Source organism: Stegodyphus dumicola, chromosome X2 (assembly GCF_044657685.1).
Source record: "Stegodyphus dumicola isolate Sdum_Otavi_A_Nest chromosome X2, ASM4465768v1".
Classification (NCBI taxonomy): domain Eukaryota; kingdom Metazoa; phylum Arthropoda; class Arachnida; order Araneae; family Eresidae; genus Stegodyphus; species Stegodyphus dumicola.
In genome coordinates this window covers 48,335,816-48,578,083 of record NC_140781.1, presented here as the reverse complement: position 1 = coordinate 48,578,083, position 242,268 = coordinate 48,335,816, and the positions used below count along the sequence as shown (strand labels likewise).

The window sequence follows — 242,268 nt, the reverse complement described above, 5'->3', positions numbered from 1 at the left end:
TAGAAAGCGTAAAGTAACATGCAGCCTCTCAGATGGTGAAATTGCACAACGCATAATCGTATCCTGTTTTTTAATTTTGCTGCTCACTAAGTTTAATAAATAATCAAAATCGCACGGCATCATTCGCAAATACTTTCCAAATTCCACCCTGTCTTCAAAACGCAGCTCTTGGAACAGGGTATTATGGGCTCCATGAATTTCTCTGCGTTTCACCCAATTTCTCGTCCAAATACGCTTTCTTTTTTCTTCTTCTGCAGCAGCAGCAGCGAGGATCAAAATCGCAGATGTTGCTACAGTAGCAATTAACGGGAAATCTTCATCCATTTTTATTATTGTCGCCTAAATTCACTCCCGCACAGTTTTGTTTTCACAGTTGTTGATAGTGTGACGCTACATAGGGCGGGAATTCTTCCTCGGACAGTGATTGGTTAAGACATTTCCTGTACCGACGACAAAATCGTTGCGTGTGGACAAGCAAGCTCTCGCAGATAAAATCGTACGAGAAAGTCGGCCGATAAAATCGGTACGTGTAGACGGGCCTTAAGTGAGCCCTGGATACAAGATATAATACATAAAAATTTTCATAAGCTGGAAGACTATATATACAATATTTACAACCATTTTCTTTGCATGAAATGAGTGATGAAGTCAAAAGCATGCTATATACAAGTTGGGGAAGTTACTTCCAACATGGAGTTTACTTCCTACCTCCATGGTATCCACTAATGTAACTAAATACGTGTGGCGGCAAGTGTCACCAGCAACTTTCCGTTCGTTCTTAGGAATCAGATCCAGGACTCTTTCTGCCCCCGACACACATTCCGCTTAATGGCTGTAATTATATCAGGTGAGAGTCGTGGTCATAGAGAACATCTTCTGTCATCATGATTCCTCTGCAACTATTGGTTTCGTTACCCAATCTGGAGTAGGAAGTTCAGAGAGGAAGTCCAGAGAGCCCCAACATTGAATATAATCAGCTATACAGATGTCTTGCTGATTCGATGAAAAGTATACTACTGTCTATTCGTATTCCAAACATCGGCACTGAATACGAAGAAATTATGAAAGAAAGTACTCAACTCGAAATTTTAGTCTTTTTCATTCCCTGATGTGCCATATGGAGAAGCAGAAATAGAAAATTTGTGCAAAAGGCTCCCCTAAATGAACGAGAACTTTAAGATAATTTAGGGTTTTTAAAGACACAAACAGAATAGAAATTAATTCTGCGTTACGGAAAACTTTTGTAGTTAGTAAACTGTATACCTGTTTCTAGTGCCGAGTACGAGAGAGAATTTTCCACAATGAACTTAATTTGCAAGTCGCAACGCACATCTCTTCATCTTAAACTCTTTCTATTTTAATATTCATTAAACTCGTCGGCCCTTCACTTAAAAACTTTCAGCTAGCAACTTATGTACGTTCGTGGTTAGCAACAAGTCATAGCGCAGTCAGTCAGAACAGAGAAAAGAATAAACAGAAGATCGGGATTTGACTGCATTGTCCAAAATATTTCAGTGACCTTCTTCATAAACGGTAGCACGAAAGTGATTGATTAACAGTATTAGAAAAATGAACTTTCAGCAGTTTAAAACTTATTAACAACTCATAACGTCCTGTGGCGTAGCTAGGATTCCAGCGCCCGGGAACAAATGAAGAATTTGCGCCCCTTTCTGTGTGCGATGAATGGAAAACATTTCATTAAAAAATTTCGTAGCATCAATTTGGCCCCGCCTGAATGCTGCGCCCGGGGACATATGTCCCCCCTTGCCCCACCCTAGCTACGCCACTGATAACGTCAAACTAATTTACTTGAAAATCTGAATTCTGACTGCATTAAAAATTTATGTTTTTAATATTATTATCCATTGTTAATTGATATAAAATAGCTCTGTTTGCATATTATGTTTATATTCCATATTACTAGCATTTATTATTAACAGTTCAAGAAAAATTGCTTAATTTGTAATGTGTGCGAAAAAATACACTACATTAATATTAATATTCACATAATGCATATAAATTTGTATTGCTTTTTATATTTTTGTGTTTTAACTAGCATAATTTCTCATACATTTTTCAAACACTTAAAAAAATATGAAGCTAAGAAAGGTTATTTATGCTAATTTATTTCAACAGTTACGCATATTTATGTTATTTAAACTTCCTTTGATTTATGCGCTGGAAAAAAGAACAGTTTAGTCAGTTTTCCCATATGGCAGAATATAAGAATTGTTCCTATAAAGATATGTATAAATTCAAATTTCGAGTTGCTTTTCTGGGAGAAATATTATTATCTGACATATTTTCTAACAAATGATGCAAACAACTGTTAAATTTTCGAAATTTCTTCCCCTTTAAAAATAGCTTTAAATAATAATTCCATTGAATAGCAAATTCATTGATGAAATTGAACTTCAGTAATTTAAAAGTTATTAACAATATATTTTAACAAACTTGGAATCAATTTATCAGAAAACCGAATTTTTATATTTTTATAATTTCCAAGTTTTTCTCGCGTATTTTTATTTTATTTTCATATGTGTTATATTTCTATATCGTTTTTCTGATATTCATAATTAAAAGTTTAGAAGCTTAATTACTTTTGCTTAAATAAGAAACTAATACAGAACATTAAAATTAAAACTCACATTTTTAATAAACTTTTGTCATTATCTTTTAAATTTCTACATGTTGCATGAACAAAACGATGGGAAAAACAGAACTTCAGTACCATAAGTAACATAAGTCCATAATCATAAAACTGAAGTCGACGAAACTTAAACTCCAAACTGACCGATATATATTTTTGCTAATGACAGTGAGAAGATATATGCACTTTTGTGCGTGTTACACGATCTCATTATTAAATTATCCGAAAAATCAGCTTCGGACAATTTCTTTTCTGGTAAATTAAAAATTTAATCAGGACTTATTTATGTTAAATATATGAGTTTAAATGTCATCGAAATAAAATTTCTTAAAGAACTTCCAAGAGAATTTCTTGCAAAAATAAGATAACAAAATTTTCAAGCATTATTTTATCTTTAGCAACAGGTCTTAATAAAAAGATTAAATTTCAGGTTGTTTTGGTTTATGTGATTACGGCAAAGCCTTGAGAGCTATCTGCCTAAGGAGAGGGATGCCTTCTGACGACTTTCTAAGAGAAACTGGCTTTTGCACGCGTTACAAATGAGAAAAACTACGAAAATGCCAATGCAGCCAGCCTGTTCGCGGGATTCGAACTTCTGATTGAAATACCACTGTTCAGCAATTTTACTGCTCGGCCGCTGATGGACTGTGCTTAAACTTCAGAAGCACATATTAATTTTCGGTATTTTTTTTTCCTTAATTTGAAGCGTAAGCTTTGAAAATAATCATATAAGAATTTAATGGTCGTTACCACAAATTAAACATTTTTGTATAAAATTTTATGCCCAAATTATAGCTGGTGTGAAGGTAAATAAAAGTTAAAATTTTGTTTAAAAATGTAACTTAGTTTTTGCGCTTCTGTAGAAAAATTATTTAGAATAAATATTTTTATTAAGATATAAAGATCAATATTAATCAACTGAATTAATATCACAATTAGGAAAAAAGCGAAATTCATTATTTGCAGTATTTACTCATCTTATATCCTTCATAACCATGTTATTAATTTTCTTATATCACATTTGCTTCCCGAGTGATTTAAATTTTTATAATATATTTTATTTATTTACTTATAATTTATTTAATATCAATTAATAATGTTCTTTATATCTTGTTTAATTTTAATTTCTCGTAATTTAGTGTTTTTAGTCCAATGAGGCTTTGACCCTGAGGGACTATTGTTTTCGTTTTGGCATTTTGCGTTGAAATGTTTAAAAGGCTGTATCACTTTTCAAACTGTTGCCAACAAATATTATCTCCCTGTATTATATTTGAAGAAATTAAATAATGAAGTATCTGCATAAATGTATGTATGTTTCTTGCATTTTGCTAAAACAGCGGTACCTAGAACCATCAAATTTTAAATGACGTAATCCTACTGCAAATATGGGCATCTGGAAGCGAGATTTGAAATTTGGAATTTGTCTTATTATCGATTTCATATTTTGTAAAACTTTAACAAATTTCTGATAACAAACTCAAAGATTTCAAAGCGAGCAACGGCAATGTTATACAGAAAAAACTTTTTTATCTCCAGGGCTTGATACTGTGTATATCGGAAATTCTAAAGATATGCTCAATTTAAAATTGTTTTGTGATATTGCTCTTGAACTGAATTTTATGGTTTAAGTGCGAAGAACATGATATTTAATAAATAATGGTAACACACAAAATGTTTAAAAAAGAAGCCTCTTTGGACGCAATTTAAAATCTGAAACCTTTCCGATTTTCTTTTTTTCTTTTCTTTTTTTAAATTATTTTTATTTTGTTCATACCAATTTTTTGCATCCTGTCTAAGGATTTAACGTAGGACTCCAGTCTCCAGTACTTCTGATTTCAGAAATTAAGTTCTGCTGGCACGGTATACAGCGAGTACACTTTTCGTTTCAATACTCGGCGATTTCTGAGAACAATTATATCGCATTTCATGATTTTCTTTTGCAAGTAAAAAACATGCCGCATCCATTTCCGATGTTCGAAGGTTTTAACCAATAATCTCCTTTTTTTCACATCTATATGCAATGCTGTTTCATGATCAAGAATTTGTATCAATTAATCTGCTACTGTGTCAATTAATTAACTTTCTTCAAATCATTCGGATTCTATAACGAACAACAGTGTTTTCCTTGTGTCCTGATCTGAGCAGCAAATTGTGTGTATGTTTCTCCTGACTAACTCCTTTAGAAACATAGCTAAACTTGCTATGGAAGTTCACTAATGTCCTTTTAAGATTTTGTTCTTAAATACGTAGTAATTTTTGACACTGTCTTCACTAACATAAATCTGTATAAGAGCATATAGTATTTCGATGCTCTGGGAAGTAAACCGATCTACTCCTCTGCAGGTAGCGAGAGTCAGGTGTAATAATAAGCAGTTCGTCAAAAACATTGATATTTTTTTTTGTGTGTGTGAAAGACGGCAAAATGCCGTCTTAAAATGATGCTAATTGGTGCAAAAGAAGAGTATGAGGTGGGTACTATGGTTGTGGTTTGTGATTTTGAATTGAAATTATAGTGTTTCGATGATGCTTAACATGGTAGTAAATAGAGTGAGCAGATTTGGAAATTTATTTTTTGATTGTTTTCGACTATTAAATTGTCATGCAACATAAATAAAAGCGTTCGTTGCATTTTCACACACTACTTTTATTAAAATGTCTGTTTTGCACTCTTCTGGGACATTTTAAATTTTAAATGATCGCTCTAGAGAAGAACAAAGTATATACACATCCGGACAAGTCGGAACAGATATCATTAAGGTATTGATGCTTTTAATTACATTGTCGAACGCTATGTTTTCGGAAAGTTCAGAATTATATGAAGCTCTTAATTTTGCGATTTTTGATTTAGCATGTTCTTTCTTTAATTTAAAATTTTGCTTTTCAGCTGCCGATTCTTCAGCTTATTTTATGTCATTGATATTTGATGTAAACTTTGATTTAACAAATTCAAGATAAGATTTGTAATCACTGCTATTAATAATTTTATCTTTCAGTTTCAGTGAGTTTAAGAAATTCATCAGCATCCTGACCTAGGTCTTTAGCTAAGAGCATAAAATTTTGCTTTTGAAAACTTTAACTGGAACATTTTTGTGACTTTATTATGTCTTCGTGATATAGCACTTCAGAGGATTACAGTTGCTTATGCTTTATCTTACTTATAGAGTTCTATAACTATCATTCACAATTGCGGTTATTTTTAAAGTCACGAGTAAGCGTAAATCATTACCTTTTCTCAGTTGATTAACACGCCATAGTTGATTTTGGTTTTTATCCTGTCTCGTAGTGACAATTTAAGATCCATTTCGTGGCCGAGTCATCTCCTGTTCCCAGACAAAGACACCCAAAATAATTCTTTTCTTTATTCACAACACTGTAAACAATACATACACTCTTAGACAAAAAAAAAAAAAAAAAAAAAAAAAAAAAAAAAAAAAAAAAAAAAAAACGACGCATTATGCCACACGGAGAAGATATAAAGCAAATTGGACACAAATTGATATGCATACAGGTTTGGACGGAAGATGGAAAATTTTACATTTTGGCTGCCAATCAATGAACGGTTGTCGCTACAGCGTATCTGATCTGCGCAACTGGCAGGATATTTAAGAGAAGAAATTAGGATTCCAGGGCATAAATTCTTCACGAATTTCATTCCGTGTACTCTGGCAGACAGTAACTATGCCTCGCATACAGATGCGCAAACGATATGCGCAGATGTTAGAATTTGAGAGAGGTCGTGTAGTTGGGCTCAAAGAAGCCGGTTTGTCTTATCGGCGAATAGCTCGATATTTGAGCAGGAGCTATGCTACTATTAGACGATGTTGGCAGGAATGGGTGAACCACGGCCTCACACAACGTCAAGAAGGAAGCGGTAGGCCTAGAGAAACGACAGAACGTGAAGACAGAGCCAGGGGCGTAGCTAGAGGGGGGCAAGAGGGGGCATCTGTCCCGGGCGCAAGGGGCGCCAAACTGATGTTACGACATTTTAGAATTAAATGTTTTTCATCCTTGGCAAGCAGTAGGGGGCGCGAAATCTTCAGTTGTCCCTGGGCGCTGAAAACCCTAGCTACGACTCTGGACAGAGCAATCGTCGGAGCGGCACTCACAGCCCCAGATGCATCATTATCATCGATTGTACGTGCAACTAGTGCTTCAGTGAACGCAAGGACCACTCATTGACGGCTCACAGAAAGGAGCTGAGGTCACGGCGCCCCTTGCGCCGGCTACAATTGACCTCTGTACAACGTCAAGTTCGTTTGCAGTGGTGTAGGACTCATTCGCACTGGAATGTCACTGACTGGAGTAGAATAATCTTCAGTGATGAGTCCCGCTTTGAACTGAGCCCCGATGACCAGCGAAGGCGAGTCTGGAGACGCCCCGGACAGTGGTGTAATACCAACCTGAATGTCTTCCGGCAGACAGGCTGACAACCAGGAGTGATGGTCTGGGGTGCCATTTCATTTCATGGTAGCTATTGTTCATTTCATGACGGTTGTCATCCGTCGCAACCTTACAGCACAGCGGTACGTCGACGAAGTTCTAAGGCCCGTTGTGTTGCCCTTCATGTCACGCCACCCTGGGCTTACATTTCAGCAAGATAATGCCCACCTCCACACTGCACATGTTTCTACTGCTTGCCTTAGTGCTTGCCGAACATTACCTTGGCCAGCAAGGTCGCCATATCTCTCTCCTATTGAGCACGTTTGGAACATTATGGGCAGGGCTCTCCAACCAGCTCGGGATGTTGAGGATCTAACGCACCAGTTGGACAGAATTTGGCGCGATATCCCTCAGGAGGATATCCGCAACCTCTATCAATCGATGCCAAGCCGAATAACTGCTTGCATAAGGGCCAGAGGTGGACAAACGCGTTACTGACTTTTCCACTTTGTGAAGCTCTATCACTTCAATAAATGGATCCAATTTTTCTCAAACTATAATCATTTGTTTTTCTGTACACGTACATCCCTTCTACCGATTTTCGTCCCATTCGGATAACTCCTTCTTGGTGCGTGGTTTTTTTTTTTTTTTTTTTTTTTTTTTTTTACTCTAAGAGTGTATATATACCTTATATACAAAACATGGGAGGGTTTTTTTCGTCAACCTCCGATGGAGCATTAAAAAGACAATAGTAAAAAACAAAATGATTTTATTACCAAAAGTTACGTATAAACATGGTTCCTTTTCGAAAAATCTTAAACAACCAAGGAACGACTTTTCCGATCAGTGATATGAGATGGGTCTGAACGTTGTTTCGAAGTTCCTTGTTGTTCTGGAATCTTTTTGAAGAAATGAAAATGACTTGGTGTTAATTCGGGTTAATTCTGGTGCAGTTTAAATGGTACGGGTTTGATCCCCAGAGTTATGTTTTTTTAATAATCCATCGGAGATTGAAAAAAAAAAAAAAAAAAAAAAGAACAGTCATATAATAACTAGAAAAGGGGCCCACAAGCGGCCGAGCGGAAAAATCGCTGAACACTGGTAGTTCGGTAAGAGGTTCGAATTCCGCGGAAGGGCCGGCTGCATGGGCGTTTTCGTGGTTTTCAACCATGTGTAACGTGTATACGAGCCAGTTTCCCTTTGAAAGCCCTCCACGAATACATCCCTCCCCTTAGGCAGATAGCCCTAGTGTGCTTTGCTGTATTCTCAATACACACAACTAGAAAAGGATTGCAAATTTTAAAACTCCCTACTTCCTCTTCATTCTCTATTGTCAAAAACCTGTCTCTAAATAACTCGCACAATTATACAGAAGACACTACTTAATTTTTAGTTTAAGCCTTCTGAGTACTTGGCGTTATAGTATTAACAAATACAAACTTTGAAATGCATGAAAAATTTGAATGTAGCAAAAAGAACCACAAAAAATAAAGGAACAACACAAAATTTGCAAAATCGCATCAATTTTATTAGCAGAAGTTTGTGAAAAGTAGCAACTTTGCCGAATAGCTCAAGAACTGGCAACACTGCTGTGGAGGAATCTCTGCCTTCTCTACTTAAAAAAAAATATATAACTTTATGGAGGATTTTCCAAAGGAAAATGAATAGTATTCATGTACACTGCGAATAAAAGGGGGGAAGAAAAAAAAGAGGGGAAAAAAGGACAGTTCTATATCTTCCATTCTACAGGGCAGATTGAAGAAGTTCAAATTGCATTTTTCATATCCCGAAAGCGCGACATAGGATATATATTAGATTTATATATAGCATTGTTCTAATACAGGTATCTTGACACAAAATAGGACTTTTTCTGAAACGACATGGGAATTTTTTTCCATATATCGATTCTACGAGTCAAATCATGCCTAAATATTTTGTAAAATTTGGTGCGAAATTTACGGAGAAATTCAAAAATTTATCTCGGAGAATTTTTGTCAGTTTGAGCCAAGAATAATTCACTTGGCGAACTTCTTAATTTATAGCAACCTATTTTCCTTTCCTTTTTTTTTCATTGCAGACAAGAGCAAAAAAGTGATTGTTCATACTTTCAAATAATTTTAACGAAGTGCGTAAACCACTTTTGGCGTTGTTATCGCTTATAACAAGTACGCCAAATTTCAAAATGCTCCAATATGTAAATTCATGTATATCTTAAAAATTTTGAATAATTTTTTGCAGGTGTGCCTAGAAATACATCTACTTTAAGATGATTTAAAAACTTTTATAGGTTATAATTCAAAATGCTTTTCGAAAAATTTATAAAAATTATTTAAAAATACAAATTTTTGAAATAAATCGTAAAAAATGGGCAATTTTTATTTGGAATGAACCTAAATTTCGAAATCTTATGAGAAGAATAAAATAAGTTTAATAAAAATTAAGTTTAATAAACAGATATTAACAAATATATACCGAATTGAGCAGCTAAAATTTTGAGAGCTAATTTTTTAAAAAACTACTCGTGCGATTTTTACAAAACGGCAGTTTGGCATAAATTGAGTCGTAGAATCGAAATATGGAAAAGAATCGGCATATCATTTCAGAAAAAGTCCAATTTTATGTCAAAATACCTATGTTAGAACTATGCTATATATAAATTTAACACATATCCTAAGTCGGCGCCCACCAGCGGCCGAGCGGTAAAGTCGCTGAACACTGGTAGTTTGGTCCGAGGTTTGAATCCCGCGAACGGGCTGGCTGCATGGGCGTTTTCGTGGTTTTCCCCATGTGTAACGTGTATACGAGCCAGTTTCCCTTAGAAAGCCCTCCACGAAGGCATCCCTTCCCTTAGGCAGATAGCCCTAGTGTGCTTTGCCATAATTAAATACACCACACCATATCCTAAGTCGCGCTTTCAAGACATGAAAAACTCAAGCTGAATATCGTCAATCGGCCCAGTAGAACAAATGTGGAGCATTAACCTTTTTTTTTTTTTTTTTTTTTTTTTTGAGTCTGAAGGGTTATTGTTATCGTTGTGCGATTTTGCCTTGAATCACTATAAACGGCGAATCACTTTTCAAACTGTTGTCAACAAATTTTAGAGTCCTGCATTATATTTGAAGAAATTAAATAATGAAAAATCTGCATAAATGTATGTATATGTCTTGCATTGTGATAAAACAACGGTACATACAGCCATCGAATTTGGAATGACGTAATCCTCCTACGAATATGGTCATGTGGGAAGACCAAATTTGGAATTTGTTTTATTATCGATTTCATATTTTGTAAAACTTTAACGAATTTTTGAGTAACAAACTCAACGATTTAAAAGCGAGCATTGGCAACACTTTACGGGGGGGGGTAATCTTTTTATCTTCAGCGCGCAGAACTGTATATCGGAAATTCTAAAGATATGCTCATTTTAAAATTATGTTGCCACATTGGTATTAAATTGAATTTTATGGTTTGAGTGCAAAGAACATGATATTTAATAAATAAAGGTAACACACAAAACGTTAAAAAACGCCCCATTGGACGTAATTTATGAAATCTGAAACATTTCAGATTTAACCAAAAAAAAAAAAAATATATTTATTTTTTCGCAGTGTTATAGCATGTAGAGCACTACGAAAATAGAAAATATCCATTTTTCCAGCCCTCTGTTAGGGATTCGAGCCCGGAATTCAGCTGTTACTGTTTAGCGGTCTTGTTTACACGGCCATTGATTTTTCTCATTTTAACAAATATTACATTAAAATGTATTTATGGAAAAACAAAGGAACATTAATTAGTTTAAGTGAACATTTCATTATAAGTAAGGATTTTTGTCGGTATAATTTCAAATCCCTTTATTCCCACTGTCTTCCACGAGAATACGCAGGATAGCTTAGAAAAGTGTTCAAATTATTGAAAGATTGTCCATGAGATTTATTTACTGTAACAAAAGAGTATGTCTAAGAGGATTTGTCATGCTACGTCTATTTAGGACAAAATGCCAACATTATTTTTAATTTTTAATCTGAATGAATTCCCGTTGCAATAAAATTCCCATAAAATGGCTTGACAAATAAACACTTGTCCTAACACAGTCCGACGATTCGCATATTTGTATTTCTGATATGAATTAGAGCTTTATTTTAAAGTACTAGAATTCTTTAGGGCCAATTAAAAAATAAATTAATCTTTAAAATTCTGGTTGGAATTTCGTGATTTTGTAAGTCAGCACTGTGAAACTTTAAAGCCCCCCTCCCCTTTATTTCTTTCAAAAAACAAAGAAAGGATTTTGAATTTTTATGTCATGAGACTAATAATAAAAATTTTTTGGTTTACACCAGTTGTTTTCTAACGCTATATTAAGTAGAAATAACGTTTCAGACTTATATTTCTTGACTCAAGTTCGTTTTAAGATGGATGATAGATATTTCCAAATTAACCCTTTCTATTTGTTGAAAATACTTGCTAAGAACTTTGGAATTTCAAATATTGACAATAGAAATAATTGAGCAGTCATCAGAAAGATGCATCTGTTATATATGTAACTGTAACTGTATCTGTTATTATCTTTAATCATAACTGTACAAAAGACATCTGTCTACTTTGTCTGTCTGTCTGTAATATAGAATAGTAGATGAGCAATGTAAAATAAACAATGTTTGTGTACATCTTGTTAATCATCACTGAGCACATACCCAACATATACAAAACAACACATGGCGCAGTTGAGTCGGTCGTAGATTAAAAAAGAAAATCTGTTTTGAAGAACCATGCAGGGTCCGAAAAGATATTCTAAACAAAAACATGTTGGGAAGTTGTTTACAGTGAAATAGAAACTTCTATCGCTGGTAAGTGCGTTGTTTATTTTTATGTGAAGTGGCTAAAAATACGTATATATAAACTATTTAAAATCCTAAATTAAATATGGATGGATTAAAGCCACGAAGTAATCTAAATTTCGAAGGTAATTTAAGCGAAAATTGAAAGAAATGGAAACAAAAATTCCAAATTTATATGTTAGCGTCTGGTGGTATTACTAAATCACCTGAAATTAAAGTAGCTATTTTATTGCATATTATTGGTGAAGAAGCACTTGAAAAGTTTAATACCTTTAATTTAAGAAGATAAGAAGAATGTTGACAAAGTAATTGAAGCTTTCGAAAATTTTTGCATACCGAAAGCAAATGAAAGTGTTGATAGACATATATTTTTCTGTCGAACACGACATGTAGGCGAATTCTTTGATGATTTCTTAATCGATTTAAAGAAATTAAGTAGCAACTGTGGATTTGCAGAATTAAAAGATAGTTTAATAAGAGATAGAATAGTAAGTGGAATTCTAAATAAAAATCTCAAAGATAGATTATTAAGGGAAGATCAGTTAACATTGGAGAAATGTATTAAAATGTGTAAAGCTTCTCAATTAGCAGAACTTTAGCTGAAAACTTTAAATGAAGAAAATAAAATAGAAGCGATCAAACGTAATAAATTTTGACCTTCAGAGGAAAAAAGTTAGCCTTGTAAGAAAAACTGTCATGTAAAACAAAAGCAACAAAGTATTAATTCTTCTTCAAACTATCAAGGAAATAAGTACAATAATCCGAAACCATGTAGAACTTTTCATAAGTTATACAATTGTCCTGCTTATAATAAGATTTGCTTGTACTGTAAAAAGAAAAATCACTTTTCTAAAATGTGCACTTATAAAAATGTTAATGTTGTACAGAATAATTTAGAGCATGAGTTACATAATAATGGTACTGAATATATTTTAGGGTCAGTAGAAGATACAAATCCATTTTCTAAAAATAGAATAGAAGGGTTTGAAAAACTAAAAGTAAACATATCTAAATATTTATTTGTTAAGTTGGATACTGGAGCTCAGTGTAATGTGTTACCATTGCCTAAATTTAAACAATTAAATTTAAGAGATAAATGTTTGACTAAATCAAAAGCCACTTTAAATAATTACAATGGTACTACAATTGATGTAGTCGGAAAATGTAAATTATTATGTGAAACATCAAAAGGGAACAAGGATGAAGTAGAATTTCAAGTCGTAGCATGTGATAAAACTGTTCCAGCTATTTTAGGTTTACCTACATTGCAAAAATTAAACCTAATACAAAGGATTTTTACAGTAAATCCTGATTCCAATGAAAAGTTACCAGAATCTTTAAAAGGATATCAAGATTTGTTTAAAAGAACTGGGAATTTAACTGGATATACATATCATATTAAATTAAAACCAGAAGCTGTTGGTAAAATAGAACCCTGTAGGAGAATTCCACTTAGCTTATTAAATCCATTAAAAAAGGAATTAGCAAGAATGGAAAAGGATGGTAAAGAAAGTTAACCAACTGTTATGTATTAATCATTTTTTTTTTTTAAGCTTAAGTTGTTTTGCTTATTTCAGTTTTGATTTGTAATTGAAGTCCTAATTTTTTTGTTGTTGTTTAAAGTTTAAATTGTAACTTTTGTAAACTTGAATTTTGGTTAGGTTGTTTTAAAAGTTTTGAGTTGAAGTTGTTTAATTTTAATTTGAGTTTAGGGACTTAAGATTTTTGGTTTTTGTATTTTGTTGTTTTGACCTTTAAGGTTGTTTAACTTTAATTTTATTTTAAAGCCTTGCTGTTGCACTTTTGGTGTGTTAATTTTTTTTTCTTAACCTTAAGTAACTTAATTTGTATCCCTCTTTCTTTTAAAGTTAAACGAATACATATTTTCTCACTGGCCGTAGGTTAAATTTTTTTTTTTTTTTTTTTTTGTATTTGTATTTCAATTTGGATAATATGTGATTATACTTTAATTGTGACTGAAGAAACAATTATTACAGTGTTGACATTTTTATTATGAATTTTAATGTTGTGGAATTAGTAGTTTCGTTTTTAATTTCCCAAAGTCATTTTTGTATTAACTTGGTTCAGAGTTTTCACCCCTTGCCCTCGGCTTGGATTTCTTTCATGGAAACTCTTATCAGCGGTTATACTGCACCCCAAAATTCCTTTTCCCAAGCGTTCCACATGTGGGGGGCGAAGTTGGATGGATATACCATATGTTCTTTCACGAAAAGAGGACCCTGTTTTGCTGACAAGCAATCATGGAGATGTTCGACAGTATACTTATGGTGGGGGTAAATATCCGTTGGGTTAGAAGATCTGCATTATCGACTGGGACCCTGGAGCGAGGTTAGTTTCTTCCCCCCTTGTTTCCGTCTGCAGTTTTGATGACACATTGGTGTGGCCTTGGAAGTTGAATGATGGAATAGCGAGAAACGGCTCGTCTGGTAGTCGGGAAACCCCTTCCCGTGAAGATTTCTAGCGTTGGGTTGCTGGGTTTGGCTTCCAGCGGATCAACATCTACGCCAATTTTTCAAAAAAACGCACCAGCTATTAAAGTGGCTGCGCAGTGTTTTTCAAGGGACGGAGAAAAGAAATTTCATGAGAACCTTCGAAGCACAAGAAAAAAAAGATGTCAACTTTGCCGTGCATCTTGGAGGGCAGCCGCATCGTAGATGTAGCAACGTAAAATAACCCGCACCGAAGAGAGGCTTCAACATCTATAATTCTTGCGAAATTACGCTTTCATTGATGGCCTGTGGAGGGAAGACCTGTGTCCTACTGGTTGGAAGCAGCAATAGGAGGGAAGCCTGGCCTCCGAAACAATAGCCTTTGTTAAATTTTATCAACTTAACTTTTTTTTCCTTACAGATAATTTTCCAAGTTTTCCATGAGATCAAATTGTTCGCCGTTCGCCTGTATCAAGTAATCTAACAAAAAATTGTATGATGGATCCCAAATCCGGAACTGTGAAAAGTATATATTTGTATATGTTAAAGAAGGGTATGTCATCCTTTTCTGTTGTTTCCTCAGATATTTAAATGACCGGTCACCACCAATTTAAAATGTCACTGTACTCTTACTAGTATCTCCATAAAGTAAACGTTAGTTTGATTTTATTTAACCTGTTGTAATTATTGTATTTAACTCTTTACACCTGGACCTTACACATAGAATGGGTTTTGTCATAACACAGCGCAATTTTGAAATTTAGAATTGTTTGCATATTTTGTTTTATGTTACACTATGATAACTACTCTTATACAGTTTTGTGATTGATACAATATTGATTGAAATGTTCTGTTATGTTACATATAACACACAGTTACCTACCTCATAATCTAGTATGAACTTTAGCAATAGTTAATTCACAGAAATGATGTTCAGTAGTAAATATTAAGTATGAATTTTTTCTAGAATGTTTTTATGTAACACAACCAACGAAATTCGTGAATTCATTAGTGGTAGTAAGGAAAAAGGATGGTAATTTAAGAGTGTGTTTAGGTCCTCAGCACCTTAACCAAAATATACTGAGAGAACATTATCACATACCAACCTTTGAAGAAATTTCATCTCAAATGACAAATGCAAAGGTCTTTAGTATTTTAGATGCAAACAAAGCATTTTGGCAAATTAAACTGTCAGATTCAAGTTGTGAATTTACTACATTTAACCCTCCGTTTGGTAGATATTGTTTTTTGAGGTTGCCACATGAACTGCGTTCATCACCAGAAGTTTTCCACAGAAGTTTTTCTGAAATTTTTAGTGATTTAGAAGGAGTTCAAATATATATAGATGGCTTATTAGTTTGGGGTAAAGATAAAAAAGAGCATGATTTAAGATTAAAGAAGTTGTTGGACAGAGCCAGAGAAAAGAATGTTAAATTTAATTTAAATAAATGTAAATTTGGGCTGAATGAAGTGAAATACGAGTATATGGGACATATATTTTCTAAAGATGGTTTAAAACCAGATGAAGACAAAATTAAGGCTATTCTAGATATAAAACCACCAAAAAATGTGAAAGAATTAGAAACTTTCCTAGGAATGATTACACATGTTTCTAGATTTATACCTAATGTATCAGAATTGACATCATATTTAAGAGATTTGTTGAAAAAATAAGTTATCTGGAACTGGAATGCAACACATGAAAAAGCATTTAGAAGACTAAACGATGTCTTAGTAAATAAACCAGTTTTATAGTATTATGATATAAAGATGTCAGTAGTTTTATCTGTAGATTCATCTCAAGAAGGACTAGGAGCAGTCTTACTGCAGAATAATTTACCAGTAGCATATGCATCTAAGGCATTAACAGATACACAGAAGAATTATGCTCAAATTGAAAAGGAAACTTTAGCTGTTGTATTTGCATGTGAGAAATTTCACTAGTATATATTTGGAAAATATATTACTGTGGAAAGTGACTATAAACCACTGGAATCAATTTTCAAAAAGCCATTAAATAAATGCCCTTTAAGATTACAAAGAATACGCATAAGATTACAGCCATATCAGTTTGAGATAAAATATAAACCAGGAAAAGAACTCTTTATGGGGGATGCATTATCAAGATCATTCACTGATAAAGGATCTGATTTCTTTGAAGGAGACATAGAAGCTCATGTTGGATTGGTTGTAGAATTTATACCAATGTCTAATGGTAAAATGGAAGTTTTTTAACTGGAAACAGAATAAGACGAAGAAATACAAGTTTTAAAAAAATAATTAAAACTGGATGGCCAGATGAAAAATGTATGGTTACAGTACTGGCAAAACCATATTTTAACTTTAGAGAAGAACTATCAGAAGCAAATGTATTAATATTTAAAAATTCCTGTTGTTGTACCAAGAAGTTTACGAAAAGATATGTTAAGCAGAATTCATTATGGTCATTTAGGAGTAGTAAAATGTAAGATCAAAGCAAGAGAAATATTATATTGGCCAGGAATGTCGAAAGAAATTGAAGATTTGGTCCTGAATTATCAAACACGTTTAAGTTTACAAAAAGCTAATAATAAAGAACCAATGATATTGAAAGAAATACCTGATGGTACATGGGAAGTATTGGGAACAGATCTCTTTTACTTTCAAGGAAAGGATTATCTAATGGTAATTGCAGGAAATATAAAGATTTTGCAAGAAGATGGAATTTTAAAACCAGAACTTCAAGCCCAAATTACCCACAATCTAATGGAATGATTGAAAGACATATTCAAACTGTCAAGAGAATGTTAGAAAAAGCTGTAGTTGACAATAAGGATCCATATATGGTATTACTGGAATATCGTAACTCTCCTATTTCAGATGAAATTAAGTCACCTTCAGAATTGATGTTTGGAAGATAAGTAAATGGATTGATGCCTATAAAAGAGAATTTCGTCCAAGCTAAACAATATGAAGACCATAAACAACATTTACTGAAGAGACAAACTTTACAAAAAAGTTATTATGATAGAAATGCAAGACCGTTAAAACCACTGAAGGTAGGAGATCATGTTTACATAAATGAGAAAGGGAAAAAACTAAATGAAAGAGGGAAAATTATGGAAGAAGCAGAAAGACCACGTTCATATAGGATTATAAGAACAGATGGAAGAATTGTAGAAAGGAACAGAAGAGACCTTTTTAAAGGAACTAATCAGAAAGAGTTTGGAATACAAAACAACTATGAGAATGAAGTTATAGATGAACCCGAAGTACCTGAGAATAGCAGGAGCACTACAAATTTAGATGTGCATATATGTCCTTCAAAACCTAACAGAAGTGTGTCACCAAATAGTGGTGTTGGTGTATTTAATTATGGCAAAGTACACGAGGGCTATCTGCCTAAAGGCAGGGATGCCTTTCGTGGATGACTTTCTAAGGGAAACTGGCTCGTATACACGTTACACATGGGGAAAACCACGAAAACGCCCATGCAGCCAGCCCGTTCGCGGGATTCGAACCTCAGACCGAACTACCAGTGTTCAGCGTCTTTACCGCTCGGCCGCTGGTGGGCTACCAAATAGTGAAAGAGGTATAGTATCATCAATTTTTCAAATGGACATAACTACGTTACTCGATCTGGTAGGACTGTTAAGAAACCTTATTATTTAAAGGAATATGTTTAGTTTTACAACTATTATTATTTTTTATAAAAAAAGGGAGATGTTATATATGTAACTATGTTTGTGTACATCTTGGTAATCATCACTCAGCACATACCCACATATAAAAAACAACTCAGCATCTAAACACCATATTTCAAAAGTGATAATAGGGACTATTTTATAACAAAAACAAATTGATAGAAATGATTACTTAATATAAAAATCAAGCAGCATTCAAAAGTTGTTTATTTCCGCTGCCAAGTTTCAAATATATATACTTAAATAAAAATAAATAGCCATATTTTTTATTTTTAAGCTCCTATACTCCAGGACACGTCACGAAATTTTCGATGGTCAAGACAATTTTCGATGGTCAACAGTAATACGTACGCCTGCAATTAATTATGAAATTACACGGATAACCAGTATATCTTCACAGAAGAAGCAAGTTCCCCAAAACGTCCGATTTTAAAGGCTGAAACTGTAGCTCAAAATCTTGCTGGTTTGAGTCCATTCCTAAAAGGGCTTTTGAACATTTAGCACAGTGGATGCATTCGAGCCTATTGGTTGTCTGCCGCGCTGCTCGCCAGGAGGGAACTTAACTGAGAAAGCTATTTGCTATATCATACATCCTAAGTCGTTCGAATACAGATATCTGCTAGTTCAACAAACGGTTGCAAGAGGGGCTCCATCCCCCTTAAATTCCTAAATCCGTATATATGACGTAATATTGCACAATTTTTCAAGCTTCTGGATCTAATAAGCTTCGAAATGGTATTTCTTGAATAACATCAGCCTTTGTGCTGATAATGTACTCGTGGGAGATATTGGTATTTTCCTCCTGACTTTTTATTTTTCTTTGATTAGCTCCCATCTATAGGAAATTGTGATAAATTTATTTTAAACGCACCAGATTTCATTAAAATTTATGAAAGTGTCGAATGTACAATTGCTAAAAAATACAAACTTTGTCACCACATAACTAAGAAGCTATTAATGTTAAAAAAATAGGATACTGCAGTACTAGGTTTTAAGAGAGTAAAAAGTTCCGGATTGCCAAAAGAGAACGCATTTTTTTTTTTCAGTCTAATTTTTATCTGTTTTCTTCTCTGTTTAAATTATTTATTTTCTAATAAAAAAGAAAAACATGAAAAAAGAGAAGGAAAACGATAATCCTAAAAAAAAAAAGGAAACAACCGCACATAAAGAGTTATTTTAAATTTTCTGAACTTCACTTTTAAATTCGGGTCAGAAATATGCAACTCAACTCTTCGCAGAGGTTTCGTTCCCCTGCCTCGTCAGGAAAGCGCGCATTGTATGTTTCTCTGCTACGCAGGAAGCAGCGGTTTGTTTTGATGGAAACGCTATGTGAAATTTTCATGTTTCGCATGCTCGTTTTGTATCATCAAAATCCAGCTTGGCAGTAATTGACGTATTATTGAAGGCAAATTGTAAATAACGGTCTTACTCTGTCATTTGCATGATTTGATTTTTTTAATGACTTTTCATTTTTAAATTGTTTTAAATCTGTCGGAACTGAAGTATTGTAATTGAGTTTTGTGGCATATAACTCATTTCAGGAATTGATTTCAAAATGCATTAATTTTACGTCGCATTCATTAAAAACGCTTAAACTCAGCTTATTATTTAATTTTTTTCGTTTATTATTGTGGCAAGCAACAATTTTATATATTGCTGAGAAGATAACTATGCTTGAACTGGATGAAAGGCCAGCTTAAAATTCGATTTGTGTGTGTCAAGTATGACATCCATTTTTTCCTTCTCGATACCAGTTGTGAAACGCCTTCTTGGTTGGAAGAAAGGAGAAGGTGAAGAAAAGTGGAGTGAAAAAGCTGTCAAAAGTTTAGTTAAAAAACTTAAGAAGACTGGTGGTTTAGATGAACTAGAAAAGTCCATTTCAAATCAAGATCCTAATACTAGGTGCATCACTATTCCAAGGTAAGTTTGACATTTATTATCTTTTACTTAAAAAGGAAGTTGTCATGTGCTAACCTAGTGATTATCAATAGTAAGTAGATGATAAGGTTATAACTGTTTTTGCCTTGAATTTAAAACTAGTAGAGTAAAGATGCATAGTGTAAAATCCTCAACCTTATTAATTTAATCATAAGTTTAATACCATATTTAGATCTTACTTTTAAGATTGTGCTATTAATTTCTATCATAAAATAATTATGTGTTTCATAGTAAAATAACGAAAGCAATGCTGTTAAGATGTAGGAAGAAAAAATTAGTTTCTTTACTAGGTATAGGTATAATTATATGTATTAATTTAAGTGCTAACAGTACACTTATAAATTTATAGACTCTGTATTTATGAAATTTGTCAAATATTTTATGCCACATTTGCTGTTCCTGAATATGTTAGCAGGAGGATATTTTAATTCAAAGCTAATTTTTTTTAAATTCTTTTCTGGCATATAGCTTTTATAACTTTTATTTTATGCATACATTCAGGCCATTTCTTCAGAGTCTACAAAAACAAAATTCTGAAGTTAATAAAATTATGATGTTAAAATTTTATGATAAGGGCTTATAAATAATAGATGAATGCTGTACTTCTTTGATTGACTTTGAAACTGTCATTCTTTCACAGTGATTTTTCTCCACATTTTTTAGTAATTTCGAAGGTATATCATGCGTTTCACTTAGTAATTGCATCTGGTAAATTGCTTAATAATTTGCTGCTGCTGATGTGAAGTAGTCCTCCTTCCTTATATTATGTAGTCAGTTTTTCTGAAATTTACAAGTAATACTGAATACTAATCTGCAATTTACAGTGTTTTGTATAGTTTTCATTAACTGTGTAGAGCCATAAATTATTTAGAAGCAGGAGACATGAAAAATACAAAATGCCCTCACCAGGACTTCAAACCTGTACATTTCGAATATGTATCGAGTATGCTTCCAGTTACACCACAAAGGCATGTGGAAAGAAGGAAGAAAATACTTAATATAATTGTAGTATAAAACTTATCATAAAAGCAGTTTAATTTTGGCAAAATGTATTTTATTAATTCTGGATCATTTTCAGAAATAATCAAATGGATGTCAGAAACATAAATAAGTTATTTTACAAAATTTTTAGAATTAAATGACATAGCATAAAATTATAAGTTTGTTCCTGTAATATCCCAACTTCAAGGACATTCAAAATTTTTATTTATATAGCTTATTGATTTTAATGAAAATAAACTTATTTGTAGTAGAAACTGATGCTGAGTTGATCACTCGCACTAATTGCGAGTTTGTTCTTATTTTTTTTAAGTATAAATTTTATAAAAGCATACTGTTAGCTTTATGTGAATGGTTTAAATGAAAAGTATTCTATAGATGAATATTCACAGTTAATACTCTTTGTTGACTAGTTTGAGGAAAATTATGAATTTCAATAAAAATTAGAGAATATTTAAGGTAACTGATGCAATTTATCACTGATAAAACATATGAAGCTTTGTGTAAAAGTTTCAAAAAGTAATGTTTGGAAGCAAACACTGATTAATCTTTGGTTTAGGTAACAGTGAAACTCAAAATTACGATATTTGTTTTAATATGATAAATGAATGATTCCTCATGTGAATTTGATTAATTTTTGTCACCTTTGCAATTAAGCAAGAGTATCCATAGGCCTGCGATATATGTCACATAGTAAATCCTTTGGTAAAATAGACTAATAATTTAAATATAATAATTTAAAAATTATTGACATGCATGTAAAATATTACTATTTTTAAATCAAAGTAGTTTAAAATAATGATGATATTTTATGCTCGTTTGGGACTTTTAAAAAAAAACTGATCTTTATATGCGTTTTATTTCAAAATTTGAGGGAAGCGAGGATTCAGTACTTTAAGTACTCTGCCATATGGCTATAGGCATCTATAATAGCTCAAGATACAGACCTAAGTTTTCTTTCTTAACTAATGGTAAGCTGACATGATCATGACCCAATTTTAGCTAATGATACGTTTATTTGCCCTTGATCCATCAAAGGATAGCTTTGTTAACAGGCTTATAATAAAGCTATCTTCTCAGTTATTGGTATGTGAATTATTTATAGCTTTCTATATACAAGGTATAATTTAATCGAATATCAATAATTTCAGTAATGTGTCATTAAGGATTAAAGAGTAAAAGAATCATTAAGGATTAAAAGCATTGCTTTAGTGTGTAAGTATTTAGCAGCATTACCTTTAATGAATTTACATTATTTACGCATGTAAGTGGTATATAATGATTAAGGAATAAGATTAGTAATAGTACTGTGTGAGTATAAAATAATGATTTCATAAGAAAAGGGAAAATCTTTTTAAACATTGAATAGTCATTCACGTCATGATTACTGAATAAGGTAAGAAAGAATATGTGAAAAAAGTATTCCCTTTAAAAATAGTGTTAACTATTTCATGTTAATACATTTCTACTATTTTCTTTGGTAATCAGTAGGCTTCATAGTATAAAGTTTTTAATAACTGCATATAATGATTATTTATAGTTATAATTTGTTTAATATGTACTCATTTAAAAAATGCTGTGTAAAAAAATAAATAACATGAAAATATGTTTTAAATATTTTATGTATATTTATAATCCAAAATGAATAGCCATTTGGAGGGGATATGGTGATGTGTTAGTGGATTAAAACAACAGGATTTTGTCTAATTAGCTTATGATTTAAACTAAAATTATGATTTATGTCTAAAATTAACATTTGATTTAATTTTGAGAGAAGTTATGTAATTTGATAAACTAATATTATTGAAGGACTAAATTCAGAACTATCAAACTGGCATTTAGTAACAATTTTTGAAAATATATAGTGTATTTTGTAGTCATATTTTTAAATTGATTTATATTTTAGAATATTATGCATACTACAGAAGTGCAACATTAAAAAATAAAAATATTATGTTCTTAAATCTGTATATTTTTGCAGTTTAAGAGGCTGATGTTCTTTACAGAAAAAAACCTTTTCTAGAAATTCTCTCTCTCTCTCAGTTCTGTATACAGTACAAAGTCTTTAATCCGGACCTCAAAGCTACAAACTTTCTGTGCATGTGTCAACGCATAATGCGCATAATACCTTTACGCATGCGCATAATACGTTTACGCATGCACATTTAATGTATAATGGACAGTATAAGCTAGGCTAAAATGATCTAATTATCTATTTCAGTTAATGTTGCAGATTGTGTTGTTCCTTAATCTTCTAATTGGATCCGGCTTATCATTTTTTGCAGACTGTTAGAGCAATTTTATAAAAAGTAAGCTTGAACTTTCGATTATGCCAAAAAGAGTTTCCGATTCTGGAGCTGCCAAAGGATCTACAAAGTGAAAGCGGGTTTCGATGTACCGTTTCTGAGAGTGAAGAAAGTGACAGAGTAGTTATTGAAAATGAAAAAATTTCGATTCACAAGTTAGTCGGTATTCTCGACACAGCAATTACAGGACTCGAACAGTGGAACTGAACAAGAAATTATGTCTGTTTATGGAATTAAAGAGAAAGTATTAGAACAGAAAACAAGGCAACTTAAAAAACTTACGTTGAAAGAAATGTTTAATAAAGTAAACAAATAAATATTAAGCTTTCTTTTTGTAAATTTCGATACCCTTTAGTTCATAATTGCTCTTTATTTCATTAATTACGGTTTCATATTTTTAATTTTATAATTTCTGCATGCAATCTTACCAGATTTAAATTGATGATCTATAATCCGGAATCGCCGAAGTCCCGATGAGTCCGGATTAAAGACTTTGTACTGTATTGCATTATCTGATTTACTTCTCCTCATGTGAGCAGCAAAGTTCAATAATGTGGCATTTTTGTCAGTGTTTTTTAAAATGTGGGCAAAACATAGCTTTAAAATTTCAAGTGAAAAATCTCAGCATTTTTTAAGTGAAATGGTATAATATCCTTGAGAAAACAAATTATTCTGTTCTTGAAAACTCTATGATGCTTGAAAACTCTTTTAAATTAACACTTATATAGATGGTTGAGAAGGTAAATAAATATGAACTGAAAATACTTTTCTTAATATTTAGTTTCTTTTGCCAGATAAACTTAACCATGTTACTGTCATTACCGTGCATTGCAAATCGCATCTATTTTCTTAAACCATATCAAATGTTGTTAATATCCAGTATATTGGATTCATTAAAATTTAGATTATTCAGAATCTAAAAGTATATATTAGTATATTCTGTGTACGTCTCTTTTCTTTCTCCCCCTTTTTTTAATGCATGTCGTACATATAGGACTCATTTGCTTAGCACATGCAATGAATATGCCATTCAGATTCAAACTTGGTGAAATTGTTTTGTTAAGAAAAGAGGCGTAAAGTCATTTGGTGGTTGATCTTTACATTATGGTGTAACTTGGCGTTTTTTTGGCGAAAATTTGGCGACCAACTCTCTTACAGCAACCCTCTATTTTTTTTTCCCGCTGCCATTTTGTTTTCACGAAGTAAAGACATGTTTCTTTTCTTTTTATCTACTGAACACTTCTTCCAACAATCTACTAGCCGAATTACACTTATGCTAGAAATTTTATCTAACAAAACTGCTTAATCATGACAAATATTCACTGCAAAATTGGGAAAAAGTGCACAATACCATACTCCTTACGCGTTTTTCAAAACAACACATACACATAAACCATGTACACGCTGACTTATTTTTACTTAAAAACAACATCCCAGAATTGCACAAAAATGGCATTGCGCACACTCTTCACTATATCCATGTACACTGCTTTTTTCTCATAAATTAGAAAAATTTCACGAAAATACATGACAATTTTCTCAATCTTTAAACCCGGTAAAAAGAACATATACAAATTACCTGATCGCGAAAAAGTAATGAACATTTCCACATATAAAATAAATAAAATATCCAAAAACTTTTACCTCTAAATCATCTATTACATTATACACGTCACCAACGAATTCATACCGCAACCATTACAAATACTTAGTGTCAGATATTTAAATTATTTCCATGCACGTTTACTTCAACTAAAACGTATACCAAATTCCTACAAACATAAAATTCACAAAATAACTATCATTTAATTAAAATATAATTAAATTCAAAAACACTACTTAAAATATAAATGAGCACATACATTAAATTAATACATACATAAATACCCATTTCGAATTCACTTTAGTTACGGCCATGGGATCCAAAAATTCACGAACACTGTTTCACACAACACAGAATAAAGCCAAATACAAAATTTCCAGATTTTTTCCCGATTTCCCCCCTTTTCCGATTAAAGAACCCTAATTCGTTCATTAATATCACATGACATATCCCATGATCTCTCATTTCCCTCACACAAAATAATGCGTAATCGGAACTGAGTACTGCTCACATTATTACCAAAGTGCCAGGTAGTAACCTTTATCGCCTCCAAAATGTCGCCAAACTACCAGTTACCATATTGTAAAGATCAACCCATTTGGTTTTTGTATTTATGTATTTTTCATTAGTATATGAGAAGCATTAACGTATTTTATGAAATTATTATTTATTTATATTTATTAAATAAATGATGATTTGGTAATTTATGCTCATGAGTTATTATTCTAAGGTAAACTTCTAATGAATAAGTTAATAATTTATGTTCTCATAATTTTTTTTTTTTAAAATTTGAAACACATCCAAGTTTACTGTTTTAAAATATATTGCAAAATTATACTTGCTTGAAAACCTTGTTGATATGCTTTTCTGACACAAATTTTTTCTTTGTGTCATGTTATTTAGCGATGAAGAAGTTAATCTTGTAAATTGACTGTGTTTTATGAATTTAAAAAAAAAAAAAAAAAAAGTATTTGCCATTCTTTAATAAAAAAGAAGAAAATGGAAAGTGCTATGCATATCTCTCTGTAATGGTTGAATATTAATTTGTCAGATTGGAAGAATAAAATTGCAAATTTCTTCCCTTTACAGCTTTAAAATAGTTTTTTTCTTATTACTTAAGGAAATTTGAAAAGATCCAGGGTATTTTTATCCAATCTGTTGCACTTCAAGAAAACTCTGAGTAAAGTTTGTCTTGTTTCTTTCTCCCAATTAGAGGTAATTTTATTAAAAAAGATATGGGGTTATAATACTTCTCGCCTCCCTTTCCCAGTAATTTAAGTAAGAGATCATAGGAGTAATACATTTATTTCAAATCTGTTCACTATCTGATGCTATGTCAGACAAAATATTTGCCAGACGAAATTCTAATACCGAGAAGTTAACTGAATCAGAAGTTCAGCGAACACACTTGCCAGCCCTAGAACGCAATTTGATTTGAGTTTACACATTCCAGAGTCTTGGTATAACTATATAGAAACTGTAAGCGAATTTCATTATTTGTATATGGCGTACACATTCGATTTCAGACAGAGTACATATATAAAAAAGAAATCGCTTTCACCCCCTGTTGTTGCTCGTAGGTTATAAGCTTCGTAACATTATCATAAATTTGAGCATTCCGTTCTTTCCGCCAGACGGCACAAGAAACAAATACAAATGTACTATCATGTTTACTTAATGTCTGTTGCGTAGAGCTCTTTCGCCTGTCTGTCTGGTTTTGCTGTTGCGATTTCTGATTGCGTTTGAATGTTTATACATGTTGGGAATGGTTCTGTTGATATTTAAATTCTAAATGTCAGTTTATCTATTTCTCTCTAAGCATTTATTTATATTTTTAGCCTTCCTTGAAGGTTAAAAAAAAAGTCATCGAATCTCTTAAGTTAATATATACACTTACTTAGCAGCAGTTGTTTTAATTTACGCAATTAAGTAATCAGTTAAATCAGTTCAGGCAATATACACTTACTAGTAGCAGTTGTTTTAATTTACGCAATTAAGTAATCAGTTAAATCAGTTCAGGCAAAAAAACTTTTATCTATGAATTAGCGGAAGTTACTATTCATAGATCTATGAACTGATTTATCTATGAATCAGCGGAATTTGATATATCTATGAATTAGCGGAAGTATAACTTGGTAGCATGTTTAATTTTTGGAAACAGGAATGAAGTTTGGGCTTTCTCCGACATTTTGTTTTTGCTACCAGTCTGAAATTCTTTTCCGTTTTAGGATGACCCACCAACGGCCAAGAGATCGAGTTACCGAACACTGGTCGTTTCATAAGGGATTTCCTGGATCCTAAGGAAAACTGGCCAAAGGAAAAAACACGAAAACTCGCGTGTAACGTTCGTCGAGCTTCGAACCCCGGACTAAACTACCAGTGATCAGCGACTTTACAGCCGCTGGTGAGCCCATATAACTGAATGCCTACGTTGCTGAAGACCGGTATTTCATTCAAATGTAATGCAACAAGCGTAAAGCAATTTTTCTCCAGAAAGATAGACGCTTCTACGATCTTGTTGGCCGCCTTTACATAATACTTGCCGTACTTTGACTGTTATATAGCCCACCAGCGGCCGAGCGGTAAAGTCGCTGAACACTGGTAGTTCGGTCCGAGGTTCGAATCCCGCGAACGGGCTGGCTGCATGGGCGTTTTCGTGGTTTTCCCCATGTATAACGTGTATACGAGCCAGTTTCCCTTAGAAAATCTTCCACGAAGGCATCCCTCCCCTTAGGCAGATAGCCCTAGTGTGCTTTGCCATAATTAAATACACCACCACCTTTGACTGTTAATACAGATTTCTGGTTATTAAAGTAAGTACTGTTTTAAAGTGTGTCATTCTGTTTTGTTCTTTGTTTACTGAAATAACTAATATAAGTGGATAATTCATAAAATTATGAATATAAAAATTATATTAATAAATATAATTGGGCATATTAGTTATTTCAGAAAAATTGGCTCTTACGTATTATTACGCTCTTACGTTGAAGGAAATTTCGGCAACGGTCGCCAGTTGTTACTCCGGAATTCTGAAGGACGCATTCATCTATAATTGGCGCTAAATCGCGCTACTTGCCCGGTCGATGAGATATACAGGGTGGTCATAAAGAAACTTTGCCAACATCTGCACTTCTAGCATCCGTTCCGGTTAAGCGATCGAGATGAGATTGCAAATATAGTTATTCGAAGGTATGCGCTCGAGGCTCGAGATTCTGTGAATGACAACACAGGGACGGTTATAGTTATAGAAACTCGAAAATGTCGGATGGCAATGCCAACTTTTTCCAGTCGCAAAACGGTGAGCGCATGCGAAAACCCTAAATAGAGTTGTAACTGTACCAATATGTCCCAAAAACGTGTTATGCATACACACACACACACACAAAAAAAAAAAAAAAAAAAAAAAAAAAAAAAAAAAACCGGAAAACGATTTGAGCGCACGCAGAAAATTTGCACATGACAGAGGCAAGATACCAATCGCAGGACGCCGATCACCAGATATTCAGCGTAGGAAACCGATAAAATTCCAGGTGGTATGCGAAGTCGTCATTCGGGAACTAGCACATGGCGACGAAATGACTCTTCCTGGGAAAGTTCGTGGTGAACTGATAAAACTGTATTATCAAAATTGGATGAACGCTGCAGAAGCCTTGCGTGTGTATCGCTGAAATTATCTCCATCGACGTAGCCCATGTACTCCGCAAGTTCTGCATGATTTAGTGCACAAATTCAAAGATACGAGCTGCACCTGTGATAAACCGCGCTCCGAACGGCCAACAGTCTGGGCGCACGCAGAATATTTGCATACGACAGAGACAAGACACCGATCACTGATGACAACACATATCGGACTAAAGAATACCTTTATTTAGATCAAACATTTTCCACATGGATGCCATCACAGGCAAGTACTCATTTCATGCGGCAGACGGTGGACAATACCGCTGAACGCAACATGGCATGAGGGATATTTGCAATCTCACGCCGTATAGAATCCTTTAAATCTGACAAAGTTTGCGGACTGCACAGGTAAACTCTGGATCTGAGATATCCTCGAAACCATAAATCCATAAGCGTCAGATGGGTTTGGCGCAGGCCACGGAAAAGGATAATGGCGGGAGGTGATGCGATCACCAAATACTGTTCTAGGACCCTTTTAACAGACCTCTCTAAATGTGGAGGTGCACCATCTTGCATCTAAACGATGTCATTGAGTTCATTCCGCTTACGTAATTCCGGTAGTACATAATTTTACAGCAAGGCTGTATACCAAGAGCCTCTTACAGAGCATGTTACACGGCCCGTCGGTGTCTCTTCCTCAAAGAAGAACGGGCCGAAAACAAGTGTGGCTGTAATGCCGCACCACACACAGTCGCTTTGGCGTCAAATAATGCTACTGGTGCCACAGCATGAGGATTCGTCTCTGCCCAGTTCTTGGTGTTAATGTTGCCATTTAAGTTGAATTGCGCCTCGTCCGTCCAGTGGCCAGTCGTTATCAGCATTATATTGTATTAGAAATTCATTTTCGAAGTCCAGATGTAGTTGTGAGTGTTCCGGCTGCAACATTTGAATGCGCTGGTACCGGTAGGGAAACATGGTGAGAACCGAGCGCAGTAGCTTGAGGACCGTTGTCTTCTGAATATCCAACACACACGCTGTGCTCTTCCTGTTTTCCTGTGTCCTGCAGTCACTGTGTGATGCACTTCTGTACCAACGTCCTCAGGAATGTTGGCCGTCCGGAGCGCGGTTTATCACAGGTGCAGCCCACATCTTCAAATTTGTCTACTAAATCACGCAGAGCTTGCGGAGTACATTTGCTACGTCGTTGGGAGATGATTTCGGCGATACACACGCAAGGCTTCTGCAGCGTTCATCCCATTTTGATAATACAGTTTTATTAGTTCACTACGAATTTTCCTAGGAAGAGTCATTTCGTCGCCATGTGCGAGTTCTCGAATGACGTACATCGCACACCCGCCTGACATTTTATCGGTTTCCTACGCTGAATATCTGGCGATCGTTCTGTGATTGATCTTTCCTCTGTCATATGCAAATTTTCTGTGTGCGCCCAGATCGTGTCTCTTTGGCCGGTTTTCAGAATCCTTTTTTGTGTATGCATAACACGACCGCTATTTAGAGTTTTTATATGCGCTGAACATTTTGTGAACGGAAAAATTTGGCGTTGCCATCCGACATGTTCAAGTTTCTATAACTATAACCGTAACCATGGGCACCGTATGTTGCCATTCTCAGAATCTCTAGCGTATAACTCCGAATAACTATATTTGCAATCTCATCTCGATCGGTTAACTGGAACGGACGCTAGAAGTGCAGATGTTGGCAAAGTTTCTTTATGACCACCTCGTACTTAAGTACCGAAAAATTTTGTCACACTCAAAATGAGCCGATGACAAACATTGTCGAGTAACGGAAAGTTTCATGTAGTGTATTATTAAAAATTTAATATTTATCATACTACTTGTTGAAGTGTGTGTGTCTTAGAGAATTGAAAGCAATGTTAACATTTAAGTGTTCTTATTTCTAAACCTGTAGCACACAAAATTTACCATTCATAAAGAATACACATGCAATTTATTCAGATATGGCAAAGCAGTCAAGTGCTATTGCCCTAGGAAAAGGCGTGTCATCGTAGAGGACTTCCAAAGGAAAATTGGCTCGTATTCACGTTAACATAAAAAAAAAAAAAAAAAAAAAAAAAAAAAGAAAAGAACCAACCATTCAGGCAGCCCTTGGGATTGAATCTGAGTTGAACTTCTGTATTTAGCACTCATAAGTCCTCAGCCGCACATGTGCGCTAGAAAGGCTATGCATTACTTTTAAAAGCTCCGCGAAACTGGAAAAAAAAATCTGTCGATTTATTTCATATACCGTGCTGATGTCATAATGGTTTATTTTTCCTATGCAGGAAATTCTTGAAAACTGGTTTTGTACCGTATCCATTTCGGCCCCACCAGTGGCCGAGTGGTTAAGACCGCTGAATATTGGAAAATCGACATAGGTTCGAGCCCTAGGAACGGGCTGGTTGCATGGTTGAGTTTCGTGGTTTTTCCCATGTGTAACGTGAATGCGAGCCAGTTTCCTTTAGAGAGTTTTTCCATGAAGGCAACTCTACCGTCAAGACAGATAGCCCTCATGTGCTTTCCCGTATTCAGTTAACTTAACCTAAACTAACTTTTAATCAATGATCGAAGATCTGCGATTCACAGCGGCACCGTAATTTTTTTAAAGGGTTCATAAACTGCAAACTGCACAGTAAGCGAAAATGTGACGCTGTAATTTTTCATTTACAGATTTTTGAAAATTTGCGGATCGCATAGGTAATAGTTGTTTCATTCGCTTCTTTTTATGTCTTCGGAGCGAGTGATATCGCAATGAAGAGTTTATGCGCTATTTAACAAGTGTAATTTCCGTGTTTAAATTTCTTCACATTGCAAACGTTAAAAAAAGGTATCACACTTACGGACGCGAAACGCAATGGTAACTTTTTCTGGAAGCGCTTTCGCCCATAATTATTTTGAACAGCAGGTTTCTAGCTGCAGTCTTTACGACATTGGCTAAAAAGCTCCGTTCGACCAACCAGTCGGAAAGCTGAAGGGTAACGGGACTTAACTACGTAAAATTCCTGGAAGCAAGAATTCCTCGGAAAATACACTCACTTCCAAAAGTTAAGCACGGAGAGGAAAATGCAATTTTTCGGAAGCCAATCAGAATTGAAGAGGATGCAATTCGTTGCAGAGGTAGATGAAAGTATGCAAATATGTTAGGTAACAGCCAATCGCGCTTTCATGTCAAGAAATATGCAAAAAAAGGCAGTCTTATAAGAAGCCAGCTTTATGAAGGGTTACAGAAGTTGATTATAAGTGCTGATAGAAGGTGTTTTCAAGACACATTCTATCAGCACTTTCAATTTGTTTTCAAGACATACGTGTTCCAATGATTTCCAGAAGACGAATGGAAGATTCTGAGCGCTGGCGTGCTGTGGGGCGCATTGAAGCAGACAGTCGATGTTGCTCTTTTCTTCTGCGTTTATCATTCTGTAATTTCACGTTTGTGGAAACAGTTCCAAATCACACAGACAGCTGTCCGAAGGCCCGTAGCCGGTCGCCCAAGGGTTACAACCCCCGCGGAAGATCGATATAGTGCTATTGTAGCCAAGCGGAATCGCAGAGCGACCTCCACACGTGTGACATCTATGGTTACAGCGTCCATTGTTAAGGCGATATCTGCAGCTACTGTACGCCGAAAATTACATATGCGTGGACTGTATGCCCGAGTACCTCGAGTTTTTGGTTCCTCTATCCGTCCAATTAAGAGAGGCACGGTTACAGTGGTGCCGGGAACATGTCTGGGGCAATGTCTTGTTTACTGATGAGTCAAGATTTGCTCTGGAGCCAGATGACAAGCGTATAAGGATATGGCGTGAACAACGAACACGCAATCAGACCTAAAACATCACGCATTCCGAGGTGGAAGCATTATGGTGTGGGCAGGGATTTCATTAGGATACCGCACCGACCTGCACATCTTTAATCTTTGACGGCTGTCCGGTATCGAGATGAAGTCCTAGAACCCACTGTGATAAGCAGTGGTGTGATAAGCCAAAAGTGATAAGTGACCACTGTGATAAGCCAAAAGCAGGCCCAACTGTTGCAGTTGGGCCTGCTTTTGTTTTAATAGACGATAACGCACGTCCCCATAGAGCTGACATCGTCGATGACTACCTGGAGAGTGAAGGGATTGCGCGTATGGCGTGGCCAGTGTATTCGCCGGACCTTAATTCCATTGTAAATCTTTGAGATGCTCTCGGCCGTGCTGTATTTTCACGTTTCCAACCTCCAGCCACTCTTATTGAGCTGGAAACTGCTCTACAAGAAGAATGGCGATTACTTAATTCTGCGATGGTTGACCACCTAATTGAAAGCAAGGTGTAAACGTTGTATACAGATGAGGGGGGGGGATCACATACCTTATTAATGTCCTTTTTTTTTCATTTTCACTTTATACATAATGCTGTTTAAGTCTCCAGTATGTCATTATCTGATAACTTACAAAAATTAATATTGTTTCCATTTCTGTATATAGGCCCACCAGCGGCCGAGCGGTAAAGTCGCTGAACACTGGTAGTTCGGTCCGAGGTTCGATTCCCATGAACGGGCTGGCTGCATGGGTGTTTTCGTGGTTTTCCCCATGTGTAACGTGTATACGAGCCAGTTTCCCTTAGAAAGTCCTCCACGAAGGCATCCCTTCCCTTAGGCAGATAGCCCTAGTGTGCTTTGCCATAATTAAATACACACACACACACATTTCTGTATATAATTATGGATTTTGTGTTATGCATAAATGTATATGCTACTTTTCTGGGGAATTTTGTGTCATTCAAAGCAGTATTTGTTGATTTTTTTTTTCATTTTACATCTTCGTGCTGAACTTTTGGAAGTGAGTGTATTTATTTGAGAAGGATTGCAGGAAACTGTTGTCCGGCCTGATCTCACGTTCTCTAGAATAAGAAGGATCTGCGGGCCATTTTTGGCCCGTGTATATTAATTTTGCTTATTTTGCTGAAGTAATTTTATCGTCTGAATTACTGGAGTAGAAGCTTTTGCCGTGCTTACTTGAACGTATCTACGAAATGCCTTTTACAATGAAGTAAAGTTTTGGGCAGTGTTTTTGCTCAGTAGTTTAATAAAAATTTTCTTGAAAAATGAAATGTTTTGCTTCCTAAGAGACGGTGTATCTCTCACATTTGATCTTCAAAACAAGTATATTAATTTTCATTATTCTTTGAATACTCGAAAATAAGGAGGGCTTTTGGACGAAATTGAATTAATTTCCGTTATTGCAAACAAGTTTAAGAAAGTAAGAATATTTAGGTAACATTTGAAGAGCCGATTCTAGAATTCATTTGTCAATTTCAAGATTTTGAAATATTTCGTTCGCAGATGGATCTTTCTGAGAACCCATTCAAATACACTGTGAATTGTCAGCCAGAAAATCTGCAGGTTAGAGTCTGAACTGCCTTTAGAATTGTGTAAATATAATGCCATAAATGTCAAATCCAGAAACAGACTGGCAGTGTGTTTGAGGGCGCATCGTAAGGAAGTGGTATAGATTTTAGTTCGCTTGTAAGAAATTTTATTACCCCCCCGTTCACATTAAATAGCATGTTAAATCAGTTTTAAAAATGAAGTTATATTATTCCATATTAATAAATAAATGTGAAATCATTGATGTTTTAATAAGGTTATATGTTGAGAACATCGGTATCTTTAATATTAAATTCTTAAAAACAGTTAATAAAAATATTAAACATATGCTCCAAGACGAGTTTACACTTTAGTGGCCATAGATCAGTTTTTGATTAACCACCTGTGCTCTAGAATATGGTCGGCGATTTTAATTATCATATAAATTTCAAAGACTTCAATACATCGCACATGCTATAACCTTTCCGTTAAAATTAAAATTTTACTCTGCGAGCCTTTTGTTCTGCAAATAAGTGTATGGCATCGCCATAATCATAGAGCGGTTTGATTTTCGAATGTCAGAATCGCGAGGCTTAATAAACGTATGTGGCTCATCGAGATCGCAGATAGATTTTAACAAGCTTCAGCTTTGCTTACAAGGTTGCGGATGTGGTCGAAAGAGTAGAGTATATCCGCAGCGGAATGCTAATATTGTAAAAGGCATTCTGCAAATCATTAACAGTAAATCTGTTGCAAGAGATAGAAAGCGGTAACTTCTTTCATGCTACGGAATGATATTGGAACTTGTTTCTTAGAAACGGCGAGTTCTTGGCTGAACTCAAAATTGTTTAGGTCTCATTTCATGATCATTGAGATAATCTGAATTTAGTGTAGTAGCGCTGTTAACCCTTGTTTTAATTTCTGGTAAGATTCGATCAAATACAATCTTGATTGTCTTAGAAAATAACTGAGCAGGTTGAAGTGTTCTTGATTCGACCATGCACACTTCATTAGATTTCTTTTTACCCTTTAGAATTCGTTTATTTATCAGAATAGGCTCAACTTTAATTTTTAAAGTTTTGGACTTAATGCGACAGAATACGGAAGAATACTATCTTCCTTTTGAATTTCAATATTTGTTCGATTGATTTCTCGAAGCATATTAGTTCAGATTATCTGGTTGATAATAAATTCAAAATTTTTCACAGCATGTAGCTGATGTCCTGCCTTGCACTTTGATACCTTATTAAGAGAAATATCTTTAATTTCGTTCAAGGATTATACCACCTCTGGTAAATTCATTAAAAGAGCTTTCACAGTCGCATATTTTGCAGACCGTCTGGTCTGGGTTCTTCCTTTTAGGTTGGTTTTTGCACATTTTTTTTATAATATCTAATAGAGTAGTGGAGCTGACAAAAAAGCAAAATACTTTCTGGATAATTTCAAGTAGGTTAACTGCTTCTGAGCAGGATGAAGCTGAATGCACATCGACAATATTCAAGGAGTGAGCCAAACATGGAAGAAATCCAGCTAACTTATTAATTTCTGTAATCTGTCTTGTACTCCTTAATCATTACCGGCCATATAAGACCTGCTATCAAAAATTGACCACAGCATTAGCCAGTATCCAAACCATCAAGTTATTAGTTTTTCCACAATCCGTCGAGAAATGTATTCTGCTGTCTTTCCACCAACTTCTATGAAATCAATAAAGCATTCCTTTATTTTACACACATAACAAGATTTTTTACGTATCGAATCACCTGGCCCAAATGTTCTGTATGTGACACATTTGGAGTGCAGTCGAACATTATTGTGTAGTATTTGGCTTCTTCGATAACGTCTGAAATGCTATTTCGAACTGTTTCCACCATTATGTTAATACTTTCATTTTGAATTGTCTTTGATAAATGTGATACTTGCGCCTTTTGTAGGTGCACTTTTACATAAGAGCTGAATTATGTTTGGCTAGTAGAGACACTAGAAGTAAACAAAAATCCTTGTGTAGGCGGAGGATTTTTTGTGAACAAGCTGCTAGGGTTTCATCAAGACCGACGGAAAGAAAGATTCAATACAGCACCTATGACTATGTGTAGGATCTCTGTAAATTAGTCGCTTAGTGTCGTGATCTTTGCCTTCTCACGATTTCATTTGTTGTACTCGGATTTTTCACTTAATTATGCACGCTGTGTGGATTTCAGATGCTTCATGCTCAGTTTAATCTTTCTGAAGGATTTTCCGATTAATGAATCCTGTAGTACACAGTGCTGATGTAGTGTCCTTGGCAGGTTTTAGGAAATCTTGCAGGATGTACAAAAAATCGCATTTTTCGTTTTAGAATAGAAGCCAAGATCTTTGAATCTTTTAATTATTTGCCAATGTTCAGTACCACACAGAAGATGACAAATGTCTGCCATCACGTTCAGTGGAGCTGTGTTTTATGACTAATAAATGCAGCTTGACTGCTTAAGGACTGCTTCTGTGACCTACTAATTGCATAATCCGGCAAATAAAAAGTTTTTAAGTCTTCGTCTTTCTGCTGCCCAGCCCCACCTAAATGAGGAGATTCTTTATATCCTGGCTTCATGTCCTCTAGCTGTTCGTTTGAGGTCGATGAAAAGGTTGTTCTCTCAAATGCTGACTCGTTGATTATTTGGGGGTGATAGATGAAGACTGTTTATCTTAATCATGCAGATTGCAAGAAATGTTAATATTCTTTAGAATCATCATCGGAAGTTGCGGTGAGATCAGAAAATTTACCTCTTCCATGAAGCTATTTTGTCATCTTAGCTACTATTTGTTTTGCATGTTCGTCCCTATCTTTGGCTCTTTATATATATATATATATTCTGCTTCCGAGAGTTTTTTCTTAGCGCGCTCTTGATTTCTTTTATCCTAAATAAAATACATTATGACTTGCTTTAACTAGAATAACCAAAAACTGACGTAATTAACGTTCAACAGGCCGTGGGACGTCCGCGCTGACTAAATGGTTGCATCTTGCTAAATATAGTGCGGATTACTGAAAGCAGGTATATTATTAAAAAAAGTATAAAAATAAAAAACCCAGTTTAAAAAGCCGAAACGCTCGCTACCGCTCCAGGTAAAGTCAAAGGAGAGCCTAAGTTGCCAACTCATTACAGAAAAATCTAAATGCCGTGCTTCGTTTCTTGAAAACATAGCCACGTTGACGGTCTGTGCTTGACGTTCATTAATTTGAATTATTTCATTTGTCCACGATGGTCCAAGACTAATTTTTGTTGGGTACGGCCTTAGAAAATAGCTACAGCTCTTTTCCATTTCCCAAGAGGCGTTGCTATGGAAACAAGGCGCCTCGAAGGTATCGTTCTATTTCTGATTTGAATACTCGTCCCAGAGAGCGGACAGCAGAAAGACTCCAGGCGTCACTGACAGGGTCAGTCTGAACTTGTCAGTGAAGCCTGTTATCCCTGTATTGTATCCCTGTCTCTGCCGTATCTTAACAGTTCTTATCGGTCGTATTTAACTTTTTTAAAAATCTTTGTTCTCTTAAACGGGGTTTTAGTATTTAAATATAAATCTTCTTAGGAGAGGTTTACTAATGCTATAGGAAAATTTGAAAACATTCCACAGACGATACAGCACCTTACTTGAATTTGCCACCCGAAGCAGGGATCTCAGCATGCCCCCCCTAGAACCAGAAGTGGGTGTTGCCGGGCCTTGCCAACTGCTTAAGCTTCCGTCCCGGACAGAATGCCGAGGGAGAACATCCCGGGGGGGCGGTCTGAGATCTCCCCCCTCTTTCCTTATTACCAGCCTCTCGATTTCGATTCGCGGTGTATTTTGAGTGTCCTCTTACTACACAAACTATACGTTTACAAACATCCATGCCTTCTTCGGAATTCGAACCCTTGCCTGCGGAAATCGAACCGAGATCTTTTTAAGCAGAGGATCCAGCTCTTTCGGTTCCAAAATTAAGTCCAAGTGAACGGGCTGCTGGCGTAAGCATTTTTGTGGTTTTCCCGTGGGCAACATGCATATGAGCCAGTTTTCCTCATAAAGTCTCCAGTGAAGCATCCCTCCTCTTAGGCAGATAGCCACTTCGTGTTTGTCATAATCAGTGAAACAAACGAACCTCCCCAAAATTCTGAAGTTTATTTTCGATGATAGTCTGTGATTATTTGTTGTTAACGCAGCTAATATCACATAAAATTTTCAGGTTAAAAAGTTTTGAATTTTAATCAATGAGTTAAAAATAACAAATTTTAAAGCTCTTTCTTTAAAAATGGCGCTGATGCATAAAACTAATATGGGCGTTTTCCCATGTTAATTTTATGGAAGTGATGTCTTGTTTTCTGTGCTGCAATTAATTTTTTTTACCATAATTATCCCCCATCTTGATATAAAGTTGAACATTTTGACTTTCTAAGTGCCACAAGCCATGCGCCTCGATTCTTGATTTAACGCCGATGATCCGTGGTTTTTCGTGTTATTATTATTATTATTTTTTTCATATTTTACTTGAATACGAACTAGTCTCTCATAGAAAGTCCTACACGAGGGCATCCCTTTCCTCAGGCAGGTAGCCCTTATTCAAATTTATTATTTATGTGCCTTCTCATGTATTATTGCTGTGCCTTATTCAAATATCGTAACCTTGATTGAACGCTGAGTCGTTAATGAGCCACGAAACCTTACTTATACTATAACAGTGGTTCACAGAATGGGGCGAGAAGCTAGTGGGTTACGAGAACTTTCGACGTGCTATTTTTGCAGTTGTATTTGTATGTTTTTCTTTCTTAACCACTTCGAGCCGGGTAGCGAAAACGCGCGCTTATCGCTGAGGCCGGCAGTGTCTTACGCGAGCGTCTCTTCAGGGCCGGGGGCTTTTTTGCTACTAAGCCTAAATCCATGAAATTTCCGAAGTATCAACGCATTGTTTAATAATGCTCTATAGAGCAGTGGCGTAGCGAGAGGGGGGCATGGGGGTGCATGATGCCCCGGGCGCCGCTCGTAGAGGGGCGCCAAATGGTCTCCAAACAAGATTTTCCGGAAAATTTCAGTTATTATTTTGATCGATTTCTGGAAAATATATTTAAACTTAATAACTATTGTAATTATTTATATATAATTAATTATTTATTTTCTTGATTTGTTTGATAAAATGTGTAACAAAATGTTTGCAGTACATCAACCAAAACGTTCTTCCTGACCACTTTATTTCTCCAAAGTAGAGATATATTTATATTTTTTTTAAACGAAATGCACGTATATGTTCTGCTTTTATTTTAAAACGATTTCTCAAACATATCCAGTTTCTAAAACCCGATTCCATAATCTGGAAATGACATTTTGGGACAATTCTAACGCTTCCGCTACAATGGATTGCGTTTGACTCTCCTGTAAACGACTGATGTCCTTCCTGGCTACCGATTCAACTATGTCATCTTGCTGAGACATCGTATATTCACTGCTACGAAGCATTCAACGCATGTGAATTGTTTTTAATCTCCTATTACAAAAGGAATACTGCAGGTCGCTCCTCACTCCTTATCTAAAACGCATAGTTTTTGACGTCACAGACTAAATTTGCATATTCCCAACTTTGTAAACGTTACAATTTTTCTTTATAATGTCTTCTATTTCCTTTTGTTCAAAAAGGTTGTTGATTATATGGTTATTTCATACCGAACCCACAATATCCCCTAATTGTTTTGAGCAGTGAATGTGACTATATGACGTTACTCCGCAGTAGAAAAGAAACGGAACCTAAAACTCCATTACAGATCAATAGATAAAATGTTTTTCCAAACCTAAGTGTCGCACTTCAAATACTACTTACTATTTCATTATCAAATGCTAATTATGAACGTTCGTTCAGCATATTAAATAAATTTTCACATATTTACGATCAACGATGTGACAAGATCCCTTAAGTCATCTAGCATTTTTAAGTGTGGAAAGAGAAAAATTTGAAAGGGTCGACTTTGGTGAAGTAAATAATAAATTTGCTTCATACAAGGTAAGAAAAATGTATACATAGTAGTTAATTGTATTCATGTATTATATTATTATTAATAAATATAAGTGCTCGACCAAGTCGAGGTGCACGTGATTGAAGGGAGATGAGGGCAAATTAAAATTTTAAAGTTGTCTGGTTGTGTGTCTAACAATTTTAGATCTTTGGCACTCCAAGCACGAACGTGTCTAGTTGGCTATGTCCTTTTGCATGCTAGGCCATACGAAACGTTGGTGTATCATTTTTTTTGAAGCCTTGATGCCAGGATGTGACAGACGATGTAACTGACTAAAAATGGCATGGTGAAATCCGGAGGGAACAAAGGTCGAAATCTTGAATCCTGAACATCACAATTAAGTGATTTTCCAGGTGACACTTGCATCGGCTGCAAGTTGAGATTGGTGGAAGATTTGCTTTTCAAGAGGTTTTGTAGTTCTGAATCCTGGTGTTATTCATCGGCAAGGGCAGCAAACTTTATTGGCGAAGGAACGGCTAGTTCTTCAATACGAGACAAGGTGTCTGCAACAATATTCTGCGAACCCTCAATATAACGGATAGCTGTTGAAAACTGCCCTATGAAGTCTAGGTGTCTCATTTGACGAGGAGAAGTTTTATCCTGTTGAAAAGCATAAAGCATAAGCCTTTTTAAAGGGCGACTGATGTTTTCAGGGAACCCCATCGCCAAATCCTGGGTGTGGAGAATCCTCATCCTTTTAGTTCGAGCGCCATTGTAGAGTTGAAAAATTAGCAACCGCCTTCGCCGGAAATCGAACCGCGGACCTCTGGAGTACCGGCCCAGCGTGCAGAATCACCAGACCACACCACACCACGAAGGCACACTAGGAAAGCGGGAGAAATACCTTATAAACGTAGAGTGATAATGGTTTAGATGCGGAAGGATACTGCAAATTTGTTGACGAAATTAAATCATTTTTGCATTTTGGGAACGCTTCGCAAGATTCTGTGGTCCAGGTTATAACGCGTTTATCGTTTTTCTTGCTTCCAACCAAAAAAGAATTTAGAGGTGCTTGTATGGTTACTGCATGAGGTAAGAAACGTCGATAAAAATTGAGCATAGCAAGAAATCTTAAGTTCGTCACTGTAGATGGTTCGGGCATATCGCGGATAGCGGTGACTCTGGAAGGGGTTGAACGCCATCAGCGGAAATTTCATGACCAAGAAAGAATACTCTTGGTTGACCAAAAACGCATTTGGAAGGATTAAGACTTAACACCGTACCTTTGAAAATGTTCAAAAACTGTTCTCAAATGTGATAGGTGTTCTTGCTCTGTAGAGGAGGCGATTAAGACGTCATCAAAATAAAGTACACGAAAGTCGAGGCCGATTAACACCTGATTCATGAAGAGTTGGCACGTTTGAGCAGCACTGCATAAGTCGAAAATCATGACCGGAAACTCAAATAGTCCAAAAGGCGTAATAACCGCAATTTCAGCTGGGTTAACAGCTGGGACTATCAGCTGGGTTAACGGGCATTTGGTGATACGCCCGCTCAAGATCAAGGGTTTTGAAAATAGCTTTTCCCTCTAAAACTTGCATACAGTCTTGAATGCGCGGGATTGGGTAACGATGAGAAATTGTAGCTGCATTTAACCGGCGATAATCACCACTTACCATTTTGTTTCCGAACTAGATGGAGCGGACTGGCCCATGAACTTTTTGAAAGACGGCAATTTCCCTTTTCCATCATGTATTAAAATTCCTCTTTGGCGGCTTTAAGCTTGTCCGGAGGTAAGCGTCTAGGTTTAGCGGCAATTGGAGGTCCGTTAGTTTCAATATAATATAGTACATCGTTCTTGGGTTCGGAAATACCCATAACTGTGCGCGTGATTGTAGGGAATTCTCTGAGAAGTTGATGTCATGGGGAGTTACCCGAAATCAGTTTAATGCTCAAATCTTCACTATTGCAAATTACTCCATGATAAGTTAAGTTGGTTATGGAATCTATCAAAAGGCGATTTTTAATATCGATAAGCAAAGAAAATTTATGTAAAAAGTCAGCGTCAATAATAGGGCAGTAGCAATAATAAATTGTCATTGGAAATTGCGGCGCAATCTTAAATCAACATATATCAGGCGTTCACTAGAAGTTTGAATAGGAGTTCCATTTGCTATATAAAGTTGTAACTTAGTAAAGCGCTTTTGTTCGTGAAAATGTGGTGGAACTACAGAAACATCAGCCCGGTGTCTACAAGAAACCTTAAGCCCGAATTCTTTTCGATGACGAAAAGGCGTGTAAAATTCCGGCCTCTGTCATTCATGACTTCGACCAACGGCCCTTCTCGTTTCCCTGGTCACGGTGGGTGGCATTTGTTGGCACGGTGGGTCCCACGGAGGGTGGCATTTGTTTGCCTTGTTTCCAAATTTGTGGTGGTACAAAACAAATACCCGGAGGAGGGCTTTCATAACGTTTCCTCAGTGGGTTAGGACGTGTATTTCGACTACGTGATGTGGAGAGGTTGCGGTGAAAAGGTTCAGCTTGGATGGCTACTAACTGAGCAACCTGTTTGGACAAATCATCAATTTGAGCCTGTAACGCCACAATACCTGGACCAGGAGCCTGCACTGCGTGTATTTGCGCAGGAATGGCCAGTTCGTGAATTTTATTAGCGATTTCGGGAAGATTGTTAAGTGGCTCGCTACTGGCCGCTAAAATGGTTTGCATGTTAGATGGGAGTCTATTCGTCCATAATGTTTTAAGAATGTTATCCGTTAGGTTACCGGCGGCTAAGTCTGACATTTTAGATAGCAACTAAGAAGGCCTTATATCACTCAACTGTAAATCGTGCAACAGCTGCTTGATTTTAACTATCTCGGATTCTTCATAAACGGAAATTAATCTTTTTTTAAAGATTTGTATTTGTCCGTCGCCGGTGGATTCAAAATTATTTCACGAGCTGATTGCAGTACCTCTGATTCTAACGCGGCGATCGCTGTATAAAATAGAGTTTCGTCGACAGTAATGTAACTCAATTTAAACTGCGCATCCAATTGAATGAACCATAACGATGGGTCTCGGCGACAAAAAGGCGGTGGCTTAACTGCCACTCACGCCAATTGTGAAGCAGCATCGTTGTCAACCACTTTAGATCAATCAAATATGCACAGTAATAATATGTATAGAAAAATAATCAATATGTATATAGTGACACAGTTTCTTGGTACTTGAAATCAGAGAATTTGGTGGCTCAAATGCAGCAAATTATGACAGAAATACACTCATGTCCATAAATTAAGGATAATTCGGAGTCACGCGGAAATCGGAATCTAAAATAAATATATCACCTGTAAAATCACTACACACGTCTTCAAGAATCATATGCAAATTTCAGGAAGTAACCAGATGACACCGATGGTACGTCACAATGACGAGAGTGTAAGAGAGTGATATATAAGGAATACAGGCAAAGAAGTAAAATTGTTCGCAGGCGCTTTATAAGCATTTCAGTGCAATAACCGAATAGTTATGACACAAAGGACGCATTTAGATGATTTTTTACGTGGTAGAATTATCGGCCGTCTGGAATGTGGGCCTACCCAACTAGAAGTATCAGACGAACTTGGAATTGCCCAAAGTGTCATCTCCAGGCTTTGGCAATGATTCCAAGATGACGGTAATGTGAGTAGACGTTACAGCACAGGTCGCCCCAGAGTTACAACGACGCCGAATGAGGACCGGTATTTGGCAGTTACTGCCAAAAGAAACAGGCGGAGCACAGCCTCTGACCTGTCTCGTCAGCTCTCTTCAGCCACTGGTACCACAATTTCAAGGCAGACCGTGTACAGACGCTTAGGGCAGATTGGTCTATATGCTCGTAGATCTGTCAGATGCGTTCCCCTTACTGCAACTCAGTGTCGCCTGCGGTTAGCCTGGAGTAGAGAGCATGCATTGTGGACACCATAACAGTGGGCTTGTGTGATGTTTTCCGACGAGTCCAGGTTTAGCTTGCAGTCTGATTCTCGCCAGACTTTCATATGGAAAGCTCCAGGTACCCGTTACCACCAAGAAAACATCATTGAACGACACCGTTACGGTGCCGGAGTGCTCATTTGGGGTGGAATTATTCTGGGTTCCAGAACTGACCTGCGTGTTCAAATTGGAACCATGACAAGCCAAATCTATCGGGACGTTATTCTGGAACAACATGTACGTCTCTTTCGGGGCGCCATGGGCGCACAATCTGTGTTTATGGATGACAACGCCCGTCCTCACCGTGCAAACATTGTAAGTGAATGCCTTCAATGGAAGGATATCACCCGTATGGACTGGCCAGCATTCTCACCGGACTTGAATCCAGTAGAGCACGTGTGTGACATGCTTGGCCGACAAGTTGCAGCCCGTCAACCTCTTCCTACATGTCTACCGGAACTTCGGAGAGCATTGCTTTTTGAGTGGTGTAATATCCCCCAAGATCAGATCGATAATTTGATACTCAGCATGCCTAGGCGTTGTACGGACTGTATTGCATCGTCTGGGAGACATATAATGTATTAAAAAATCATACCAACCATGTAATATTGTTTTTTTTTTTTAATAATATTAAACATATAGCATCTTTTATTGCTCTTTACCTTTTGTTTAATAAATAAGCTTTACAAATAAGTCAAATTTGTTTTGCTTCTAAGTCTTCCTTTGCCTGATTTTGCATTATCCTTAATTTATGGACATGAGTGTATATTGACTCATCGGAATGCGGCACAACGCTTGAAATCACAGGTGAAATGTCTTACTTGCATCTCATCACACTGGATAACTTAGTGGTGCTCAGAATTTTGACATATAAACTCCATATTCGTGCAATATTGAAGATTGCTACTCGTAATAAATACGGGTCACCAATTATGGTAGTACAATTTTTTTAGACAGATCGTTAAATAATTATAACAATTGAATAGAATAAATATTATTTTGTTTTTGGTTGATATGGGTTACCAGACTGGCAGAGTTGAGTTGTAGTAGGCAAGTTGCCACATATCTATTTATCTATAATGTATCGTTACTTTTAATTGTTTAAAAATTGTACTTTTTAAAAACACTTGTATAAATATGTAAAATAAATAACAGCTTTTTATCTAATTCTAGATCATCGTATGTCTGATTTTTTTCGCCGACACAGATGCATTTCCGAACCCAAGGCTAGTGACTATTCTTAATATATTTTTGAGTATTTTATGGCAGATTTAGCATTTTATTATTATTTGAATTATTTTCCTATTACGAATATATTCTATACATTATATACTGAAAGTGTTTTTTTGGGGGGGGGGCGCCAAAAAGGTATTTTGCCCCGGGCGCCAGTTATGCTTGCTACGCCACTGCTATAGAGTATTTAAACGGCTTATGCTTTATAGATATTTTTATATATATATACTTTAATTACCTTATTTCTTGTTTAAATGCATATTTTACACATTTTATTTTAATTACTCACCATTTTATGAATTTTAATATTATACATCTGAAAACTAAATATATTACATAAAATTCTCTTTTCGTATGAAAAATTTGAAAACAGGGATCTACACACACTCCTACGTTACATTCCTTGCACTCGTAATAACTCATTTGCCGTTTTTGGAGGATTTTTCCGGGAATGTGAACAAACGAAGCATCGTCATCTCATTTTTTCTTATCAGTCTCTTCTGAACAAAGCGGCCGAGCGGTAAAGTCGCTGAACACTGGTAGTTCGGTCCGAGGTTCGAATCCCGCGAACGGGCTGGCTGCATGGGTGTTTTCGTGGTTTTCCCCATGTGTAACGTGTATACGAGCCAGTTTCCCTTAGAAAGGCCTCCACGAAGGCATCCCTCCTCTTAGGCAGATAGCCCTAGTGTGGTTTGCCATAATTAAATACACACACACTCTTCTGAACAAAGTTTTGGAAAATGTCTTTCAGTTAATCTTACAGAATCAATATCAGAATTTCAGAATCAATATCAGAATTTCAGAATCAATATCTGAAATATTTTGCATCATTTCTGCTATTTTATGCTCTGTTAAACATTTTCGACGCTTCGACATTGCAACGGTAAAAACAAAGAATTCACGTCTAACAAGATCTAATTATTTTCTAAAAACTGAACTGCAAACCGAAATACCCAACGCTTTAGAGCAAATAAAACTTCTCTACTTACAGTAAACAACTACCACGTGCGAATAAAGTGCGATTTAAAGAGACGTCATAAATCACGCCATTCGGAAACATTTATTTCCCGGTTTGTTTATATAATCAAAAACACGTGTATGTGAGTCATGCTTCTCTCATTTCGAGTAGAAGGTCTAATGTATATGTATCTGAAACCATATGGACATACAGTGCCATCTTGTGGCAAAAATTATAGTTTGAAAAACGTTCCAAAGTACTGGCATAAATACGTGACAGTAGGTAGAGAACGGAACAATCCTCTGGCACGCTTGCGTGTCGGCCGGTAGGTAAGTGTGTTCGTTGCTGGCACGTATACGTGACAGTCGGCGCGAAGGGGTTAATTAGAAGATAATTTATAAATTAATTGTTAATAGTTTCTATTATTATTTTATTATTATGTTATTTTCTTTTAGGAATCTTTTCTCTTTTCTTTTTGAGCAACTCGTGAGGTTAAAAAAGTTTGAGAAACACTGGGCTCTACTAATATGGCATCATGAGTTCTTTTTTTGCAGTGCGGACCGCTGCAGGACTTCCCCCTTGATAGAATTAGGTGTTGCCTATTATAAAGGTGCTGGCACCTTTATTCAAGTTAACAAGTGTTCGCCAAGCTAACTTTATGCAAGTTAGCCGGTGTTAGCTAGTTTCCATACTCTGCTCATTAGTAAAGCAACACCATAATGATGTCTGTGCATTGAAAACATGTACTGTCTTCAAAAGCCTTGTTTGCTCATGTTATTATTTTTTTATAGAAATATAATGATGCTGGCTGGACTGTCATTCCAGCTATCGTCTGGGGTTTGGCCGAAGGAAGATCTACTCCGACAGTAAATGATTATCGGTGAATACCCTGGCTTGGGAGACTGCTCAGCGGCTAGTAGTAGAAGTGTTCGCTAACACAAATCTCACGAGGCCACTTTGTCGTGAAGTTGCCGAGTTTCTAATTAAGGTCAGTTTTTCATTTGAAGAAAGTAGCTTTCTTAAAGATGTTGGAGCCTTTATGGTGGGGAATAGCTGTGCAAGTAAACTTTTAATTTGCTACTCTGATTATAAAAATAAAAAAAATCCTACTTATGTAGCGCTGCAGGTGCATAAAGATGCCGATATCTTTATAGAGATTGTTGTCTTCAAATGTCAGGTATCTTCTTAAGGTAGCATGCACCTTTGTGAAGGGTTTTTCTTTTGACCAGAAGCGGCTGACTTGCATAAAAATGACGGCATATTTGTGATATAGCACTGGTATGAAGGTGTCTTCTTATTTGCGCCCTTCATGTTTCCAAACGAGGTAGGTAGAAACCTTAGTGTTTGCGGCCACAAGAAATGCTACGGAAAGGGGTAGTCGGGCAGTAGAATGGAGAAAAGAAAGGAGTACATGGAGAGTATATAAATCCTTTTATACTCACTTATCTCTAAAAACATAGAGAAAGGAGAGTTAGTGTGTGTGGGGGGAAGGAGTTACGAATTTTCCTTTTCTTCAGAAGCGGATAGGACTCTTCAGGATAGGGTTTTCTCCCTATCCTGAAGAGTTTGCTTGAGATATATCAATATGCCAAAGCATACTAAAGCTGTGTTACTAAGGAGAGAGATGCCTTCTTGTAGGGCTTTCTAAGGGAAACTGGCCAGTATTCACGTTATACAAGGGGGAAACCAACCATGCAGCTAACCCGTTCGTTTGGGTTCGAACCCATGTCTGATTACCATTATTCAGTTGTCTTCATTACTCGACCCCTGTTTGACCTTGCTCCTAAAGGAGGTATCTTTGTCAGATTTGCCTCGATATCGGCAGAATTTTCTTTGAAATCTACGCCAAGCTTAGAGGAGTTTTTTTTTTTTTTTTTTTTTTAAATCTAATTAGAAACATAGTTTTTTTTAGACATATTTAATGTTGCTAAATAATAATGTCTGGTTTTATCGCCACCGCAAATATCGTCTGCACAAACAGTTCGCGTTGGCGTGTTTAATCATATTTTGTCAAACGATTTTTGGCATATGAAAGAAAGAGACTTGAATCATTTGTAGAGCTTTAGATACTAATGTTGTATCATATAGCGCTGTGAAGGTTTGGTACCAAAAGTTCAAAAACAAAGACTATGACATTCAAGAAGCAGATCGCAGTGGCCGTCCTACTGATGTTGATGAGGCCCGCCTACGAGAACTTGTGGAAGTAGATCGGTATGCAACCATTCGAGAGCTTGCTAAAGAGTTAGACGTTATTGCCATGTCCTTTAGTTGCGCTGTGTGTCGTATAAACTTCATGTACAAGTTCATTTGCTAGTTGCCGCATGAGCTGATTCAAGCAGATAAGGACAGACGTGTTCGGACCTGCACTAATCTGCTTGTACGCAAGAACAAAATTCTGGACAGGATCGTCACTTGCGATGAAAGGTGGATGTACTTCAACAGCGCAAGTCGAAAAGGGGGTTGACCTGCGTTCGGTGAGCCCGTCGGCAGCGTCGCAAAGCGCAGTTTGACTAACAAAAAGGATCATGTTTTGTATTTGGTGGGATTGCCCATGGTATTATCCACAAAGAGTATCTGTGAAAGGAGAAAACCTTTTGACAGTAAGGTGTATAACGAGATGCTAGTCCGTGTTGATGCTGATATTAAAGAAAAATATCAAACTGTGTTCCAGCTCAAAAAGGTAATGTTCTATCAAGATAATGCATTCACCGGCTGGACTCGAATGGGATATTTTGCCACACCCACCATATAATCCCGACATCGCTCCTTCGGACTTCTACCTCTTTTTACACCAGCTACTACTTACTGGCGCTAACCTCCATTCTACACAGCACGTCCGATATGAGATTGATCTGTTTTTGGACTAGAGGCCACCAAGTTTCTGGGCCGAAGGCTTTGAAAAACTACTAAAACGTTGGTAAAAATTCATATATTTGGGTGGTGATTACTACCAGCGCTAAAGGTACTGCTTTCATGTTACCCCCCAACTTTATTGAAAAGTTTTCTAACGGAAAACTTTCGTTACAAACATATAATAATGATAATAATAAGTTTCCAGATATTTAATTGAAATTGAAAAAAAGGTGCGATATTCTGAAAAAACGTTTTTAAAATAGCTTTAAACCGAGAGCATTAAAACGTAAAAAACAAGAAGAAAAAGTGTGGGGGATGCATATAGCTTTCTCCTAAATGCCCCGTGACACTTTGACGCTTATCGGTTTTTCATTAATGACATATTGCGAATTACCGTACGAACTGTAATGTAATTTATGTCAATTAATTTTTTCAAATTTGCATTTAATATACAGTAGTACCTCGATATACGTTCGCTTTGAAAAACGACCTGTGTGGACGCAAAAATGTTTGATATGCGGCATTTGTGTGAAATACAACTTGAGTTCGATGAGTCACGACTGTGTGGCCTACAGCTGTTAACCTCTTTCCAGGCAATGATACGACTGCCCATGGGTGTCAGTGCGCCTTTTGCTACTATTCAGTAAGCAACCCCCGTTGTAATTCTGAATTTTCGAGCGATTGTGTTTTTCCGCGTTAATTTTTTACAAATTCATTATCAGTGAGTTTTAGGAACGTTTATGAGAAGAGTCAAGCAGCGAAGGAGATTGTTACAATAACCATGGAGAGGGTAAAACAAGAAATTGTTGATAAGTATGGAAGATGACATGTATATCTAAGACTGTTGGATAGCTGATGCCGAGTATGATGGTGTATACGATTGTGAAAGACAAAGACGCTATTAAATCAGCTTATGTTGCGTAGAGTGAAATCTATTGCCGAACGAAGATCAGAGAAGGTCATAGCATGTTGAAAAATTGCTTTGATTTGGATAGTAGGAAAATATTTGTGTACTGTGTCACGTATAGTGGCTTCGCTTCAGTTATGTACTGTATATATATCAGCCACAGCATTTGTACTTTAGTATTAAGCAGTATACTACTACTACTACTAATAATAATAGTGGTAAAAAAAAAAAAAAAAAAAAAAAAAAAAACAGATATTTAGATGATACCGAACGTAAGACTTACTTAGATGTATACCGAACGAATACCAAGATATATACCAAGGTACTACTTTCTTGTACAACATGTTAATGGAAGGTTACACAAATTGCTGAAGGTACTGTACTGATGAAGCAGGGCCGGATTAAGGTACTTTGAGGCTTCAGGCAGAGTTTCTTTTCGAGCGCCTCCAGTGCTTACATTCCTTGTGTTGTTATGAGAAAATAATATGATTTTAAAGTCCTAGACTCAGTCCTTATGGGCTTAGACGGCAATCAAGACCTGATAAGACGGCTTTTGATCTGCAGATCAAACTATAGGTCTGGATATCTAATTTCAAGTCATCCATTTGGTGTGCGTCCATTCAGGCCCGACCTTAATGACGCCCTGGCCGAATATTTTTTTAAAATGTTCTCTACAAACCAAATCTAGGGAAATCAAGATAGAATGTTTTGCAAAGAATGCTGCTGCGACCCAGTTGTAAAATAATTTAGAGACCTCTTTTCCTCAAATAAAGTCCGTGGAAAATTCAACTGTAATATGCTTTAGCTTATTTATTCATATGTTCATGTTTTTTCTGCGGAATGTTATGAAAATGTTTGGAGCAGTGCTAGTGTTTAATTACGAGATGCCTTCATAATGGGTCCGAAATTTTTATGAACATCGTACCTTTTATGAACGTCAAGGGAGTTAGTTATCTTCATTCCGGCGTCCCGCGGTAAAGGTATCTGCACTTTCACAAAGGTCAATTTTTAATGTTAAACCAGCGACTTTCATTAAAGATACACGCATCCGTATGACGGGAGAATCTTTTTGTAAATATTTTCATGTGCTGGTCTAATTAATTTAGTAAGCATGGAGTGTGAAATAAAATTAGGGCACTCTTATACAGTTTCATAACGACGCCAGCATTATTATGAAAATGCTTCTTGAAAGAAACTTAACTCGTATTCGCATTACATATAGGTAAGGTCATTAAAATCTCATGCAGCCAGCCAGTTCGGAAAGCGCAAACTTATGATGGAAATTTGTAAAGAAACGAGGTGACTATTGATCGGAATGGCAAGAAGTGGTTTCAGTCAGTGAATGAAAAAGGCTTTTTTTTTTTTTTTTTTAAATTTGTAAACGAAATTATGTAATTAAAAAAAGTTAATATTCATATTCCGCTTTATTAGCATCATAGTTTTCGGCAGGAAATACCAGTTAATTGTTTAAGGTTCTTGCCTTGATTGAGGTCATGGTTATGCATAATATCCATTTCATTGTTGCTAATAATTTTATTTTGTGAGTTGTATTCCAATAATGTCCGAAATTCTACGGTAGGTGGGACCAATAAAAAGTCGGGTTAAAACTTGGCATATAAATTCATAAGCGTGGAATGGACCAAGTAGTTATTATGGATCATTTAATTTTTGTACTTATCATTGCAAAATAAAATTAAAGTAATTATTCTATATAAAACTAATTTATTTCAGTGCCGATAGCATTATAAAATTTAACAAACTCAATGTTTTGTTCGAGTTACAGTGCACTTTCACAAACTCGACTTAATGTGGATTGAAAGGCTGTCGAGTTAACAGAAATCTCGAGTTCTACGAAAGAAGTGATGGGTATTCACAACTTGTAATAATATTTCGTTCAACAGCTAGATCCATGGCAATTTGTTTATGCTTTTCTCACTCTCCAATGTCTCAAAGTATCAGTTTCATTTTCATTGTCATGTTAATTTGTTTTCTTCTCATCTTGTTTGACATGTTCATTTGCATATACAATACAACCTAACATTTGTAAGCCTGGATATAAACTGAGAAACTCTATCCTGAGTAAACTAAAAGTTATTTTGCCAGAGGGTACCGCCATGAATCCGCTAACAGTTAGCAACAAAAAGGAGGAATGTGAATGGTAATCGACATGGATTATATTTTTTCAGCCATTTAGTTAATGTAATGAGGAATGGAGTAAATTGGAATTTTCATGAAAATAACAAGACCTGTCACCTAATTCAAGATACAGATTTCAAGAAATGTGTGTCCCAAAGAGACGAATATTGCAGAACGAGAATACCATAACAGATCTTTGTTCTAAAAACATGCGGAGGTTCATACTTATAAATATGTCACTTTAATTACGCTAATAAAGTAATTAAAATGTACTGTTTTCCAATATAGACGATGCATTCTAGAATTATTGCTTTTTAGATATTAATAAAGCACTACATTACTTCAGAGATAATGCTGCCCTTGACTAGCTAGCAGATAGTGATTCAAGAAAAGTGATCATTGTGTTATCGGAATGTCGAGTAATTGATAGTCGAGTTTGCGGGGACTCTGTTGTACGTAAAATTTCCTCATAGCGACCTAATGATTTTTGATTCCATGCCTTTTGGCTAGAACGCATTCCTCATTACAGTGTATGTTTTTTCAACTGTTCCGAGACCTTCTGTCAAGCTTGCAATTTTTTTGTCTTTCTGGTGAATCTGGGTCTGAGGCATCGGCATCTTCAGTAGCAACTTCCTTACGCATCTCAATGAACTCTTCGATTGTCAGCTGTTTCCTACGTACCCAACGCTCGCTGACGTCATCATAATCAGCTTTCAAATCTAATTGCCTGGCAAGATAGGCAATTTCTTCTATTACATAAGTGATTTGATCAGTTTCTGATGGATTTTTCGTCTCGCTTTTGAAAAAGAATAGTGACACTTTCTTCATTAAAGGTTTATTGGAAAATTTCGTACAAGGGTTCTCTAGTGATTCTAAAGAATTCATTTAGAATGAACTGCGTAGGGAAATTAGGAACTGGCTAAGTTCTAGTTTATGTAAGTCAGGGTCTTACAATGTTGAAGGGTTTACTGTTAATATTTTGTGTAGTAGCTTCTGTAGCTTGGTATTCTCAGCTCAGGAAAATTTAGGCCTACTTTTTAAATAATACTCTGTATTTGCTATTGGAAGAACAATGGAAGATTTTTTTTTGCTTCATTACAAATGCTGGAATATAATATTTCATAGTGTTTGTACTAAAATTAGTATGCTACACAGCCTTTTACTTTTCTAAAAAAAATCGAAAATCAGGATACAACAGACTTATGACATCTATTAAATATATTTTAGTTTGTAAATGAAACTTTTTAATATAAAAGCTGTTGTTGAAATTTCGTATATTAAATATAAATAATTTTCATTTACGAAAAGGAATACATGTATGGAGTACATCACCGTATATAATAAAGTTAAATTTAAAGGACGTTTTCCAAACTCTGCTTGCATTACAATTAAAATCGCATCGCTATGCGAAAAGAGCGCACCTTTCGTAACTGCCTTCAGAGCATCTAGCATGAAAAAGCTAGCATCGCTGTTTAGAAACTGGGTACCGTCACCATTCTTCGGCGCTCTACATAATGGTGTAGTCATCGTTGTTCAAAGTGATTTTACATAAAATTGCCATGAATTTAATTTCATCCCCGGCGTAATAAATTAATAAGACTGGCGAACTAATACACTCTTTACATAGTGGACCACCGCATAGACGGGATGATGGTTAGTAACGCTGATTGCCGTACCGAAGGGACCGAGTTCGAATCCTAGAGAAGGCATGGATGTTTGTAAATAGATGGTGTCTGTGCAGCATGGGGCACTCAAAATGTACGGCGGGTCGAAAGTACTGTTGAGTGGCTTAGTGGTAGGGGAAGAGAGTTGGAGACCTTTGGATCCGCCTCTGGGGTGCTGTTCTTCAAAAGTGAGGGAGATCTGGGCAGAGTCGTGCTGTTTCCCATATGATGCTAAAGGCTCATGCCAACGTCAGACGCAATCTTGTAGTCCTTGCCACGATGAAATTCGCGGGCTTCTTAGGTCAGACAAGTGAGATTAACAGCAATAACAATACTACACTTAACGAAGTTCTGTTAGTGGCATTTTTAAAAAAGTCCTTCCTTTCAAATTAGAAAAATTTGAGGAGCCACCCCCATTTTGGCCGGATCACCTTTGGGAGAGTGTATTACATTGGCTTATGCTGAATATTTTCACGACCTATGTGTTCAGCTGGTTTTTATGCTCGCTACGGATTTTTATCATTTACACGTAATTTTTCACAACTTGTGATGGGGCATCCTATCAAATTTTGCTCTTTTATAAAGGTCACGTCACAGTTATGCAGTGGTCCAAATAGTAAGCACCGTGCTTAATTGCTGTCGTAATCAGTGGCTCCGAGATCGTCTTACGCATTCATGGATCATAAACTGTTTTGGGAGCTAACTCTTGTCGTAGAAAATTCTGCTCCAGAAAGCGCAGTCTTTTTTTTTTTTTTTTTTTTTTAATGCAGTGTAAGATAGCGTAAAAAGGCATATCGACGTATTTGATTTTCTTCTCCCGTTGCGAGTTTTGGCCTTGAAAGTTTTTGTTTCACTTCTGTTTAACCATTTCCCCTTCCCTCTCTCGTAATTCATTCATTGCCAAGTATAATTCATTACTCACGGTTTGTAATTGTTGCAGTAACAATACTCAGAAACTTCGCCGTCGAAAATGGGTAACAACGGGAGTAATTAGGAGTTTCGTGAAAAATGAAATAGATTTCGTGGTTTGCGTCAGTTAGTCTGATTATTTAATAGGGTTACGGTGGAGGAGATTACATCGTATGAATTTGGCGCATTTCAAGTTAGTAAGAGGAGGTCGTTTACCTTCCGTTGTCCTTCATGTCTGGCAGTGACATGATGCGCCGTTGTAGTTTCGCGCCGAAGTAGCTAGCTAGACACGTTTTAGTTGCGACGGGGAAACGGGGAAAAAAGAAACTGTTCTTGGTTTCTTTATCTTGAAAACTGCTATTATCACATCTTTTAGATGACGCTTTATCTTGGAGCATTTGTTTCTCCATCTGATGGTGTGCTGGAGAAAAAACTGTGCGATAAGGTATATTGTATTTTTACAGATACTGTTTTTTTCTGCAGTGTTTCTTGCCAAATAATTGGCTTGAGATTTGCACGCATAATTGTTTAATTTTCAAAGCGAAAGGGTTCCATTCTTCAATTTTCTTTTGAAATTTTGATTTTTGTGTTATGCTTTTTTTTTTTTTTTTTTTTTGAAATGCTGAACTGTGAGCGTATTTGTTAACAGCTTAGCTGAGATAATTTAATTAAGGAATAATTAAAGAATTTTAAAAAGCGATTTTTTTAAAATATTTTTTTGTTAGCTGTTAATACATATCTACTTTCTTTTCTAAAGATGCGCTGGAAATATACTGTCAGTTTTCTTGCTTTGTTTTTCTTATAATTAGCAGACCAAATATTTGTCAGTTTGGATCACTTCATTTTAAAAACATGTAACTTTTAATATTTCTTACAATTTTCTTGAAATTAAGTAGGCTTTCATTCATTCATTTATTTATTTTGAGCACCATTTGCATAGATGAATAGAGTGTAGGCTGTTTAAAATTTCGCTTTTTTTTTTTTTACGTAATTAAACTATTATTTCAGTAAAATGAATGTCTATTGCTTGTAACAGATGATATCAGGGTTTAAATTTAGTTCAATCGAGAATCTTATTATTAATGAACATATTTCATCAATGCATATTTTTAGAAATTAGTTTTATTTCATGATATAAGTTCGTCTTATTAAATATGTATAGCCAAAAAACGAATTTAGATAATAATAATAATAATAAAAAAAAAGGGGGGGACTGGATAATGGCATATCTGTCCAAAGGGAGGAATGCTTTTGTGGAGGGAGCCCACCAATGGCCGAGCGGTAAAATCGCTGAACGCTAGTAGTTCCGTCTTGGGTTCGATTCTAGGCGAAGGGGCTGGCTACATGGGCGTTTTCGTGGCTTTCCCTATTTGTAACGTGTATATGAGCCAGTTTCCCGTAGAAAGTCCTCCACGAAGGCATCTCTTAAGCAGATAGCGCTAGTGTGCTTTACCATAATCAACCAAACCAAACCTTCGTAGAACGCTTTTCTAAGGGGCTAGTATCCGCGTTACATATAGGAAAAGGCACGAAAATGCCCATGCTATTTGTTTTGTTTTGTTATTTTCGTTTTTGAAAGTGATTGACCGTGTTTGATCAAGAAATATTCTCCTTACACAGCGTTTAAACAGAACTGTCTTATTTTTCATTGGCCTGTTTCGGAGACTTTTAGAATGTTTGTGAAGTAATTTAATATTTTCACGGTCTATATATATATTTTTTAAAGGATCACTAATATTATTATTACTTTCTTACTAAAATTTTTAGCTGTAGCTGAACGGATGAGACATTACTTGAATCTATTCTAAAATAACGAGCTGACTGGTAAAGCATCTTCGCTGTAGTATATAGGAGTATGTTTGGGGGGGGGGAAAACCCCAAAGTAAAGTCATTGTATCCTTTGGTATAATAAATGACCTTTCTGCTTCTCTGAAATCACAATCTCATTATTTTTGGAAAATCCAAGTTAATTGTATGTTGGGGGGGGGAAGCATCTGATTCTTTAAAAGATTTTGTTTAACTGATCGTGCGTGTTTCAATATTTGGTGTAAATTAAAATGTTTCAGTAGCCACCAGCGGTGTCTTGATATCGTGGTATAATTGTATTTCCCCCCTTTTTTTTTAACAAATGTTATACAATGTGCATTAAGGATCACTTACTTATTATACGTTTTTTAATTTGCACGACGTGGTACGGTTCGCATTAAATTGCGCCAGTTTCCTTGTCATAATGAGACCATTTCGGTAATTCGAATCGGCTGCACGAGGGCTCTCTACCTAAGAGGAGGGATGCCTTCGTGGAGGACGTTTTGAAGGAAACAAGCTCGTATTCACGTTATTAATATAAGGAAAACCAACCACGCAGCTAGCCCGTTCGTCTGGGATAGAACCTAAAAATCAAGTCGAACTACTAGCATTCAGTTGTTTTAAACCCTCGGCCACTGGCGGGGCCAAGTCTTTTCACAATAGCTTCAAATCACTTTAAATCTTTTAAGCAGAATCCGAAAAGGAGAAGCTATTCAGATTGACTGTATCTTCTCGAGGATGACTGATTAATTGTAAGCAAGGCGCGCGAGAGATACTTCTCTGCTTGGAGAACTTTCAAAAGAACACAGGGTGTATTTTACCTTTTATTTAAGAAAATTCGCGAAAACCTCAAGCTGCCAGTCCAATTGTCGAGATTTGGACAGTCCCGAAATATCACTGTTCAGAAATTGTTAACTTTTGTGTCTTAACTTCTGAAGGAATATAACGGCAATGGAAATTTTAAAATTTGGTGTTTGTACTATGCTAGCGATAATCATACGTCCTAAAAATTGATGAGCTTTGGTGCACGGCTTGCAACAGCTGTAGAGAACGTAATGAAATTGATCCTGAAAATTTCTTAAATTGATTTATTATTAATTTATTACGAGTATTTAAAGGGTCAGACCCCTAAAAGTAAACCCTTTCTGACTTTAGAGATATGTTTTTTTAACTGAAATGCTATTTCAAACTGTTATTTTTATGGAGCTAATTATCCCATTTCATCTTGCATTTGTGCCCACCAGCGGCCGAGCGGTAAAGTCGCTGAACACTGGTAGATCGGTCTGAGGTTCGAATCCCGCGAACGGGCTGGCTGCATGGGCGCTTTCGTGGTTTTTCCCATGTATAACGTGTATACGAGCCAGTGTCCCTTAGAAAGTCCTCCACGAAGGCATCCTTCCCCTTAGGCAGATAGCCCTCGTGTGCTTTGCCATAATTAAATACACACTTACACCATCTTGCATTTGTCTTAATGTCTTGCGCTTTTTTTTTCTCTCAATTTCATTAGCCCAAAACCGCACCATGATTTAACACTTTGCGGCACAGTGTGTCCGGTGTGGACACACCTAAAAATTTCCTTCTGTACGCACAGAAAAATTGAATGAAAAAGGATTTATAAGTTACTATAGATTACTCTGAACCTTCTTTATTTATAGTAATTGGGAGCTCAACACAAACTAGTCCATATATTTTAGCCATGTTTAGTTTTTTAAGACCCTCATTTTTCAAAGAAATCTTCCAGATTTTTTTTAGGGTATAAAGGGAATTTTTTGAAAAGAAATTTCTATGTTATTTATGTCTTTAATATTTATTGAATTTTAATGACAATCTAATTATTTTCATTATTAGATATTTTATTTACTTAATTCTCCGCTTTTTTCCTGACAGCCTTCTAGAGGGCTCCGGCACTTCTGATTAAACCCTGCATGTTTTTCAATTATCCATCACCTGGTTCCCCGATATTAGTCCAGATAATTGAGAGTACATTGCAGTTCGAAGTCTCTACGGAGATCGCCCTTTTCAGAAATAAAATAAGTAAAACGCGACTATAAGCAGTTTTCAATGGTGTAAAATATCGGGGGGGGGGAAGATAAACAGTTGTCTTACTGATAAGTTTAGAATAATGATAAAATTCATAAACAAGCAGTTCCGTAACTTCTACTTGCTTCGTGATGAAGAAAATGCGTATGTACTTTTTCATGACAAATCAAAAGCTAAATTTTATCATTAGTACTGCCATTAGTCACCATTAGTACATAATTAGATAATTTCTATGAGGATTTCCCTGCACAACAAAATAACAAACACATAAATAAAACTAAATTAAAAACATGCAGTCACAAATATTTTCCCATACATGGAAACATATAACCAGATTATACCTTTAAGGCCTTTGCGGCAAAGTGTGTCCGTTCTGGACAAACCTAAAAATATCCTTCTGTACGCACAGAAAAATTGAATGAAAAAGGATTGATAAGTGACTATAGGTTACTCTGAACCTTCTTTATTTATAGTAGATGGGAACTCACCAGTCCGTATATTTTAGACATGTTTAGTTTTTTTAAGACCCTCATTTTTCAAAAAATCTTCCAGATTTTTTTTAGGGTATAAAAGGAATTGTTTGAAAAGAAATTTCTGTTATTTTTTTGGCTGTATGCTAATCTCCTTATTCTATATTAGTTTTAAACTTTTACCTTGAAATCTTGCCTAAAATCAAACAGCAAACCCTAGGTGTGCCCAGACCGGGCTCACCGATAATCTAGGACAACTAATATCTGTATTCTTTGTTTCTCCGCATCTCTTTGGTCAGTTCATTGACAACAATGCTCGTTTCAGCATTCTTTTCGAAGCTGTATTCAATCAGTGTGCCCTTGGGCACACCCACAGAATTAAAACGATAAGTGCTATCCTCACAAAATTTTACTTGTGTACTCTTCTAGGCCTAATTAGACTGCCAACCTTTTTTTTTTTTTTTTTTTTTTCTAATCGAAACTCCAACTTTAAAAGGTAGCGTGCCGGAAAGGTTAATAAATAAAGGTAACACACAAAATGTTAAAAAACGTCCCTTTGGACGTAATTTAAAATCTGAAACCTTTCAGTTTTTTGTTTCTATTTCCTATTCCTCTAACAAATAAACTTGTATAAACTATCTTTTCAGTATCGAAACCATGTAATTTTATGCAAGTTTAACCGATATTTTGAGTTGTGAAAAAGAAAAACATTGTTCACATTCATATGAGGTTTAGTCATGAGGTCATGTTTTAATTGTTGCGCATGCAGTCACTTTCCTTCGCCATAGTCTTTTTTATGTAATTTGTTACTATGCGTTATTAGTTTAGTGCCGATTGCAAATTTACAGATGGTTCGTTCATTTCCTGCAGTTTTTTTTTACATCCATGGCATGAATAACGGGACAGTGTTTTTCGCCGGTATTCCATCGCTCGCTGTTTCATTTCTGTAGCCGGTGTTCTAAATTCGTTTCTCTTTGCGGGGCTGTTGTTTCTTCTTTGACGGGAGTTTGTTATGCTTTGAGTTCCTTCATTTGATAAACGATCGGTGTGAAAGGTTAAGTGAAACAAAAATAAATTTGTTGTCACTTTCGTAATTTCGTCCATTGTTTTGACGTTGCACGTGCCACTTAATCTACGTATTTCAAAGGCAGCCCGAAAGATGATTCGGAAGGATTACACAAACAAACATATCATAGAAGATTCTATTCATTTCACTGCGAACGTTTTCTCTGTATTTATAAACATTATTCAACAAGAGTGCTTTTCCGTTTGTATAAAGCTTTATTTTGCGTTTTTGGTTCATTAGTTCTTTGAACAGAAACTTACTGGGCTTTTCATCGTATGTTTCGTATTTACATTGAAGCGAGGTAGGTAGGACGCTAGTTACTTGGCTTGCTTTTTCTCTGGATTCAATATAAGCTTGTTGTATACATATGTGTAATTTTTTGTTAAATTGAAGCGTTCAAAATGAAAGTAATAGAGTGTGAATATATAAGAGTTTGGTTATACGAATTTATATGTTTATTAGTGTATCATTGAAAAGGGAGGTAATTTTGCCCTGATTTATTTCAAAAATTCCTCATGTGGCTCGTAGAACATTTTAAGTTGATTCATCAAGCCTATAAACTAATTCCTTATTCTTCTAGAACACTAGATCTTTGTTTACTTTCTTGTTATTACTTTTGTGGGTGTTTAAAGAAGGATAGGGATTTTTTTCATTTTCTTTTACATTTCTGCATCAGATTCATACCTTTTAGAGCAAAACACTCAAGGTCTACTTGCCCAAGATTAAGGATGCTTGCTTGAAGGACTAACAGTTTTTATTCGTTCTTTTTTTTTTTTTTTTTTCCCCAGCCAAAAAATTGTCTTCAGGAACTCATTCGCGTAAGCTAAATTTAATAGTTTCTTAAAAAATGTACTTTACTGTATTATGTTTTTATATTATTTAAATCAGGGAAAGAAATTAAAAAAAAAAAAAAAAAAAAAACACGTGAATAACCTGTAGAGACATTAGGATTTATTTGAAAGCCAGAGAGATGAAAAATTAGCAACCGCCTTCGCCGAGAATTGAATCACGGACCTGTGAAATACCGGCTCAATGTGCTGACCAATACACCACGAAGGCACGCTAGGAAGGCGAGAGAAATACCTTATATATTCTCCCCTTTTAAAGGCATGGAGGTAAGAAAGGAAGGAGTGGCCAAATCGGCATTAGAAGTGAAGCACCGCTCCGAAGCTTCGGTCACCAGATGGGGTGTTTTTTGTTTACATTCAGAAGTTCGCTTGACAGCGCTTTGATAGTATTTCGACACACGACAGTTCCATGCAAATCGAAAAAGTGACACTTTTGCATAAAAGAAAAATTCCTAGTGTGATGGATAATAGCAATTTGTATAGTTTAGTGACATTTACGCAAAAATCACATCTTGGTTATTTTTCGATAACTAACAACAGCGATTTTGATTATGAATTTGTTTTATAAAATTCTAAGCTGTTGAACTACAAAAATGTTATGCTCAAAGAATGAAAAATACCTCTCCGTGCCTTTAAAATTGTACACATTTTTCGAAACCCTTGATACAGTATTTGATACTTTTATTTTATGTTTCAAACGCCAAAATGTTTTAAATAAAATAAATTTTTTTTCAAATCCACATATTATTGTAACATGTACTTTTTTTAAATTAGTGTAAATAACTTTACTCGGAAAACATAGTGAATGCACAGAAATTAAAGATTTCCACATGCTGGAAATGAAAAATGGTATTTATGCATGTGCTTGCAAAAAGCATGTATCTGCATTTAACAAAATACATAAATATTTATTAAATTATTTATATAAATGTATTTGAAATGAAGGATTTATTCATTCATAAACAAATGTGAAAGTTACTGTGAAAAAATCTAATTATTAAATGTATCTAAATTTATAATGATTATAAATATTATCTAAATATACCTTAACATTGAATTGTAAACATAAATTGACATCCTGTTGACAAATAGGATAAAACTTGTTAAGCAAGAATTGTTCGTACTGGAAAGCAATCTGTTAAAAGGTATAAAGCAATTTCTATGAGATGCGTAACTAAGAAAGTAATAAAGAACAGTTTTGGAATATGTATTGTTGAAATTAAGGGTAAAAAAATCTGATAAATACAATTAAAAGAATTACTCCCCTTACATTTTATAAGAACTCAGTTACAAGTTTTAAATAATATGAAAAAATAATCCTTATTTTATTCTCTTTCAGAAATATTCAGAGAAAGTTAAGTACTATTTAAAATATTTCGCTGAATTATAAATTAACTTATAGTTTTCGATTTAAAAGATGCCTCAGAAGCTAAAAAAAATCATGTCGTATTTGAGAAAGTATTTTAGGAAGAAGCTCTATAAATAGAAAGAAATAATGCATAATTTTAATATTAATAATACAATAAACTTTGATCTTAATTTTTGTAATCCGTAAGCGAATAAAATCGAATTACCCTAAAATTTCTTTCTAATGTAATTAACGAAAACTTGTGAAAATATTTCATTCAAATTAAACCATTTTGAGCAAACTGTTCTGTGAAAAGTATAGCATTTAATTCCGTTCAGAATGAAATGTTGTTTAAAAATATGTTGTTTTCACATACTTAGGACTCTTAAGTGTGGTAGAAAAAGAAAATATATACATTTATATGTATATTTACGACGTAATTACAAAATACTTACATCCAAACACGTCAAATCCCATTGAACTCAATGGTAAATGACCCAATGTTTTGGTCACCACGTAGGGATCGCCGGTGCTTCAGAGCAGGGTACGGGAGAAACTTGCTTAGGGCTACTCCATTTTACTTCCTACCTCCATGGGTGTGACAGACGAGAAAAGACACGGAAAGAACTCAAATATATATATATATAGTTAATAATAATTTGTAAATGAAATCTGTATGCCAATAGAAAGGAAACATTGCTGATATTTTGCCCTGTGATTAATGGAACGTGACATTATTATGACTAAATATCAAAGTTTCACTTGTAGCCCTATGTTTTATTGGTATCACGAAATTACATGGAGGGCGTGCTACGAGCTACCCCCCCAAAAAAAATGATTGCTCAAGAAACCAGTAAATATCAAACAAGTATCTGCGTAAACATGCAGAGAAAGAAAGAACTTAAACATGCAGAGAAAGAAAGAACTACAGATCTGAAGATTAAACAGAAACTTCTACAGCTGCTAGCATAAAAATGTCTTTCAGGTTCTGGTTAGCCTTCGAAACTATAATACTGCAAATTTACTTGTGTTTATTATTGGTTTCTTTAGCATTTATGCTGTAATATATATATAAAATATATGTATTATATATATATCAAATGTTGTATGATCTTAAAATTCACTTAGTTCGAAAACAAGTTATTCTAATACTTGCGCAATAGCTGCAAAGTAAGATAATAATAATTTATTTACTAAAGAAATATTGATTATATTATCTCCTAATATTAATTTTAGTAGAAGTATCTAAAAAGAGTGAACCCAGAGGTAGGAAGTTTAATTTCGAAAATTGTTAAAAATGTGTTACGGGGACTTGAATTAAATCATGAATAACAAAATTTCAAACTTTGAAAAAAAAATTAAATTAAAAGCAAGTAATTATTGCTATTGATCGGAAATTAGTTGACTTTTCAAGTGGAACAAACCAACTCCCGTTCAATGAACAATAATTAATAAATACAAAGGTGTTTCGTCTTATACTTACGTAATAATGGTGATGCCAAACTGGCAAATTAAGTTAGGCCAAATAGTTCCGTGAAGTGAAGGTATTTAGAACCAAGTAGAGTACCAAAGAACTCATTCTAAATTAAGCATTTTCGCTAATACAAATTTTGAGTGAAAGACGTAACACCTTCGTATTTATTAATTATTGTTCATTGAACGGGAGTTGGTTTGTTCCCCTTGAAAAGTCAACTAATTTCCGATCAATAGCAATAATTACTTGCTTTCAATTTAATTTCTTTTTCAGAGTTGAAATTTTGTTATTCATGATTTAAATTCAAGTCCCTGTAACACATTTTTAACAATTTTTGGAATTAAACTTCCTACCTCTGGGTTCACTCTTTTTAGATACTTCTACTAATATAAATTTAGTAGAAGTATCTAAAAAGAGTGAAAGTAGTAGAAAGAGTAAGTAGATGTTTCTAAAAAGAGTGAACCTATATGTAGGAATTATAATTCCGAAAATTGTGTTTTAAAGTAACTTGAATGTAAATTGTTAAAAATGTTTTACAGGGACTTAAATTAAATCTGAATAACAAAATTTTAAAAGGAAAAGCCGGAGCAGTGTCGATGCGTGCTTAGATCCATATTGAAGAAGAATTTTGATTGCATAGTATGCTAATAATGTTAACTTGGTAATATCTAAAGAACTTGGCAGTCGAGGAAGTTTTAATTCCATTTTTATTTCCAATTGATATTTGTGGCCACAATCACTTGGCACTCTAATATATATATATATATATATAAATCCTCTTATTTGGTGAATTTCCAGCGTTTTCAGAAATGTGAATAGAAGGATAATCAAAAAAAAAAAAAAAAAAAAAAAAAAAAAATTAAATTGTTAGTGTCTTCTCTGGACAAGATCAGTTAAGTTGCTATGAGTTTTCATGATATTTTTTAAATACCCTTAGCAGAACGATATCTCTTTTGTGATTTCTCTCTTCTTTGTTTTGAAATGAAACTTGCACAGTAATTTGAATTAAGCGAATATAATATTTAAGGAAAGTCACTGAATATATATATAGTATATTTTTAGTTGTAAAAAATAATTCATGAAAAGTACTGAATAAAGGAGCTGTTAATTTTTTTTTAAATTTTTATTATTTATTTATTTATTATTTTTTTTAAGTATAGAAAGTGATTGAAACCCGTTTTCTTATCCAGTATGCACAAAATCATTTTAACTCAACTGCTTGAAATCCCCCCCCCCCCTCATCTCCATGTTAAATTCTGTCCCTGATCAGAATGTCCAGAGTGATTAAAAAATTCAGCAATTAAGAAGTAGCGCAAATTAAATATTTCATATCCACTGTTAAGGTTGCTTCTGTTGTCAGTATTTAGATACGTGATGTCTATGCATATGAAAAATGTGTACTAGAATTGCTGTATTTCTTACGTCTTTTGGGAATATCTAATCCAGTGGTTCTCAACATTTTTTGCACCACATCCCGCTCTAACCACTGCTGGACGATCATTCCTCCCTTATTTAAATTTAGATTTTTTTAAATGTATTTTATAAATTAAACGAGAAAAACTGTTGAAAATACGAAAATCTGGATAAAAATAATTTTTTATATTCATAAACCAAACCTAAATACTTAACAGGTAAATAAAATGCTGACCGTGTAGTCTATTTTACCACATCTCTCTGTATTTTACCGCATCTTATCTCATATGGCGAGCTGTCTTGTATTCGGATGAGTATAAGAAATCTTACACCAATACAAGCTCATTAAAAGGCTGTATGACCTTCTTGGACCCTGAGATATCGTAAATTAATATTGCTCATGGAGATATGAAGTCAGACTAAAAACTACTTTTTTTTAACAAAAAATAAAGGTCTAAAACGTGTGAAAAAACTACTATATTACTGTTACTTTTTTAAAGTTCTTTCAAAGGTGAGTTGAACGGTTAGATTGCAGAACGCTGGTAGTTTATTCCGAGTTCGAGCCCAGGCGAACGGGTCTGGCTGCAAGGTTGGTTTTTGTGGTTTCTCCCATGTGTAACATGAATGCGAGCCAGTTTCCTTTAGAAAGTCTCTCATAAAAGCATTCCCCCACCCTCAGGCAGCTAGCTTTTGTATGCTTTGCCATATTCAAATAACGTAACCTAACCGATGGTAAGTTTTTGAGGGTTATATCTAGAAGGACTAAACTTTTTTTACGTATACTTGCAATATGGGGGATTTATTTACACAAGTAGACATAATATTTAAGAATTCAAATTGCTTGGCTTTCTTTGATTTTTATACTCTTGCTCGTGAAATTTTTTCTTCGCCATTGTCCGAGTGGTTAAGACCTTTGGATACTGGGATTTCGACTTTTGTACGATCCCAGGTGAACGGGGTTAGCTGCATGGTTGGTTTTCGTAGTTTCGCCATGTGTAACGTGAATACAAGCGAGTTTACCTAAGAAAGTCCCCCAGGAAGGCATTTCTCTGCTTAGGCAGATAGCTCTCCTGTGCTTTCGCGTATTTGTTCCTCAATGCATTATTTGTTGAATTACTTTATTTGTCGGTTCTGTTGAAACCTTCAGACTAGAACTTTAATAATGCGCGGACTGCCTACTGATTGAGAGTCTGCGAAGTCAGTAACTGGTTGCAGATATTTTGGTACTTATAAAACAACTGACTGATTTGATACGACAGGATTCAGGCTGCACACTGTGAGATCAAATCGATGGGTGATTAACTTGATATTGTCAGTATGGACGCTTTTGCAGTCCAATTAAACTGCTTTTATTAAAACTTATTTCTTTATATTTACGAATTAAAATACGCATTTCTTAAGCTGTAAAATGTGTTAATTAAAAGTTGTCGAAAACTTGGAAAATTACATGATGTGTTTTCCTAAATTTGCGTATACACATTGCAGCGGGAAAAGAAAAATGCAGCATCATGTAAAAGGCAAAAAATACAGTTAACACTCTTCCGTTTTGTGTTTATTTGGTTTATGTACCTGCTCTACCGTCTTCATTTAATTTCCGATATGCGAGTCACTTTTCATTATATGCTCGTTAGTTTGTTCTTTTTTTTATCGCTTTTATTAAGTTTCGTTTCGGGAAGAATATAGTACCTACCACCCATAGTTATTTAGAAAACAGATGAATATCTATCCCATCACGAAACATCGGAACTCATCAGGTACCCAGAACTTCCCACAGTTTGTGGATCGACATGATATCCAGTTTCGTCAGGGTCTTTTCAGGTGAGAAAGCTCTGGGCGATGCACCCTCCTCCCCATCCACCTTACCCACGGGATGTACGTATCCGCATTGCAAAAATATTTTCGTTCAAAGGGCGGTGTAAATGAAGCAGTTATTCGATCACGTGTATGACCACATTCCGCGTACAAACGGAATATATTGAAAGGTTACGTTTTTTCCTAAGGCGAGGTGCACAATAGGTATGACATTTTGTGTCTTATTTAGTTCTTCTGTGTTCTAGTGAGTTTAATAGATATCTGTTGAAAGTTAGGAAATCGCAGTTTAGAAAGGGAGATATTAGTTTTGTTACCGTATAAGTAATTAATGCTATTAGGTACGACAGTGGGCTCAAACTCACATTGCATGCAGGCCGAATGCTTGATCTGAAAGCAGCTGGCGGGGCAGAAATTCCTTTCTAACAAAATTAAAAAAACACTTTCAACAACAACCCCCGTCTCCCAAGAAAAGTGTGAAAGGTCTCAGATTTTAACGGTTACCCAAAAGGGTTTAGTAAGGTTTTCTTATGCTCTCTCTGAGCTCTCATTCTGCCAGTCTGCTCTTGCAGTCATTCCTGCTAACCTCTCCTTTCTTTTTATCTTTACAGCTTTATTTAAGCTTCGTTTTCTTCGAACTTACGCCACATACAGATGCACATATTTGGGTGGAGGACTACTTCATGTACCGTCGGGAGGTTTCACAGTGCGAGGAACGTATACATACATACATATATGCAGATTCTTCGTAACTATTCGATTGCTCGTTCGAATTTCGTTAAAAATAATACAAGGCGATAATATTTAGTGCAACAATTTGAAATGCAATACGCCGTTTATAGAGAGCCAAAGCAAAACCTATTTCGCAATTTAATAGTCCCTTTTGGACGTTAAAAAATGACTTGCTGAATATTTATGAAAAACCATACAATGGTAATAGCAGAAAGAAAAGAAAAATTACGCGCTGAATGTTCATTAAAATATGTGCAAACAATAATAGCAGAAAGGGGAAATTCAAATTTATATTTATTTTTCTATTTGGCTGATAAGTGCAACAAATTTTTGTTGATTACACTCTGTAATAAAACGTATGGACGTCTAAATTTTAGACAGACATTTATTTCAGGTAATTCTAGTATGTTGAATTAACCACTAAATTACTTTTAACCTTAAGCGAAAAAACCGCCCAACAGTGGCCGAGCGGTAAAATAGCTGAACACTCGTAGTTCCGAGCTGGGTTCGAATCCAGGGCAACGGGCTGGCTGCGTGTCCATTTTTGTGGTTTTCCCCACGTGTAACGTGTATACGAGCGAATTTTCATTAGAAAATCCGCCACGAAGGCATCCCTTCCCTTAGACAGGTAGTCCTAATGTGTTTTGCCATAATAAACTAATTTAACCGTAAATTTTAAAATAATGAAGCGCCACAAGCAGTCTCTTGGAAAATCAAATTTACTGACTGTACCAGTGTGAGAAATTTTCCTACCTTATCTTAGTCACGTGGCGTGGTGTACAGGCATACAGTAAAACAAAGCTACAATCTATTCAGGGCTATCTTTCTTTCTTTCGACAACAGTCTCGCGAAGCCCAGTGCGTATCTTCACATCTCTTAAAAGTGTAAGCATCGTATTTACGAGATACATAATTGAAATGTATTCATTAAAGCTATTAGGACCGCATTTGCAACCAGTCGGACAATTTTGCGACATCTTTACTACGCCTTGTGTTACTTGGGTTGTGCATTATTAGTGTAAGCAGAGTGGTTCCGAATTCGAATTTCAGCCGAGGTAGAGCTTTTCAGCCGAGGTAGAGCTGTATTGATATTCTAAGTAGATTCAAAGTGCGTTTCATTTTGAATGTCTTATTTTTATATTTTGGAAAATAAAAAGATTTTAATTTATTGCAGTTATAATAATAGTTGTCAGCTACTAATCTGTCTCAGTTTATTTTTATAATTATCGTAATTCATTTATACTAATTATACTCATTTATTTCTACTAAATGTCTAATGTTTGAAACTATTTCCTTCATGTTGAAATTAGTAGATAATTTCGCTACCTAAAAGAAGTAATCATAGATTCATAAACGATAGAATTCATAATTTGAATTAAATTTAGCTTATAATATTATCTTTAAACTGAAGAGAAAATGTAATTGTATAACTCCGAGTTTTATATAGCAATTTAATATCTTTAAAATTATCTTAAAAAATAATGTAGTGTCTTTTAGCTGAATGATGCTTAAAAATGGCTTTATATGTAGCGTGCCATTTAAGCTGTATTTCAGTGTTATCAGATTGCATCCAGATTAAAGCATAAAATGTAATATTTGTGTTGTAATTAAAATATGATTGCATCCAGATTAAAGCATAAAATGTAATATTTGTGTTATAATTAAAATATGTTGTTTGTGAAAGCACAGTTCTTGAAGTGTAAAAATAATTTCGATTTTTTAGAGAGCGTAGTTTTATTTTAGTGTATTGTATTATGCCTGTGTATATATATTAAATTAACTGGAAGTTATTTAGTGGATAAAAGTTTTTGGGTCCTTAAGAATAATGCTGGACCGGTGATGCTATAAGTGGATGGCGTAATATATTGTCTAAACCGGAAGTTCTCACCAGGGAGGAATTCAGCCATAGAGGGGAATTTTATAGTTTCACGGGAGATTTAGTCAACGTTATTTTAATGTTAAGTAATTTAGTTTTAGTTTATGAATATAAAAAGTACTTTTTTTTCTAGTTTCGATATCTATCAACATTTTTCGATAGTTTTTATTATTTAATTTATAAAACACATTAAAAATGATCTATGCCTCTATAAATAAATGTATGTGTATATTTTTCAAGTTTTGGAAAGGATGAGGGGGGATGATGATCTAGCGATGGTGAAAGGGGTGCATGGAGTAAAAGAGGTTAAGAACCACTGGTCTAAACACAGGAAACAGTAAAAAAAAAAAATGTAAGGTTAAAAATTATAGAAAAGTATAGAATCTGCTTTCAGTTTCTGTGAGGAAAAAGTTAAATTTTGCATTTCGCTCCCCCTCCAACCCACATTTTGAAAACAAATTAAAAAGGGCGGATGCTTTTATTTTTACAGTTAGCAATTGTTTAAATGTTTGGAATCCTTTTTGACTGTTTTCTTCTTTTTCCAGAAGTGGTTAGTTTTGATGCAATGCTACTCACTCACACTAAGTATCTGACTGCTATGCTTGTAATTCTGAATTTTTTTTTTTTTTTTTTTTGTAAATACACAATCGTAACTCAGCAGAAACAACAACAACAACAAGCTATTCGGAGCCTCCACGCGACTGCTTACGGTTTGTTTTCTTATTTGTTCAAATTTACATAGTTGCGTACTGCTTGAAAAATTAGCTTACCTTAAAGTTCACGAAACTGTCAAATACAGTGTTCGTAGTTTATTTACCATTTCGGTTTTTAGTTCTTTCGGCGTAGGTGAAACAATTGCGGAAACCGCTAAAACGAAACCTAAAAATTTCTTTGAAGAAGCTAGATTTATTGTAAAAAGAAGTTGAATGGGCTGAAGTTGCGATTACGAAACGCTTTGTTATAGTAATTCCGAAACTATTGGGGGGGGGGAGAATTCTTTGCGAAAATACCATTGATTAAATTAAAACGGGTGGCGTAAAACTCTTATTGTTGGTAGCCTGATTAGTGAAAACGTTTATTCCATATTACTGTGCTCATGGAAACTAATTCTCAAGTGGATTTATTTAATGCAAAAAAAGCAAACTTTTGTTGAAGCGATGTTAGGTAAAATATTATTTCATGGATGAAATTATTATTTTTATTAGTATTACGCAATTAGAAATTCTTTATTGAATAAAAATTTCAATGTAAACTTTTTTTTTAAGTTCCCGGCGTAATGCGATAAAAGGTAGCGATAATAATGTAACGGGCTAACTATCCATCGTACACATATCCGATCACTTTACTCTCATATCCGATTATTACTTAAGGCAGTCATTAGTATGTGGCGCGCCGGCTATAGTCTGAGTCATCCCAAATTAAGTCAAACCAATCTGAGCCAGACTGTGTTTAGTCTAGCGACTCATCTTATCGCCAGATGTCTGGATCATTTGCAATCGTAAGTATGAGCGAAGGTCAACTGCGTCTGATTTTCGATAGTTAACATTCATATGAATAATATTAAGATACACATATGGTTTAGAATGTTCTCACGGACTTCGACTGACAAGCGAGCCCCGATTTATGTGCGAGAAATTTATGCATAGTCTTTTTCTCAAGATGGTTTGCTTTTATTACCTTTATTTCCTCCCTTAGCAACAGGGAATCATCTATTCCCCCCCTTTTTAATAATTTTTTGTTTTCTCGTCTGCATATCTGAGGTTAAATACGTCCAGATGTAGTATGATGTAGGCCATATGTGGCCAGTAATGCCACATATGGCGTCCAAACATATAAAACAGATCAAGTATCACACAAGAGCAATGATAAATAATAAAAAAGAACAAATACGTAATAAAGAACAGAACAGAATAAATGAACATGGGGGAAAAAGTAAAATGTTAGTTAAACATAATTTTACTTTTAAACAAAGAGTGCTCTATCCAAAGAATTGAAACAGAAAATGAAATAATAAAATACTTTAGTGTAAAAATTTCAAATCAAAATTTTACCTTTAAACAAAGAGAACTTATACAAAGAATTGAAAGCGTAAGTGAAATTACTAAAGGTTTTAAAAAATTGTATTGTAATTATTAAATATATATATATATCGGGAGTACAAATAAGTCTCCGCCTTTTTTTCTAATAAAAAATTGGACATTTATTGTGAAAGAATGGTACATTATGCATCCAGATGTAGCACAGGACAATTTACATTTTAAAACGTTACCATTATTCGTATGTTGCTTCTGTAAAATTAACAATTCGTTAATTTGATTGATTTATTACTGCAAACAACACGAAGGCTATTTGCTTAAGGATAGATACGTCTCCAGAGAAAATTTCTAAAGCAAATAGGCTTTTATTCTGTTACACACAGTTAAAGAAAAATAATAATGCAAGCTAGTCTGTTTGTTGGGAACCGGATCAGGTTATATTGGCTAAGCAACTCGATGGCTGTCTGCCTATGGGAATGGATGTATTCCTGGAAGATTTTTTAAGAGAAAATGATTCTTATTCACATTATACATGTGGCTAACCACGAAAACTCTCATGCAACCAGCCCGTTCGCTGGGATCAGAACTCGGGCCGAACTATCAGTGTTCAGCGAATTAACTACTCGACCGTTTGAAGGGAAAACCGGATCTGAAATGGATCTTATTGAATTGGATTATATGATGATAGCAAAACGCAACTAGCTCTTGGATAACTCTTGGCTGCCCCGTCCCGTGAACAATTAAGCACATCACGGGTCCACTCCCCCTTTGAGCACCTCCACTATTACCCGTCCAGGAGAGCAGCGCACCACCTGGATATGACACTAGGCAGCACTGGTCGTCAATTGCTACCTGACAGTCGCATAGGCGAGCCCGTCTCAGAGGGGCCGATGCTATTCGCACCACTGGTGCGATTAGCCGCTTAAGCTATTCGCACCAACATTAACCACGCATGAGCATTGAGTTGTCAGATCCGTAAATAGAACTCAATCGAAAGGAACGGATTCTACGTACGTGACCTGTTCTAGTAAACCTTTTTTTTTAAAAAAAAAAAAGGCGGGTTTCTACCTTGGCGTAGTTTATCATTTTTTAAACGTTGGCGACTTTCAAAAGTTTACAAAGGAAAATGGGTTCCTTTTTTTATAAAAAGAAGGAGCACATTTCCTTTTATTAAAGTATATATGAAAAAGGGCAGATTTTTAGGTTCGCAATGTTTATCCTTTTCCTGAATGCTTTGAATAGTTTAAATGACTGATTGCGGGGGGGGGGGGGGGACAAAATCTTGTTTACATTTTTTGTACTTCTTAGAATACATTTAACTTTAAAGGTGTGTTTTGCGCAATCAAGACTTTAATTCATTCCTATTTGAAAAATTTCGTCCGATAAAAGATACTAAAAATTAGCCAGAGGATTTCTGTGTAGAAAATTTAGACATGAAATAAGTTAAAAGCGATTATATCAACTATTAAATTAATTATTCTGTATGCCTGCTTATTTTTTTTAATGGAAATAATTGGCATTTTCAGAACACAAAAAGGGCTTCAAAGAACTTTGAAATATTAGTACAAACACATTAATCAATTAAATTGAAATAAATAATGGGATGTAATTTAAAAGACAGAAATAATTTAATGTAAGAGATTTTGATTTAAAAATTTGCACACACAAATGATTTATCATATTTTATATGGTTTTATTTCATAAATAACTTTGATTTTGAAATATGGCATTTGAACCTATAAACCTGTGTGGATACTGAAAAAGTGATGAATATTTAAGAATATTATCATTTTTAGTAAGTTTTCTTATTGAATAATAAATTCTGATACTCCTATGCTATAAGAATAGAGTCTAAGTTTGCATAAAAATTCCTCTGTTAAACAAAAGAATTTAAGTAATTTCTGTAGCCTTTTTGTCAATACACTAAAGATTTTTCAACTAATTACTCGTCCTCGCTTGCAATTAGAACCATCAATTAAACCCCTATTTTATCTAATCATTTCCTGAACATTCTCATGTATATAGATTGACCTCGTCTTTGTAACTGATAATTATTACTTGCAAATTATTCTCTTGCTGGGGAACTATTAACAACCCTTTCTATTGCTGAGTTAGGGTTAACAACCTTCGCTCTCACTACCGCCTGCCTTACGAAAATCGGCGTAAAACCGCTGGTACCTGGGCTGATTGTGCGCATGTGCGAACGTAGGTGGTGTGATTAGCCACTGCGTCGCAGAGGGCCGTTACCCAGCAAACCAGGGTGAGAACCCCCCCGGCTACGGATCCAACTGCTCAGGACATGCCAGACCCCGAGGCCGGCCAATCAGTGACCTTTCCCGGAGCCTTCAGAACCACCAAGTTGCCTTCATGCTGATCTCTCTAAGGGAAGCTGCCTAGTATTTCACTTGGGTGTTCATGGGAAAACTGAACGTTCATGCAGCGATGGCGTTCGCCCGGATCCGATCCTGAATCGGGCTGCTAATGGCCATTAGTGAATTGAAAAATTAACAGAATTTTCGTACTTTTTTTTTAATAACATGATTCCTATTTTTGTACTGGATGAAATTCAGAGACGTGCTATATTTGTTTGTGTAGATTCTCATTCATATACTTTTATCCTCAGTTTCATACTTGAAAGTGCTCGTAACTCAAAATCCTCGCCGTATGAAGGTAGGGTCCGAACAACATTGAGATCTTAGGAAGATGATAATCTTTCGGTGTACTTGTAGATGCCTTGAAGAGATCTTATGTGAAAATTGTACTGACCTAGCTGAAATGTATAATTTTTTTAGAACTAACAATGCGTTTTATAGAATTTAATGATTAACAGAAGAGGCAACACTTATTCTATTTGAAGGCTTCTCCGAAAACTCATTAAAATATTTGATAGAGAAAATGAAATTGTTTCGTACTCTGCAAATGACATAAACACAACAAATGTGGATTGGATTGGATTATTCAACTACGGCAAAGCACACGAGGGCTATCTGCCTAAAGGGAGGGATGCCTTCGTGGAGGACTTTCTAAGGAAAACTAGCTCGTATACACGTTATACATGGGGAAAACCACGAAAACGCCCATGCAGCCAGCCCGTTCGCGGGATTCAAACCTCGGACCGAACTACCAGTGTTCAGCGTCTTTACCACTAGGCCGCTGGTGGGCTACAACAAATGTGGAGGATAGGGAGAGGCAAAGCGAAACGGCCTTGTATCTTATAAGAAGGTTTGGGAGGAGGCATATTAGGAGCTGAGTGTTGTGCACATGTTGTTTTAAACTGTGGTCTTGCCTTTTCTTCTTATAACTTACGTAGAACTGATTATTATTGAAACACACACGCATTTTTTACCATAAAAATGGAAGGGGTAGTCAAACCTTAGTACCAAATTTCTGCCTATACTCAAAACCAAATACTCAAAACTTCTGCCTTTTTACATTTTTTGCGAATTTACAAGCACTACATACAAAATGTCGCACAATTTTTTTAAAGTTATCTGCTCTGCAGGAGTTCTTTTCTTTGTGAAGAGAATAGAAATCTTAATTCCATTCACATTTCCTGCCCCAAAGTAGTCGGATAATTAGTTGGAAACCCATTAAGTGTATTAGACTTATCTGGTGATGGTAACCTTCAAATTTTTCAAAATCTCAGCACTAAAAGTCACATACATCCTGTCCCTTATTTTGTAAGGGGAACGATAGTTTTGTATTGTCTTTCAAGAAACCCTAGTATTAGGATTGGCTGATTGGCATCTTGGTTGCTGTCAAAGAACTCTACTGGCTTTTTATATTTTTCTTGTTTTTTCCAGTATGAGTTATTTATATGAAAATCATATACATTTCTTAAATAATCTTCGCTCAAATTTATTCATTTACTTAGTTACAGGAAAAATTCTCAGAAACAAAGCTCTTGGTAAATTTAATTGCTGCAGATTTTTCTCAATATAGTATAACAATAATGGTTGCAAAATTCAGAATCCACTTTGTGTGTGTGGATGTGATTCATAACCACAAAAATAGACCATGAAATATTCTCCGCCTTTGCTTGTTGCATAATCTGTTAGTAATGCCGCAGTCGAGAAATATTCCTCAGTGCAAAAAAGAGAAAGAAGCAGAATGCACCTGGATTATTTTTTATGTTGTTATTACAATCTTTGCAGAACTTCTTTGAAGCAAAATTCTGTAAGAACTTCATTGTATCTTCAGAAATGAGAACGGAATATGGCACCTGTCAAAATTTGTGTAGCAGATTCCATTATATTCAGTGAAAATGACAGTGAGTAGTTGGATCGGGAGCTGTTAATGCTCTGATTGGATAAAGACCTTATTTAAATTTCTTCAGCACTTTTTTCTGGCTTTTTGTTTATTTATTTATTTATTTTTTTTTAAGTTCATGCATATTTTATAACTTTTTATTTTTCTTACTGTGATTTAGATTTATATTGGAATTTTAATCTAGTAGTCTTGGTCTTTAATTGTGTTACATTCAACTTTCTGTTATCCCGTTCTTCACATTTGCTTGATGCAGCTGCTGCATAAAAATACGCATTCAGTGGGACTGCAAAGTACCTCTGCCGATTTTTTCCACACCTTTCTGCCCTAAAAGTACCTAATTATTTTCATGGATTTACTTTTAACCACATATTTTGTTCTTGTCCACCCGCCATTCTGATCTGTCCGTTACAGCGGTATTTTCGTGAATAGTTGATGCATCCATAATTAGCGTAAACCTGTTTCTCTTAAAAACATCTGGTCATAGAAGAGAACGTATTTACGAACTAGAGGGTTTGCTGTGTAATCGTACCTGTTTGAATAAGTATAAATCCTGGAAGGTAAAGTATTCATGAAGAGTACCGTAAGCACTGTAGCAGTCATTTTGGTATGTCTCATCAACTTCTTCATACTCACTCATGTCCAGAGCTCGTATTATCTTTTGATATGACCTTCCTTTCTATTTAGATTTGAAAAGTTTTGTTTAGGATATTCATTGATTACCGTGATGTTAGATTTCTTTGCCAAAATTATATTTGGGAATTCCGAAGTTCAGAGTGCTTTAAATTTGATATCAATGGTTGCGTAATAGATCTGGAGTGCCTTTTTGATGCTGGGTACTTTTTTTACTCAATCAGATAAAGTGACCTTGTTGTTAACGAGATCTTAGTTGTCTGAAAAGTATGCTGAGTAGAACAAAATCAGAAGGAAGTGCTTAGATTTCAGAATAGTGGTGAAAAGACTTAACTGGTGGACGACAAAAAAATTTTCTTTTATCTCAGCCTAATTTGGATGATTAAGCAGTTTTTATTCCTCCTCCTTTTTATGAGCATTAAGCAACTTTTATCTCATTATTTTCAACACATAAGTGTCGCGTTCTCGCGACCTGTTTTCTTTCCATACTATCATAATTTCATATAATTCATATAATTATAGGGCATTAAAGTCTTTGTTTAATTCATCAAAAGAATAATTGGTTTTCAGTTTTATATTAGTTCAGTGTATTGCGTGTTTTAGTTTCAAAGAAATATCTAGAAAAAATAATTCCAGAAATACGCTAGTGACGGCAAATTACAGTTTATAATGCATGAATATAATTTTGATGTAATATTATTCAAGCACAAACGTATTATGAAATTCTTAGCAGCTTACCTTGGGAACAAACAGCGGATCATTGTGCATCGACCACGTGCTGTGACTTTAAATTGTATTCTTTGGTTGTGCGACTTGGTTTAAATTGTTGCTGTGGCCCAATGCAGAAATGATAAAAAAAAAAAAAAAAAAAAAAAAAAAAAAGATATACCTTAGAAAACGCCTAGCTGTATTACTTACCCTGTGTCTTTGAGAATGTGATTTATTTTAATAAATTTTTATATTCGTAGACTCTTCTGCCTTCCGAAAAGAAATCTTGAAAGCATTTTTAGATGGATTTTTCACTCTCGTTATAAATTATTCTGTGAAGGCTGTTCCAACTTTGCTAGAAAAAGTTAAAGTAATATTCCTGTGTTTCCAACACTTTAAAGTAGATTTTTGTGCTTAGTTAAAATATTATGTGGAAAATTGTAATTAATTAGCTGGCTATACATTGAAACAATAAGGTAACTAATTCTTCTATCTAAATAAGAAGACTTATTTAAATACTAAATATATTTACTAAATTCTTCTATTTATTTATTTACTTTTTATGTATGATAGCATACAGAGCTGGGACGAGGGTGAGGCAAGTGATCAGGAAAACAATTAGAAGCGACGCCAAATTAGGCAGAAACATCAGGAATTAATTTTGAAAAAGAAATTACGGTTGTTAGCTTCTAACTTCAGAGCACATCAAGAAGTATTGAAAGAATTCTGTGTTATAAACAGTCGTGCTGAATTGAGAGAATTAATAACTTTAAATTACTTTAAAAATGCTGAGCTTTTACAGTACTATGTATACTGTTTTCTAATTAAAATTTATTTTTAGAACTAACGTATTAAAGTTAATTTACGCTTGGTTTATTCTAGCATACTGGGCTGTGTAAACTTGCATAGAAAGCACTATACTGTCGACATAAGTAACTCTTATACTACTAGCCTTTAATTTGAATGAGTGCTCTTGCTTCTTATGATAAACTTTCTTAAGTCCATTTCGTATGGACCACGATGCAAATTATTACAGTTGGTTGAAGCATACCTGACATATCAAGGTCTAATGAAATAGCATCGGAAGACTAAATAAGAATATTTGAAAATGAAATGTTTAGTATTATCTAACTCTTCTTTCTTTTTTATGTCAAATTTGGCCTTGAGGTGCATGATTCGAGGTTTCGTCTTGTATACATACTTAATTTGCTCTGTGTCTTTATAGTTAGCTTTGGTTTATGTGATTACGGGGCTATTTGTCTGAGGGGAAGGATTCCTTCACGGAGGATTTTCTAAGGGAAATTGGCTAGTATACACGTTACAAATGGGAAAACCACGAAAGCGCCCATGCAGCCAGCTCGTTCGCGAGATTCGAACTTCGGTTCGAACTACCAGTGTTCAGCTACTTTACCGCTCGGCCGCTGATGGGCCGTATAGTTAGCTTTTTTTTATGGCTGTTCTAGAATAGTAACGAATATTGTTGATTGAACTAATCGGCGCATTAGTTTGATTCCTTGCCAATACTGGGATATAGACATAAAATGTAGAACATGAATTTTGTGTCTCACCTTTTTTTGGGGGGTTATTGTAATGAAACAATAAAATTAACTCTTTAGTATCAAAGAAACAAAAAAGGTTTAAATTTTAAACTCTTGTAAAAGAACTAAACCGTCTTGGCTAATTCTAATGTTTTAAAAAGTTTGGTTTCGTTCTTGTAATTGTAATATACATATTTAAAAATATGTTCCTTGTTAAAGAAGTTTAAAAAAATGCAGTATCGGAAAGACTGAAAGTAAAGAAAGAAGAACTAACAGAAGTATTAAAGTTGTTGATTAAAACTGAAACATCAGAATCAGTTAAATCAGGCAGCAAATGTGTTTAGTCCTGCGAATAATAAGTCGCAAATATCTATTCGTGAAATTTAACATATTGAATATAGGAATATGATGAGAAAGATAATATAAAATATCATATAGCCGTTCTGTTGGCCACATTTAAATTAGAGGTAATTGGCATTTAATGTATTAGCTTTAATTGCAAGAAAATTTAGCTCATATTGCAAAAAAGGTTTATTTGAGCCTAGCGTTTTGTTCAAAAATGCATTTCTTGCAATCAAAATTCAAGCTCAAAATAAGACTTCTCTGCAATAAGAAATGCATTTGATTTAAAGGTTTGGAACATTAAAGTCTCGTTCGTTGATGAATTAGTTACAGTAAAGTACGCAAAGCTATCTGCTTTAGGTGGGATGGTTTCGTGGAGAATATTTTAAGTCTGGTATTCAAATTACACATAGGAAAAGTTTGAAAAGTAATCTTGAAATTTGAAAGTAAGCCATTCGGCATGAATCGTACCAAAACAAAGAGTTACCCACTCAGCCACTTGTGGATGCGAACATTAACGGAAAATTTAGGAGCATAGAATGTTTAATAGTTGCTAGGAAAATATTTTTTAATCAAGGACTGCCTTTTAAAACAAGAATTCCAGGTTGTTGAAAGGAATATTTTTTTCGGGATGGGTATCAGTGTTAAAGGCGAAGAAAAGGGAAATGAAAAGACTATAAAATTCATTTCAGTTAACAGAATTCGAACCAGTAATGGAAACATGTTAAGGTAATTTTACGAAAGCAAATATTTTCCGCATGAAAATGAAGTTCAGAAATGAAAACTGTTTTTTTCGCATGATGTAATTACGTGATACCTTATATTTCGTGTTATTAGATATGCAGCAGGTATCTGACAAACATCCGTTATCCGGCTTAAAATTAAGCCAGATATTGGGCGTCTGGCTGAATTGATTACCTATTGCATTTTAAAAATTTATTTATTTTTTTTTCACGAAGTAAATATGGTATGGTATGGTATGGTATATTTAATTATGGCAAAGCACACGAGGGCTATCTGCCTAAGGGGAGGGATGCCTTCGTGGAGGACTTTTAAGGGAAACTGGCTCGTATACACGTTACACACGAGGAAAACCACGAAAACACACATGCAGCCAACCCGTTCGAGGGATTCGAACCTCGGACCGAACTACCAGTGTTCAGCGACTTTACCGCTCGGCCGCTGGTGGGCCCTCACGAAGTAAATAATTTTAAGTAATGTTTACTCCATTTTACAATAATAACGAATGGATTTTATGGTAATTATTACTGAATTTCATTAATAATTTTAATAGGCACAATTTTCTCAAAGAACGTTTTGGTGATTTTAGCACTTTGCACAGATTATTTCCATTTTTCCTGTGAAAGTCTTGTAGCATTTGCATATGTAACACTGTATTTTGGAACTCCCGCCGCTACTGTTGGAGTTTCAGAGAGCCAATCTTTTTCAGATGAAGTGTCGGGGAGTCTTCATGTCTAACGTGGGTGCATGCCCATAAAAAAAAGTTTTCCTTAGAAAGGTCCTTCACGAAAACATCCCTCCCTTTAGACTGATAGCCCGCGTGTGCTTTGCCGTAATCAAACCGATCTTCAGTTGAAGAGCCTGTTTTTTTTGTTTTTATGACCCTGACAGTTGTTTCACGCAAGTCCGAAAAAATATGGGCAAAAATAGCTAGCAAATTATAAAAAAAGTATTTGAGGTTTCAATGGGCTTGAAGGAAATGCATGTTCTTCAAGCAGCACTATATAATCTTGAACTGCTACCAAAGTGTTCCAGAAGGTGTTGCATTGGGCCTTCTTCGAACGGTTATTAACGGATTACATAATTAATTTGAGGGAAATTGAACTTGCAGGCAAAAAATTTTGCTTAGGTAAATGGTATTTGAATTATTCGTATCTGGAAAAATACTGACGGCTTTGGCATTTAAATAGCTAATGTTGGTAGAATTATAAATTAAATTGTTTTATTCCCCGTGCAGTAGTGTAGCGCGTGACGAATATTAAAGAAAGCTAAGCCGGAAAATTAAAAATACAAGAGCACGTGCATTTAACATTTAATAAATAAGTATCTCTTTTTGATTTCGAGAAAGTGCTGGAAAATTCTCGCGCATTTAAAAAGCTTATATAAGCGGCATGAAAACCTATCAACTCGTAGTTAATTAATTAGTTAGTTGTTGTTTTAAGAGTTTGTTTTAGAAAACTGCTGTTGCTGTAGCGAATTCGTGGATTAGCTTTCTCTAGCTGTATTGAATTAAGTTCTGTTGAACATTTGAGTAGTTAAAAGATAACTACTGTGAGATATTGTAATACTGTACGAATATCTGAGGAAATTGAAGCATTTTGATTTATTTGTTGTGATAATAATAAATTTTGTTCATTTTTCATGGGACTTGTGCATTCAATTCATAACGAACCCGTACGCAGGTAACAATACATTAAAAAAAATTGATTGATGGATATTTTTAAGTAAGGCAAGGCATGTCAAGCGAGAGGTATTTTCCAAGGGAGGGATTCCCTAGTGCAGTGCTTTCTAATGTAAGATGACTTGTATTCCAATGGTACACATTTACGAAATCACCTATGTAGCGTGACCATTCGAACTGCTCTCGTTTAGGGGGACACTTGAATATTTTTTCGTTTATTATTGGTTTGTTTAATTACGGCAAAGAATTCGGGATGCTGTATGCCTAAAGGAAGGGATGCCGTCGTGGAGTGCTTTCGAAGGGAAACAGGCACATTACACAGGGAAAGACCGTGAAAACGCCCATGCAGCCAGCCCGTTCGCCAGGATTCGAGCCCCGAACCGAACTTTCAGTGTTCAGCGACTTTACCGCTCGTTTACCGGTGGACCGGTTTAAACTATTTTGTTATATTGGAATTTACTTCAACATCGTCATACATGATGTTTTTTTGTAATTTGATACGCATTCCACTTTTTATTCTCAAGTTTACACTTTAATTTTTTTGGGGGGGGATTGTTAATTGTTACCTAACTTTGGGTGAGAAACAAATTAGCACAATAGCGATTATCTGGTACGAAATGGGGAAACAGCAGTTTTAAGGAACTGTAAAAGTATTACAAAGGTTACTTATACACTGCTCGACATTGAAAATGCAACACCAAGAAGGGGTCGTCAGAAAGTGATGAAATTTTGAAAAAAGAGACAGCAAGCAGCAATAAGTGATCTTTATTTCAAAATGATAGTCAGAATACAGAGCGAGAACGGCGCCCGCTCAGTAGGATGTAGGACCACCGCGGACAGTGATGCACGAAGAAACACATCTAGGCATAGAGTCAAAAAGAGTGCGGATGGTGTCCTGATGGATGGCTCTCCATTCCCTTTCAACCATTTGCCACAGTTCGTCTTCTAAACGAGGCAGTTGCAGAGTCTGCAAACGGCGTCCAATCACATCCCACACATGTTCGATTGGTAACAGATCAGGAGAGTACTGTGGCCTGGGAACCATCTGTATACCTTGCAGAGCATGTTGGCAGATGCGAGTACTGTGTGGTCGGGCGTTATCCTGCTGAAAAATTGCATTAGGCAGCCTCTGAAGGTAGGGGATTGCCATCGGCCGCAGTACATTATCCAAGTATCTTTGGGCCATCATAGTGACCTGAATACGAACTAGAGGTGACCTGGAATCGTAGGCAATAGCGCCCCAAACTATTATGCCAAACTATTATGCGTTGTCGCGCGGTGGGGTGTTCCACAGTTACTATCGAATTAGATCTGTCTCCACGTCGACGCCACACACGTATGCGGCGACTGTTACTGGATAAACAGAAGCGTGACTCATCTGAGAACACGACGTTTTGCCATTCTGTCATCCAAATCGCTCCAGTCCGGCACCATTCTAAACGTTGGCATCTATTCTGTGGGGTCAATAGCAGTCTTCTTAACGGACGCCGTGAGTGCAGGCCACGTTCAACCAGTCGAGGGGAAATGGTTCTGGTCGACACGAGAACATCCAAGGGTATCTTGCACATGCTGCAGAATCGCGGTGCAAGTGACTTGCAGGACCGCCACAGCTTGTCGGCGGATGCGTCGATCCACGCGTGCTGACGTCACTCTGGCTGACCCTGCACCCCTCCTTCTTCCCACATTTCCTTGTTCCAACCATGTTTGCCATAGCCGATGCACCGTGCTCGCATCCAAGTGGGTATCAGCTGCGATTTGACATAAGGACCAACCCGCCCTTCTCAGTCCGATCACCATACCCCTTGTAAAATCGTCTATCTGCTGGAAGTGCCTTCGTTGACGGCGGCCTGCTATTCTCTTCTATTACACGTATTCACCGTGACAAAAACCAACTTTCTTCGATAATTCGTCTGGCAGAAATAACGACACGAATATTGCCCATTATGCACGTTCCTTCCCTTATATCTAACTTCACGCGCGTCGGAGAGCTGCGCATTTCACATCATTCGCATAACTCAGTGACGTGCGTCTACTCTAAAATTTGCATAAATTTCTGACCACTCCTTCTTGGTGTAGCATTTTGAATGTCGAGCAGTGTATAATCCGTGAAAGTTTCCATTGTGAGACAACTGAAATTTGGAGGTGTACAACAAAATCCGGGACGTCTGGTCAGCTTATACGTATGTGTCTACTAGATATTGTTCTGCTTTAATAATGTCTGTAAAAGTGTGCTCGAAAAATGAATTTTTGTTTTGTGCTGCGCACCAAAATTTAATAAATGTGAAAATGCGGAAAAACTTTTTAAGCACTTCAGGAATGTTGGCATAATAGTCTGATGATGAAACTTGATTTGCCCTTTCGTTTTGCCCTAAATTTTGATCTTCAGCGAAAACTCAGAGCATTATGTCTCGATTAGTATTTAAAGTCTGGAGTAATTTATGTATTGTGCCTATTTGGGACAGAGCTTTCGCAAGGGTAAACCGATTTTAAAGGTCCGATTTTTTAAATTGGTGCCATATTTAGGATATAAAAACAACTTGTGGATTATGACAGGGTGTCGAGAATTAGTTAATCAATGTGATGAAAGTTTTATTGTGAGACATTTCACTATGCTTTCCCCCCCTTTGTATGAGAAACGTCAATATTGCGAGGAATGTATGCAGTTAGGCGTGATTAGAACTGTTCCAGTCAGGAACAAGTTGAGTTAAATTTAATAAGTTGGTGTTACGTATTTTTCCTATCATTATATTTATTTTCCTTGTTGTTAAGAACTAAAAATTTGATTAATTGGTTTTATCCCCAGTGTAACAGCTTTTTCAGTGTCCGAGAGTCATAAGTTTGGAAAATAATGGTAATATACATTAGTACATTTCTTAGAGAGTTATAATAGACGCATTAAAACATTATATTTAAGTGAATTATTCATAATTCTCGCAGTATTTATTTAAAAGTAGCTATGCGTTAAGTGTAATTAATAGCTGTCGTTTCAAATTTATAATCATACTTTGATAAACTGTAAGCCATTCAATGTGTTTTTATTATTGTTAAATTTTACAGTTATGATTATTAAGTTTTTTAAGAGGTGTTAAGTAACTTCGTTAATCAATTTACTAATTTTCTATAAAAAGCCCTACATGCTTTACTTGGTTTTGCGATATTTGTTTAAATCTGAATATCAAAGGTTTACTTTTTCACATGTATTAGTTGTAAAACGCTATTGCATAAATATTGCTAAATGTATGCTTCTGTTCTTTGTTCCCTAGAGAGGTCTATCTCTAAATATAGCATTTCAAGTTGTAAAAATATTAAATAATTAGAAAGATGTTTGCACGATTACTGTAACTTGTGAAAATTGTTTTGAGAAGTTCGTGTTATTGAAAATGATTCCCAACTTGAGCTTCTGCTTGAGCCGCTTCCTCTCATATGAAGACTTCTGAAATCAACACGCTGCGAAATCTCTCCGCTGAAATTTGGAAATAAATGCAATAAGCTTTTTTTAGACTTGCTTAACTACTTTTTTAAAAAGATGAATAGATTACTGATTATTTATTTTGAAGCTGTAAGTTTTTGCATCTCCGTGTATATTTAGGTCAAAGGCGAGCATCATTTTACTTCAGATAAGCAGTAGATGATCTGTCATAATTTTAAGTTTATATTAGAAGTCTTGTAAGTTTAAAGTTTATACTAGAGGTCTTGTGAATAAGGTTTTTCAAACTTTATTCGTTGGGACTCCTTTTACAAAAATGGTAAGTAGCATTCAGATAATTTTCAATATATAAATAATTAAAGAAAAAAAGGCGGGACGAAGAAGAAAAGAAAAAGTGTTCTTTGTGCAGATTTAAAAAAAAAAAAAAAAAAAAAAACTTTATTTCGAAAAGCTTCTGAGACTTTATGATTTAAAAAAAAATGCATCTGCGACCTTTACTGTCAGAATACCTGCTGTAAAAATAAGAATACCTGCTTGACGGTTAACTAACTGTTTATGACTGTAAGTGTCCAAGCAGAACATTTTTGCTCCTTGAAGGAAAGGACTCTTTTTCATTCGGCCTGGAAATGCGTAAGCATCAATTTAATGTTGAAATTCCCCTAAATTAAAATTTCGTAGTTAAGTAATATTTTTCCATACGATGAATAAAAACAATTTATGTGTAAGAACCGGAAATTATTTAACAAAAATGAACAGCGGAGCCGCATTTTTTTGGGGGGGGGTGATAACTCTACTGATGATATCCGAAAAATCCGTGTTTAATTTTTCTGTCTCACCCGTACGCTTGGCTGGTCAATTGTCTAATTACGGAAAGGCATGTATGAGCTATGTACTTTAGGAAAGATGCTTCGTGGAGAATTTTGGAATTGGCTTGTATTCACGTCACACGTCCAATAATACACGGAAACCTCATGCAGCCAACTTGTTTGCCGGGCCATAAACCCCACTATAAACTTCCTATATTCAGCTACATTATCCTTTCAGATACTGGTGGCACATACGAATTTTGGTGGTATATATTATGGTTTTTCTGAAATTATTAAGGATGAAGAAAGTTCTTTTGAAGAGAATAATTTAAAGTTTTGTTAATTAACAAATTTGCAGTGTGATTGTTTTATTTCGTACGATCATGTGCAAAATTGTGCACTCTCTCTATTCACGAATATTTATTTATTTATTATTATTATTAATTCGGCAAAGTAAGAATGGCGAGAGCTTAAAAGTAATGTGTCAGATTCCTTCCTTCTCACATAGCATTAAGAAATTAACTCACTTTTTTTCAGTGTCCATCAAAAAACACCACTGGCGCTGGACATGTGAGGTTTCTGAAGTGATTTTTATTTGTCAGGCTTCAGGCGTCAGCGATAGGAGCCGTAGCGAGGGAAGACTGAAATTAAAATGCGTATGCAAACTATACAGACGTAAATGAAGCTCATTCGTAAAATCTGCTGTAAGGAGTTAAAAAAAAATGTTGTAATGATGTTGGAAAAATGTTAGATTCTTCTAGGTATAGTGATGTTCGAAACTAGTTGCATATATTTAGAAAAGATAATAGTTATTTTAGAAACTATTAGCGTAATGGGTGGAATTTAATCGGGAATACAATTTTTAAAGTTTTAGATTTCAACAAAACGCTTATACAGGTACATATAGTAGCTAGGCCAGCGCCTTTGTAGTACCGCCGGTAATTGAGGTATTGCTGAATCTAGTTAAATGTTAATTTTCCGTCCCAGTTTTGAAGGAGAACATTCCAGGGGCCAGTCCCAGGGTCTCCCACCTTTCTTTCCCCTCCACCAATCTCTCAAAAGGACTTTCGGCTCACCGTTTATTCCATGTTGCCCTACAGACAACACCTTCTTAAACAGAGAGAGAGGTGTTGCCACAGACTCTATACGCTTACAAACATCCATGCCCTCTCTGGGATTCGAACCGAGGCCCATCAGTACGGCAGTCAGCATCGCTAACCACTATAACGGCTGAGCGGCAGTACTGTTATACAGCTGATGTGGATGATTGGGTTATCTTTTCTCTGTAAGCCAAATACGTATTACATATTTTTATACATTAAATATATATTTGGTTTATAGTTTTATTTTTCATTTATAGATTTTATTCGAACATATACAGTAAAAAAGAATAATATAGATGAATTTTAAAATACATTCTGAATTTGTTATACAGTAGAAGGCCGATAATCCAGCATCACTATTGGCACATTTGATAATCGAGTAGCTATTTCACTTTTCTTTCTCCCTACGATGGCGCTACAAGTGTTTCATTCGGCAGTTTACGGAAAGGCTTGTCCTTTGCTTCTCATCTTCTCTCCATTTTCAGTTAGTTCTTTCATTAAAATTTCCCCTTTATATAACAATTGCTTTCTTTCTTGATTTAAAATATTTTCAGAATTTTATGAAAAGCTTGATAAATGAATGAAACGGAAACTCGCGTCTTTAACCCCATAAGTGGCGCGACCATCTTTATCCGGCCATGAGATTTTTTGTCACATGGGATAACGTAGATTAGAATTTCAAATATTTTGCTTTCTTACTTTCTTTAATAATTAAATATCATCTTAATGAATGGATGTTTCTGAAAACAGAGACAAAAATAAGCAATACAAATTTAGCTAAGGTTCTGTTTAAATACAGGTCTTGAATCGTTTTGTGGCATTCAACAGTTTTAAATTAACATATCTGGTAATCCAGCATCGTTCAAATCCGAACGTGTCCGGATTGTCGGACTTTTGCTGTATCTGAAATCTTTGGTGTCTCAGCTCTTATGACTTATCTGCAAGCTTAGTTTAGTCCCCCCCCAGTCTATTAACAATGCTAGATTTTTGTCATTTGTAGTCATAAAGATGCGTAACGTTTTCGGTGGCATATTTATTAAGTGAAATTATCTTTTTATATGCCGAAACACTCAGTTCTTTTTTATTTGAAGTGAAATGTAACCATGTGTCAGTTTCATTTCTCATCTATGTCTTATTTCTCAGGCTTGTTTAATTATTATTTATTACAATTTAACAGAGAAATCACTTTTATTGGCACGAAATAATAAATCGTTTAACCTATTTTTATTTAACTAAAATTAGGCTCAGTTGTATGTTTGTCACGTTTATGTAGTCAGTTTTGAGAAAAGAAACACTTACTATCTCTAAGCAGTGACTTACGATGTGAAAAAGAACCATAAGCAGATATGTGGTAATTTGACTGCTTCTTTGTTAATGTAAACCACGTATTTGCCAAATAGTATTTAATAGCATGTTATTGAAAACCTTCATGTAAGCCGAATAATATGAAGTGACATATCACTTAATTAAATGAAATAAATATGTATGATATGCTTATTGACGTGTAATAAATTATTTTTATTGTACACCGTTAAATATATTGTTGCGTTTTTCTTTTCTGACACCAGTTACGCTATTTTCTTCCTTCACGTTCGTACGGGGCTCCTAGATTTGGAGTGAATAACGACACTTGATGAAGTATCGAAACACATTTTATTGGGCCAATATTTATCAGGACAGCTCCAAAGTCACTTTTTACAGTCGTCGAAGATGTACTGTAAACACTCGCTGGAACAATCAGTGACACAGCCTTTAGGTTATCAGGCTATCACGGTGGAGACAGCCTCACTGCAAAGCACCAGAGTACAGCTCCCGAATCTGCTTGGTCATTCTCGGAACTCCACGTACTCTTGAGACTCTCCACGCTGCAACTCGCGATGCACTCGACACACAGAGCACAGCTCCTGACTCTTCGGTTCAGTCGTTACCGGAGCTCAACACGCTTTCTCGACGATGCACTAACCGCGATGTACTAAGAGACTCCTTCGGTGCACTCGACGACCCACTCGGCACTCGCTGGCTGGCTGCTAACTCGATCGTCTCCGCACGGACTAACTAGATGAGACACTCGCTCTCTAGACGAGACACACTCGCACTCTCGACGAGGCACTCTTACTGACTGCGGACCAGCAGGGTTTATATAGCTTTCGGCTTGTGCTCCAGACCATTTTGGGCTAAACCGGTAAGAATTCGTTCCAGAAAGTTCTCCATCCGTCCATGGCATATCGCCAATTTTGTCGCCAAATGTAGCAACCCTAAAGCTGCTTTGGGGGGGGGGAGCTATCTTATCTCGCCTGGACATTTCGTAACACTATTATATACATTAGTCTAAGTGATTTTAATGTTTAAAAATATGTACACTAGAATCTCTTATAACCGACAGCAACGGGACTTCGCCGATTTCGTGTTAAGAGATTTTTGTTAATAATTGCGTATATATTTCTTGAATGTACTTGTTCATGTTTTGGATGCCTTTGGTAGAAATTGCACGTGTTTTTCGATCTACCGCCCACAGTTAAACGAATAATATCGAAAATCCTACATACTATGTAAATTTAAGGACATGTTCATGATTATATAATTCAGGAAAGAAAAATTAAACAACATTTTAAAATTATCATACATATTATCACATGAAATTTACGAATTTCTTAATGTGATAACGTATCCCTTTGAATGCCTGCTTGCTAAGAAGATCGTCATCGAAGTTTTGAAATATTGCTGTGTAACGCTTCACAACATCATGGGCTGGCAGAGATGAAACTTCAAGGCAAATCTTATGGAAATCTGCTATCCTTCCTCAGTTTTCTTCCACGTAACTTTCTTTCTCTGCGGGTCATCTTCATCCTCTTCCTCATTATCTTTCTCATTTCGCAGTACATGTCTGATTATTTCGTCGTTATCTTGAGAGAGAGGGACGGGAACAGAATTGTGTGCATCCACCGTAGTCTGCTTCTTCTCTTCACTAACACTAACATTCTTCTAACATGTACTAAATCCAAGATAAAGACGCGGGTGATGGACGTTGCTATGAATGGAAGAGAATCTTCGTTCTCTCGACTCCTAGGAAATAAAGTAAGATTTACAAAAAAAAAAAAAAAAAAAAAAAAAAAAAAAGGCACAGACCAAAATCAGCATGAAATTGAAATCAATCCTGAAACAGAAGTAAATTAAAATGAAAACAAAACAGTAAAATGAAATAACAGTTGATAATTCTTTGGGCTTAGTCAAATAGCAGCCAAAAGAATTATCAATAGAGCCACGTTTCTGAATTTCATCTGGATGAACTGCGAAAGGAAAAGTATCCACCACAAAAGTCTTTGCGCTGCCTGTTACTTTCGCAGCGATTGGTTGTAGACTTGTACCTCAAATTCCAAAAAATGTTTCTAATTGCGGAAATATTCATATTTTGGCATTTTCAAATTACAAAATAAGTCACTTTTGTAAAAATCACTGAATCTAGTTTTTACAGCTTATGGTCTCTATTATTATATATGTATTCATTGTAAAAAATAAAATAAACGTGTAACTCCAGTGCGACAAAAATTGACTAAGATACAATCTTTTGGGGGGGGGGAATCTAAGCACCAAGAAGGACTTTTGCAATCGTGACGAAATTTGGTATGCAAAAACATCTTGATTGAACATGCAAATGATCAAAGTTTCAAAGCAAATGAACAGGAATTGCGATCATAGTGCGCAATTCGCATAGTATAAAACCAGTAACAGAGGCGGAAAATTTATCTTTTTTTTTTTGTTGCTGCCATTGTAATTCTGTTAAGAAGCAACCAAAGATGCCATTACGACAATATCGAAGACCTTACAGACAACTGAACGACTTCGGACGTTGCCGCATTGTAGGGTTGCGTGGAGCTGGGTGGTCATACTGAGCAATAGGCCGCCACCTGCAGCGTACAGACACTGCTGTGCAAAGATGTTGGCAGCAATGGTTGCTACAAGGAAATTGTCGACGAAATGAAGGCTTTGGAAGGCCAAGGAGCACAAATGCGAGGCAAGATAGGATGACTGTTCGCCAGGCCCGAAACGCCTCAACGGTATCATTGTCGACTATTCAACACACTACAGCCATGTCTTTACCTCCCGTAGTACTGTCCACCATCTCACGGCGATTGTCCGGGACGGGGTTATGTTCACAGTGGCCTTTAAGACATTTGCCCTTGACCCCACAACATCGACGGAGTCGTCTGGAGTGGTGTCGCAGCCGATCATCATGGCTGCCATTAGAATGGCATCGTATAGTGTTCAGCGATGAATCCCGCTTCACTCTTGAAGCAGATGACCACCGTTTTCGTGTCTGGAGAGGACTGGGCCAGCGGTCCAAATCAACCTTTGTTTTACAAAGGCATACAGCCATAACCCCTGGTGTGACGGTGTGGGGCGCTATTTCTTATGACAGTAGGTCATCTTTAGTCATCCTCTGTACATCTTTAACGCTCAACGATATGTTGATAGCATCCTGCGGCCGGTTGCATTACCCTTCGTGGCACGTCATCCTGAGGCCATTTTCCAACAAGATAATGCCAGGTCACATATCTCTGGACTGTCTCCGTGTGGTTTATACTCTTCCTTGTGTGGTGATCCACGGTTTAAAAATGGATTCTGAATAAGTCGAGATTCGTGCACTAACCTAGTGCTTCGCATTAGAGAGTAAAGAACATCCATGTTACAAAAATATACTTTTATTTACATAGCGAAAACGCGCAGCAACATTATTAACGAAAGCTCATTCTCCTAAACATTCCTTTTTTCCTACACTCAGGTTGCGCATGCACGCAGCAACATTATTAACGAAAGCTCATTCTCTTAAACATACTTTTTCCCTACACTCAGGTTGCGAATGCGCGTTGACAAGTACCAAAGGAGCTTGGCAGATACTGCCATCTGTTGGATAAACTATTTGCTACATATTCCTCCCACCTGAATTTACTGGGAGGTAAATTCACACATCTGTTAAGTATAATATGCATAATTGTACAGTATATAATATTGAAGTATAAAATTATGCCTATCAAGATGTTCTAATTAAATTGAAATACAAATTACCTGGAGGTGCAGCATTCCATAATTTTCTAGACATGATAACAGATAATACTAAACCTAGAAAAATAAAAATAAATCAAATTATTACAAAGTATTCAAACAAGTACAAAACATTTCACAGACGTATCACTGGTTTCACAGTTCTACCACTGCTGGTAGTCATAGGGATATTTTCATTTATATCTTTTTGGACTGGATTATCCAGCTCAAGTCTTTGTACTCGTCTTAGAAACTCAGAAGTCTGTTTTTATGAGAGCAAGTCTTATTTGTCCATCACGACCAGGTATCAGCTTTATGACACGCGCCAGGTTCCAAAAAGCACGTTTCTTGTTGTTATCTTCCAGTAGAACATTTCACCCACCTGGAGAGGTTTAGCTATAGCGTTTTTAATGGACTGTTGACGTAACTGTCCTAGATATTCCACACGGAATCTTGCTCTAAGTTGTTCTGTCACCTTTCGTAGATACTTACCTCGTTTACTCAGTTTTTCCTTATCCACTGTATCGATATCAGGCACTCCTGATTTAGAAATCTCCCGCAGGAACATTTCTGGAGTTAATGGGGATGAATCTTCAACGTCTTCGGACACGTAGGCAAGTGGCCTAGTATTGATTACTCTCTCACAGTCGCATAGTACTGTAAGCAATTCCTCTTAATCCAAGGCAGCACGACCTAGAACTTTTCTCAGAATCTGTCTCACCATTTGAACTAAACATTTCCACCAAGCTGCGGAGGGAGGAATAAATTTCCACTGAATTCTTTGCTCAGCGGCCTTTGAACACAGACTCTCCCAATCATGTATGCAAAAGGCTCTCCGCTCCTTTAAAATTACTGCCATTGTCTGAGTATATTGTAGATGGTCTTCTGCGACGAGAAATGAAACGTCTCAATGACTGGAAAAAAGCTTCAGTTGTCTAGGATGTAACTGACTCCAGATGAATGGCCCTATAGACCGCACATGTGTAAAGAACAATATAGGCTTTCCTACTATCTTTAAGGTAGAGGGGTCTTGCCAGATCGACACCCACTATCTCAAAAATATTTGCATTACGTACTCTATCTTTCGGCAAAATTCCTGGAGTTACGTCACAACTTTTGGATTTAAATCTTTGACATTTCACACATTTTCTAATGCAGTTTCGTACTGTTTTACGAGTTTTGAGGATCCAATACTTTTCCCGCAAATGAGACATCACCATAGAAGTACCAGCATGCTGCAGCTCATTATGTGCATTCATTATTAGTAATTTTACTACTGCATGATCAGATGGCAAAATGACAGGAAACTTAAAGTCATCAGTATCGTCGCGATAAGAAATGTTGGTTTTAGCTCTGATCAAACCATCACGATCAACTATAGGTCTGAGGTCTTTAATTTTATCATCGTTCACACCCTTAAATGATTCTCTTTGAATCAATAACATAAGAGTTATCTCAGCTCTTTCAATTTTCGAAAGTTTTGGAGGTTTCGTTTGTAATTCTTCGCAATTTAAAGTAAAACCTAAGAATCCAACCTAACATGCGTGCAATTTTCTTTATGGATGAAAAGTACCTGTAATACCAATTGTCAGGTTTAGAATCTTTGTTAAGAGTTGTCAATACTGATTTACGTCTTTCTGAATTTATGATTTCTTCGTCCGGCAAATCGGTGCCTCTTGACTATGACGATTCAGGTTCTAACAGCCATGATGGGCCCTCCCACCATTTTGACAACAAAAACTGTTTAACTGAACAACCTCTAGATGGTAGATCGGCTGCATTCAGCTCCGAAGGGATGTGATGTCAATCTTCTATCTTTGAAAGTGTTCTGATTCCAAACGAAAGTTCCCCATCGTATGTCTTGCTGGATCCAGCACAAAGCGGTTGTTGAGTCAGTCCAGAAGAATGTTCTTAAATTTGGCATGTTCAAATCTGAAAAGACCACACGTCCCAAGCGTGCTCCGATTAAGCAGGATAATAATTCCAAACGAGGGATGGATTGTACGCTTTAAAGACGCAACTCTAGTGCGTGCTTGCACAAAACTTAGATAAACCTTATTTTCGGTCTTCACTCATAAGAAAATACAGGTAGCATAGGCATGCTTGCTGGCATCGCTGAAAATATGAAGACTCACATCTTCGTTAGCCGATCTGTCAATATTAAGCCATCTAGGAATTTCAACATCGGACAGCAATTTCAGTTCTTTTACCCATTTCATGGACTTCTTTTCTAAATGTTCAGGCAATTTTTGATCCCAATTTAATCGTAATTTCCAGCACTCTTGCAATATCAACTTTGGGAACAGGGTAACGGGAGAAAGGAAGCCTACTGGTTCAAATAACTTTTGCGCGCAAGAAAGGAGTGTTCGTTTACTCGCGACAATCTCCTCTTTCTTTAGTGACTCAATTTTACAGGAAAGAGTATCATCCTTCAAATCCCAGTTCAACCCTAAAACGCAAACGGATGTATCTAATTTAGAGTTGGGAATTATTTCGGTTTCAGAATTCGACTGCCATCCTCTAAGATTAAACTTTCCCAGTGACAATTTCATTCTCGATTCTAGTACGAATCTATTCAATTCTTGAACATTCTTAAAGCTAGTCAGGCAAGTATCAACATAGAAGGACTCCTTCAAAATATTGGCTGTAGCTGCAAACTGATCTGGAGCACGATTTAAATGATAGTTCAACGTAGCGACTAACAAAAACGGACTACTGTTAAGCCCAAAAACCACGCGACAATGTCTATAAACTTTTGTATTCTCTCCTTCTGCACCTTTCCAAAAGAAACGTAAATAATCTCTATCCTTCTCTCTTATACCAATTTGCAAGAAGGCTTTCTCAATGTCTGAAATTACTGCAACAGGATATTTCCGAAAACGATTCAACAATGTTGGAATTATTTCTATTAGGTTGGGACTTTTCTCAAGACAGTTATTTAAGGAAAGTTCTCCTTTGGCATGTGCCGAAGCATCAAAAACTGGTCTTACTCGCGTAGTTTCGCTAGATTCTTTAAAAACAGGCCTATGAGGCAAATAGTGCTCTCTATCGACTTCGCCTTCTGTTACCTCTTCAATAACTCGTTCCTTCAACCAAGTATCAAATACTTTCTGATAAACTTTAATTTGGTTCGAATCTAATAATTTCCTTCGCGTATTAGTCAGGCGTTTTTCTGCCAACGTTTTATTATTAGACAAGCGAGAGGCGTCCAGTACCCAAGGTAATGCAGTTTCATATCTCCCATCTGGATCCAAATTTTCCTCAAAATACTGCATGGTCTCCTCATGAATTTCAGCTTTCTTTTTAGACAGCTGGGTCATTTATACCAATAACGTCTAACTTCCGCAAGTTTTCTGCTGATCTTTCGTTTAGCAATAAAGAAACACATGCAAGAGAATCATTTATACCCGAAGATTCCTTCGTTGGAATTTTGCCCATTAAAATCCATCCCAAACGTGTTTCCATAGCGACCGGACCACTTTGTAAACATTTAATATTTCCGGTGAATAATTTTCCAGCAGTATCAAAACCTATCAACAATTTAATGTCACTTTCGTTATCGGGAGCATTACCCTCTACATCTGACACCTGAATATTTAATTTGCGAAGTTCTTTCAACCAAGGACCTTTAGGTATTTTCTTGACATCAGAATAGATAACAGATTCACTTGAACAATGCACACTACATACATATTTATTATCAAGGCTACTCAAATGAACTTGATATTTAGAATGCAATTTTTTGTTTCTACACCTCCGAATAATTTATGAACTAATTACACTTCACCAACACTGTTACATTTCAAAGAATCTGTAATATCTTTCGTTTAATAACTTCTCTCACAACCTGTATCTATAATCCCTGTCACTATTCTTTCCCTGGTGCCATTTTTTACCCTTAGGATTAATGTTTGTAATAACACATCGGAGCTCGCGGATCTGTTAGCCAAAACATTGACCTCATTTTTCGCCAGGGGCTGTACTTGTTTTGTCTCTTTCAATTGAGAAGGAACTTGTTGACAAATTACTGCCAAATGCGGTTTCTGTCAGATTAAACACTTAACCTTGGACTTACAGTTACCAGAGATGTGATTTTTTTTCAAGCACAATAAACATACACCCTTCCTAAATATTAAATCTTTTTTATCCTGATATGTAAGAGTACTAGCTTTAAAACATTTTTCTGTTAAATGTGGTTTATCACAAAATAAACAAGATTCCCCAACTTTCTTAATAGGAGCATTTTCTTTAAATTTGTCCCCTGTGTACAAATCATTACAAGTAGGAATATTAGACTCATCACTAATGCAACTTTTAGATTTTCTACTTTTATCAAAAGAAAAACGTGCTAATTTAATACTGTCTTCAGATATCACTTCATTTTTCAAAAACAGAAGAATAGATTCGAGCTCGCTCTTACCTTGTTGTAAGGAGCTCTCCTGTTCCCTCTCCCACAGGCATAAGATGTCAGGGGGCAGACAAGATTCAACTAACGGAAAAATAACACTAGTATATTTATCTTCAGTCACGCCGATAGATTCCAGAGCATATTGTTAGGTTTCCAAACTGTCGTACAATGATGATAGCATAAAGTCCTTTTTGGTTGCATTATTATTTATCAACACATTCATTAAATCCTGAACGTACACTTGTATAAGGATATCTTCACACCCGAAAAGATTCTTTAAATGGTCGATGACTTTCGGATAATTTTCTTTAGTTGTCGGAAAACTCTGCACTATTTCTCGTGCTTTCGATTTGGCAGCAGTTGCCTGGATCAGATATACGAATTTCAAATGATCATCTAGAACTGGATCTTCGTGTATCTTACTAAAAGTATTCCAGAAATTCAACCATTGTCATGAATCACCTGTAAATTCAATCAAATTTATTTTCGGAAGCTTCAAATTCGTTGTCGTTGCTCTTTGAATAAACAGTTCTGGTTTTGTTTACAGATGCATGAGTCAGCAAATTTTTCTCCATTTTCACAGTGACTTGCTTCACTTTCATCCTGGCTGCTATTAATTTCTCCTTGTAAGTCTCACATGACTCAAAATTCTTTAGTATATTCTTATTGTGAGACTTCTTTGGATTTCGATAGGAGATCCAATATTTCTTCATCCAACTCTTGTAGTCGAATTCCTTTATCTTCCAGAATTTCCAAGGACAATGACAGAACATCACTGTTCAATTCTGATTCATTCAAATATTCATCTAAGCTATTATATGCTTTCTTGAAGGCTGCACGCAGTAGTACTCTTCTTAATTTCAAGGCTTCCATTTCTGCTGTTAAACCATCAAAAGTGTCTTTTACATAACTAATGCGTCCTGTTAGACGGACGCCCCTTTTTTTGTGGTGATCCGCGGTTTGAAAATGGATTCTGAATCAGTCGAGATTCATGCACTAACCTAGTGCTTCGCATTAGAGAGTAAAGAACATCCATGTTACAGAAATATACTTTTATTTACATAGCGAAAACGTGCAGCAACATTATTAACGAAAGCTCATTCTCCTAAACATACTTTTTTCCTACAGTCAGGTTGCGCATGCGCATTGACAATTACCAAAGGAGCTTGGCAGATACTGCCATCTGTTGGATAAACTATTTGCTACACTTTGCCCAGCAAAGTCACCAGACCTTTCACAAATCGAACATATCTGCGGCATGGTAGGCCGCCAGATTCGGACACCACAAAATATCGCAGATCTGGAGCGACAACTGATTAATGCCTGGCATAATGTGTCGCAGGATGACATTAGAAACCTCTACCACTCCTTGCCTCAACGAGTTCAAGCATGCATTGGCACCAGGGGCGGTTCGACCAACTACTAAGTTGAACACTCAATGGGTGATTGTGATCCGTGAACAGGTACTATGACCTTAATTTTTTAATCATTTTATTATCTGTGTATGAGCTATACCCATACTCAATTTCATCAAAAACAACCACTTCCTTCATGGTGCTTCGATTTTTTTTTTTTTTTTTTTTTGCAAAAGAGTGTATTTAAAGTTTGATTTCTTATTCATAGATCGTACACGGATTAAGAAGTGAAATGTTTGCATTTTAACATGCTAAGGCTACAATACAGCATCTCTGAAATCCTGCTAAAACAGCGTCTGATATGCTCGTTATCATTAGCATTTTAAACTGCTTGGAATTTTTTACGAATGGCTTGCTTTCGACCGCGTTTCAATGAATAATTCACAAAGTATTATGCATTGAGCATTTAAGTCATCACAACTTCATACGTAGAGTCAACAACAACAATAAGAGTTCGTTTTTGTTACAAAAGTCAGGTTATAAGAGTTTGTTGTTGTTGATATAAAGTAAGGTTATAAGAGTTTGTTGTTGTTGATACGAATTATTAATAATTTGAGTCAGATTCACTCATAATTTGCATATCCCCAAACGGGTAGCTGTCATTTTTTTAATATCGAATCAGAAATTTTTATGTGTTGCAAAAGTGAAATAAAGTAAAACACATAACTGTATTTCTCAAAGGTGCTAATGTCATGCAAAACATGTGACGGTATGATCTTTATATTATTTGCTTGTGATGGAGGCAAGCTGTCTTTATTGTTTTGTAATGTAATTTCTGAAAGCTCTATTTTATCATTAACTCAATCATTATTTGTCATTAGCATATGGTTAGACATGTTAATGAAGCTATGTCTCTGGAGAAAAGCACTACTTGAGTGGATTATAAATTAAATGTATTTTAATTTATATCAGCTATGTCATTAAAAATGTGGGATAAAAATTTAATTTATAATGGACCCCATTTGTCATTGACTTTGTTAATCATTAAAAAAGCAGATTAAATTTGAAAAATAATTGAAGATCTTAAGCTTTGTCGAACGGCGACACTCTGAGAATTGACCGTGCATGAGGGCGCTCAGAAGCGGCATTGGCAACACTTGTTAAAGCCAAGTAGGTGATAAATGCTGGTTTCCTTATTCCTCTCACCTTTGTCCGTCAATTTCCGAGGCTTGATCACTTCTACAAACAAGATTTTGCCAGTACTTGATTTTAATAGATTTAATAGAAAGCAATAAATATCCTTCGAGATATGGGGAAAATAAAAGCAAAAATAGACAAATATACATTCTGCATAATTATAAACATTTTCTCAAAGGTGTAAAAATTAAAACGTTGGCCTGTCAAAATTTGTGTTGTAAAAATACATGGCGTGTCGTTATTTATATGTTATTAAAATATGTCTGTCAAAGTGCGCAGAAAGAAAAGGAGGGGGAAGCGTTAAAGGTATAATTTGGTTATATGTTTCTATGTATGGGAAAATATTTGTAACTGCATGTTTTTAATTTAGTTTTATTTATGTGTTTGTTATTTTGTTGTGCACGGAAATCCTCATAGACATTTTCTAATTATGTACTAATGATAAAATTTAGCTTTTAATTTGTCATGAAAATGTACATATGCAGTTTCTTTGTCACGAAGCAAGTAGAAGTTATGGAACTGCTTGTTTATGAAGTTTATCATTATTCTGAGTTTATCAGTAAGACATTTGTTTATCTGTTTTCAATGGATACACCATTGAAAACTGCTTATGGTTGCGTTTTACTTATTTTATTTCTGAAAAGGACGATCTTCATAGAGATTTCGAACTACAATGTACTCTCAATTATCTGGACTAATATTGGGGAACCAGGTGACGGATAATTGAAAAACATGCAGGGCTTAATTTCTAAAATCAGAAGTGCCAGAGCCCTCTAGAAGGCTTTCAGGAAAACGGGGGAGAATTAAATAAATAAAATATGTAATAATGAAAATAATTAGATTGACATTAAAATTCAATAAATATTAGACATAAATAAAAATTTAATAAATAAATTAAATTATAAATAGTTAAATAAAAGAAATATTGGATTATTTAATTATGGCAAAGCACACAAGGGCTATCTGCTTAAAGGGAGGGATGCCTTCGGGGAGGACTTTCTAAGGGAAGCTGGCTCGTATACATATTGCACATGGAGAAAACCACGAAAACGCCCATGCAGCCAGCCCCGTTCGCGGGATTCGAACCTCGGACCGAACTACCAGTGTTCAGCGTCTTTACCGCTTGGCCGCTGATGGGCCAAGAAATATTGGATTTCGTCTTATCTGGGGCTTCGATTGAGCTTAAAACTAAGAAATAACTCAGCCGGCTGAATCTAGACCCTAAATATGTAGTACAACATACGATTTCAACGGAGGGGGGAATTTTTTTTTCCAGCACACCAGTAGAAAAAAGTAGAATGATTAAAGTGTCTCTGATGAAAATAGAAAGGATGCTAGAAACAATATGAGAGTATAGGAAAAAAATTTAATGGAGAATTGTAGCTTCGGAAACAGAGAAGACCGCGATACCCTGCTTTTCTGACCACAATATCCTGCCAGTATAAATATAGCTGTCAAGCCGAATGCGGCTGGACAAAGAAATTTCCCCCGAACCTGATCCGATAACAACATGCGAACAAATGTAAGGTCTGCATAAGTGGCAATTTTTGTCTGCCATATTTGGTTACATAGTTCACGTCTGCAGTGAAAGGTCACAAGCACCGGTCATGGAAGATAAAGTAATCGCTTGCTAATAGTTTGGGGAACAAATGATTTTACATGCTTTCATAAATGTATTGCACTACTTGAAGAATGTGGATGGGGGCTTTTCATTCCTTAAAAAAAAAAAAAAAAAAAAAAAAAAAAAAAAAAAATATATATATATATATATATATATATATATATATATATATATATATATCTTAATCTGCATCAAAATGTTTGTTCCTCAGAGAAAGATAGGCATGAATTTGGAAGTTATAATCGATTTTAGAGCCGGCATAATTTAAGCCCTGAGAACACGGGTAATTGAAACTATCCATTTTCTTTCGTATTGTATATGTTTATTCCTTAAAAAAAATACAGTAATTTTACATTATTTTTGAGAACGTGTAAATATTTGCCGATTCATTGTTTCGTTTTCGAAGTGCTCTTTTATCATTTTATTCCGATCCCCTTTAGTTGACAAACTTCATCTGAAGTCATTTCTGTCACAGGATTAAAAGTGATTGTCAATATCATCTTTGCTTATGTATTCAGTATCACTTTCTGCCTCTACTGTTTCTGTGACATTTGAAACAATATTCACATCACTCAAGCATTCAAAGTCCGACTCGGTGTAAGCGCCATCGAACCATTGCTGGATATTTTTCCGATCCACAATTTTGAAGAATTTTACTTTTAAATTTTTTCGGATACAAATTAAGTTATTACTTCGACTGCTTTACAGTTTGATAAATCTCCAGTTTCTATATTAGGAAGAATCTTTCTCCAGGCTCGGACTTGGCACCTGTTTGTTTTTTTACACACTTTCCCATATAGTGCTGAGTGTGCATGTGTGGGCGCCACCACGCACGGATAATACGCAACCCGGATTTTCGAGAGTACATACCTTTAGAACGAAAGTAAAATTTTCATTCTGCAGAAAGATGTTTAGCTATTAATCATTAAAAGAGAATTCATTTAAAACTTTACAAAAACCTAGGTTGGGCCGTTCAAAACCCCGAAACTTGTGTAATTCAGGTTTCGACGGTATTTGCTGGCTAGTTAATTTTGTGAAGCGGTCGACCTTTGGCTGTAACATATATAATGTCAAGGGTGATTGCAATCTGTATATAGCTGGAATTATGGATTTTTAACTTCTCAAATCCGGAATTTCCGGATTTTTAAATGTAAACTCACTGCATTTCTCAAATTTTCTTTTAGAAAAAATATATCATTCGAGGGTTATATAAATTTGGACTGTTGACAGAAGTCAGGCAGAAGCTGAAGTATTTCAGACTAAAAGAAGATGAAAACTAGAAATACCCAATATTGACACAACTGATTAAATATTTTATTTTAATGCCACATGCTCTTTGTTCGCGATTCGTTTAATTCAGTCAGACAAGAAGTTTTTCTATACAGTTCCCTAGAGCAGTCATTATCATACTCGCTCGCTCGGATCTGTACCCTGGTAGTCTCGGCACATGGGAATAAACTTGCCAGTTTCATATGTCCATCTGGGAAATACCTTGAGACAAACTTAGTGGCTCAGCTGGGGCTTCTGGCAGAATGCCTGTTCCATAGAACAAAGCAGCCCACGTAGTACTGGCTGGCAGCGATCAGTCAGATTTCCAAGCGTATAAGGCTATGCCATGCCAATGTTCGCAGACCAGGAAGTGGTGACCCCTTGGACCCTGTTCGGCGGAAATGTCTCTAGGACTCCAGTTTGGGGACCCAGGGTTCCGGCAATCCCTGTTCTTTGAGAAAAAACAAAGTTTGTTTTAACTCCAAAGTGGCTTCTAGGTTGGATTACCTTCCACTACCAAAGCTCGGATATCCGGTCTTCCCTAGTTGCAGGAAGGGCGTAAAAGAGTATTTATTGCGTAGAAAAGTTATATTTGCTGTTTGTCTCACACAAAAACACCCTCCCCTCCAAAAAATGACAAAGTTTTAGGCAGTAGTATTCTGTCTAAAATAGGATAGAAACCAGAAACAGGTAGTATTAACAAAGTTTATTAAATATATTTTAATTTGCTTCTATGTACCCATTGTTGAAAATTCTATTAATTATATTGGTTATCTAATGAGAAAATATAGAATGTCATTGAATACTGATTGCTTAGATGTGCAAATTGTCAAATATTATTTATTCTCATTAAAAAAGGTGTATCAGTTTTTGAGTCAGAAAATTCTTTTGAAGCCCTGTTGTTAAATATTTGATGGATAATTTAATGAATAAGTGGAATATTTAGCAAAGTTCTCTTCATTCAATGAATCATTCTCTTCCTTCTAGCAGTTGCTTATCTCCAACATCAGTTATTATGCATACTTCAAACTGTAATCTAATATTTAAATGATTAAGTGATAAGTCAAAATATCTTACTGATCATACTGAACTTCATGTTAGCAAAGAAAAATATCTGTGTAGCAGTTATCAGAAGTTACCCCCCCTTCAGAATTGGGGGGAGCAATCTAGACATAGCCCCCCCCCTTTTTTAAAACCAAAATGTTAACTGTGTGAAAAGTGAGACAAATTAATTTTTAATTTATCCCTGGCTGTCTGCATGGGCGTTTTTGTGGTTTTCCCCGTGTATATGAGCCAGATTCCCTTAGAAAGTCCTCCACAAAGGCATCCCTCCTTTTACGCAGATAGCTCTCGAGGCTTTTTTCCGTAATCTCAGAAACTTAAACCAAACCACTTAAAATTCTGAAATTATTTGGAATTTTGTCAAATTTTTCTTCCTTGGTAGTTTTGAAATAGGATCGCAGTAATCGCTGAATAATGTACCGATGTATGTTGTAATTTTCTGTAAATATTTGTTGAGTATTTGTTATTACTTATTTGTTGTTATAAATTTTGTGTATGTTTTCAATAATTTATAATTTATGTTTGGTAATTCTGTTCTTAGATTCGTAATTGGCTTATTATTTTGTAATATTTATAATTTTGCTTATGTATATGCTGGATTAGCTCAAATAGAAGCAGAAATGTAGTTTTTACTGTTTTTGTCGGGTGTTTACGATGATAAATATTTTACTCCGAGTTGGTAACATTTAGCGATTTTACACTAACTTGCCGTAACTGAGGAAGTTTCTAAGGGAAATTTTCATAACGGTGATTTTTTTTTAAGATACTGGCACCTTCATGATGGGACACTGTTAGTAGTACGTAATACTATTGTTTCTAAAGAGCTCATTTTGAGAGCCTTAATGTGCTAGCGCGCCCATTTCCATTTGTCACTCCTTTGACGAGAGTATAAATATAAACTATGAGAAGCCGCGCTAGAAGCTTAGTCTGTAAAATTCATGTACTTAAATGATTTTCTGAGTCTTTTGGTTAAGATCAGGGAAGTGAGCGAGTTGATGTTTTTTTTCCCTTTTGCCGCATTTATCTTATATTCTTGGAACTTAATCCGTGGTAATCATTACTGCATTAAGCAGAATTAGAGCGATATATTTTGGTTCTGCTTGAGCTGTCTTTATTTTGTTGATTGTTGAAATTTGTCATCGCTTGGAACTGCTCATGTTTTATGTGTGTGTTACTTCAAAGTATGTCCGACAGAGTGGTTCTGCATGTTCATAAATAAGTTAAACTTATTCAATTAATCACATTTATTGACAATTACATAGGAAAAAAAAAAAAAAAAAAAAGTTACCAAAACTTATCACACCGCCTTTCTGCACGCTAGCGATAACAGCACAGGCACATGGAAGATTAACATGCAAGAATCAGTTCACTTCACTTTGGAAAACGTCCAGAGCTTAGGTGCAGCACTGCTATACATGAAAAAGACAAACAGTTAACATTTAATTTAAAAGTTCGTTGCATGGTTGCTGCATAATCCCCTCCCAGTGTCAACGATATCTTACAGAGAAATGAACATGACGCCTAGAATGTGTAGTCTTGGGTTGCACCTTTGTTGCAGGCTGTGCTGAATTTGTGATATCAGATGGACAATCATTTAGTGGAGTATTTGGGTTAATTGGTAAATTATGTACCACAGTGCCCTGCAAATGGTGAGGGGAAGTTGGTGATGGAGCAATTGGTTTATGCCCAGAACATAAGCTAGTTTTACACGATCAATGGACAAAAGTTTGTTGCATGGTTGCTGCATATGAAACGCCACCTGTCCTTTTTAGGCAAAGTATGAAATATGAGAATTATTATATACTTTACTTAGGCATTGTATATAATATCTAAATATTCTCTAGATTGATAAAAACTATTAATTAAAAAGACATTCTCTTCTCAAAAATAACTTTTATTCAAAATTATCAAGACTTTTATTCAAATCAAAGTTGTACAAAACAAAATCTATGCCTTTCTTGTTAAAAGAAATAAAACATGGACCTACTTGTTGCATCCAGAAAGGAAATAATTTTATTTTGAATTTCCCTTGATTTTATTTTTCATAAAAACAGAATCATTGAATGAACTTGAATACACACATGAAATTTTTTTTCATATTTTCTTTAATTAAAAAATAATAAATTAACTTACTTGTTGGAGCATGGTAGGCTTAAATGAGGTTTTCAATTACACTTCATCACTTTTTTCACAAAGAGACATTTCATATTTTGGCATTTTGTTTTACACATGCACTTGATGACTCCTTGGTCACTTCCACTCGACAGAGCAACTGCAGTTGACCGGAGAGGAATTTCGTGGTCAGGAATATCTCCAATTCTAAGAAAGTTATTAGGCCATAAGGTGAATTGTGCTCTCGCATATAGTTTTTCTAAAATTCCCCCAGAAGTTCCAAGTTGATAGAAATTTTCCACTGTCAAACTCATTCCAACTGCCAATTATTGTGTAAATCACCTTGACTGTTGTCGATGTCAGGAATGTAACACAGTAACTCCCAGAGGAAGCAATGGGAAATTTTTTCCCAAATTCATTTTCATTTTTTTGGCTTGCATTTACGGACTGATTTTAGAATTAATGTTGCCTATGATAGCATTTTCAATTTTGAAACCGTGCACAAAATATCTGACTTATCATCTTTACTAGGAGGACCTCAAAAATTTTGAATTTTTTTTACAACACTTTGTGAATGCATGTGCGTCACTTGTTACCTTTAAACTCACACAAACAACAAGTAAGGTAAACATTTTGTGTGTTACCTTTATTTATTAAATACAGTCAAAAGTCTTTAATCCGGACTTGTCAGGAGTTCGGCGATTCCGCATTATTGGTTCTTCTGAATTATAGATCATCAGTTTAAATCTGGTAAGATGGCATGAAGAAATTATAAAATTAAAAATATGAAACCGTAATTTATGAAATAAAGAGCAATTATGATCTAAAGGGTATCAAAATTTACAAAAAAAAAAAAAAAAAAAGCTTTATATTTATTTGTTTACTTTATTAAACATTTCTTTCAACGCGCGCATGCGTAAAGCATACATTACGCATAGTCGAAATTAGAAAATTGCAACCGGAAAACTATTTGATGTGTATTAATGATATTTATAATGACGAGGAATTTGATTTAAATAATATCGGAGTATATCGAGATGAAATACTACATTTAGTAAGGAATTATAAGCCGAATAAACTAAAAACATCCGCCCTGAAGGTAAGGATGGTGCTGACAGATCAACTTCCAGTTCATTGCGCACCGCGTCGTCCCCCCCCCCAGCGCAGCGTGAGATTGATAAACATATTTCAGAATGATTAGAGAATCAAAGGATATGCCTTTATCCATTTTTTGCAGCAATTCCACTTTTTGTTTGATGGACATCGAAACATGCTTTCGCTTTGTAGATCCTTTGGTACTCCAGAATCAGAAATTCTTTTTGACATAATCTAAAGTTCAACCTTACTTTTATAAAATTGCTCTAACAGTCTGAAAAAAATAATAAGCCGGATCCAATTAGAAGATTAAGGAACAACGCAATCTGCAACATTAACTGAAATAGATAATTAGATAATTTTAGCTTAGCTTATACCCTCTGTTATACATTAAACGCGCATGCGTAAATGTATTATGCGCATGTGTAAAGGTATTATGTACATGCGTTAATGCATTATGTATTGACGCATGCGCAGAAAGTTTGTAGCTTTGAGGTCTGAATTATAGATCATTATGGACATCCGGATTAAAGACTTTTGACTGTATGTTCTTTGGACTTAAACCATAAAATTCAATTCAACAGCAATGTAACAAAATAATTTTAAAATGAGCATATCTTTAGAATTTCCAATACACAGTCTCTCGCACTGGAGTTAAAAAGGTTCCCCCCTCGCAGAGTGTTGCCATTGCTCGCTTTTAAATCGTTGAGTTTGTTAATCAGAAATTGGTTAAAAGTTTTACAAAATATGAAATCGATAATAAAACAAATTCCAAATTTCAAATTTGGGCTTTCAGATTCCCATATTCGCAGTAGGATTCCGTCATTCAAAATTGGTACTGTTGTTTTATCACAGTGTGAGAAACATACGTATGTTTATGCAGGTTCTTCACTATTTAATTTCTTCAAATATAATGCAGAACTCGAACATTTGGTGGCAACAATTTGAAAAGTGATCCGCCGTTTATAGTGTTTTGATGCAAAATCACAGAACGGAAACAATAGTCCTTAAGGGACAAAGCCCCTTTGGACTAAAGATATTAAATCTTGATTTATGAAATAATAAAGCATTTATGATCTAAAGGGTCTCAAAATTTACAAAAAAAAAAAAAAAAAAAAAAAAAAAAAAAAAAAAAAAAAAAAAAAAAGATAGCTTAATATATATATGTTTAACTTTATTAAGCATTTCCTTCAATGCAAGTTGTTTAATTTGCTTTCTTTTTTGTGCTAATACTTTCTCTTTATTTCTATAGACATATAATTTCTTGTTCAGTTACTAAGTTTCATTGTTCACGTCCTGTAATTGCTGTTTCAAGAATTCCAACTAACTTGTCAATCCAAATTTTTTCTGTTTTCAGTAACCTCTCTATGACTTACTTCACTATCGGTAGCGGTATTTTCCGAGTCTACAACCATGTTACAGATTTCACTGTTGGTTAATTGATTTTTGATTGGGGCATTATCATCGCAATAAAAAACTTTTGTTACCTCCTTCTTCTCTAAATTCTGCTGCCCGGTGCGGCCATGCGAGCTCTGGCACCAGTTCTGGCTTTATGTGAATAATAAATCTGTTATTCTTAATTCAAATAGCACTACATGTAATATTTTTGCCTATGAGTATTATTAACAAAACATATTTTTAGCATGTGGAAAGAAATTTTTAAATCTTTCCTCGTCAATATTTTAGCGCATTTAACTTAAGTCTGTAATCGGATAATACTCTTTGTTATTCAGTTACTAATATAAAAAAAAATTGTTTTTAGGTGTCGCTGCATGAGTCATCGCTCAAGTTGTCATGTGTTGATAAACATGCGGTGATGAAAGAAAATGTAATAATGATTCGCTGAGTTGGGGTCAGGGATATAAAATATTAGTAGGGATAAAATCAAAGATGTTTCTGTGTGGAATGTTTAGGCTTGAGATATATGCCAAGCAGATACATGCAGCTAGGGAGTCAAATTATTGATCACACAGATTTATGCTAAAATGATTATTTCTTGAATAATGAAGTATTTTATTTAGTGCCGAAGTGAGATTAAGAATCTGGACTTTCCACATGGTTTTATTATGGGGGGTGATAAAAGAATCAAATGGCCATGCATAAAGCATACCTCTCTCCAAAAAACATTTGTTGGGGGTGGCTTTGAGGTCCGGATTTTAGATCATTCTGGATATTTTATATCCTTATCTCGAACTTTGTACTGTACATTCTAACAAACTTAGCTCCTCCCTCCCTCATTTGGCAGAAAATCCAAACAAACTATGGAAAACTGATCCTGCAATAAATTATTTTTAAAAAGGAAATGAGGAAAGTCACATCCAGTATGCATATACAGCCTGAATAAATATAATTTTTTTTTATTATTGTTATTCCATTTGGTTCCTTGAATATATCGTAAATTGTTGTTCAGGTCAGAATCACTAGGCATCTGGGAATTATGTTATATGCTAATGAAATTTGGAACATATATTCATATTAGTACCTTTTAATCTTGTTTACGTATGGGTATAATTCACATATGGGAAGAAATACAGTAAAATTGTATCCCAGGGCATTTTGACAATCCCTAGCAGCCTTATACAGTAAACTTTTTAACTCGTAATATCGTTAGAAATATTTTAAATATTTCATGTTCTAATGATTGTATTCTCCTTTCAACATACAATACTTTGTTGAGCTATTCTTATTAAATAATGGTTGTCTGTTAGTAGCATCTTGCCTTAGCATAGCTTATGTTTCACACATGCACAGTAAACATTTTTTCAGCATTGTGAACTTTTGTCACTTGGCTATAAATACAGATTTCAGTCACACATAGTCAGTTACAAGGCTGTGGAGTCGGTAGGGTAAATGACCGACTCCGACTCCAGAAATTTTAGACTCTGACTCCCTCATATATATGTAAACACATGGGTTACAGCTTATTTTTTTAACATAAAAGAAGTAATAGATGCTACAAAAAATTTATGGCATAGCAAATTATTTATATTAATTAGCATTTATTATGAAATGGAAAAACTGGCATTAGTAATTTCTAAGAAACAGTACGGCTTCGGGAAGATCTTCTATGTTAGAAGACCATTGATCTGATTTGATAAACTCCAGAGCTGAGAAGAGTCTTTCCACACTAACTTGAGTAGGAGGAAGAGCTGTTACTGTTAGGGGTACTTCTTTTAACTTTTTTTGTAAATTCTAAAAGAGGTGTCTTGCAAGAGCAATCATATTTCTCTATTTCTTCAAAGGCTGTGTAGAAATCTTGTTTGTATTTTTTCATTTTTATATCTAAAGGCTCTTGGTTCTTTATTTTCATTTGCTTTGCCGTAGCCTTTTCAATATTATCCAAATATTTCTCAAAATCTAATTCATCACTGGAAGAGGATGATAGAGACTCATTTGCAATGTCTGCAGTTTGACTGTTCTGATTCGAATTCTCCAATTGTTCTGAGAATAATTTCATTCTTAATAAAAGTTATAGATGGCTTTCTAACAAATCTCTATATTATCAAATATGTACTTCTCCATTGCACTGCTTGATCAATAATTGCTCCTTTTCCTGATCACTTCGTAAGAATGACATCAATTTTGACAGTTCTTTCTGCTATTGCTGCTTACCTAAATTTACCAGCGAGATTTGTAACTAAATGAATCAGTTTAATCAAGAATTGCAAATATGACATCCATCCTCCTGCCTTATATTTATTTATTAATATGTCAATAAACTAGAAAATAACTATTTATTAATGCATATAATTCATAAATAAAAATAATAACTCAGTTTGTCATTATATTTTTTTCAATTCATTTTAAATCCATTTCAAATTCAAACTGTCCAACAAAAACTGGAGTCTGAGTCGACATGTTTTTAGCGAATCCAGCTTCTCCTTTTAACCCAAAATCTGCCTTACTCTGACTCCGACTCCACAGCCCTGGTCAGTTACTCAAAAATGTGCACGCTGTGTTGATAGTGAGAAATTTAACAGAAATTTCCTTCCATACGCAAAATATTAATTTTTAAATTCATAGGCCAGAAGAAAAATATGTAGTACTGTTTAGATAAAGAATTGACTCTAATTGAAACAGAGTACCTAAAAATTTACGATTCAGGTAAGTTCAGATATGTGGGAAATTATTTACTCAGGACATAAAAGTCATAGTTGGAAATATATTTTATTGTTTCTTCACTCGTGTTTATATTTTTGAATTGCTTTAAATTAATGCTGTAACTTTCTGTAGTATATAATAATCAATTTGTAATGTGTAATATTGAATCAACTTTATTTCACATTTCTTTTTTAATTTATTGTTTGATATTTCATCCCATATTTACTGCTATCATAAAAGTTCTTTTAAATTTATTTAAATTTTTAGGTATTCTGTTTCAGTTAGTTGGTAGTACTGGAATTGACACTATGACTTCATGGTGCAGACCAAATTAAAAACTTTTCAGAATATTGAAATGTAGTCAAAAATGAGAAAATAAAATAAGGTACTTCTAAACACAACTACGTACATGATCACGGATAAATCATAGATCCATAGGACGTGGGAGAAAAGTTCAGAGACCTAAATCAGTATACTGAATGAGGCTCGTGTGTTGAGTGATAACTTCATATTTCGAATTTTTAAAAATTAATTTCAGAGACACAGATAGAGTGAAAAATATAAATATTGATGTATAATGCATAATAGAAGATAGATAAAGCAAAAATGACCTTTTACGAACAAGGAACAAAAAGTATAAATATGTGCTGGACTCGAAACTGTTGATCTGAGAGCCCATAGCACTGAATGCTATCCAGCACTGTTGTTTAAGAGGGTAGAAAGTGGGGTATGTGACATGGAAAAAAATTTCTTCAATTTTAAAGATGCCTAAAATGAATAATTTTACATTTAAAAATTGTGCAGGAGATGATGGAAGCAAAGAATTATGTATATAGATTTAACACGTTTAATAGATGTGCTGCGTAGGGTTTGGAAAAGTAATTTTCTAGAATAATTTAGTAGTTTTCAGCAAAATTTGCAGCATAATATGTTTGGGCATTGCAATAGAAATTTTCATTTAGCTTATAGTGGTAGTCTTTACCATAATCAGTCTTTATGCAGATTCTTGTTTCTTAGAAATTAAAGGCCTCCATTAATTAATTAAAAATATATTTTTCAAAATTTGTAGCTTGTTAATTTCATTGTCCTGTTTTGTAGTGCCTTTAGTCGCTAATCTCATGATACATCGTGTATTGCTGTGTATCTCATGATACATAGTGCATTGCAGATGCCAGCCAACTACGCCATCGAAGCATAACGTATGCCAAGGCAAAACGCTACTTTGTCTATTGGATTTGCAGTCAAATCCTTTATGTGCTTATGCATGGTTTGAATTTTCAGACTAGAGATTGCTATAGCTATTCCATAGGTGGTATTGCAGCACCGAGTCCATAAGGAGTTAGTATGCCGACCTTTACTCTTTTCCTTGTTGGACACAGTTCAACCGCTTTGCTTCACACTGTGATCTACTTCACTGCACTTGACAACCTACAGCCGTTAAGCTGCTTAGTTTGTGGTACTGGAAATACCTTACACTGGGACACTGAAAATCCCTATAATGATGATTAACAACATGCAGTTACAACATCTATCTTACAATTATTTGGTAATTTTCCGTCGTGCCAGTGCAGGCGATAAAGTCGCCAATAATGGTACAACTAATGCCAAATAGAATATCCTCGCTGGTAACCTTTTACGCCTCATTTTCAAAACAAATCACAGCCATTTCTGTTGTCGCAGATTGTTTCTTTCCATACTGGCATACAATTACATATGATTTTTACCAGCTAGTTCAGTTTTATTCCCTAAGGCCATTCGCAGTAGAAGTCAATTAGGATGCAATCACACTGCTCACACGAAGTCGAAAATATAGAAAAGACAAAGTCAAGGGTTAAATTCATCAATTCTAATGAGAATGCACTAGCAAAGTAAAGGACTGCGGTTTTACATAAGTTTTGAGTAAGCTATTCGTATGAATTGAAATAATTCTTGCATTTAAACTTGTATTCTAAATTAAGATTTAACTTGAGATTAATGTAGATAATTATCCAAGGAAAAAGGCTCATGTTTGCATTGCACATAGGGAAAACAAACAGTAAAACCAATTTGTTCATCTGGGATCAAACCTGTGCATCAAACTTCAGGCAGTCAGCGGGTCTTAACCACTCAGCCACTGATGAGACACACTTGAAATTGAGTTTTAGTGTTAAAAAATTAAGAAAATGACTTAAGTAATTTCTCAAACCTCTCTGAGACGATCAGCTATGGTTCTAGGTGCTTTTGGCTTACTGTAGAAATGTGATCACTGTAGAAAACCTGCCTATTATTGATTGCAATTAGTAATTGTATATTGGTTTTTATCATATTCAGGACTGTAGCGTCTATTAAAGAAAGCAGTCATGGAAAACATGCAGTTTATAATAAAATCATGAAATAATTAGTATGCAGATAAACAATACAGCAATGAAACAAAACTCAGTAAAAAAATTATTCTGTAGTTAAGCTTCTGAAACCTTAGGAAATTATATATCAAAATCTAGAAAACACATTTTCAAGGAGAGGGAGGGTTTTTTTTTTTAATGAAGAAAAGCCTTTTATTTTGAATTTTGTAATTCTTTAATGTGTAATAATTAATAAAAACTTATTAGCAAATAAAGTCATTCCTAATTTAATTATGTTTAGTTAAGTTTTGCTGTTAAGTCATCACAGCAGTATTTTCAGTGCATGAAGCTCAAAAGTCTAACTAGCTTCATAGATTCTGCACAGGATTGGAAAAAATATTCATTTTTCCAATGTTATTTCATAGTTTTTTACAACAAATCTCATAAAAGCATTTTACACTTCTCAGCCTCATGTGAAATGATTTTAACTGAATCTTCTACATACTTTTTTTTTTTTGAAGGTGGGACATTTGCAGATCCAATACACTTGAATTATGATGTCATCAGTTAACCATTCACTAATTGCCCAGTGTTAAGAACTTGGTAGTTGTAAATAATACTTTTCCACAGTTGATTCATTTTTATCATATTCAATTCATTCAATAACTTTGATTTCTGAAACCATTAAAGCAGTGGTTCTAAACCTTTTTTTCTGTATGCACCCCTTTCAACTTATTGCAAGACGATCCTTTCTCCCTCCTCTCCTTTCCAAAACTCAAAAAATACATATGTATTTATTTAAATTTAGACTATCTTCTAATGTGTTTTGTAAATTAAACAAGAGAAAGTATACAAAATGTTGATAAATACCAAAACTTGAATAAAAGTAGTTTTTATATTTACAGAATAAAGCTAAATATTCAACAGGTAAATAAAAGGTTGACTGCAAATCCCCTTCTGGGGAATTTCAACTGCCCTGGAGAGAACCCCTGCATTAAAGGATTAATTGAAAATGGCAAAAATAAGCAAAGTAAGAGCAAAGTCTTTCGGAATATTTCCAAACGAAATGCTAGCAATAGAGTCTTGTGGCAGGAGTGTCTGTGAGAGAGGTGTTAGATTATCAGGGTGCCAAACCATTGGATAACTAGCTATTGGACTTTTATTATAATCATATTCTCTTCATTGAAACTTTTCCAGATTTTAGAACTATAAAATTGATAAAATTCTCTCAGAACTCGGAAATGTCATTCTAGGATTTCTGGATTCAGTGAAACAAAAAAGTTCCTAAATTTTTGACACTGACTATATTAATTCTTTTTGCAGTTTCTTTTTATAATGTGAGATTGGCTATGACTTTGGTTGTCATATAAGCCAGTTACAGTTCAATACTTAATTTGCTTATTGAACTTTTCGTAAGAAAAGTTAGCGGTCATTGCTTTATATCAATTAGTGTTTTTCTTTTTTTTGTGGTGTCTGTGTGTAGGGTGATTTTAAGTATTAGGAAAGTGTAATTTATCTGCGTCCTATTTTTCTAATGAATTTTATTTATTTAATTAAGGCAAATGGCTCGAGGGCTATCTGCCTAAGGGGGGGGATGCCTTTGTGGAGGACTTTCTTAGGGAAATAGGCTTGTATATACGTTGCATATTAGGAAAACCACAAAACACCCATGCAACCAATGTGTTCACCAGAATTCGAACCCCAGACTGAATTACCAGTGTATAGTGTCTTGACCAATATGCCGCTGGTGAACTCTTTTTTTTTTTTCTAATGAGAAAAGGTTGTTTCTAAGAACATTTTGTATAAATTAATATAATTTTTTTTGGAATAATCTGTTTGAATTTTTATATCTGTTTGAAATTTTAATCTCCGAGTATTAAAAACATAATTTAATAGAGTAATAAATGGCATATAATTTTTTAAAAGTTTTGTAGTGCTTTGCTGCTTAAGAAAATAAGAGATAAAAACAGTTAAGGTAGCCCAGAAAAGCTCAGAATTCTGCAAGGGAATTATGAAATGAATGTATCTACTGTAGGAAGCCGTGGATTCAAATATTTAAAAATGCTGACAGAAAAGAATTATTCTGCATTTATAATACAGTCAGAAGTCGTTAATCCGGACTCGTCGGAACTTCGGCGATTACGGGTTATCGATTTTTAGGGATTATAGATCATCAGTTTAAATCTGGTAAGATGGCATGCAGAAATTATAAAATTAAAAATATGAAACCGTAATTTATGAAATAAAGAACAATTATGATCTAAAGGGTATCAAAATTTACAAAAAAAAAAAAAAAAAAAAAAAAAAAAAGCTTTATATTTATTTGTTTATTTTATTAAACATTTCTTTCAATGTAAGTTGTTTAAGTTGCTTCGTTTTACGTGATAATACTTTCTCTCTAATTCTATAAACAGACATAATTTCTTGTTCAGTTACAAAGTTCTGCTGTTCAAGTCCTATAATTGCTGTGTCGAGAATACCGACTAATTTGTCAATCGAAATTTTTTCGTTTTCAATAACCTCTGTGTCACTTTCTTCACTATCGAAAGCGAATTATAATGACGAGGAATTTTATTTAAATCATATCAAAGACGGAGTACATCGAGATGAAATACTATATTGAGTAAGGAATTATAAGTCAAATAAAATAAAAACATCTGACCTGAAGATAAGGTGACAGATCAACTTCCAACTGAAGATAGTGCTGACAGATCAACTTCCAATTCATTGCGCGCCGCGGCGTCACCCCCCCCCCGCCGCAGAGCAGCGTGAAATTGATAAACAGATTTTGGAATGGTTAGAGAATTAAAGGATATGCCTTTATCCATTTCCCCCCCCCCCAGCAATTCCACTTTTTGTTTGATGGACATCGAAACATACATTCGCTTTGGGAGGTCCAGCATCGGAAATTGTATTTGACACAATCGAAAGTTCAAGCTTACTTTTATACAATTGCTCTAACAGTCTGCAAAAAATAATAAGTCGGATCCAATTCGAAGATTAAGTAACAACGCAATCTGCAGCATTAACTGAAATAGATAATTAGATAATTTTAGTTTATACCGTCTGTTATACATTAAACCCGCATGCGCACACGCATATGTGCAGCCGTAAAGGTCTTACTCGCATGCGTAAACGCATATGCGCATGCGTCAACGCGACGCATGCGCAGAAAGTTTGCAGCTTTGAGATCCGGATTATAGATTATTCCGGATTATGGGTGTCCGTCTTTTGACTATACATGAAACAAAAGCTTTAATTTTTGTTTATGGTATCCTACTAGTAATCTGAAAGAAGTATGGTGATGTATTTATAATTTTTTTTAATTGAAAAAGAATCATTAAGATGAATGAGTATGACAGGATGCTCACTAAATTTTTGTGCCAATCTTGAGTTTAGCTAAGTGACTTCTTTTAAGCTCTACCTACTTAGTAAACAATACCCAGATAATATCGATGCCCAGTAATGATAAAGTTTGATATCCAATATACGGAATGTTCCCATGAAAATGTTATTTAGGAAACCACATGTTATCTACGGAAATAGATTTTGTGTGCTTTTGTCATGTGGTGGTTATTCCTTCGAAAGTTATTGAATATATATTTTTTGCATTAGCTTATGTTTGAGATAACGCTTATGAAGAAAAGAAACACTTTCACGATGTTTTGGAAATGACAAAATTCATGAAGAAGAATTTAATTGTTGAACCTATTCAGTAGCTCTTCTTCAAATTATAGCAGTGAATTTTATAATTTGCTTATTAGTAATCATTCTATTACGTTCATAAGGCCAGGTCTCACCCTTGTGTGGCATTCTCGCTTCCTTTTGTAACATTTTCCCTTTTCACATGTATTTCTTTATTGTCTTTTAAATCAAACTTTATTGTCTTTTAAAATCTTATTTCAATATTCTATAATTTCATTTGTATCAATAAAAGTAGGGCTGTGCTTGACATTGAGCTACTCGCAGTTTCCCAACAAAAATTAGATTTTGCAGCATGCAAATTAAATATGAAAAACTGTTGAAAAACATATCATCAAACTGGAATTGTACTGCTACATACACAATGTGGAAGCAACTGAGGGGTCAAAATTTTTTTCCCTCCAAGATAAAAAATTTTATTAAAATTATAAATATTTGTGAAAATGTGATGTAAACAATAATAATGATATCATAAAGGGAGAAAAGTCTAAATTTCTATTTATTTGCTGTCTGAATGAAATTTGGTACTTGCAAATATTTATTAGTTACATTTCGTAATTCAAACATACTGACAGTTAAACACTAAATCTGACTGACATTCCTTTCAAATACATCTAGCATGGTTAATTAATCATTAAATAATTTACTTAATCTATAACAAATTATGAAAAATTTCTGAAGTTTACAAAGAAACTTTTCCAAGTAGGGCAAAACTTGAGAATAAATAATGACAACCTAATTTCTTTCCTTTATTTATTAAATTTTTCTTTGAGGCACATATAAAAATACATATGTCTGTATGCTACAGCTTGACACTTTGTGGTATTAAATTCAGATAAGCCGCCCAACCGGTGTAGTGGTTCACTGACTCTGCCGTGCCGAATGGCCCGGATTCGAATCCCGGAGAAGGCATGGATGTTTGTAGATGTATAGTGTCGGCGCGGTATGCCGGCACTCCAAATATGCGGCGAGCCGCAAGTACTCTCGTGTGGTTTAGTGGAAGGGGAGAAGGGTGGGAGATCCTCGGACCCACTCCTCCAGAGGTGTTGTCCATCAAAATTGGGGACGGAACTGAGTCAAATTGCACTGTCACCTGCTAGGTGCTCAAGGATGTTACCAGTGACAGGCGTAATCTTGCGCTTCTTGCTCTGAGGAATTTCTTAGGCCTTGGGCTTTACGGATTATAGATGATCTTCGGCCAATCGGGTTCTTTTCTTACCACTTTTCAACTGAGGGGGGGTGGAAAGGAAAAGAGCTGTTCTCATATAAATGTATTCCCAAACAAAACGATTATTTTTAATGCAACTTCAGCTTATATATTTTTACAAGTACGAATAAAAATAGCTAATGAACTCTGTATCTTGAAATCTTTGAATAACATTGTAAACTAATTAATTACATTCATAGATTTTCTGGCGCATTTTTAATGAAAATGAAAATAATATTAGCTCAAACTTCAAGTAATTAAAATCTTGACATCTTTGCAAATACAGAGGTGAAATATATTTTCGGGCCGAATGCGGCCCGCCAGTTTGGCACCGCTGGCATACAGGAAAAATAGTCAGTAGTGCGAGGGGAAACATTTTCTCTTTTCACGAGAACATTTAAAAGTTTATTTTCAAGAAAAACAACTTTGTTTTAACCTTGTTTGAATATGTTTACGCTTCTTTTTATAAATCATTTCAAGTGTGGGCGTTTATGTGTAAACATAAAATGTTTACTAGTTAAATATTTTCTCGTCTATATTTAGTTAATTCATGGTTGAGTTTGACATTTAGTAGGTATAATAATTCTCAGCTACTTCGTTTTAAGCTGTTGAAAAAGTTTCTGTCTCTGGATTTTTTTTTTGCTGAATTCGTTAGGTATTATGTTGTAATAAGAAAATTTACTCATGCTTTCTGTTTTCTAAGGGGCTGCTATAGTTGCTCACTGTACACCGCGATGAATGTGTCTGCTCTGCCACTTTCTTCCCACCCCGTTCGTCTGGCAAAATCAGACAGTCCATTCCATTTCCCCGATAGGGGTAAGAATGTTTCATTGGGTGATGGTAGAAAAGGTTTTTCCACGTGCACAAGCGACCTTGTATCAACTTTTTTTTCTTTTGTTTCGTCTTTCCCCTTTTATGTTTTGCAGTCGCGCTTTTTAGTTTTAACGTTACCTGAAATTTCTTAGGGTATCCTTTAGTCTTCGTTAGTATTTCTAATTTTTATGTGAACTGCTAAATACTAGTGATTTTGTAAAGAGTATGGCGCAACATTTGTGAAATAAATTTTAAAAATATTGCGAAGCCCCACATCAAAAGTGTTTTAATAAAATTTAAAAGAACAGGCTTTTTTTTAAAAATCATTTCAGATTATAAATTTAAACTTGTTTTTACTCTGGAATGAATTTTTGCTTTCTTTTATGTTTTTAAAATTATATTTGACTTTACAATTTTTATTATAAATTTTTGTAAGCATGATATATTCATCCATTTTCCTTTGGAGAGAATGATTTCAGAAATAGTTCAGAAATGCAAATCTCTTTCACAACAATAAGTCTGTTTTAGAAACCAGGAAATCTCTTTTAAGTTTTCTGAGAAGGAAGTTTATGCGAAGCAATAAATCCTTGGCCCAATAAAAATATATATTTCTTTTAAATTTTGTATTTGATGTACAGTAGTATTTTATGAATCAATACTCACACTTTTATGAATTTATGAATCATAATTTCAGAGGGACTGATAGGTAGACTTACAAACTGTATGAATAAGCATTTAAAAAATGTTACTGCATATTAGTATAATTATTTAAATATGTAAATTGCTTGTTGGGATTGCATATGCATCTGTTAGTACCAGGGTGATCACTTTTGATACTTTTGTTCTTGATCTAGAAATTTTTAGATTTTTCAGTACGTTTACCATCAGATCTACGAGTACTTGATTTTTTCCGATAATAATAATAACAGAACTGACAGGAAAATTCGTCTATATGAATTTATACCTATGTTGAGTGCAGTAGAAGATAAGTATTTAACTAGTGAAACCAACTCAAAGTGCATGATGAAATCCTTTAATTTTCTTCATATTATTGACACTCCCAAATGTGGTAATTCAGAAATTGGGTAACTAAGGCAATGAATGTCAATAGCCATGAAGATTTTGACACTGAAAGGCACATATCAAAGAATGTAGAAAGACTGAAAAAGATCAAGAATTAATTTTTTCCCTGGAGTGATGAATTTTTAAAAATAAAAAATGTCATGGGAGAATATATGTTTCATAATTTATTAAAATTAGTTAAAATTGTGTTGTCTTTCATTCATCAACACTAGCTGAAAACGTATTTCCACTGAGTACAATGGAAAAAAGTAAATAAAATTTAAAAAAAGTTACAAATTTCCTTGAAGAATGATTTTTTTAATAAAGGAAAAAATTTAAATATATTTCAGTGACAAATTTTATTGCTTCTTATGAATTAATGAATTTAACAAAATCTGTTAAAGCAGTGAATAAATACTTATTTGGAAGAGAAGCAGGTCAATGTAAAAAAATTTTAAAGTGAGGCAAAATAGCAGCCTAAATTTGCCATACATTTTACATAAAATATTGATTTTGAAAGAAAACTATTCACCTTTTTTTTTTTTCGAGTACAAGAATATATGCAATTAGCCTGTTAAATGAAATACTAAACTAAATGAATATGAAATAAATAAAATGTCAACCGTGTGAATTAAAAAATTGAATAGCAAAAATCTAAGCTTCATAGTTACTCATTTGTTATTTTAAATATATTTGTAATATTATTAATATAACAATGATTTTTTAAAAGACTAAGAACGTTAAATATGGTAGATCTAACAAAAACAAAACAAACAAAAAAAAAAAAAAAAAAAAAAAAAAAAAAATAGCATTAGTAATTATTTTCTGTGCGACTAGTGCCTGTAAAGATGATCAGAATGGTCTAACGTTGATAATCATCTTAGAAAGTATTTTGATGTATATGTTTCTTGAATATCTTTCATAATAAAATAACAAGCCTGTTTTTCTACCATAAAACTACATCTAAAATCATCCATAAATCCTAAATCTAGTAACTTAGATTTATTTTGATTATGAAAAAGCATGCAAGGGCTATCTGCCTAAGGGGAGTGATGCCTTCAAGGAGGATTCCCTTAAGAGTAATTGTGTATACATGTTGCACATGAGGAAAGCCACGAAAGCGCTCATGTAACCAGCCTGTTCACCAGGATTTAAACCCAGATTGAACAACCAACGTTCAGTAGTTTTACCATTCGGCCACTAGTTTAATTCTTATCTTATTCCCTATGAAGTTAAAATTGTCTGCATAAATTAATTACACTTAATTAATTTTAAATAAATTAGAATTATTTTTACTAAGATCTGTATAATATTTTCAAATCTAAGAATAGACATTGCAAATTATATCAGTGGTAGTTTAATATCATTATACAGGGTCTTTTCAGATAGATTGATTGCTTAACTAATTATATGATTAATTTTTTATCATAGTCTCGTGGTTTCAATTTAAGAAAGGAATCAGGTAAGGAAGCCTCAAAACTATGATGATTTGGACAACTTGATTTATTTTATTAATTAAATAAATTTTAATCGTTATACAGAAGAGAAGAAGAGGGATATCAATGAAAAAAGTGAGTTCTAAACGACAAGCTGCTAGAGACATAAGTAACTCATGCAGTCAGAATTATCCAGGATGTAATTGCTTAACCCTTAAGTGCTGTGATAATTTTTTCGGCATAATTACTGTGAGCAGTCTCGCAGCCCGCTTTAAAGAAACACGTAAAAATACATACTTTTATGCCTTTTTAAGGAATGTTATAGATACTTTATGCATATTTATGGAATTATAATTTATTTAAATCAATATATTTTAAACATAAATCATTTAATTTTACGCAGTTAAATTCATATAAGAAAGTGACTATTTTCTTCGTTTTGAGGAACAAAGTTTTTAAAGAACAAAGATTTTATTTAACATGCATGAAAATATGTGACTTTATTAAGTATTACTGTCAATTAAACCATAATTCTAAAACAATGCATTTAATTATTAATAAACAATAGATTAGTATATCTTTGTTTACAAGGATGAATCATAAGATGATACACAGTCAAAGCAAATTTTTCGAGAAGACACACTGGTTCCTTGCATTCCAAGCATTTGTATGCTGTTTTTCTTTTCTTACAAGGTGGACACAGAATATATGTTTTTAAATACATACATTCTAATTGTTATCTTCAGTTCCCTTGGCAAAAAAGCGGAAGTTATCCCAACTTTCAGATGTTTAATAAGTTTGATTAGTTAATAAAAGCATATTTTTTTTTCTTTTGAGTTTTGTAGCATCAGGATATGATTGGAACAATATGTATGAACATAAATTCTAAGTATCTTCGGGCTCTGCTATAGAGCTTATTTTTGCAGGCTGTTTCAGACCAGGGAGCTGAACTATTATGTTATGTGTTGGTGTTCATACCGCCCGACTTTTTACTTTTTTCCTTCATTTGAAGTGCTTTTTTTCCATAAAAATTATCATTTTGTTCACAGTCATTAGAAAAGTTATGATATTCTTCTGCAGAAAGCTCAGATTCACTTTTGCTTTCGTTGTGAATGCTACATGATTCTTCAGAATCAGAGTATTCTACATCAAAAATATTGCTGACAAGATATTCAATTTCTTTTTGAGAGAGATACACAGGATGTTTTCTTGTAAAATTTTAAGCCATATTTATCATTTTTACAAAAATCAAGCATCTGATAAATAATGTCTATCGTCCACTAAAACTGGTACGCATCTGCTGTGAGCAGTCTCCCAGACACCTTAGAAAGTAAAAAACGTGATAACTGAAACCATAAAAAAGCTAGATGTGTGAAACTGGATATGACCTTTTGGGAAGGTAGGAGGAAGGACTATTTTCTGTCGTATAAAAATGTTCATCAAGACAGTTATGCTTGTAATGTTTTTGAGCACTTTTTTAAAAAGTCCTCAGTCTGGATAAATTTTATTTAATAAAATTTAAATTAAAATTTTTTTATTTAGGAGTATTTAATTTTATATAGCCTGAATCGTTTTTTCTTCAGGTGAAATCCTTTAGCCATACAGTTTTCAAAAATTTTTTAAGGCTTTTTTCACATTAGAGCCATCCTCCTGTTAAAAAGACTTCAACAGGATAAGGATTAACTTATTAATGATAACTGTCTTTCGTAGATAGTCTAACTAAGAGTTTCAAATATTTCCAGTTAAAGGGATGTTAAGATTAAACCTCTCTGATAATCTACAGTATTTCTTAAAATTGAAACCATACATGTACAATTAATTATCTGTTCAAAAGGTACTTTATGCAAGAACCTATACACTGCTGGCCATTAAAATTGCAACACCCTGAAGGAAAGTAAATACAAAAAAGATATTTATTGTATGTAAACTGTATGACATGAAGATAAAATGATTAAATTTGTATACAGTTTGGAGGTTAACTGGTGTGCGAAATTAGTAGAAACAGCTTCTAACCTTGGCATCTAAAACAGCCCTTACCTGGTTAGGCATGGAGTCAAACTGGGCTTGGATGAGAGAAATGGGAAACTCATTCAATGCTGCTTGAGGACTATGACAGACTTCATGAATCATATTAGCTGGAGAAGGATGGCAAGGACAGTCTCTCAGCACCCATGACCAAATGTTTTCAGTGGGTGACAGATCTGGACACCGTGCAGGTCAGGGCAGCAATCAAACCCTGTATACTGAGGAAGGTCAGAACACGACGTGCAACATGTGGTCTTGCATTATCTTGTTGGAAGATGGTGTTAGGCTGGCCTTGAAGATATGACACAACTGCTAGATGTAAGATGTGAGAAATGTACCAATCTACCTTTCAAATTACTGTCGTTCTAAACTAGAGATGTGCGTGTCATGCACTCAATAGCTGCCCAAGCCATTACACCAGGTGCAGGGCCTCTATGTCAATATCGAATGCAAGCAGGCAACGTGTGATCTCATCAGAGCGTCAAGGCACGTATCAGGCCCTCAGAATGCTTCATGAAGAACTAGGACTTCTTTGCAAAGACGACGTTGTGCCACTCCTGTATCCAGCTTTGTTGTTCGGTTGCCATCTCTCTCTATGTTGCATTGTCAAGGGAAGCCGAAGTAATTGTCATTCTGTTAAAAGCTCATGTGGCTGCAAATGTCAATGCACCGCACTAGCAGATACTAGGCATGCTGAAAATATGCCCATTTCCTGTCTAATGGTCTGTGATGTGGTTGTACAATTTTCCAGGGCTGACCTCACAATATGTCTGTTCTCTCGGACGTTAGTCATAGGAGGGTGTTCAAATGCTGCATGCCATTCAATATGACCCTAAGCAACCTATTGATTCCATATTTGCGTGACAGTGATTGGTTGTTGACCAGTGCGACGGGCGATATCACAGAATGATAATCCACACTCTGGACGGGCAACGGTCCTGCCTCTATCACATTCCAACACTTGCTGGTAAGCATTTCTTATTATTATTCGAGACATAACATGATATTCTGAACAAACTCCTACTTTAGAAAGCACTTTCCGAATGAGAAATCCACTACACAGCTATTCTTTTATGCAGATCTTCAGATGTCGTTTTTCCCTTCTGTGTCATCTAAATGGACTGAAATACTAATCATTTGCATATCTCAACCTCTTCTTCCTTTCATGTGATTTTGAGGTTCATCATAACATTCCTTCCTGGTGTTGCAATTTTAATGGCCAGCAGTATACGTGTAGTTCACTTTTTAATGACAGCTGAGATAACTTTGTAGGTGACAGAGTCGTAGCTAGGGTTTTCAGCACCTAGGGACAACTGAAGATTTCGCGCCCCCTACTGCTTGCCAAAGACCGCTTTTAAAAACATTTAATTCTAAAATGTCGTAACATCAGTTTGGCGCCCATTGGATTCCGCGCCTGGGGACAGATGCCCCCCTTGCCCACCTCTAGCTACGCCCCTGGTAGGTGACAGCTGTAATGGACTGGCAATGGTACCGTAGATGTAACTTGGTCATGCTTACTACATAGCTAGAATGATATAAACTTACAGACAGATGTGGCTGAATTCAACATAATTTTATAATTGGATTAAACAATTCTGGAGACATAATGTATGCTTCATTATCATGGGTGAATTAAGCATCCCACAATTTTATAAACATTGATTACATTGTGAGAATGGATAAAATTTGCAAAGCTGTTAACTACAACCTTACATGACGAGAGCAAGGGGGAAAAGTAAGTGTGTATGAAGTAGCAGTGAAGCTCAGCTCCTTTGTTTCAACCCCGAGCAGCGATTGGGTAAGAGTTTTCGCAATGCAGAGAAATGATGATGTAAAATGGTGCAGTGTGCATTCTTGAAGTGGGTATGTGAGTACAAAGAGAGAGAAGGCATCTATGGTTATTAAGATGTATATCTAGGACTATTTAAACTGTTTATCATAAGGAAACATTTGGTTTGTTAAAGTGATCTGTAATATAGATTTAAATCTCCATTAAAAAGGAAAAGTAGTGGTTTGATGGTAATTTAAACTGATAATCAGTCATTTAAATAAAAGCTGATGTGAAAGAAAAAATTCTGGATGTTTTGCAGAAAGATGACAAAATTTAATAATGATATTTATACAGGATTCAGATGGGAGGAAAAAAAAAAATATTTGTGGGGTAAAGTGCACGATGGGACTAGGTGGGTAAATTGCAGTTTGAAAACTCAAGCAACAGATACTGCTAGCTTAGTAGTGCACCATTAGAAGCAGAATTCAGTACACAAGTGGCATCGCACTATTAATGAAAACAGAAATAAATACCATTTATGTTTGCACCTTGATTTTCTGGAAGAGATGCGAGGGGGTAAAAAAATATTGATACGTGTAATCTTTTCACTCTGCATATGATTTCTGTGTTTAACAGTATAAAAAATGCATCTTTTGCATGTATATGTGCTTTTGTGATAATGTAAAATTTGTTTTCGGGAATAAATTTAAAAATAATTATTAAAAACTACTACTGAATACATATGCTTCCTGTTCATTTGGGTAGGACACCCAACTCAAAACTACATATGCACCGATCCCCTGACAACAGTGTGGGGAGAGATGTTAAGCCTCTTAATTTATTTTTTCATTTTTGGTTTACACTGTTTTTGCAAAATTTTTTATATATTTGTTCATTATCACATGTTATGTTTCAATTTTTTTCCACCATGTTTCTTTATGTGTGCAAACAATTATTTATTTTTTTAATGGCTTGATCCAGGCTGAATGTGTAATGGATTTAAATATTTTAATTTAATTTTTCAATATTACCACAAAGTGTTGTAGCTTTCATCATGTTAATTGGATTAGGTATTTAACTCTTTTTTTTTTATTTTTTATTTTATTATATCAGGTTTAACAAAAGTTTCCCGCTACTACAAATATCGTCTCCACAAACAGTTTGTATTGGCATGTTTAATCATACTTTGTAAACCATTTTTTGGCATTTGAAAGAAAGAGACGTGATTCACACTGTATTGTGAAATAAAAAAAAAATTATTATTAAATACAAGGTGCCTGAAATGGATTAATCATGCTACCAGATTAGAACCACCATTTACTTCCAGTTCTGTTGCAAAAATTCATCTACAAAATGTCACCAAATCTTGTGTGCAGCTTTAGGTACTAATGTTGTATCGTATGACACTGTGATGGTTTGGTACCGAAAGTTCAAAAACAAGGACTGTGATATGCAAGAAGCAGAGAGCTCTGGCCGACATTCTGATGAGGCCTACCTGTAAGAACTTGTGGAAGAAAATCAGTATGCAACCACTTGAGAGCTTGCTAAGGAGTTAGACGTTGGTGCTATTTCTATTAGTAGTACTGCGCTTTGTATAAACTTGGCATACAAGTTTAATTTCTGGGTGCCATATGAGCTGACTTGAGCAGGTAAGGGCAGATGTATTCAGGCCTGCACTCATCTGCTTGAATATCAATGAGAGGACGAAATTCTGGCCTGGTTCATCACTTGTGATGAAAAATGGATTTACTTCAATAACACAGGCCAATAAGGGAGTTGGTCTGCACCCGGTGAGCTCGCTGGCAGCGTTGCAAAGTGCAATTTGATTAACAAAAAGGATCATGCTTTGTATCTAGTGGTATTGTCGTGGTATTACCCATAAAGAGTGTTTGGAAAAAGGTAAAATCCTCAACAGTAAGGTGTACAGCGAGATGCAAGTCCACGTTGATGTTGTTGTCAAGGGAAAGCATCAGACTTGAGTTCTGAGCAAAAAGGTAATGTTCCATCAAGATAATGCAAGATCACTTGTCTCTGCATTCACCGGGTGGACTCATGCATAGACTTGAAATCTTTTTCCACATGCACTACATAGTCCTGGCATCGCTCCTTCGGACTTCTACCTTTTTTTCACACCTGCAGTTATATCTTGCTGGTGCTGTCTTTCATTCTGCACAGGACATCCGAAATGAGGTTGATCTGTTTTTGGATACACGGCCACCAAGTTTCTGGACCGTAGGCTATGAAAAACTACCAAATGTTGGCAGAAAATCATAGATGGGGATGGGGATTACTACCTACACTAAAGGTACTGCTTCCATGTTTTTTTTTTTTTTTTTCCCTTCTAACTTTTTTAAGAACATTTTTTTGGGGGGAAGTTTTCGTTACAACCAGATATATGTGTATGAAGTCATTTTTGTGGATGACTTAAGGATTTGAATGAAGCAGCTGCACAGATACATGTAAGAGAACTAAGAAGAATTTTCAGTCATGGCCACTGATTTGAATGCATAATTTTATTTTTGTAATAAAGCAAGTCTTGATGCACATGAACAGATTCACATAGCATCATTTACAGAGACGAGATTGTTATATTTAAAAATTTTGTATTAAATAAAACTTTTATAATATACTGATTAAACCTTTTACCAAAAATACAGTACAAATTCTTTAATCCGGAATAATCTATAATCCGGACCTCAAAGCTACAATCTTTATGCGCATGCGTAAACACATAATATGTTTACACATGCGCGTGTAAAGAGAAAAGATACTGTTTATAGAAGAGAGAATTAAAGAGAAAGTATTAGCCCAAAAAACAAAGCAACTTAAACAACTTACATTGAACGAAATGTTTAATAAAGTAAACAAATAAATATTAAGCTTTTTTTTTTTGTAAATTTTGATACCCTTTAGGATCATAATTGCTCTTTATTTCATAAATTATGGTTTCATATTTTTAATTGTATAATTTCTGCATGCTATCTTACCAGATTTAAATTGATGATCTATAATCCAGAAAAACCCCTAATCCGGAATCGCCAAAGTCCGTAATACGGACTTTGTACTGCATAACTGAAAACAATTGGTGCTGAATAAATTTTAATAATAATAAAATCGAGAGAACTGAATTTAACTAATTTCTCAGCACCCTTAAATGATCACATATGTCAATAATTTAAGTGGGTAATACAAGAAATCTTATTTGCATTTTGTTTTTGTAAAATAAGATCATGAGGTTCTTAAAAACCTTACATTTCAAACAAATGGAGTGACTGGGCAAATCACAAATTAATAAAAGTAATACATAACAAGATTTAATAATGAACACATTTATTAATTTTCTAGGTTAACTAATAAAAAGCACTCGGGTAACTGGATCCAGATGCGTACAACATTTTTCTCTTAAATGCCTAAGCAACAGACATTTCAACTTGCTAATTAAAAGTAATTCACCTGTAGAACAATGAACAAATTATCATTTTACACTAAAAATTGAATTTTAATAATAGTTTATCTGTCTTGCCTTCAGTGTTCTGCTTTTGTGGTCGATTAGTATGCTGGTTTTATCTATATGTTTGGGGCCTGAGAGCAGATAATAGTGCTGAGCCTGGATTCTTACTTCCTTACTCTTCTTTGCAAACTAGCACAACAGCCATGTAATATCTGAGTTTAAAAGTACTCTTCCAACCTAGGTACAGTGGGTGAATATATTTGAAAAATCAAAAGGCACACACAATAAAAATTAAATTGAAGTAATATAAAATAGTCTTTATATACATGTTAAAAACCACATTTAAGCATTACTAAAATAGGTCAATGTTTTTGCAGATGGCCTATCTGCTTTGTCAGCTGATATCTGAATGAATATAATATGCTATGCAATACCTCCAACTGATAATGTGTCTTGTTGGGAAGCAGTGCTGCCTCATAATGACATTCAGTGGGCAATATGCGTAGGAAATTGGGTTCAGTTCTTGAAGGCTGTAAGTTGAGTGAGGTTTTTTGTTATTCCCATTTGTAATGAGAATATCAACCAGGTTTCATTAGAAAACTATGTATGAAGTTCTTCTAACGCAGAAAACTTTCATGTGTTTTTCTGTAGTCGGTCTTAAAACCGCAAATGATAGCTTTTATGGATTGTTGTCTAAGGTTAATGTAAGCAAATTTTCTTTGAGAAGCCGGTCCCAATGACATTCTTCCCTAGACAAGTTGTTCCATTGTACCATATATATCTACAGATTTCATTCAGTTTCAATTTAAAAGGAGTAGTTTTTCTTATTTTCTGAAAATGCTGCATTTTCTTGCATCATTTTCATTCATGAAAATGTATAATGTTGCCCTTCATGTCTATAATTCAGGAGTGAAAATATTAGGTTATTGTAGAATTTAAATGAAATATTAGCTAATATATAAGTAGTTTTAAATAGATACAGTTTTATATTTGCTCTGAGATAATACTTTATTTCTAGTACTTATCTTTTTAACACTTTTCCTATCAGAAGCCTATTAAGTACCCCTTTTTCCCCCACTTATAAGGGGAACCTAATATTGTGAAGCTTTCTCTGCAGTTTTTATTACCTAAAAGCCTGTTAACTGGCTTTTCCTTTAATGGCACAAATAATTACCAGAGGAAAATTCTCATATGTGCTATTTTGTTGTCAGTAGATGTTGACATGTAGCAAAAATGTTTGGCCAATATAGTTAACTTTTTTGGGAAGGAGACTATGCTAAAAATGAAAGAACTACAAAGGCATAATGGATATACACGTCAAAAATAAAAAAGTGAACTTGCTGCTTTTGTTTTGAACTGAACTGTTACGCTTTGGATTTTTTAAGGGGGGATCTCTGCAAGGGGTACCATTAGACTGATAAAATATTGGCTTACTCATTTATTAAAAAAATATATATATTAATTTGTATTTTCTACTTAATGAAATAAATACTTGTATCATTTTATAATGAGTTTTCTTTTTGGTGTTCATAACTTATGCATGCAAACTCTATATTATTTAGTATTTTAATATAAAAATTATAGCTGTTTATCATTAAAAGTATACATTTTCATGCGGTAGAGAAAACAAGTGCAGTATTATCACTGACATTATCTGCATTTGAGTTACACAGTTCTTTCTATGTACATCTTTACTGGAATGAAGGTAGAGCGGTAATGTTTTTTATGTTATATTTTTTGAAAAGTGATTTTAGGTTTTCAAATAAGGTGAAAAAATATTTTCTGTATTGCACATGCGAAGAATGATGTGCATTTTCCTAAGAACCAAAACTTCTGAGCTAATTAACCATATTTGTTATCTGATTAAGGTTTCTATGATAAGAATAATTTGAAGCAGTTACTTGCTCTCCTACATCCTCTTTTAATATTGAAATATTACTTTAAGAATAGATATTTTATTTCATAAAATGAAGTTCAGATTTAAACATAAAGCAATAAAAAGCACTTTTTTTGGAGGGGGAGATAGTTGTTATGCATGTATAGCTTATGTGATCAGATGCATATATGTTAGACGGAAATGAATGTTTTAGCATTAAAAGAAGCTTTCTCAGTTGTTCATTGTATTGCAGTGGCACACGAATTATTTTCATGTATTTCAGCGCTTGCTTGTGTTATTTCTTTTCATTTGCAATGAGCTAGATTCTCTTAAACTATTAGTAATAAGTAGTGCACTCAAACTTTCTTTATGAAAATAATAGAGATTAACTCATGATAACATCAAGAAAAGAAAGAAGGTAAATGATTGTTTATTAACTAAGCTGCAGCTAATATTAGTGAAAATCATCTAGTTGACAAATGTCAAAATGTTTTCTGGTAACTGCCCCCCTTCCTAAAAAAGACAGATTTCAGATCTTATTTTTAGCTGGTACTAGTCATATTATATATATTTCAGCTTATAAGTTTTGTATCAACTGCAGCTTGTATCTGATCCATATTTTGTAACATTATATAAATTATTATTGCTATAAATACTTCAAACTGTATAGCATGAGTTATGGAGAAGTTGTTTTTCTTGGGCTAAACTTTTCAATGTATCAGTAAGTCCTGGATGCTAGGTTGCCAAGATACTTTTCAAAACGGCTTCTGCATGTGCTTGACAAGATGTATACTTAATTAAAATAGAATAATGGAAAATGTTCTTTGGTAATATATTGGGGGTGATAAAACTGCAAAAAGTTAGAAATTTAACTCGGGGTTAATGTCTAATGAATGGACTGGTTACATGGGTTTTTATGACTTTCTGCATATACAGTACAAAGTCCGTAATCCAGACTCGTCGGGACTTCGGCGATGCCAGATTAGGGGTTTTCCTGGATTATAGATCATCAATTTAACTCTGGTAAGATGGCATGAAGAAATTATACAATTAAAAATATGAAACCGTAATTTATGAAATAAAGAACAATTATGATCTAAAGGGTATCAAAATTTACAAAAAAGAAGCTTAATATTTATTTGTTTACTTTATTAAACATTTCTTTCAATGTAAGTTGTTTAAGTTGCTTCTTCTTCTTCTTCTTCTTTTTTTTTTTTTTTTGTTTTTTGTTTTGTGTGTGTGTGTGTGTGTGTGTGTGCTAATACTTTCTCTTTAATTCTATAAACAGACATAATTTCTTGTTCAGTTAAAAAGTTCCACTGTTCAAGTCTTGTAATTGCTGTGGTGAGGATACTGACTAACTTGTTAATCGAAATTTTTTTCGTTTTCAATAACCTCTCGCTCACTTTCATCACTATCGGAAGCGGTATTTTCTGGATCTAGAACCATACTACAGATTTCACAGTCTGTTAATTGATTGATAATTGAAGCATTGTCGTCGCAATGAAAAACTTCTGTTATATCATCTTTATTTATTACAGCTTCTCCACATTTCTTTACAAAATCCAATAACTGGAAAATTTCACCTTTAGTTTGCTATGTCCAAAAACTTCAAATTCGCGGCTATCATCTTCATCGTCCTCGCCATGAAAAATGATAGCTGGCCATAAATTATGCCAAGCATTTTTTAACGTATCTGGAGACACATCCTCCCATGATCTTGCGGTGCTCCACACAGCAGATTTTATGCTAAAAAATTTCAAAAAGTCTTGAATAGTGTTGCCATTGTTCAAGAAATTTAACATAGATTTTAAAAATGCTGCTTTATATTTGCATTTCAGCTTGTGCACTATTCCCATATCCATAGGCTGAATAATAGACATACAATTTGGAGGGAAGAATAATACGGATACATTGTCTTTCACTAAAACTTTAAGTGAAGTATGCGCCGAACAGTTGTCAACAATCGAGACTACTTTTGAGTCGTCAGGTAAACCAACCGAATTCAAATGTCACCGAGCCTCGGGTATAAAATGATTTTCAAACCAATCATTCATCAGTGCTTGTGTCATCCATGCTCTTTTATTTGCACGATATATACCGTGGAAAATCGTTACTCCTTTAAATGCTCGAGATTGTGCATGTTTTCCGATTACGAAAAGCTTTCACTTTTGCGTTCGTGTAGCATTTGCGCACGCTAAAGTTGTTAGTCTCGCTGTGGAATCTTTGACACCAGTGGAGCCTTTTCTGTAGAGGTTGCCAAGGTATTTCGCGGTACATATTGACAGAAAAGACCAGTTTCATCAGCGTTGTAAATTTGTTCTGGAGATAATTGTTCACTAGTAATGAGTTCAATGAATTCGTCTGCAAATTGTTCAGCAGCTTCAGTATCAGCTGAAGCTTTTCACCTGAAATTTTTAATTGTCTTATACCATGGCGATTTTTAAATTTGGTTAACCAACCTGTCGAATGTGTGCACTCAGTGGTTAAGTTCATTTCTTCATGAAATATTTTGGCTTGAGCCATTAGCATTGGACCCGTCAACGGCACGCCCTCGCTGCGACGCTCTCTGTTCCATTATTCAACCATCACTTTGTCATGATCGTCACTTTTAGCATAATGAACGCTTTTTCTGTTATTTATTGCAAGTGGGGGTGTCGGAATCCATAAAAAATTCAAAAAGTTCCTTTTTCTTTTTGCTTATGTCATGTACAGTTGACTTTCCAATGTTATACTCCTCGCATAATTTTGAGACGGATATGCCTTTATCCATTTTTTGCAGCAATTTCACTTTTTGTTTGATGGACATCGAAACATGGTTTCTCTTTGTAGATCCTTTGGCAGCTCCAGAATTGGAAACTCTTTTTGACATAATCGAAAGTTCAAGCTTAATTTTTATAAAATTGCTCTAACAGTCTGCAAAAAATAATAAGCTGGATCCAATTAGAAGATTAAGGAACAGCGCAATCTGCAACATTAACTGAAGTGCCTTAGAATCAGTAAAGATAATTTTAGCCTAGCTTGTATCATCTGTTATACATTAAACACATATGCTTAAAGCATACAAAAATAAGTTTGTGTCTTTGAGTTCCGAATTATAGATCATTCCGGATAATGGACGTCCGGATTACGGACTTTATACACTATATAATAAAGGCAGTCCAAGCCAATTTCTATTGGAAAATCCTTCACAAAAGCTTTCCTCCCTAAAGTAGATAAAACTGATAGAATATAGTTCAATTTTTCATGTAGCCTATGCTTCTGCATCTAATGTTATGTTTTGCTGTGTGGTAAAGTATTGCTAGTTTATCTGAAGCATTTTTATAAATGCTTTAGGTACTCTCTCTGGTGTGTAACTCTTGCTGGTGTTACTGAAAAAGAGATTAAAATTTGAAAACATCTTTTCATCCCTCTTCTTTTTATATTTGAGTATAGGCATGTTGTTGTTTAGAGTCAATGTCTCATATTTGCAAAATTGTTTAGAAACCTTTGTGAACACTGAGGGCAGAGACTTTAACCATGAATACTGTTCTTCCTGTTTTCTTTAAATAAACACAAAATTCTTTATATTTCTTCTTGGTTGGCGTTTTTACAGTACTGCATTCATATGAAAGTGGATGGTAAAACATATTACAGTCAAAAGTCGTTAATCCGGACTCGTCGGGATTTCGGCGATTCCGGATTATCGATTTTTCCGGATTATAGATTATCAGTTTAAATCTGGTAAAATGGCATGCAGAAATTATAAAATTAAAAATATGAAACCGTAATTTACAAAATAAAGAACAATTATGATCTAAAGGGTATCAAAATTTACAAAAAACAAAAGCTTAATATTTATGTGTTTACTTTATTAAACATTTCTCTTAATGTAAGTTGTTTAAGTTGCTTCGTTTTTTATGTGATAATACATTCTCTTTAATTCTATAAACAGACATAATTTCTTGTTCAGTTACAAAGTTCCGCTGTTCAAGTTCTATAATTGCTGTGTCGAGAATACCGACTAATTTGTCAATCGAAATTTTTTCGTTTTTAATAACCTCTGTCACTTTCTTCGCTATCGGAAGCGAATTATAATGACGAGGCATTTGATTTAAATCATATCAAAGACGGAGTACATCGAGATGAAATACTAGATTGAGTAAGCAATTATAAGCCAAATAAAATAAAAACATCTGCCCTTAAGATAAGGATAGTGCTGACAGATCAACTTCCAATTCATAGCACGCCGCCGCGGCGTTAAAGATAAACAAAGTTTAGATAAACAAACGTTAAAGTTTAGATAAACAAATTATATGCCTTTATCCATTTTTTGCAGCAATTCCACTTTTTGTTTAATGGACTCCGAAAGATACTTTCGTTTTGTATATCCTTTACATATGAGTAAATATATATCGGAAATTCTATTTGACATAATCGAAAGTTCAAGCTTACTTTTATAAAATTGCTCTAACAGTCTGCAAAAAATAATAATCCGGATCCAATTCGAAGATTAAGGAACAACACAATCTGCAACATTAACTGAAATAGATAATTATATAATTTTAGCTTAGCTTATCCCGTCCGTTATACATTAAACGCGCATTCGTAAACGTATTTTGCGCACGCGCACACGCAAATTCGCAGCGGTAAAGGTCTTACACGCATGCGTCAACGCGACGCATGCGCAGAAAGTTTGTAGCTTTGAGGTCCGGATTATAGATCATTCCGGATTATGGGTGTCCAAATTAACGACTTTTGACTGTACTTGGAGAATTAAAGTCAACATGAACTGAATGTGGCAAGAATTGAAGCATATTCGAACCCCGAAATGGTAATCCAATTATCTACTACAATCCGCGATTATCTACTATGATATTTTATTAATAGATTTATATCATTCAGTATTTGGAATTTACTGTATGCTTAACTTAAGTATTAATGCCACTGATAATTAAATCTATTTTGGGTACAATAATTATTTTATATTACTAACCTGGATTGCTAACAAAAAATGCTATAGAATTTTGAAGTCTCTACAGGAGCTGAAAGCATGAGTATAAAATAGGTTAAATATAGATGAGGTCCCAAGGAAAACAAAACAGTTAGTCACCCTTATAATAAATGTCAGTTTTCCAAAGAGTTTGTAAAGGTTCTTATCTTTTAAAATGGTGAAATACAAATATTTAATATGCATATATAATGTAATGAAAAAGCATATTTAGTGGTGATGGAATGAACCTATTGATGAAAAGAGACTCTTGGCAGTCCTTGTAGTAGTTGAGAATTTAGGAAAACACTCAGTTGACATCTTTGAATGATGACTGGGTGGTGATGACATAACTGCATAATTAAGAAGCATGAATAATTTGCTCTTGAACAATACTTTTTCCTTATCATTACATTACAGCAGCGAATAAGCACTCCAGGATTTATCTATGACATATTACATTTCTGTAACAATAGAGGAAACCAAGCAGTTACCAGACGATGTTAATTTTGCAAGTGAGAAGCGAAAAGGTTAAATAAAGTTGACCCAGCTCAGCTATTTATTAGCTTCGGATCTGTTGTTTCCATTTGAATTTGACTGGCTACGAAATAAATGCACCGTCGAGAAATTTTGATGCATTGCATGTATAAAATCTAAAAAGGAAATTTAAGTGTCTAATTGCCAGTTGTTAATAATTTTTGGCCCAAAAAGGAGATAGCCCAAGAAGGGCTGTTAGTTTCAAAACGGCATTTTGTGGCTTTTCACTATAAATAACGAATCACTTTTTAAATTTTTGCTACCAACTATTATCACCTTGTATTATATTTAAAGAAATTAAATAATGAAGAATCTGCGTGAATGTATGTATATTTCTATCATTGTGATAAAATTCTACAATACCCTATAGCCATCAAATTTTGAATAACATAATCCTTCACCTGAACATGAGCACCTAGAAGCTCAAATTTTAAATTTGTTTCATTATCTGTTTCATATTTTGTAAAACTTTTATGAATTTGGTTAACAAACTCGATGAATTCAACGCAAGCAGTGACAACACTGTATTGAAAAAAAAAAAAAAAAAAAAAAAAAAAAATGTCTTTAGTGTCTATTGTAAATTCTAAAGATATACTGTTTTTTTAAATATTTTGTAATATTGCTGTTGAATTGAATCTTATGTGGTTTAAATGCAAAGATATTTAATAAATAAAAGCAATACACAAAAAGTTAAAGTCAAGTTTTACACCCAAAGAGGCGTGAAAATTATATTACACCTCTTTGGGCATAATATAAAATCTGAAAGCTTTCAGATTTTTGTTGTTAATGATTTAGTTTCATAGTTCATATTTTATATTTTACATATCCCCTCCCCCCCACTTTAAAGAGGAAAAAACTCAAAAACCAAATTAGATTTTTATATGTTTCCAAATTAGATTTTTATAATAAAACTATTGTAAAATTAGAATGCAGGTTGAAAGTTTCTGAAATGTAAGTTTTGAAAAGTTCTTGCAATTTTTGAAGAGCATTCTTCAATAAATTTTAGAGCTCTGGTGTTTTGGAAGTCTCTTGTAAAATCTAATCAGTATAACGTCAAAATATCTGAATTATATATTAATGAAATTCTTTGAAAAATAAAAATTATTTACTTAGTGTAGAACAAAATTATGCGTTTTGTTGCATAGCAATTTAAATGTACGATTGAAATTAGTACAGAGTAAAAAATAAAATACAATAATATAATAAGAAAACTTCGATAAAAATGTACATGTCCTAATGTACATGTCAGGGCTAAAATCTGAAACTGAATCAGAAAATTATTAACAATTTGAAATTTGACGTTTAAATTTCCTTTTTAGATTTCTACTTGTCCCCCTCCTAACATCTGAAAAGCAATAAAATTTCTTGGCAGAGTGACTGCCTCATAACCTATAAAAATTCAGATAGAAACAATATATCCAGAGCTTATAAATATTTGAGCTACTCTGGATTGCCTCTTGCCGCCCCTTTTCCCTTTTTCTCACTTGCTAAACTAACATCGTCTGGTCACTGCTTGATTTCCTCTGTTGTTTTACAAATGTAGTATGTCACAGATAAATCCTGGGATGCTTATTTGCCACCATAATGCAGTGATGTGAAAAAATATCTTTCAAGAATATCGAAAAAATAAATTATGCATTAACCCATCATCCAGTCAACAGTTAAAGATGTCAACTGTGTATTCTAAATTTTTATCTCAACTACGACAATGACTGCTGGCCCGCCCAATGACCTGGGCCCTTTGACACAGCAGACAGTGACGCTAACCGCTATACCCTATATTCTTCATCAAAATTGGGTATAGAACTGAGCTAAATTGCATTGTAACCTGGTAAGGTGCTCAAGGCTGTTGCCAACAACAGGCATAAACTTGCGCTCTTTGCCATGAGGAATTCTGTGTGCTTGGGTTGACTATAGGTCAGACATGTGAGCATTAACAATAACGACAGCAACTGCCAGAAATTTTTCTTCATCAAAAGGTTCATTCCATCACCCTTAACCCCTTCGAGCCGGGTAGCGAAAACGCGCTTATCGCTGAGGCCGGCAGTGTCTTACGCGAGCGTCTCTCCAGGGCTGGGGGCTTTTTTGCTACTAAGCCTAAATCCATGAAATTTCCGAAGTATCAACGCATTGTTTAATAATGCTCTATAGAGTATTTAAATGGCTTATGCTTTATAAATATTTTTATATATATACTTTAATTACCTTATTTCTTGTTTAAATGCATATTTTACACATTTTATTTTAATTACTCACCATTTTATGAATTTTAACATTATACATCTGAAAACTAAATATATTACTTAAAATTCTCTTTTCGTATGAAAAATTTGAAAACAGGGATCTACACACAGTCCTACGTTACATTCCTTGCACTCGTAATAACTCATTTGCCGTTTTGGAGGATTTTTCCGGGAATGTGAACAAACGAAGCATCTTGGTCTCATTTTCTTATCAGTCTCTTCTGAACAAAGTTTTGGAAAATGTCTTTCAGTTAATCTTTCAGAATCAATATCAGAATATCAGAATTTTAGAATCAATATCTGAAATATTTTGCATCATTTCTGCTATTTCATGCTCTGTTAAACATTTTCGACGCTTCGACATTGCAACGGTAAAAACGAAGAATTCACGTCTAACAAGATCTAATTATTTTCTAAAAACTTAACTGCAAACCGAAATACCCAACGCTTTAGAGCAAATAAAACTTCTCTACTTACAGTAAACAACTACCACGTGCGAATAAAGTGCGATTTAAAGAGACGTCATAAATCACGCCATTCGGAAACATTTATTTTCCCGTTTGTTTATATAATCAAAAACACGTGTATGTGAGTCATGCTTCTCTCATTTCGAGTAGAAGGTCTAATTTACATGTATCTGAAACCATATGGACATACAGTGCCATCTTGTGGCAGAAATTATAGTTTGAAAAACGTTCCAAAGTACTGGCACAAATACGGGACAGTCGGTAGAGAACGGAACAATCCTCTGGCACGCCTGCGTGTCGGCCGGTAGGTAAGTGTGTTCGTTGCTGGCACGTATACGTGACAGTCGGCGCAAAGGGGTTAAATATACCTTTAATTACACGCATATATATTGTACAGTATGTATAATGCAAGTCCGTAGAAGTATTTATATAAACAATTCCTAATTAATATATTTTTATTTTTCAGGTCATTAGACGGACGCTTACAAGTTTCTCATCGTAAAGGGCTCCCTCATGTTATTTATTGCCGCCTTTGGCGCTGGCCAGACTTACAAAGCCACCACGAGTTAAGAGCAATAGAAAGTTGTGAATTTGCTTTTAATTTGAAAAGAGACGAAGTTTGTGTCAATCCTTACCATTATTTACGCATTGAAACACCAGGTAGATGTTTATAATCTTTCATGGCTTTTAATGGTAAATTTTTATTTTGTCTGAATATGCATTTTAAAAATATTTGATTGTGATTATTATTGGACTCTTATTCCTTGACATTTAAGTTACTACATTGTAACTTTTTTTAAATTGTTACATTAACTACTCGTAGAACTGAAAACATGAAAGAAAGAGGTTCCTGTCAATAAAAATTAGCATGGTTGTAGGTAGAGTAATAAACATGATTGTAATACAGTATGAAGTCCGAAATCTGGACGTCCATTATCCGGAATAATCCAAAATCCTAACCTCAAAGCCACAAAAAAATTTTTAAAAATTAATGCTTAACGCATGCGCATTTGAATTTTCCTTCCATAATAAAACATGTAGAGATTTCCACTTATAAATTCCGATTCTTAATTTCACTTAGACACTACATAAAATACCTTGTTATGGAAAAGCAATCATGTAAGCATAAATTTGTGAGATTAATAATTTGGCTCCGTAGCTGAGTATCTACTTGGGCATACATCTCAAACCGAAACATTCACCTATTTTATTTCTCTGACGCCGACCTGGCGAGTCATTATTTATTATATTTTGCTTTCATCACCGCATGTTTATCAATACATGATAGCTTCAGTAATAACTCTTGCAGTGAAGTCTAAACTTTTTTTATATTAGTAATTGAATAACAAGAGTATGGCAACCTTTTATGCTAACATTATGCTTGGCGATGATTACAGATTTTTAAATGCTCTAAGAAATATTGACGAAGGAAAGTTCAACAAAAATTTCTTTTCATATGCTAAAAATAGATTTTGTAAATGAAACTCATAGGCCAAAAGATTATATTCAGTGCTATTTTAATTAAGAATAACTGATACATTATTCACCATAAACCCAGAAGCGGCGGCAGAATATGTCGACACTGGATGGCAGAATTTAGGGAAGACAAAATTTTTGGAATGTGTGGAAGCACCGAGCGGCAAAATTAAGGGATGAGAAGTTTTTATGATTTGGGGAAAGCACTAGGATCCAAAGTTTAGTCACGGTGAAAATTTAAAATTTAGGAAAGTGCTTTGTAGCAGAATTTAGGACCCGTAGAGACTGCACCAAGTGGTATTGAGCGCCGGCCCTAGATAAAGCCTGAAGTTTATTTATTCAGAACTCAGATTAGTTTTAAGCATGTGCAATAAAAAAAATGTAGGTATAGTAAATAACTAAACTAATACAATTCAGGCTTAATTCAGTACACAATAGGAGCAAGACAAAATTTAGCAAAACAACTTGGCTTTCGTTGCCAATCTTGTGATACACAGCCAATAATATATAACGGACGCTATTAAGCTGGGCTAAAATTATCTTTACTAATTCTAAGGCATTTCAATTAATGTAGCAGACTGTGCTGCTCCCTAATCTTCTAATTTGATTCAGCTTATTATTTTTTACAGTCTGTTATTATTATGGCAATTTTATAAAAACTAAGCTTGAACTTTCGATTATGTTGAAAAGAGTTTCGAATTCTGGAGTTGCCAAAGGATCTACAAAGCGAAACCATGTTTCGATGTCCATTAAACAAAAAGCGAAATTGTTGCAAAAAATAGATAAAGGCATATCCGTCTCAAAATTATGTGAGGAGTATGCGAAAGTCTGCTGTATACGAGACAAAGAAAAAGGAACTTTTTAAATTTTTTGTGGAAACATCTTAAACAACTTACATTGAAAGAAATGTTTAGTAAAGTAAATAGATAAATATTAAGCTTTTTTTGTAAATTTTGATACCCTTTAGATCATAATTGTTCTTTTTTTTCATAAATTATGATTTCATATTTTTAATTGTATAATTTCTGCATGCCATCTTACCAGATTTAAATTGATGATCTATTATCCAGAAAAATCCGGAATCGGCGAAGTCCCGACCATTCCGGATTTCTGACTTTGTACTATAGTTAAAAAGTCTGTAGCAAATTAAGAGATGATGCAAAATATTATGTACATTTGATCATTTGAAGTATGGATGAGTTGGGTGAAAATGGTAATTTCGTTTAGTTTTGCTTATTGATAGTTATTGTACTGAAATCTATGCCTAATACACAGGCAAATGCTTCCTTTATGCTAGTAGATTCAAAAGGTATTTTATTAGAGTCCATATTGAAACCTGTTGACCCTTTCATTGGATTATGTAATGAATTAAAGAGGAGAGGTCTATAGTTGACAGCAGATGTAAAATGTAAGAGATAAGGAATGCAGCATTATGCATTATTAATGTTTTATTTAATGGCTTTCAAATTGGCAATTTTTTTTATTGGGGGGCATAATTTAAATCTATATATATATTGGAGATTTGAAAAATGCACTTTTTCTTTCTAGAAAATATTTTTTATATAGATTTTTATCATGTGAAACTAAGTTGCCAGAAAAACCAATTTCAGATGTTATAACCAAAAAAATCTTTTTTTTTTTAAATAAATTTCAGTCGAATTACAGTTAATTTCTATTTATTGCATAATATAAAAAAGTAAAATGTATAAAATTTAAGGAAATATAAAGCACTGAGGGGAAAATACCTTAGAAAATGCAGTTTAGTATGATAGAGTTCAAAACAGGGTTCAATACTAAGTCCAACTTCACAGTCTTTGCACCAGATTCAATAAATCTAATTAATAATTCAATAATTTAATTAAATAATCAAGATAATTGCTGAATGTTTTCTAGCAGCCATTTCTGTAAGAAAAAAGTGGAGTTTGAGCGGTAATACCACGTGCCTTCAAACGCCGCAATTTAGTGGACAATTAACGATATGTATTGCCCAAAGTGTAAACTAAACGTCTAATACTGTATATAATTTATTTCAGTGGTTAAACGGGGAAAAAACGGGATGCACTCCTCAATAAAGGAAGAAAAACACATGCCTGCGGGATGAGCAAATTTTGCTACATTTGAGTTTACTGTGGAAATCATGGTATTATTATTTATATCCTATCATTATCGTTACTTCTAACTAATTAATCAAGGTAAAACAAAACTGCTTACCTTGTTCCAATGGGTTCTGCCAGGGCCATTGGTTGTTGTCTTCTGTGCAACTCCATCTGCCAAATCTTGAGAGGGATAATCCATAAATGATTAATACTTTCTTTACACGAACATATTTAATGAAGAAGCAAACGGTTACAGAATATTTACATAATGAAAAGGTTTAAATGTTCGCACGACACAGCATGCGACTTCTCAGTTCCGAGTTCTCGTGATCTCTAGGCGAGCGTTCCGAGTTCGAGATGACGTCACTCAGCCATCATCGGATCTCAACAAGAGTTGAGTTACAGCATCCTCCCGCCCGGAAGGACAATTGCTGTAATTGTCCTTATTACATTCCAGCTCCACTGGATATAGTAATTGCACTAGTCTTCTAATCGTATGGCCATTGGGCAAGCGAACAGCACAGGCTCTCACCTTGCCATCTCTCCCAGGAAAGACTTCCATTATGATGCCCATCTTCCACATCAGCCGTGGAATTTTATCTTCATGCACTAATACAATAGTTTCTTTCTTCAAACAGGTTCCTATTTTCGCCAGTTTGGAATAATGAGCAGATTTTAAATTCATCAAATAATCCTGCCTCCATTTTCGCCAGATTCTTTCTACCAGTATCTGTTGATGTCTAAATCGACGTGTCAGACTCTCCTTTGTTGAAGTTAATTTAGAGCTTCCTTGCGGCAATGATAGCAACCGTCTTCCTATTAAGAAGTGACCAGGGTCAAAGATTCTGGCTCTCCTAGATCCGAGTATGTAAATGTTAAAGGTCTGGAGTTCAATATAGCTTCCACTTCTGTTATGCCTGTCTCTAATTCCCTGAAAGTTAAGGATGATTTGTCTAAGATTCTCTTCAGAACAGCTTTCAAAGACTGAACCATACGTTCCCAAAAGCCTCCCCACCATGCCGCCCTCTCAACCATAAATTTCCATTTGATTCCTTGTTTAGAGAACTCGTCTTGAACTTTATTGCTTTTCATCACCTCCTTCAATAGCTCTAATTCTTTTTTCGCTCTTTTAAAGGTTTTGGCGTTATCGGTGTACACTATTCGGCACAAACCTCTTCTCGCTATGAACCGTCTAAATGCAAGCAAAAATTTTTCTGTGGAAAGGTCAGCTGTAAGTTCGAAATGCACGGCTCTAATTACGGCACAGGTAAACAGTAAAACGTATGTCTTAGATAATTCTCTTCCACTTTTGACGTACAGTGGACCCGCTTAATCTATCCCGGAGTTCTCAAAAGGAAAGGCTTCTCAGCATCTGTCTGGTGGGAGAGGTGCCATATCTTGCATGAAAGGTTTAGTTCGAAATATTTTGCAGACATTGCAATTGTACAAAACACTTAATTTTCTTACGAGCCTTCAGCAACCAAAATTTATCTCTTATATGATTTATTAAAGTATCTGCTATTCCTCCGTGCCCTACCACCTGATGACTGTGAAGAATAATTAGATCAGACAAATGATCTTTATCAGGCAACACAATTGGATGTGCTTGTTTGTAATCCAAATTTGAATTTTCTAATCGTCCACCAACACAAATTACACCACTTTCGTCTACAAATGGACTGAGAGACTTCAGTTTTGATTTTGAACCTAATTCCTCGTTCTCTTCAATGCCCGTATTTCATTTGTGAAATTTCGCTCCTGAACACGTTTGATCCAATAAGTTTCTGCCATTTCCAATTTGGTAACCTGCAAACATCCTGATAATTTTGAGGTATTTTTAACATTGTTGATGAACCTTAAGCACCACGCAGTAATTCAGTAAATTCGGTGTAAATTGCTATAATTTTGGGTTTTAAATAAATCTTTGGAAGGTTCGGTAACGCATGCATGTACGAAAACTTTCTTCGATGTTTTTCTTAGTTCCTTGTTGGAATCTTCAATGTTCTTTGTGGAACATAAATTCAGTTTTGGCCAGTGTTCCATTTCTTCTTTTAACCATGTGGGCCCTTCCCACCATATGCTATTCTGCTTCAGATGTTTGACATTTTCACCTCTAGTTAGCAAATCAGCTGGATTATGTTCACCAGGCGTTATCTCCAGTTCAAGACATCTGAATTCTTTTGTATTTCCTTCACTCTGTTCTGAACGAATGGCTTCCACCTTTTCACATCACTTCGAATCCAGTGTAACGTTATACCAGAATCAGTCCACATATATACAATTAAATCAATGTCCCGAAGTTTCTTTTGGATATATTTTGACAAGCGGGAGCCTATCAAAGCACCCATCAATTCCAATCTGGGAAGTGATAATTTTTTCAAAGGTGGTACTCGTGATTTTGATGTAATGAAACTTGTATGACTGACTCCATTTTTCGAATAACGAAAATACAGAACAGCCGCATAGGCCTTCTGACTTGCATCTGTGAAACAGTGTAATTGTAGACCATCCTTTATATCCCTTTTCCCAGCACATGCAAACTGATGTCTTGGTATTTCCAAACTAGAAATATGAGCTAATTCATCACACCAGCTTTGCCAATTCTTTCTGAGATTTTCTAGTATTTCAGTGTCCCATGCTATCTTTTGTTCCCATAAATCTTGTAATAAAATCCTAGCTTGAATGGTGTATGGATTTAAAACCCCAGTGGATCAAAGAAACATCCTAGAAATCTCAAGATTTCCCTTTTAGTTGGTATGTTATCTATCCTTTTGGCATCTTTTACCAAATCTTCAATTTCTATCAAAAATGTATCATTTGACCTATTCCATATGTATCCCAATACTTTAGAACAAGTCGAATTGTGTGAAAAATCTTCTTCATTCCATACCCTTTGTAAATTCATTTCATTCGTTTTCCACTTCCGCATGTTAAATCCGCCTTCTTTCAGTATGCGTTTAATATGTTCCGATTCCTGGAATGCTGATTCTTCATCTGCTCCAGAGATTAAATCGTCAACATACATATTTTCAGTTAGCATGGAAAATACGTTCGGATACTGCGACTTGTATTTGTCAGTGTGTACATTAAGAGTTGCTCTGAGAAGAAACGGACTGGATGTTGCTCCAAAAATTACCCTTGTCATATGAAGAGCCTTTATTTTGGTTCCATTTAATTCACCATCATTCCATAGAAACTTGACTGCGTTTCTGTCTTCCTCAGCAAGAGAGTATTTGCAAGAATGCTTGTTCGATGTCAGCTGTAAATGCAATTCGATTTTGACGGAACTTAAGGAGCAATTCCAGTATGTCTGGACACATCTTGGGACCTGAATATAAACAGTCATTTAGTGATGAACAATTCTCCACATGTGACGAAGCATCTAAAACCACACGGAGTTCTGTAGTTTCCTTGTTTTCTCTTATAGCGGCTTGATGTGGCATAAAAAATGTTTTTGGTCCAATTTCAATGTTAATCTCTTCGGCGATTCCTTCTTTTAAGTACTTATCAATTACTTTGCAATATCTGTTATAGAACTGTTGATTATTCTGAAATCTACGACTTAAACTCTTAAATCTAATTTTAGCAATCTCCAAGCTCATTTGAATTACGATTCCAGGGAAGATGAACAATATAACGATTGTTTTCAAATTTCACAGATCTTTTGAAATTATCAAAAACTAAATTATCTTCTAATTCGAGTTTGTTATCCGAATCATAATTTATCGACATAGAATTGAGCTCCCAGATATTCTTCAGCAAACTAGACAGTGATTTATTCTGTGTATCTTTATTATTATGAACCACAGCCTTCATAGTATTCACATTACTTGGGGAAATTCCATAAGCCCTTTCTGTTCCACTAATGGTCCAACCCAATTTTGTTTCAACCGCTACTAAGGAATTAGACAGTCTGAGAACCTTACCCGTAACTATTTTCCAATAAAAATCCGCTCCTATCAGCAAAGAAATTTTCGGCAGTTTATTCCCTTGTCCCCAATCATCGGAAAGTTGTATGCCCTGTTTTTTAATAAGATTAACTATTTCATTTCTAGGGGAATGAATATGTGATCCATTAATGACAGAAATAATTAAAGCTTCTATTTTGATTTCATATCCATTCTTCGAATTACGCAAAATGAGCCTGGTTTTTTTAACATTCTGTGCTTCAGAAGTCATGCAACCAAAAGAGAATATTTTTATTTTTCTTCTCCAATAACCAGAAGTTTTAATTTCTTACAGATGTCCTCCCTAATAAATGTTCGCTGCGATCCTAAATCAAACAGCAAGCGAACCCTTTGCTGGCGCCAATTGCCTGTGTTTATAATTTCAGCTCGTGCTGTCAGAAGAAATGAGTTATTTGCTGTTGCGCAATCGGAAACAGAAGAGACTACTGCCCTTTGGACGGGCCTCTTGTCTGACGCGTTCGTTTCGTCAGAATGTATCAATGTATGATATTGCCGATCGCAAATACCACAAGTTAGTTTTGATTTGCACATGCTCGCTAAATGGTATCTTTTGTGACATATGAAACAAATTCCCTTTCACTTTAACGCTTCCTTTTTCTCTGGCACAGTTTTTTGACATGATTCTGACGTATGATTTTCAGACCAGAATAAACAGCTATTAGATAGTGATGTGTTTAACGCTGCTGCTGAAGGAATTCTACCCTTATTATAATCCCGATTTCTTTCGCTGTCTCGAAAACGTTCTCGAAACTGCTGCTTATTTTCAGAATGGGATTTCCTTTCAGTGACTTCAGAATCTGTTGGCTTAACTAAAAATCCTGTCCATTCTCGACTTTCTATTTCTTTTCTTAGAAAATTGAGCAAATTCATAATTTTTGTCTGGTTATCATCTTCATATTTCCTATTAAATTCTAGTGCTAAATCATTTGGAATTACCTTTATTAATATCGGATACAATAAGGTACTGTACGAATCTGGTAAAATATTACACGATTCTAATCCTCTAATTTGTACTTCACAACGATCATATAATTTTTGAAGTGCTGTCACATCGCAAGACCTTTTAACCGGAATCAGAGTTAATAAATTGTTCATGTGGGTATCTATTATTAGTTCTTTGCGTCCGAAGCGATCTTTTAATATTTTCACAGCCTTTTCGTAATTCTCTGCTGTTAACGTCAACCCTTGTATTGCAGTTTCTACATCGGAAGTAAGAATTGACTTTAAATAGTTAAATTTATCTACCGCATGTAGGCTTTCGTTTTCATGTACAGCTGTCTCAAATCGTGCCCAAAACCCGGGCCAACTGCACATGTCCTTTCCCGAAAATGTTTCCAGTGCCAATTTGGGGAGTTTAAATTTGTTCTGCGATTCAGTGACATTTCTACATGAAGTAGAATTAGCGCTATGTGAATTAGTATCTAAATATCTTTTCGCGTGTAATTTCCAAATAATAATTTTACTTTTATACTCTTCTCTAGACATTATTTCATCTTCTAAATTTGCTACATCGATTAAAGTTTCAGTACCATTATCTGCTAAGATTAGTTCTTCTTGTTTACTAATTAACTCAGCAACCGTTTCTTCAATTACATTTTTATCCCCCTCATTAGCAATTTCTGTTTCTATCTTATTTATCAGCCTCGTAACTACTGCTCTTATAGCAGATCGTTTCTTTTTAAATTTTTCTAAATCCAATGTTTTTGCATTTTTGCTTAAGCAAAATCTATTAAATTTCAGTTCAAATTAAACCCATTGGCCCCACGTTATGGCACCACAACATTATTATTTATATCCTATAGTTATTGTTACTTCTAACTAATTAATCAAGGTAAAACAAAACTGCTTACCTGGTTCCAATGGGTTCTGCCAGGGCCATTGGTTATTATCCTCTGTGCAACTCCTTCTGCCAAATCTTGAGAGGGATAATCCATAAATGATTAATACTTTCTTTACACAAACATATTTAATGAAGACGCAAACGGTTACAGAATATTTACATAATGAAAAGGTTTAAATGTTCGCACGACGCAGCGTGCGACTTCTCAGTTCCGAGTTCTCGTGATCTCTAGGCGAGAGTTCATAGTTCGAGATGACGTCACTCAGCCATCGGATCTCAGCAAGAGTTGAGTTACAATACATGGGATGATTAGCCAGAGAGTTAAGCCACCCAGCCAGTATAATGGCCAGTGACCCTGACTGCCAAAGTGATGAGCCTGAATTCGAATCGTGGAGAAGGTATGGTTGTAACTGTCTGTTCCCTCATAGCAGTGGGGACCACCCGTTAGCTGCTTCCATAATGAAATGGTCATCATTTCCAGCCCTTGTAGTGATGCAAGGCTAATGGCTATTAAATAAAACAGAGTTTCTGAAACTGTGGGTCCTACAGTAGGGGGTCACCAAAAATTGTAGCAATATTGATATTTCTTATATAATAATTTTACAATTATCAAATATTTTTACATAATGTATCTGAAAATAAAGATAAGATAATACAGGCAAAGAAAAAACGAAAACATTTCCATGTATCATTTTTTACAATAGAAACATTAACTTTACTTTAAAAATTAAAGTTAATGACCTAAAACTGCAATAGTCTATTACATTGCAAGTGAAGAAACACAGTTTCATCCACATGTGTGAGGGATTTGTGCAATGCTTATGGGGTTCCACAAAATTTTCATAAATATTATGGGGTCCCCTCACCAAAAAGTTTTAAGAAATCCTGAAATAAAGTGGTTGGCCATTAAAAAAAAGGAAAATAGGTTAAATCACATTATTCAAAATTCATTTAAAGTTTACTCTTAGGATATTGAGCTTTTTCGTTTTATTTGGCTGCGGACAATTTCACTACCCCTATTTTGTTCTACGCTTATAATTATTGTGTTTGGTCTTTATTCATTCTTCTTGTCCTGTTCTGCAGCTTGTAATAAATATTATGTTTGGTCTTCATTCTCATTATAAGGCTGTCGTTCTCTTGCATATGTTCCACACTCCTTTCAGCATTCTCATTAACAATCCTTAAGTGTTTTAATTCTAAATACTTTCTTGTTTGTAATCATTTTTGAGTTTTCACATTTTATAATTAAAATCCAAGTAATTTTCTGGGATATTAAGGCAATAAAAGAAATTCTTAATTTTTTTAAATCTGAAAATTCTCCAATCTTCATATCATGAGAAATCTTGTCATTTAACTGGATGTGCTTGTGAGACTCACTGACATGGTATCTTTCATGAAAGGTCTAAAACATAGCTTTCTTTGCATGTGTACACACATTTTAATCAAAAAAGGAAAACTTACATGTGCCTTAGTAAAATACCACAGTACTCATTCTAGTTTCTTACTAGTAACTTAGAGATAGCAGCATTTATCATTTCACAAGCATGAAATTTCTTCTCTAAACTGAGGTCATTAAAGGGGACTGAAATCAAAAGATGATCTCTAAGCTTAGCTGTAAGATAAGATAAACAGATGCATGTTACTACACTTCGTTTTCTAACAGTGTAGTGAGTTTGAACTAGCCTTGAAAAATTGTTTCAAAAGTATACAATGTCACCCATCTAGAAGGATGATGAACCTCAAAATATATAAACCATATACCACATAAAGGAATGCTTTCCAGGAAAATGGTTACCAGTAGTGGGGGTTTTCTGTATTCATCTCTTAGTAGAATTTCATGAAGTTCTCTGAGTTTGTGCCCTTTTCATCTTCTAATGCTGTTGAAACTATTGTATAACTGATTGCACCTTCATAAGCTGTTTGATTAATCTTATTTCATTACAATTTAAAATGTTTAAACTTGGCTGTATCAAGGCCTGATGGTGCGTGCTGTGTACCATCACTGATTGCACTTGCAAGAAGAGCACTAATATGTGATGAACATGACATGCTAGGCAGAGGAGGTTTTTTTTAAAATTTTTTGTCCAAAAGTATTCAAGTTCTATCTCTTGTATATGGCATTTACTCTGTAAATAATTCTCTGTATTTCAAGTAAAATGGCCAGGGATTGAGTCTGATATTTGTATGTGCTCTTTTGTAACTGGAAGCAACCGAAGGTACTGCTTTTCTTAATCAGCATTTTCATGTGTTTTCTTCTCTTCAAGGTTATCACTGTTGTTTCTGCTATTAACATCTCTGATGGAAATTGGAATGGCACTTCCAGTCTGAGTCGTCTTGTCCATATTACATGGAGCAATGGTTGCCAGAGCCTACTTTAAAGAGAGGTTGGACTTCTATTTTCCACCACCAATTTTGAGGGAGAGCACCCGGTGCAGGGGATCTGGGAGATCTCCCACCCATTTCCCCTTCCACCGATCCACACAAGAGGACTTTTGGCTCGCCGCCATGCCGCATTGACATATACAAAAATCTCTGTCTTCTCCGGGATTCAAACCAGAGTCCTTCTGTACCGTGATAGGCTCCCCTGACCACTATATGTCAGGGTGACAGTCTGAGCTGTTTATATTTCTGTGCACTTAAGCTTGAATGTTTGCTTTCTTTGCTCCTGTTAATTTGGTTTTGCTCTTGCTTTTTCGAATGCAAAACTTTATTGACTTGTCTATGGCCACTGAAAGATGACAGTGCTATCAAAAATTGACAGAAAATATTTTATGCATTAATTTAGGCACATAATTATAGTAAATAGGAATTTGAACTAACTTGAGTGGCCTTTTTAAATACAACAGAATCAGCATGGAGTTTCTGAACATAAGACGGCCTGTCAACAGTAATTCCTAACTTCAGAGATAAGGACCACACTATTATACACATTGCGAAATTATCCTTTTTAAAAATATTGCCCAGTATATACTGAATAGAAATGGCTTCATTTTCTTGAATTTGGAAGTATTTCCTTCCTATCATATTGCAAATCTCTCATATTCCACAGTAGTCCTGTGCATTCATGGTGTTCTGTTTTCACTTTTTACCAGTATGAGTATAAAAGATATTGCAAATTTAATATTGGTTAGATACATGATGTGCAGAAATAAAGGACGGGTTAAAATTTTCATAATAGTCTAATATAAATATATATGTCATATAAAGTCTTCAATAGAGGATGTGATCACCCTTGATTTTGTGATATAGGATGTGCTCTGTTTATCCATAATCAGTATGAGATCATTGATGAGCTGTAGAGACATCAGCCGATTCCTTTTGTAGCATTCAGTTACAGATGTCTCGTAATTGGTGGTTACCAATGCACTGAAGTCTGACAAGCTGGTGAGGTATCATAGCTCATTCCACTTGTCATACCAATCGTAATTCTAGATTTGGTTGCTGGCAACATGCTTCCAGGCATCTCGATTTAAGCCTTCGATTTAGATACCAAGTAGACCAGTCGGGAAAAATCCACTGTACAGTGACATATAGCATTCCTATTCAAAAGCAGAAATTCAGAGCTTACAATACTTTTCAAAAAGATGCATAGGAGAAAGCAGTGGCTGAACCTTAGAAAATATGAAGCTCCATATCACTGCCAGTAGTATGCGCCCTCAAACATAAACTCTGCCGTCTTGAAAGCTGATGCCTTTCAATGATATTTAAGAGATGGCTGTTTCTTATTCTCTCTAAATATTTGGAATAGCTTGGGAAGCTAAATTAGTTCTCATCTGTAAAGAACAATTATTATTATTGCTGTGCTCCCAAGTCCTTATGTTCTTGACACCATCAGAAAATGCCATCGCTTCTGGGTAGGTGTCATTGGTACACATTGTACATCTGCGTACCCTACTGTAATGGTCCCCTGGAAATCTGATTATTCTTTGTGCCAGTACTGCATGTTTGTGCAACTGTTACATTAATTTCTCCACTTTGTCCTGAATTTTTTTACATCAGTCTAATTTAAAATACTTTGCTTTTGTAGTTTTCATACCTGTTGTAAATAAAATTTCATATTTTTTTTTTCATTAAAAAGTTGTTTTTAAACATATAAAATAAACCATTTCCTTTTGTATCCTAGCTTTGCCACCAATTTTAGTCCCACGAAATACGGGAGAAATACCTGCTCAACTACCCCCATTAGACGATTATATTAATTCAGTGCCTGAAAACACGGAGTTTCCTTCAGGACTTGAAAATCTTTCTTTGACAGGTATGTGTGACTTCTAGTATTAATTTATTTTATTGTAATTTTTTGATAAATTTATTGGAACATAGTGCAGATCAGAAATTTTCATTTTTATATTATGTAGTCTCTAACCAAAACAGAACTGAAGTTTTTGAACTTATAGTTTTTCTCAAAGAATTTTAAGTGTATTACAAAGTGAAAAATAAAATAAGGTACTAATGCAAACTGTCAGGAATTTGTTCTGTTTCAAATGTTATTTTTTAATGTGTTTAATTTCTAGATATTAATGTTTTTCAGTTCTGAAACCTAAGTCCTTTTAAGAAAATTCTCAAATTTCTGAGGTAATATAATATTTGATGTTTATATTATAGTTCGAGGTTTTATATGTCCTCTGTTTTCTCCTTTATTTTACAAAAAGTCTCATACCTTTTTCTGGTAAATCATTTTTAACATATTATATTCATTTTGGGGTTTTCACGCCTGTGATTGTTGAATCATTTGCTTTATACTGTGTGAGAGTGTTACAAAAGGAGAATATTACCCATTTTATGCTATAAAAAATACTTAGGGCTGTAACTGCCACAAAATGTGTGTTTTGGTCATATTAACTGAGCTGCTAGGCTAAAATGGAATTTATAAAGAATAACATGGAATTCTAATTCATTGAAACTTCTGAATGCTTGTGATTAGCAACTAGTTAGTGGTATTTTGTAGATTTCTGTAAAAGTACATAATGAAATTTAGCAGGAGCTTTAAAGTATTTTTTAAATTCTAAATTTTATTGATCAATAAATTTTGAATCCTAACGGTTCATCGAAAGTTCAGCATGAGAAGGATAATAGTCATTTCTGTGTTAAAACTTATATTACACATTTCATTAAAATGCATAATCTTATTTTTATGCATGAGGCAGATTAATTATTTGTTGCTTGCAAAAATGGAGCTTTTTGTAAAGTAATTAACTTTTGAATATTCATGCTATGAAAAGGTGGCAACAATTTGTTTCATCTTAATGGAATTTATTCATCAATAATTAAAGCTTTGTAGTGTTGTTATATTTGTTTCATTTAAATAGAACTTATTCTGCAATAATTAAAGCTTTGCAGTGTTGTTATAAACTTTTCTTTGGTCATAGCATGTCATTTTTCAGCATATATTGTGAATGAGAATTTACATATTGTTTGTGCATAAATACAAGGGGCTGCTGGTATTATCAGGAAAAAGTAATAAAACACAAATGAGGAAAGTCTTAAAAAACTACACATGAGTCTTTCCTTTTATTTTTTATGGTGCTTATTGTATTTTATTTCAATGGATTCTTTTGAGACAAAACAATGAGCAAATGCTTTGAATATTAAAACTGAAAATTGTAAATGTGTATTTTTACATTACTTTTACATTGTTATGTTTAGTTCACTAATATTTTATATGCGCAGATTGCAATTCAGATTATTCACTACTTGAAAGCAACTCCTTTCATAAATTATTTGAATTTAAACTAGTTTATAACTCTTCTTTGTATATACTAAGTCACTGTTTAATAATTTTTTACATACCTATAATTAATGAAGAAAAACTTTTGATTTATGTGTAACATACCTAAGAGTTAGATGTTATTGTCCTTAAGAAACACAAAAATAATTAGTATAGCAAATTTTTCGTTAATTTTTTCCTTCAATATATTTACATTCTGAATATTCATACTGAAGTTTATTATATCTAAGAAGAAAAGAGCATCTTTTATTATGTTGGATTCTGTATTGGTAATGGGTGCTGTGTATTTATATTTTTTATTGTTGAGTAACAGTCATGGTTAAGATTGATGTCATGTGACTGTTACAAGATGTATGATTGCAAGAATATGCCATGAGTTTTGGATCCTGCATTAAATTACGATACCTTCTGTTTGATTTTGCTTGTCGGTCTGCTGCTTGATGAATTGAGGTGATTTCAAGAGAAGGATTTGGTAGTATCTGAGATGTGGGTTCTGTTGGTTGTGCATTAGCACTGAAGGCGTAATGAGTACGTTTCCTCAAGCACAGAATTAAAGAATCATAAGTCAAAAGATTAACTACGAAATCTTTATTTAATAAAATAGGATAATTTTGCTTAACTTAAGCATAACAATAAAGTAATAATGTTCAAGGACATTAAAATTGAAGCATTCAAAAGAATAACTTACATAGAATCATCATCAGTACTAAATATCATCAGGCTTACCTATATTAGGCAATAAGAAAAATAAACAGGAACATACTTTGCCATCGTACCTGAAAGAGAAGAAAGTACTACTGGATTAGACCTTTGGCCAGGTACAAGTAGCTAGGGTGAAAAATCAAATATACTGCATTGCACACGAGCTTTACTTTCTCTCGCCAATATATACCTTGGCGCACGTTCGTTTCGTATGCCTTTCGAGTTTCATTGTGCAAAATACCTAAATTTATGCTAACATTGCCCCTGTTTTGCTAATGAAACTCATACCAATTGTAATTCATTCCTGCAAAACTGAAATTTAGCTTTAGGAATTGGTTTAGTCATAATATCAGCAACCATTTCCTCTGTTGAAAGATAAGCAAGTTTTACTATTCCTTTGTTATTCAAGTCGCGTATATGATGAACTTTTGTATCAATATGTTTAGTGCGTGAACTGAATTTTTCAGATTCTACAAGTCTTATAGTAGACTGATTATCTTCAAATACCTTTATCGGTAGAGTTTGGGGTAGATTGAAATCTTCTGTTAATTTTAATAGCCATAATAGTTCTTGCATAGCTTGCGATAGTGCAACATATTCAGCTTCTGCTGAGGATAAAGAAACACAAGTTTGTTTTCTTGAAAACCATGAAATACAGTTCCTTCCTAATAAAATAACACTTCCTGATGTAGATTTTCTATTTTCAATATCTTGTCCCCAATCAGCATCTGAATAAACTGTAATATTAGGTTCTTCACTCGACGAAATTTGTAAGGATAGGTTCTTTGTCGTGTTTAAGTATCTAATGGTTCTTTTAACAGCACTCCAGTCCTTTTGACATGGATTATTACACCTTCTGCTGAGTATGTGAGTTGAAGCTGTGATATCTGGTCTTGTGATAGACGATATATACAAAAGATTTCCAATAGCTTGGCGATATCATTTGAAGTTAAGAGATTTTCTTCCTTGTTTAGATTATAATAGTTCGTTTCCATTGGTGTGCTAGCGTGTTTCGCTTCTTCAAGTTGAAATTGCTTGACAAGTTGATTTATTTTATTTTTCTGTGATAAGAGATAACTTCCATCTTCCTTGTGATTTATTTCCATGCCTAAGAAATATTTAGCTTCACCAAGATGCGTTATTTGGTAACGTTTCTTTAAATCATTAATTGTTTGAAGAATTAGTCCTTCTTCTGTAGAACTTATTAGGATGTCATCAACATACACTATTAAATTAATTCTTTTATCACGAACCACTTTTGTGAAAAGACACGGATCTGCTTTGCTTTGACGGAATCCAAGATTCTTCAATGTATTTTCAATTTCTGCATTCCAGCACCTATCTGCTTGTTTGAGACCATAAATAGACTTCTGTAATTTACAAACTTTATGTTTTTCTTCCGGAACCACGAATCCTTCTGGTTGTTCCATATATATTTCTTCATTTAAGTTGCCATACAAAAAAGCTGTTTTAACATGTAGTTGATGTACCTTGGCATTATTATACGCTGCCCATGCTAAGAAAACTCTTATCGTAGTGTGTTTCACTACTGGTGAAAAAGTTTCGTCATAATCACTGCCGTATTTTTGAGTAAATCCTTTGGCTACTAAGCATGCTTTGTATTTTATATTTTTACCAGTTTCATCATATTTTGTCTTAAACACCCATTTGCTGCCTACTGCATGTTTTCCTGGTGGTAATTCTGTAAGTTTATAGGTTTCATTTTCTTTTAGAGAATGTATTTCTTCTTGCATAGCCTTGATCCAAGCTTCTTGTTCACGTTTTGGTAAGTTTAGAATTTCTTCAAAGCTTTCTGGATCTTTAATTTTAAGTAAGATTGATTCTTTGTCTTCTGCTTTATAAGAGAATCTTTCCGGTGGGACCCCTTTGGTTGATCTGCTAGAAACCCTTCTTTTTACATTTTCTTCACATTTAATTAACTCTTCAGAACTTTTTGAATCTTCTGTAAAATTATCGCCAAGAGATGTTTCTTCATTATTTTCTTCATCGTCTTGCGAGTTATTGAAGTGAATTAATTCTAAATCTTCAGCATTATTTTCTGCAAGTTTGTCAGGTAAAGACACGTTTTCTGAAAATTTAACAGTTCTACTTACTATTACTTTCCTTCCACCTACATAAATCCTGTATCCCTTACTTCGTAAATCGTATCCTACGAATATTCCTTCTTCAGCTCTGTTGTCGAATTTACGCCGTTTTTGTTTATTCACATAGTAAAATGCTTTACAGCCAAATACTCGTAAGTGACTTAAGTTTGGTTTTCTACCATTCCACAATTCATGTGGTGTTCTATCTGTGGCTTTAGTTGGTAACCTATTTTGAAGATATGCGGCAGTAGCAGCTGCTTCAGCCCAGAATCCTTTCGGTAATTTAGAGTTTATTAGCATAGCTTTTGCCATTTCTATTAAAGAGCGATTTTTCCTTTCTGCGATGCCGTTCTGTGCCGGACAATAAGGAACCAAAGTTTGGTGAAAAATGCCGAGTTTCTTTAAATAATTTTCAGTACTTTCGTTACAGTATTCTGTACAGTTGTCGGATCTGAGAACCTTTATTTTCTTTCTAAATTTATTTGTTGTCGATGCAACATACTGTTTAAGTTTGTCGAATACTTCATCTTTTGAAGTAATAAAATAAATTTGAGTATAACACAAATAGTCATCAATGAAAGTTACGAAATATCTTTTCCCTCCTAAGCTGTTGACTTCAATTGGCCCACACACATCTGTGTGCACTAAATCCAGTGGAATTTTAGATCTAAAACTAGTTTTGGGATAAGGTGTTTCAGTTAGTTTCGCTTTTACACAAGTAGAACATTCCACACTATGAGTGCATTTGCCAAGTTTAATGCCGTCTGCCAAATCATTTTTCTCAAGTGTTTTTATGGCATCTATATTTCTGTGGCCTAATCTTTGATGCCATTTTAGTATACAGTTCGTATTTGAACATGAAACATTATTAGCTAAGTATGCTTTCTCATCAATTGGGTTTACGATCAATTTATATAAACCTTGCTGAGCGTTGCCGTCGGCTACGAGTACATTGTTATACTTTATGTAACACTTATTATTATCAAATGTAACAATGCAACCTTTATTGGTAACAGATTGAACAGAAAGTAAATTACTATCTAAACCTGGTACATACAATACATTTTCCAATTTTATTTGTGTAACCTGACCCTTTAAGTTTTGAACTTCAAAATAGCCTTCACCAATACCATAAGAATTTAATTTAGCACCATTGGCTACAGTTACTATTTGTTTATTAGAGTCATTTAACTGAGAGAAAAAATTCTTATCACTCGTCATATGAGTTGAGGCTCCTGAGTCGATAACCCACTCTTGCGTTTGCATGTTTTCATGTTTATTTTCCACTTTTAGAACTTGATTAAACTGAATCTGCGAATTTTCAGTTTCAATACTTTTAAGATACTTATTTTCTTTAAGTTTTGTTATGTTTTCTACACTTTGTGTATTTGCTATTTGGCATGCATTACTTTTATAATTTTGAGAATAATTTCTTACTTTACTGTTATTTACATCTGTTTTCGGGGAAGTATTAGCGTTGAGTTTTAAATGAAAACAGTCATTTATCGTATGGTTATTTCTCTTACAATAATTACAATATTGTGCACTATACTTTGATTTATTTTCGCTTTTACTTTTTAAAGCAACTGAACCGTAGTTTTGTACTTTCTTAGTTTCCACACGTCTACAATACTCATCTATTAATTTGTTTTTAACATATTCTAGCGACAATTCAGCTTCCAATTTACTTTCTATTGCAGTTATTAAGGAGTTGTATCAATTTGGTAAAGAACATAGTAGTATTGCTATTAAGTTATTTTCTTTAATTTCTTCACCTATACTACGCAGCTTTTCAGCCAACTCTAGTACTCCTTTGATATGTTCCTGCATTTTAGAACTTTCATTATATCTAATGGAATATAGTTTTCTAAGAAGAAATAACTTATTTGTTAAAGTTACACGTTCATGGACACATTTTAACTTCTGCCAAACTTCTTTTGCAGATTTACTGTGCAATACATGGATAATTTGTGAATCCGAAATGTTTAGACATATTAAAGCTTTAGCTTTACGATCATTCTTTAACCAAGTATCAGTTTCCGGTTTTTCTTCGAATACAACATCATCTAAACCACCTTTTATTAGAAGTTGTTTTATTTTAAATTTCCGCACTGAATAATTTTCATCTGTTAATTTTTCTATACAAATTGATTCTTTCAGAATAGACATTATTACTTGTTACAATTATTCTTATAAACTTTGTAACTAGTTTTTTTTTTTTTTTTTTTTTTTTTCCAACAAAGAGTGTTAACACTTTATGCCCCTGGAATCTTACAACATTACAAAATTTCAATTTCTCAGTCTCATAATCTTTTGTTGGTTGTGCATTAGCACTGAAGGCGTAATGAGTACGTTTCCTCAAGCACAGAATTAAAGAATCATAAGTCAAAAGATTAACTACGAAATCTTTATTTAATAAAATAGGATAATTCTGCTTAACTTAAGCATAACAATAAAGTAATAATGTTCAAGGACATTAAAATTGAAGCATTCAAAAGAATAACTTACATAGAATCATCATCAGTACTAAATATCATCAGGCTTACCTATATTAGACAATAAGAAAAATAAACAGGAACATACTTTGCCATCGTACCTGAAAGAGAAGAAAGTACTACTGGATTAGACCTTTGGCCAGGTACAAGTAGCTAGAGTGAAAAATCAAATATACTGCATTGCACACGAGCTTTACTTTCTCTCGCCAATATATACCTTGGCGCACGTTCGTTTCGTATGCCTTTCGAGTTTCATTATGCAAAATACCTAAATTTATGCTAACAGGTTCATTAATTTTATCAGCATCTGAGTCTAGTTTTTTATAAGGTAGTAGGCATATCTGCTTGACTACAGTCTTTGTAGTCATGGTTAATATTAGATCAGTTTGTATGTTTAGCACCCTATATAAAAGACACCCATTTTCAAAATTACTTATAAAGTATATGAATAATGCCTTAAAGAGACGAACAAATTGTCTTCTTGATGTTTAATTTCTGGAGATAATTCTCAGATGCATATTGAAATAATGTATATGCATATAAATGTTATTTAAAAAAAAAATCTAGTAAAGAACTGTGTGTAGTAGGAAGGGATCTAAATTATACTGCTACTACGGTGCGAGGTCTTGTATAGAGCAGTGTGAGAAATGAGTGATTAGAGAAATGTGAAAGTGAATTATAATATTCTGAAACAACAAATTTATCTTTTTCTGTAGAGTATAGTAAGATGCCATTTTATGATAATCCACATTGTCATGAATACTAGTGAATACATAATATTCTGATGGATACTTGAAAAAGAATCAGTAATGTTTCAGTTTTACTTATTTTCATTAGTGAGTGGGCCAAAGATTTTAAATGCCGCTTTTGTATGCATAAGTTACCAATATTCAGATATGTTTTGTCCTTGTCAGATTTATATCAAGTTTATGCTTGGTATATAGATCATTGTATCTGTGGGATACATGAAACCAGGAAATTTGTAACAATATTGAGTGGCAGTGAGAATATAATGTGGAAGCTAGCTGCCTGACCTGAACAAAAATGAATGGATTGGCAAGAAATAAACAGTATCAGATAGTCTTCAGTGATAAGTACCATTCCAGAGGTTCCATCATAAGTTGAGGACCTATTTTATTCTTCATGTTCTTGGAAATATTTTTAATAAACAAAGTATTTGTATTAAGATAAAATGAGTTTAGAATGCATAAACATGCACAATATGTATAAATAATATATTTGTATAATGCAAATATTATAAATTCAATCGCCTTCTTTGAAGGAGCTCACCAGTGGCTGAGTAGTAACGTCGCTGGTAGTTGAGTCCGAGGTTCGAATCTCGCAAACAGGCTAGGTGCATGGGGGTTTTCCCCATGTGTAATATGTATACGAGCCAGTTTTCCCTAGAAAGTCCTCTGCAAAGGCATATCTCCTCTTAAGTAGATAGCTCTAGTGTGCTTTGCAATAATTAAATAAACCAAACCATCTTCCTTTGAAGGAGTTAACATGAGCAAAAACATATAATGATGTCTTTAATTAAAAAGAGCACGTGAATAATTGTTACTCATTTAGATGATCGATTGCAACTGGGAATAGTTTCATTAATTAGAAATTTAGTAATAATACTAATACAAAATACAAAATTGAGACAAGTCTGCCAACCAAGTAAGATGCTGAAAGCTCACTCCACCAAAAATAAAATTCCCTAAAATTCTTCCACAGATTAAAAGAGCAGCTTTATATGGATTGCAAAGCGAAACAGGGTTCTTCAGCAGTTACTCATGCCATTCGAGGATTGAATAAAAGTAGTACTTTACAACAAATAACAACTCTTCCAGGTGAATCGCAACTGTTGTGAACAGTAGGATCACATAGGAATGTCAGCAGATATTATTTCAAATAAAAGTAACTGGAGAGAAAAAATATTAGGAAGAATAATTAAATAAATATAATAGCATTGTGTTTTAGATTAACTTCATAATAGTGCATTCCAATGACCATTACCTGTTCAAAAAGGAACTGGAGTAGTGATTACTAGAAGTGGAATCATTTGTAATTTTACGTACTTGCTGCTCTGACGATAAGCCAGCAGCGGACAGTTTGAAATCCATGAAATTTTTACATACATAATATCAGAAAATAAATTAGTGATTAATAAAGAAGCGTGGCACTGCACGATTTCTATTTCAAATTCCATTTGTATTAAAAAATTAAACTATATTCAAAACAAGTCGCATTTCAGATGGCAAAGAATCGCAAGTAGCTCGCGAGCCGCAGTTTGGCCATGGCTGGTATATACCATGTAGTTGTTTATGTATTGGTACTGTTCTGTGCTTTCCTGCAATTATGTTTCTGAAATGTAGATTTTTAAAAAATTGTTTTTTACTTGTAATAAATCGGATTTTGTATTCTATTGTTGATCTGCATTTAAATAGTTTGAGAGCAATTGATGCTATGTTAGGTTTCAATAATTTTCCTTCAGTTGTAAAATCATATTAAGGCTGACTTAAAATTGTCTGAGTATATGGCTATATTTTTGTCAGTAGTAAAAATAAATACAGTAAGTGTGCTTTATTTTAGTCATATAACATAGACTTCCTATATTTACATAAACCGAAACCATGTTTTGTATTTTAACCCATTTTCTTGCCAGTCATGTACCTAACACATTGTCATGTAAAAGATTTACAAGAAAAAAAAAAAATGTTTGTGATGTTACAAAAAATTAAGTTCTATTATCTGACTGTTGTTCATTTATTATAGAATTTGAGAATTGTTCTCAGATAAGGCAAAAGCTTCCAGACACACCACCACCTGGCTATATGAGTGAAGACGGTGATAGCCAAGAGCAAAATGGCACTGAAAATATGGGTATGCATCTAATGTATTACTTCTTCTTCTTTTTTTTGGGGGGGGGTAGATTTAATTTAGATGATAGATAAGTTTATTATAGATGGATGATAGTAGATAAGATTTAAATCTGATGCAATTTAAATCTTTAGAAGGCTGTTCAAATGTATTAATATCAGGTTTTAACGAAAAATTCCCTCCACTGCAAATGTTGTCTGCACAAACAGTTCGTATTGCGGTATTTAATCATATTTTGTTAAACAACTTTTGGCATTTGAAAGGAAAAGATTTTCTTTACTCTGTTCTGAAATTTGTAAGAAAATATCATTATTATTAAGTACAATTTGTCTGAAATCAAACTATCACATTACTATATTAGAACCATCATTTACTTCCAGTTCTATTACAAGAAGTCATCTTCACAATGTCACCAAATCATGTGTACAGCTTTAGATACTAATGTATCATGTGACACTGCAGGTTTGGTATCAGAAATTCAAAATCAAGGACTACGACATTCAAAAAGCAGAGCGCTTTGCCTGCGAGAAATTGTGAAAGATCACTATGCAACCACTCGAGAGCATGCTAAGAAGTTAGATGTTAGAACCATGTTCATTAGTCGCTTTTTACATCATATAAACTTGATGTACAAGCTCAAATCCTGGCTGCTGCATAAGCTGACTCAAGCAGATTAGGACAGATGTGTTTGGGTCTGCACTAATCTGCTTGAATATCAACGCAAGGACAAAATTCTGGACCAGATCATCACTTGTGATGAAAAGTGGATTTTCTTCAACAACGCAGGCAGAAAACAAGTTGGTCTGTGTCCAGTGAACCTGTCGACAGTGTTGCAGAGCGCAATATGACAAACAAAAACATCATGCTTTGTATCTGGTGGGTTTTTCGCAGTTGCTGCATCATAAAGGTTGTTTTTCTAGTTTAAGAATAACTTTACACTACTAAATTTAAAAGAAAACAATTTATTATCCACTTTTTAAAGACTCTTTTCTAAACAATATCATTCTACAAACTATTTTCATTTCTACTGTTGCCACTTACAGCCTACATAAAGTTGTACAAAAGAAAAGATTATATAGGATTTGAAGAGGTTACAGATTGCCATAATATTATCCACAAAGAGTATCTGGAGAAATGTAAAACCCTCGACAATAACGTGTACAGTGAGATGGTAGTCCGTGTTGATGCTGGTATCGAGGAAAATCATCGAACTGGGTTCCGGAGCAAAATGGAAATGTTCCATCAAGCTGGATTCTGTACAGACTCGAATGTGATCTTTAGCCGCACCCATGATATAGCCCCGACATCGCTCCTTCGGACTTCTACCTCTTTTCACATCTGCTACTACATCTTGCTGGTGCTAACTTCCATTATGCACAGGACGTCGAAAATGAGGCTGATCTGTTTTTAGACTCACGGCCAGAAAGTTTGTGGGCTGAAGGCTTTGAAAAGCAACCAAAATGATAGCAGAAAATCATATATTTGTGTGATGCTTACTGCACACACTAAAGATACTGCTTTCATGTTTTTTCTATCTTAATTAGGAACTTTTTTGGCAGAAAACTTTTGTTACAATTAGATACGATGCATTGTTCCATTGAATTATGTATTTCAAGATAATAAATACTTTTACTTCTAAAACAGAAATTGCCGTAAACCTGCATTGCTAAAAGGAAACTTTAGTTTTAATAACTTAAAGTTAATGTTTTATAGTTTACTGAAATCTAAGTAAAGATATTTTCTGTCTCATTAAATATTTAATTTTATTTGTGTCTTTGCAAACAATATTAAAATTTATAAATTAGTTTTAATGATGTTTCTTAATGTTGAATCTGTATTTTATGCAGTGTTTAAATAATTTTGTGTACTTTTCAAATGTAATTATTTTTTGCTAATGCACTTGCTGATACTTTGGTTTAATGTATGCATTTGAATTAAATTTGTGATTTATGTAAAAATGTACCATGAGATTGTGGCTTGCTAAAGAATAGGAACTTCTTTGCAGGCTTCATTTTTTATAGTTATACAGTCATTAGTTTTTAATAGTGCCTCAAAACAATTAAAATATATATATATAATACCCTCAAGACTGCTATTAAAATTTGTTATTTCTTGCTTAATATTGTGGAAGAGTTTAGATATAAAGTGTTATCCATCAGAAAATGTATTATAACTTTTAATTTTTAATAATGACATTTTCTAACCATGCAGTTATATTTCAGTTAATAAACTTTAATCATTTTATATTCTGAAAGCACAAAAACATGTTTGTGCAGTAGAACTTTTAACTGATGGAACCTCATTTCACTAAATAGACTTATCTAGATTTATCTTTGCGTATCCAAAAATTATGATATTCCATGAAATAGACGTGAAGTGATTGCATGGTTTCTGATATGCAAATCGGAGCGTTGTGTCATATAGCATTGAATCAAGCACTTTATGCACATTGAATATCTTGCGAGTTTCTGCAATACAGCATTTGATTTTAGTGTGTAAGCTCTCAAAACGGTTTGTAATTGCTGCAGAGTTGGAAGAATCGGAAGTGAGTCATTGGCCGTTTAGAAAGAAGGTAGGCAATCATGGAAGCAGTGATATATGTGAATATTTTAACTCTCACTATGGAGTGAAAATAGTTTCAAAAATTTTCATTTCTGGAACTGTTGTAAGGAGGCCTTGGCAATGTTGTAAACAAATCATAACTGCTTCTGAAGATTAATATCTGGCAGTAATTGCCTAGCATTACAGGAAGTCTACTGCTCAGCAGATAAGTTCAGAGCTTTTGGCTGCTACTGGAACTATTGTTTTATGGCAAATTGTTTACAGAAAGCTACATGAAAAATGCCTTTGCGTGAGAAAGCTAAGGGTGTGTATTTCACCATTTTCCCACAACAAAAGAGGGATTGCTTTAATTGATGCAAAGAAATCAGAACTAAAGTGTTCCATTTTCTCTTTACCAATGAGTGGTCGTTTTAGTTTAACATCAGATTCTAAGCATGTTTACATGTGGAGGGAGTCAGGAATGCGAAATCTTCCTTCAAACATTGTGGAAGGTGAATGTTCAGTAAAGCAGGTGTGATCGTTATGGGGAGGAATATTGATTGATGGACATGTACTCTTGAAAATTTTCAACAGCAGATCTATGACAGGCCAAGGTATTGCAATGAGGAATCTCTAGAACCATAAGACTTTTCAGAGGTGTGTGGATCTAACTTCTTATTTATGGAGAATAATGCTCATCCTAATTGAGCAAACTTTGTTATCAAATTCCTTGAAAAAGAAGACATTCAGCTAATAACCCTGACTCACAAAATCTCCAAATTTTAACCTGATAAAAGAACTTGTGGGACTGCCTTGGAAAAGCATGTAGACATCCTTCTCCTTGCCCTGAAGATGCATTACTGGTAGAGTGGAATTTAATTTTCTGCATTGTGGCCAACAATATGATTGCTAATACTAAAACTTATTGTAATATATGCGTGCAAGTCAGGAGAGAACACATTCCATATAACTTCATAAGCTCTTAATTTTATTCTTTTTTTCCCTGAAGTCTCCTTGTCACATATTATTACTGTTTTTATTGTTTCTCGCTGTAGTTTTATATCAGCTGCAGTTATCGTAATTTTTTTCCTTTGTATTTATGTGTTATGATGTTACATGTCATTCCACATGAATTCATAAAATTAAAGTTCACAGGTTCTGAGAAATCCATATAAAATGCATGTAAAGATAATTTTTTGACATGAGTGTGTAATAGTAATTACTAATATATTAAATAAAAGTTATAGAGGGAGAGAACAGATCACTGCTTGCAAACCCTCAACTTATTTATATGAACTTAAAATCAAGAAATCTTTAAATAAAGAAAATGCGATTGCTTAGTAATAAAGGATGTTGCATCAAGATATGTATATTGAGAATGGCAGTGAAAAGAAATCTCTGTGAGAAGACCTTAGAGAGGTTTTAAATTGGTGTGTTCTAAAATTTAAGAAACCTTAAAAACTTTTCAGTTGGTCATATTTCTCAGATTATGGGATACATGGTGTTCTTTCATGTTTATGCTTGTAAGTTCCATAAGTATGTCAACTGCTTCAATATCTGTTGAATGAAATTCTGAATGTGTCTGCATAAATGCCTTAGATTTTCCTCTTTTTTTACTGAAAGTTATTAAGCTGATTGGCAGTAGAAACTCCCTCATTATGTCATCCAGAGGAGCTGTTGCTCAAAATTGGGATAGAGCTTATATTCCTCATTTGGTTTCACTCTAATTGAATCATGTAAATTCATTTTGTTCTATTTTTTCTGTTATAACCAATAAATATCTTAAAGCAGATTCATTTACACAAAGTAACAAACTTGTGTTTGGCATAGATTTTAGTCAAGGCTCTTGATGATTTCGAGAATAAAGGCATGTCCCTCTTCATCATTTGCTAAGAAGTCTGCGATGAAGGGAAGGCCACGGTTGTATTCATACCCAAAAGAAGTAAAGTAGCCGAGAAGGTAGAGCCATGCGTTTCAACTTATTTTCAAAATAAGTTGAAAAATTTAATGGAATTTTAAAAACATTAAGAAGGATTTGATTAGAATTAAAGTCATTAACTAAACAAGGTAAATCTTTGTGAATGTGAAAAGCTTTAAAGAAAATCCATTTCATCAATAGAAGAAGCTTTTGGGATACTTTTTGCAGACCCAAATTCAAAATTGTGATTAAAATTCCAACTATGATTACCTATTGAAGACTTGTTAATTTTGCCTTTTCTTACATAAGATTTGTGTTCCTTAATGGGAAACTTGAATGCCAGATTAAATTTTTTGATATGTCTTAAGCTACACTGACAAGATATTCTGTAAATTCACCCAATAATTAATGTCAAAATTGGAATCTTTAAGAATCAGACCATGGATTTTATTGGTAGGTGAGAAAATGGCCGAGTCCTGACTAAAACCTACTTTAAACAAGGCTGTTGCTTTGCCGAATTTTATGTTTTATTGGCACATTTCTCTCCTGTACAAATTAATTAATTTAAAATTTAGACGCATATTTTGCCAGTGCATACATGTACTGCTAATTTGTTTCAATGTATTTCCAGATGCTACTCTTATTTCATCACCAAGTCCTCCTCTTGGTAAGATTTTAGGTCTTTTACATGTTTTAATGTTTCACATTAAAATAAAAATGTCATTTTCTCCAATAATATGACATTATTGAATAATTTGAAAAATTTATTGTTGTTTTAATTTTGATTTAAGCATGAATGTATTTTTGTTTTTATTAAACTATTCGTTAATTGATTGTATTATTTTTCTGAAATGTAAGTCTTCATTATAGCTATTGTATAAGCTCACAACATTATCAAATTTTAGAGCTGGCAGAAAACGGTTACAGGCATTCATGCATAATACTTGTGTAAATTTAAATAGTTCTATGGTTAGCTGGTGAAAATAGTTTGTTTTATGCTCAATAGCTTAATTTAGCTTGGGTAGCAAAATATATATGAGGTACATCTAGATAATGCTCTGAAGATTTTTATCATCTGTATAATAGTTTCAGAATAAATTATAGAGCAAATGATGCTTTATTAGAATCTTATTTTGCATTTTAAAAGTTAAGCAAACAGTTAACAACAAAATTACCCATTTATTAAACTAAAAATTGCAAAATGCATTGTTTATTGTCTTAATTTTCCTGACAGCTCAAAATGCTTACTGCAGAGAAATGGGCAACAAAAACAAACTTTTTCGGAAATGTGACTAACCAAGGATTCTCGTACTGTTATTAAATGTTTTACAGACCATTCAAATTAGAGTAAAACTTGCCACCATTTGACACAGAAGAACTTATATATTCAAATCAGATCAAACCATCTAGTTTAGCTACTTGAGTTACTCTGAAATGGGTGCAAATATTAAATAATTAATTTTCCTGATTTTAGGATTACAGGATTGTGGCTTTTTTTTGCTATGTTTCATACAAGCTATTCAACTGAGAATAAAAGTTTTTCCCACACTTGAAGACACTTAGCCAGCTTAGGTTTGGCCACTACTAAGGCCAGTGATGGTCACTTCGTTTTGGAGATACTGTCTGTCTACGGCAAGAACCTCTCCCGCCACAGTGTCTGGCGGGTGGCGGTCGCTCTAGAAACAGGGTTAGTATATTTCAAATAGGGACGAACCAAGGGTTGCTTTAGACTAGAAGAGAAACACGCTAATGTGACAATCAAAATCGTAAAAACAACCTTGTATTTAGCGTATTCTAAAAGATTGCATTTCTGTCTTGAATTCTTGGGGAATTTATAGTATATCGTGTCAGTGTGGTTTAAGATATATTGGCCAAACAAAAAGAGCGTTAAAGTTTCGTATCAAGGAACATGAATCTTATGTCAGAAAAGGCGAAATTAACAAGTCTTCGATAGCGTATCATAGTTGGACATTTAATCATAATTTTGACTTTGGGTCTGCAAAAATTATCCAAAAGGCTTCTTCCATAGGTGAATTGGATTTTCTTGAGGCTTTTCATATTCACAAACATTTAGCAGGTTTAGTTAATGATTTAAAGTCCAATCCAGTCCTTTGTAATGCCTTTAAAATTCTACTATCTTAATTCAGTTATTTTTGCCGATAGATGGCGTTACCTCCTCGTGTTTGGTACTACCAGAGGGTATAAAAATCCATTCAGTGGTTGCTTTCCATTATTTGAAGTTCAGATTTTAAGCGTGAAGGTGCATTTGCCCCTCGCTCCCTATTTTAACTTCGCTAATTTTTCTTGTTCTTTATGCTTGATCAGATAGCCTGGCTCAGTAAAAGTAGGCAGCCAATGCAACTCTGATTAAAAATCTAGTTATAACCACGTGCAGTGCTGATAGGGACCACGTGTTTATGAGACTCCTTCTCCTTTATTTTCTTCTTTCTAGGTATTTCTTTCTTCTGATGAGGAGGGACCTTTAGCTGCCCTCGAAATCAATTGAGTGTTTCATTATACTTACGCTAAATACAAGGTTGTTTTTACGATTTTGATTCAAGGGTTGCTTTATTGTTATTTTGTTTTTGGCGACTGTTGGCTGAGGGGAAAAGAGTTTATCATTTGTCTTCTCGGTTTCATTTGAGCTGCACGCATCTTTAACTGGAATCTGGATCTTATATTATTACTGTTAGTTATTTTTATTCTTGTTGTTATTTCTTTTGTACTGGTATGTGTTCAAATTTACTTCTGTTTAGCTTGATTTTCATAGTGCTTTGTTAATCGTTAATTTTTTAAAATGCCCTTCCAGTTTAAGAAAGGTCAACCTTCAAAGTCTCAGGCACGTCAAATTGTGTACAATATCGCAGAATTTTGCACTTCTAAAGGTTTGTTGAACTCCTTAGTAGTTTCTCTTCCTCAAGTTTTGAAGAGAACATTGCAAGCTACTGGAGTATCGGAGTATACAATTAAAAAAATTAAGCATGAGGTATCAACATTGGGGGAAAATAAACTTCTGAATACACCTGGAAAGAAACGTAAAAGCCCTGCTAATCATAAGTGCGAAATTGACAATTTTGAGAAATGCGTTATACAGCAAACAATACAAGACTTACATCAAAGGGAAGAAAGTGCCACCTGTGCAGAAATTACTGCCTGTCTTGAGGCAGAAAATGGACTTCCCGTGGCAAAAAGATTCTTTGTGCAAAGTTTTGCATTCAGTGAATTTTTGCTGGAAGAAATGCATTAACAAAAAATTCTTATCGAAAGACTACACATTGATTTTATTGGCTTATTACCCATTTCTGAATGCTCTTAGTTTTGCTTGACTATAATTAATCGCGTCACACAATAAATCTGAGTTTCCATGTTAGCTGAAACAACTTGTAAAGCTGTAATTAGTGGTTATATAGCTCGTTTTTGATGGCCTGCAGCTTCATCATTGGCCAGGGCTGAAACTTTGAATTGCATAATTGCCTTTGCTCCATTGAAAAATCAATCATTTTCTATTACCAACTTGGTTTCTGTAACTCTAAAGTATTTAAGGTTCTAGCTGAATTTTTTCCTTCTGGCCAACTCTGTAAAACAAATTTCTTCGAGCATTGTTGCGTAGCATCATATTTTATTTCTCTCTTCATTTCATCATTTTCTTATTGCTGGAATAAGTGAACAAATTTCTGAATTGCATCTTTTTCTCTTGTTACATTCAGATGTGCTGAGATTAAAGTGCCTGCTATCTCTAAGTCTTTCACCTTTTTGTAGCATATATCTGGATTATATTTTTTGAAGTGTAACAACATTCTTTGTTATCACTGAGTTACTTTAAAAGGAAATTTTTTATTTGTATTTTCAAATGGCCGGTGATCAGTTTCAACCATAATACATTTGCCATATTATATGTGTGCATGTGTTGTTACGAATTGTGCATATATGTAAATGATTTAGTGAAATTAAATATAAAATTGTATAATGTAGTATGAAAGCCTCAAGATGTAAAGTATTGCCAGAAAAATAAGATTACAGGAGCAGATTGACTAATTTTTGTCACCAAATTTGGTGACATTTTGGTCTGGTCCCTGTATAGCTAATTGTATAACTAATCCTTATATGTAATTGTGACTGTGTCCAGCCCTATATGGATGTGCTTATATGTTTATGCCTTCCACCAACTTTCAGAAATCTAGGTTACTGGAAATTTCTTGACAGACGGAAGAAAAATAGATTGAAGAGAGCATCAATTCTCAGTGTAGTTAAGAATTGAGCTCAGATTATTGAGAGATCAATGTGCTAGGTTACACATTGAGGCTTTTCATATTTTTTAATGTTTAATATTCTTAGTATTTTGAAGTGAGAACTATTGATTGTGCTGTAATACTCAGAAGAGCTGTATGAGTACTTTTGTGAAAAGTTCCAGAAATATGAAGTGTTTGGGGGGGGATAAATTTTATTCAGCTATCATTGATTCTCCGTGCATTGAAGCCATTGCAAACACGTACACTCAACACAAGATATGTATATACGAACACATGTAAAACATAATATATAACACAAAATTATTAAACTTTATTTGAAACATCTTTGCAAGTAGATCAGGAATTTTAATTAAACACATCCCTGCTTCAGAGATTCACTTTGCACCATTTTGCATCATTGTGTCGCGTATTATGTCACTTTCCCTGCAATTTCTCTTTGCTGCAACATTTTCATCTCAGTCCTGCGCAGGGTTAACACAAAGACCTTCCAGCTATAATTACAACCAAAGTTACTATGCATTGCTTTTTCTCGCCTGCTGCTACTTGTATAAACGTCTCTCACCTCAGCTTCTTTCTCTATTTTCTGAAATATAAACTACATATATCAGTGTTCGTAGCGGTCCTTACAAGTGCTTATAAGTCCTTATATTTGAAAATAAAATATAAAAGCCTTTATAGGTGATTACTTTTTCTCTAAAGCACTTAATTTTTTTGTTTTTAGTGCTTATTTTCTGCTTTTAAGGCCTTAGCCAAAACTAAATAAACAACTTTTCTTCCTTATATAGAACGTCAGATGGTGAAATAACTTTTTCCCCCTTTCTCTGCATTAACATAACCTTTGGTGCGTGCGAGTACAGACAGGTGCATGTCATTCTATTGGTCAAAGAAATGCGAAAGCGGTAGAAAATTCCAGTACGTTCCCTATTCTTTTGCTCTCACCAATATTACACACGTTTGAATTTCTATCAAGATTTTTAATAATTTACGTTCTCATTCCGCGTGGTCAGTTCATATTCGTGTTTATTATGATCAGTATGCTTATATTATGAGCATATGTATGACTATTTATAATAATATATTTGCAGTAACTGCTGAAGTGTAGGTAAACTCCAAAAATGGGTAAGTGTGTTCTAACACAGATTAATTTTCTAAGGAATAATTTTCGGAATTGCATAAAGTAATCAAATAGTTAAAATAATTTTTTTTTTTGGCCAAATGCATTACACAGTACGGAAGTTGGGGGGTTCTCCCTTTTTGCACAAAATCTCGAACCGGTACAGTTTGCAGCAAAGCAAGCAACAGACTTTTCTTTTGGAGGGAGGGGTCACTTTTCAACCTGGATTGAATAGGACTAAAAGTTCTGCATTCTACCAACCCAAGCGAAGAATGATTCTATTCCGGAAATTTAACACGGTTTGTTCAAAATTAGAATGAAAAACACCCCAAATTGGTAAATCTCTTTATTAATCAATATGAACATGGCAGGGATATCGCTTTGAGCGCGACGTGTCCTACTCATTGATAAATATGCCACATGGGAGCTTGACAGTGAAAACTGGACAAAGCAAAAGGCCATTTTCCTTTATTTAGTTATTTATTCTCCGAAAACCGGCAGCTGTTGATTCCGATTGCGTAGTGTCACGTGCGGAAGGATTAAAGCATACGTATTGTGCAATAACATTTGCAATATTTCGCAGAGATAGAAGAGTTTTACTATGCTTGCTAAGAAGATTATTTCTCAGTTCCATTGGGCTATTTTTTATATGATGCACATATCAAAATGTCAAAAGCATTACAGTACAAAGTCTTTAATCTGGACTCATTGGGACTTCGGCAATTCCGGATTATAGATCATCAATTTAAATCTGGTAAGATGGCATGCAGAAATTATAAAATTAAAAATATGAAACCATAATTTATGAAATAAAGAGCAATCATGATCTAAAGGGTATCAAAATGTACAAAAAAAAAAGCTTAATATTTATTTGTTTACTTTATTAAACATTTCTTTCAATGTAAGTTGTTTAAGTTGCTTCGTTTTTTGTGCTAATACTTTCTCTAATTCTATAAACAGACATAATTTCTTGTTCAGTTCTACTGTTCAAGTCCTGTAATTGCTGTGTCGAGAATACTGACTAACTTGTCAATCGAAATTTTTTTGTTTTCAAATACCTCTCTGTCACTTTCTTCACTATCAGAAGCAATACATGGAATCATGCTTTCGCTTTGTAGATCCTTTGGCAGCTCCATAATTGGAAACTCTTTTTATAAAATCATCAAGCTTACTTTTTATAAAATTGCTCTAACAGTCTTCAAAAAATAATAAGCCGAATCTAGAAGATTAAACAATAATGCGATCTGCAACATTAACTGAAATAGATAATTAGATAATTTTAGCCTAGTGTATACCATCCGTTATACATTAAACACGCATGCGCTGAAAGTTCGTAGCTTTGAGGTCCGGATTATGGATGTCCGGATTAAAGACTTTGTACTGTATTTAGCTGAAAAATCTAAAGAACGGCTACATAATCTACCCCCTTTCCTCTTTTACCAGTTACGCTTGAGTATCCGGAATTTTCAGATATTCGGTAATTTCCGAGTAAGCCGGTTAGTTAAGCTTTTACTGTTAAAGGATGACTGCATGAAGCGATTTCCCATCTTCTGATTTCAGAAAAGTTCCTTCTTTTACCTAAATTACTTTGTTTGCAATATCTGTTAAGGGAAAACTGTTATACAATGAACATTTAGAAAAATTTCAGAATTTTGATTAAAGTTATTTAAATGTTAATAGGAGTGGAAAAATAAATTGTATTTATTTTTAGGTGCCAAGCGAATATAATAAATATGGCTTATTATTACACTCATGTCCATAAATTAAGGATAATTCGGAGTCACGCGGAAATCGAACTCTAAAATAAATATATCACCTGTAAAAATCACTACACACATCTTCAAGAATTATATGCAAATTTCAGGAAGTAACCAGATGACACCGATGGTACGTCACAATGACGAGAGTGATATATAAGGAATACAGGCAAAGAAGTAAAATTGTTCTCAGGCGCTTTATAAGCATTTCAGTGCAATAACCTAATAGTTATGACACAAAGGACGCATTTGGATGATTTTTTACGTGGTAGAATTATCGGCCGTCTGGAATACCCAACTGGAAGTATCAGACGAACTTGAAATTGCCCATAGTGTCACATCCAGGCTTTGGCGATGATTCCAAGATGATGGTAATGTGAGTAGACGTTACAGCTCAGGTCGCCCCAGAGTTACAACACCGAATGAGGACCGGTATTTGACAGTTACTGCAAAAAGAAACAGGCGGAGCGCAGCCTCAGACCTGTCTCGTCAGCTCTCTTCAGCCACTGGTACGACAATTTCAAGGCAGACCGTGTACAGACGCTTAGGGCAGATTAGTGTATATGCTCGTAGACCTGTCAGATGCGTTCCACTTACTGCAACTCACTGTCGCCTGCGGTTAGCCTGGAGTAGAGAGCATGCATTGTGGACACCGCAACAGTGGACTTGTGTGATGTTTTCCGACGAGTCGAGGTTTAGCTTGCAGTCTGATTCTCGCCGGACTATAGCTCCAGGTACCCGTTACCACCAAGAAAACATCATTGATTGACACCGTTATGGTGGTGCTGGAGTGCTCGTTTGAGGTGGAATTATTCCGGGTTCCAGAACTGACCTGCATGTTCAAATTGGAACCATGACAAGCCAAATCTATCGGGACGTCATTCTGGAACAACATGTACGTTTGTTTCGGGGCACCATGGGCCCACAATTTGTGTTTATATATGACAATGCCCGTCCTCACCGTGCAAACATCGTAAGCAAATGCCTTCAATCAGAGGATATCACACATATGGACTGGCCAGCATTCTCACCGGACTTGAATCCAGTAGAGCATGTGTGGGACATGCTTGGCCGACGAGTTGCAGCCCGTCAACCTCCTCCTACATGTTCACCGGAACTTCGGAGAGCATTGCTTTTGGAGTGGTATAATATCCCCCAAGATCAGATCGATAATTTGTTACTCAGCATGCCTAGACTTTGTACGGACCGTATTGCACTGTCTGGGAGACATACAATGTATTAACAATCATACCAACCATGTAATACTGGTTTTTGTAAATAGGTTTTTTTGTAATTTGCTCCAGGGAGAAAAAATCGCTATTTTTTTTAATAATATCAAACATATAGCTTCTTTTTTTGCTCTTTACCTTTTGTTTAATAAATAAGATTTTAAAATAAGTCAAATTTGTTTTGCTTCTAACTCTTCCTTTGCCTGATTTTGCATTATCCTTAATTTATGGACATGAGTGTATTTATTTTCTCTATTTTGAACTGAACTTTCATCATTAAATCTTAGCATATAATTTAGTTCTGCATAGTTTTTTTCCCTCTCATTGTAAACTAGTTCTGTAAATTGAACTGTTATTAAAAATTAAAATAAAAGTTTATTGTCTTCCATGGTTGAGTAATGCTCATTCTCTCTTAACAAATACTGAATTTCTCATATTTTAAATTACAAGTCTAATTGTTCTTTTAACGTTATGCAGTTGTGTATAATGTAATTAGACAGGTGCTTATTTTTTTTCTTAAAATGTGCTTGAAAAGTGTTTTATAGGTGCTTATATTTTTAACTAAAATAAAAAAAAAAAAAAAGGCCCACCAGCGGCAGAGCGGTAAAGTCGCTGAACGCTGGTAGTTCGGTCCGAGGTTCGAATCCCGCGAACGGGCTGGCTGCATGGGCGTTTTCGTGGTTTTCCCCATGTGTAACGTGTATACGAGCGAATTTCTCTTAGAAAGTCCTCCACAAAAGGCATCCCTCCCCTTAGGCAGATAGCCCTAGTGTGCTTTGCCATAATTTTGCCATAATTAAATACACACACACACACTTTTAACTAAAATGTGGCTACGAACCCTGTATATAGAAATTATGGGAAATGTATTTCTGAATTTATAAAGTTTAAATAACAATCATGTAATGTGTGGATCAGGATTTAGCAATTTGTCTGTTGAGCTTTTGGGCAATTTGGTATTCTGCATTGTTGAGTTATGTAATGTGAAAGTTAATGCTGGTTGTATTGATTATGAGGAATTGTGCTTTTCACAGAAATAAGAATTGGGCTTGTTTACTTTTATCTAGGGCTGCAGCCTTAATATACTTATATCTACTTTTTCATAGAATATATTATACTGAATGTAATCTAAAATTATAGAGGCAAAATTTCTTGCTCCTTTTAAGTCCATATTTTACTTTTTCTCACATCATATCTCAGAAGGAATTTTGTAAATTTAATTTATAACAGTGATTTTTTTCTACTCCCATGTAATCACAGTGGAATTGCAGAAGCATGTAAGTTCTAAAAATAAATTGTTGATGAGTACTGTATGTGGTGTTGAGATGGAAATATAAGAGTTGGAGTTCACAAATGTATGAACTGGATAGCTGACAGAATAATTTTCTTTTATGAAATTTTAATGTAAAAACACAGCATTTATTCATTATTCTCTTATAAATTACTATTTTCTAAAGTTTCTGGTATTACAAATCATGCTCACCAGTGGCTGAGCTGTAAAGTTGCTGAACAGGGAAAGTTTAACCTTGGTTTGATTCAATCTGAATAGGCTGGGTTCATAGATGTTTTTCTGGTTCTCCCCATGTGTAACATAATATACAAGCCAATTTCCCTTAAAAAGTCATCCATGAAGGTGTCTGTTCCCTAAGGCAGATAGTCCCTGTGAGCTTTGTCATAAACAAAATAAACCAAGCCAAACCAGTCACAAATCAGATTTTCTTCTACATCTTTTTTTTTTTTTTTTTTTTGCAATACTTAGGATTGGATTTAGTAGATTATGGCAAAGCACACATGGACTATCTGCCATTACACATGGGAAAACCAGGGAAATTTTCAAGCAGCCACTTGTTTGCCAGTATTTGAGCTTAGGCTGAATGATCAGTGTTCTTTGGTTTTTATCGCTCAGCCACTGGTGGGCAGAAGTACGTAGGACAGGTAAAAATACTTTAAAAAAAGTTTTGATAAATGCAAAATAAAGAAAAATTCTTATATATTTTTTAATTTAAAATCACAGTTACAAAAGAACTTTTAGCAATGCTGATGTTTAAATTCCCCCCCCTTTTTTTTAAATGAAAACTGTGTTTATGAGCAAAAATCTTGGACTAAAATAGTAATATTACATAGTGATAGTTTACAGGCTAATTATAACTAAATTATGTTTCAGTAGAAGGTGAACAAGTTGCTTATATTTCAGTTGTATTGCACGTATAATCTTCATTGGTAAAATGATTTCTGGCTGTTTATAAGCAAAATTTTCATAAAAAGAACAGTATATTTATTCTCTGAAAAATAATTTTCAGTCATGCATTAAAATGAATACACATCTTCCCTTGTGCTCTCTAACCATGTTTCAAAGAAGTGGAAAAATCGTGATACATCTTTGTTAGTAGATGTTATTCTGCATACACTGTCTACAAAAGTGTTTATAAGGCCCTTATTTTCAGAAACACTGGTCATATACTTTATGTTAAATTACAAAAATATTTTAAATGATGCAAATATTCATATTTTGGCATTTTTAAATTTTAAAAATCTGTCCTGTGAAAATTTTGAAATTTAGTTTTTTATACGTTCTTTTGGTCCCTGTAGCTGTATTTAGAAAATATTTATACTGATTGTAAAAAATAACATTTTTTTAACTGCAGTGTACTTTAATCGTTTTTAGCTATACTGTAAAATCTTTTTGATAGATGTTCAGCCTGTTACATATACAGAGCCAGCCTTTTGGTGCTCTATTTCTTACTATGAACTAAATACTAGAGTAGGAGAAACTTTCCATGCATCTCAGCCGTCATTGACTGTGGATGGTTTTACTGATCCTTCAAGTTCTGAGCGTTTCTGTCTTGGTCTTCTGTCAAATGTGAATCGAAACAGTGTCGTCGAACAGACAAGGAGACACATAGGTAGTATTTTGGCATTTCAGTCACTCAGAAGCCAGTGCGGTTAAGTCCAGAAAACAAAAATTGAGAAAATTAATGTTTTTTGATACATTAATTTTAAAATTCTTGGTTTATTAATTTGATCAGAAAAGTATGTAAAGTCTTTTTTCTTAGTGTAAAGTCTGCAAAAAAAAAAAAAAAAAAAAAAAAAAAAAAAAAAAGATATGTACAGGGATGTGTGAATAAAAACGTGAGTATTTATTGGAAGAATGACAGCAACTTAAAAATTTTAGGACTTGTATCTTTTGGCAGCTGAAGATGAGAAATTTTCCTTGACATTTTTATCAATCAGAATTTTAACAGTTATTCAAGAAAAATTATTTAATGTTTTTGATAACACAATAATTTTCACAAACACTTCAATGTAATACTTTTATGTTTTACCAAAGTTTAGATATTTCAAATTAAAAGAAAGCACATCCATAAAACTCGAACAATTCTAAATAGTAGAAGTTACAGTTACTATGAATTTGTTGTTTTTCAGTGTTGCCAACAAATATCGAAAGAAGAAGTATTGATTTAATTTTTGTTTCAAAGTTTATATAAAAAAATACTGATAAAAGGTGGACTTGCTCAGAATGGCTTCTGAAATGACTATATAATATATTCAGAAGCTATAAAAAAAGAGCTATCTGACCTAGAAAAAAAGGAAGCAACGAGTAAATCCTTTAATAACTAAGAAGAATATTATTTATTTCATCAAAATTTACAAAAATCAGAAAATATCAAAAATTGGACTAAACCGCATTGGCTTCTGAACGACTCATTTAATTTTCAAGTGTATTGTGTTTTTATTTGAAGAAACTCAGAAAATTTTAATTATTTTTCATATTTTGATATTTTTTGATAATTTTATGTTTTTAGCCCTACTTTTTAAATTTCTTTCAACTGCAGATATTTAATTGCAGTAAGTGTGCAGAAATCTCAAAATGAAACAAGGAATTTTGGATGACTAATGTTTCTTTTATTAAATTGCTGCATTCATCATAAAAATAGTACTGTAATGAAGAAAATATTAGTAAAATAACAGAATAGACATGATAAATGAACTCACCAGATAGCATTTTAACTCATCGGCACAGTAAACATAAATGTTTCCAAATTCTGGTGATAAATAACAATAGCAGTGTGTTTTTAGCAACAACAATAACAATAGCGTGTTTTTAGTAACAGCAATAATTTCGGTATGTTGTGTCTTATAAACGTACCAACACAAATGTTTTCATACATTATCTCGGTATAAATGAAGAAACAATAAAAGGATATAGTAACAAGACACTAGAAAAAATCTAGAACCCACTTTTAAAGGGGTTCCCAGTGTTGAGTCATAATAAACATATAAATATACAATGTTAATTTTTTACTCTTGCAATGAAATTTTTGCATTACTGTTTAACCTGGATATGCTCGTTGAATGTAGCATTCACTGAGACAGATGCTATAAGTACTTCAGTGCAGGTATATTGAAATTGTAAAATAATTGAAGGGATGAGTAGAAAGCAAAACATTTGCCACAAATTTTTAATTTTTAAAGTAAGAAGAACTATATGAAAATCTTACTTATGAAAATGTGATACTCAACATCCACGTATGAGTATGTCCTGGGGCACATTAGCATCGTACTAAAACACCTTCTCCAAGTTTGCATCTTCTTTGGCAGAGGATGGCTGCTGTAATCATAAAGGGATGGGCACACCTTTTTTACTTATATCAATGGAGTAGATGCAAATCAGAAAATTAAATGATGATGAAATATTACTGAATAGCAAATGTAAAGAACTTGTGTGGGATGCTTTCTAATCATCTGGTTTCATCTGCACTAGCATTCCAGTTTCAAATTTTGGTAGATGAAAACTCCATATCTATAGATGTGCATTGCTCAACGAGCACTTAGCAACTGAAAAAAGGAGGAACGAGAAACAAGAGGTATACTATTTTATCAATGATATTTATTCTAATCATGGAAAATTTGAAGCTGTGCGGTTGCATAAAATTTGCTGTTTTAGAAAAGATGGAAGAGGAGTAGAGAGAGATATTTATAGAGCATGGGGATAATCTCTACAATAGTGAAATTGGGTTTTGGGTACTGAAATTATCAACAGAATTTCAAGTTGTGAGATTATTTAAATTTGAGCTTCATATATTCTTTAAGTATTATTATAAGGTATTGTCAGTGACTTTAAGTTAATGTAATATAAATAAAGCTGTGATGTAAGCTCTTTAGTCATATAATGCATCAGTATGTGTAAAAAGTGTACATGATAATGCAGATAATATATATTAAGTATGAAAGTAATCAAGTTGAGCTGTAAAAATGATGCGTATCTAAACAGCGTTTTAACAGGATTGCAAGCTTTCTTTTTTAGCAGTATGTAAGTAGAGATTTTTCTTACTTTTAGAGAGTGTGAACATGCTCTTTTAATAGAATTTGTAAATATAACATGAAAATTGTCGCTGGCTATATGATTTTTGTAAAAATGTAAAATGTGTCAGCTTTCTATTAGGTCCTTCAGTTCTTGACAGAATTTATTTGCAGTTTCAGTCATACTATAGAGCAAAAATTTATACATTTGACTTGTTATTTTGTTTTCTTGTCTTGCACTGTAATCTAGGATTTAGTGTAGTTCACACATATGAGATACATACATCAAAGGTGTATTATTAATACAAACTGATCTTTAATGATAAATTTGAAAAACGCATTCTGCTAAAAAAGTAAAAAATCTTCATAAGATAAATTGAATGCAAAATCCTTCGTAAAAATTGTATGTTTTGTTTTTTTAAAGAGTTCTCAAATGTACTTCTGTCCATATTCTGTAGAATAAATTCAGTATTTAGGTTTCCCATGTTTGTTTAACCCCTTAACTGCTGCGGAAAATGTACAACATTCATTTCTCAGTGCCACAGTGTTTCGCACAGGCGCGCGTAGTTATACGATGTATTAGGGAGAGAATAAGTGCAAGTTTTACTTTCTAAAAACTGTTTACTTTCACAAAATAAGGAATAAAAGAAAAAGTGAATGCACAGAATTTAATGTTTTGTGTAAAAGTATAATAAAAAGATGTAAGTATAATAAAAATAATGTTTTTATAATAAAATGGAGTTTTGATCAACTCATTTTTAGACCAGTAAAGTGTAATATCAGGTTTCAGTGTTATACTTTGTGAAATCAGTATGCCTAAAAAAACATATTTCTTCTGAACTGGTTGAATGTCACGATTTTGTTCTTGATTTTTCGTTTGCAAGGTGTTAGTTCATATACTCGTCTACAAAACGGTTAGTTTCAGTAGCAATATGAAGCACGAGCAGTTCATCAAAAAATAATTCAAAAAAGATAAATGGGTTTGAAACATCCGTTATATCATTCTTTATTCCTGGAACCTACTACAAAAAGTAAACGAAAACGGAGGACACAGAATAAAAAAAAAAATACGTTTTACTCAAACAACACCAGCCAATACCACGCAGTCATTACTTTCACCGCTTTATACACACCCCTCTCTCCAATTTCTTCCCACACTTCTCTGAAATAGTGTCCTCCTTCGCATAAATTGTCAAAGTCATTGTGGTGCTACATTCCAAAGCTTTGCGAATAATTTTACGGGTAGCAGCGGAAAGCAAATGACAGTAGTTTGGAAGGGCATATATATATGCCCGTGGCAGTTAACACATCGGCTGAGCAAGGTGTATATATACGCCCGTGGCAGCTAAGGAGTTAATCCACATTCCTCTTCTATCCAATGTTTGTTTAATTTACATTCATTTTCTATCGAAAATATTGATTAGTTGGGAGAGTAATTGTATTTTTTGCATGAAAATGAAAGGAATTTTTGTATTGGAAAAAATAGTTTCATTGGCAAAAAACTGAATTAAGTAGTTTTCAGCACTTTCATTTGAATTGAAAGTTTTAGCATCTAGGGAATTTTGTAAAGACCAAATGATGCCTGATCTGATGTATGAGGCAGCACATCCCATCCAAGTTTGAGTCACCAAATCTTGATGTGACATGGTAAAACACCAGCACTTTCCTGTTCACTAATTCTGTCTTCATCTGTGCAATGGAATCATTCAGTTTGTCCAACTGTGAACAGTATTCATTTTAATCAATTGTGTCGCTGTTCAGCAGCTTTCCTAAAGAAAAAGTGTCCAAATCCATCAGAGAGAGAGAACATTACCTTCATACATAATAATATTGATGGATTTTACAGTATATAGTGAACCGTCTAGAATAATATTGGCCATCCTGACAATACCCCACAGTAATGCAGAATGCAAGAGGATTTTCAGTGTTGTTATTACAACCAGGACTAAATTTGAATCTTATTATCAATAACGGCACATTAGAAAAACTTTTATTAGTAAAAGCAGGCCTACATGGCAATTGCTAATAAACAAAATAACGAAGTTTCTTTATTAAAGCAAAATCTGCTACTGTTCTTCGCATTTGTTAAAAGCTGATTAAAATATTATTTTTGTACTACAGTCAAAAACCAAAAATCCGCCGACCTGAAATCCGCCAACTCATGAAATCCGTGTTGCCTCTCAAAATATAAACATTCAATTTATAGGTTCCGGAAATCACAACCTTGAGTACAAAATATCGAAGAAAAAATACTTACCGAATAATAATGAGTCATAACAGAAATACCAAATTATTGACATCATGATAATTTTTTCCCCTCTAATCTGCATGGAGGTAAAAAAGCAGATGATTCACTCAACTCTTCTTTCAAGTTTACGATTCACGTTATATTTTCTCAGCTTTTGTGTTTCACGAGATTATTTAGGGCTGCCTTTTTTTGATCCAAATATTTTGAGGATAAATTAAGAACATTTTAATTTCAGCCCTTTTTAATACAATGTCAGATAAGAAACACACTCATGATTTTACTGCTTGAAACGTTGAAAAACGTAAACACGTTGCATTGACGGTAATACAAAAAGTGCAAATTCTGCAAAAGATGGAGGCAGGTGCTACTTCTTAGTTTATAGCAGAATTGTATGGAATTGTGACACAATTGTGTATGATATACGAAAAAATAAAGAAAAGCTGTTGAAATTTTACAGCAACAGTGATTCATTCTAACACAGGAATCCAAAACCGGAAATTTTTGTATGAGGCGAAATCAGCAAACCTCATTCCTGTACTTTACCCATACATATAATAAATTATTACAATAATGTATATAATAATTTAATTAAATGTATCTAATAGGCCTTATTTATTTTGCACTTTTAGTTTGAATATTATGCTTTATCTTTTCTGTTCTAAAATCCACACAACCTTTGGTCCCAAGCTTTGCGGATTTCTGGACTTCCACTGTATTTGCATTTAGGAATTAGTAACTGAACTTTCAGATATTGATAATAAAGTTAATTCGTTTTAAAAATATTTTCGTTCTGTGTAGCATAGAAAGCATATTTTTATCATTTAGAAAAATTCTCCTGATTTCTTTAAAAAATCTGATTTTTGAATGTCGTAGGTTGGCAAGTATACATCAGGTGTAATCCTTCATATTGGGTACATGGCATATCAGGTACAATCTTTCCCTCTTAGCTGCTGGGGAATAAAATTTATATTTGGCCTCAGAATTAGGTATAAGAAGCACTTCATTTGATCCTTTATATTACTAGGAAATTTCCCCTCCAAAATGTTCCTTTCTAAGTTCTTGTAAATTTATTTTTGAATTAGGATAATTTCAGTAACATGTTTATTCAAATTAACAGGTGTCCTTTGTTTCTGTAATATAGCCTTTGGTATTAGAACTGTCATGAATTCATTTCTTTCTTCAGTTTGCAGAAAATTGTTTTGGAACATACAATTTTTGATTTTTGATGGCATATTGGTAATATATGGTTCTAATATGGTAAATATTTTTTTAAGAATAATTTCAGAATTGTTATGTAAAGCTGTAGCTTTAATCTTACTGGAAAAGAGTGCAATTAACATTTTCTGTATTTAAATGTCTAGTTAAAATTTTGTACAGGGGCTTTCACAAGTGATAAAATATTTCTTAAATTAAACAAAAAATGACTTATAATAAGGAATTTATACCGAATATTTCTAGAATTACGTATGCACATTTTAAAACAGAATTACATTTAAAATAGCATTAGGAAATGAATAAACAAGTTAAAAAAATTAAAATATTAATACTAAGCTGACACCAAAGTGATATAATTATGGTATATGATACATGAAATTTTTACCATACATACAACTTCACTTAATTGGAAATAATATGTTTTTGCATTTTTTTTCCAGGTCATGTCAACTATGGTATGTAAGATATAGATGTGTCATACAATTTTAAGTCTTGACAAAATTTAAATCCGTTGTGATATTTAAATTTTATTTAATCGTGTTCTAATTCATTAGATGTTCTTGTACTTTCTATCAAATTAGTTTACATAGTGCATTTCTCAAATTTAACCTAACATTCCCAGACTGCCATACCATGTCTACCATATTTCACTGTTAAGACTGTATTCTTTGCTTTCAGTTCATATACTTTTCCTCAGGCTCTTAGTCTTCTTAGAGTCAAGAATGCTAAATTTGCTTTTGTTAATGGTTTTTAAAAAATACTTATTCCTTAGAAAAGTATTTACTCCAGAAAGCAATCTTTTGCCATCATGGATTTTGCAGATAACAAGTATCTTCATTTCTTTACTTGCATAAAACTTCCATTTTGCTATTGTAACTGATCATATGAATTTTTTAATAGTTTTGAGTATATGCAGTTTTTTTTTTAATTGTTTAATGTGGGAGGTTCACAAGTAGTAGAATAATTAATTCCATCAGTGTAAAATAACACATTTACATGTTTTATGTATACATCAATTAAAAAAAAGTATACTTTTTACTCATTTCCTGGAGGGGGCATTTGCCGCCCAATGAGGCTGTTCCTTGACTTTTTCAACACAAAATGATCATTGCACATTAAAAAAATTTAAAAGTTCATCCACATCATCTCTTACTCTTAATAGATGTTTTTTGAATACCTAATAAAAAATTTATATAATAAGTAGTAGATTTATAGTAATTGCTTATGCATTTATCTTTTTAAAATGTAAAATTGTCAGTCTGTAGAAAGCCCCCTCTGGTAATTAGCTGTATTGAGAAAGACATTTTGAATATTCTAATTATTAGTTCCAGAAATCTGGTAAAACAGTTTATGTGAGATTAAGTTATGAAAGAATGAAATGTCTTATTTTGTGCCTTCCTAGTAAAATGCTGTGTGGGGGTTATGTATATGTGTGGTCCAGCAAAATGCATCAACTACACAGTAACTGATATAGCATGGAAACTATGCTCTCAACTTGCATCATGGAAAACCAAATGTTTTGTAGGAATTACAACAAGCCAGAAGATTGTATCACTTATACAGTAGCTCATACAATATTGTTGTTTTGCTCTTGCATCATGGAGGAGTAGCAAAGTGTTACTTGTATTTTGTTGTTGATGGGCTTGTATGGAATATTTGTTACACATTTCAGACTTGGGGACTTTGTACTTTCATTTGTTTGGAGAAAATGGAGAATCAGAAGTTTGCATATGATTCTGAGGGGTGAGTGTTGCAAAGTTGGTAATAACTACTCTAAAAAGGTTCTTTAACCTTTTGACTACTATGGGCACATATATGCATCCAGCAGAAACCATCAGTGGGACCTATGGGCACATATATGAGTCCGGAGCGAGCCGCCAATGTAAACTCTGGGTGCAAATGCATGCTCATTGAAGACTTTGCCTGTTTACTACCGTGTTGTGTATGTTCGGAAATTATTTCTGTCATATAAGTCCAACATTCAACAGAAACCTTATACCTCATTTGTTGCTTAGCAACGAGGGAAAAGTATTTGGTCGGGCATTCTATGGCAACACGCTGCTTTTGTGAAACGCTTCAGCTTAGAGCTGTTGACAGTCAAAGGGTTAATACGTTAATCCACAGGCTTGTGGAAAATTAGACCAAGTGTGTTGTGAAGTATCGTGACTGCATGGAAAAATAAGCAATGAAGCTATTGTAAATTTCCTGTATGTAAATCAATTTTCAACGTGATTTCTGGCAGTGCCTTAGAAAAAAAAATTGTAAAGATTTTCATTTTATTGATTGTTTAGCAAATATTTTCTAAATGTCCTAACATGTTTGTCCTGTTTTCTTATACCTAACAATGCTTTTATTGCTATTTCCTAAATGGAAATAAGATAAATTTTGTCATCTTTTTGCCATATTAATACTGTTTAAACAAAAACATAAATGTCCATTTTTTTAACAACAGTGAATTTTTGTATCATTTCTTATAATTTAATTTCATTAGAAATGAAAGTGCCGCATTTCTCGTGCATACCACTGTATGTGTTTTCTGAATACTTTAACTAATACTTCCATCTTTTATTAGGACGTGGTGTCAGATTGTATTATATAGGTGGTGAGGTGTTCGCAGAATGTTTGAGTGATAGTAGCATATTTGTTCAAAGTCCCAATTGTAACCAAAGATATGGATGGCATCCAGCCACTGTTTGCAAGATTCCACCAGGTAATATTTGAGAGTCCTTTTAATTTTTTTATGTAATCTGTAAAGACATGCTAAGCTAACTTGCATTTATAAATGCATTAAAATGCTTTCTTTTGTGTCATGATTTTTATTCATTTATATGTACAGTTATATTTTTGAACCCAAGTACACATATCAAGTACCCAATACCCAAGTACAAAATCTACTTTTAGCATATGGAAAGAACTTTTTGTTAAATATTTCGTCAACATTTCTTGGCGCATTTAACTAAAATCTGTAATCATTGCTAAGCATGATGTCAATGTGAAAGGTTACCATACTCTTTGCTACTAAATTACTAATGAAAAAAAAATTGTTTGGGCATTGCTGCAGGAGTCATTACTCAAGTTGTCATGTGTTGGTGAACATGTGGTTTTGAAAGCAAAATGTAAATGATTTGCCAGGTTGGCTTCAGGGGTAGAAAATATTAGGAGGCATAAAATCAATGATGTAGTTTGAAGTATAACTACTGAATGACTAAGAATGTTTCAGTTTGATACTTGTGTCAAGCAGCTACGCAACCAAATTATTCATCACACAAATTTATGCTATTAAGTTATTGTTTCTTCAAGTGCTGAAGTGAAATAAAGAATCAGAACTATCTGCGGGGAAAAACTCATGTGCATGTGTAAAACATACAAAAAAAGTTGATTATTTTGAGGCAAAAATTTAGATCATTCTGGTTATTGGACGCCTGGATCTCGGACTTTGCACTGTACATAAATGAAGAGCTATGCGTGATACAGTACATAAATATTTTCGTGCTATCCAGATATGCTATCGTGCTATCCATATCAAAAGCAATTTTTCACAATGCTGTAGCATCTCTCATCTTGAACAATCGATTTGACTCTCTTAGCAGTGCTAGCTGATTTAATGACGTCTTTGTTTTTCACAGCCATACTGACTATCATACCTGCCATATTGTATGTAATAGCTAAGTCCCAGATACAAGTGCCATCTTCATATTTTTTCAGCAAGCTCTTTTTTTCACTTCCATAATGATTATAATAATTTTCTTCATTGCTTGACTCTTCTCCATAACTTTCCTAAAACTCAGACTTATAGCATTATATGTTTACTAAATCATAACAACAGGTGTACTGACACTCATAGAAAGTCATAGCATTCTTTCAAAATAGGTAAAGAAGTGTGCTGTGTGCATTCATGACTTGCTGAACTTGAATCATATTCCAGATAAATGTATATGAAATAAAAATTTTCAAGTCCAAACAGTATTATTTCAAAGTTGACATATACCAAAGTACCACTGCAGTAGACATCCATATTGACTATAGATTCAAAGAATAGTGTCACTCCATCTCGCTAAAGCAGCTCTATCCTAGTGCAGCCATTCTGTGAGTTTAGAATGAAGTTCTTCCAAAATCTAGAATAGAAGGTAAGACATCCGTGTTGCTCGTGGGTTCAAAAGATATGGGGCTAAACATGTATGTGGTAACTGTATCCCACAACCCACTGATCTTGGTCATTCAGTGAATGCCCATGAGGGTTTTTAATTCCTCTAGGAGGGGACCCAGCTTGACCTCATTTTGCTACCATCATCTCATGATGCTTTCTGTTAGTAAGGTTAGGATGCTCATTGTCCAGGAGGGAATTGGTGACCTTGCAGTGTCCATTTGAAATGTGCAATCAAATATATCTCCAGTGCAGAAATGCACCTGCATATGTGCTGCCAATGTGTGTCTTTTTTTTTTTTTTTTTTTTTTTTTTTTTTTTTTTTTTTTTAGTGAATGCTAGCTGCTCAATGTGACTGTTATACAGGTCTTCATTGTAGCATTTTTAGTGTGATGCGAGAGGACCTGCCCGGTTGTTGGCATTTTAGACCATGTTACTGAGACTTGTGTAATGGTGTGGTTTATTGTTGCATTGGGCTGTGGCTACAATGTATGGGCTTACCTAAGACCCTTTGTAGCATTCTGAAGCATGATATCATTTATCTTCTCCATGTGTGTGCTGTTGTATGTATGTCTATTGTCATCAGTGTGGCAAATCTGCCATTAGCATACTCTGCTGCTATTGTGTCTGGCACCATCAATTAATAAGGTTGGGAAATGTGACACTATGGGTGCCTCATTGCCTTTTAGGATGCTAAATTATCTTGGAGGTCAAACTTGAAGTTTGTGGCATAAAAACAAGTATATTGTCTACGAAGAAAACTACATCTGTACATTTGCTGTTAGTATTTGTGTTTGTTTCTTGGTGCAAGTGCTAATTTGTCACTGAGGCTGAGATGACTACACTTACTATATGAAAGACATGGATGTGTTTTTGCATTCATTGTTTCACATGTCTCAACATGGCTGAAAGGTGAAGAAGTTACATCTGTGGACCTCGACATGAGCAGCAATGAACATCAACTTTCATTGATGCCATCTTTCAGCAATCATCTTCATTAAAAAACTAAAGAAGTTTTCTTTGACAACAAGGGATGTTATTTATCAAATGCAGTAGCACTGTAAGACCAAATAAGGTTGCATGACTCATGCAGTAAGCAGCTATACCCGAGGGCAGCCAATCATTGTATGCAGAAATTACCATTCTAATCTTTGCTAACTTCATACATTGAATTAGAATGGTGGTATGATTATAATGTCAAAGCTTTTCAACTCTTGTCTACTAATTCCTGTACTTGCATGATATTCAGCCATTTATGTGATAAACTTCAAAAAACTATTTTTTGCTTCATTACTATGTGATATTAAGTAAAGATATCCAAAGAACATGCTCTGTATGTAATCTTTGTTGCATTTCTAGTAAATCCAGTCATATGAAACTTTTTTTCTTCTTCTTCTTCAGCCAGCACCCATCTTTGGGTGGTGAATCATTTGATACTGTGCCATCTAGCATAGCTGTGCCCATTCTTCTATTGTGTCTTCTTGGGTTTCTTCTTCCAGAACTTTGCAGGTGCAGAGAGATGATCCCAGTTCCCATCTGGATATCCTTCTCAGTATATGCAATTTGCTTGCCAGTCTTAAATGACGCTTTTCTTTAGGTACTGGATGGTATCTAAGCTTCTCCTTAGATCTGTAGTTCCTGGGAAGAGCTGTTTCCTGTATGTACTGCCTGTGTGGTAGCTCACTCTGCTCTTAAATATGGCATGTTTATGGAACGCGGTTGCTCTTCCATTAAAGCAGGCATAACTATTTCAGTAAAAAGAACATTTTCCAATACATAGGAAGGAAGAGCTAATGTGGCGTAATAGCAGCAGACATAGCAAAATGGAGTGAGGAGGGAATATCTATGTATGATAAAAGCAAAATTTAGGTTTGGGGAGGGGGAATTGGTAGATTATTTTTCCAGTTGGCCAAGCATTGGTTGGTGATTGGTGTCTTTGTACACTTAAATCAAATTATATGGGAAATTAATCTATTGATTATTAAAATTGTTTGTATTAATGTTATAGAGTGTCAGTGCTTTTGGATTTCAGTTGCTATGTTTTTCCTTAAATGTAAAATTAAAAACAATTTAATTTTTAAACTGTATGCTCAAATTACAAGCACTATTGTACTTGCTGCACAGTTCCTTCAAGCTGAACCAGTGAATATGTATTATACAAAATTGCTACCCCCTCAAAAAAAAAAAAAAACTTAAACGCTCTTAGTTATGCCAAACACTGTCTGAAGTACACTCTGGCTGCATTGCTGTAGTATTAATTTTGAGCAAGACTCATTTTTGGGTTTTAGGAAAGCTCAGATTGAGAGAACTTTCATACATGCACTAGATTAGAATAGAACTTTATTTCACCTGTTTATGAAAAGAATTTGAGAAAAGGGATACAATTTTTTAGAGTTTATTATGTGTTGAAAAAGAAATTATGAAATAAATGCAAAAGATTTTATCTGCTGTTTAAATGATTTCATTTAAAAATAATAATAAATCTGATGTGCCATGAAATTCAGGAGGGTAGATATTTAAAAAAAAATTGGTAATAAATATTAATAAGGGTTATTAATATGGAAATTATTTTACATTTGTATATGTTAAAACTTTACACATGGTGTTTTTAAAATATCTGGCAGAAATGTAGGTAGAAAAGACTGAAATAGATTTTATAATCAATGGCCTGTTGAAGTGATAGGGAGTGCTGTTAAGATAAGTGAAAGCGTTCCTCTGGTATAAATTATCATTTGCTCTGTAAATTTCAAGCAGTATGCATCACTGCATGGGCGCAGAGCTTGTTGACACTCATTTTATCCTGGTGCTGCAGACAGAAATGCAGAAGCTATTCAAAAGTTGTATAGAAAATTATTCCTGAGCAGACAGTTACTTAATTTCTAAGCATTCCAGTTCATTAACCAGGATTTATGCAAGAGGGGATTGCTCCATGTGGGTAGAGGAAAATATCACAGAACTTACACAGTAGGGAAGTGCATTCAGGTATAATTAACATCCACATTTCTCACCTTTATGTACATGATAATTCATATAGTACAAGACTACATGTCTACCGAGAAAGAGTACATAGTGCAAGATTGCTTGTCTACCATTAATGGCATGGTGTCAATCATTAACCGACTGTGGTAAGTTGGCATATGAGCTAGGAGCTGTTTATTTTTTAGAAAAGGTTAGAGAATGGGTTTTTTTATCAGGTTAGGGAATGCTAAATGCAGATGATGCTTTGCTATCATAATTTTCACCAAACAATTCTTTTGCTTTATTGAACCACCACTTTGCCATGTATATGAGCAGTCTATCATTGGTAATTCAGAATCACAGCTGCTTTAAATCTTCATGCTTATAATTTTATGTTTAACCCTTTGAAGTGCACTATACTTTAAAGTCTGAATTTTAACAAAAAACAAACAAAAAATGTATGCAGTCAGTCTATCTAGGCCTAAAGGAGTATACAGGTAAAATTTTGTATAAATTGCACTTACTGTTTTAATTCTGTGGGTGTTCCATGAGGTGGAACACTGCGCCGCCAGAGATTTTAAAAGTGCGACTAAGCGAGCACATTGCAGTGAAGCACGGAAATGAGTAGAAGCTTTTTTATAGTAATGAAAAAACACTGTATTATGGCTGTATACATGGTTTTCTGGATATACACAACGTTCTTGAATAAATATGGAGGAATGAGATAAATATATGTATATACACAAGTCCTATATACAAAGATATTTACAAATTTTTTGATTTCTTAGCTTTGTGAAATTGTTCAAAGCATGTCGCACCTTTTTGATAGAAGCACAAACCAACTTTGCGGGTTTTGAACACAAAACTTGTTTTGTGCGGCTTCTTGTTCCGTGCAACAATTATGTTTAGAATTCCAAGTAAAAACATGAGGCTGTGTAGAAAGTCCTGGGTAAGATGGATTATCAACCTTCTCATCAAATAAATGAGTTTCATCTGACATATCACAATAGAATTACAGAAGTGGTTCAGGAGCATATATTTCAGTATCGCTGCTATCTTCATGCTCTGATTCAGAATAAGAGGGTAATTCATGAAGCACTTTTAGCGCTTTGGAAAGACTTAGACCTCTCCACGCCATTTACAGAAAATTAATCATAAAAATTAACTACAATTAAAACTAGCAGTAAAGAAAAATAAGCTTTAAGATATACAAACACAAAAAAAATCTACACAAATTATTGATAATAAACGTGAATGAGACTAAAAAGCGACAGCAAAAAATTCGTGCAGCTCTAAGTAAAGATGACTCGAGCTACTGATAAAAATCCCGCCTGAAAATTACTCACAAAAATTTGAAGATGACCAGATTAAGGCTTTCATAGCACAAACCACACCTCACCCCTCAAGACTGCTTTGTTTGAATTCATTCGCCCAAAACAACGGAAATAGAAAACATATACAACAGATGTTGTGATGCATAATAGCACGAGATCACTAAAGGCGCAGTGTTCCCGCTAATGGAACACCTCGTTTTATTCAATGATTCTGTGCATGCTTTTTGTATGAAAAATGTAAAAAAATATATAACAAATAATATAGAGTAAAGCCATCAAAATTATACAGAAATTGGTTTTGAAACAAATTTTTTTGTATCTCCAAAAAATATAGAAAATTACTAGAAAATAAGTGGATTTTAATAACACATCATAAATGAAAATTCTGGGTCTCCTTGTGATATGCTGCCATAGATTATTTAAAAAGAGAAGTTCGAAGTATATTATAAAGGCATTTTTATCCTTTTATGGTTGAATTTAACGGTTTTAGAAGTTATTCAAGTTGGGTGTTCCATGTAGTGGAACACTGAGCAACAAAGGGTTAAAAAGTGTTTTTAATCTGAGTTAAAATAACATGCCAAATAATGAATATTGGAAATGCTAAGGCAACAAGAATCCTCATAATATTCATAAATTTTTGAACCTCCTATAAGTGTTTTTAATCTGTAAACTCACCAACTCCCTAACAGTTGCTTATTTAGCTTTTTAAGTTGTTGAAGTATACGTGAAACTAGTTTTTTCTGAAAAAAATGTCTGGAAAAGATAGGACAATCCATTGCGAGGAATGAAAAGTGGTCCATAAATTTCAAGAGTCAGTTTAAAAGTAGGCATCTCATGAAAAACTGTATTCCTATTTAGCAACCTCATATGAGAACAATTACTATAATTGGTGTATCAGTGAGAACGGTTATGTGCATAAAGCAAGAGGCTAATATTTTGTTATTACAGAAAATGAAATAGACCGAAACCAGAATTAAGATTTTAAGCATGAATGATTTTGATTTGTGTACTGTGTTCATCAAAAGATCAATGAACTTTATGCAGATAACAAAATTCCTTCTTTATTCGTATTGTTGCCTGTTACAAAAGAAAAGAATTGATTTCCCTTGGAAAAAAAGAGATGTTACTCATAAAAACTATTGCACAAAATAGGATTTAGATGGAAGGACAGTCAAAGCAAACAAATGGTGGCTGGAAAAAGAGAAGACGTGCAGTGGCAATACAGATTTTTGCAAGCTAAAAAAATTGAAAGAATAATCAAGTACACTGCTGGCCGCCCAAATTGCAACACCAAGAAAGACAAGAGATATCACAACAAAATGTATTTAGTAGATAACATGTTGACCACGTATCAAATGATTAAATTTATAGACTTCCGTGAAGTGTGGTTCCTTCCAGAATCAGTAGCCAGAGTAGCCGCCATTGTTGGAGATCACCGCTGCCACACGCCTCGGCATTGATTCAAAGAGAGTTTGGATGTGTTCTTGAGGTACAGCAGACCAAGCAACTTTCGCATGTTGCCAAAGTTGATCTGGTGTAGCAGCTTGGGATGTAATCTGGGTCAGTCGTTCAACAACCATGGACCACATGTTTTTTATCGGCGAAAGATCCGGAGAGCGAGCCTGCCAGGGAAGCAATTCAATCTGGTGATTGACGACGAACCCTTGGGCATTCCATACCACGTGTGGTCGCGCATTATCCTGTTGAAATATGGCTATGGGCAAGCCCTGAAGGTAGGGAAGGACAACTGGCTCCAACACCTCGAAGATGTAGCACTGGCTGTTTAAAGTACCGGCAGTACTAGAGGAGTGCAAGAGTGATGTCCAATACCACCTCATACCATAATACCCGGTACAGGACCAGTGTGGCAGTGCATAAAGCAGCTGTTCAGCATCCTCTCTCCACGGTGTCTCCTGACTCGAATCCTACCATCATGATGATGTAGACAGAAGTGTGACTCGTCAGTAAAGACAATTTCATTCCATTCTGTCGTCCACATCCTTCTTTCATTGCGCCATTGGTGGCGGTTGGTTTCATCCAACACGACTACCGATTTCCCTGAAAGATAATCCACACTCTCGGTAGGCCACTATCCTTCCTATGTCGAACTCGGATACTTGATCAAACGATGATCGCTGTTTACTATGAGGCATAATTGGTCTTTTTTTTTTTTTTTTTAAACCACAAGAAAAACACAATTGTTGAACTTGAAATCGTCGAAAACTCCAAGCCTTAAATAGCGCTTTGAAGTGACGCCACAGGCGTGCAGGATGTGCGTCTGTGCTGAAATTCTAATCTTTTGCATATCTCGCCTTTGCTAATGCATGTTATAAATTTCGTGTTATTTGCATGCTTCCTTCAGAGTGTTACATTTATGGTAGCCAGCAGTGTAATTATTTATTTGGATGAAACCTAGATAGGAGCTTTCGTGAAAAAAGGTGCTAGAAATAGATTGGTAGCTGTGCAAATTGTAACCAGAATGGATTTATAGAAGGAGCAAATTTGGTATGCCAGTCTGATCCACCACATGATTACAATGAGATGAATTTTGATAATTTTTCGAATTGGTTGCATCTTGCCATGCCAACGTTCTAAATCCAAAGCAAAGTCTGCCACTAAAAAATGACTGAGTAGTTGGAGGTGAAACGTATTCCCTCATCACCTTTCGAATGAGGAAAAGGAGCTTTCTGAATTGATGGGAATGCGCTGCCCCCCCTCAAAGAAAAATACTGCATTGATGAACTTTTGAAGGAAAAGGGCCATGGTGTAGTTCAAAAACCCAATCATTTTGATCTCATTGCCATAGAACTGGTTTGGGCTGTCACAAAAAGGTAGGTATGAGAGAGGAACTGAACAGCAATTGTGGTGAACTGAACAGCAATGAAAACTAAATGCTGAGCACTTGATTATATTTCCAAAGAACAGTGTGTAAAATATAATGAACACGTTATCACAATTGAATACAAATGTTAGGAATGTGACAATTTTGTTAAAGAAACTATTGAACAAATAAGTTTTATGGCACTAGGTCATCAGGCATTGAGGTGTAATCAACTGAAGCTGAAGAATCTTATTTTTATGTTTGGAAGAGTGCTTCTTGGGTGTGAAATGTAGCTGTTAAAATGCTGCTTTACATGGGTTATTAATTTTTTTTTTTAAATATTTAAACTCTTAAACTTGTTGCAATTGATTTTTTGTAAATATTAAAATTTTCATGATCAATTAAATTTATTACTATTTATAGCTTTATCATCAATTTCTAATTATAATTCCTAACCAAAAACAGACTAACAGTGCCAAATCAGGAAGCCATTATGGCTATCTTACCATGGGAACATTACCTTTCACTGTATTTTGCCATGTCACTAAATGGCCTCACATATTGCATCTTTCTACAAGATATCTTGCTGAAACTTCTTTCGTGTGTTCTTCTAGCTCTTTATACACTAATGAGGTCCTACCGGGAAATGCCAGCATACTTTAACAACAACATTAGAAACATAGAGGTAAGAATAAAAGAAGATGCCATCCTCACACTAACCTTTATACAGTGCTCTGGTAGCCAAAGGGGAGGTATTTTGTTTGCATCTAGAACATGTTAGTACTTTGACAGCAATTTTGTTGTACTTCCACACAAATTTAAAGACTAGGACATTTCTGCACAAAAGAAACATTCATTGTTGGATGGCAAGGATAAATAAAAGGGCTAGGCCATTTCTTTGTTCGACTCCTCGCCAACGCGAGCCTCATGGAGGGGGTTAACTGGAAGTAATCTGTCATGTCTGTGTTGCACCTGCTCTGATTTCGCGTGTTTAAAACTGTAGTTTCATTCAATTGCGAGACGATTTTCAGGAGGTCGCATATCCCAAATTAATTTTAATCATACATATTTGTTTTCTCATAATGCAAATATTTAATAATTTCTGTATATATATATATATATATAGTTTTAGCCAGTTTTCCTTTTAAATTCTATATTTAAAGTATCCTTTATGTAATATGGCTTTTTGCGCTGTAGCAACGTGCCCTAACACTTATAGAAATACGAAAGGAAGAGATATTGTATTTCATGCTTTCCCAAAGGATAATTTGCTTTTGTCGAAAGAATGGATACATAAATGTCGAAGACAGGATTCTATTAATGTGAAAAACGCAAGAATTTGCGGCGAACATTTTCTGTGCAGTGATTATGAAGACTGTGCCGAAAGTAAATTTATCGTGTGGAGTAAATGAAATAACACCAAGAAATCGTTGACATTTGAAAAGAAAAATAATGCAGAGTGCTTTTGAAAGACTACACGAATTAAGCCCAAGGAAAATTTGTTTTGAGGCTGAGAATGAAATTGAAGCTGACAATAATAAATAAAATGTGAATGATTTTGAAATAAAACTCACAAGTGACTATGCCCTAAGTGACAACATCCCTGAATGACCTAAGGTAAGAATGTATTGATAATTTGAAGAACAAAATAATATCCTTAGAAAATTGTAATAAAATATTAAAAAAAAGAGAAAAGAAAAATTTTAGAATGTTTGCTGAGCGACAAATAAAGTGGACGGCATCTGGAAAGAAATTGTATCGGAAATGCAGAAATTATAATCCCAAACAGCGAAATTTAGGAAAAAGCACAGATTGGAGAATTTGGAAAAACGTCTAAAGCATATTTTTACGAGGATGCAGATTAACGCATTGCTAGAAAAGAAGGAAAAATTAGGTGGACTAGTGAAGATATTTCCCGTTGCTTTGTCATGCGAGTTCTGTAGAATACGTTTCTTAAATAGAAATGCATATTTATTTTTCCCAAAGAAAAGCAACCCAAAAGGCAAAAACGTAGATTGCTTCGAATGTGGTAGCCAATAAATAGTATTTCAAAAACTTGTAGTTGCATTGTAACTGTACAAGTAAGCATGTATAATATGTTTAGATTTCAAATATTTCTAGATGACATTTGAGAAGTTAATAGTGTAAAGCATATTTCAAATGAGAACTAATTTAGTTAAGTTATTATTAAAGTTATTTTTATTGTATCCTGTGTTATTATTGATTCGATTTTGTGCTAGCGTAGCATTCTAGATAAAATATAATAGTATAACATTAAAGTAATTGGCATAAGAAAACCTGCCTCCTTAATCCCCACTTTTGAAAAATTAAATAATTTTTTTTAGGTACTGTGAGTAAAGTTGTTTTGTCTAAATTAAGATAACAATCTTAATGCATTTATTTAAGTGTAATATTGATGTAAGCCTAAGTTACAAAATTATTTTTAAAAATATATGTTATTATATTGAATCGGGAGAAAAATATGCCAATGTAAAATTTACAATTAAGCTGAAACTCAAACTTAGATTAGCAGAAATTTTGAAAACTATGCCAGTTTAAGGTTGCTTTTTTGATTAATTTTAAATAGCTGTTATTATAATTATCTTAGAAGCAGTAGTACAGTTCTCTTAGTTAACATGCAGATAAAGAAATGATTAGAAATAAACAGGCATTTAAAGAAAAAAAATCCCTGCAAATTAAAGAAAAAAGGAACTTTATGCTAAGAGTAGCACATTTTATCTGTTACTTTAAAATTGAGTAAGTACTATTAAATTTTTTAATGTTCAGTGTAAAATGCATACTGCAGCAACATTGTCTCTTCTAAATTATAGCTATCTTTCACATGCAGCTCATTTTAAACGCTGGTTCTTCAGATTTAAAACGCTAATTTCTATGTTGTCAGTTGCATCTCCGCGCTCAGTGTCATCATGGCTACGTCATCACTCCCCACTGCCAGTTTCAGGGGGAAAAGCTGTATGAGCTAGCTCTTCTCTCTTAAGTCCTGGTTGGATGGGATAATAGCAGTTTGTATAGTTTAGTTGCATTTTAGATAATGAATTTGTTTAAAAAATTCTGTAATATATTTGCAAAAATACTGTAAATAATTCAGTATTCATAGGTCAGTTGTATACAAAACTTTTCATATTTCATGGTCAGTTATTAACAGTTGTTAGGAAAAATTATCAAAATAAAGTTATCTCTCTCTTTTTTTTAAATTGTATGTAGCAGCCTGTTTAATTTATGATTAAGTGTAACACAAAATTGTGAATGAAAAATCTTTTATTGTTCAATACATATATTGTTGAATAAAAGGAAAGGAAATTGAATAGTAGTCTGCTGCTTTAAAAACAGTTTCAAGACATGGGAAAATAATCATCAATGTTATTAATAGGTATATCAATATATTTTGCATATTTTATCTTTTGAATTAAGTAAAGTAATATCAGTACACAAAATAAGGCTGGCAATATTTTGATTGGATAATAATGAGGTTAATGTTTGTAAAATGAATAGTTATTTATTATATTATCAGAGAATTATTAGACTGGGTAAAAGTGCTAAGAAAATTATTGAATGCTCTGCCAAAATATATTTACTAAAAGATTTGAGTTTGATAATGAATGAATACAAGAAATGTATTTTAAGTCAAAAGTTTGAAACTTGATGTCTAAATGTAAATATAAAATTATGCATGTTAAAATATTTGTAATTAGGTAAATAGGTCAGGTTAAGTTTTTTAAATAGGCAAAAGCATGCAAAGGCAATCTACTTAACGGGAGAGAAGCTTTTGTGGAGGACTTTAGAAAGAAAACTGACCTCTGAGTGCATATTAAAAATAATGCATGTAATTTTCATTCAATTTATATATATTTATGTAAAAATTCTGATATATGCTAAATTACTTAACTTATTTTCTGCAAAAAATATAATGCATGCACAGAGATTAAAGATTTGCACAAGCAAAAAATTTAAAAATATTAAGTATGTATAGGTATTTATGCATATCATTTTAAAAAAGCATGCATTTGCCTTTAACAAAATATGCAAATATTTATTAAATTATTTATAAATGTGTTTCGAAATGGAGGATTAATTCACTAATAAACTACTGTCAGTGTTACTGTGAAGAAATCTAGTTTTTAAATGTATCTAAATTTATAATGTTTATAAATATTATTTAAATATATAAAGACCTTAACATTTGATTGTAAACATAAATTGAAATTCTGTTGACAAATATATTTATAAAACTATTTAAGTAAGAATATTTCATACTGGAAAACAATCTATTAAAAGGTGGTGCTGCGAAGCACAATCTAGGAGATGTATACTTGAGGAAGTAGTAAAGCAGATTTTTTTAAATGAGTATTGCTGAAATCAAGGGTGCAAAAAACATTTTATAAGTATTAAAAGAATTGTTTCCTTACAATTTATAATTCAGTTATGAGGTTTGATTAATATTTAAAAAATGTAAAAAAAATCGCTTTAAAAAAAACACCTTTCGGAAATACTTTTAGAAGTGCGTGCAAATCAGAAATCAGCAGCAATATTTTACTTATTTTGGTATTAAAATTAAAGGTGCTCTAATTTCAAATGAACCGAATAGAGCATTAATTATAGAGTGACTGTAATTAAGATGCCTCAGAAGCTGAAAACCATCTTGTATTTCAGAAAGAAACTCCATAAATAGAAAACAAATAATGCGTAATTTTAATATTAATAATACAATAAACTTTGATTTTATAATCATTAACCAAATAAAATAAAATTACCTAAAATATTTCATTCAAATCAAAACTCTTTTGAGCAAACCATTCTGGGAAAAGTATAGCATTTAATTCCATTCAGAATGAAATATTGTTTAAAAAAGCATTCTTGCACATACTTCGGAATCTTGAAATATTGTAGGAAAAGAAAATATAGGCATTTATACTTATATATACGACGTAATTACAGAATGTTTACCTTCGATAATGTTGAAACCTGTTAATCTTAATGGCAACACTCTGAATGTTTGGTCACCAAGAGGGGTACATCACTGCTTCGAGGTAGTGTAAACATAAAATCCATCTTGGAATTGCCGCCAAAGCGGACAACACACAACGGTTTGTGAGGAGCATTAATGAGCAGCCTTCGAGGTAGTGTATATAAAAAACCAGTACGGGCCTCTCCTACCTCCATGATTAGAAATTACTTTGATGCGACTTATAACCCTTACTGGATTTCGCAGCCTGGGAATGATGTGGTGAATCAGCAGATATGATAGTCATGGATTTTTTTTCCTGTGTGTGGAAGGGATTAAGAACATGATCTATGAAATTCCCATGGAATCCCAGAAGAAGATTTACCATATTTGGCAGCATATAAGACGCACCCTTATTTAGACGGCCACACACAAGGAAAAAATGTTTCAATAGCGTGGTTTCTTTTAGTTCTCACGTTTTGTAAAAGCCAAATAAACAATTATTGAATGCAATTACCTTCACGTATAAGACGCAGGTAACTTTTTTGAGACCAAATTTAGGGAAAAAAAGTGCATCTTATATGCCGTCAAATACGGTAGTGGTTAGACTGTCAATTGCTACTGGAAATGAGAACAAAATGCCTTAGAACTTTTCTAATGCATATCAATCCTTGTGCTGCCACTGTAAATGTTATTAACGTTAGTGTTTGATCTTTCATGCACCTGTTATAAAAACTTTTATCTTTTGACTTTACCTATCTTCCTTATTTGCTCATTGTTCATATGTTCCTTTATTACATTCTGTGTCAGTGTACACATTTCTTTACAGCATCTGCCTATTTCAATTTCCTCTATTTGCCTGTATATTTTTTGCCAGATGTTTTAGGATCACTCTGTATACAGCAGAATGTGTTATATACAATGCATACCTTGAGACCAAGGACTGAGCTAATTAAAGAATTTCACATATTACTGTTCATTTCATCCTGCATCTTGTTTACATTTTTCCTTTTTAAATTTTCCATTAAATTTGGCTTGCTTGTAAATAACTACTCAAATCTTGCCTTAGAAATTATTTAATCAGTATTTATTAAATACAAAACTATTACATTTTTAAATACACACACACATATATACATACATACAAAAGAAAACAATGTCAATACAAGGAGTAGCTTACTTTGGTAAATAATAGGGAATACTTTTGAGGTATATTAAATGCTCAGTATCTGGCATTCAACCAACTGCATTGCTGTAGAATTTCATAAAAATTCCCTTCCTTCCCTAAAAAATTAAGTAAATGAGAGAGTTTTAATGCTATTATGAGTCTTTCCTGGAATATATATCACTCCCAACCCCAACCCCTGCAACGAATGGGGATGATTCTTGCAGAATATTCATTTCTCATCCACAGTCACAGTTAGTTGCAGAATATCTTCTTTACTTTTTAAGAGAGCAGAGTCCACTTCTATATGTGTGCTTTGTTTTCTAAGTGAATTTGTGAGCTTCCTTTACTTTCCTGTTACTGCCAAGTGCCATGAAAGCTGAAAATTGTTCATTTAATGTCTGAATGATTTGTCGTATACTTCCATATAGTAGGAGGACAGATGGTGACCACAGGGTTTATTTTGTAGCCTGAATTTAAATCTCTTTAATGAAATTTTACAAACCAGCAACAAGTAGATCTGTTGTTAGTTGTTGCTCCATCGAGTGCTTTGCGTTTCTTACTGTCACTGCTGCAGGAATTTGTTTAATTTCATAAAGTTATAACAGTCTTAATTGACTGTATTTCATTATTGATTTTATATGAATAGTATTTAATATTGAATGAAACAAATACTGCAGTCACATCACACAAGTTTGACACTGTCACCTGACAAAAAATTTGTTTAAAACCCAGTGCTTACATTCTTTTGCAATTAGTAGAAACCTGACATTGTCCAATGACCAGTTCATTTGCAATGATCCAATACATACTTAATTAAATTGAAATTTCACTGTGTATGAAAAGCTGTTATGCAAAATAATTACATTTTCCAGTTATGCTAAGGAAATGTACTGTAAATTTTCATTATTTGAATCAAAAAAATGTTTGGACAGTATGAGGTTTTAAAAACTTGTATTGTACCTGGTACCTGAAATTTAAATTTTACATTTTGCTTTTTATTATTGGAAATATGTTGCAATTTATTATTTTATTTTATGGAAAAAGGGTAAAGTTTTTTTTTTTTTTTTTTTTTTTTTTTTTTAACACAGGTTGAAATTTAACTGTCATGTAGCACAAATTTCAACTGAATTTTGTAGTCAGGAGCAGAATAATTTTCTATTAATTTGTTAGACTGCCCTGTGATATTTTTTAAGTGCACTAGCGGTTTCAAAGAGCATTTTATCAATTTACCAGTTTATTATTATTTTTGTAATGTACATTTATGCACATTGCTCTTTTCTTAGGGTGTAATTTAAAGATTTTTAACAATCAAGAATTTGCTGCACTGCTGGCTCAGTCTGTCAGTCAAGGATTTGAAGCAGTTTATCAGTTGACTAGAATGTGCACAATAAGGATGAGCTTTGTGAAAGGTTGGGGTGCTGAATATCGCCGGCAGACAGTTACTTCTACACCATGTTGGATTGAATTACATCTGAATGGTCCATTGCAGTGGTTAGATAGAGTTCTAACACAAATGGGATCACCTCGCATACCATGCAGTTCCATGTCTTAAATTTAATGAAACCATGACCCCTGATCTGGTGCTGTATATTTGCTCCCATTAGGTAGCCAATGAATGTTCTGTGTTGATTTTGTATGATGTATGGCAAGAAGTTTTTGAGAATGTTTATTTTTATCATAACAGATGCTATTATATATATATACAAACTCATGTATATATATCACTCACACATAAAAGTTTAAATTGGAATTTCTATTGATAAATTTTACATCTGTTGTAAAATATGACTTAGATTGTAAAAAAACTTTTTAGTGTCATGTCTATGGAGCATGTTTAAGATTACAGGGGAAAAAATTGCTTGTTAGTCATGATCTTTGATCTTGTTTGTTATATATTGTGAAACACCCTTTTTAATTAAGCTAATGTCTAAGAATGAGCCAAAACTGGAGTTTGAATATGTATTTAAAATGCCATTTAATTGTATTATTATTAAAAGCAGTAGTTTACTGTAACATTTTGAAGAAATGTGTTTTGTACTAGGTTACTCTTGTTTAAAAAAATGCAACTCCCAGGTGGAGTACCACACACATTTATTATTTACTGTGTAGTCATGAGATTATAAAACATAATTAAGTCGTATTCCTGCATGTGAGTTCTCAGTGTCAGCTAGCTTCTTATTAATTGGTAATTCTTTACTTTCTCTTCATTACCTTTTAAACTCTACCAGCAGTACACCATACTTATACAAAGCTGCTCCAGAATGAAAGAAGAGTTGTTGATGTGAGGGCAAAATTTCTATTGACAGTTAATTTTTTTAAAAAAGTTTCATGGCCTCTTTTTGAACTTGATTATCTGTTAGCCTTTTATGGAGGGTTATGTAGTTTCCTTAAATGTTCCATTATTGTAAAAATTGTTTGCAAATTTTGAGGTTGCATTTGCTTCGTTTGTGTATCATATTAATAGTCTGCTCTACGTATAGTGAGACTTTAATAAAATGTCAATTTTGACTTGTAAGTTATCCTCCATGCAATCATTATATTTACCACCTTTTCAGGTTTAGAAAGTAGTTTTCCAATTCATAACCCTCTATAATTGCATGGTAATAAAGGGGCTGTTTAAATTGTAATTTAATTTCACTGCTCGCTGCAGGAATAATTTAGAATTTTTTTTAATCACTGATAATGTGACATTTGTCATATCATTTCATGACTGAAGATGATTATCTGAACTACATTTAACATAGACTATAATGAAAGCAATTGTCCCCGAGAGATATTAAATGAAGCTATAAAATCACAAAAATGGAAGTTTTTTTATATATTCATTGCATAGCTTGTACAGTTTAGTGCAGTGTGAGAAATCTGTGATTGCTTTGCTAGTTGTAACAAGTAAATGTGTATCTATTTTTTTAAGAGATGCATCTTATGCATCATACTTTCATATGAAATTTACAATTTTAAATTTGATATAAATTGGCTGCATGTTCCATCTTGTGAGTTAAGACATTTGTAATAGGAATTGTGATCTCTAAGATGGTTAGACTTTTCCATTGGATTTAATTTTATTCATGTGAGAACTGACAGTTACATCTTTACTTCCAGTTCTTTTGTTAAGAATCTTAAAATAATATATCACTATCTGCATGAGAGATATTTAGTGTCTGACTTGAAATAATAGTCTTTTATTTAACTTTAGGGTATTAAACCCCTCCTGACGTGAGTTCATTATTCTTTTCCATGTGCTTTAGCCAGTGTCTGGTTTTTGTAATGTGCTTATACATTATACCATCATATATCAAAATGAACAAAATGTTTTCCCGTTTTCATGCATGCTGATTATGAATTAGAGAACCTATATTTCGAACTGAATTACCTACTATTCTAAAACTGCAGTTAATTTAAATTTGATCTCATTTGAAAATGGAATCAAACTTATATTTGAATAGTGGTGTTAATCTCCATTATAAAGTATATTTGATTATATAGAAACATATCTCGTAAATAAAATGCATAAATTTATAATTTTTAAATGTATTTACTTTTTTCAGCACTTATTTCTAATTTGATACGCTGTGTAAAAAATCAATAAATTGCTGCTAACACATGTTGTTCTGTTAAAGATTGCCAGTTGGTTTCAATTTTTGATTTTATATAAATTTCACTTAATTATACTAAATAAAAAATTAATTTGCTGCATCAGCCCGAATAGCACAACACTGAAATTTTTCATACAGATATTTAGGGGGGCAATAATCTGAATTTAATGTGATCCTTTCATTTTTCATACAAGAATTCAAATAAAGTAAAATTTAGTCAGATAAGCATTTATTTAACAATAAGTAATAACAGGTAAACATTTACAGAAGATGTGCTGGGTCCCTAAAACAAGGACAGAAAGACACGGTTTCTGTGCGAGAAATGTAATATCAGTACTTGATTTATTATATTCTTTAAAATATTCTAAAGTTCATTTTTTTATGTTAATCCACATTTATACTCATATTTATATTATTAATGTAATTGAAAATGTGTTAATTGCTTTCGGGTATGACATACCCAGCATGCCTTCTCGTGTTCGTAATTTTAGCGCGCGTGTTAATAAAATTTTTTCATTGCTTCTGGTAGTCTTAGAAATGCAAATGCTTAAATATGTATGGCATTAATAATTACCTTAATGGTCTATTCAACCTGGCTTTAGTTCTCCGTAATTTCAAGATCTAAAGGCTAGCAAACACAAATTACTCACCAAAACTAGCTCAGTATTCTCAGGATGTAGCTTAAAAGCTCAGAATGACTCATGAAATAAACAACTTTTGTGGTGTATTCTTGAAGCTTTCATTCTAAATTATGTATTCCCTAGATATTTAAACTCAGTCTAATTTGCATTCTCATGAAGGCAAACAGAAGAACTAGAAACTACACAAATGAATTAGGTTAGTCAAAGCTAATTCATTATGTTTAAGTAACATGATATATAAATTAAAGCTTACAACTTTTATCATTTCAAATTTTGCTCGGTGTCATGAGAATTTGTACTGAATGTGATGTAGAATATTTAAATGTATTGGTGAGAATATGGAGTATATCTATTTCTAAAAATTACAATATATGCTTACCACAACCATGTATAAATAACTTTGTTCTCTTTTAAGCTGCAAATGTGCGATATATACATTCTTGTATTTTTATGATGGAGAAAAATTATGCTATTGAAATCAATTTTCGAATATATATAAAAATGACAGTATATGTTTGCCATGACCTCATGCGAGACTGTTCTCATCTAAGCAGCAAATATGTGATAAATAATATTAATATTGTTATGTACAAAGGAGAACCAAGTTATGTGGTTGAAATTAATCTTATTTTGACATACATGTGTATCAGTTTCCATTTAAAATGGGCATGAAGTTGGTTTGATTAGTTAGTGGTTTTAGATTGAAGAATTTGTGGAAGAAAATGGACTGAAAATTTTAAAAATTGCTTTGTTGTGTAATGTTTTGCTTTTATTTCACAAAATGAGACTATTGTATTCAAAGCAAATACAATAGTCTCATTTTGTTAATGAAACAGCATGTGTACAAATGCATAAACACTAGTCATTATTTTATCATTTGAAATGTTAAATATTCTGAAAAATGTATCGAAGTTAGCATTTCTGTAAAAGCATAAAAAAGTTCGTAAAAGCAAAATTTTATTGTTTTAGTTTGTTACTTAACCACTTGTGCTAAAAAGGCATGCCACGTGCGTCGAGATGCTTTTGTCTCAAACCGCGAGCGACGTGAACACCACGTCGATAGGCATTTATCACAAAAATGAAAATAAGGTGGTGCACACGTGGCCTAACAACGAGATTGTTTATTTCTTGAGTTACAGCTCTGGATTGCACTCGCAGACGGGGAGTAGCGCAAATGAGACAGACACTTTACCGCTTGTTATATTGTAGCGCACGGCACCACAACCATGAAGTTAAATTGTAGCGCAAGTGGTTAAGGTAGGTAGGTATAGTGAAAAATTGTAAATCATTTTCATCCTCAAAAAGTATAAATATTATGTACTTCAACAAAAAGAAACATCAAATATATGACAAAAATACCTCATTATAAGAAGGGGAAATTTAAAGTACATTTTTAAAATTATACTCTTAAAGTGGAATTAAAATAAAAATCTATTTTTAATTCTGTAGTTATGAAGTTGTTTGTGAATTAAATTATGAAGCATTTATAATTTTGTATGTATTATTAATTTCTCATTAAAAATTCATTTCTCATTCAAATTATTTTGTGGTGCTTTTTTTTGGAGAAGATGCTGCGATTTCCATATTTATTATATTAATTAATATTTTTATTTAAAAATTGCTTAAAAAACATTGTGTGGTATGTTTCCTTATAAAAAATATAAATTAGTTCAAGAACTCATAACATTTGCCCGTTGTTTTATCAGTCCAGATTATATTTAACATCTGAAATATATTAAGTTGGGATAATTATTCTTTATATTTAAGCTTAAGATAATTTTTAAATAAGTTTTGTATATTTAGGCTTGATAGTTTTAAAATGTATTTTCTAGTTGCATTATAATAATTTTCAGACTCATGGTTTATAATCTCTTGGTAAAAAAGCTAAGATTAACATCCCATTTCCTCATATAAAGTCTCTTATATTACATGTGTAACATTTTTTAATGTGTAAAATTGAATGTGTGTCGAATAGTTCTCAAATCTCAGCATGGGAATTTAGGAAGGCAAAAAATGAAATGAAAAAAATATTATACTATTGGTTATACTATATATTTTTATCAGATAATCAATTCGAATAAAAATTATTACTTTAACTTGAGAGATTAAAACTCTCATAGTAAATTTTCTAGAAGTTCCTTTGCTGTTGTTATGGGTACTTTAAAATAAGGCTGGGAAAACCATAGCCATTTAATTTGCCAGATTCATCCTTATGGGGAATTAATTTCAGTAAAAGAAGATGCTTGAGCTGAGCTTCTTTTATTCAAATCGCTATTTAAAAAATTATGAGCTGCTTTTATTTTCTCATGGAAAGAAATGGTCTTAGCATATGTTGGGTGAAAGCATTATGTTCTATGAAGCTAGAGAGTATGCCATCTTAAGAATGGGAGTGCACTTTTTAAAAATCAGGCTTCCAATGGGTTTTTTTTTTTTTTTTTTTTTTTTTTTTTTTTAAACTCTGTAGGAAACTTCCAAAGATTAACAAGCCTCTTTATACAGTATCAAAATTTGCCAAGTGCATGCAGTATATACAAATCAAATGACATTTTTTATAGAGTAATTCAAATTTAACAATAGATTTGCAGTAAAATCCTGTTTTATTAGATATCAAACTTTTTTTTTAATATTTGTTTCTTAATATCTGTACATGCATGTATAACTTTTTCCTGTTGAATATCTTTATTTTGTAATTAATGTACATATAATTTGTATGCAGTAAATTTTTAGAGTATATGGCCTAATAATTTCTTCATTGAATAAAATATGTTATTTTAAAGAGTTCCCCCTTGTCTGCTTTAAAATTTGTTATCAAGTAGTTTTCCCACTCATAATTTTACTAAGCAAAGGAAAAACTTTTCTCCTGTCCCCATATTCAAAAAAATTCCTTGGCCTCTATATTCGTGCATTATAAATTTCGTACTTTTAAAAAATAGCAATTCGTATTTTAATTTTTAGAATGAGCTTTATATTCATTTTGTAAATTATAAAAATTTGCTTTTAGACTGGTAAATATGCTTCATCAGATTTAAGTCTTTGTTCAATGCACTGTTAGTTAGTACATTTAGAAATAGTTTTACCTTTGTTTGATATCTTTACTAGAAATACTGCTTGATTTTGAGAAATATTTTTTAAAATTATTATTTTGCAGTTTAGTTCTTCTATTATTGTAGTTTCATAGTTTATTTACTGGATTTTGTCTTCATTATTTAAAAAAAGAAAAAAATTACTTATTCCATAAAATAGATTTTGTGCTATGTGATTAAGATTGATAAAAAAAAATTCTAAAGTATGAAGCTCATAATGGTTTTATGCTTTATCACAAGGTTTATCTGTGCCATATAAATTTAGAGAATATGCTGTGTGAAATTGCATTATGTGTTAAAAAAATTTCCACGATACCTATAGTATGGCATTATTGCAGATTTTGTAAATTTCTTAAATTGAACTTTTAGTCATAGTAATTCAATAATTTTGTGTTTTATCCATTCATTAAGCTGTTAAATTTAACTCTCTCATTTCTAAATAATAATCATATTTAGTGATTTAATACTTCCATCATCTGATCCATTCATTTCTTTAATTTTGATATTTTAATCTTTATTTTGAATTCTAATGCAGTTGATGCTTTACCATAGCGATTTTTAATTACAGCTCTAAAAGAAGAGAAACTCGTTGATAATTTGAATTTGTGTTCATTGTTGTGAAGGAAAACATTTCTGGAAGATGTTGTGAAATAAATTCCAGGTCAAATTTAGTTATGCTTTATCCCTCATCAAACTGTAGTTATATAAAATCAGGAAAATTAAAGGGTATAAATAGTTATCTAGGTGTACAAATAAATGATTTAGCATTTAAGTGGTATATATATATATATATTCTGTTTTCATTCTAAAGTCTCAGTTTCCTTTAACTTTGATTTTTCATATGGTGAATATTTGAGCTCCTCTGTGGTAACCTGACTATTGATATATATTGATATATATATATATATATATATATATATATATGTATGTATACAACATAGTCATTATACTGAGTAGAACATAATAAGGATTTTTGTAAATTACTTTAAACATTCCTAATACAGGAGCATTATCCAAAATTTTTGTATATAGGCCTGCCTATGCTGCAACTTTCAGTCATTATCCAGTATTTCTTTGTTTAAAAGTTTGTAATTTATTAGAATATTTTATAGCTCTCTGGTATTTTTCTTATTTTTAAGCCTTTACATGCAGCAGCTCTTTTTGTGTTATACTATTTTGAATAATTGAGCCTGATGTTAATTTGCACAAAGCCTTCCTCAAGTGATGAAAGTTCCCTTTATTCAAACAAGCTGTAGATATTTAAATAATAGTTAGTATTTACTTTTACTGAAGTATTTCAATATCATGGCTGTATAATTTAAAATTATGCTTTGAAGAATGTAAATGCATGTGTCAAAATTTTATGTAGTTTTGCTCAGTTAGTGAGTTACAGCTTATGTTATTTTGAACTTGATTCTCACATTTTGACGCTTTGGATATTTCATATTAAAGGATTCTAAAATACAGTATTCTTTACCGATAGTAAATTTGCTCAATTACTTTTGTATTCATATAACTTACTGTGATTTAGACATTGAACATATGAGTTATTTGGCACTTTATACATATTATTTCATTTCCTTATTCTTTAATACTACTTATTTGTCTAAAGTTATACTACTCTTTTTTAAACTATAAGAAATTTGTATTTTAGGAGTATGTTTAAGGTGAAGCATGGCTGAAATTGAATTTTACATATGATAATGTAAAAATAATAATAATAATAAAAATAAATAAAAAAATGGTAGTCTCAGCTTTTGGATGTATATGTATGCTTTTTGTATTTAAGAACTCTTTGCTCATGACTTTATTATTGTTATATATTTATGATGTCAGTGAAGTCTTGTCTTTATTCCTTTCATTGATATAAGTAGTATTTAATGTTAAAAAAAAAATAGTCGCAAAGTCTGTAACATGCTTGCTGTGAAGTATCTGTATGTTGGATATTGTACTTCTTGAATGTTGACCTAATTCAATGTTGCAGAATCACATGCTTCTCTTTATCTTGGTTATTACATTTTTGAAGGAATGTCATGCATTATAAATAAATATCTTCAGATGTCTGAGCTTCATGTGCTGAGACTTTTACCCATAAAATAACTGGCATAATTTTGCTTTTATATACATGTTTCAGTGTTTCACATTTATAAAATATTTCTTTTCTGATGATAGCTTTGTCAATAAGTAAACTATTTCATACATTCTTTTATGTTAAATATTTGTTGGTGTACTTTTTTTGGTTCTCGTACTTTTAATATGTTGAAATATATTGCTTAAATCATGCTATGCATGAATTTGTGAATATATGCTAAATTTATGCATTTATATGTAAGAAGTTCTCAATTATGAACATTTAGTTTATTTTTCTGCAGGAAATTCCCGATGTATATTCCTCATGATATCAATAAAGACTTAAATTTTTCTATGGATGTTAATTTTATGATTAAATCTTCCTTTTCCATCCTAAACTACATTTTGATGTTACATCCTGGTGCTGCCAAATGTTTCATACATCTTTCCGTATGTACTTACCATTGTCATGCAATGATTATAAGTAGATTTAACCTATAAATTTTATTCTAGTATCTTAATATTTTTTAATTTGTACATATTTTATCTTATATTTATTAAAGAATCAAATTTAATTCCATGTCTTCATAAATCAGTGTATGTTATCAGCTCACTAATCTTACAAAGCAAATCGGTTTTTCTATGTTAGTGTTCAGAAAATAGATTAACACATTTATTTTTCATTCATTATAATTTTTCTATAATTCCCATATGTTTCATCTTTCTCCTTTATTAATTTTTTTGGCTTGTTTTCTGCATATCTACATTTCATGCTTTCATTGTGCATTATACAAAATAATTAAAAATATTATTTTGTATATGCTATGATATTAAATATGTATTCTTAAGTTATACCATCAGATTTATCTACTTGATTGTAATTTATTAAAGAATTTAAACTTATGAATTATGATATATATGCATGTACTGAGTACAAGATATTTTAGATATGTGATTCTAAAATGTATTTAAAATCTTTAAAGAGCTGAAAAGTGTAATCATTTTAAACATGTATATTTAGATTTGAGTGCCGAAGTTAAGAATTAGCATATAATGTACCAGCTTTTTTACTAAATCTTGTTTTCAAACTCTTTTATGAAATAGGTGTTAGTAAATGCATTTTTGTAGATGAAATTTATTATGCCTGCTTCTTGATTAAAGTGACTACATTTTTTAAAGTCTTTTATAGGTTTAATTCTTAAGCACAAGGTTCAGTATTTTAAATCCTGATAAAATAAACACTTAATATCTTAAAACTAGCAATAACATTTCTAACATTTGATTGTCACTCCAAATCTTTCCAAGTAATATTTTTATTTGTTGATAATTTTGTTTTGCTTCTAAAATTTCCTCAAAACTTACCCCCCTTTTTTAATATTTGCTTTTAAATCTTTTATCATACATATGACATTCACCTATGTTATGAATGCTATATTTATTAATGCCTTTTGCTACCATATAGATGTTAATCTGCATTTAAAAGTATGGTAACATTTTGCTGTTTTATTGAGCGACATACAGTTTGTTTCGTACATAGCCATTTATGATTGAAGTCGAATATTAATGTGTACTGAATGTGAAATCATGACTTCTGCAGCATAAATATGGTTTGGCATTAATCCAGGTATATATGACTAAATTTGACTACATTTTCTAAGAGAAAAAAAAAATTTGCAGGTTTTTCAGTCTCTTAGATATCATATGTATTATTAAAACTCATAATTTAATGTACATTACATCTGCCTTTTCATTCTTGTTACAATACGTTGTATTTCTATTGTTTATTAAGCAATGTGGCTTGTGGTCTTGTTTAAATTGTAACTTCCAATTAATATTTTAGGAAAAGTATTCATTGTTGTATATTTGTTGTTTTAAAAATTATTAATGCATTTATTTGATCTTGCTATGATGTGTTATGTCTTATTTTCTTTTCTGCATTAATTCTCATTATATATCATCTGTTGTGGTTTTCTGTTAAGTTGATATTAAGTATCTGTTATAGATAAACAAAGGCAGGAAAACTGGATAATGGGTATTTTATTGCATGTGATATTAAGGAAATAGCATTTCACTTGGAAGATTCAGTGACTTGAAATATATGAGCTGTCAGTATAGTTTGTTTAGGATATTTCTGTTGCAGTGTGTTAACGTTCCAATGGAATTTGTTAATATTTGCATCTTCATTAATGTGTTTCATAAATCATGATGGCTTTTGTTAAAGCATATGTTACTTTTGATCGCAGAACTGTTTACTGTTATTTGACATGCTGATGTAATTAAGTCATGTTCAATAATAAAATGTGTTTTTCTGTCAAATTTTTATCTTATTTTTTTCTCTCAGAAGTTTAGTCATGTAATACATAATGTGCATAACTTGAGTCAGATTTATGTCTGTGAATTACTGCTAGGTATGAAATAAATGAAGCAATTGTTAAAATTACTATGATGATGCCATACAATATTTTGAGCATGTTATGAAATATAACCAGAAGTGTGAAATTTATCAAATAAAAACCACACATCATGTTCATCGCTTCTGAAGTTTCTCCCCTCAGAACATTTACTGGTCAGCCTGAAACATTATGGCTCATCATCTAAAATCATATTGCTTCACCTTGAATATGCAAAACAACTGCTGCCACTTGTGGCATAGATAGTAAATGCTCTTGATAACTGTTCAGAGGAAAATTTTCTATGGATTTGACCAACATAGATCATGCAAGTCCATGCATTAGGAGGAGATGGTTGGTAAGTGGCAAGCTTGTGCTTCATGACATAATAGATGTGCTCAGTAGGATTAATAGCTGGTGAATTCAGTAGCCAGTTTATTAACAGGATTTCATCAACATGTTCCTTAAAATACTAGTCTAATCTGGCCATGGTGTATCCTGTTGGAAGAGTCCTTTTGTAATGGGGAAGACTAAAGCCATGAAAGGTCATACCAGGTTATAGTACATAGCTCTTAAAGTGTGTTTTTATAGCCATGACAGGTCCCAGGTAGGGTCTCGGGACATAAGTGGTCGTAAGTGTCAATTATGCTAGGTTTGCGGAGGCATTATGAGAGAAGTTTTCACTGATGAACCACATTTCTAGCAAAGTTCCATGAATTGTGTGCTCAGATACCCTTGTTGTTGGACCTACACAGTCTTCAGTTCCGAGTTGAGCCACAAGAAGCCACCTGCTTATCATCACTAAATAGGACAGTGTCTGATGTCCACATTTGTTCATCAGTACTAATAGTTTCTCATCCTCCAGTTACCAGTTACTTGTAGTACTAACAATGACAGCTTTTGAACTTTAGATAAAAAGTGCTGTTTGAGAAATTTTCTTAGGCCACTGCAATCTGCCTTTTTTTTTTTTTTAAGGTTGCGTAAATCTACAGTCCTCCCCTTTACACATCCACTAGGGCAGAAAAATAATGCTTCACTATGATTGCAGCCAATATATAAAATTCCTTAGCAGGTGCCATCTCTGTCATTCCAGTGAGCACATTCACACAGTGTCATAATTATTTGACTAACCAGAGTAATTTTCAATACTAATAGTACTCTTCCTATAATCTGAACAATTATGGAAATCATCATCATGTTTGTGCATTCAGCACTTTGGTGTATTGAGAACAGGAATGTCTGTAGTTGTACATGTGTATGTGAGTGATGATGTGTTTTGTATATAATAAAGTAGCATTTAATTAGATAACAACATTGAAAAACCATTTTAATTTTAATCCACTTATAATTCTTAGCAGGCATATATTTTTAAATCGAAAGCAGCACAAGGGGGAAACAGTATGTATATAGCAGAGTTAAGGTCACTGGGCCATACCGGGTTCTTAAGATCAGAGCATGTTAAATACGATGTTGCGGAGTGTATTTGTGAGTGGCCTAAGAGATAGAGCTATCTTAGAATTTTTGAGCAGGAAAATATCAGTTTAGATTACACTTTAAAATAGCTTTGACAATGGGAAAAGTGTTAAAATGCAAACAAAATAATTGGGAAACCAAGTGGAAATTAAGAAATTTAGTGCCAGACATAAAGGTAAATCTAAGTCGATCGCTCCAAAACAAAACTTCTCAGCTAAGAATTCTAAAGGCAAAATGTGTTCAGGATGTACGGGGACTGACCATGATAGAAATTCTTATAAATTTAAGACAAGTATCTGCAGATTTTGTAAAAAAATTGGGAACATTGAAAGAGCATGCTATAACTCTAAAAACATTGAAATAATAAAAACAAAAACAGTTCCTATAAACAGCGTAAATTCCAGTGAAGTGAAAAGTAGGAAACCACCCATGATGGTCCAAGTGATCATAGAATTTAAACCAGGAGTTCTGGAACTGAATACAGGGGGTGCAGTATCGGTAATGAGTTTAAAAAAATTCTAAAAAGAAAATTCAGAATACAAGTCTGGTATTTAAAATGTATAATGGAGGAAAACTGATACCTTTAGGATTTATTACAGTTAATAAGTGTGAGAGATTAATGTTCGGGCTAAATGCAGTGCTGGGAATCTGGCAATGTTACATTGACGGACTATTCCAAGAAATGGAAGGGTGTAAAGTCTGCATGGATGATGCGCAAATAACAGGGTCTGATGATGAAGCACATATAAATACTTTAAAAATTTTCTTCGAGAAAATGCATGGACTGAAATTAAATTTGGACAAAAGTAAATTTTTTCAGGATGAAATACAATTTTAAGTCATAAAATTGATGCTAATCGTTTACATAAAACAGATGAAAAAATACCAGTGATTGCATAAGCTTCAAGACCCAGGAACTTTGAAGGTTTTGGGATTAGTTAATTTTTATTAGAAATTTTGCTCTAAATTAGCGACAATCGAAAATCCCTTATACAAATTAACTAAGAAAAAAGGGTTTTGGACAAGGGATTGTCAGGAGGCATTTTTAAACATCAAAAAAGAATTGTGTTCACAAAAAGTTTTGATGTATTATGATCCAAAATTGCCCTTAACTTTGGCTACTGATGCATCACCAATGGGGGTTAGGTGCGGTACTTTCTCACAAACTTCCTGATGGAACGGAAAGGCCAATTGCATATACTTCTAGAACACTGACTGAAACGGAGAAAAAGTATTGTCAGATAAAGAAGCCTTGTCAATCATCTGGGGAACTAAACAATTTTATCTCTACTTAAAAGGCAGGAAGTGTACATTAATTATAGATCATAAAACTCTTGTTGCAATTTTCGTCTCAAAGAAAGGCATGAAAGTTTTGGCAGCAACAAGACTCCTGCATTAGGCCTTGGCCTTACAGCCTTTCCAATTCGACATTATTTACCTTGAAACAAACGATCGTGGTAATGCGGACTATCTATCACAATCAGTCCCGGATCTGGGGGGGGGGGCAAGCTGGAGTCAATGCCCCAGGCGGCAAATTCAAGCATGACACTGGGTCATATTTGGAATGTTGTCAAATTTTGATACAACATTTATCAAGGTTAAGATTAAAAGGTGCATTAGAAGAGAAAATGGAAACTTTTTATTGAAACTAGGTAGTAAAGGTGAAGTAGTAAGCATGAAAGTGCTATTGAAGAAAAAGGAAATTTGAAGTATATTAAAGTAAGGAGGCGTAAATTTATTTAACCGAAAATTATCATTTATGGTGTGGGGGAGACCTTTAAGAATGAAGAGCTTAATAGATGTCTTGAAATGTAACTGTGTATGGAATGCTTAATGTACTAGATATTTGTTTGATATTCCTACGAAAGACTGGGTAAGATGCTCCATCATATTTTTTCTGTTGGTTCTGGTTGTCAAAGGGAAATATTGGAAGAGCAGCGTCTGGATGATGTACTTTCTCTACGATATTATTTTTGACACCAAGACAGTGTACACAATGCTTGGCATACAGTCACTTTAAGAGATTTAATGTGCTTTAAATCATCTTGCAACTGTTTATAAGAGTAAAAATAAAGGTAGGAAATGTGTTAACTGTGTGGTTTCTAATCAGAAGTGTGGTATAGAATTGAAACATGATCATAGTGTATTTGATAAGAGCTGTTCCTCTTTAAAGAGAGAAATTGAATTTATTAGAGGTGGACTTTGATTATAAAGAATGACTAGTATGATATAATACTTTATGAATTTTAGCATGTATGTACTCATTGGTACTAGTATTTTATATAATTAGATTTTATCAGCTGTGTTTTCATTTATGTGTATATTTGTTTTATTTTACATGATTTTATTATATAAATTTATTTGTATGATTATTTTAAGTATCAACCTGAACCACTGTGCCTTAGCTGCTACCCAGCTCTCTGTTCTCCAAAATGTTATTCGTGTTAGTCCTGATCTTACTGTAGGAACCTTATTGGGTTAATGAAAAATTGGCATTCATTGAAAATGGTTGGAGAGTTGCAGCTGGAGGACGAACTGCAATTGTTGTTTTAAAAGAGGAAATTGATTTTATAGTGGATTATGAAAGGGATGAAATAACAGGTATTACTGTATTAATGGGAGACAAGCAGTTAAGTTTCATATCGGTATACTAATCTCCTGCAGAGTACATTACTGTGAATCTCCATAAATTGAAAAATGTTTTAACTATATATAAAAGATTTCTAATTATGGGGGATTTTAATTCAAAACATTTTAGCTGAGGGGGCAAATTGGTTGATGCAAGAGGAATGTTTGTATTTGATTTTGTTGTATCTAATGATTTAATTTTGTTTAATGACTATTGCAATCTTTAATTCTGCTGTTGGACAGATTTGGTTATGGGATCCAGTAACCTGTAGTAACAAATGAAACTTGAAATCAATACTGAAGGTTTACTGAGCTATCATCGATATATTGTCTTCGAAATGACAGATTCTTGTTTTCAACATGGAAGAGGAGCCTTGGTATCGAGAAATATTCTAAGAGTCAACAGGGTTCTGTAAAAAACTTGGTCAATATGATGAGGCTTGGTGAGAGAATTAGTGTTGTAAACAATTGATTTGTAAACAATTGAAGTGACAGTAAACAATTGATTGGTGTAGTAAACGATTTTGGAATGTTGCTTCAGGCAAGAATAGATTGCGATCTGCTGATACAGAGGAAGACTCGAAATGTAATTTCATGGACGCCCGAATTGGAAAAGTTTAAAAGATATATCCGTGCGTATAGGAGAAGCTCACAGGTGATTGGATTAGATGATAATACTAGAATTTTATATAAGATAGAGTATAAAAGAGAATTGGCTATTTATAAACGCTTGATTAGGAAGACCAAAAGAGTATGTAAAGAGAATTATTTTTTAAGAAGCGTTGCTGATTACGATGGTCTTCATACGGCATTTGGAAAGCGAAATTTACTGCTGAAGGTGAAAAGACCTGATGGTAGGAGGGATGAACAAGATATTAATGCTGTACATGTTAAAGAGGTGTTTGATTTGGGCGAGCCAGAAGATATACATACGTTTAAAGATGATGTTTTGAAATGTAGTGAGAATGACTCACTATTCACATATGATGAAGTTAAGAGTATTATACTGAGTTTGAGGAATATGGCTGCTGCAGGTCGAGATCGCATACATTCTGTTTTGATTAAAAGATTATTCTTCTACTACCCAGATTTTTCTTGTTTACCTATATAATACCTGTCTTAAGTTTATTCTTTTTCCAGATCGTTAGAAAAATTGGTCGAATTATTTTGATCCCTAAGCCTAATGGAAAGCAAAGACCCGTTACACTTCTGAATATTTTGGGTAAGGTGCTAGGCAAATTGGTAACTAACAGAATTTTACATTTCATGGTTAATAAATGTCCACTTAATGAGTTTTAATATGGATTTATCTTTAGAAGAGGTACGGAGGATGTACTTTACCGGGTTGTTGGCTATGTCAGACGTTTTAGAGGTGAGCAACACGCAGCTTTGATTTCTCTAGACATTTCGGCTGCATTTGACTCTGTTGATTGGTCTTCCTTGTTGCATGGTTTAATTGATTTAAAAATACCTAGAAATTTGTTTTATCTATTTAAAAGTTATTTTAGTAATAGAAAAATTGTTTTTAATTGCTTTAAGGATAAGAGTAAAGACTTGATAATGAATATTTATAAGGGATGCCCTCAAGGCTCCTGCAGTATCCCCTGCTCTAGAGGATAACTTGCTGAAGCAGAAGCTTTCTCAAAATGTGGAATTAATTGCAGATGCTGATGATCTTATGAAACACGATTCCCTTGAAAAACTGGAAAAATTATTTGATGAAACTGCTTTAATACTGAGTGATTGGCAAAACAAAGAAAAATTACAATTTAATATTAAAAAAGTGTGCATTGTTTTTGTTTTTGTTTTTTTTCCTCAGAGAAGGTAAAAAGACTAAACCAACAAATTTGTAATATCAAGGCAAAAGACTCTAATTTGTAGATAATATGAAATATTTAGGCATTATGATTGATAACAAATTAAATTTTATAGAACATTTTAAGTTGATACAAAGATGAACTGATCTGATTTTATTAAATTGTAGAAGAACTTTTTCAGCTGAGATTTTAGCCTTGAAATCCTCCATTCTGAGAAAGATTTCCCTAAATGTTGTGCTTGCAATCATCATGTATGGAACTGGAGCCTGGGGATCCAGGGTAGGGGAACTGGTTAGATTGCGGATGAAATTAGACAGTATTCAGAGAGCTTTAACCCAATGTTTTAGAATGGTGCCTACCGAGGCCGTCTTTGTGTTGGCTGGGCTGTCGCCTCTCTCAATTTTACATGAATTTTATTATGAGAAATTTTTGCATGAAGATTATTTGGTTACAAAGAATGTTTTTGAAATATTTTTAATATTCACATAATACATCCTTCCAATAGATTTGGTTTTGTTTTCGATAAAAGTAATCCAACTGCTAATGTATTTGATATTTATACAGATGGTTCTGTTAGTTGGGGGGAGCATAGTAGTTGCCTTTGTTGTTTATTACTATGGAATTGAGGGGGATTGTAGAATGTTTAAGTTGAACACACACACACACATATATATATAATTCAGTTTTCCAAGCAGAAAGTGAAGAGTTCAAACAAGCCTTATTGTGGATTAAAAATACCTTGTTTATACTGACGTCTGTAAATATTTACATTGACTGCCTGACACTTTTTCATGCTCTCTCCCGCCCAGGCAATTTTAATCCATTAATTGTCGAAATTAAGAGTCATTAGAAACTTTGAGTTCATATTTAACTACATTGGGTTAAAGCCCATATAGGCTTTATTGGTAATGAGAGGGCCAACAGCCTGGCCAGGCAGGCGGTCTCAAATGTCAATGCAATGGATACAAGTAACAGGTTCGAAGAATGCAAGAGTTTTACGTTAACAAATGGAAAATACAGTGTTTCTCTTCACTTAAAAACAAAAGATTTATGGAACTAATTAAAATTACGAATAAGATGTGTTGATAGCAAATGGTAGTTGTGGACTGTATATTAATTCATAAAAGTCAAGTTGAGAAACTTAACAACATTTATTTTCTTTCAAGAACAATAATGCCGCTTAAACGGGCAAAGAGTGAGTAAGGAATAATTAACAATTGACTGCCGCGTTTTTCGGGCAGAGGAACGGAGACTCTATGTGGACGAGTGCATGCCTATCGCTTACTGATTAGTACTGGGCTCTCGCCACTAACATTACGTGGCGCTGCAAGCATTAAGCCAGTACAAATAGACATAAATATTCTAACCGAGACGGAACATTCCGCCCGGCATTGAAATTTGATACAAAAATTTCAATTAATTAGTGACAAATCACAATATTTCAAAACTGATAATCACATAAATAATTGTCAGATTACTACAGATCTAAAACTGAATTATGGAGTTTAAGAACATTAAATATTGAAAATAGTAATTATAATATAATATTATAATTATAATATATAATTACTAAGTTGACATAAAAAGTGTTACAATACACATACATTTCAAAATAAGCCATACAAATCCTTTAAACATGTAATCATTATTAAATTCTTGTAATGTATAAACTGATTCCACATATATATATAAAGTCAGTAGAAATTTGAATATTACATAGGCAATAAACAGATCTTTGATATAGATCTAGTGCAGATTCCTGAAGAAGTTTTAACTTTAGCTACACGTACCTGACCATCTGTACCAGGGATTGTCTCTAAAATTCTACCTAAGGCCCAATGGCAAGGCGGCAAATTCTCATCCTTAAGTAAAACCATTGCACCTGTTTCTACATTGGATTTCTGAAACTGCCATTTATTGCGCTGTTGCAAGTGATTGAGGTAATCTGTTTGCCAACGCTTCCATATTAATTGAACAAATTTTGTTGTCCGCTGTCACATTGATAACTTATTATCAGTGATTTCAATAAGTTCAGGCTCTGGTATAGACGTGATTGGACGGCCGACTAAAAAATGTCCTGGCGTTAAAACTTCAAATTCATTAATATTATTAGACATAGGGGTTAACGGGCGTGAATTTAAAATTCCTTCAATCTGAGTAATGATTGTAAGAAATTCTTCCATAGTAACCTTAGTACTTTTCATAGTTCTTCTAAGATGGTATTTAAAGGATTTAACTCCCGCTTCCCACAGTCCACCAAAATTCGGTGATCTAGGGGGAATTAATTTCCAGATTATAAATTCTGAGATGAAATAGCTGGATAACGCCTCATCTGGTTTTCTAATCAATTTCTGTAAACGCTTTAACTCTGTATGAGCCCCCTTAAAATTTGTGGCATTATCGGTAATGATGGAAGAGATTTTCCCTCTTCTCGCACAAAATCGCTTAAGAGCTGCTATAAAGGCTTCAGACGTGAAGTCTGTCACTAACTCCAAATGGATTGCCTTTGTAGACAAATATATAAATACAGCAACATAGATTTTAGGAAAAATGCCCTTACATTGACCCTTGAATTGTACATGAAATGGTCCTTAAAAGTCAACGCCACAATTAAGAAAGAGTGAAGTCGGAGTTATACGCTCAGTGGGAAGATTATCCATGACCTGACTTGCTGCAATTGGTTTGTTTTTAAAACAAATCACACAAGCATGAACTATCTTACGAGCCAAGCCCTTGCCGTGCATGGACCAATATTTCAAACGCACCTGATGAAGTAAACCCTGCGCTCCAATATGTAGGTACTTCTTATGAAAATATTCAAAAATCAATACAGTAACTCTATGAGTAGGAGGCAAAATTAACTGGTGTTTACAATCAAATAATAAATTTGAGTTTTTTAATCTTCCTCCAACTCTTAAAAGAGAATTCTCATCTAGAAAAGGGTCAAGACCTTTTAACTTACTTTGTGCAGGAATAGGTTTACCTTGTTGAAGAGCTGTAATTTCCGAATTAAAGGCAGTTAATTGGGCATGCCGTATAAGAAACTCCTCAGCCTTTTTCATCTCATCTTAATAGTTAAATACCCCTGCATCTTATCCTGGGATTTACAATTTAAGATAAACCTGAAAATAAAACTGAGAATTCTGATTAGCTTAGGAAAATTATTGGAAAGTTTCAAAAAAAAGAGTCTATAAAATGTTCATTCATTGTCAAAGTCAGAACTGGATTAGATGATTGTTTCAGTTCTTTCTCCTACTCCTCGTCCGACGAATAAGAAATGCATTCTGGAAATGGAAGTTGCTGATTGAGGAACTCAGGACCTGACCACCACAAGGAATTAGTCAAAAGTTCACTAGTGTCTTCTCCTCGGGATATTATATCCGCTGGATTTTTCTTTGAGGCAACATGACCCCATTTGAATTGGTGACTCAAGTTTTGAATTTTAGCAATTCGATTGCTCAGAAAAGTTTTGAGCTTGTACGCAGGCGTGTTTATCCATGCTAGAACAATAGTAGAATCACACCACAAATAAACATCATCGATACTTAGCTGCAGAGCTGTTATTACCTTTGACACAAGCCTACACAGAAGTAATGCTCCACACAATTCAAGACGGAATTGTAACAGGCTTTATAGGAGAAACTCTGGATTTGCTACAAAGGAGATTGGAATAATTCATTCCATCAGTGGTAATACAACGGATGTAAATAGCTGCACCATAAGCCTTTTCCGAAGCGTCCGAGAACCCATGGATCTCAGTTCTAACGGAATGTTCAGTTAAAACATATCTGGGAATATTCAATTGATCGATTAACTGAAGCTGGGAAAGGAATTTTTTCCATTCACACAAATCCTTGGGAGGTAATTCCTCGTTCCAGTCCAGTTTCAGCAGCCATAGTCTCTGCATGAATATTTTTGCCCTCGTTACTACGGGTCCGATGAGACACAATGGATCAAAAAGCTTAGCTATTTCAGATAACACCCGACGTTTAGTAAAGCTGTCTTGATTGTTCACAGCTGTTTTGAAAGTCAAGTGATCATCCTTCGGTTTCCGGAGCATTCCTAGCGTCTTCACTACACTTTCTTGAGATTCAAAGGAATATTCCTGGGTTGAAATATCATGCAGCAGCTCAGGAGGATTCGACACCCATTTATGTAGCTCCATACCTCCACGACGAAGCATTTGTGCTAATTCAGACTGAAGCTCCTTTGCTTCTTTTAAAGTATTTCCTCCTGTCAGGATATCATCCATATAAAAATCCGTTGATGTGACCGCAGCCGCCCTGGGAAAATAGTCCTGTTCGTCAGCTGCCAATGCCTTTAAGGTTCTCATGGCTAAGAACGGCGCGCTAGTAGTGCCGCATGTAACCGTACGTAACCTATACGCTTGAACTGGGGCCTCGCGGCTTGGCTTCCAAACAATTCTCTGTAAATTTCTTTGCGATGGACGTATGAGTATTTGTCGATACATCTGCTTAATATCGGCATTAAAGGCAAAGCGATATTTTCTAAACCTGGAAACTATAGAAAAAAGATCTTCTTGAATTGTGCCTCCGTTCAATAGAATTGAATTTAGCGAATAGCGACTGGATGATTTACACGATGCATCGAAAACAACTCTTACTCGAGTTGAAGTTTTCTCCGGGCGATAAACTGCGTGATGGGGAATGTAGTAACAAGTGTCACAGTTATCCACGGGCATAACAGGTTCCATGTGATTTAAGTTTAAATATTCATTCATAAATTCCTTATACAAATTAGCCATAGTCTTATTAGCATCAAGACCATTCCAAATTTTATTCAGTCTCTTAATAGCAATTTCTTTAGATGAACCCAGCATAGAAGTAGCATCATCCTTCGTAGGTAATTTTACTATGGAATCTACCTGTTTCATCACGCGAGTATGTTTTATTAAAATGCCTTCGCAAAATATTTCTTCTTCATTCTTTACGACTTCCTTACCATCTCCCGGGAAGGATTCTAATTCGAAAAACTTCTTAATTGCATTATCGAGACTTGATTCCTTTATCAAATAACAATAGGATTGATTATTAACAGTAGGTAGAATCCCTGTCATTAAATAACCAAATTCTGTGTTTTGCAATATTATGTTTCCATTCAGCGCTTGAACTCTACCTTCCCTCAAGATGTTAAAGAATAGTTCATTTCCTATCAATATATTGATTTTACCTGGTGTATAGAAGTTAGGGTCTGCTAATTTAATGTCATGCGGTATCGTTAGATTAGAAATATTCAGTTTTGTTGAAGGAATTACATCTGTTTTTTCTTTGGAATAATACATAATTCTAAATTGTGAGAAAATGTCTGTTTCGTTCGAAATATGGGCTAAAATCTTCGCTTTGATTGAATGAGCTGAACCACTTATTCCCGAAATGTGAGTTCGGATGGGTGTAGTTTTCAAACCCAAAAATTCTGCGCATTCTTTGGTGATGAGGCTCATTTGCAAACCGCAGTCCAGTAAGGCTCTTATTCTGCAGCGCTGCCCGAACACATTCGTCACATAAATAACCACCGTACTCAGTAAAATAGAATTTCCCGCACCGGAAATGGATGCAAGACTATGTACTGCTTGTTGTATATTGTCACCCGAAGCTTCTTCGGGAAGGTTTGTTTTCCCCTGGTTTGGAGGAAAGCAGGGAGTTTCCGTTGGACCCTGAGGGTCATTGTCCATATGGAGAAGGGAATGATGTTTTTGGAAACAGTGGCTGCACGAAAAGTTTGAATTGCATTCTCCGAAATGAGTTTTTAGACAATTCACACATAATTTTTTATTTTTGACGATAACGTGCCTATTTTCAACATTCATTTGTTTGAACGTACTGCATTTAAAGAGGGCATGGTTTCCTTTACAATGGATACATTTTTTTGAGTTGGAATGAATTGAATTTATAACAAAACCTTTTGGTTTTGGACCGATACTGGGTTTAGGAGGAAATTTGATAGGCATATTTTTATGAATGCTTTCTAGTACCAAAGTTCGGTTTTCAAGAATATTTAAAAATTCATCGAGTAATGGAACATCTTTAGATTTTAAGATAAGCTCAAATTGCTTCCGGGTTTCCTTGTCAATTTTCTGAAGGTGAATGTTTATTAAAATTGCGTTAGATAGCCTATCAAAATTGTACTCTAACGTTTTTAAGGCGCGTAGATTGCGTTTGATATGATCTAATAATCGGCGAAGTTCCTTATATGATTCCTGCTGAATTTTTCTTGATTCAAAATATTTTGAATATGATTATCCACTATCGCTCTTTTATTTTCATATCTTAATTCTAAAGCTTGAAACAGTGACTGGTATGTATCTTCGCAATTCTCGATATTTTTTGCCTCTCCTTTAAGAGCAGCTTTTAAATAATAAAGTTTTTGTGTTTCAGTTAGCTTCTTATTTTCAGCAATTAGGGATATAAATTGGCATTTAAAATCATGAAATTCTTTATATTTTCCAAAGAACTGAGGTAATGGTATTTCAGGCAATTTAACATTAATATTTTCAACAGTACTATTAAGTAATGGTAATGCATTAACTTTTGATTTTAATTTTGAAAGGAGGTATTTGAGACTTACCTCCATTTTCTCCAGATCGTCTTCCAGTCCTTCAATAATCTCACAGGATTCCTCTATGGAGACGTCTGCTGGTAGATTGAAGTACCGCTGTTTTAATTCATCCAAGGATCGCTTTAATCCTGATAACGATTGCAATTTCACTTCTAAAAAGGATTCACTTTCTTCATTTTCGACGAAGTCACGCAGGGAGTGTTCCAGTTTTGTGACTTTTGCTTTCAGACAACCGCGTTGCCTATTCAAAGATATTACATTATCCATAGTTGCTGTTCTTTCTCCGGCTCGACGGACCAAAATGTTGATAGCAAATGGTAGTTGTGGACTGTATATTAATTCATAAAAGTCAAGTTGAGAAACTTAACAACATTTATTTTCTTTCAAGAACAATAATGCCGCTTAAACGGGCAAAGAGTGAGTAAGGAATAATTAACAATTGACTGCCGCGTTGTTCGGGCAGAGGAACGGAGACTCTGTGGACCGAGTGCATCCCTATCGCTTACTGATTAGTACTGGGCTCTCGCCACTAACATTACGTGGCGCTGCAAGCATTAAGCCAGTACAAATAGACATAAATATTCTAACCGAGACGGAACAAGATGAAATGTATGAACTATATTGACGTTAATCAGTTTTTAACTGGACATGGTAAGTTTCGTTCTATTTCAACCGATTTAATCCGCAGGAAAATAAATTATGCAATAATTGTCGGGTTGATGGTGATGCTAGGCATTTTGTGGTTGATTGTAGTTTAACAGCCCCTATTAGACAGATTTTTAACATTATTGATTTTAATGCAAGTACCATTAATTTGAAAGTTTTTAAATCATATACCATCGCTCTAATGAAGTTTATTAATGAAAAGAGGCGCTTGTAGGAATCTTCAGTTAAAATTGAATTATGTATTTATATGGGATTTAGATATCTGTGCTTGTGAGTTTTTGTTTTTTTGTTTTTTGTTTGTTTTTGTTTGTTTGTTTGGTTGGTTGGTTGGTTGTAATTTTGTGTTAGATGTGCGTACTTATTTTTAATTTAGTATCTTTGTTTGTTGTTTAGGGGCGGCTGGAGTGCTGGTTGCCCTCGTTTGTGGAGAGACGGGGGCCCCTTCTTTTGAGCTATGGGGACACTCGTGTGCAGGTCGGCTGAAGGGAGCCTCCAATTCTTACAAAATTAGTAGCTTTAAAGCCAGGTTCAAATCTCTTTTTAAGAATATTTATATTTAATTTCTCGGGAACCTTTTAATGGAACAAACAGTTAAAAGTAAAATACACGCGAATACGACTCTAAGAATAAAATCAGAGAGAAAACAATAGAGGGACTCCAGGCGTCACTGACAAGGTCAGATTACCCTGTTCCTTTGCCAACCCAACATGTAATTTTATTACAAAGATAGTCCGTAAACGCCTTGGTCTTCGGTCCCTGTAAGCGCGTGTTAGAATCCCATGAATTAGATGGCTGCATGAGTGTTTCCGTCGTTTCACTCATGCGTAACTTCCATATGAGCCAATTGCATGATGTCCTCAACGAAGACATCTCTTCTCTTAGGCAGGTAGCTCTCTTATGCTTTGCCATAAGTAAAGAAACTAAACCATTAGTTATGTACGAGTATATTTCTTTTATAACAAAAATGGCATATAAAGAATTTCTTACTATAAAATGTATTTTACATTTTATCTCAAACCCTACCTATTTCCATATTTATTCGAAAAATTAAAATTTGTTAGAGAAACTTAAAGGAAGATGGGTGAGTGCGGAGTTTTAAGTTTTTGCCCCGCTTAGGAAAAATGCTAAATCCGGCGCTGATCACGATTACCAACAAACTCAACGCAACTGTCTGTTCAGAATGATGTAACAATTTCTCAGTTACAGCAGATTGAAGTCTTCCAGCCACTGCCAGAGATTTGGCTAAAGCAACTGAAACTGATGCAAAACTCGGTCCTCTGCTACGAATACAGTGGTGGTGAATTGAAAGGAAGAGAGTTGGAGTACAGTCTCCAAGGTGGCTGTATAATGTATGCCGAAAGCTTTTGTATTCCAAAACGATACCGTGAAAATATTTTGAGTGAGTTTCACCACGGACACTTAGGGACGGTAAAGATGAAAGCAAATGTGAGATCAGATCTTACGTGTTTTGGAATGGTATAGATAAGGTTATCGAAAATACTTCCAAAAACTGTTCTTCATGTGAAAAACATAAAATGATCCTCCGAAGGTAAAATTTCATCACTGGGAGTACCCGACCGCTCCAATGGAACGTATTCACATTGAATATGCAGGACCTATTTTTGAGCATATGTTTTTGATAACTGTCGATGCTCACTCAAAATGGCTAGAAGAATATCCAATGATATCAAGCTCGACTTTCAAAACGATAGAATGTTTACGGAACTTTTTGCACGATTCGGATTACAAATATTGTTAGTGAGTGATAACGGACCACAATTCACTACACATGAATTTAAGATATTTTGACAGAGTAACGGAATCAAACATAAAACCATAGCACTATTTAAATCATCTAGTAATGGGCAGGCTGAACGCTATGTGTTTACAGTAAAACAATCCTTAAGAACCATGCGAAATTATCCGGGAACTCTAAGACAAAAATTTAGTATATTTTTGATGCAATATAGAAAAGCTCCGAATTTAACTACTCTACACAGAGCCTTGCAATTGCTGAAGAGGGATGCTGCTTCTGACGCAATCAAGTTACCAAAGAAACCAGTTGTGCCACAACCTTTTGCGTCGGTCCAGTAGAATCGACACCCCTTGATAGACTGCAGTTGTGATAAAGGGGGAGGAATGTGTATCGAGAACTTAATCGTAATCGAACTTAGAATTGACATGCGCAAGTATCGGGTAGCGCGCGAATTAAGTGTGTACATAGACAGACACCGTAAGTGCTGTTTGTAGAAGTTGTACATTTGTTTTGTGTAAGCTTATATGAGTGAGGTGTCTTGTATATAATAAAGTGTCATGGGGATAAATACAGTACTGTGTATAATAAATACCCACTAAAGACGGGATAAAATCAATTATGGGTTTAATGTCGCCGTCTTCCAGGTGGTCTTTCCTGACTTCGTCATCACTCCACTGGTCTCGATCGGCTGAAGTTGATGCTGAAATTTATCGTGAGACTGGATTAAGCAACTGGTGTTTCTCTTCGACCCTAGTATGATACCGGCAGCTTTCTGAAGAGGGTCTTCCAGAGAAGTCGTCGGCGTTTCCAGGTGAAGATCCCTTCTTAATGATGGATAGTGAAGTCTAAAGTCCAAAGAAAAATTGTATTTCCTTAGGAAGTCCAATCCGAGTATACAAGGATTTGTAATATCTGCCAGGTAAGCCGTGTGATAGTAGGTGGCGCTTCCAAACGTGATGTTTATATTTAATTTCCCATCTATGTCGAAGTTATCACCAGACGCAGTCTGGAGGGTAACACAGGATAGCGTCCAAATGAGTTCATAGTTAAAATGTTGAGCTAAATCTTTCCGAATGTTGGTAACTTTCGCTCCTGTATCGGTCACGATGTTGCAAGGAATTCCATTCATATGTCCCATGGAGCTCAATATCTTTCAAACTCCTTTGTGCGATATGACCATTAATTTGTTTCTTGCATACTTGCTGCAGAATAGTCTTATTTCTCGTGCCCTGAGGTGTTCTGCAATTCCTCCGTACGTGGCCTTCAGCACCGCAGTTCCATCACTTTGGTTTCTTACCTCTCCTATTTCATCTCTCAAGGCATTGACGTCCCTGTTTAAATAGTCTGTCTTATTTTTCGTGCTCTGGGATGTTCTGCAGTTCTTTCAAATATGACCTTCAGTACCACATTTCTAGCACTTTTCTTCTCACGCCTATTCCGTATCAAAGCACTCCGTATCAAAGACTGGATAAATCATCTAAGCGAGCCATCACTTGATCAACTTGCTCGTGGACTTGAGTAGTTCTGATTGAATGGCGATCTCTACGAGTTGCTTGCTGGGATGCTTTGAATTTCATGCTATCTATGCCTTTGACATCCCTCATTCGTAGATCCTTCTGTTTTTCTGAATCCCGAATGCCATCGATGATGCACTGCAGGGACAGTATTTCCCTTGTTTCTCTCGGGCACTCCGAAAAGGCGAGGTGAGAGAGCCTTTCAGTATCCGTGGCTAGCTCCTGGAGTATTTCCGTGGACTTCCTCTGATTGGATTTTAATTGAAGCCTACTGTAGTCTTTTATGCATTTCTCCCCCAAAGTGCAACTCTAACGCGCCGGATAAAGCTTCGAAATCTAGTCTCTGGTTTTCGGGAAGAGTCTGAAGGATATTCGCTGCGTCTGCTCTCAGAGAAGCGGGGCGATGACAAGTCTTAGCTTGGGAATCCCTTCCATTCGCTTCTGCCATTATAGAACATTGTGACTTATATACTTGGCAGGAGGTCTTTCTTGACTAGAAACTCCTTTTTCAGTGTGTACAATTCTGTTTTCAACAATGTTTGTTCTGCCTTCGATAGCCTCAGATTTGTTTTCTATTAGGCAAGTAATTTCTCTTTTCATTTTCTGTTGACCTGCTCTCATTTCTTAACGGAATTTTGGCCAGCTTTCATATCTGCTTTAACTGATTCTTTACCAGCTTTCATCTTCTCATGAAGGGATTTCATCTCCTCTTTAACAGGTTCTTGACTATATTTCATAACTTTTTTGACGCGCTTTCAATTCTACTTTTCTTTACTTGACTAGTATGGAGATTTCCGGTTATGTTTTTACCACCAATCCTCGAATTCCATATCACAGATTATGTTCTTACTGCATTAATATAATATTAACAAGACATAGTGCACAATAAAAATTAAGCTTTATTTAGGAACTTCGCGCACACTGCCCGACAGCCTGCCTGTTTCGCTCTGCTCGCTACTCGTAAGAAATTTCTCCTCTAGGGTTGCCACACTTATCGGAGGGCGCAAGGCGCGCTCCTTATCGCCATCACCACAGAGTTTCCCCCAGTTCCTTTAATGACTATTCAAAGGAACGACATAGGTTATGAAATTATCTTAGAGGATCCGTACTGTCGGGTATTTTTTACATGATTACAAAATTAGAATATAAAATTAGAAAAGATCAAAATGCAATTCAATATATAACAAGGTATTGACACATATAATAAACATGAAATAACAAGAAATATGTTAAGATATGAATTTTAAAAGAAATGTTTTAAATTGTTACGTAAGAAGCAAGTTTCTTAGGGAAGTGAACATGTCTTCCCGATCTGGTGACAGTTTGTGTTTTAGAGAGTTCGTTTGCAGATTTATTCTGCTGAACTGTCTTTAAGTCTTTATTTGTTTTCAGTTCAGGCAAATTAGAGTCCGAAAGCAAATAGGCTGGTTTCACACGGTCTATAGACACAGTAGATTTCAGACCGTTAACAACAATTGTGAAAGTTTTGTCTGTTCTAGAAAGGACTTTATGCGGACCTGTATATGGTTGGCACAGAGGTGGCTTTACTCGATCGACACGTAAGTATACATGCGTACACGACTTTAAGGTAGCACTTACGTAACATTTTTCTTGGCAATGTGCAGATGTTGCTATTGGATTCAACTGTTGCATTCTATGCCGAAGATTCGTGATAAATTGTGTGTCATACGGAGATATCTTAGATGACGTTATCATATCACTAGGCAGCTTGAGAGTTGTGCCGTACACCAGTTCAGCACAAGATGACTGTAGATCTTCCTTTACGGCTGTCCGAATACCAAGCATAACAACTGGTAGTGTTTCAGTCCAGTTATTGGTCTCGTGAGCCTTGAGAGAAGATTTTAAATGTCGATGAAATCGTTCAACAATGCTGTTGGACATTGGATGATAGGCTGTTGTTGTGATTCTGTTCGTACCTAAAATGCGCGTAAATTCTGCAAAAAGTGCGGATCTCATTTGAGAACCTTGGTCTGTTGTTATGATCGATGGGCAGCCAAAACGAGATATCCAACAGTTGAAGATGGCTCTGCAAATGGTTTCCGTTTTCATATCCGGGATGGGAATGGCTTCAGGCCATCTGGAGAATCTATCTATTAGAGTCAAAAGGTACACATTGCCTTCTGATGGAAGTAACGGTCCGACGATATCCATATGGATTTCTGAAAAACGTGCATCAGGAAGAGAGAATGTGCCCAGTGGTGCTTTAGTATGCCTAGTAATTTTCGATTTTTGGCAAGATTCACAGAATTTCACCCAATTTTTGATATGACGTTTCATATCAGGCCATACATAACGAGAACAAATAAGCTTCGTAGTAGCTGCAATTCCTGGATGTGACAGATTATGCAGATGATTAAAGATGAGTCTACGAAAGGAATTCGGAACAAATGGACGAGGAATGTCTGTTGATATGTCACAAAGAATATTACCATCAGAATATTGGCACGGTTTAAATTCCAGTTTCAAAGATGATGTGTTGTTTTTGAGAAGGTCTTGTACCTCCGGATCATGCCGTTGAGCTTCCGAAAATTTTTTAAAATCCAAAAATGGAGATTTTGTTATGGAATCAATTTCGATTCTTGAAAGAGCGTCAGCAACGACGTTTTTTGAACCTTGCACATGCCTAATATCAGTAGAGTACTGAGAAATAAAATCTAAATGGCGCAATTGTCGAGGTGAACATTTATGAGGGTTCTGTTTAAAAGCGTATATTAACGGTTTTTGATCCGTATAAATTATAAAATTTCTGCCCTCTAACATGTGTCGGAATTTCTTAATTGCAGAATAAATAGAAAATAATTCCCTATCGTACGCGGACCATTTCTGTTGACTTTTACTGAGTTTCATAGAGAAAAATGCTATAGGTTCCCATGTTTGTTGAGACAACTGCATAAGTGTGCCGCCGATTGCGACGTCTGAGGCATCTACCCAGATGCTTAGCTGGGCTCCGGGAATAGGGTGTCTCAAAAGGGTAGCCTGAGCAATGGCATTTTTGGCAGCAATAAAGGCTTGTTCAGCATTCTCGTTCCAATTTAATTGTGGGGATGAATCCTGAACACGAGAACGAGATTTCTTTTTATTAATATAGCCTTCTAACAATTTTATTAAAGGAGAAAGAATATGTGCTGCTTTAGGTATGAAACATCTATAAAAGTTAAACATGCCTAAAAATCGGCGAAGCTGAGTGAGAGTGGTAGGTTGAGGAAAATCTAAAATACATTTGACTTTGTCAGGAAGAGGTTCAATTCCGTTTTCACTAAGGTGAAAACCTAAGAAATCAATAGATGTTTGACCAAAGGTGCATTTTGAAACATTTATGCAAAGTCCATATTCCTGAAGTTTGGAAAATAAAGCTTTCAAATGCCTGCAATGTTCCTCAGAATCTTTAGAGGCTATGAGCAAGTCATCGACAAAAGCGTAAACACCTTCTAAATCCCGCGTGACTTCATCTATAAAACGTTGAAAAGTCGCGGATGCATTGCATAAGCCGAATTGCATACGGATACTTTCGAATAAACCGAATGGTGTGCATATGGCGGTTTTGTAGATGTCGGCTGGGTTAATTGGTATTTGATGGTATGCCTTAATCAGGTCGACATGACTAAAAATTTTAGTACCGTGCAATGCAGCAGTAAAATCGGCTAAACATGGAATAGGGTATTTGTCTTTTATTGTTTGAGCGCTCAATGCTCGATAATCTCCTACAGGTCTCCATTCCAGACTTCCCTTTTTTGGAACCATGTGAAGTGGGGATGCATAATTGCTGCTCGAAGGTCTCAAATGCCCCAATTGCATCATAGTTTGAAATTCTTGTTTTGCTATTTTTAAGCGATCTGGAGCTAACCGACGAGGTTTTGCAACCACAGGTGGACCTTTAGTTATGATATAATGAACGGTGTTGTGTTTAACAGGTTGGTTAGGATCTGGTAATCTAGTAACTGAAGGAAATTCTTTTAAAATTTTGTGATATGGTGTATCACTAAATACAGTTTTTACTGAATAAATGCTTGCATTTTTCACGCAACCGACGGTTTTAAAATGCGTTTTTAAATCTTTGAGACATTTGTTTCTGAGATCAGGCACCAATTCAAAGAAATGGAGAAAATCTGCTCCAAGAATGGGTGTACTAACATTTGCTATAAGAAAAGTCCATGTAAACTGTCGTCTTAATTTGAAATCCAAAGAAAGTGTTTTTTGACCATAAACATGAATAGTAGAAGAATTAGCAGCGAAAAGTGTTTGTTGGGACGAATTCCGTTTTTGAGAATTATTTGCTGGAAGTAAGGACACGTCAGAGCCGGTATCGACCAAGAATGAAAGGTTTGTTCTACGGTCACGAACGAACAGGCGACGTGAAACTTGAGGCAAAGAATAAGTCGCCTCTATTCTTTGCTGGTTTCGTTTCCCTGCCATGAACAAGGTTTTGTACATTTGTCATCTCTACACTTTTTCCCAAAACGTCTATGATACCAGCAAACAGAATAATCTCTCCTTTTGGAATTGCTTCTTTCCTTATTGCGATCTCCGCGAATTGGCGAGCGACCACGAGAAAGAGAAATGCGATCAATACGTTTGTTTAATTTTTCTATTTGTTTAAATAATTTATCCTCAAGAGACTGATCGACTGTGCGAGAAACGGCACAAGTCCCTGGGGTTGGATTTACTTCTAAAATTCTGTCGGCAATTTCTGCAGCTTTATCTACAGTTAAATTGGACACCGCTGCCAAAATAGACTGAACAGTCGAAGGCAAACGTTGAAGGAATAATTCTAACATTAAGTTATCAGGAACATTTAAAGATTCTGCTCGACGTTTCATATTTCTAAGCAAATCGGAAGGTTTTCGAGAACCTAATTCTTCTCCAGATAATAATTGGCGAATTTCTTGCTGAGAAGATTCTCCTGAACGATTTATTAACTCAGTTTTAAGCTTTGCATATGGATCAATAGGGTCTGGTTTCATAAGTAAATCCCGTACTAGTGATGCGATATCTGGAGGAAGATGAGAAACTACATAATTATATTTAGTAATGGATTCTGTGATAGGTTTGGGGGTGGCAAGAGCAAAGGTACTTTCACACATAATAAACCATAAAGATGGGTCTGATCGGTTATAAACCGGAATTTGGACGGCATGAACATCAGACATTGTGCAAGGTTTTTAAGCCAAAATAAAAGCAAAAATTTAACTAAAGAAAATGAAATTAAATGATAAGTAGAAAACAGAATTATAAAATGATCTATAATTAGTACTCATCTGTGATCCGGAGGATGAAAACCGATGTAATCCATTACTTCTGGTTTGGAGATCTTGAGTGATGGCTTGTAGTCAAAACCGAAAGTGCTTGAGAACTGTTCATACGATTTAACACAGTCCGGGTTACCATTATGGAAATTTCCGGTTATGTTTTTACCACCAATCCTCGAATTCCATATCACAGATTATGTTCTTACTGCATTAATATAATATTAACAAGACATAGTGCACAATAAAAATCAAGCTTTATTTAGGAACTTCGCGCACACTGCCCGACAGCCTGCCTGTTTCGCTCTGCTCGCTACTCGTAAGAAATTTCTCCTCTAGGGTTGCCACACTTATCGGAGGGCGCAAGGCGCACTCCTTATCGCCATCACCACACTAGCTTGACTATTATTTGACTAGCTTCCATCTCTTTTCAACGGAATCTTTCATATCTTCTTTAAATGCAACAAAGGCTGCCATCAGCTGTCCTAACTGCTCCTGCATCGCTCTTTTTATTGGCATTCAATCCCACTTCGTTTAATAGTTTGCAATACAACCAGTAGCTATATTTTAAACTACTAAAAACTTTAAAATACAACGCAGTGCAAGGAGAAAAGAGAAAGCTGATCCAGTTCTCGCGGAACTAAAAGAAATCGCAATAATATTAACTAAGCAGCTAAACAACAACTTAGCTGAGATGTCTCTCTCCTGCATTTTAAAGCTTTCAATGGATCGTTAGAGAGTTCTAGTAATTTCTTTGCTTCTCGAGATTTCTGGAAACCAAAAGACTAGAATTACGGTTACAGCTAACACAGTAGTCAATTACATTTATTCAGTTTCAGTAAAAATAAAAGAGATATCCATTTATTCAATATTAAATACACGTGATCTTATATTTTTACTTTTCGACGTAGCTTTCTCATAAAATTTATCACTCGCTGCAATGCATACGGAAATTTAACAATTTTAATTATAATTCTACTAAAATTAGCTATCTAAATGCAAAATTCGTAACAATATCATCATTAGAGATATTCATACGGAATCCCTAAAGTTACTCTTCGCGGTCATTTAAGCTTGCTGGAAACATCAGCACTTTCCTAAAAATACGAAGTTGGCATAGATGGCGTTATTTATAAAATCTGGCAAAACTCCGGCAGCTCCTCCATCTTACAGGCCAGTCTGTCTACTGGAAAGAGTAATTCTTTCCAGACTTAACTTTTTTCTGCAAAGAACCAAGGCCCTGCACCTCAACCAGTATGGATTCCGAGTAGGCAACCTAACTGAGCATGCCATAAAAGACAATGGTCACTATGCAACAGAGCAAGGATAATGACTTGCATTCACTGGCAATAGCCATTGATATCAAGTGAGCCTTTGACTCCCTCTGGTGGCCAGACGGAGCATTTGCTTCACAATATAGCCTGTCCCACAGCCATTATTACCATTCTTCACTCTTACCTTCAAGTTCCAAGTGTACAAGTAACAGTGGCATTTATGTCAAAAATGTCTTTAGAGGGTGCCCCCAGGGGTCCCGCCAAGGACAAACCCTGCGGAATATAGTGGCAAACTGGGCATTTCATCAGTTCGTAAGCGTAGAATACCCTGAAATTATAATCTACGCGGACTATTTTATGCTAGTTGTGGCAAAGCTTCAAAATTAAAGCTTTACTCATAGGATGCAGCAGGCAGCTTAGACCCAACCCAAGAGTTAAACTCCATGGGACACCAGTAAAACGTTTCCCCCCAATTGAAATATCTTGGGCAAGAGGCTTTCCTGGATGCCACATGTCAGGAATCTTAAGACTCGAATTACTATAGAATCCTAAGCAACAACATGAGACGCATGACTTTACATAAATGATGTATCTCGTCTAAGCTACTAAAATTTTGGCATAGAACCATTACATAAAGAGTAATTACATACGGAGCAGTAATCTGTGGTGGTGAACTTACTTCTCACATGAGAAGATCCCTGCTCTCTATTCAGAGACATCAGCTACATTCATGGCCTACCGCACCATGTCAACGCCAGCCGTATAACAACCGGCAAGAATTTCTCCCCTAGATCTGATAGTTAAAATTGAGGCAGCTGTCATAAGGGTGACTAGGCTGGGTCAAACGTCAACACTCTGGAGTCATGACGAACCAATTCAAAGCAAAAATAATAACCTTTTTACAGATGCCTCCAAAACGGAGAACGGCACGGGCAGCGCCTTCTGTAGACTGGAAAATGGTATTGTAACATTTTAGTGGAAGAGGAAACTGGGTTTTGTACAACTCGGTATACCAAGCAGAGCTTCTAGCTATTTGCACTGCAATTAGGTAGGGTAAGACATGTCAGCAGAGGAAATTCTCCATACTCAGCTATTCGGCATTGAGTCTGGCGGCTATCGCAGGCCAAAACAGCTAGAGTCCCTTGGTATACCGAATTCAAAAACAGCTTCTGGATATGCCTGTCTCACAAAGACTCATTTTAAAATGGATTTTCGCTAACACAGGGATTCAAGGCAATGAAGCCCCTGACCTTCTGGCTAGACAGGCAGCTAATGGCACAGAATTAGTAGAACGATCAACTATACTTTCTTAGTCTCACATTAAACGAACAACTTTGGCAAGTTTGGTACTAAATTGGCAAAGTAGGTGGTCAGAGGCAGAGGTAAGACGAAGGACATTTAGCTTTCTGCCAAAAGTTAACATGGAAATCAAGACCTACCTTGCTAGCCTAACACAATTCTTGATAGGTCATGGACCAGTCCCAGGATAACTCAACAGATTCAGACTTCGGGATAATTCCTTCTGCGAATGCAGAGAGGAAGGCGCCACGGATCATCATTACTTTCATTGTGTTTATACAAGAACCTGGCACTTAACGAAACCAGAGGACCGGTCCCCTTGGACCTCTAACGCACTCAGAAACAAATTAATGCTTGGTAAAACAGAGAAAATCTCAAGACACTGTGTAAGCAGAAACCACCGTGAATAAAATAATGTTTGAAATGATCATATTTTAAAGAAGATAATCAGAATAACGCTTGATGTCTGCAGTTATGAAGCTAAATAATCCCCGAACTACTTGTAAGTTTACCATAGAACAGTAAGACTTGTTGTTTTCATTCAGCGAGAAGTATAAATCTGAGCTGTTGTTTCAGTTATACAGTAAGATTATTGATATGAACTAATTTTGGACATGAAAGACTTTGTAAAACATAGAACCTGCTGTAAGTATATAATATTCAACATTGTAACTTTGGGGTTTTCCCCGCTGTGATGGTATGTGATTCCGTTTTGTTCATGTCCGTGGTCGGAATCCATCATAGCGGTGCATTCACTCACTGACTCGTACATAAAATGACTGAAGCCTGAAGAACAATGGAAAATATAGTCTTTTGTAACTCATTTAAAAAAAAGTTTATTTAAACACGTGGAATATTTCCCCCTTGTGCAGCAATAACATTGTATTTTCCATACTTGTTTCAAAATAGTCTAAGATTGCTATAAATCGACATCAATCACTTTTAAAATGTTGCTTGCAATATGTACAATATTGTCAGTTCATTAATCAAAACATGGTGGTTCAGTTATCTAACAAATCTATATGCTTCGAAAATCGAAATCTTTTAAATAGGAACCGAAGTGTTCCTAAAGTGGGCGAAGCATCTAAACATCCATCTATCGAGCAGCCGGTGGAGAGTGTATGGAAATTCAGATGGCACGTCGCGTCGCGTTCAACACGCAAGGCTAGTTGCGCCATCTATCAATTAGTCAAAATAATTTCCATACACTCCCCACCTGAACTCTGTGAAGAGTTCACATTAATCTAACCACAATCAAATTTATGTCAATAAGTATTTTAACGTATAATTATAAAACAATTAATAAGTATATTAAATCAATAGAAAATATATTCAAACTATAATCATTATACTAAATTCTAAAAAAGGTATGTTATCATCAAATATAATTTGACACTACTTCAGTAAATGTAAACTATTCTTACCCGAATCATATGAAACTAAATTAGCAAAATAAACAATTGTATAAAACATATTCAATCTTATTCATATTATTAAACAATAAAAAAATGTTTTTAAAGTTCCAAAGGATATAAAAATTGAACTGGTCGTTTTATTATTGTTTCATCAGCAGTTTTTAGTTCACAAGAACGAACTTTATTGTCACGACCACGAAAAACGTTTATCACTCAAGCACAGTTCCACAAAAGTTTGCACTTATTAATGTCTCCGATTAATACAAGATCATAAACTTTTAGATCATCATAAACGTTAGGATTTTTTTAATTGATGAGCTGTCCGAAGATCCATCAAATATAGTCGTTCAAGGACATCTCGACACTTGGGAGATCTCGACACTTTTAAGGAAGTCCCTTAGTGGAGTGGTCTGCACCCTGGTGTCGCATATGGAAACCACTGTATTGGAATAACCTAAGAGTGTAGTGCGTCACTGTGAATCGAAAGTGTTGTAAAGTCAGAGATTGATCAAGAAAATAAATATTAATAATGTGTTAGGTAAGTTCTATATAGTTTATAATGCATAAAGTCTAAAATTGGATTTGATAACGATGATAAATGTGGACGATAGCTTCGATTTTTGGCGATTCCCAAATGACTGGCTAGTGAGATCAGGCATTCAGGAACATGGATGTCTACGCAAAAAGTTTTCATAGCCAGTCAGAGGAAGGTGCTGCCATCTTTCATAGAAATGTGTAACTCGGGGAGATTTCGACAGTAGGTTACGAGGAGATCTTGACAGTCGAGTTCTCCTTGATTTGTATATTGTAAGTCAAGTCTGTTGATATTTCTTTATCCGATAGTTAGTGAACGAACTAATATTAATTTTGTTTTCGTTTTTATGATATTTTGGGGTTGAAAAATGCCTCGCACTTATGAATATAAAGGAGTACTTGGCAAATGGAAGCCGGAAGATATGGCAGCTGCCATACAAGAGGTGAAAGAGAACAAAATGCCGCTTGCAACTCCGGCCAAAAGATTCGACGTCCCGAGGAACACATTAAGGGCCAGGGTACTAACAGGTGCAGTATCAAACCGGCAAATTGGAAAGGTTACAACACTAGATACTGCTATGGAAAGGGAACTGGATGAACATATATTATTGCTGGATTCTAAGGGGTTTAGCATGACCGTAAATGATATTAGGGAGCTATTATTTAAATTTGCGGAGAAAAATGATCTAATTCACCGGTTTAACAAAGACAAGACCAAGACAGGATATGACTGGGTAGATTCTTTCTTAGAAAGACACCCTAATTTGTCAATAAGAAAAGCACAAGGCTTGTCCTATGCACGTTCCAGAGATCTCAATAGAGACGAAGTACGAAAATTTTTTAACAATTGACGGAAAATGTATGATGCGTTGAACCTGTGGGAAGAACCGGCAAGAATTTTGAATCTTCATCAAACTGGACTGCAGCTAATTTTCAAACCTGGTAAAATGATTTCTTGCAAAGGCAAAAAAGATGTGAACAACGCCATGACAGAAGAAAAGGGGTCTACTGTTACTGACATGGTTTGTAGCAGCGCAACAGGAAGTGCCATCCCCCTTTATCATAATGAAGATTGTTAGGCAAAAACCGTCTTATGCCGAAAGTTTACCAAATGGTCAACGTTAGATATGTCAGACTCTGGATGCATGACAAGCGAAGTCTTCAACAAATTTCTTGACCATCTGAACAATCACAAACCACAAGGAAAAATTTTACTCATTATAGATGGGCACGCATCTCACTGCAAAGATCCGGATACACTGGACAAAGCGTCAATGTTCGGAATTGAGATGCTATGCCTCTCTCCACATAGCACTCACAAATGCCAACCTCTTGATGTTTCATATTTCAAGAGCCTGAAACATTTTTATAATGAGGCATGCATGAACTTAGTTCACCATCATCAAGGGAATCACCAAAGAAGACTTCGAAGAAATATTCAAGCAAGCTTGGGATAAGTCTCCTATATCAGGTAGTTTTGCCAATGGCTTTCGAAAATGTGGAATATACCCATACAATCCCGATAATTTGGAAGACAATGTGTTTGAATATGAACTCATGTCTACTACAAATGGCACCATTCCAGTTATGGTAGAGGAAGACGATAACCTCCAGAGGTCATCATCACCATCTACTGCATCAGCTTCTACATCATTTTCGGAATTATCCCCTGTAGCAATAGTACAGAACCACTCTGTACGGAATAGGAGAAAAAACAAGAATCAGCCATTATAACATCCGCAGAATACAGGAGTAAACTGCGCAGCAAAACACCAACACATGAACCTAGACGTCAGGAAGGAAATCAACCCAGTACCTCGAGGGATCTCGAAGACAATGAAAATTACTGTGGCGAGTGCGGTGGGTACTATTTTGATGATACTGCCAGATAGAAGTGGGTGAAATGTGTTGGAGAGTGTAGTACGTGGTTCCATGTAGGCGTGTGTAGAAAACTGGAATCAACCCCAGTTTACATGCAACAAATGTACATAGTTAAAAGGGAGGATATATATATTGTTGCATTGTTAATATGTGTTTAGTCCGTCAATCTTTCTTTTCCATAGTGTGTTGTCCTTATTTCTTAGAAAAAAACCCTTGTTCTGAATTGTACCTGCGCCCCGTAGATACCTGTTGAGATCTCCCGCAGTTAAGGGAGAAGTGTATATCTGGCTTTTATGTTTTTCATTGCATTTATATTACCTGTGATGTTTTTCAGTTAAGCCAAATTTTCACAATGTGTTACTAATACAGGAATAATTATTTTCTGTAAAAATAAAGGATAAAATCCTTAAATGTCAACCAGTTATTCATAATTTTCCCTTAAGGTGTCGAGATGTCCCTGAACTACCTTATTGTTTTTTTCCATTTTGTCCACAATTGTCTAACCAATAAATCTTTGTTTCGGTCAGAGAGGACTTGGTAGAGCCATCTTTAACAATGGAGTTAAAGTTAATAGGTAATGTAGAATCTTTGTTTCCGAAAATGAAAAATTTGACTGGCTTCAGTGGCAACGGTTCCTTGTGGTCATTGTATACATATGTCAAAGGACGAGAATTCAAAACAGCTTCCACTTGTGTGCCACAAATTCAAGCCGTTGACAATTCTTCAAAATTTAGTAAAGCTTTACCGAGAATTTTTTTAAGTACTCTTTCACTGATTTTACTAATCTCTCGAAGAAGCCTCCCCATCAAGGCCCTCGTTCTATTATAAACTTCCAACTGATTCTTTCATTCGACAATAGTTTAGAGAAATTTTCGAGTTCCTTTTTTCCCTTTTTAAAAGTTTTTGCGTTGTCCGAATAAATTACTCGACAATTGCCTCTTCTATATGTGAATCTTTTGAATGCCATCAAGAAAGAATCCGTAGAGAGATTTGGTAAAAGTTCCAGATATACGGCTCTAGTAATAGCAAAAGTAAATAATGTTACATAGGCTTTTTGACTTCCTTCCATGTTTTTACGTAAATCGATCCAGCGAAATCGATGCCAGACACGTAGAATGGTAATGTCTTATTGAGTCTATCTTCTGGAAGTTGAGAAGTGGTCTGGTCAGCATCTTTTACAAATAAGACACTTGTTTATTATTTTCTTGACAAACTGACGTCCTCTTGGGATCCAAAAGCGTCTTCAAATTTCAGCTAAGGTCGTTGCTACTCCTCCGTGCATCATTTTAACATGTGCACTTTCTACTATCAAATTCGTTAGCCAGGAGTCTCTTGAAAGAATTGCCGGATGTTTTTCATCATGTGACAAACTAGAATGTTCTAATCTTCCACCTGCTCTCAGTATCCCGTTCTGATCTAAAAATGGGTTAAAATGATATAAAGATAATTTCTTTTCGACTTGATTCGCTTTCTTTAGAGACTCGATTTCTTTGGGATAAAAACGTTCTTGTTCAGATCGAATCCAATAACTTTCGGCATCTACTATTTCTTCAGTTGTTAAGGGACCTGTCAAGCAGTTTGTTTTCCTAATTTTACCAATGAATCGCTTTATCCAACCAGTTATTCCCAACAATTTTCTTAAATTACTATATTTTGAGATGTCTCTAAGCCTTTCTTCGACTGCTGTGCACACAAATTCATAACTATCATTAATGTTCTTGCGGTATTATAGTTTTTCTTCAATGATAGGTTTCTCTTCATTCTGTCGAGGCCACAATTCAGACAACATTCTAAGCCATTCTGGTCCTTGAAGCCATATAGATTGTGTTTCAACTCATGAAGTTTAGTTTCTCTCGAAGCCAAATCAGTGGGATCACATGTACCGAGGCAATAATGCCAATTTTCTAGGGATGTTAAATTTTGTATTTCCTGAATACGATTTTTAACGAAAAGCTTAAATTTCTTTGCACAGTCTTTTATCCAGAAAAGTGTGATTTTCGAATCATTCCCCCCCCCAAAAAAAACAAGAAAGGTGTAACTTCAAAACTTTAGTGATGCTAGTGCCTAATTTGGCTGACAAAAGAGCTCCCATTTGTTCCAACCTAGGTAAGGTGAGCGGTTTTAAAGGCGCTACCCTAAGCTTCGAGGCAACAAAAACCGTAAATATTTCTTCATTGCCTAGAAATTATACGCAGATACGCTACTGTACCATACGCCTTTTTGCTAGCGTCAGAAAAACAGTGCAACTCAATCTTTTCCACATCACTATGACCGATTGCAGAAAAAATAATATCGTGGAATACGATTTTGTCTAAATTAGAAATTTCTTTGCACCATTTTTTCTACACATAACATAAATTTTCTGGTAGTTCATCATCCCAGTCTGAAGCAAGTGTCCAAATTTTTTGCAATATGATTTTGACTCTAAGTACAAACGGT

The 242,268-nt window shown here is 34.4% G+C and overlaps 1 protein-coding gene across 7 annotated transcripts; it reads left to right on the top strand.

Annotated features, from left to right (window-relative positions):
* The first annotated feature begins 19,256 nt into the window (after positions 1-19,256).
* On the top strand, positions 19,257-211,658 carry Smox (Smad on X protein). 7 transcript variants are annotated; one of them, XM_085809446.1, is made up of 8 exons: positions 19,257-19,918; positions 138,183-138,376; positions 151,220-151,351; positions 160,887-160,994; positions 166,082-166,117; positions 176,491-176,703; positions 185,137-185,274; positions 188,110-188,267. In XM_085809446.1, the coding sequence occupies exons 1-8, from the start codon at positions 19,722-19,724 to the stop codon at positions 188,160-188,162; spliced, it is 1,071 nt and encodes a 356-aa protein (XP_085665572.1). In that variant the 5' UTR covers positions 19,257-19,721; the 3' UTR covers positions 188,163-188,267. The 7 variants fall into 7 exon arrangements, with proteins under 7 accessions (XP_085665572.1, XP_035225303.1, XP_035225295.1 ...); XM_035369412.2 differs by lacking the exon at positions 188,110-188,267 and adding an exon at positions 209,645-211,658 and having other exon boundaries at positions 19,258-19,918; XM_035369404.2 differs by lacking the exon at positions 188,110-188,267 and adding an exon at positions 207,841-211,658 and having other exon boundaries at positions 19,258-19,918.
* The last annotated feature ends 30,610 nt before the right edge of the window (positions 211,659-242,268 follow it).

Coding starts and splice junctions, on each gene's coding strand:
- Smox (XM_035369386.2), top strand. CDS start 19,722: ATGACATCCATTTTTTCCTTCTCGATACCAGTTGTGAAACGCCTTCTT. Junction 176,704..185,136: donor ACAGACAAGGAGACACATAG/GTAGTATTTTGG, acceptor ATCTTTTATTAG/GACGTGGTGTCAGATTGTAT. Junction 185,275..201,235: donor TGTTTGCAAGATTCCACCAG/GTAATATTTGAG, acceptor CTCTTTTCTTAG/GGTGTAATTTAAAGATTTTT.